Source organism: Neoarius graeffei, chromosome 10 (genome assembly GCF_027579695.1).
Source record: "Neoarius graeffei isolate fNeoGra1 chromosome 10, fNeoGra1.pri, whole genome shotgun sequence".
NCBI classification, from domain to species: domain Eukaryota; kingdom Metazoa; phylum Chordata; class Actinopteri; order Siluriformes; family Ariidae; genus Neoarius; species Neoarius graeffei.
The window spans coordinates 71,276,881-71,565,238 of NC_083578.1; the positions used below are offsets into that span (position 1 = coordinate 71,276,881).

The following is a 288,358-nucleotide window of genomic DNA, read 5'->3' on the forward strand; positions in this document are numbered from 1 at the left end:
TTCATACTCTCACTGCTCTCCTTACACGCTCTATACACTCCCTTCATACTCTCACTCCTCTCCTTACACGCTCTATACACTCCCTTCATACTCTCACTGCTCTCCTTACACGCTCTATACACTCCCTTCATACTCTCACTGCTCTCCTTACACGCTCTATACACTCCCTTCATACCCTCACTGCTCTCCTTACACGCTCTATACACTCCCTTCATACCCTCACTGCTCTCCTTACACGCTCTATACACTCCCTTCATACTCTCACTGCTCTCTTTACACGCTCTATACACTCCCTTCATACCCTCACTGCTCTCCTTACATGCTCTATACACTCCCTTCATACTCTCACTCCTCTCCTTACACGCTCTATACACTCCCTTCATACTCTCACTGCTCTCCTTACACGCTCTATACACTCCCTTCATACTCTCACTGCTCTCCTTACACGCTCTATACACTCCCTTCATACTCTCACTGCTCTCTTTACACGCTCTATACACTCCCTTCATACCCTCACTGCTCTCCTTACACGCTCTATACACTCCCTTCATACCCTCACTGCTCTCCTTACATGCTCTATACACTCCCTTCATACTCTCACTGCTCTCTTTACACGCTCTATACACTCCCTTCATACTCTCACTGCTCTCCTTACACGCTCTATACACTCCCTTCATACTCTCACTCCTCTCCTTACACGCTCTATACACTCCCTTCATACTCTCACTGCTCTCCTTACACGCTCTATACACTCCCTTCATACTCTCACTGCTCTCCTTACACGCTCTATACACTCCCTTCATACCCTCACTGCTCTCCTTACACGCTCTATACACTCCCTTCATACCCTCACTGCTCTCCTTACACGCTCTATACACTCCCTTCATACTCTCACTGCTCTCTTTACACGCTCTATACACTCCCTTCATACCCTCACTGCTCTCCTTACACGCTCTATACACTCCCTTCATACCCTCACTGCTCTCCTTACACGCTCTATACACTCCCTTCATACTCTCACTGCTCTCTTTACACGCTCTATACACTCCCTTCATACTCTCACTGTTCTCTTTACACGCTCTATACACTCCCTTCATACTCTCAGTATCCCTACACACTCTATACACTCCCTTCATACTCTCACTGCTAATCCTACACACTCTATACACTCCCTTCATACTCTCACTGCTCTCTTTACACGCTCTATACACTCCCTTCATACTCTCACTGCTCTCCTTACACGCTCTATACACTCCCTTCATACCCTCACTGCTCTCCTTACACGCTCTATACACTCCCTTCATACCCTCACTGCTCTCCTTACACGCTCTATACACTCCCTTCATACTCTCACTGCTCTCTTTACACGCTCTATACACTCCCTTCATACTCTCACTGTTCTCCTTACACGCTCTATACACTCCCTTCATACTCTCACTCCTCTCCTTACACGCTCTATACACTCCCTTCATACTCTCACTGCTCTCCTTACACGCTCTATACACTCCCTTCATACTCTCACTGCTCTCCTTACACACACTATACACTCCCTTCATACTCTTACTGCTCTCTTTACACGCTCTATACACTCCCTTCATACTCTCACTGCTCTCCTTACACGCTCTATACACTCCATTCATACTCTCACTGCTAATCCTACACACTCTATACACTCCCTTCATACTCTCACTGCTCTCTTTACATGCTCTATATACTCCCTTCATACTCTCACTGCTCTCTTTACACGCTCTATACACTCCCTTCATACTCTCACTGCTCTCCTTACACGCTCTATACACTCCCTTCATACTCTCACTGCTCTCCTTACACGCTCTATACACTCCCTTCATACCCTCACTGCTCTCCTTACACGCTCTATACACTCCCTTCATACTCTCACTTCTAATCCTACACACTCTATACACTCCCTTCATACTCTCACTGCTCTCCTTTCATGCTCTATACACTCCCTTCATACTCTCACTGCTCTCCTTTCATGCTCTATACACTCCCTTCATACTCTCACTGCTCTCCTTTCATGCTCTATACTCTCCCTTCATACTCTCACTGCTCTCCTTGCACGCTCTATACACTCCCTTCATACCCTCACTGCTCTCCTTGCACGCTCTATACACTCCCTTCATACCCTCACTGCTCTCCTTACACGCTCTATACACTCCCTTCATACTCTCACTGCTCTCCTTGCACGCTCTATACACTCCCTTCATACCCTCACTGCTCTCCTTGCACGCTCTATACACTCCCTTCATACCCTCACTGCTCTCCTTACACGCTCTATACACTCCCTTCATACTCTCACTGCTCTCCTTGCACGCTCTATACACTCCCTTCATACTCTCACTGCTCTCCTTACACGCTCTATACACTCCCTTCATACTCTCACTGCTCTCCTTACACGCTCTATACACTCCCTTCATACCCTCACTGCTCTCCTTACACGCTCTATACACTCCCTTCATACTCTCACTGCTAATCCTACACGCTGTATACACTCCCTTCATACTCTCACTGCTCTCTTTACACGCTCTATACACTCCCTTCATACTCTCACTGCTCTCCTTACACGCTCTATACACACCCTTCATACTCTCACTGCTCTCTTTACACGCTCTATACACTCCCTTAATACTCTCACTGTTCTCCTTACACGCTCTATACACTCCCTTCATACTCTCACTCCTCTCCTTACACCCTCTATACACTCCCTTCATACTCTCACTGCTCTCCTTACACGCTCTATACACTCCCTTCATACTCTCACTGCTCTCCTTACACACACTATACACTCCCTTCATACTCTCACTGCTCTCTTTACACGCTCTATACACTCCTTTCATACTCTCACTGCTCTCTTTACACGCTCTATACACTCCCTTCATACTCTCACTGCTCTCCTTACACGCTCTATACACTCCCTTCATACTCTCACTGCTAATCCTACACGCTCTATACACTCCCTTCATACTCTCACTGCTCTCCTTACATGCTCTATACACTCCCTTCATACTCTCACTGCTCTCCTTACACGCTCTATACACTCCCTTCATACTCTCACTGCTCTCCTTACACACTCTATACACTCCCTTCATACTCTCACTGCTAATCCTCCACACTCTATACACTCCCTTCATACTCTCACTGCTCTCTTTACACGCTCTATACACTCCCTTCATACTCTCACTGCTCTCTTTACACGCTCTATACACTCCCGTCATACTCCCACTGTTCTCCTTACACACACTATACACTCCCTTCATACTCTCACTGCTCTCTTTACACGCTCTATACACTCCCTTCATACTCTCACTGTTCTCCTTACACACACTATACACTCCCTTCATACTCTCACTGCTCTCTTTACACGCTCTATACACTCCCTTCATACTCTCACTGCTCTCCTTACACGCTCTATACACTCCCTTCATACTCTCACTGCTCTCCTTACACGCTCTATACACTCCCTTCATACCCTCACTGCTCTCTTTACACGCTCTATACACTCCCTTCATACTCTCACTGCTCTCCTTACACGCTCTATACACTCCCTTCATACTCTCACTGCTCTCCTTACACGCTCTATACACTCCCTTCATACTCTCACTGCTCTCCTTACACACTCTATACACTCCCTTCATACTCTCACTGCTCATCCTACACACTCTATACACTCCCTTCATACTCTCACTGCTCTCTTTACACGCTCTATACACTCCCGTCATACTCCCACTGTTCTCCTTACACACACTATACACTCCCTTCATACTCTCACTGCTCTCTTTACACGCTCTATACACTCCCTTCATACTCTCACTGTTCTCCTTACACGCTCTATACACTCCCTTCATACTCTCACTGCTCTCCTTACACGCTCTATACACTCCCTTCATACTCTCACTGTTCTCCTTACACACACTATACACTCCCTTCATACTCTCACTGCTCTCCTTACACGCTCTATACACTCCCTTCATACCCTCACTGCTCTCCTTACACTCTATACACTCCCTTCATACTCTCACTGCTCATCCTACACACTCTATACACTCCCTTCATACCCTTACTGCTCTCCTTACACGCTCTATACACTCCCTTCATACACTCACTGCTCTCCTTACACGCTCTATACACTCCCTTCATACACTCACTGCTCTCCTTACACGCTCTATACACTCCCTTCATACTCTCACTGCTCTCCTTACACGCTCTATACACTCCCTTCATACACTCACTGCTCTCCTTACACGCTCTATACACTCCCTTCATACTCTCACTGCTCATCCTACACACTCTATACATTCCCTTCATACTCTCACTGCTCTCCTTACACGCTCTATACACTCCCTTCATACTCTCACTGCTCTCCTTACACTCTATACACTCCCTTCATACTCTCACTGCTCTCCTTACACTCTATACACTCCCTTCATACTCTCACTGCTCTCCTTACACGCTCTATACACTCCCTTCATACTCTCACTGCTCTCCTTACACGCTCTATACACTCCCTTCATACTCTCACTGCTCTCCTTACACCCTCTATACACTCCCTTCATACTCTCACTGCTCTCCTTACACGCTCTATACACTCCCTTCATACTCTCAGTGCTTTCTCTACACACACACACACACACACACACACACAAATGATGCAATAATTATTGGCTTAGCTTCTTTCTGAACACAGAGGCCCATCTGCATACGTGCAGACAAGGATGATGTCATTCTGAACAAATCTGTTTCATCATGGCTACGATTCCAAATGGGGGAAATCAAAACCACGGACAAACTGTTACACACACTTAATACCTACACATATTGTACAGCGGTGCAGTTGCATGCATTGCCTTGGAACAGAGTGCACACACATGCGTGCGCGCACACACACACACACACATGCACTGCTTCTATAAAAAAAAAAGCTTGTATATTTTCCATGTTTTTGTGTGTTTGTGCTTCGTGCTGTTTGTGTTCTACAGATTAAAAATTTCTCTAATACTCTGTACAACCAAAACCACTGTTTAGCTGAGCACCACTAGTTGCCTGTTACCATAGAAACCCTTAAAGCTGCTCTCTGGTGTTTTCCATTGCACAGGAAATGGGGAGAAAGGAACTCCAAACTGTGAACTTACCCACAAAATATCATCAACAGCAAATGTTGTTAAAGGGGAACTGAAGGCAAATTTTTTATTATCAAAATTCTATTTATCTCATTTTATTAAATATAGGAACACATTTTTGATCGCTATTTTGTCACTGCTATAGCAAGTTATGAGTGTTTGAAATATGCTCTGTAATATATCAGTCAAAGCAATGGCTGTAAACGAGATTTGTTGAGACCTGTGCGAGACATCGTAGGACGGAAGTAAAACGTACAGCGGAAATCAAAGTGGCCAACATCTGCCAACGTTGTCAAAAGACGCGCGCGCCCTCCTTCGAATGCTGATGTAATCAAGCTGGAAGTTTTGTTTGTTTTGATAGCAATCAGGAAAGTTTAAAAAAAAAGTTGGCAGTAATTGCCATTTAAACTCGTTTTTGTGCAATATTTTGTTTGGAAAACAGTTTTCAAAATGGTGGCACCGACACCTGGCTGACACTTCTTCACGTTTCGAAGTCTTGCACAAGTCTCGTGAAGATCGTGCGGATAAGCGACGCCTGCCGTGGACCAAACGAACTGAATTCAACACGGCTAAAAAACGAATAGGCCGAGAAGTATAATATTTAATTGCAATTAGTTGCCAATACGAGTCACGATATAAGGTTACTAAAACCGAAAACGTAATTGAATAACATGTTAATTAAGAAATAAAGCAAGTTTAAAAATGACTTCAGTTCTCCTTTAAAGAGCTCCTTTGAGCAGTGTGGCCTGGCCTGGCTGCTCACTGGTGCCACCTGTTGTACAGAAACACTTTGAGCTGCTTTAATGGAGGTTTTCCACTTCCACTTTATCCAAAGCACATTTTGTGTGAGATCAAATGATAGTACAGAGGAGGGTCACTTGTGTGCACTATACCTGTATGGTGTGTGCTTGTTTGCTTTGCAATAACATTATCAGGCACGTCATCAAAGCAGGGGTGCATTATGAGAAAATCAGACGAGAGGAGGTGTGGGTAAAGAAAATAAGTTATGATGGAGAAGAAAAAGGATGTTTTGGTTTCGATCCCTCAACTAATTTGTTGAGTATTCACAAGAGAAGATGATTGTGTGTGTGTGTGTGTGTGTGTTTCATAACTCCTGCAGTCACAAAAACTTTGTATGCGCTCATATAGCATGCTATTTAAAGTAGTGTCCGTTCATTTTAAAGTAAAAACACTAAGCCGCTTATTATAATGACATGAGATTTACCCATCAGCCCTTTCTGCAGATGTAGGGCTGTTTTAGGTTAGATGATAAATGACAGATGATAATTCCTTCCTCCCCTAGACCTAATTCAGCCAATTACAGTTCCTGGCTGTGCTCCAATTCCCATACTCAAGCAGTATCACAGAAAGTGGACTTGTGGGGTTGAATACCCAGGGCCCTTAGATGGGGGAAACGATTTAGATTTTCATTAAAGAGATGTGAAGGATGCATTTTTCCTGGAACATCCCTGACTACCAAATTGTATATCAAACATATAAGGCATTTTAGTGAAGTATTTCCTCTTCAGCTACTTCTGAGGTTCCAAACATGTCATATTTTTCCACTATTATTGGTTCCCAGAGTGGTTTGTGGTGCTGGCTTGTGTGAGTGTGAATGAAAATAAGGAGGCTGAGCACTAGAAAGGTGAACTGGTAGTTCTGGATTTCACCACTAGATGGCAGATTGATGTCGTGAAAGAAACATGAAGCAATCATACTCGACTTCCATGTTGAGTTAACTATTACTATTCACAGCTACAAAGACAGAAAGAGATTTCATGAAATGTCCAGGTGCTAACATGTATGGCTACAATAAGGTGTTTTTTTGTCATATTCGTCCCTTTCCGAAAGCATCTGACGCACAATTTTCTGGTCAATGACACAGCGGCTTGGATGTGTTTTTTTAAATGCAGAATGATGAAATATTAATCAAGCATATTCATAGATTCTAGTTTTTTCTACAGTGTTGGGTTTTCGATGATAAAGTGCTAACACCCTGGTAATAATAATAATTGTAAATAAAAAGTAAACAGTGTCACCCAAATTTGAGAAATTTCACATCATTAGCAACATGAAAGGTCTCAGAAATAAAGGTACCAAGCTGTACTTTTTCTTGTCACTATGCTGTTCTGTCAATGATGGACATATTTTGTAAATTTCTGATGTACCTTTTCTTTAGGAAGGTGCACAAGTGGTGAATGATGTTCGTTAGCTTATACAGTAAAGCTTTAAAAGTAAAGATCCAATTATGTATGTAAAGGTACCACACCAGCAACAAGGACAAGTACAGTTTATTTCTAAGAGTCAGTTTCAGTTACTGGACCCCTTTTCCCCCTTTCCCTTTCTTGAAAATGCTAATTGTTAGGCCTGGCGTCAAAACCTATTTTCCCTTGGCAATCAGTTCCACTAGCTATTATCAGTTCCTTGAGATATAAGATAAGAGTGTATATGGTTGAATAGTTTTGTTCTATTTATAATGTTTCATGATGTAAATTACGGTTATGCCTGTTTCTATTCATTTGCATGACTTTAAAAAAAAAAAGATGTGTAGTTGAGTTTTTTGCCAATACAGTAGACAGGAAGCACAGTGGCACATCTAATGTTCTTATGACATATTTAAAACATAATAAGCTAATATGTAGTGGTGAATTGTGCTGAGACTGACATTTGTAATATATCCATTCTTATGAAAACTGGAGAGAAAAAAGTGTGTATATTTTGAGGTATATGTTCTTTTCCTTTGTAAACCATATTTAAGGACTCGATCTGAAACGCTCCCTGTGTGAAATGATATTTTTTTCTCTATTAACAATGTTTTTTTTCTAAAAAAACAAAAATTTAACCAAATGACCCAGACCAGCTCACTGATTTCCTTGCCTTGTGACTCTTCTCATATTCAGAGAGACAGAGTGACTGTGTGTGTGTGTGTGTGTGTGTGTGTGTGTACAGTATGTTTTCGTACATGCATGTATGTGACACATTAACATGTATGTGTGTGTTTTTTGTGTGTCTACTGTTCGATGTTATAACTGTAAACTATTGATTAAAAGTGGGACTTCATTTTCTAAAGGTTGAAGGCCAAAGTTGACGTGGAACACTGTAGCGACTATTCCTATTTCTATGTGGTTTGTTGCATCAGATTGTATTTGATTAACATAAAGAAATAAACAGTTACTTCAAAATACATTAACTATATGGATTCATTCAGAATCAATTCATCAGAACAGAACAAGAACTTTTATTCATCACATGTACACTTGTGAAATTCCTCTCTCCATTTAACCCATCTGAAGCAGTGAGCACACACATGCACAATGAGCACACACACATACCCAGAGCAGTTGGGGTTGGGTGCCTTGCTCAAAGGCACTTGAGCCCAAGGCCACCCCATGTTAACCTAACCATGCCTTTGGACTGTGGGGGAAACTGGAGCACCCAGAGGAAACCCACGCAGACACGGGGAGAACATGCAAACTCCACACAGAAAGGCCCCTGTTGGCTGCTGGGCTTGAACTCAGAACCTTCTTGCTGTGAGGCAACAGTGCTAACCACTACACCACCATGCTGTGGTGTACCGTACTCATAACCATATTTTGAGTACAACTGGAGCTGTATTGGTAGAAAATCAGAAAACCAGTGCTTACTGTTAGCAGCATACTCTATCAGGATGGAACGTAAAATTGTTTTTCTACATTAATTTCGACACTGTGACTGATCGTGTGGTCATTTTGTAAATTAATAAATTAGTAAGAAACAAGGAAATAGGTTCCATCTCCAAAATGTGTTTTCTGCTCTAAGATTCCACTCCCAACACGTCTTAAAGTGCTGATTCACAGAATGTCAATGAGTCGACTTGATCCTGAACGTCACAGAAGGAAACTCCAAGTGCTTCCTTTGTTATAATGGATTGTAGTTACCATTGTAGCTTTCTACCCAAATGTGTGTGTACTTCCTTCTATATTATGGGCATATTTCATAGACCGCTAAGGGGCTAAGATACTGTAGCATCTATTAGCCTCTGTAGTGTGTGGTAGCATTTCTTAACCTAAAGTCAGTATTCCCTTGTTAGTATTATTAGCTCACAGTGCGCTCATCACTCGCCATTTTCTTTTCATAGATATCCATCTATATGAGCTTTGCATGTGTTAAATAGTCTTCTACTCTCGGTGTAGCATTTTCTCCTTGGAATATTCCACAGTCACCATTAACTAGTTGATTAGCAGAGCTGGTGCTTTAGGATTATCTGACCTGGATACTGTAGATTTGTACTTATACAGTGGGGCAAAAAAGTATTTAGTCAGCCACCAATTGTGCAAGTTCTCCCACTTAAAAAGATGAGAGAGGCCTGTAATTTTCATCATAGGTACAGTTCAACTATGACAGACAGAATGGGGGGAAAGAATCCAGGAAATCACATTGTAGGATTTTTAATGAATTAATTGGTAAATTCTTCGGTAAAATAAGTATTTGGTCACCTACAAACAAGCAAGATTTCTGGCTCTCACAAACCTGTAACTTCTTCTTTAAGAGGCTCCTCTGTCCTCCACTCGTTACCTGTATTAATGGCACCTGTTTGAACTCGTTATCAGTATAAAAGACACCTGTCCACAACCTCAAACAGTCACACTCCAAACTCCACTATGGCCAAGACCAAAGAGCTGTCAAAGGACACCAGAAACAAAATTGTAGACCTGCACCAGGCTGGGAAGACTGAATCTGCAATAGGTAAGCAGCTTGGTGTGAAGAAATCAACTGTGGGAGCAATTATTAGAAAATGGAAGACATACAAGACCACTGATAATCTCCTTCGATCTGGGGCTCCATGCAAGATCTCACCCCGTGGGGTCAAAATGATCACAAGAACGGTGAGCAAAAATCCCAGAACCACACGAGGGGACCTAGTGAATGACCTGCAGAGAGCTGGGACCAAAGTAGCAAAGGCTACCATCAGTAACACACTACGCCGCCAGGGACTCAAATCCTGCAGTGCCAGACGTGTCCCCCTGCTTAAGCCAGTACATGTCCAGGCCCTTCTGAAGTTTGCTAGAGAGCATTTGGATGATCCAGAAGAGGATTGGGAGAATGTCATATGGTCAGATGAAACCAAAATATAACTTTTTGGTAAAAACTCAACTTGTCGTGTTTGGAGGAGAAAGAATGCTGAGTTGCATCCAAAGAACACCATACCTACTGTGAAGCATGGGGGTGGAAACATCATGTTTTGGGGCTGTTTTTTCTGCAAAGGGACCAGGACGACTGATCCGTGTAAAGGAAAGAATGAATGGGGCCATGTATCGTGAGATTTTGAGTGAAAACCTCCTTCCATCAGCAAGGGCATTGAAGATGAAACGTGGCTGGGTCTTTCAGCATGACAATGATCCCAAACACACCGCCCAGGCAATGAAGGAGTGGCTTCGTAAGAAGCATTTCAAGGTCCTGGAGTGGCCTAGCCAGTCTCCAGATCTCAACCCCATAGAAAATCTTTGGAGGGAGTTGAAAGTCCGTGTTGCCCAGCAACAGCCCCAAAACATCACTGCTCTAGAGGAGATCTGCATGGAGGAATGGGCCAAAATACCAGCAACAGTGTGTGAAGACCTTGTGAAGACTTACAGAAAACATTTGACCTCTGCCATTGCCAACAAAGGGTATATAACAAAGTATTGAGATGAACTTTTGTTATTGACCAAATACTTATTTTCCACCATAATTTACAAATAAATTCTTTAAAAATCAGACAATGTGATTTTCTGGATTTTTTTTTCTCATTTTGTCTCTTATAGTTGAGGTATACCTATGATGAAAATTACAGGCCTCTCTCATCTTTTTAAGTGGGAAAACTTGCACAATTGGTGACTGACTAAATACTTTTTTGCCCCACTGTATCTATTAAAAGCACCGTACATATATAATTGAATTGAATTGCTAAAGTGTTTGAATGGTTCTCCCTCAACATCTTGAAATAATTTAAAAGGCAATTTAGTACAAGTCGGCGGCACAGTGGTGTAGTGGTTAGCATTGTTACCTCCCAGCAAGAAGGTTCTGGGTTTGAGCCCAGTGGCCGATGGGGGCCTTTCTGTGTGGAATTTGCATGTTCTCCCCGTGTCTGTGTGGATTTCCTCCGGGTGCTCCGGTTTCCCCCACAGTCCAAAGACATGCAGGTTAGGTTAATTGGTGGCTCTAAATTGACCGTAGGTGTGAATGTGAGTGTGAATGGTTGTCTATGTGTCAGCCCTGTGATGATCTGGCGACTTGTCCAGGGTGTACCCCGCCTCTCACCCATAGTCAGCTGGGATAGGCTCCAGCTTGCCTGTGACCCTGTACAGGATAAGCAATTACAGATAATGAATGGATTTAGTGTAAGTGATTTTGTTAAACAGAAAAGAGATTTCATGAAACAATTTGAATCATAGTTAGGCAAAGAAGAACAATCTCAGGTTATAATATCTCAAATGAGTCCTTTGGGAGCCAAATGTTCTGAATCACTCAACAGAACCAGAATAACTGCAAATATGTTTGTACTTGAATTTGGCCTGCTTTTGTCAACTGTCACCATTATTTGTCATGTTGTTAGAAGTATAAACCCTATAAAGAATCTCAGAAGCAAAGTGACCATCAGTTGCTTCTTTCTGTTTTGGCTGTTAAGGGCTCTCAAATGTTGTTTTTAGCACTTCAGTTTGAAACAACCCTACAAATGGCTGGCATGAGTGTTCTCTCTTCAGTTCCCTGAATGGAACCAGAACACAGTCAACTGTACATACACAGTAAAAATCATAGTGTCAATTTTACTCTTTAAGAGTTGAATTTAACTCTCTGTCAGATAACATTTGGTCCCACTCAAAATCAGTGTAAAATTTACTCTATAGCCAGTGTAAGATTTTTGGAGTTAATTTTACTCTATTTTGTGTCAAAATTAACAATGATCATCACCCTGCAGAGTAGATTTTGTCGTTGTGTGCAAGTGGGAATTAACTCTCACTTTTGACACTACCATTTAGACGATTTTACTCTGCATAGTGTTATAACTACTCTATCCAGAGGAAAATAGGTTTACACTGCAATATTGACACTCCATTTTTTACTGTGTACTGCAACTTCTTATCGAATAGACTACTGTGATGGCGGCTCAAGGAAACCGCCGCCTAAGCAGCACATGCCACCTCATGCCACCACTCCTGTGGTGCTGAAAAGACAGTGACATTTCAGCACCACTGTCTTGGACAGCCAAAAGAAGCATGGCCACCGGGCGGGGCCCATTGACTGCACACAGCTTAAAGAGCACCTCAATCTAATCTCCTCGAGCAGCCAGGGAAGTATAAAGAGGCACCGCCACACACAGAGGTTAATCAGGTTTGTCTCGTGCATGTTGACTGATTCTCACCTCCTCTCTGTAGATAGGCCACTTCGCCAACGCCAAAGATTATGATGACGATGACTATGACAAAGATGACTATGAGAAGGAGGACAAGAAGGATGACCGAGATCACTGTGCTCTCACTGAGGATTGCCTTTGCTCCTGCTGCCAGTGGAGGACTGATTAAAAAAAAACCCAGACGCATCCGGCCCCTGCCTGTGACCCTGCATTAGGCCGGCTCTATCCCTCCGGCACCTGCACCAACTACACCATCCTCACTCCCTGTGCATCCCCTTCCCTTCTTTAATAATTAAATGTATTATCCTATTTTCTAGCCATACTTTAGAATATTTCAACTGTATAATTTCCATGTTGCTGCATGGTATTTCAGTGTTATTTATGTATATAGTGAAATGTAGCTGTTTGAACTACCTCTTCAAGATTCAAGATTTTTTTATTTGTCATATACACAATAACAGACACAGCGGTTTATTATTGGGTAATGAAATTCTTATTTTGCAACTGCCTGACCAAACTACACTTACCAATATAAAAAGCAATATATATATAAAATATCTCATCTCATCTCATTATCTCTAGCCGCTTTATCCTGTTCTACAGGGTCGCAGGCAAGCTGGAGCCTATCCCAGCTGACTACGGGCGAAAGGCGGGGTACACCCTGGACAAGTCGCCAGGTCATCACAGGGCTGACACATAGACACAGACAACCATTCACACTCACATTCACACCTACGGTCAATTTAGAGTCACCAGTTAACCTAACCTGCATGTCTTTGGACTGTGGGGGAAACCGGAGCACCCGGAGGAAACCCACGCGGACACGGGGAGAACATGCAAACTCCACACAGAAAGGCCCTCGCTGGCCACGAGGCTCGAACCCAGACCTTCTTGCTGTGAGGCGACAGCGCTAACCACTGCACCACCGTGCCACCCCTATATAAAATATGAAATATAAAATATAAAGTGCATATGGAATGCAAAATATAAAGGTAGAGTGAAAAATGAAGATAACATTTTTAAAAAAAGGGCAAACAAACAATGTGCAAACATAGAGGTAGATATACTGTGCAATGTCTTTTAAAAAAAAGAAGTTCTTCATACTTCTATTGGAGAAATGTATGTGTTAGTATCAGTATCAGTCACTCAGTGTTATTATTATGAAACTATTATCCTTCAGCCTTATTAAAACTATGGCCTAATGGTTACAGAGCAAAAGGTCATTGGTTTGATTCCCTGGACTAGCAGGGATGGCTGAAGTGCCCTTGAGCAAGGCACGTAACCCCCAACTGCTCCCTAGGCATATCTGGGGATGTTGTACATCACTCTGGATAACAGCGTCTGCTAAATGCCTGTAATGTAATTAAATAGGGACTCGTCTTAGGCATAAAACTATTCCCTGTACACACTCATTGAAAGATATATAGACAACATGATTAGTGAATGCTATTTTTTAAGTCAAATGTTTTTTTTTAATCACGTTTGTAATCATGCCACAAATAGCAGGCACAGTAAAAAAATATATATATAAAATATAAATGTAGCACTTTCTGTTAGCCAACTCTGTTATTCAAACCAAATAAAACATATTCTGTCATTTCTTCCTTCATGTAATTTGGACTTTGGACAACGCTTGCTTAGTTTATTGAGTTCAAACTTCTCCAAAGACATTTTGAAAAACCAGTGATGGAATAAGTCATCTAAATCATGCTTATTATACCAGCTGTTGTATTTCACTTGCGCCGCCTTCATCAAAGAAGATGATGTGTTATGGATATGTCAGTGAACTGAATTTAATTTTGGCCCTAATGGATGCTCTAAACCAAATGTGATCACTTTACAAAAATATCAGTGATAAACTGTGTGAATTTACAGAGAAATCAGTTCTGGCCTTTACTTCATAGCATTTGGCGTATTTTTTAACGTATTGGTGAACATTGGTGGTACTGTTGTTTTTGGTTCACCAAAGGTCACAAACAAGCCATTTTTAACAACAACAACGACCTTGACGTCATAAAAGGGTGCCTATATTTATGCATGTTTCCCTTTAAAGACACAGAGGGTTTAGCCCTGCTAGCCCATTTCTACCACCCGCCCCTGGTGTAATGATATTTCATCTCCCCTCATGTCTTACACAGGCCTCAGCAGAGACAGCGTGGATGATTAATGGCTCTAATTAGTTCTAATTACATCCTGTTCAGTACACACTCATTAACCCCTTTTTCCTCTTGTTAGATGTGTTGACAAAAAGGAGTCAAGGTTTCCATGTAAGCACACTTTCACTCATTCGGCGCTTTCAGTTTAGCACACACACGCACACACACATTCACTTAGTCTCACTGGACTGTCAGTCTTTCATTCTCCAGAACTGCATCCTGTTTTTTCACACCTTCTTCACTCTGTGCGCTTGATGTTTTCTCGGCACATCATGTCTTTGGGCTGTTTTTGAAAGGAGGTTGAGAAAACAAATGCACAGTGATGATGGAGGAGAGAAAAGAAAAATGCGAAGGACATAGGAGAGGAAAAGGAGTTGAGTTGACACAGTCAACAAAAAAGCACCCAAGATAAAAAGCCACACATGTGTAAAGTTCATTAGGCTTTAAATAATATTGTCTTTGATGACCAGCCGACCAAGAGTTTAAAAAAAAAAAGGTTTTAAAAATTCAGACTTAAACCTCCATAAATATGTTGTCCTGGAGGGTGTAATGGTTAGCATTGTCGCCTCACAGCGAGAAGGTTCTTGGTTCGAGCCCAGTGGCCGACGAGGGCCTTTCTGTATGGAGTTATAATGTACAGATGTTGTCCTGGAGTCATGTTTACTACTCACAAAATCTGCATATTGTGTCAGTGACAAAAGATGGTCCAATAACGTCACCCATTTGCTATTGGACCGTCTTTTGCCACCGACACAATATGCAGATACTGCAGTTTGCCTTTGCATGACAGTATAACATTTTAACACTAGGTACATATAACTACATGTGAGTGCAAATAAACAGGTAGTCTGGAAAGTCCTTCCTTTTTCTTGAAAGGAAAATTTATCCTAGCAAATGATCCTGCAGCATCCGAGTTTTTTTTTTAAAGACTTTTTACACATTTATATCCCAAAACAAGTATGAGTGCTTCAGCAGTGGCTCTGTGGTACCGTAGTTCTTAACATATACACACTGTAAAAAATAGAATTACGCTTTGTTCAAGTAATTCCATATTCACAATTGAATGGACAAGAAAATATGAATAATTATTAACGAACAGAAAAATCCACATCAAACTGATAGGGTGCACCTCAATGATGTGTAAATATACAATAGTGAATAATCTGAAGGGTGGCACGGTGGTGTAGTGGTTAGCGCTGTCGCCTCACAGCAAGAAGGTCCGGGTTCGAGCCCCGTGGCCGGCGAGGGCCTTTCTGTGCGGAGTTTGCATGTTCTCCCCGTGTCCGCGTGGGTTTCCTCCGGGTGCTCCGGTTTCCCCCACAGTCCAAAGACATGCAGGTTAGGTTAACTGGTGACTCTAAATTGACCGTAGGTGTGAATGTGAGTGTGAATGGTTGTCTGTGTCTATGTGTCAGCCCTGTGATGACCTGGCGACTTGTCCAGGGTGCACCCTGCCTTTCGCCCGTAGTCAGCTGGGATAGGCTCCAGCTTGCCTGCGACCCTGTAGAAGGATAAAGCGGCTAGAGATAATGAGATGGGGATGAGAATAATCTGAATTGAAAATACATAATTGCCACAGGTGTTTATTCAGCGCATGCACTTAATGACCAAGACACGGGGTTTCCTCTCCCAAATGCAAGGGCTGGGCAATGTGGTTCTCTCCCCAGTTGAAGTTCATGGCTCAGGTGGATAAGGTGCCATAACATAAATCCGGGGACCTGGGTTTGATTCCGGCCCGAGGTCACGTCGCGATCCCTCCCCGTCTCTCTCTCCTGCTCATTTCCTGTCTCTACACTATCCTATCCAATAAAGGTGAAAAAAGCCCCAAAAAAATCTAAAAAAAAAAAAATTGTGATAACCTCAGTTGCCTTTTTGTACTACTGTGAATGCCACTGTTCAGCAAAAAGAGAAATCTATGTTGGCAGAATGAGGAATTGAAAATTGCCTTAATTAAGAATTCTTAATAAAGATAACAGTGTTATCATAGTTTGGATTATCATGGGCACATCGTTGGCAAAACATAAAATTCTTAATGCAGACTGTTGCCTTGAAATTTCAAGTATTCTCAACTATTCTTTTTTTACAGTGCACTACCGTTCAAAAGTTTGGGGTCACCCAGACAATTTTGTGTTTTCCATGAAAAGTCACACTTTTATTTACCACCGTAAGTTGAAAAATAAACAGAAAATATAGTCAAGACATTTTTCTGGCCATTTCGAGCATTTAATCGACCCCGCAAATGTGATGCTCCAGAAACTCAATCTGCTCAAAGGAAGGTCAGTTTTATAGCTTCTCTAAAGAGCTCAACTGTTTTCAGCTGTGCTAACATGATTGTACAAGGGTTTTCTAATCATCCATTAGCCTTCTGAGGCAATGAGCAAACACATTGTACCATTAGAACACTGGAGTGAGAGTTGCTGGAAATGGGCCTCTATACACCTATGGAGATATTGCACCAAAAACCAGACATTTGCAGCTAGAATAGTCATTTAGCACATTAGCAATGTATAGAGTGGATTTCTGATTAGTTTAAAGTGATCTTCATTGAAAAGAACAGTGCTTTTCTTTCAAAAATAAGGACATTTCAAAGTGACCCCAAACTTTTGAACGGTAGTGTAACCTTCTGGTCACTAGCAAGGAACATTCACCACTGGTCTTCATCTGCCACATATTTTCCCCGATTCCTGGTTGGATGTTTACAAAATTTGTTTACAGCTGTAACTCAGGGTGAAATACTGTGTATATTGCTGTGTGTTTCTCTTACATATGAACAGCATTATGTTGGATATTGAAAATGTCCAGTATGCCAAAGACTATGTTACTGTTTATCATCACATAGTTCCTTTTCCACATACACCACATGGAAATCTCTTTAATAATATATGATTTTTGCCAGAAGATGGGAAAGAAATTACTTTAAATGGCTTAAATGTGTACAGTATGAGTCCTCAAGCTATGACCAAATATTTTTCTTTTTTTCATATTTGCATGATTAAAGCAAGAAACCTACAAGAGTTAACAAATCGGTAGCCCGAAGGCTCAGGACAAGCAGATTTCATGTCTAGGCCATTGTTTTTTTATTCATAGTTGCCTGGAAGATAACCATAAAAAGGAAAATATACTGAATTGTTTTTCATAACAAATGTTTTCTTTTGGTATGTAGCTTTGTTTATTTTTAATGAGCTGCACAGAGCTGCAACACACATTGATTCCACAACTATACCGCACGCTACACATTCTGATTTCCACTTCCTGCTGCATGAAACACAATGGCTGAGGCACTGACTAGTTGGTGGTAGAGCAGTTTTTACTGGGCAGATGTGGAATGTGCAGATACTGTATGTGGAAACACTAATAAAATGTCCATCCATCCATTATCGATAACCGCTTATCCTGTATAGGGTCGCGGGCAAGCTGGAGCCTATCCCAGCTGACTATGGGCGAGAGGCGGGGTACACCCTGGACAAGTTGCCAGGTTATTGCAGGGCTGACACAGAGACAAACAACCATTCACACTCACATTCACACCTACGGTCAATTTAGAGCCACCAATTAGCCTAACCTCCGGAAACTGGAGCACCCAGAGGAAACCCACACAGACATGGGGAGAACATGCAAACTCCACACAGAAAGGCCCTCACCAGCCACTTGGCTCAAACCCAGAACCTTCTTGCTGTGAGGCAACAGTGCTAACCACTACACCACCGTGACACCCCACTGATAAAACTAAGCAATGTAAATAAAGTGTAGCACAAAGTCAGTACAACCATCCAGTCACCTCATGGAGAGAAAATAAAGATACTAGCCAAACAGAAATAATACATTTTATGTGCAAAATTTCAAAGCAGAAACTTTGGCCGCCAACTTGCTCTTGGCCGCAAATGCAAACACGATGTGTTACTCATTTGTTTACCTTTGTATTAACACACTTAACTAGCTTGCCATACATTATTATATTTGTAACGACCCTACGTGTGGGTGGAGCACAGAGGACGGCAGGACAGAGATCAGGTTTTATCAACTGGCTTTATTGCCACACTTTTCAGTCTAGCAATACTTTTTACAGAGACACACACACACAACTGGCGTCTGGTTCAGGGTTGCGCCCCTCTGCTCTCGCTCTCCCTCCTGATATAGGGCGCAGTCACTGGGAAGACACACAAACAGGTTAATTGCTCTCAGGTGACGTGATTCTGCCACTTACCTTCCCTGACTCCGCCCTCCTGTCACAGACCGGCGCTTGACCACGCCCCCGCTGCCACATACCCCCACCGCCCGACTCAGGCCGGGCGGCCGTCCGGCCTGCAGCCGACTCCCCCCCCCCCCCTTGACGGGAGAGGAAGTCCGCCACGACCATCTGCGCCCCCGGCCTGTGGACCACCTTGAAATTAAAGGGTTGGAGCGCCAGATACCAACGGGTGATCCGCGCGTTGGCATCCTTCATGCGGTGGAGCCACTGGAGGGGCGCGTGGTCCGAACAGAGGGTGAAAGGGCGCCCCAGCAGGTAGTACCGGAGGGCGAGAACCGCCCACTTGATGGCCAGACACTCTTTCTCTATGGTGCTGTAGCGCCCCTCACGCACCGACAGCTTCCTGCTGATATACAGGACAGGGCGGTCCTCCCCCTCCACCTCCTGGGACAAAACCGCCCCCAGCCCTCCGTCCGACGCATCGGTCTGCAACATAAAAGGGAGAGAAAAGTCAGGGGAGTGTAGAAGTGGCCCCCCACACAGTGCAGCCTTTACCTCTGAGAAAGCCCGCTGGCACTGCTCCGTCCACTGGACCGGATCTGGTGCCCCCTTTTTAGTGAGATCAGTCAGCGGGCTGGTGACGTCCGAATAATTAGGTATAAACCTGCGATAATAGCCAGCCAGCCCCAGGAACTGTCTCACCCCCTTTTTGGTCTTGGGCCTCGGGCAGGCCGCAATTGCTGCCGTCTTATTAATTTGGGGACGCACCTGCCCGTTGCCCAAGTGGAAGCCCAGATACCGTACTTCCACCCGCCCAATCGCACACTTCTTTGGGTTGGCTGTGAGCCCCGCTCGCCTCAGTGACCTAAGGACAGCCCTCAGATGTTCGAGGTGCCGCTGCCAGTCATTACTATAGATGATTATGTCATCTAAATATGCTGCTGCATACGTGGCGTGAGGGCGGAGGACTCTGTCCATCAGCCGCTGAAACGTCGCGGGCGCCCCAAACAGCCCAAACGGAAGGGTGACGAATTGGTGTAAACCAAACGGTGTGGAAAAGGCCGTTTTTTCTCGGGATAGTGGAGTCAAGGGGATCTGCCAATATCCCTTCGTCAAATCCAGTGTCGAATAAAAGCGAGCAGTGCCGAGTCGATCGAGCAACTCATCAATACGAGGCATTGGGTACGCGTCGAATTTAGACACCGCGTTGACTTTCCTATAGTCCACACAGAACCGGACCGACCCGTCGGCCTTGGGTACCAAGACCACCGGGCTGCTCCAGTCACTGTAGGACTCCTCGACGATGCCCATTTCGAGCATGGTCTGAAGTTCTTCCCGAACCACCTTTTTTTTGTGTTCGGGTAGCCTGTAAGGGCGGCTACGCACTACCACCCCCGGGGGCGTCTCTATGTGGTGCTCTATGAGGTTAGTGCGACCGGGCAGGGGCGAGAACACATCCGAAAACTCGGTCTGCAACTGGGCGACCTCCGTGAGTTGGGTCGGGGAGAGGTGGTCTCCACAGGGGACCGGAGAGGTACGCGATGCCAATGTCCCTTTTTGAACCTCCGGCCCCAGCTCCGCCTTCTCTGGAACTACCGACACCAACGCCACGGGGACCTCCTCGTTCCAGAGTTTAAGCAGGTTGAGGTGGTAAATCTGTAGCGCCCCACCCCTGTCCGTTCGCCTCACCTCATAGTCGACGTCCCCGACTCGCCGTGTGACCTCAAAGGGTCCTTGCCACTTGGCGATCAATTTGGAGCTCGACGTGGGCAACAGTACGAGTACCTTATCTCCCGGAGTGAACTCTCTAAGGCGCGTACCCTTGTTGTACAGGCGGGCTTGCCGTTCCTGGGCCTGCCGCAAATTCTCCTGAGTTAGGTGCGTGAGTGTGTGGAGTTTTGCGCGCAGGTCCATAACGTACTGAATTTCGTTCTTACTTTGTGAAGGTCCCTCCTCCCAATTTTCCCGCAGCACGTCCAGGATGCCGCGCGGCTTACGCCCATATAATAATTCAAACGGGGAGAACCCCGTGGAGGCTTGGGGGACCTCTCGCACTGAGAACAGCAAGGGTTCGAGCCACTTATCCCAGTTACGTCCGTCCTCACTTACGAATTTTTTAATAATATTTTTGAGGGTGCGGTTGAATCGTTCCACTAAACCGTCCGTTTGTGGGTGATACACGCTGGTGCGGATCGGCTTAATCCCCAATAACCCATACAGTTCGCGCAGTGTTCGTGACATAAACGTAGTGCCTTGATCAGTCAGAATCTCTTTCGGGATTCCAACTCGGGAGATGACGCGGAAGAGTGCCTCTGCAATACTGCGTGCTGAGATATTGCGCAGAGGCACTGCTTCCGGGTATCGCGTTGCATAGTCCACCAGAACTAATATAAAGCGGTACCCTCGTGCTGACCGATCTAATGGCCCGACGAGATCCATCCCAATTCTCTCGAACGGGGTCTCGATTAACGGTAGAGGGCGCAAAGGCGCTTTTGGAATGGCCGCTGGGTTTACTAACTGGCATTCGCGGCATGCCGTACACCACCTACGGACATCGCCGCGAATCCCCGGCCAATAGAAACGGGCCATTATTCGGGCTAGTGTTTTATCCTGCCCCAAGTGTCCGGCCATGGGATTAAAGTGAGCCGCCTGGAATACCAATTCCCGGCGGCTCTTCGGAATTAAAAGCTGCGTGACTCGCTCTTTAGTTTGAGTGTCCTGCGTCACTCGGTATAATCTATCCTTCATAATCGCGAAGTAGGGGAAGGACGGGGTGGCGTTCGGCGGGAGCGTTTGACCATCGATTACTCTCACTTGGTCAAACGCATGCCGCAGAGTCTCGTCTCGCGACTGCTCTAATGGGAAATCCGCGAGGGATTCCCCAAGAGAGAGAGGAGGAGCCGGCGGCTCCTCACTCTGACGCGGAGATGACGTAGACGGCTCTGTGACAGCTGCTCCCGCCAAAGCGACACCGGGACCTCCCCCTGTCAAATGGCAGGACCCACTCTCGACTAGGCGTGTCATTAAACCCCGAAATCCCGGCCAATCAGTCCCCAAAATTAGAGAGTGGGTAAGGCGAGGATTAACCGCCGCCTTTACTATGAATTTTTCCCCTCTGAAAATAATGTGGACCGACACCAAAGGGTAGCTGTGAACATCCCCGTGCACACATAACACCTTCACCCCTTGTGCTCCCCCCAATGCCTCGTTTTGAACCAGGCTTTGGCGAATTGAGGTCTGATTACAACCAGAATCCACCAACGCCTGATATGTAGCCCCTTGGATACTCACCGGTATGCGATACGCTCCGGCCCGATCGAGGGCGGCCTCTGGCGCGTCGGGGATCCGAACCACCGCGCCCACTTCCGTTGCCGTGCACTGCTGTTGAAGGTGGCCCGGCTCCCCGCAGCGCCAGCAAACCGGCCCGGGCTTTCCCTCTGCACCGGTGATCTGGGGCTCACTCACCTGAGGTGGGGGAGAGACAGACACAGAAGGGAGAAACGGGAGGGCACCGCGGGTGCGGCGGGCCGGCTGGGGGGGTGCCGGCCCCCGCCTCCGCGGAGGGGGAATGGGGCGAGGACAGGACACAGGAGGAGGGGGAGAGAGAGAGAGAAGAGGAGAGAAGAGAAGATGCCATCTGCTGTCCTGCCGCCGGGACAGCCGCCAGATGATCCTCCGCCAGCTCGACTGCCTGATCCAGCGACGCCGGGCGGTGGCGCTGGACCCACTCCGCGGTTCCGGCTGGTAAGCGGGCGATGAACTGTTCCAGTACCACCTGGTCGACGATTCCCTCGGCGTCGCGATCGTTGGCCCTCAGCCACCGCCAGCAGGCGTCCCGGAGCTGCTGGCCGAACGCGAACGGCCGGCCGACTTCCTCCAGTCGCAGCGCGCGGAAGCGCTGGCGCTGTTGCTCCGGTGTGCGCCCCACGCGCTGGAGGACGGCCCGGCGAAGGTCCGCGTAGGCCAGCCGGCGGTCGGCGGGGAGCTGTAGCGCGGCCAGCTGTGCCTCTCCCGTGAGCAGGGGGAGGAGGCGCGCCGCGCGCTGCTCCATCGGCCACCCCGAGGCTTCGGCGACCTGTTCAAACAACGTGATGAAAGCCTCGGGGTCGTCCTGCGGGCCCATCTTGGTGACAATGAGGGGAGACGGGCCCGCGGCCGGAGCGCTGGTGGACCCCGCCGACGCGAGGAGATGCCGGAACGCCTCGCGATCTTCCTGCTGGGCCAGCACCAGGGCTTTGAAGCGCTGCTCCTGCTCCTTTCGGAGCGTGACGAGTGCCTGGTGCTGGCTTTGCTGAGCCGTGGCGAGGGCGTGGATCAGATCGGCGAACGGGGAGGATTCCATGGGGCTGCGGGTTTGGTGCTCCACTGTCCCGGGTTTCGGCACCACTGTAACGACCCTACGTGTGGGTGGAGCACAGAGGACGGCAGGACAGAGATCAGGTTTTATCAACTGGCTTTATTGCCACACTTTTCAGTCTAGCAATACTTTTTACAGAGACACACAACTGGCGTCTGGTTCAGGGTTGCGCCCCTCTGCTCTCCCTCCTGATATAGGGCGCAGTCACTGGGAAGACACACAAACAGGTTAATTGCTCTCAGGTGACGTGATTCTGCCACTTACCTTCCCTGACTCCGCCCTCCTGTCACAGACCGGCGCTTGACCACGCCCCCGCTGCCACAATATTATACTAGCTACCGTTCTTGAAAACCTATTTGATTTGGTTTTAACCAGAACGTAGAATAGGCAGCACACTGGAGGTTTTTATTTATTTTTTATTTTTTTAACCTATGCAGAAACATGAACAGTGAATAAACTGATAAACGGCATACTGACTGCATGCTAGATTGCTGGCTGATTATAAGGTCACACACTAACATTTCATTGGCCCACTCTTAGCTATGGTTACGGCACACATTCGCTGTGGCATTGTTTCAAAAACCTCATGCAATATCACAACATTTATTTCCTTCCAGATTTGTATGAATGCTTTGCCGAGATCTTGTACTGATGATGCGATGATGGGAATTGAACTACTCCATAAAGTCTTCTTCAGCACATCCCATAGAATTTCTGTAGGAGTTAAGGTCAGGATACTGTCATGGCAAATTCATGTGTGAAAATTATTCTTTTTGCTCCCACTCTTTCACAATCTGAGCCATAATTTTGTGCCATCAGGGAAGAAAAAAAATCAATTTATTGCATAACCTGGTCATTCAGGCAGCACGGTGGTGTAGTGGTTAGCACTGTTGCCTCACAGCAAAATGGTCCGGGTTCGAGCCCCGTGGCCAGCAAGGGCCTTTCTGTGCGGAGTTTGCGTGTTCTCCCCATGTCTGTGTGGGTTTCCTCCGGGTGCTCCGGTTTCCCCCACAGTCCAAAGACATGCAGGTTAGGTTAACTGGTGACTCTAAATTGACCATGAGTGTGAATGGTTGTCTATGGGTCAGCCCTGTGATGACCTGGCGACTTGTCCAGGGTGTACCCTGCCTTTCGCCCGTAGTCAGCTGGGATAGGCTCCAGCTTGCCTGCGACCCTGTAGAACAGGATAAAGCGGCTAGAGATGATGAGATGAGATGAACTAACCTGGTCATTCAGTACATTCAGGTAGTTGGGTGACCTTCCTTTTATTGCCCCATAACGTTGCTGAGCCTCGACCTGTCCAACTGAAGCGACCCGAGATCATAACACTGCCTCCAGACGCTTGTACAGTGGCCACTATGCATGATGGGTACATCACTTCATGAGCTTCCCTTCTTACCCTGACACACCCATCACTCAGGAACAGGATAAGTCAGGACTCATCAGACCACATGACCTTTTCCCATTGTTCCAGAGTCCAATCTTTATGCTCCCTAGCAAACTGAAGCCTTTTCTTCTGATTAGCCTCATGAACAAGTGATTTTTCTTTTGACCACACGGCTGTTTAGTCCCAATCCTGCGAGTTTCATCACATTGTGAATTTGGAAATGCTCTTAATTTCATTATTAAACATAGCTATGAGTTCTACTGTAAATTTTTTACAGTGTAACTTTACAAAGCATTTAAGTGATCTCTGAACATAGTCAGTCAAGGTTTGTTTGTTTTTTTGCGACCACATTTCTTCTGCGAAGTTGATGGTTCAGCACTATCCTTCCATGTTTTAATAATGCATTGGACAGTTCCATGGACCCAATTCCAGTCATTTCAGCAATCTCCTTAAATTATTTATTTTCTTTATGCAGGCCAATAATTTAACCCTTCTTAAACACGGTAACATCTTTTCTATGACCACAGGATACATCTTGTGTATGAAATGAGAAGCTACTCACTGCATCAGTTAGGGTTACTGTAAAAGAATTGTTGCCAGCTGAAACATATTAATCTCTGCAGTAAGAAGAGGGGCTATGGTTAATCAAAGTGCTTAAGGATTTGCTTATTTAAATCCAAATGACTGGGCAGTGTGTGTGTGTGTGTGTGTGTGTGTGTGTGTGTGTGTGTGTGTGTGTGTGTGCTGCTCCCCGGAAACTGTAGCAGGCACTGTAGCTGCCCACTGCTCTGGGTATGTGTACGTGCTCATTGCTCACGTGTGTGCATGTGTGTGTTCACTGCTTCAGATGGGTTAAATGCAGAGAGGAATTTCAGAAGTTTACGTGTGATGAATAAAGTAGTTCTTGTTCTTCTTCTTTCATCAGACAAAATGATGAAAACATACATTGTGCATAAATTGTATTATAACAAGACGTGTTCTTTCATTATCGAAAACTTTCACACTCAGCTGTATTTTTTTTTATCACAAAACATAGTCTAGTTATTTATTATAGTTCTATTTTAACAGTAGAAATTTTGAAATGCAGGGCATTAAAACAGAGTTTGATTCTAAGTTATAAGAGTTAGTTTTGGATGTGTATACAATTTATGTTTGTGGGTTTTTTTTGGGGGGGGGGGGTTCTCACATGCAAACATGTAAAATAACTTTGTTTTTTTCATTTCTTGGAATGAACATGATATGCAGGCAAACCTACAGCAGGTATTGACTTGTGTGTTTACTATGATCTTATAGAATTTCATGTCCTGATTCATTTTGATATACACAGACATGCAATGTTTGTTCTTTTGTACACAATGAACAGGATTCAGCAGTGTGTTTGTTTGTTTTCAGATATGGAACTCACGTCTGAGTTGGGTCAGGAAAACCAGTGTACACAGGCCTATGGTGAAAGCCTGCATGCTTATACTGGTACCTGTGTGTACTATGATGAAGCTGTATAACAGTATGATCATTTGCTTTCTTTGGTTGGTAACATCCATCCATCCATCCATCCATCCATCCATTATCTGTAGCCGCCTGTACAGGGTCACAGGCAAGCTGGAGCCTATCCCAGCTGACTATGGGCGAGAGTTGGGGTACACCCTGGACAAGTTGCCAGGTCATCGCAGGGCTGGTTGGTAACACTTTAGATCAATGAGTTACCTTAATAAATAATATTATTTATGACATTCATCATGAATAGCAAAGCACGAACTTTGGAGTTAAGTAAGAAATAAAAGCTTTGGAAATGTTGTTATACAAAAATAATCTGCAATGGGCTGGTTTGGTGTGGCCCAACATGAAGCAGAGGTACTGTTACCACCCCCAAGCACTGTTTTCCATTAAGATCACATCCTGAAGTGTTTTATTTTTCTTATACTACAGAAATTTGTCAACAATTATGCTTTTAAATGTATTAATTGATGTAATGTTTTTAAAAAAAAACAGTTTATTGTTACATCTCTGAGGCAAGTTCATCACTTACATTATAGCAGTTATAACCAGTTGTTTCCTCACTCCTCTTTTTTTCTCTGTCTTGAAATTACTAAGACAAAAAATAAAACTAATGAGAATCTCAAAAGCACACACTGTAAAAAAAAAAAAAAAGTTATGCCAACTTAAAAATTCAAGGCAACTTACTGCACAGGATTTTTGAGTTTATGTGACAACTAAGATTTTTAAGTTTTGAAGAAAGTTGTGCCAACTTATACTTTTGGTCTCAGATAACTTAGCCTTCATATTCACACAAACTTAATTTTTTCAGTTTTACATGATAAGAATTCAACTTTAAGGCCACTAAGCTTTCATCCAAGTAAAAACTTCAACATTTGAGTTCAATTTTCTTTTTATCCCACAATAAAACAAATAACAACCCAGTTCAAATAGAATGTTTATTTTAACATGATGGTAGCAAAACTGCTATAAAACTGTAGTAGCAGTGCTTTTTTTGTTAAATCACACATTCACTTATTTTAAGCCTGAAGCTAATTTGACAAACAAAATGTGCAAACAATTCAGTACCAGACAATTAAAATGCTACAAATGGCATACAATGGTGTACTTGGATGAAAGATTAGTGGCCTTAAATTTGAATTCTTATCATGTAAAACTGAAAAATTAAGTTTGTGTGAATATGAAGGCTAAGTTATCTGAGACCAAAAGTATAAGTTGGCACAACTTTCTTCAAAACTTAAAAATCTTAGTTGTCAAAATGTTAATTAACCCTCACTGTACAGAAAACCTCACCATATAAAAGAATGCATATCTTTAATCCGTTTATTATAAGCCTTAGATTATGGAATTATTATGATTATGTGTAATGTGTTCCTATAGAAACAATAACATATATGGATGAGAGCTGTGCTGGTAACATCTTCTGACCAATCAGAATTGAGACCAACAGTGCTCTATAATTAATGGTACAAACTAATTTTTGCATAAATATTGAATTTCGAATAAATCTCATCTCATTATCTCTAGCTGCTTTATCCTTCTACAGGGTCGCAGGCAAGCTGGAGCCTATCCCAGCTGACTACGGGCAAAAGGCAGGGTACACCCTGGACAAGTCGCCAGGTCATCACAGGGCTGACACATAGACAGACAACCATTCACACTCAATTTAGAGTCACCAGTTAACCTAACCTGCATGTCTTTGGACTGTGGGGGAAACCGGAGCACCCGGAGGAAACCCACGCGGACACGGGGAGAACATGCAAACTCCTCACAGAAAGGCCCTCACCGGCCACGGGGCTCGAACCCGGACCTTCTTGCTGTGAGGCGACAGCGCTAACCACTACACCACCGTGCCGCCCAATTTTGAATAAATAATGAAGAATATTGATTCCGGGCGGCACGGTGGTGTAGTGGTTAGCGCTGTTGCCTCACAGCAAGAAGGTCCGGGTTCGAGCCCTATGGCCGGCGAGGGCCTTTCTGTGCGGAGTTTGCATGTTCTCCCCGTGTCCGTGTGGGTTTCCTCCGGGTGCTCCGGTTTCCCCCACAGTCCAAAGACATGCAGGTTAGGTTAACTGGTGACTCTAAATTGACCGTAGGTGTGAATGTGAGTGTGAATGGTTGTCTGTGTCTATGTGTCAGCCCTGTGATGACTTGGCGACTTGTCCAGGGTGTACCCCGCCTTTCGCCCGTAGTCAGCTGGGATAGGCTCCAGCTTGCCTGCGACCCTGTAGAACAGGATAAAGCGGCTAGAGATGATGAGATGAGATGAGAATATTGATTCCTAAAATTAAGTCTGCTTAATCTTCATAAATTCAATTACAGCAGGTTATTATAAATGTTTTTAATCTGCTCAGTGAGAAACAGTCAGATATAATATTGTAAAACTAAGCAGTGGTTATAGTAAAGTTCATTTGAAACAACTTTAATGTGTAGATCTTGTTGAGATATAAATATAAATTTCTGTGATAGGTGGAGTGTCCAAACATCGCCTCATACATCAAAGGTATCATTGCTGAAAGAGAATGGTCTAATGTTAAGGTCACGAACTACTAAAATTCATGGATAATTGGTGGTAACTAATGTAGCTACAGTAATAATTAACAGTTATTCCACGAAATCGAGTTGTACATGAGCTGATAGCTGACGAGACACGTAGCACTGAGTTGCCTATAAGCCATGTACAACGTGCTTGAGTGGAATAACTGTTTTATTTTATCCACATTCACTGGATTTTAAGAAACAGAGCATTTTTATTTTTATTTTTTGCAAATTCGATAAATAAAAACTTTATACAAAACATCCAACAAAATAATTTCTGCTTAGAATGTAAACAAACTGGCGAAATGATAGTCGCGATTTGTGAAAAATGCTATAATAATAATAATTCTTGAAAAATTAAAAAAAAGTTCTTACCATCAACCATCATTAGTATTCGTATTTACGTATTCCATATTTTGCTGCTTTTTTTCTTTGTATTTTTTATGGTTTTGTTTTTGAATAGTTTTTTTTTCATCCTCGGTTGGTTCAACAACACGCGCCACCATTTTGTTTTTCTCTACTCATGGTATATGAGCTCATAGCCTAGTAGTAAAGTAGCCAGTCAGAACACACGATTGCTCATATATCATGAATGTGGATAGAATAATTAACAATTATTCACCAAAGGCAGGGTGAATATCGATGAATAATAACTGAGACAAAGTCGAGATTATTATTCACCGATATTCACTAAGCCTGAGGCGAATAATTGTTTTCGCAGAAATACACCAGTGATTATTTAAAAAAAATCACATTAAAAAAATAATTTATTTCAATCTTCAAAAGGAGCATGCAAATGTAATGCATGCAGACTCGTGTCACTTATCTACGCCGAGTCATATAAATTACATTGTTTTGAAATCTCATCTCATCTCATCTCATTATCTCTAGCCGCTTTATCCTTCTACAGGGTCGCAGGCAAGCTGGAGCCTATCCCAGCTGACTACGGGCGAAAGGCGGGGTACACCCTGGACAAGTCGCCAGGTCATCACAGGGCTGACACATAGACACAGGCAACCATTCACACTCACATTCACACCTACGGTCAATTTAGGCTACATCCACACGACAACGGCAACGAGATGTTATTTAAAAATATATCGCGTCCAAATGGGCAACGATCAGTAAAATATCAGGTCCATATGGCAACGCAACGCTTGCTGAAAACGATGCAATACACATGCCACACCTCTAGGGGCGCTGTAAGACGGTCATTTCGGAGACTACCAGAACAATAGAAGAAGTAACGACGCATGCGCATAAACTATTATGCGCAAGACTTCATATTAGCCACAAAGTCAGGAAAATCTGTTCGTAAAATTACATTATAATGACCAAATACAATGAAAAGTATTTTTCCAGTCTCACCTGTGAAAGGTAATCCCATGTGATCTCGTTTGGACAGAAAACCTGTTGGTACAGTTAAACGCAGCTAATCTTTATTCTACGCTTTGACCTTTCCAATATGGCGACGAGGATGACGTATGATTCTACGCGGAAGGCGGCGTCTTCAATGGTCCGGAATAAAGTGAATGATACACGTTGATGGATTAATTTGTTGTTTCTCACCTGTGAAAGGTAATCCCATATGATCTCGTTTGGACGGCAAACCTGTTGGTACAGTTAAACGCAGCTAATCTTTATTCTCCGCTTTGACCTTTCCAATATGGCGACGAGGATGACGTATGATTCTACGCGGAAGGCGGCGTCTTCAATGGTCCGGAATAAAGTGAATGATACACGTTGATGGATTAATTTGTTGTTTCTCACCTGTGAAAGGTAATCCCATGTGATCTCGTTTGGACGGTAAACCTGTTGGTACAGTTAAACGCAGCTAATCTTTATTCTCCGCTTTGACCTCTCCAATATGGTGGCGAGGATGACGTATGATTCTACGCGGAAGGCGGCGTCTTTAATGGTCCGGAATAAATTGGATTAATTTGCTCCTCTACGCCCTTTTTGAGGAATGTATTGTCGGACTTAAATCAACATCTGAAGAGGTGAGATCGCTCCTTTTTTCCCTATTTTTGCTGGCGGGATTGCACCATTACACAATAAATATTCACAGTGAAAATATTTTGTAAGCGCGTTTCATGAACCAAGTTATAGGATTTGTTGACAACTCGCATCGCATCGCAATGAGAAGATCATTGGCACTACTGGTGTTAAGAATCAGACCATTTCATAAATGAATATTTTGCTGTAGAGCTGCAGTGTTTGTACAATTGCATGTTTTTGCTTCACTATTACTGTCACTATTCTGCTTCTTGCATTACTACTGTGAACTAACACTGAACATAATAATAATAATAATAATATCCAAGCTCGTGTTTCACTCTCACTAGTGCTCTGTAAGGCTTTTTCCTGGTGATATTCGTTACACTTCTACCCGGCGTGAAGCACTCACAGTCATGTGGTTGTGACGTCATCGTAAACAAATCCGTTCTACTCATCCAGACGACTTCACAACGGCAACGTTGCCAGATCTTTCCACTCTGGAACCCGTTCTCAAAAAGATTGCGTTTTGGGCACCCAAAACGCCGGTGCCGTGTGGACGCCAGGCCTAAACGATAAGCAATTGTATCGGAGTCACCTGAATCCGTTGCCGTGTGGACAGGGCCGGCGGGGTACACCCTGGACAAGTCGCCAGGTCATCACAGGGCTGACACATAGACACAGACAACCATTCACACTCACATTCACACCTACGGTCAATTTAGAGTCACCAGTTAACCTAATCTGCATGTCTTTGGACTGTGGGGGAAACCGGAGCACCCGGAGGAAACCCACGCGGACACGGGGAGAACATGCAAACTCCACACAGAAAGGCCCTCGCCGGCCCCGGGGCTCGAACCCAGGACCTTCTTGCTGTGAGGCGACAGCGCTAACCACTACACCACCGTGCCGCCCTGTTTTGAAATCAATAAAATAAATCACAATTCCACCTTGCTTTTTAATAGTTTTAGACCAAACTTCATAGCACCTTTAGTGCTTTTACGAACAACATTTTCTTTCATAATTTCTAATTATTTCTCACTTACGATGATGAAGCGCTTGGCTGCCATTTTGCCGAGTCGCTGGAGGTGATTATCGAGAAATAATCTGAATCTCTTGACCAATCAGTGCCCATGATTTCCTATAATCACCTCTGTATTTATACTAATGGTGGTTAAAGAGACCTTCATGCAAAGTTTGTGTCTATATTTCCTACCAATTGAGTGCAACCCAAAAAAATCTGTGCTACTTTAATTATTGCTTTAATATATTTTCAATAAATGTTTTTACCCCATTATGCTCAGAGTCATGGTGGGTACAAAGCCTATGCGCTTGTGAAGCCGTGATGTAACGAATGTATTTCCGAGGCCAAGGCTTTTCTTCTCAGCATGCTGCAGTGCAGTGTCTCTTGTTGTTTGAATAGATTTGAGTCCAAAATCTATGCAATTCCAATGTAAGAAATGTTTACTTGCTTTTAGTACTTATAAAATGTAATATCTCCAAAAAGAAAGTTTGAATTGAAGAACAAGGAGGCGAGGGTGGGACAAACAGTGGTGATCAGTGATTGGTTAGTGGGGGGCTATGATATTCATTGATTGTTTGTGCACAAGAGCATGGTAATCAGTGATTGATCACAAGCGCAAGTCAGGTGAACCTGCTTTCTATAATCATAGAACAGTGAGCTGGAGAGCCATATCGAGTTCAAGACAGTCAGTAATGTGTGCTGAAAAAGTTGCTAGATTTGTTGCTAGGCTTTTTTAAATTTTATTTATTTATATTAAAGGGGTCTAAAAAAATCGCCAAATCAAGTCTCTATGTTGGGAACAATGAAAGGGCGTTTGGCCCTGGAAATGGCTATTGACATCAGACTTAACAAGCAGATCCGGCAAACACTGTGTGTGAGATGGAAATAAACCCCAGATGTGATGCAAGTCCACAGGGCACCATGTACACACACTTTCTCACACTTTTTCACACCTACAGGTAATTTACAATCACTAACTGGCATGTTTTTTGGGAGGTGGAAGGAAACCTACGTGGACAAAGCAGAACTTCTAATCAGTAACGTGAGCTCTGAATCAAACTGGGAACCCTGAAGCCTTGAGGCAACAATGTTACCCACTGCGCCACTGTGTCGCCATTTAATGAGATATAATTGAATCAAATTATGTTATATTATACCGACTTTTATCACAGGAAGCTGAGAACATTTATATACATTTCTGAAATGTAACCATGCTTTCAACTCAACATAATTTCAGAAAGCAGCATCAAAAAAACCCAAACAAACAGCATTTGGACTTGATTATCGGTGTGTATAAATCAGGATCACTTAGCATCAATTAGAGCTTTAAGTGTCGGGTTTATGTTCAGTCTGGTTGTTGTTTGGAATTTATATACAGTACTGTAAAAAAAAAAAGGCTTAGGCACCCTATTTTTTTCATACAAACTGTGACAGATTTCTATTTTATGACTTCTACATTATCGAGTCAGTACATAAACAGTTTAGAGACCAAACATTTGTTTCCAGCACAAAATTAAACATTACAGAAAAAAAAAAAGTTTGTATCTGAGCAGCATATTACATAAGAGACGGCTTTTCAGATTCTCATCTCATCTCATTATCTGTAGCCGCTTTATCCTGTTCTACAGGGTCGCAGGCAAGCTGGAGCCTATCCCAGCTGACTATGGGCGAAAGGCGGGGTACACCCTGGACAAGTCGCCAGGTCATCACAGGGCTGACACATAGACACAGACAACCATTCACACTCACATTCACACCTACGGTCAATTTAGAGTCACCAGTTAACCTAACCTGCATGTCTTTGGACTGTGGGGGAAACCGGAGCACCCGGAGGAAACCCACGCGGACACGGGGAGAACATGCAAACTCCACACAGAAAGGCCCTCGCCAGCCATGGGGCTCGAACCTGGACCTTCTTGCTGTGAGGCGACAGCACTAACCACTACACCACCATGCCACCGACTTTTCAGATTAAAAAAGAAAACATAATGAAGGCAACTGAGTCTCATCTCATCTCATTATCTCTAGCCGCTTTATCCTTCTACAAGGTCGCAGGCAAGCTGGAGCCTATCCCAGCTGACTATGGGCGAAAGGCGGGGTACACCCTGGACAAGTCACCAGGTCATCACAGGGCTGATACATAGACACAGACAACCATTCACACTCACATTCACACCTACGGTCAATTTAGAGTCACCAGTTAACCTAACCTGCATGCCTTTGGACTGTGGGGGAAACCGGAGCACCCGGAGGAAACCCACGCGGACACGGGGAGAACATGCAAACTCCACACAGAAAGGCCCTTGCCAGCCATGGGGCTCAAACCCGGACCTTCTTGCTGTGAGGCGACAGCGCTAACCACTACACCACCGTGCCGCCAGGCAACTGAGTTTTGGTGCAAAATGAAGAAGCGAGTGTGACAGTCAAAGTGTCCAGAAGAACTGTGGCTGGTTCTGTAAGATGCTCAGTAAAACCTACAGCTCATTTCCTTATAAAACTGCACTCATTGTACCTGAGACTACTATTTATTTAAAGCAAAGGGTCGCCTCACACCAAATATTGACTTTGCTTCATTTATTATGGCTTACTGCTGTTTATAGTATATATTTTTTAATGTTGAAACATTTCATTTCATTATTTTTAAGCCATTTTTGGTCTACACCATTTCTTTACATGCGCCAAAGACTTTTGGACACTACTGTATGTCTCTGATAGATTTTTGCCTCCTTTGCAGTCGAATGACAAAAAGCCCCTACACTCACTTGAGCTTGTATTCTGACTACAAGTGGTCTTCAAATCCAAATCATACACAAGCACAGAGAATGAAGGAGAAAAACAAACAATTCGCCAAGTAACTTGAACTGCTGAAGCCCATAATACCCCATATGATAGACATATGTACAACATGGAACATATTTATTCCATTTGATTTATTTATCTTTAAAAACAAAACCCACATCTGTCACTCCGTGTGCAAGGATCTGTTTTAAATAAGACACCGATACATGACACATATCAATACAAACTCTTCACACACATTTTTTATGTTATTTGCAGATAAGATGAAAGTACAGTGTTATGTCAATCTGTTAGTTAAAATCAGTCCATATGAGAACAAGCTTGGCTTAATCAGAGGTTTGGATCCAGTATTCAATCTCAGGAAGATCCACTGAGCTGCGATGGTTTAAATATTTGTGACTACAGCCTTGAAATTGGTTTTGAATCGTATTTTAATGAGTGATAGTATTTTAAAATGATTCGTGATTACAGATCATTATTTTATGGTTCAAGCATTTAGACTGTTCTGCTTAGTGCATCTGTGATGTGCAATCCAGTCAGAGTTGTGTATTTTTAAGTGCAGATCTGACAACCTTTACAACAATGAGCTATGACTCAAGAGCAATCTTTTTCTTCTGCACAAATATAAATCGCAGATGAGCAATTGCATACACTACCGTTCAAAAGTTTGGGGTCACCCAGACAATTTTGTGTTTTCCATGAAAAGTCACACTTTTATTTACCACCATAAGTTGTAAAATGAATAGAAAATATAGTCAAGACATTTTTCTGGCCATTTTGAGCATTTAATCGACCCCACAAATGTGATGCTCCAGAAACTCAATCTGCTCAAAGGAAGGTCAGTTTTATAGCTTCTCTAAAGAGCTCAACTGTTTTCAGCTGTGCTAACATGATTGTACAAGGGTTTTCTAATCATCCATTAGCCTTCTGAGGCAATGAGCAAACACATTGTACCATTAGAACACTGGAGTGAGAGTTGCTGGAAATGGGCCTCTATACACCTATGGAGATATTGCACCAAAAACCAGACATTTGCAGCTAGAATAGTCATTTACCACATTAGCAATGTATAGAGTGGATTTCTGATTAGTTTAAAGTGATCTTCATTGAAAAGAACAGTGCTTTTCTTTCAAAAATAAGGACATTTCAAAGTGACCCCAAACTTCTGAATAGTAGTCTAGGTGCGTAGTTATTTTGGACTCGCTGATATTAACAGACACCCTGGAAGCCCCACCCCTTCCCTTGTCTCTTACTCGTAATCTTGCAACTCGTCTTGAAGATGCAGCATTGCGTCCAAGGTCAATGGAGAATGTTTTGCGTTCATTAATGTGAAATAAGACCTATTACTCTACAGTACTGGTCAAAAGTTTGTACACTCCTACTTATTCATAGGTTTTTCTGTATTTTGACTATTTTCTGCATTGTAGAACAATACTGAAGAAATCAAAACTATGAAATAACATATGGAACATATATGGAATTATGTGGCAAATGAAAAAAAAATTGGTGTTTTTTTCTTTGTGTCTTGTCAAAAGTTACCGTAATTCATGCAATTTCTTGCCTTCTTTAATGCATTTGAGATCAAACAGTAAATAGTAAATAATAAAAATACAATAAATAGACCTATTCAACAACTGTAGTAATCCATATTACGTCAAGATCCGCTCAACTAAGTAAAGAGAAACGCCATCCATCATTACTTTAAGACATGAAGTGTCTTTTAATTCATAAAAATAAAGAAACACCATTGAATTAGAAGGGGTGTCCAAACTTTTGACTGGTACTGAATGTTTCACTTGGCTAACATTAAACTAGTGTATTGTTAAGATCAATTAATTATACTGAGGGGTGACACTGAAAAACGTGCATCTAAAAGTAGCACTTTTTCAGTCAAAAGAGGGGGAAAAACACTGAAAAAACCCAGACGGATCAAATCCATCCATCCATTATCTATAGAGGGTTCCCGCATGACGTCACCGCGCCGCGAGATTTCGGTAGTAGCCATATTGGAAGACCAAGTACACATCTATGCCAGTACATACATACATAAAACAAACTACACCTGAAATGTAGCCAGGGCCGGTTCTGCCCTAATCTGGACCCGGGTGCAACATCGCGCAACCCCCCCCCCCCCCCCCAAAAAAAAAAACACACCAGTCTAAATCAGGACAACCAGTGTTCGAACTACAGGGGTACTCGGGGGATCCGAGATCCCCTGAAACAGACATGAGATCCCTTGAAAACATGATTTGGGAAATGTTGGGGGGTCTCTAAAATATTGGCAAAATGATGTTTATTGACATAGCAATCGTGTGTAACGGGAAGCATTTGCATATCCGAAGTGTTGTGTTTACATCAAAGATAAAATAAACCGATATGACAACGACTGCTGATGCCAGGTTGGTTGTTGAGTAGCCTGACTGGTTTTTTTTGTTCTTGCGTGTGGTATCATTGTTGACACGAGGTTGTTTTTTTGAACATGCCAATGCGGACACGATTTCCCCTGATGAGTTATGACTTCAGACGCGATGCGTGTGTGGAGGTGTGGAGTCCGCGTGATATGTGCGTAAGATAGGCTTCTCGTGTTTGGAGATCCGCGCTCCAAGACAAGCGCAAGCACCCCCCCAGGGAAAAAAAGGGACCCCCTGAAAATATCGGCATAGTTCGAACACTGAGGACAACCATCACATAACTATAAACATTTTAGATCAACTATTTTAACTAAATGGGCTATAATAAATAAGCCTGCAGGCGGCCACGGCGGGCTGCCTCAGAAAAGTAACCATTCAATGACACAACTGAAAGCCTGCAGCCACGGCAGGCTGCCTCAGAAAAGTAACCATTTGTCCTACCTTAACTCGTTTTGCATTTTCTGCCTCCTTTTTTGTATTTTCGACCCTCCATTTATTTTCTTTCCTTTTCTGAAAACCCGATTTGTGTCCAGACATTTTGTTCTGCTACTAACGAACTAACTCATCAGGTCTCGTCTCTCGAGTCCGCGATGAAGGGCAACAATTGATACATTTTTACAAACAGCCAATAGGGAGGTTGCAATGTTCAGGCTCTCCTTTGCTCACAGACACTCAGTAATGCACTTATTCTCTGTCTCCTGGCAGAAAGCTCCTTGGTTTGCTCCCCTTGTGTCTCAATCACAGCTGGTATTCTGTAGAAAGACTTCTTTTCACCTTTCCCATCAGCTTTGTTGGAACACCCTAACACTGCACAAAAGTTTACCATTGTAGGTTTATGATGAATCAAGTGCCTTGTGGGTTTAAATTCTGCGCGCTGCCGTTATTTCCCCCGATCACGAGTTTGTTGGTCTTCCAATATGGTGCAGGGTCTGTTTACTTCCGGTTTCCGGTGACGTCAGTGGGAAGGGTCTATAGCCGCTTATCCTGTACAGGGTCGCGGGCAAGCTGGAGCCTATCCCAGCTGACTACAGGCGAAAGGCGGGGTACACCCTGGACAAGTCGCCAGATCATCGCAGGGCTGACACATAGACACAGACAACCATTCATACTCACATTCACACCTACGGTCAATTTAGTCTCACCAGTTAACCTAACCTGCATGTCTTTGGACTGTGGGGGAAACCGGAGCACCCGGAGGAAACCCACGCGAACACGGGGAGAACATGCAAACTCCACACAGAAAGGCCCCCATCAGCCACTGGGCTCGAACCCAGAACCTTCTTGCTGTGAGGCAACAGTGCTAACCACTACACGACCGTACCACCCAGGTCAAATCTATCACATTACAAATAACTTTAATGGTAATGATAAATCGCAATAGAAACTGGAAAATCCACCAGATGTTTGGGCCACTCATCTGTTTTCTCATCTCATCTCATTATCTCTAGCCGCTTTATCCTTCTACAGGGTCGCAGGCAAGCTGGAGCCTATCCCAGCTGACTATGGGCGAAAGGCGGGGTACACCCTGGACAAGTCGCCAGGTCATCACAGGGCTGACACATAGACACAGACAACCATTCACACTCACACCTACGGTCAATTTAGAGTCACCAGTTAACCTAACCTGCATGTCTTTGGACTGTGGGGGAAACCGGAGCACCCGGAGGAAACCCACGCGGACACGGGGAGAACATGCAAACTCCGCACAGAAAGGCCCTCGCCGGCCCCGGGGCTCGAACCCAGGACCTTCTTGCTGTGAGGCAACACTGCTAACCACTACACCACCATACCACCCAGGTCAAATCTATCACGTTACAAATAACTTTAATGGTAATGATAAATCGCAATAGAAACTGGAAAATCCACCAGATGTTTGGGCCGCTCATCTGTTTTACTTTAGATATAGGCACTAGAACAGTCTTTTGTGTATCTATATACCCTATATATAGTGATTTGTGAAAAGATTTGATCACAAATATACAGTTTGCACGAAGCTGAGCGCGATTAAATTTATAACCCAGTCATTTACTGAATGTCATTAACAGCTATAATGTTATTTCTTTTAATAACATTATATAAAGCTAGTAATGCAGAAAAGATTCAGAATAAGCTCCTATATTCTGAAGGTTCCTTTTTTCTGACACTGGTCTCTGAGTCAGTGTAGATTAGATCAGTCGCAATATTTTCAAAGAAAACAAGTTGTGTGTTTCCAGACTTCTGTTAGAATAAATTAATCACTGAAGGGTCTCAGCTTAATGGAAGAAAAAATAAGAAATGCAAACCAAACAACCATGCAGACTTGGCTCCTTCATCATTTATACAACTAAATAGAGATTTTAAAAGAAATCTTTCTTCTGTTTATAAAACTATCTGGATGTTTCAGCACATTGAAGTACATTGCATGACTCTGACATTACATTTGAAATTCAGTGTTTTTACAAAGGAAGTGTATTCCTGCTATGGCAGAAAAAGAAAAATGGATCAGTATCATATTATAACTTGGAAAGTTTTATTATAACAAGATTTTTTTTTTTATGTTTGGACAAGATATGTTTTACGTTATTCTGACATACAAACTTATCACGTTACAACAAGAAGCTTTTCTTGTTATAACAATATACTATACTGCAACCCCGTGATAGCAAACTCCTTGAGGGACGTCCAAATATTTCGTTATATGAAAAAGTTCATAATAGTGACATGGACCCGCTTGTCACACCAAACACTCAAAATTTTAGTCACATTCTCCTTGTCGCAAATTTCTCCTTCTGATTCACTATCGCAGTTCATTGACTAAGTTAAAGGATCACAAACGAAGATGATTTCTTCATCTGTTATGGAAATGATGGAGGTTACCGGTGTATCGTTGTCATTGTCCACACACTGACTCACTATGTTTTCTAAATCTTCACCATTCAATTCATTCATGTGTTGCAAATCACAGATGACGTCATTTATGTCATGCCTTGGGGCTGGGCGGAGGGTATAAAAACATTGCTGGTGCACTTTAACTAGGTGTTAAGTTTCAGCAGTCATTTTCTCCTTTTATTGATCCTTTGATCAGTGTTCTCGATAATTGTTAGTGATCAACACCTAAGAGAGGCTAGTTAAACCTTTGTTTTATGGCTTGAACACGTATTGTTAGCTTGACTGCGGACTTGATTACTTATTGTTTGTCTCTGGTGGCAGCAACAGTCATGGTCTAAAGGTTAAAGAAGCAGCCTTGAGCCCAAAGGGTTGCTGGTTCAATTCCCTGGAATGGCAGGAAAATCCATGGCTGAAGTGTCTTTGAGCAAGGCACCTAACCCCCAACTGCTTGCCAAGTCCTGGGTATGTGTGTGCTCGTTGTACATCACTCTGGATAAAAAAAAAAAAGCAAAGGGGAGTCCCATATACGATTCGTACATTGGGGGAGTGCCTGTTAGAGAGCGCACTTGTCCTGGGCCATCGGCATAGTGAGGTAGGGTGGCCAGTTCCTTTCCTCGCCGCCTTTAACTTCCCCAGTGTTTCCACCAGGTCCCCATTCACTGCTGGGTGGACAGGGAGCGAGCCCCAGATCCCCGTCGAGCCAAGGCTCGAACCAGGGACCGTTCGCTTAGCGGTCAAGCGCTCTAACAACTTGGCCACCTGCGCTCCTCACTCTGGATAAAAGTGTCTGCTAAATGCCTGTAATATAATGTAACGAAGTGTGTCATGTAAGCAGGCGAATGACAGATACGATTGCAGTGTTTATTTACAAACAGGCAGGCAAACAGTTCAAAAATGTAAGGCAGGGTCATGAAACGGACAGTGGGCACACAAGGCACAAACAGAATGGCAGAGGCAAAGAAGAAAGGCAGAGTCTAAATACACAAAACAAAGTCAAATACACAAAAGTCAGAAAGGCAACACACAGGTACAAGGCTTGGTAATATGAGACACTTGGTACAGCATGTATAAGTCTGTGTGTGTAGAGAGTGCTTATAAGCATGTGCTGTGATTGTGCTCTAATCCGGAACAGGTGCATAGAAATTAGTCCTAATGGTGCTGCATGCTCTGAGCACCAGCACACAAAGATGTGATACAGTGATTTTTTTTTTTTTTTTAAGATTCAAACTCATCATCATTAAAGGCAGGGGACACGAACTTAGTACATTGTATGTGAAAGTTCACAGTAAACGAGTTCGTTATAGCAAAGTTGAAGTGTATTGATATTTTTAGAATGTGACAAATTGTTATAAAGCATTTCACATTCTAATGTGATAACTTATCTCGTTATAATAGGAAATGTTTCATGTCATAACAAGATAAATAATATATTGTTAGGCTATAACATGAAACTCATTTGAATGAGGAAACAATGTGTAGAGATTAAGTTGTACTTCATGCTTGGATTGAAGCATAGCGAGATCCTGCTGATTCTGCATCAAACATTTTATGTCCTAACAAGATAAATAGTCTATTGTTATATCAAGAAAAGTTTCTTGTTATAACTTGATAAGTTTGTATGTTTGTACACTACCGTTCAAAAGTTTGGGGTCACTTTGAAATGTCCTTATTTTTGAAAGAAAAGCACTGTTCTTTTCAATGAAGATCACTTTAAACTAATCAGAAATCCACTCTATACATTGCTAATGTGGTAAATGACTATTCTAGCTGCAAATGTCTGGTTTTTGGTGCAATATCTCCATAGGTGTATAGAGGCCCATTTCCAGCAACTCTCACTCCAGTGTTCTAATGGTACAATGTGTTTGCTCATTGCCTCAGAAGGCTAATGGATGATTAGAAAACCCTTGTACAATCATGTTAGCACAGCTGAAAACAGTTGAGCTCTTTAGAGAAGCTATAAAACTGACCTTCCTTTGAGCAGATTGAGTTTCTGGAGCATCACATTTGTGGGGTCGATTAAATGCTCAAAATGGCCAGAAAAATGTCTTGACTATATTTTCTATTCATTTTACAACTTATGGTGGGAAATAAAAGTGTGACTTTTCATGGAAAACACAAAATTGTCTGGGTGACCCCAAACTTTTGAACGGTAGTGTATGTTATAATAGCATGAAATTATCTTGTTAAAACATGAAAAACATCTTGTTATCACAATAAACTTTTCATGTTATAATGTTATACCAATCTGACCCGTTTTTCTTTTTCTAGTGTGGCGGCGCGCTTCCGTAAATGCCTTTGAATACACATTCCAGAAAATGAAAAATGATCAGCTGAAATGCGATTGTGAAAATTGCCTAGTTTGTTATGCCATCAGAAAGAATAACATACAGGTAACATTTCCATCCATCACCTTCAAATCCACCTTCAAAACCTTCAAATTCCAATTAAATACCTTCCTACATCCTCTAGGACCTTTTCCAAAAGCTAGAAAAGTGGCCGCCTAATGATGTGTGTAACATTTATGTACAAAAAAAACCTCAGCTTCCTCTCAGAGTGTAGCTACAGTTATGAATAAATATGAAGATGCAGCTGATTTTTTTTTCTTTCATTTTTAGACCACAGCACAGTTGAATAGTTAAATTTCACATGATGTTGAGCAGTTTTCTATAACAGCATGGCTTGGACAGTAATTCTGGATGCTCGTTCAAATACATTATCATTTACAGCTAACACAGGGATGTGTATGGCAGACGTTCCATATAAACATATTAACAGTGTGTGTAATTGCTAATATAAGAAAACTTTCCCTAATGGTCATGTTTATTTAGCATTTTTGGAAAGAGTCTCCAGTGTTAGCACACAAAGAAAAATGGTAAAGGGCGATTACAAGCATAAGAATGCCCCGACAAGTATAAATCTGATGGTCAAAGTGCTTATGGTGAGGTGGAACTGGATTTGAGTTTCAAGATATCAAACGTTGGCGTGCGCAAGATAACTAAGACTCCACTGATAAAGCTATTTTGCTATGAACAACAGCTAAGATACTGTGGCAGCGGGGGCGTGGTCAAGCGCCGGTCTGTGACAGGAGGGTGGAGCCGGGGAAGGTGAGTGGCAGAATCGCGACACCTGAGGATAATTAACCTGTGTTTGTGTGTGTGTTTTCCCAGTAACCGCTCCCTATTTAAGGAGGCAGAGAGAGAGGAGAGGGAGCGCAACCCGGGACCAGACGAGTGTGTGTGTGAATAAACAAACGAATAACTAAGATTTTTAGACTGAAAAGTTGTAAGAATAAATCACCTTGTCTGCCTCCAAACGCTGTCCTGCCGTCCTCTGTGCTCCACCCACACTCAATACCCGCTACAGTGGTGCTGAAACCCGGGAACAGGTGGAGCACCAACACAGCAGCCCCATGGAATCCTCCCCGTTCACGGACTTGGTCCACGCCCTCGCCACGGCTCAGCAGAGCCAGCACCAGGCACTTGTCACGCTCCGAAAGGAGCAGGAGCGCCGCTTCGAAGCCCTGGTGCTGGCCCAGCAGGAAGATCGAGAGGCGTTCCGGCGTCTCCTCGCGTCGGCGGGGTCCACCAGCGCCCCGGCCGCGGGCCCGTCTCCCCTCACCGTGACCAAGATGGGCCCGCAGGACGACCCCGAGGCTTTTATCACATTGTTCGAACAGGTCGCCGAAGCCTCGGGGTGGCCGATGGAGCAGCGCGCGGCGCGCCTCCTTCCCCTCCTGACGGGAGAGGCGCAGCTGGCCGCGCTACAGCTCCCCGCCGATCGCAGGCTGGCCTACGCCGACCTTCGCCGGGCTGTCCTCCAGCGCGTGGGGCGCACGCCGGAGCAGCAGCGCCAGCGCTTCCGCGCGCTGCGGATGGAGGAAGTCGGCAGCCCGTTCGCGTTCGGCCAGCAGCTCCGGGACGCCTGCTGGCGGTGGCTGAGGGCCGAAGATCGCGACGCCGAGGGAATCATCGACCAGGTGGCGCTGGAGCAGTTCATCGCCCGCTTACCAGCTGGAACCGCGGAGTGGGTCCAGTGCCACCGCCCGGCGTCGCTGGATCAGGCCGTGGGACTGGCGGAGGATCATCTGGCGGCTGTTCCTGCAGCAGGACAGCGGACGACAGCATCTTCTTTCTCCTCTTCTCTCTCTCTTTCTCCCCCCCCCTCCTCCCGTGTCCCGTCCTTGCCCCATTCCCCCACCGCGGAGGCGGGGGCCGGCTCCACCCCAGCCGGCCCGCCGCCCCCGTGGTGCCCTCCCGTTTCTCCCTTCTGTGTCTGTCTCTCCCCCCCCTCAGGTGAGTGAGCCCCAGAACACAGCTGCAGAGGGAAGGCCCGGGCCGGTTTGCTGGCGCTGCGGGGATCCGGGCCACCTGCAGCAACAGTGTGCAGCGATGGAAGTGGGGGCGGTGGTGCGGATCCCCGACGCGCCAGAGGCTGCCCTCGATCGGGCCGGAGCGTATCGCATACCGGTAAGTGTACAAGGGGCTACATATCAGGCGTTGGTGGATTCAGGTTGCAATCAGACCTCAATCCGCCAAAGCCTGGTGCAAGGCGAGGCATTGGGGGGAGCACAAGGGGTGAAGGTGTTGTGTGTGCACGGGGATATTCACAGCTACCCGTTGGTGTCGGTCCACATACATTTCAGAGGGGAGAAATCGATAGTGAAGGCGGCGGTTAATCCTCGCCTTACCCACTCTTTGATCTTGGGGACTGATTGGCCGGGATTTCGGGGTTTAATGGCACGCCTAATAAAGAGTGGGTCCTGCCGGTTAACAGGGGAGGGTCCCGGTGTCGCTTTGGCTGGAGCTGCGGTCGCAGAGCCGTCTACGTCATCTCCGCGACAGAGTGAGGAGCCACCGGCCCCTCCTCTTTCTATTGGGGAATCCCTCGCGGATTTCCCACTGGAACAATCGCGAGACGAGACTCTGCGACACGCGTTTGACCAAGTGAGAGTAATCGATGGTCAGACGCTCCCGCCGGGCGCCACCCCGTCCTTCCCCTATTTTGCCATTTTGAAGGATAGGTTATACCGAGTGACGCAGGACACTCAGACGAAAGAGCGAGTCACCCAATTGCTAATTCCAAAGAGCCGCCGGGAATTGGTATTTCAGGCGGCTCACTTTAATCCCATGGCTGGACACCTCGGGCAGGATAAGACACTCGCCCGGATAATGGCCCGGTTCTATTGGCCGGGGATTCGCGGCGACGTCCGTAAGTGGTGTACGGCGTGCCGCGAATGCCAGTTAGTAAATCCAGCGGCCATTCCAAAAGCGCCCTTGCGCCCCCTACCATTAATCGAGACCCCATTCGAAAGGATTGGGATGGATCTCGTCGGGCCATTAGATCGGTCAACACGAGGGTACCGCTTTATATTGGTTCTGGTGGACTATGCAACGCGATACCCGGAAGCGGTGCCTCTTCGCAATATCTCAGCACGCAGTATTGCGGAGGCCCTCTTCCACGTCATCTCCCGGGTTGGAATCCCGAAAGAGATTCTGACTGACCAAGGCACCTCGTTTATGTCACGAACACTGAGCGAACTGTATGGGCTACTGGGTATTAAGCCGATCCGCACCAGCGTTTATCACCCACAGACGGACGGTTTAGTTGAACGGTTCAACCGCACCCTCAAGAATATTATCAAAAAATTCGTAAGTGAGGACGCACGTAACTGGGATAAGTGGCTCGAACCCTTGTTGTTTGCAGTGCGAGAGGTCCCCCAAGCCTCCACGGGGTTCTCCCCGTTTGAATTATTATATGGGCGTAAGCCGCGCGGCATCTTAGATGTACTGCGGGAAAATTGGGAGGAGGGACCTTCACCGAGCAAAAACGAAATTCAGTACGTTATGGATCTGCGTGCAAAACTCCACACGCTCACCCACCTAACTCAGGAGAATTTGCGGCAGGCCCAGGAACGGCAAACCCGCCTGTACAACAAGGGCACGCGCCTTAGAGAGTTCACTCCGGGAGATAAGGTACTCGTCCTGTTGCCCCCGTCGAGCTCCAAATTAATCGCCAAGTGGCAAGGACCCTTTGAGGTCACACGGCGAGTCGGGGACGTCGACTATGAGGTTAGACGAACGGACAGGGAGGGGGCGCTACAGATCTACCACCTCAATCTGCTGAAACTTTGGAACGAGGAGGTCCCCGTGGCGTTGGTGTCGGTAGTTCCGGAGAAGGCGGAGCTGGGGCCGGAGGTCCAAAAAGGGTCATTGGCATCGCGTACCTCTCCGGTCCCCTGTGGAGACCACCTCTCCCCGACCCAACTCACGGAGGTCGCCCAGTTGCAGGCCGAGTTTTCGGATGTGTTCTCGCCCCTGCCCGGTCGCACTAACCTCATAGAACACCACATAGAGACGCCCCCGGGGGTGGTAGTGCGGAGCCGTCCTTATAGATGACCCGAACACAAAAAAAAGGTGGTTCGGGAAGAACTTCAGGCCATGCTCGAAATGGGCATCGTCGAGGAGTCCCACAGTGACTGGAGCAGCCCGGTGGTCTTGGTTCCCAAGGCCGACGGCTCGGTCCGGTTCTGTGTGGACTATAGAAAAGTCAACGCGGTGTCTAAATTTGATGCGTACCCAATGCCTCGTATTGATGAGCTGCTCGATCGACTAGGCACGGCTCGCTTTTACTCGACACTGGATTTGACGAAGGGATATTGGCAGATCCCCTTGACTCCATTATCCCGGGAAAAAACGGCCTTTTCCACACCGTTCGGCTTACACCAGTTCGTCACACTTCCTTTTGGGCTGTTTGGGGCGCCCGCTACATTTCAGCGGCTGATGGACAGGGTCCTCCGGCCCCACGCCACCTATGCCGCCGCTTACCTAGATGATATCATCATTTATAGTAATGATTGGCAGCGGCACCTACAACACCTGAGGGCCGTCCTTAGGTCGCTGAGGCGGGCGGGACTCACTGCCAACCCGAAGAAGTGTGCGATTGGGCGGGTGGAAGTACGGTATCTGGGCTTCCACTTGGGCAACGGGCAGGTGCGTCCCCAAATTAATAAGATGGCAGCGATTGCGGCCTGCCCGAGGCCCAAGACCAAAAAGGGGGTGAGGCAGTTCCTGGGGCTGGCTGGCTACTATCGTAGGTTTATACCTAATTATTCGGACGTCACCAGCCCGCTGACTGACCTCACTAAAAAGGGGGCGCCAGATCCGGTCCAGTGGACGGAGCAGTGCCAGCGGGCTTTCTCTGAGGTAAAGGCTGCACTGTGTGGGGGGCCACTTTTACACTCCCCTGACTTCTCTCTCCCTTTTGTGTTGCAGACCGATGCGTCGGACAGAGGGCTGGGGGCCGTTTTGTCCCAGCAGGTGGAGGGGGAGGACCGCCCGGTCCTGTATATCAGCCGGAAGCTGTCGGTGCGTGAGGGGCGCTACAGCACCATTGAAAAAGAGTGCCTGGCGATTAAGTGGGCGGTCCTCGCCCTCCGTTACTACCTGCTGGGGCGCTCTTTCACTCTCTGTTCGGACCACGCGCCCCTCCAGTGGCTCCACCGCATGAAGGATGCCAACGCGCGGATCACCCGTTGGTATCTGGCACTCCAACCCTTCAACTTCAAGGTGGTCCACAGGCCGGGGGCGCAGATGGTCGTGGCGGACTTCCTCTCCCGTCGAGGGGGGGGGGGGAGTCGGCTGCCGGCCGGACGAGCGCCCGGCCTGAGTCGGGCGGTGGGGGTATGTGGCAGCGGGGGCGTGGTCAAGCGCCGGTCTGTGACAGGAGGGTGGAGCCGGGGAAGGTGAGTGGCAGAATCGCGACACCTGAGGATAATTAACCTGTGTTTGTGTGTGTGTTTTCCCAGTAACCGCTCCCTATTTAAGGAGGCAGAGAGAGAGGAGAGGGAGCGCAACCCGGGACCAGACGAGTGTGTGTGTGAATAAACAAACGAATAACTAAGATTTTTAGACTGAAAAGTTGTAAGAATAAATCACCTTGTCTGCCTCCAAACGCTGTCCTGCCGTCCTCTGTGCTCCACCCACACTCAATACCCGCTACAGATACATCGCACACATTTGTCATACAGATAATGGGGAACTGCAGAAACAACTCCTGTTTGACACAAGGTCATCAAAATGGACTAAGTTTGAGAATTTGCTGGGATTAAATGCCCAGCAGATACAGAATATAATGATGTCAAAATCAGACTATAAAGCTAGACGGCCTTTCGATTTCATAAAATTGGTGAAATTTAGTTCCTTCTGAAATTTGGTCATTGTGATATATGTTCATTTCTGTAATATCTCACTAAATATCAGCCCATTCTGTGGCTGGGAAGTTATTTAATTTGAGGGGATTCCCGAGCAAATAATGTGCATGAAATCGCTCGCTTCGTGCAGTCAAGCAGACAGAGGAAGTCCATGTGCGCATGTGTGCGCATGTGCAGGTTCACCTTCTTCTTCTTCTTTTGGGTTTTACGGCAGCTGGCATCCAGTGTTGCATTACTGCCATCTACAGGTTTAGCTTTGACCGTGCACTGACAGTTACATCATTCTGTCGCTAAACAAACAGCTGATCACACCGAGGTGCTCGCTAATCGCGGATATTTATTAGTTTGGTTCTGCGTTTCCTTTCCTTTGCAACATATCTTTTCTTCTCGCTTTCCATTACTGTAGTCAGTCTTTCACATTTCATTCGCACACTCATGTCCTCCATTTTTCTCTCCTGTTTCAAATTTGTATCCCACAATGCTTTGCGTGAACAGGAAACACCTACCACATGATGCATGACATAGTATGTTGAATTGGGTCATGGTGAAGCAGGAGAAAAATAGTGGAGAATTTAGGGCCACGTGGCCTTAAATTCATTAATTGTTCTCATCTCATCTCATTATCTGTAGCCGCTTTATCCTGTTCTACAGGGTCGCAGGCAAGCTGGAGCCTATCCCAGCTGACTACGGGCGAAAGGCGGGGTACACCCTGGACAAGTCGCCAGGTCATCACAGGGCTCATTAATTGTTCTATTTTTTAAAAATCTAATAAAATTGGAAGTCTGTGATTTGGATTCAGTAGCTTTCGGCTCACTAAACAAAAATAATTGGGTGTCAGGGAAAATTCTTTTTATGACCTACACTTGAAAAATCTGAAAGGCAGTCTACCTTTAAGCGACTGCTGGATAGATTCGTGACAGAAGCACCCTAAGGAGTGTAGAACTTCACAAGGGGAAAATGATGATGATGATGTTCACTTTGTACGTAAGAATCATTGTAAAGGTTTTCAGTCTTTAGGACAGTGGACTTCACACTTCACGGTTACTGACTGGCATGACAAGCTGCATTTTTTGTCTTATTAATTTCCAAACTGGAAAAAAACAGGGTTAATAACTTTAAGAAACAGCTGCTTATAGTTGCTATAACATCAGTAATAATGAGAACTAACCTGTTTTTCAGACAATCCACAACATTAAACGTTACGATAAACGGATATAATGCACGATGTGTCGTTCTTTAATAAATACAGCATTGTTAGTGTTGGCAAATTGCTCTGGTATATGTCAGATAAATTAAACACTTTGAGGTGACATAACTGGCTTCACACTATTCCACTATTAATCATTTTCCTCTAACTGCATGCCCCATCATGTTTTATTCCTTCCGTAATCCACTTACAACCAGTAGCCTGCAGTAAATTAGCCAAATAAATTAGCAAATTACACTTTCAAAAAATTTAGTTTAACAAGTTGCTCAGAAGAAAGAAAAAAAGAAATAAAGAAACAAAAAGAAAACCTGCAAGCACTTTTAAAATCTGGATGATCATAAAGGTCTTTGGCTTTACTCCAGCATTGTCAGAGCGATGTTATGAACACACCCAGATCTTCTCAGCACATACAGTTCTAAACTACAGTAAAAAAAAAATAGATGTAGAGCACGTGTGTGTGTGTGTGTGCCACATAGTGTCTGTTTCTTCTGTTGATACAGCAACTGTCGTCAAATTTCTACAAATCACATCATGATAACACGTTAATTAAGAAAACATAATATAAAATTTGCTCCATAATTATGAAGAGTTCTGAAGATGGTAAACACTGTCCACCTCTTTGTCTGTGTGAGCAGTGTGTATGTATGAATATCAACGTCTTTGAGCTTGAGAGGTTTTTTATAACATTATCATCACCCTTGTCTCTTTGTCCATGAGTTCATCGCTGTGTGTGTGTGTGTGTGTGTGTGTGTGTCACTCTACTGCATGTGTGTCTCGTGGCATACGATTCCGTTCCCCGACGTTCTTACTGCCTCTGGTTTTCCGTGCTGCGTCTTGCGCTTGTCTGTATTTATCCAACATGTTCTTGTGCTTCCGCCGCAGTTTTTCATTGCACCAGACGCGGTCACAGTATTGCTCTACTTGAGGAAGATTTGATGGCCCAATCAGCTGCAAGACATCCTTAAACCAACCCTTGGATGGCATTCGGTTACCTGAGCCCATGTGGGCAGGACATGGAGACCAAACCTTGTGTTTACTACCTTGTGATAGTAAGTCAGCAAGCGTGTCCCCTTGTAACACATCCAACCACACACGGGACAACGTCTGAGAAAATCCATGTTCCCGAGAGCGGCACACGTAGACACCTTCATCGTGTCGTAACACTTGCCTGAACAGCAAGCCTTCATCCGTTTTTACCACTCGCTCGTCCAGCTCCACCTGCGGGGAAGCACATCATGGGAAATAAAAACGGGAGACTGAGATATATATTTGTACACCCCTACTCATTCATAGTTTTTTCTGTATTTTGACTATTTTCTGCACTGTAGATCAATACTGAAGATATCAAAACTATGAAATAAAATATTGAACATATAAGGAATTATGTGGGAAACAAAAAAGTATTAAAAAAACAAAACAAAATATGTTTCATATTTTAGATACTTCAAAGTAGCCTGTGTTTCCCTTGATGATGCTTTACACACTATTGGCATTATCTTAACCAGCTTCATGAGGTGGTCGCCTGGAATGCTTATCAATTAACAGGTGCCTCGTCAAAAGTTAATTAGTGCAATTTCTTGCCTTACTAATGCGTTTGAGATCAAACAGTAAATAGTAAATAATAAAAATACAGTAAATAGTCCTATTCTACACCACAACTATATGAATCCATATTATGTCAAGAACTGCTCAACTAAGTAAAGAGAAACAATATCCATCATTACTTTAAGACATGAAGTGGCTTTTAATTAATAAAAACAAAGAAAAAACATTGTGTTAAAAGATGTGTCCAAACTAAACTTTTGCCTGGGATTTATATACAACCCCGATTCCAAAAAAGTTGGGACAAAGTACAAATTGTAAATAAAAACGGAATGCAATAATTTACAAATCTCAAAAACTGATATTGTATTCACAATAGAACATAGACAACATATCAAATGTCGAAAGTGAGACATTTTGAAATTTCATGCCAAATATTGGCTCATTTGAAATTTCATGACAGCAACACATCTCAAAAAAGTTGGGACAGGGGCAATAAGAGGCTGGAAAAGTTAAAGGTACAAAAAAGGAACAGCTGGAGGACCAAATTGCAACTCATTAGGTCAATTGGCAATATAATTTTATACTGGGTATATAAAGAGCATCTTGGAGTGGCAGCGGCTCTCAGAAGTAAAGATGGGAAGAGGATCACCAATCCCCCAATTCTGCGCAGACAAATAGTGGAGCAATATCAGAAAGGAGTTCGACAGTGTAAAATCGCAAAGAGTTTGAACAGATCATCATCTACAGTGCATAATATCATCAAAAGATTCAGAGAATCTGGAAGAATCTCTGTGCGTAAGGGTCAAGGCCAGAAAACCATACTGGGTGCCTTTGATCTTTGGGCCCTTAGACGGCACTGTGTTACATACAGGCATGCTTCTGTATTGGAAATCACAAAATGGGCTCAGGAATATTTCCAGAGAACATTATCTGTGAACACAATTCACCGTGCCATCCGCCGTTGCCAGCTAAAACTCTATAGTTCAAAGAAGAAGCCATATCTAAACATGATCCAGAAGCACAGACGTCTTCTCTGGGCCAAGCCTCATTTAAAATGGACTGTGGCAAAGTGGAAAACTGTTCTGTGGTCAGACGAATCAAAATTTGAAGTTCTTTATGGAAATCAGGGACGCCGTGTCATCCGGACTAAAGAGGAGAAGGACGACCCAAGTTGTTATCAGTGCTCAGTTCAGAAGCCTGCATCTCTGATGGTATGGGGTTGCATTAGTGTGTGTGGCATGGGCAGCTTACACATCTGGAAAGACACCATCAATGCTGAAAGGTATATCCAGGTTCTAGAGCAACATATGCTCCCATCCAGACGACGTCTCTTTCAGGGAAGACCTTTCATTTTCCAACATGACAATGCCAAACCACATACTGCATCAATTACAGCATCATGGGTGCGTAGAAGAAGGGTCCGGGTACTGAACTGGCCAGCCTGCAGTCCAGATCTTTCACCCATAGAAAACATTTGGCGCAACATAAAATGGAAGATACAACAAAAAAGACCTAAGACAGTTGAGCAACTAGAATCCTACATTAGACAAGAACGGGTTAACATTCCTATCCCTAAACTTGAGCAACTTGTCTCCTCAGTCCCCAGACGTTTACAGACTGTTGTAAAGAGAAAAGGGGATGTCCCACAGTGGTAAACATGGCCTTGTCCCAACTTTTTTGAGATGTGTTGTTGTCATGAAATTTAAAATCACCTAATTTTTCTCTTTAAATGATACATTTTCTCAGTTTAAACATTTGATATGTCATCTATGTTCTATTCTGAATAAAATATGGAATTTTGAAACTTCCACATCATTGCATTCCGTTTTTATTTACAATTTGTACTTTGTCCCAACTTTTTTGGAATCGGGGTTGTATATATATATATATATATATATATATATATATATATATACACACATATACACATATATATATATATATATATATATATATATATATATATATACATATATATATATATATATATATACACACACACATATATATATATATATATATATATATACACACACACATATATATATATATATATATATATATATATATATATATATATATCCATCTTCTACCGCTTATCCGGATCCAGGTCGCGGGGGTAGCAGCCTAAGCAGAACAGCCCAGACTTCCCTCTCCCCGGCCACCTCCACCAGCTCTTCCGGGAGAATACCAAGGTGTTCCCAGGCCAACCAAGAGATGTAATCTCTCCAGCGTGTCCTGGGTTTGCCCCGGGGTCTCTTCCCGATGGGGCATGCCCAGAAAACCTCCTTTGGGAGGCGTCCAGGGGACATCCTAACAAGGTGCCCAAACCACCTCAACTGACTCCTTTCGATGTGGAGGAGCAGCGGTTCTACTCCGAGTCTCTCCCAAATGACCAAGCTTCTCACTCTGTCTCTCAGGGAGAGCAAAGCCACCCTGCGGAGAAAACTCATTTCTACCGCTTGTATCCGTGATCTCATTCTTTCGGTCACTACCCATAGCTCATGACCATAGGTGAGAGTGGGAAAGTAGATGGACCAGTAAATTGAGAGCTTTGCCTTTAGGCTCAGCTCTCTCTTTACCACAACAGACCAGTTTAGCATCCACATCACTGCTGATGCTGCCCCGATCCTTCTGTCCAACTTCCACTCCCCCTTACTCTCACTCATGAATAAAACCCGAGATGTTTAAACTCCTCCACTTTAGGTTGCAACTCCCCCCTGACCTGGAGTAGGCACTCCACCTGTTTCCGGCTGAGCGCCATGGCCATGGACTTGGAGATGCTGATCCTCATCCCAGCCGCTTCGCACTCGGCTGCAAACCATCCCAGCGCATGCTGTAAGTCACAGATTGATGAAGCCAACAGGACCACATCATCCACAAAAAGCAGAGATGTGATCCTGATGCCACCAAACCAGACACCCTCTGCCCCTTGGCTGCACCTAGAAATTCTGTCCATAAAAGTTATGAACAGAACTGGTGACAAAGGACAGCCCTGGCGGAGTTCAACATGCACTGGGAATGAGTCCGACTTACTGCCGGCAATGCGAACCAAACTCCTGCTCCGGTCATACAGGGCCCGAATGGCCTGCAGTAGTGGGCCTTGAACCCCATACTCCTGAAGCACCCCCCATAGGGCACCATGAGGGACATGGTCATAAGCCTTCTCCAGGTCCATAAAACACATGTAGGCAAACTCCCATGTACCCTCCAGTACCCTTGCAAGGGTATAGAGCTGGTCCAGTGTTCCACGACCAGGACGAAAACTGCATTGTTCCTCCTGAATCTGAGGTTCGACTATCGACCAGACTTTTCTCTCCAGCACCCCAGCATAGGCTTTCCCAGGGAAGCTGAGAAGTGTGATCCCCCTATAGTTGGAACACACTCTCCAGTCCCCCTTTTTAAAAAGGGGGACCACCACCCCAGTCTGCCAATTCAGGGGCACTGTCCCCGACCTCCATGCAATGTTGAAGAGGCATGTCAGCCAAGACAGCCCAACAACATCCAGTGCCTTCAGGAACTCAAGACGAATCTCATCCACCCCCAGAGCCCAGCCACCGAGGAGCTTTTTAACCACCTCGGCAACCTCAGCACCTGTGATAGGCGAGTCCTCCCAAGCACCCTCAGACTCTGCATCCTCCTTGGACAATATGAAGGTGGGATTGAGGAGATCCTCAAAGTATTCCTTCCACTGTTGGATGATGTCCCCATTTGAGGTCAACAGCACTCCATCCTCGCTGTAAACAGTAGGGACAGAGCACTGTTTTCCTTTCCTGAGCCGCCGGATGGTTTGCCAGAATCTCTTCGAGGCCGACCGAAAGTCACTTTCCATGGCCCCTCCGAACTCCTCCCACACCCGAGTTTTTGCTTCAGTGACTACCAGAGCCGCATTCCGCTTGGCCCATCGGTATCTGTCAGCTGCCTCTGGAGACCCACAGGCTAACCAAGTCCGATAGGACTCCTTCTTCAGCTTGATGGCTCCCCTCACCACAGGTGTCCACCAGCATGTTCGGGGATTACTGCCATGACAGGTACCAATAACCTTGCAGCCACAGCTCTGCACGGCCGCCTCAGCAATGGAGGTGCGGAGCATGGTCCACTCGGACTCAATGTCCCCATTCTCCCCTGGTATGCAGTTGAAGCTGTGCCGGATGTGATAGTTGAAGATCCGACGGACGGGAGCCTCCGCCAGACGTTCCCAGCAGACCCTCACTACTCGCTTGGGCCTGCCCGGTCTGTCCAGCCTCCTCCCCCACCATCTGATCCAGCTCGCCACCAGGTAGTGATCAGTTGACAGCTCTGCTCCTCTCTTCACCTGAGTGTCCAAGACATATGGTCATAGATCAGATGAAACAATGACAAAGTCAATCATCGATCTGTGGCCTAGGGTGTCCTCATGCCATGTGCACTTATGGACACCCTTATGCTTGAACATGGTGTTCGTTATGACCAAACCGTGCATGGCACAAAAGTCCAACAACTGAACACCAATCAGGTTCAGATCAGGCAGGCCGTTCCTCCCAATCACACCCCTCCAGGTCTCACTGTCATTGCCCACATGAGCACTGAAGTCCCCCAGTAAAACAATGGAGTCCCCTTGTGGTGCACTGTCTAGCATCCCACTCAAGGACTCCAAGAAGGTCGGGTACTCTGAACTACCATTTGGTGCATAAGCGCAAATGATAGTCAGCGACCGTTCCCCGACCCGAAGGCGCAGGGAAATGACCCTCTAATTGAACTCCAATGTTAGAGCACCAAACTGGGGGGCTACCAATAGCCCCACCCCTGCCCGGCACCGCTCACCCCGGCAACTCCAGCATAAAAGAGAGTCCAATCCCTCTCCAGGAAATTGGTTCCAGAGCCCAAGCTATGCGTTGAGGTGAGCCCAACTATATCTAGTCGGTACCGCTCAACCTCACACACAAGCTCAGGCTCCTTTCCCACCAGAGAAGTGACATTCCATGTCCCAAAAGCCAGTTTTGTCAGCCGGGGATCAGTACGCCAGGGCCTCCGCCTTTGGCTGCCACCCAATCCACAGTGCACTGGACCCTTACGGCACCTCCTGTGGGTGGTGGGTCCACAGAAGAGTGGTTCCGTGTTGCTCATTCAGGCTGTATTCGGGAATATATATATATTTAAATAAAAATTAAAGTAAAAATAGATTAAGTTAGGTTCAGTATACACTGAACACAATTGGTTTTAAAATAAAATATAAAAAATAATTAATAAAATCAATAAATTAAAATTAAATATATTATAGCACTATTGTAAGCTACTAACCTGACAATTATTAGAGGATATTGAAATATTGAAAGCATTTATCTGATTTATTTTTTTTTCATGTAAGGTATTTTTTCTGTATATATAAAGTATATGTAATAAAAATTTTCAGGAGAACTCAAGAAACCAATTATTATTATTATTATTATTATTATTATTATTATTATAAAAATGTATGATTCTTATAAACTAATAAAGGCAATCTTTATTTCATAAAAATAATAAACTTCAAATAACTATAATATAACTGTACAAAATCATTTCTATAATTGTTCAAAGTTACACACAATTCGGTCTGATATCATAAAAAAAAACTGCAATAATATATAACAAGTATGAAAAATCTATATGTGATAAGAACTAAACTAAGGAATATTGATTAAAATGAATAAAAACTATATAATAGAAACTAAGCTAAAGAATATGGATTAAATTGATAAAAACTATATATAAATAAAAACTACAACTAAAAGAATATAAATTAAATTGAACACTTTAAAATGTTTTATATTATTATTATTATTTGAAACACTGCCAGATCTTTTACCAATAATTCACCCAAAGGAGCAGGCCAAAGGTCCCCCCCTTTCCGATATTCACACATATACACCTTCCTTAATATCCTGGCTGTGCCTAACAAAGTTGTCTTCTGTAAGAGAGCTACATCAATCTTCAATTCCAACTTATCCAGCCATTTTTCAAGGGCTTTCATTACTGAGTCTAAAGCCCCAGTCACTACTGGGACTACAACAACGTTCATTATTTCCCATAGTCAAGAGATTTCTTGGCACAGATCTTGATACCTTCCAAACTTTTCAAGTTCTTTTTCATGTATCCAGTGATCCCCAGGACAATGTAGCATTTATTTTCTAGTTTATTTACAAGCACTATGTCTGGTCGTCTAGCTTCTACCATGTTATCGCACTGGATATTCATTCATCCATCCATCCATCATCTGTAGCCGCTTATCCTGTCCTACAGGGTTGCAGGAGCCTATCCCAGCTGACTATGGGCAAGAGGCGGGGTACACCCTGGACAAGTCGCCAGGTCATCACAGGGCTGACACAGAGACACAGACAACCATTCACACTCACACGGTCAATTTAGAGTTACCAATTAGCCTAACCTGCATGTCTTTGGGGGAAACCGGAGCACCCGGAGGAAACCCACGCGGACACGGGGCTCGAACACACAGAAAGGCCCTTGTCAGCCGCTGGGCTCGAACCCAAGACCTTCTTGCTGTGAGGCGACAGTGCTAACCACTACACCATCGTGCCGCCCCTGGATATTCATATCCCACAGTATCTTTGTACATTGATTCTTCATACAACCTTTTGGCGCACGTTCATACCATACATGGGAACACTCAAGGATGTATTTATTATTTTTATTATTATTATTATGCTATTAGTTTTCCTTTTTTTGTGTTTATCTCGACACACAAGACCTTATTAACATCATTAAGGTACGGTAAAATTAATTTGTACTGCACACTGAATGAAAAAATTGCAAAGTAGAAATTTCATGAAATTATTTATCATTAACCATTAAATGAGCAAAATTCTATTTTTTACAAATTTATCATGAAATTATTAAATATTCAATAAACTGATATTGAATAACTATAATAAAACAGTAACCTTCCATCATCACCTTACAAAAGACAAAAATTTTTGCCCTGAAGCAAGCCCAAAAACTTCTGACAAATTTGCCCGAACCAAACAAACGTCTAAGAAAACAGAGCAGTGTTTTTAAAATGTGATGTACAGAGCGCTAGGTGAAGCAGACCATTCTACCTCTATCCATCTTGCAGTGACAGGATCGCTACTGTGATGAATGATATGGTCTGGGAGCATTGGAGAGTTTTCCCTTATGTCTGGGATCTTGAATGTAAACAATAAACGGAAAGAATGCATGTAAAAGGTTTATGTAAAATGTTCAGTCTCACCTCCTCCAGATGTTCATCCCGGTGGATGTGCCAGGTGACGGTGGCTTGTGGAGATCGAGGGACACACTCCAGAAAGGTGCTGTTGTTCTCTGTGCCATACACAACCCGCACTTCAACCGTGTCCACATCTTCCACTGGAGACAAAACACACTCGTGTGAGGACACACCCACACACAGATGCTTATCTGAACTGTTATAGTAAAGAGGACAATGTTTTGTTTTGCTTCAATGAGCATAATGAAGGCAGATGTCACCTAGTGATGTGTGTGTGTGTGTGTTTAGTGATGGACCTGTCAGTCTACTGAAAAGTTCAAATCGGTTAATTTAGCAGGTGAAGCTTAGGTTTCCAAGTGTGTGTGTGTGTCAGGTGTGCAAGCACCTTTTTTTCCCCTTCTTTTGTTACATTTTTTCCTCATTCTCTCTAAAGTGATGAGAGATGGTCTAAGAGTACTTCTGAGTTGAAAAGTTCATGAAGTTCACCAAAATTCAATGTTTTTCTCGAACTTCACCAATCTGTCAAGCTTCTGTCAACAATGCAACAATGCCATGTTGTTGATAGCATCGTGTGTGTGTAGTGTGTGAGCACTTGTTAAGACTGTTTTATACACTGTATAAGCACTGTTATCTAGTTAATATCGTGAAAATGCTTTATTTTGAAGCTATTTATATTATTGTCAAAAGGTCAAAGTCCCTCCTGTGCCAGGACGTGGTATTCCCAGGCAGTCCTAGTACTAACCAGGCCCTTGAGGTGCATTAGGTGGCACCGATCTCCGTTTCTGTAGCCCTTGACCTCTCGCCTATTACATAGCTAGGGTTATAGTGGGACGCTGGTCCTCTGGTAACCGCACGAGTTTGACTCCTTACTCACATCTGTATTGCAGCATACCGCACCAGATGGTCTTTGGTATGACCCAACTGCGAATAGAGCTCATGATGTGCTGGTCGAGAGGTGGACACGCTAACCAGTAGGCCAGCTTGCGGTGTTGTTATTGTAGTAAAGTATAATTCTTTCTTAATAAACCTCTGAGGTGGGTTTTCAGCTTTGGCACACTATCAATGTAGAACAAATCTGACAGCATATCTACAATAAAACAGCATCATATGAATACCCTTGATTGAAATAAGTACAAATAATAGCATCACATTCTTATTTATGGTGTTGAGCTCACTGTATTTTATGGGTCATATTTCCTCTGACTGTAAACATTCCCCAGCTCCCTGTTTTCTATGGTCTCTCAGACTGACATGTGGTGTAGCCAATCAGCAACAAGCACATGATGTTTACTCAGGATCTATCCTTTTACTTTGTGTTCGTGTTGTTATATTGCTTAAATTATGATGTTAAGTTATTGTTAAATTACTGTTGTTATTATTATTATTATGTTTACATTTTATGTTATCATTTTGGTTTGAGCCGAGTTTCTGAATTTGCTGTTTTGTTTTTGCGTTTTCTGATTTGCGGAGGTTTGTACTGGTTCAGACCCATGGATACAGTGTCTTGAAAAAGTATTCATTCCCCTTGGTGTTTGTCCTGTTTTGCAGAGGTGGATAAAGTACCCAACTTCATTACTTAAGTCAAAGTACAGACCCCACTGGTCAAATGTTACTCAGATACAAGTGAAAGTTGTCCAGTCAATTTTTTACTTAAGTTAAAGTACTGAAGTACTTGCTTTTAAAAATACTTAAGTATTAAAAGTAAAAGATCCCTGTTCTTGGCTGCAGGACTGGAACCCAATGTGTTCTTCTGCTGTTGCATGCTAAGATGCTTTTCTGCTCACCATGGTTATAAAGAGTGATTATATGAGTTACCAATCTTCGATTCTCCAGTTTCAGCTCAAGGTTCGACGTGTCCCTCAACAGCTCCCTTCCTGTTTAAAGGAACGGAAGGAAAAACAAGATGGCGCAGGTGAATGCGTCGCAGGCGGCAAAGACAGAAACTGGTAAGCGCGGTTTGTTGGGTTCCGCGCTGGAAGTTCTGTTTCTACTTGCCAATATTCTACATACCAACTTTCTACGTTTATGTAAGAAAAACAACTCGCCGCCTCGACCCAGAGTGAGTAGCTTTAAAAGGTATGGACTGATTTCTGGCAAACGCCGTCACTATCTGAAGCTATTAAGTAACATACCAATACTACTCACCTGTGCATACCTGACACTGGTGCCTCTATTTAAAAGACAATGTTTTCCTACTCATGATTCAAGTGCGGACTTACGGCTTCCAATAAACCCTAGCCTACAGTCGTTTGGTTTTGGTAGTCATGTCATCTTCACCTGCATATTTAAAAATGGCCAGACACGAACTTGCAAGCTAGGTCACAAGAATGCCAAATACGCTCGGAACAATAAACGTGCTTGGATAAAGACTGTTTTAACTCACGCTTTGCTGCTCTTGTTGGCAGGCGATATCCAACTGAATCCGGGACCCAGCGACGCCCTATAGATAGTTTTCACTGACGTCATGGCATTCCGGGGAACGCCCCCCAGCCGCCATCTTGGAGGGCAAACAAAACGGACCATCGCCACTACCTGCTACGTTATCTCGGACGAATTTATGAAGTTATATAGTCAGTTTTCTAAAATAAAGATCAATGTCGGCAAAATTAAGCAAACAGAAGTATATGGATACATTAGACGACATCTCACGACAACGGTATGCAGCCAAACTGGCCTTGATTGGGGGAATTGACCCTACGAAGTGGACAAAGATGCATTTTCAAGTGACTATGCAGGGCTGCCAAAGCCTGAAACTGCCAAAGCCTGCTCCAAAGCCTGAAACTGACTTCATCAAACTTTAAAGGCTGTCTGATATATGCAACTTTATATATTCACAGCGCGCCTTTTGGCAGATGCCGCCTGAATCGCGCAGATCCGTTTTTTTTTAGGGGGGGTGTTGGGAGTGTCTGATTGTAATTTCAAAGTAAATTCTGTATTAAAATTACTAAATAAGCAAATCCGTTACAGTCCATGAAACAGGAAGTATAAGGATGAGAAAAAAACAGTTTAAATCGGGAAGTTGCGCACATTTGCTCAGTCCTGCACACCGCTCAGGCTGCGCAAATGTGCGCAACTTCCCGATTTAAACTGTTTGTTTCTTATCCTTATACTTCCTGTTTCATGGACTGTAACGGATTTGCTTATTTAGTAATTTTAATACAGAATTTACTTTGAAATTATAATCAGACACTCCAACACCCCCCCCAAAAAAAAAACCCGGATCTGCGCGATTCAGGCGGCATCCGCCAAAAGGCGCGCTGTTTGCATCCCAAACGCAAATTAAATCATACAGAATAGACCTAAAATGTTTTTCAAAAATGACCCTTGCGTGAGTGAAGTGACAAGTTTCAAACAGAAACGTGACAAACGAGCGATATTAAGTGTACATTACAATGTAAACGTACACTCAGCGGTTCCAGTTAGGCATTCTCCAGAGATTGTTCACATGATGTTTTGGTTTCCAAAAACAAACTTAAACACAATTGATTGTTTATTTAAACAACTTACCACTTATAAAATGATCAGAGCAGACTTTGCTGTGTTTGGAAGGCTAATAATCCTTGCGGTTGATTCTCGCAAGCCATAGATTTCTCCTTTGTATGCTGAGTTTCTTTGTTTGCTCGCCTTCGTGCTCCCATACAGTGGGAATTCCATAAAAGCTCCGCTTGACTTCATCATCTGACCTATTACGACAGCCGTGAATACAACAGGTGTGCACCATTGCTAGCTTTAAATAGTAGTAATGTAACTATAAATGTAAATAATATATAAATGAATGTAACTCGCGCGCTACAATGTGTGCTCAGTGACCCGTACGGTAAGCTGGCCCTCCAAGATGGCCGCCACCAGGGAATCCCCGACTCTGTGACGTCATGTGAAAACTATCTATACTCGAGCCTCAGCTGCGGACCCACATCCCCCAAGCTGCATGCCGTGGGGGAGCACTCCATGAGCGAGAATTTGATCGCGGGCAGAGTTGCCGAATGTTCTATCGTGGTTCCCGACCTTGCGACGGGATCCTTGGGCCTCAAGGCAGACGCGAACTGTCTCGAACAGCAGGGTGTTGGGATGGTAGCCGGAGACGAATTGCGACCTGAGGACTCGGTCTGCTCGTTGCCAACAGAGACGTGTGGATGTAACCGCATGATCCATAAAGGCACTGGACCCAAATGGAAAATGCATAAAAACTGCATAAAGCATATACTTAATAAATTAATGATTAAACGAACAAATATCTTCCATACAGTAAATTATGCCAAAGTTATATGGGACCCTTCTGCCAAACCAAGGGGTATATTTGGGGGGCATCTCAACATTAGAAGCCTCCTCCCCAAATACGACGAAATTAAAACATTACTGTTGGATTCAAACTTGGACTTTTTATGTCTCACTGAAAGCTGGCTTCATAGCAAGATTTTAACTTCTATTATTGATGTGCCAGGATATAAATGTTTTAGAAAAGACAGGGAAGTTGGTAGAGGGGGTGGTGTGGTTGTTTATATTAGGGATTCCTTCAGATGTGCTGAAATTGAATTTGACCATGACGAGCTTGAATGCCTTGGATTAAATGTTTATCTATCCCCGGAGATGCATTTTCGCATCTTGGTTGTATATAACCCACCAATATATGATGGAACTTTTTATGAAAAATTAGAGAAAATACTTAAAGCCATTACTCATAAAACAGAGGTGATAATATTCGGGGATTTTAATATTAATTGGGCTGATAAGAAAGCCAGAGGTAAACTGAAAAGCACCATGTCTAAGCTCGACTTCAGTCAAGTAATTAAAGGGCCGACACGAATTACTAGATCGACTCAATCACAGATAGACTTAATATTTACAAATAGGACTGAGCGAATAATAAAAACTTTTAATCTTATAACGGGCTTGTCAGATCATAATATGATCTTGGCAGCTAGGAAGTTGACCAAAAAACGTTTTGCCAATTACAGTCTAAATATAGGATTACCAAACGCTGACAAACTTATAATATCCAAGCAAGATCTACCAATTTTGCAACGTCAATTAAGTGAAGCAACTTGGGACGATGTGATGCAGAACACAGACACGAACACATGTTGCAATGAATTTATGAATGACATCAATAAAATAATGTCTAAATTTCTCAAGCCGGCCAAAAAATCTAAAAGGAAAAATTCCCTTCCGTGGGTGGACTTATCAATTAGACAGCTCATGAAACAACGTGATCTTGCACTTAAAGTGTGTTTAAAGAGCCGGACAAACACTGCCCTCGCACAATATAAAGGACTCTGTAATAGAGTCACTAAAGAATTGTGCACAGCTAAAGCAACATATTATATCACACTTTTAATGGAGGCTAAGGGCAATAGTTCACTTATTTGGAAACAAATGAAAACCTTAATACAACCACAGAAAGCACAAAGTATCATACAGGAACTAAAAATAGGGAATGAAACTATAGCAGACAATGGAGAAATTGCGCAAGTACTAAACAACTATTTTGTTGGGTCAGTTGAGGATATAGCCAGAACTTTTGAGACAAGTGTCTGGTCTGGCCCAGCTATAGCTGCAAAGACAGGTCAACTGCTAGAACTCAAACAAATATCAAAAAGTCAAGTAGTAAAAATAATCACTAAGTTAAAAACTACCTATATCAAAGACCTTTTTAATTTAGATATAGTTTTAATAAAAACACACGTTAATGCACTAGCTGAGCCGCTAACCCATTTGGTAAACACCTCCATAACAAGTGGGATGTTTCCTGAAGCCTGGAAACAAGCAAAGGTTATTCCTATATTTAAATCTGGTGCGGCAGACCAAGTGACCAATTATCGGCCCATCAGCATCCTGCCTGCTCTATCTAAGATCCTGGAAAAGGCAGTTGCCATACAACTAATGGAACACCTAGAAGGCAATAAATATTTACATCCATTGCAATTTGGTTTTAGAGCAAAATTCTCCACAGAGAGTGCTAACTGCTTCCTCCTGGAGCAAATTAAATCATCTATAGATAAAGGTAACCTGGTGGGGGCTGTATTTTTAGATCTTAAAAAAGCATTTGACACGGTAAATCATAACATTTTAATATCTAAACTTGCTAATTATAATTTAACAGAAAAGACAGTGGCCTGGTTTAAATCATATCTCACAAACCGTGAACAATGTGTTGCTATCAGCAATGCAAAGTCTTCATTTCAAATAATCAAAACTGGCATTCCGCAGGGTTCGGTATTAGGACCGATACTTTTTAGTATGTTTATAAATGACCTCCCTGACTCCTGTCCAGAGGCAGGTTTTCAAATGTATGCAGATGATGCAGTTCTATATGTTCATGGGAAAACAGCTGCCACAGTATCTCATCTCATCTCATTATCTCTAGCCGCTTTATCCTTCTACAGGGTCGCAGGCAAGCTGGAGCCTATCCCAGCTGACTACGGGCAAAAGGCGGGGTACACCCTGGACAAGTCGCCAGGTCATCACAGGGCTGACACATAGACACAGACAACCATTCACACCTACGGTCAATTTAGAGTCACCAGTTAACCTAACCTGCATGTCTTTGGACTGTGGGGGAAACTGGAGCACCCGGAGGAAACCCACGCGGACAACATGCAAACTCCGCACAGAAAGGCCCTTGCCGGCCCCGGGGCTCGAACCCAGGACCTTCTTGCTGTGAGGTGACAGCGCTAACCACTACACCACCATGCCGCCCTGCTGCAGTATCACACAAATTAAATGAACAACTGGAGGCTGTAGCTCACTGGCTAAACAAGTCATGTCTAGCGCTAAATGTAAGTAAAACAGTGTCAATGTGCTTTTCCTCTGGAAGGCGCCCCACACCAACTACCTTAAATATCAATATCTATGACAAACCAATTAGTCAGGTTGCAGAGGTCAAATACTTAGGACTGATATTGGATGAACATCTCAAATTTGACAAACATATTAAGAAGATCAGTAAAACAGTTAGACTGAACTTATACACTTTTATACTAATTAGAGATTGTTTATCATTTGAAGCAGCCAACATATATTTTTATTCAATGATTCTCTCATACCTTGGCTATTGCATAACTGCATGGTCACAGGTAGGTCTTTCAGCAGTAAGACCTCTGGAGAGACTCTATAACTGCGCATTGAAAACCCTAGGTAAGAGGCCAATAAGAGCTCATCACTGTGATGTCCAGCGGGACCTGAAGATGCTAAGTTTTGATAATTATATTGCTTTGTCAAATATTAACTTGATCTATAAATGCCTGCATGGCCAAGCCCCTCAAGTGCTCTGTGACCTTATCCAACCAATGCAGGTTGTTGGGCGGTCCACCAGGGGTGCTGTAGCAGGGAACTGTAGGATACCCCACCGTAAAACATCCTTTGGTCAGTCTTCATTCCTAATTAAAGGACTACATTTATGGAATAGTTTGCCCCCTGAAATCAAGGCCATTCATTTGAACTACTTGGTTCAGGAGTCAGATGAAGGAGTTCCTAAAAAGTAACCAGGTATGTAGCCATGTGTGAATATGCATGTGTGTGTAGGTAGGTAATGTCTGACCATTTTTATTAATATTACTAATTCTATATTTAGTGGATGAATGGATATGTGGATGGACATTAACATATGGTTAGTTATGTATATGTATATTGGCTGTATTTTAGATTGAATGAATGGCCTGGATGAATGGATAGGCTGCTCTTTAAAATAAAAATAGTTTTTTATATATTATTTCAAAAGCCCTTCTAGGGATGGGCATTGGAAATTAGCCTATGGCTATAAATGCTATGATGCCTACTGTTAGGCTGTTGCACAGCCTGCATGATATGTATCTGTCCCTATCAAATAAACCATAGCTAACTAACTAACTAACTAACTAACTAACATTTCCTGTCAACGCATTGTTGTATTATTGCCACAACGCTTACAAAACCTAATGACGTTACCAAAGACAGAAATGTGAATTCACAAAATGAACGCATGCTGTGCCATCATGGTGGTTTAACCTTAAGCTAGCTAGTCAGTGAAGCTCCACCTGATGCTAGCTAACATTTTTCAAGCTCGAACATCATATTGGGTACCTAACGTTACTAGAAAAGAAAGATTTCTACATTCTGTTTATTTGGCAAGATTATGCTAAAACATATTTCTGAAAGGACTTCAGATAAGTTAACGTTATTCATGTTAGCGTAACTCCTTTTTTTACATGCTAACTTAGTGTTCAAGTTAACTAACTATGTGTTAACTTTAGCCGTGGACAAGATGATGACAATTTGGCGGGCAAATCCATAGAAAGTCATTTGACTAACCAGACTGCACAGCTATTGCAACATTACCACTAGCTCTAAAAGCACAGACAACTTCATTGCAAGCTTTCTCTTGGAATAAAATGTTTATATATCTCAATATGCTTCCGCAGGTTGAACAGCGAGTTTCTGTAGATTGTGATGTGGTTCATTTTTGGCAAACAAAGCAAACATTTAAAATGAAACAAATTTTTAATCCTTTCAGAAAACTGAAACATGGCTTCCAGGTAAAGCCATGAGTGTGTGCATTCCCCAGAAGAACCACCTCCTTCCATTCTGCCATCAACTGATTGTGTTAAATAATGCTATTGAGAAAAAAATAAACTTGATTTTATACAGTCTATGGATGTGACGTGACCCTAGCGATTACTGATAGGCTGTCAGTGTCACCTGCAAAAAAAACAATCACGTTTTAGAAAAGAAAAGAGAAAACATCCACTTTCAAAGCCACTTCATAGTAACAAGTAACGAGGACCTTGACAGAAATGTAGTGGAGTGAAAAGTACGATATTTGCCTTTCAAGTGTAGTGAAGTTAAAGTCATAAGTTTCCAAAAAAAATAATGCTCAAGTAAAGTACAGATACTCAAGAAGTGTACTTAAGTACAGTACTCAAGTAAATGTACTTCGTTACTCTTCACCCCTGCTGTTTTGTTGCTTTACAAGCTGGAATTAAAATGGATTTTTGGAGAGTTAGCACCATTTGCCTACCACTTTAAAGGTGAAAATTGTTGTTTTAGCGTTGCACAAACAATAATTAAGATGAAAAGACAGAAATCTGGAGTGTGCGTAGGTATTCACCCACCAAAGTCAATACTTTGTAGAGCCACCTTTTGCTGCAATTACAGCTGCAAGTCTCTTGGGGTTTGTCTCTATTAGCTTAGCACATCTAGCCACTGGGATTTTTTCCCATTCCTCAAGGCAAAACTGCTTCAATTCCTTCAAGTTAGATGGGTTGCGTTGGTCTACAGCAATCTTCAAGTAATGCCACAGATTCAGTTGGATTGAGGTCTGGGGATGAATACTTTAGCAAGACACCATAATTTAGCAGAGGCAATCCATGTACTGGCATGTTTTTGGACAGATGGAAGAAACTGAAAAACCCAGAGGAAACCTGTGTGAACACTGGGAGAAAATATAAGAAATCTGTCCAGAAAGTAAACCCAGCTCAGGAACCTTGGACCTCTGATGAGGCACCGCTACTCAGTGATCAATGCACCACCAAGCCACCTCTTTTTCAGTTTTGTTGCTTTGTTTTAAGTTACTGTTTTAGGTTTGTTAATCTGTTTTGCATTTACGGCCCACCATATCATATGGTCACAAATATCATGATTTTTTGATAGTGAAAATAATGAATCGCTAAGTGCTGGGACCCCAATAACATTTAGACGTGTCATAGACACAATTTTGTGACAATAATTGAGCACATACTGTATTCCTCTCTCTCTCTCTCTCTCTCTCTCTTACCGCTCTGGTTCTGGTCTCTGCATTGCAGTGCTAGGTTTGCATGTCTGATGTCTTGTCTGCGGTAGCGGCGTTTAGCACTGGGAACGTAGTGTGTGCAGGTGTGCCCATCCCAGGCGCAGTAGGGGTCTCGTGCCAGGCAGCACTCAGCACATGCTTTACCGTACAAGCTGCAGCGATGCAGAGAAACCTGTGCGACACCAGCACTTGAGCCCACAAACAGTGATTGCTAAAGGAGTTGGAGGGAAAAACAAAACAAAATTTAAGGCTCATATGCAGCATATACATAATTTTTATTTCTTTTTTTGTCTATCTGTCAACAGTGTCACATATTTTGAAGTGAAACAACTTGATAGCTGAGGTGATGAATGTGGGAATGAAACATTACCCTACATGCATGTGCATGGTGACAACATAAATATAAAAAAAAAAAAGATGTTTGGAGGTGACCAAATGGCATTGCTCAAGAGTTAATGGATGATTACGATGAATTGTGTGCAATATGATCAAGGACATGAACTTAAAAGCTCAATAAATGTTGCCAATAAATCATCAAATATTCATTCAAACGTGAAAATGTTGGCAACTATTGAGGCAGCACTCAAAGATAAAAATGAATGTTATTGATCTTCATCAGAGAAATTCACATTATAGTAGCTCCAAGTAGAAGAAAAGTAAGAGAGTGATAAATAAAAGTTAGCAACATGATATATACAGTGGTGCTTGAAAGTTTGTGAACCCTTTAGAATTTTCTATATTTCTGCATAAATATGATCTAAAACATCATCAGATTTTCACACAAGTCCTAAAAGTAGATAAAGAGAACCCAGTTAAACAAATGAGACAAAAATATTATACTTGGTCATTTATTTATTGAGGAAAATGATCCAATATTACATATCTGTGAGTGGCAAAAGTATGTGAACCTTTGCTTTCAGTATCTGGTGTGACCCCCTTGTGCAGCAATAACTGCAACTAAACGTTTCCAGTAACTGTTGATCAGTCCTGCACACCAGCTTGGAGGAATTTTAGCCCATTCCTCCGGACAGAACAGCTTCAACTCTGGGATGTTGGTGGGTTTCCTCACATGAACTGCTCGCTTCAGGTCCTTCCACAACATTTCGATTGAATTAAGGTCAGGACTTTGACTTGGCCATTCCAAAACATTAACTTTATTCTTCTTTAACCATTCTTTGGTAGAACGACTTGTGTGCTTAGGGTCATTGTCTTGCTGCATGACCCACCTTCTCTTGAGATTCAGTTCATGGACAGATGTCCTGACATTTTCCTTTAGAATTCACTGGTATAATTCAGAATTCATTGTTCCATCAATGATGGCAAGCCGTCCTGGCCCAGATGCAGCAAAACAGGCCCAAACCATGATACTACCACCACCATGTTTCACAGATGGGATAAGGTTCTTATGCTGGAATGCAGTGTTTTCCTTTCTCCAAACATAATGTTTCTCATTTAAACCAAAATGTTCTATTTTGGGGCGGCACGGTGGTGTAGTGGTTAGCGCTGTCGCCTCACAGCAAGAAGGTCCTGGGTTCGAGCCCCGGGGCCGGCGAGGGCCTTCCTGTGTGGAGTTTGCATGTTCTCCCCGTGTCCGTGTGGGTTTCCTCCGGGTGCTCCGGTTTCCCCCAAAGACATGCAGGTTAGGTTAACTGGTGACTCTAAATTGACCGTAGGTGTGAATGGTTGTCTATGTGTCAGCCCTGTGATGACCTGGCGACTTGTCCAGGGTGTACCCTGCCTTTCGCCCATAGTCAGCTGGGATAGGCTCCAGCTTGCCTGCGACCCTGTAGAAGGATAAAGCGGCTAGAGATAATGAGATGAGATGTTCTATTTTGGTCTCATCCATCCACAAAACATTTTTCCAATAGCCTTCTGGCTTGTCCACATGATCTTTAGCAAACTGCAGACGAGCAGCAATGTTCTTTTTGGAGAGCAGTGGCTTTCTCCTTGCAACCCTGCCATGCACACCATTGTTGTTCAGTGTTCTCCTGATGGTGGACTCATGAACATTAACCAATGTGAGAGAGGTCTTCAGTTGCTTAGAAGTTACCCTGGGGTCCTTTGTGACCTCGCTGAATATTACACGCCTTGCTCTTGGAGTGATCTTTGCTGGGCAACCACTCCTGGGGAGGGTAACAATGGTCCTGAATTTCCTCCATTTGGACACAATCTGTCTGACTGTGGATTGGTGGAGTCCAAACTCTTTAGAGATGGTTTTGTAACCTTTTCCACCCTGATGAGCATCAACAACACCTTTTTCTGAGATCCTCAGAAATCTCCTTTGTTCATGCCATGATACACTTCCACAAACATGTGTTGTGAAGATCAGACTTTGATAGATCCCTGTTCTTTAAATAAAACAGGGTGCCCACTCACACCTGATTGTCATCCCATTGATTGAAAACACCTGACTCTAATTTCACCTTCAAATTAACTGCTAATCCTAGAGGTTCACATACTTTTGCCACTCACAGATATGTAATATTGGATCATTTTCCTCAATAAATAAATGACCAAGTATAATATTTTTGTCTCATTTGTTTAACTGGGTTCTCTTTATCTACTTTTAGGACTTGTGTGAAAATCTGATTATGTTTTAGGTCATATTTATGCAGAAATATAGAAAATTCTAAAGAGTTCACAAACTTTCAAGCACCACTGTAAACTACTGTATATTTAAAATATATATACTAAAATATTGCACAGGAAAACTGAATGACTGGTAAATTGGGGGGAAGGCTATAATTATCGGAATGATAATCTCATCTTCTCTAGCTGCTTTATCCTGTTCTACAGGGTCGCAGGCAAGCTGGAGCCTATCCCAGCTGACTACGGGCAAAAGGCGGGGTACACCCTGGACAAGTCGCCAGGTCATCAAAGGGCTGACACATAGACACAGACAACCATTCACACTCACATTCACACCTACGGTCAATTTAGAGTTACCAGTTAACCTAACCTGCATGTCTTTGGACTGTGGGGGAAACCGGAGCACCCGGAGGAAACCCACGCGGACACGGGGAGAACATGCAAACTCCACACAGAAAGGCCCTCACCGGCCATGGGGCTCGAACCCAGACCTTCTTGTTGTGAGGCGACAGCGCTAACCACTACACCACCGTGCACAGAGTGTGTTGTGTGAGCTCTTGGGACCTAGTCATTATGATGCTGATTTAAGCGCAATCAACACACGCATATAAGGACTCTGTTTTCACAGAGGCTTTGCAAAGTATCATCATTATCACTGTCACGTTTGTTTCTAGCCATGTTTATGACTCTGGTTAAATACTCTGTTTTCTGTTTTGCTTTTGTGTGTGTGTTTTGTTATTCTGACCTTGCCTCATGTTTTGTTTTTGTAAATATCACACCTGCTAATAAACACTCTTCCTGCACTTAGATCCGTCTAGCGCAGACCTGGGCATTTTACGGCCCGCGGGCCACATCCGGCCCTTTGGTTCATTCTGACCGCCCCACGTAAGGTTAATTAGAAATTACAAAATAAACGTATTTTCTAATTTTACCTCATGCATGGACTGAATGTGCATTGCTTTTATTTTGAAGTTGTGTTCAACAAAAACGCAATGCGCGCGACATGAACATGACATGAAATCCCACGAAACCTAATCCCGTGATAACTACTTCCGTAATTTGTCCAGACCAACCACAAACTTGTACGTCATCCTTCAAACAGTCCAGCCAATCACATAGTGTGACGTCACCAGCAGGCGCCGGAGCCCGAGCCGATCTCCGGCGAAAAACACCAAATGAGGTGATTAGACTACAAATGTCTCATCTCATCTCATCATCTGTAGCCGCTTTATCCTGTTCTACAGGGTCGCAGGCAAGCTGGAGCCTATCCCAACTGACTACGGGCAAAAGGCGGGGTACACCCTGGACAAGTTGCCAGGTCATCACAGGGCTGACACATAGACACAGACAACCATTCACACTCACATTCACGGTCAATTTAGAGTCACCAGTTAACCTAACCTGCATGTCTTTGGACTGTGGGGGAAATCGGAGCACCCGGAGGAAACCCACGCGGACACGGGGAGAACATGCAAACTCTGCACAGAAAGGCCCTCGCTGGCCACGGGGCTCGAGCCCGGACCTTCTTGCTGTGAGGCGACAGCGCTAACCACTACACCACCGTGCCACCCGACTACAAATGTTGGCATCATTATTATAATATGATGTATTTTGCTTGATATTTGGAGTAGAAAGACAATATTGTGATGTCTTTATTGTGTTTTGGGGTGAATGTGACTGAAAAAAAAATGGTACAAACGTTCACATTTTGTTAACCATTGTTTTGGGAAATGTGATTGAATAAATGACATTTTTTGTAAGGCAACCTCGTTTTTTCCATACTCTTACCAGTCTTAGCAGCTTGTAAAAACAATGTTATTTACTGCTTTATATAAAGAAATACAATTAATATTATGCAGAATTTAGTTCAGCCTTTTGGTCTGGCCCTCCACAAAATTTTCTGTTTCTCACGTGGCCCCATGGAAAAATAATTGCCCACCCCTGGTCTAGCATCACATCCCTGACAGAATACTTAGCAAAATCTCTGTGAAAACAGCGTCCTTATATGCGCGTGCTGATTGCGTTCAAATCAGCATCAGGTGCTTCCCATAACGACTGGGTCCCAAATGTGTGCACAACGTGCTCTGAAGGATCCCTGAATGTAAATGCACTTTTTAAGTCTCGGGGAAGGTTAGGCTCTGCCGAGCCGCTGTGTTAATGAGGCTTCCATGAGCATCGAGGACATGGATTCGAGACAAACACATCTCAAGAGGCTTGGCGAAAGTTCCCTGAGCTTTGGGAAGTATTCCCAAACTCATCTGCGAGTATTCGCTGCTTAGTTTGCCGATGAAAACATCGCCACCAAATTTCAATGCATGCATTTAAATTTTTCATGACGTGTTTGGCCACTCACGAGGCGGAGACACGTTCACCGTGTATCACACGTTTGGTGGTGATGCTACCAATTTTTCATCGCCAAGTGTTCACACACCCATCACAAGCTGTAGTGTGATCAGGGCTTTTGTAATCAATGCTGAAAATGATTGTTCTTCAAAATTAATAGTACAGGCTCAGGGTGAGTATCTTTCATGTGTCCCTGATAAATATCAACACACACCCCTATAGCAGCTGCTCAACACATCTGACTTAACACATTTACTGTAAATTGGGGCAAAACAGAGCACAGCAGGTCATGTTGCTCAGTTTCCATTTGTTTTCCAAAAAATTTTATTCTTTTTTCAAAAATTAGCGACAGTCTGATTGAGGTTAGAAGAGACAAAATACAAAATCTCTTGCTTTCTGTGAGCATAATGACCTGAATCCACTTGAAAATCATTTTCTGAAAAAAATAAAATAAAATGTGCCTGCCAGTCCTTTCATTCGAATATCAGTAAAGTATCTGGAAGGACTGATGGAGTACAAAATGCTCACCCGCTTCACTGAAATCTCCATGGAGGTGATGGGAGTGGGCACCTGAAAAAGAGATATAACATAGAATGAGACAAGAAAAAAAAAATCTTGGATAAAAACAATGAATGTGACAGCACATAAACTCACCTTAAAGACCTGCAGCTCCTCCAGTGTGAGCTCCTCAGTGGTGATTGAGTTGCCATTACGCAGTGCAATGACCTTCAGGACAGTGCCAACATCTGCATGGGTCAAAGGTCAATAATAAGGATTTAATCATACCAACACTCACAGGAATAGCAAGTGAAAGTATATACTACATAACCAGACAATCATGAATCTCACCTGTGCCAATGAACATGACGTCATAAGGGTCGTCCTCGGCCTGGGTGCGGTCCACGGTTATGTGTGTGAGTCTGTATGGTGTGGAGGTGCGTAAGAGCAGAGGCTGGCGGTGAGTTGGGTACACAACACGCCACATGAGAGGATGAGAGCGAGTAAACTGCAGCACAGCGTCTGGGAACTCCAGAGTGCTGCCAAACTTACGGCCGGGCTGAGCAGTGATCTTACTCGGGCACTGAGAGAGAAAGAAAGAGAAATTTTGCAAAACACTTCAAGGAAGTGAATACTAATGATCAGAATAGCTAATTAAAATCCACTTCTTACACACTTTATTAGGTACACTTATAAGATGCAATACTGTGCCAGTGCTGTACATTAAACCATTCAGACACAGTTCAAGAGCTAATAATTCACTTAACGTTCACATCAAACTTTAGAATGGAGGGGGAAAAAACGGTGATCTCAGTGACTTCGACTGTGGCATAGATGTTGGGTTATGGTTAAGCTCATCTAATTGAGTTGAGTTTTTGGTTTGAGTACAACCCCGATTCCAAAAAAGTTGGGACAAAGAACAAATTGTAAATAAAAACGGAATGCAATAATTTACAAATCTCAAAAACTGATATTGTATTCACAATAGAACATAGACAACATAGACGGCCCTTAGACGGCACTGCAGCACATACAGGCATGCTTCTGTATTGGAAATCACAAAATGGGCTCAGGAATATTTCCAGAGAACATTATCTGTGAACACAATTCACCATGCCATCCGCCGTTGCCAGCTAAAACTCTATAGTTCAAAGAAGAAGCCGTATCTAAACATGATCCAGAAGCACAGACGTCTTCTCTGCGCCAAGGCTCATTTAAAATGGACTGTGGCAAAGTGGAAAACTGTTCTGTGGTCAGACGAATCAAAATTTGAAGTTCTTTATGGAAATCAGGGACGCCGTGCCATTCGGACTACGACCCAAGTTGTTATCAGCGCTCAGTTCAGAAGCCTGCATCTCTGATGGTATGGGGTTGCATTAGTGCGTGTGGCATGGGCAGCTTACACATCTGGAAAGACACCATCAATGCTGAAAGGTACCGGTATATCCAGGTTCTAGAGCAACATATGCTCCCATCCAGACGACGTCTCTTTCAGGGAAGACCTTCCATTTTCCAACATGACAAAGCCAAACCACATACTGCATCAATTACAGCATCATGGCTGCATAGAAGAAGGGTCCGGGTACTGAACTGGCCAGCCTGCAGTCCAGATCTTTCACCCATAGAAAACATTTGGCGCATCATAAAATGGAAGATACGACAAAAAAGACCTAAGACAGTTGAGCAACTAGAATCCTACATTAGACAAGAATGTGTTAACATTCCTATCCCTAAACTTGAGCAACTTGTCTCCTCAGTCCCCAGACGTTTACAGACTGTTGTAAAGAGAAAAGGGGATGTCTCACAGTGGTAAACATGGCCTTGTCCCAACTTTTTTTGAGATGTGTTGTTGTCATGAAATTTAAAATCACCTAATTTTTCTCTTTAAATGATACATTTTCTCAGTTTAAACATTTGATATGTCATCTATGTTCTATTCTGAATAAAATATGGAATTTTGAAACTTCCACATCATTGCATTCCGTTTTCATTTACAATTTGTACTTTGTCCCAACTTTTTTGAAATTGGGGTTGTATTTCAAAAGCTGCTGATCTCCTGGGATTTTCATGCACAACAGTCTCTAGAGTTTATATAGAGTGGTGCAAAAAAAAAAACATCTAGTGAGCAGCGCTTCAGAGAGGTCAGACGAGAATGATCAGACTGGATTGAACTCAACCACTTTTTTTCTAAATAAGATGAGCAGAAATGCACAACATGTCAGACCTTGAGGCAGATTGGCTACAAAGGCAAACGACCACATCAAATTTCACTTCTGTCAGCCAAGAACAGGAATCTGAGGCTACATCTGGCAGAGGTTCACCAAACGGGTGGGTTTCCCAAAAGCATTGTAGCACAAAGATCATCGTTAAATGGTAGAACGAGCATCACAATGAACACTCTCTCTCCTAGTTAAGATGCTCTTAGTGTTAAGAGGCTTTTGGGAAACCCACCCCAGGACAGTCAAGCATTGGAAAAATGTTGCCTGGTCTTTTTTTTTTTTCCAATCTTCAACTGCTTGCATCAGACAACAGATATTTCAGATATTTCGGTTCTCACCACTCCAGGTCTGGGATATGGGACGCGTCCTTCATAAGGTCCCCACTGATAATTCGGTCCCTCTTTATGAGCAAAGGGCCCATTGAACACCTCACGAATATCAGCCATGTTATACACACACACAGCATAGCCCTGGAACACGTTGCTGCAGGACAACACACACATAAAGGAACATGTCATAAGGTGCTGTGAAGGCAAGAAATGAACTCTAATATGTAACGATCATGAAAAAATTACAAATCAGTCAGTTGTAGTCTTGAAATGGTTAATTAAAAGGATAAAGCCTTTCCATGTTAAAGTAATTATCATTAGTTTCTACTAAACTTGTTTCTATCAAAAGAGAAACTGTAGTAATCATATCCTGGAGGTACCTGATGGTGCTGAAGATGGCGTAAACTTCTGGAATTTTTTCATCCTTAGTCCTCAGAAGAAACACATCCTCTGTTCACACACAAGTGACACAAACACACACACATAAATACTTTATATATTCATATCCAGTATATATGAAGATTGATGCATATTTCAGTGTGTGTGTGTGTGTGTGTGTGTATGTGTGTGTAGGTTGTTGTTTCTCACCCAGCTGGTCAAAGTGTGTGTCAATGCCGTGAGGCCCAGGAACAGAGCACACCAATCGCGCTTTAATAAACGTACTCCATTTATTCACCAGTACTCTCTTCCCTCCAATGTCATTCTGGAACACAGACATATTTATTATTTATTACCTTTGTGTACAGGAGGTGTTTATGTGAAATTAGGCAGGTCATCTTAAACAAGACAATCAGGATCTTTTAGAATATAATGCAAAATTAATCTTCAGAAATTAGTTGAACTTATAATCCGGTAGGTTGCAAACTTTGGCAAAAGATTCGGGTTGAAATCTGCAAACTTGTGAATACGTACTACAACAGAAATGGTAAAAAGTTATGCTTACAGGATCCTGAAGGGTCTATTACCTTCTGTATCATCAGTGCACATACACAATAAACACAGCTCATACACAGTTACAGTATATTATATATACAGCAACACAACTATGCAAAATGGAAGACTGTAAAAGACAAACTTTTAGATGAACAGAAATGTCTTTCTTTTAAATTCTGACGAAACAGAAATGCACGTGTTGGGTACTATTTCGAATTAAAAATAAACTTATTGATTTTGTTATATTGTTATACTGACAACTTTACTGTAAAAACTACAGGCAAAAGCTATATTTACAGATGTGGATGTAACCCTAAATTAAGTTTTATCATTTGATTACCATGTAATTAACATCTCTAGAACTGCTTATTATCATCTGAGAAACATGGCTAAAATTAGCAATTTGCTAGCTGGGAAACTAACACATACTTTCAGAACCTTTAGATCAGACAGTTGTAACCTGCCGTAAAGTGCATTTGGTTTACTTGTGATTTCAGTGTGGTATTTTTCCCCTTAATTCTGGCTGAGACCAATAATTATTAGATTATTGTCAGTCATATTATTTATAAATTGCTAAACATCAACCTAGATAAGATTATCAAATTCATTCACACTTTATCAGTACATTATCAGTCATATTATTAGTAGAGTATTATCAGACAGATTAATAGCACATTATTATTGGTCACATTATGTGCACATTATTATCGGTCAGATTATTAGTAGATTATTATTGGTCAGATTATTAGCAAATTATTGTCTCAGAATATTAGTACATTATTATCATTCAGATTACTAGTAGATTATTATCAGTCAGATTATTATTAGTCAAATTATTAGTAAATTGGTCAAATTATTTGTACATTATTATTGGTCAGATTATCAGTACATTATTATCGGTCAGATTATTAGTACATTATTGTCAGTCAGATTATTAGTACATTATTGTTAGTCATATTATTTGTACATTATTGTTGGTCAGATTATTAGTACATTATTGTCGGTCAGATCATTAGTACATTATTGTCGGTCAGATTATTAGTACATTATTGTTAGTCATATTATTTGTACATTATTGTTGGTCAGATTATTAGTACATTATTGTCGGTCAGATTATTAGTACATTATTGTCGGTCAGATTATTAGTACATTATTGTCGGTCAGATTATTAGTACATTATTATCGGTCAGATTATTTGTACATTATCGGTCAGATTATTAGTACATTATTGTCGGTCAGATTATTAGTACATTATTGTTAGTCATATTATTTGTACATTATTGTCGGTCAGATTATTAGTACATTATTGTCGGTCAGATTATTAGTACATTATTGTCGGTCAGATTATTAGTACATTATTGTTGGTCAGATTATTAGTACATTATTATTCGTCAGATTATTAGTACATTATTGTCAGTCAGATTATTAGTACATTATTATTGGTCAGATTATCAGTACATTATTATCGGTCAAATTATTTGTACATTATTATCGGTCAGATTATTAGTACATTATTGTTGGTCAGATTATTAGTACATTATTATTGGCCAGATTATCAGTACATTATTATCAGTCAGATTATCTGTACATTATTATCTGTCAGATTATTAATACATTATTATTGGTCAGATTATCAGTACATTATTGTTGGTCAGGTTATTAGTACATTATTATTGGTCAGATTATTAGTACATTATTGTTGGTCAGATTATTTGTACATTATTGTCGGTCAGATTATTTGTACATTATTATCGGTCAGATTATTAGTACATTATTGTCTGTCAGATTATTAGTACATTATTATTGGTCAGATTATCAGTACATTATTATCAGTGAGATTATTTGTACATTATTATCGGTCAGATTATTAGTACATTATTATTGGTCAGATTATTAGTAAATTATTGTTGGTCATATTATTTGTACACTATTGTCAGTCAGATTATTAATACATTATTATTCGTCAGATTATTAGTACATTATTGTCAGTCAGATTATTAGTACATTATTGTTGGTCAGATTATTAGTACATTATTGTCGGTCAGATTATTAGTACATTGTTGGTCAGATTATTTGTACATTATTGTCGGTCAGATTATTAGTACATTATCGTCGGTCAGATTATTAGTACATTATTGTCGGTCAGATTATTAGTACATTATTATCAGTCATATTATTTGTACATTATCGGTCAGATTATTAGTACATTATTGTCGGTCAGATTATTAGTACATTATTGTTAGTCATATTATTTGTACATTATTGTTGGTCAGATTATTAGTACATTATTGTCGGTCAGATTATTAGTACATTATTGTCGGTCAGATTATTAGTATATTATTGTTGGTCAGATTATTAGTACATTATTATTCGTCAGATTATTTGTACATTATTGTTGGTCAGATTATTAGTACATTATTATTGGTCAGATTATCAGTACATTATTATCGGTCAAATTATTTGTACATTATTATCGGTCAGATTATTAGTACATTATTGTCGGTCAGATTATTAGTACATTATTATTGGTCAGATTATCAGTACATTATTATCAGTCAGATTATTTGTACATTATTATCTGTCAGATTATTAATACATTATTATTGGTCAGATTATCAGTACATTATTATCAGTCAGATTATTTGTACATTATTATCTGTCAGATTATTAGTACATTATTGTTGGTCAGATTATTTGTACATTATTGTTGGTCAGATTATTAGTACATTATTATTGGTCAGATTATTAGTACATTATTGTTGGTCAGATTATTTGTACATTATTGTCGGTCAGATTATTAGTACATTATTGTTGGTCAGATTATTTGTACATTATTGTCGGTCAGATTATTAGTACATTATTATTGGTCAGATTATCAGTACATTATTATCAGTCAGATTATTTGTACATTATTATCTGTCAGATTATTAATACATTATTATTGGTCAGATTATCAGTACATTATTATCAGTCAGATTATTTGTACATTATTATCTGTCAGATTATTAGTACATTATTGTTGGTCAGATTATTTGTACATTATTGTCGGTCAGATTATTAGTACATTATTATTGGTCAGATTATTAGTACATTATTGTTGGTCAGATTATTTGTACATTATTGTCGGTCAGATTATTTGTACATTATTATCAGTCAGATTATTAATACATTATTGTCTGTCAGATTATTAGTACATTATTATTGGTCAGATTATCAGTACATTATTATCGGTGAGATTATTTGTACATTATTATCGGTCAGATTATTAGTACATTATTGTGGGTCAGATTATTAGTACATTATTATTGGTCAGATTATTAGTAAATTATTGTTGGTCATATTACTTGTACATTATTGTCAGTCAGATTATTAGTACATTATTATTCGTCAGATTATTTGTACATTATTATCAGTCAGATTATTAGTACATTATTGTCGGTCAGATTATTAGTACATTATTGTCGGTCAGATTATTAGTACATTGTTGGTCAGATTATTTGTACATTATTGTCAGTCAGATTATTAGTACATTGTTGGTCAGATTATTTGTACATTATTGTCGGTCAGATTATTAGTACATTATTGTTGGTCAGATTATTTGTACATTATTGTCGGTCAGATTATTAGTACATTATTGTTGGTCAGATTATTAGTACATTATTGTCGGTCATCTTATTTATACATTATTATCAGTCACATTATTAGTACAGTATTATCAGTCACAAATTTAGTAGATTACTTAATAACAATAACCTAGACAAGATGCTTAAAATAATTTAGACATTAACACATAGTTCTTAAAGTGCGGTTAGTGAAGGATATTGAGGGTGTCTGTGACTTTTTTAATCAGTTATAACAGTAAAAATCACAAACATTATCAAAGTTAGTGTATTTATTATTACGGTTTTATAGTTATTGGCCTTTTAGAGCACTTTGTTAGATCACTTAAATCAAATGGTGTTAATCCAAACCTCAGCAGCACAAAAACAAGTAGCAAGTAAATAATCTTAACCTTAATGTTTTATTTAATAATAATTTGAATCTAAATGTATTACGCAAGTGGAAAGTTCAGAAATCAACAAAAGTCTATGGCCAAAATATTATCGTACATATTTAAATAATCTGTACAATGTTTGAAAAGTTGGATTATGTTTATTAAATAAATGTGCAGTGAGAGATCTGAGATCGGAGGAATTTTGGCTGAAAAACGTTGGAGAACTCCTGCTTTAATGGAACTTTGCTATAATGCAGAAGGAACAATATATCAACACTGTGACTGACTGAAGCCAACTCTGTGTGTGTGTGTGTGTGTGTGTGTGTGTGTGTGTGTGTGTGTGTGTGTGTGTGTGTGTGTGTGTGTGTGTCCAAATGTCAGTTAAAGCTGTGTGTTTAGTTATAAATTACTTTCTAATTGCTCCTATGGGAACAAGCTCATTTTAATATCCCATAATAATTCAGACCGTACCACATAAGAATACTGCAAGACTGTAATGGATTGTCAACCGGGTGAGTATACTCACACACACTCACACAGACACTATGTGTTTTAAAACATTTGAGGAATGTTGAACAGTGTGTGTATAGAACATGTGCTGATAATCCGATGTCTGTCCAACACTTGCATGTGTCTGTAATTGATAATAACCATAACTGGGTTTAACTGGCCCTAAAGGAGGATGTTGGTGGGAGCATGTGTGCGTCTGTGTGTATTGGTGCACGTGTGTGTTTGAATCCTGGGGATAGTAAACTGGAGTCGAGCCTGAGGTTCGAGTGACCCTTAACTTTTTCAAGTTGACCTCTAGGTTATAGTCCTAGGAGAGAAAGTCACCTTCCTGCAGAAAATCCATGAGCATAGTTACTTTGTGTGTGTGTGTGTGTGTGTGTGTGTGTGTGTGTGTGTGTGTGTGTGTGTGTGTGTGTGTGTGTGTTAGATTTAGAGGTATGCCAAACATTCTGCAGCTGTGTGTACAGGGAAGGAAAAAACATGCCAATTGTTCTGGCATGTTTGTTTCTCTTTGAGTGTGTGTGTATGGAAAAGCCAGTCTCACCGCACACACTCGTCCAATGCGTGTGTGTATTGCTGCCTCTCCCTCTCTCTCCCTAGCCTCGCTGGCTCTTTCAGTGAAAAAGAAGTAAACTTTGTCATCATCTTTATCTGCGCTGTCTGGAATGAGGTGCGCAGCCACGAACCTGGGCTCTGATCACACACACACACAAAGAAAGCTCATAAAAAGAGGACAAAGACAGTCTGATAAATAGTCATACATAGCCAAGAAACCTTTCTTTCTAACTATGAATAAATCATTCCCTTATCTAGCCGTATCATCTGAACGCTCATAAGAAGATCAGAATTAAACCCAGGATGTGATGTCATGCAGCTGGGGTCTATGTGTATTACCATGTAATATCTTCTGGTCCGTTTCAGTCCTCATAGGAGATCGATGCCCCAAACTCCTCAAAATGACAGAGTCACGTCCCAAGAAATCAGCCGTCAGACCTGTGTACAGCTCCCCACCTGTGAATGGAATCAAAAGAAGTGAAGTCGAAGGATTTCATATCTGCTGCTGGAATCGAATCTAATCTGGTACATTTGGAGCTGCTTATTGAGCGCTCACTCACTGGGGACTGGCAATGATCAGGTACACTTTTGCAATCTGAGCCACAACACACACACACACACATTTGCTCATATGGCAAGCGATGACTCCTGTCTACAGCTCATCATTAACTAAACAACAACTGACAACCTCAGATATACACCCTTAACAGACTGAGCCAAAACACACACACACACACACACACACACACACACACACACACACACACACACACACGTATACATCCACATATATATACAGTGCATACGCTGTCGATTCCACTGTCTGGAAAATAAACAGCACAGTTATGCATGATATAAGTGATGACGTCCTTCTTGAGTGATTATTTGCATGCTTTCTTCACCTCATCGCATGTAAAACACAGTTCGACATCAAGGAATGTCCCAAGGAAACAACATACACAAATAGCTCTATGTTTTAACAGTGACCTCAGAATGTAAAATAAAACCACTGAAACTAAACTAACCTAAATTCAAATCTGACTCAATCCTTCCTCAGTTAGAAAATGATGTTATGTTTAATTGTCTTTTGCCACTTGCAGAGATCAAATGGGTTTCAAATGATGTTTGGAGGCTGTGGACTGGGAACCTTATATGTTGCTGTACTCAAAGTGAGTATGGGAACTCTCAGGGGTCCATAAGGCATAGCCAAGGGGTCTGCGATTTTTTAAAAATTCTCAGTGTTGGAACTCATAACCTGTCACTGTCAAATTTATATCTTCCCCCATTTTCTCCATAATTAATTGGTCTCAGACAATTCCCTCCCATCAGCCAGCTCTCCCCTGTCATATGACAGCTACCAACTGGGGAGAATGAAGGCGAACACATGCTTCCTACAAGACATGTAAAGCAAACCAACAGCATCTTTTCAAACTGCTACTTATGCTGCATCACAGGGTGGTGTAACACATTCGGAGAAATGAGCTAATAACCCTCTTCCATATTCTTGAACTTATAGATAGATGTCCACAGTTGGCTAGTGTCACTGTGATTGACAAACGAGAGAGAGAGAGAGAGAGAGAGAGAGAGAGAGAGAGTATAATATTCCTCCCACCCAAAGAGCATGGATCTCTTCTACTCCTGGCCACAGATGACTGTTGCATCATCAGGATTCAAACCTGCAAACTTTTCACATTTGTATTTATTATTCAGTTTTTACCATAATTAGCCTGTTTGACTGATCTCTTTAATTCAAGGTATTAAATCCAAAACTCAAAAACAAGCAGTACTATCAATAATGTCAACTCGGACCTAATATGTTCTTTTGGGGCAGCACGGTCGTGTAGTGGTTAGCACTGTCACCTCACAGCAAGAAGGTTCTGGGTTTGAGCCCAGTGGCCAACAGGGACCTTTCTGTGTGGAGTTTGCATGTTCTCCCCGTGTCTGCGTGGGTTTCCTCCGGGTGCTCCGGTTTCCTCCACAGTCCAAAGACATGCAGGTTAGGCTAACTGGTGGCTCTAAATTGACTGTAGGTGTGAATGTGAGTGTGAATTATTGTTTGTCTCTGTGTATCAGCCCTGTGATGATCTGGTGACTTGTCCAGGGTGTACCCCACCTCTCGCACAGCTGGGATGGGCTCCGGCTTGCCTGTGACCCTGCACAGGATAAACAGTTATGGATAATGGATGGATGGATGCTCTTTTGGGAAAAAGTTTACTCACTCACTCACAGGTGTATCAGACGATGCACGGCTTGACTGCAGCATCCTTCTCCAATACTTTCGATCTAGGGCATCCTCAGCAGTAAGATCCCATTCCCTTAAGTCCTGTGCGACTAGCTCTTTCCAGGTCTTCCAGGGCCTGCCCCTCTTTATCACACCTTCCACCTGGTGAGCCATGATTCTCGCAGTCATAGTGGAACTGTGCCGCACATGGCCTAACCACCACAAACCCCTATACTTGAGATCAGCATCCAGATCCAGGAGACCAAACCTCAGACAAAGACTGCTGGAGCTGACTCCATCCTTGGGCTTTACACAACACATCCACCACAGCATAGCTCTTTCTTTCCTCTCTAGATGCCTAACATCCTCTCTCTTCAGAGGCCAGCACTCACTTCAAAGGACAACAAAGGACTTCTCACGCAGGAACTGTAAATGCAACCTTGGGTACAATATGTCAAGCTCCTGCATGACAAGAGGGGTAGTAGCACTCTGAACTTCCCCCATGCTGTCCTTGTTCTTGTGATGGTAGCCAACTCACATCCTCCACCGGGGCATAAGGTATCACCACCGTAACAAAAGGACTCAACCACATCTAATACATGCTCTCCAACAAGCACCTAATCACACAGCCTGCCATCAATGGGGTGTGCTAAGCCAAGGCATCTGCTACATCTAAACGATGGGTCAGGGTAGAGCCTGCCATGGATGCTGGTACACTTCTTGTGCACCCAGTGTTGGCAGCCATTACAGAAGAAGGTATTGCATCCTACCCCTTTCCTGTAGGATGGGTATTCAAGAAAGAAAAGCAGCATGGTGGCATATTAGAAGCAGCATAGTGTCATATTAGCAATAGCATTGCTATGTCACAGCTACAGAGTTCCCAGTTTAATTCTGAGCTCAGGTTACTGTCTGTGTGGAGTCTTGTCTGTGTTGCTTTCACCCTAGGTTCTCCTGTTTGCTCCCATCTCCCAAAAACATACGAGCTACACTAAACTGCCCTGCATGCACATGGTGACCTGCAATTTAGAGTGAATTCCAACCTCACACCCAGTTTTATTGGGATTGGTCCCAGATCCAATGCAACCCAGATCAGGAAGAAACTCCATCCATCCATTATCTGTAGTCACTTATCTTGTTCTACAGGGTCGCAGGCAAGCTGGAGCCTATCCCAGCTGTCTATGGGCAAGAGGCAGGGTACACCCTGGACAAGTCGCCAGGTCATCACAGGGCTGACACATAGACACAAACAACCATTCACACCTACGGTCAATTTAGAGCCACCAGTTAGCTTAACCTGCATGTCTTTGGACTGTGGGGGAAACCGGAGCACCCGGAGGAAACCCACGCAGACACACGGTGAACATGCAAACACCACACAGAAAGGCCCTCGCCGGCCACTGGGCTCAAACCCAGGACCTTCTTGCTGTGAGGCGACAGTGCTAACCATGACACCACCGTGCCGCCCCCAGGAAAAAGCTGAATGAATGAATTTCATTCAAATTAATATTTCAATAGTTGGTCACAGGATGTTTCTCAATGTCAAAGAAGGATCCTTGACTAGCTCCATTTCAAGGATGCCACGTCATCCAGTCCTGCTGAGGGTCTAGGAATTTTCAAACTCTACCAAGGACCAAGTCTTTCATTCAGAGAATTTTCAAGGATGCCTGTGTGTAACATCGGTGTTCTTAAAGCATCCACAAATCTATGTGCATGTACAAGGTGGAACCTTGTCAATGGCACACACCTGCATGCCAAATTTGTTTTTGCATATTTATGAGGAAAGTGTAACCTGATTGGCGAGTGAATGTTTCACAGCACTGTTTTGATGCAAAACTCATTATAAATCATAGCGTTTATCAACCCTAACCCTAACTGTAGCCCTTACCTTATTGCCATATACTGTATGTGTTCTCTGAGATGGGGTTCCCAAGTCTGCACAATGCAGTGAAGCATTAGTCCATTCACCAGCCAATCACGTACCACTTTTCTCATCACCAGCCAATCAGGTAGTCCTTTCTACATGAATATTTATGAGTTTTCCCTGGCAACTCTGTAAAAAGAACATTTGCAGCCTGCACACTTGCTAAACTGTTCCATTCTGTTCTCCGAATGCAGCTGTGACATTCAGAAACCCCCATGTGAGTTGAGGGGTCAGTGGATTTTATTTTCAGTTAGAATGGTCCCTTTATTCAAAATGTTTGAGATCATCTACTGAAAACCAAATTCCAAACCAAATTTCAATGATATATAGTACTGTGCAAAAGTCTTAGCACCCTATTTTTTTATACAAACTTTGTTGACTTCTATATTATCGAGTCAGTACAAAAAAATTTTAAAGTCCTAACGTTCATTTTCCAGAACAAAATCAAATGTTACGTAAAAAAAAAAGTTAGTATCTGAGCAGCATGTTATATAAGAGACCACTTTTCAGATTAAAAAAGAAAACATAATGAGAGCTACTGGGTTTTGGTGCAAAATGAAGAAGCGAGTACCTGAGACTACTATTTTTTTTTAAAGCAAAGGATTGTCTCACACCAAATATCAACTTTGTTTATTTTATTATGGCTTACTGCTGTTTATAGTATTTTTTTATGTTGAAACATTTCATTTTTAAAGCCATTTTTGGTCTACAGTATTTCTTTACATGTGCCTAAGACTTTTGCACAGCGCTGTATATATTGAGAAATATAAATCCAAATATTCTGTTTAGGCGGCACGGTGGTGTAGTGGTTAGCACTGTCACCTCACAGCAAGAAGGTCCTGGGTTCGAGCCCCGGGGCCGGCAAGGGCCTTTCTGTGTGGAGTTTGCATGTTCTCCCCGTGTCCGCGTGGGTTTCCTCCGGGTGCTCCGGTTTCCCCCACAGTCCAAAGACATGCAGGTTAGGTTAACTGGTGACTCTAAATTGACCGTAGGTGTGAATGTGAGTGTGAATGGTTGTCTGTGTCTATGTGTCAGCCCTGTGATGACCTGGCGACTTGTCCAGGGTGTACCCCGCCTTTCGCCCGTAGTCAGCTGGGATAGGCTCCAGCTTGCCTGCGACCCTGTAGAAGGATAAAGCGGCTAGAGATAATGAGATGAGATGAGATATTCTGTTTAGTACTGTTTACTATTGATTAACTTTTTAAACTCCCAGGACTACATGACCACTACCATAACAAGGTGAATTTGCTTTGATTGTAACTTGTGTCCAAATCAATTTGCTGTGCGAATCAGGGACATCTTTGGAATTAAAATATCAGCAGTAAAGACACCATGAAACAAAAGCAGTTTTTTTTTTTGTCCTTGAGTTCAGGTACATATAAATATCCATGCACACACTTTCTGGACACTTCACTAACTTCTCACACACACACACACACACACACACACACACACACACACACACACACACCATCTCTAAGCGGAAGTTACCGTTGAAGGTGCTGGCGAACGGGAGTTTGGGGTCATGAGGGCATCGTCCTCTTCCATTTTCCACACTGGAAGGCTCCAGTGAAAATACATGCTGTCAGCCATAAAAATAAATAAATAAATAAATAAATAACATACACTTTAAAAAAATCAGAAACAAAAAATAAAACCTCAGATTCACAGTTCACAAACCTATCAGTATCATGTAAGATTACTGACATAAGATCCCTCAAGATTACTAAATGACTGACAGTGTATAAACAGTATACTGTATCTTGGTGGATAATAGAATCTTTTTGAGTCTGGAAAAATACTTGATTCTTAGATTCTTAGACTGTGATTGTATTTTAGAAATATTTGGCACTGATTTAAAAGTAATATTAGGAATTGTTCATAGGTTTATGCATTTTAATCAGTGAAAATGTCATATGTTTCATAAACAGGATTATAATAAAGAACATGAAAGCATTGAGCATAGTAGTTTTTCCATAATGAATGAAAAAATACATTGTTTCATAAGAAATCCGATTAGAATTAAAAAAGAAATTCTGAGATGTGTTAACATGCATGGAAAATTAAGACGCATTAAGAATTACTTTTCAAAATCAAATCATGATCTGCCTAGAGACATACGTGTTTAATAAATAGACACGTATGTCAACTAATTATTAATTATTATTTGACTGTGTTTCCGACGTGTGACATCATGTTGTCTTGACAACCATGCAATATTGTAAACCATATTCAACGCTCATTCTCCATTGGGTAGAGTGACGTAATACACGTAGGATAATCGATATGCTAATAATATTGCATGCTGTCAAACCAAATGAATGAAACCCACTAGAATGGAATAGAATACATGTTTTTATTCCATTGAAAAAGAGTCCTGTATGGATAATAATTTCCAATGTTTCACTCCAATGACGTCACTCCCAGTGTTTTCCCGCTGACTCGATGTGCGTTGTCAAAATGGCGAACCGGTTCAAAATTAATATTCTTTTGATTAACTTGCATATTGTTTTTTTCATGGACGTATCTCATCTCTCATCTCATCTCATTATCTCTAGCCGCTTTATCCTGTTCTACAGGGTCGCAGGCAAGCTGGAGCCTATCCCAGCTGACTACGGGCGAAAGGCAGGGTACACCCTGGACAAGTCGCCAGGTCATCACAGGGCTGACACATAGACACAGACAACCATTCACACTCACATTCACACCTACGGTCAATTTAGAGTCACCAGTTAACCTAACCTGCATGTCTTTGGACTGTGGGGGAAACCGGAGCACCCGGAGGAAACCCACGCGGACACGGGGAGAACATACAAACTCCGCACAGAAAGGCCCTCGCCGGCCACGGGGCTCGAACCCGGACCTTCTTGCTGTGAGGTGACAGCACTAACCACTACACCACCGTGCCACCTGGACGTATCTATATAATATAAAAAACATTACGCGGTGGCGCAAAGATATGAAGTTTATCTTCTTGTGTTGAAAAATATTTCACTCATTCGCTTCATTCACTCATGAATATGTTCAACACTCGAAGATAAACTTCATATCTTTTATATATATATACACACTAGTGCATCTCAAAAAATTAGAATACCATGAAAACTTCCTTTTTTTCATAATTTAATTCAAAAAGGTAAACTTTCATATATTCTATATTCATTACATGTAAAGTGAAATATTTAAAGCCTTTTTTGTTTTAATTTTGATGATTATGGCTTATAGCTCATGAAAATCAGAAATCCAGTATCTCAAATTATTAGAATATTCCCTAAGATCAATCAAAAAAAGGATTTACAATCCAGAAATGTCCAACTTCTGAAAAGTATATTCATTTATACACTCAATACTTGGTTGGGGCTCCTTTACCATGAATTACTGTATCAATGCGGTGTGGCATGGAGGTGATCAGTCTGTGGCACTGCTGAGGTGTTATTGAAGCCCAGGTTGCTTTGATAGTGGCCTTCAGCGTATCTGTATTTTTGGGTCGGGTGTTTCTCATCTTCCTCTTGACAATACCCCATAGATTCTCTATGGCATAGGTGGCCAACCCGCGGCTCGCGAGCCGCATGCGGCTCTTTGCCTGGTGTCATGCGGCTCTCACCTTCACGTCCAAGTTGGTGTTCGTTTGTGGTTTTATGTGCGTTTTCGCTTCACTGCAGTTAATTACGGTTATTTTATTAAAGGTGCTTCGCTTGGTTTCATTACGGTATTTTCACATCATGACAAATGCGCAGGTGCGTGAGATGATATGCTAAATTCCCCTACAAGTAGCACTTCTGCTGCTGTGTGTGTATGTGTGTGTACATTTGAGTATGTGAATGTGTGCTGATGTGAATTCAGATACACTACAGGCCAAAAGTTTGAACATACCTTCTCATTGAAGTAGCGGGTGACCGTTTGTGATGCTAACTGCGTGTGTGAGTATTGTACTATCCCTGCTGCTGAGGCTTGGGATACGCGCTGGGCGCGCAAGCCTGAGTAGTGGCTGAGTGCTCATTCAGTTTTGATGCCTTGAGTGAGAGTAGAGTATACTGTAAGTGTAAATAGTCATGAGAACACAGAACACATTGAATGAGAAGGTGTGTCCAAACTTTTGGCATGTAGTGTATATACATTATGTATTTGTTCATTTGTTTTCCAGTTATCAATTTGTGTGTGCGCGTGTTCTTCTTTCAAAAATTTGAGCATTGTATTATATTTTATCTATATTTGCACTTGCACTGATCACTGTTCCCAGTGCCTATGGAGCTTGTACTGTTTGAGGAAATTAAATTAGCCCTTTGTAATTTCCATTTTCCGACTGACTGTATTTATTTGAATACTTATTTATTTGAATGCAGGTCATGCAATTGAGAATTCAAGCTGAATCAAAATGGCTTTTGCATTTTCGATGTTAAACAGGTAACTCCAAAATGCACTAGAATACAGGAAATTGCATCTAAGAAATCCAAAATTTTTCGGGGGAGGCCCCCCGGAACCCCCCCAATGGGGGGAATCCCCACATGTAAACAATGTCTGCCTTTGTGCCCCACCTACAATTTTCTTCACCAGTCGCCACTGTTGAAAATGACTGGCCTGTGGTCTTGGTACTGCAGTAAATGTATCATTATCATGTTGGTGTGGGGCATTGGTTAAGTTGAAGTGTGACATCAATGTGTGTGTGTGTGTGTGTGTATGTGTGTCCGCGCGCGCAGAAGGAAGGGTAATATTTGTGTGCCCACGTTCATGTGCCGATGTGGCTCTTTGCCGTAACACAGTAAGAATTGTGGCTCTTGGGCTCCGACTGGTTGGCCACCCCTGCTCTATGGGGTTCAGGCCAGGCAAGTTGGCTGGCCAATCAAACACAGTAATATCATGGTCAGCAAACCATTTGGTAGTAGTTTTGGCACTGTGGGTAGGTGCTAAGTCCTTCTGGAAAAGGAAATCAGCATCTCCAAAAAGCTCATCAGCAGATGGAAGCATGAAGTGCTCTAAAATCTCCTGGTAGATGGCTGTGTTGACTTTGGGCTTGATAAAATACAGTGGACCAACACCAGCAGATGACATGGCACCCCAAGTAGCTTGATATTAGGAATGCGAAAGTTGTATCCCCTTTCTTGAAGATGTCTGTTCGTGATGGGTCTTGATACACTAACACCAGCCTCAGTCCACTCCTTGTGAAGCTCTCCCAAGTTCTTGAATCAACTTTTCTTGACAATCCTCTCAAGACTGCGGCCATCCTTGTTGCTTGTGCACCTTTTCCAGCCACCCTTTTCGGCAATGACCTTTTGTGGCTTACCCTCCTTGTGGAGGGCATCAGTGATCATCTTCTGGACAACAGTCAAGTCAGCAGTCTTCCCATGATTGTGGTTGTGTGTACTGAACTAGACCGAGAGATACACTGTGTTCATACTGTTTTACTCAAACTCGAAATGAAATATTCTAATATCTTGATATGTTATTTTTGTTTTTGTACTATATGCCATACTGATTAAAATTAAAATAGAAAAATGCTTGAAACATTTTAGTTTATGTGTAATGAGTCTATAATATATAACATTTTCACTTTCTTAAATAACTGATGGAAAATATTGATTTTTTTCACAATATTCTAATTTTTCGAGATGCACTAGTGTGTGTATATATATATATATATATATATATATATATATATATATATATATATATATACACACACATTAAGTGTGTGTGGATAGACCTGGTCTTTTATAACGTTTTGAAATAACCAGATGTTCCCCCCCACACACACACTATCCCCATACTAAGTCACCAGAGGAAATAGTAAAAGTGAACTCCCCTCTTTGCCTCTCAATAGAACTTTCAACATCTCTTTCTTTATCTCTCCTGCTTAAATCATTTCTCGCATCCCTCCTTTTCTCTCATCTTTCTCCATATGTTTGTGTCTCTGTTTCTTCCTGGCAGCTTGTCATATCTCCCCAATCCTTATCTCCCACCTTTTCTTCTCCTCTCCTTTTCTTTCAGTTGCTTCATGTTCTTTTGTTCATCTATTCTCACTTTGCTCAGAAATTTTACTGACATTTTCATTTGGCAGCGCATCCTGCTTTCCTCAGGACCTCATCCTCACCTCATTTCATCCTCCCTTTCACTATCATTCTGTCTGCCTCATTCTCCTGCCTGCTACATCTCTCACACACACACACACACACACTCACTCACACTCACTCATTAATCTCTCTCACGTACATATACACCGTCTGGACCGCTTATTTTTTCTATCTGATGCAGAGTGTTTTAAAGCTTTCTACCTCTCACTCTGCTGTTGATTATATCATCCAGCTGTTCCTCATGCAAAACATCTGCAGTTAAACCAATAAAAAAAAGCAATAAAGTGTGTGTAGATGTGGTGCGCAGGCATGATGTGTCAATAAATCTGTAATGGACTAGTTGGCAATCCTCCAAGTGTGTTAGTGTGTGTGTGCACGTGTTTATTAATTTGACATTCAGGACAGCAAGTTTGTATGATCAATCAGTGTGTTTGCTTTTCCATCTTCTCACAATCAGGTCATGACCTTGAGGGTCAGCGTGTGGGTGGGATGACCTTTGTCCCAAAACAGTTTCATCTTTGATCTGTTAAAGGAGCTTGGTCACTCAGGCAGTGTACTCGGACATCTCTTTTCGTCCTTTGCAATGGTACACTATATTCTATTTGTCCTGGTTTTTGGTTCTGCTTGTGCAACACGGTTCTTTTACAATGTAACATGAATGTAACCCAGATCTTGTGGTCTTCTAAATTTCTAACACACACATACACAGGCATCAATAGATAAGATTTCATGACAGGAGATGTGCATCTTAATGATATCTGTCTTTGCATACCTCTCCACGATATCCGACGTAAACGAGAGCACACACGGGTTTGAAAGCTCCAGTTCCACATGCCAGGAGATGAGTCCGGTTAAAAGGGTGTAGAAGACGCACGAAATTAGCACACTCCGTCTGTAGCAATACACACATACATGCGTACACACACTCGTTTATAAGTTTGACAAGCAACAAAATAGATGTATGCCTCATCTCTTTCTTAAAGCATACGCCTTAATGTCTTCCTTTGTCAGATTTTTATACAATAGAGCAGACCTACTGTATTCAGCATTTTTCCTCATGATCCCCATTTCGTTTTTTTTTTTTGAGAACTTGCACACCACCTCCCCTTAAAAAAACCTTGTCAAATCCTATTATCAAATGGAAAATAAAATATAACCACACTCTTATAAAACAGAAGAATAGGGGGAGGGTGGTACACACAGTGAACAGTAAAAAATAAATAAATAAATAAATAAATAAAACAGAACAGTACATTTTTGATATAATCTTTTTTTTTTCAAATGACTTGTTTAATTTCATCTGGGATTGGCTCAAGCTTACCCACGACCCTGACGGATAAGCAGTATAGATAATTGATGGATGGATTATTGATAATGTTCGATTTGACACTCCACTGTTCTCTTTTAAACTGTTTTGCAGTCAAAATCTCAGCCTTATATCCTGGATAGGTGCAATAATAATAATAATAATCTCATCTCATTATCTCTAGCCGCTTTATCCTTCTACAGGGTTGCAGGCAAGCTGGAGCCTATCCCAGCTGACTACGGGCGAAAGGCGGGGTACACCCTGGACAAGTCGCCAGGTCATCACAGGGCCGACACATAGACACAGACAACCATTCACACTCACATTCACACCTACGGTCAATTTAGAGCCACCAGTTAACCTAACCTGCATGTCTTTGGACTGTGGGGGAAACCGGAGCACCCGGAGGAAACCCACGCGGACACGGGGAGAACATGCAAACTCCACACAGAAAGGCCCTCGCCGGCCCCAGGGCTCGAACCCAGGACCTTCTTGCTGTGAGGCGACAGCGCTAACCACTACACCACCGCGCCGCATAATAATAATAATAATAATAATATCTTAGATATGTGCAATATTATCTCAATATGTGCAATATTTGCTCTGCTTTAATAACCCCTGTTTTATTTTTATATTTATTTATTGCTGTTGTATTTCTTATTTTTTATATGGTATGTAATGTGTTTACTTGTCTGTTTACTGTTCAGTAGATACCGGAGACACCTAATTTTCATTGTACATTGTGCAATGACAATTAGATTAGATTAGATTAGATTAGATTAGATTAGATTAGATTAGATTAGATTAGATAAAACTTTATTGATCCCTTTGGGAGGGTTCCTTCAGGGAAATTAAGATTCCAGAAGCATCATTACAGATAATCAGAGAAAAGAAATAGAGAAAACTTCTAGATAAATTAAAATAAATTAAGTATTTACATATACAAATATAAAAGAATAAGATATGGGGAAGAGAGGAAGGGGGGGGAAGAAAAAAAAGGGGGGGCGCAGCAGGAAAGATATAGCACTTTATATTGCACATTGTCCGGTATTGCTTATTGTTAGACTAGGCTACTGCTCCTTCCTGTCCTCTGTCCTCCTGTTACCCCTCTTCCCCCCCAGAGAGGAGTTGTACAGTCTGATGGCATGAGGGACAAAGGAGTTTTTGAGTCTGTTCGTCCTGCACTTGGGAAGGAGCATTCTGTCACTGAACAGGCTCCTCTGGTTGCTGATGACGGTGTGCAGAGGGTGACTGGCATCGTCCATGATGTTCAATAGTTTGTCCATAGTCCTCTTCTCTGCCACCGTCACCAGAGAGTCCAGCTTCATGCCGACCACAGAGCCGGCCCGCCTGATCAGTTTGTCCAGCCTGGATGCGTCCTTCTTGGATGTGCTGCCCCCCCCCCCCAGCATACCACAGTGTAAAACAGGACAATAAAGGCATTGAATTTAATTATTTTCTCTTTTGGATGAAAACAGAAAGTGGAGATTTTCAGCCAAAATATTTCAGTGGCATGGCTAATAAATAAACTCAAAACATTCCCTATTTATTTACAGCGAAAGAGAAAGAGAGGGCATTGCATCAGTGCGGCTTTCAAGTGGAGAGCTCAAAACACCTGCGTGACTGTCAATCTTTCTGGATTCAGCTGTCGTTTTTACTACCCTAAATCACAAAAAGTTGGGATGGTATGGAAAATGAAAAAAAAAGGGAAAAAAAGCAGTAATTTCTAAAAAAATCTTCAGATAGTTCATGTTTTATCTGGTCAACTTCATTTCATTTGTTAATATACATCCATTCCTGCACTTCAGGCCTGTAAGACATTCCAAAAAAAAGTTGGGACAGGGGCAGTTTAGGGCTAGTAATGAGGTAAAACAATTAAATAATGATGTGATGTCAACAGGTTATTGCAATCATGATTTGGTACAAAATCAGTATCCAGGAAAGGCCCAGTCTTTGAGGAGCAAAGATGGGCGGAGGATCTCCAGTTTGCATGAGAAAATTTTTGAAACGTTTAAAAACAATGTTCGTTAAAGAAAGATATGATGGGATTTGGATATTTCACCCTCTACAGTGCAAAATATCATTAAACAATTCAAAGAATCTGGAGGAATTTTGGTGCCTAAAAGGCAAGGGCGCAAGCCTAAGCTGAACACCTGTGATCTCTGATTCCTCAGACGGCACTGCATCAAGAACCGTAATTCATCTATAGCTGATATAACCACACGGGCTCAGGATTACTTTGGCAAACCTTTGCCAAGCACTACAATACAGAGTTACAAATCTACAAATGCCAGTTAAAACTTCACTGTGCAAAAAGGAAGCCTCAATATGGATTACTACAGTTGTGGAATAGGGCTATTTACTGTATTTTTATTATTTACTATTTACTGTTTGATCTCCAACACATTAATAAGGCAAGAAATTGCACTAATTAACTTTTGACGAGGCACCTGTTAACTGAAAACCATTCCAGGTGACTCCTTCATGAAGCTGGTTAAGATAACGCCAATAGTGTGTAAAGTGTCATCAGGGTAAACACAGGCTACTTTGAAGAATCTAAAATATGAAACATATTTTGTTTTTATTTCATAGTTTTGATGTCTCCAGTATTGTTCTACAATATAGAAAATGGTCAAAATACAGAAAAACCTATGAATGAGTCAGTGTGTAAAATCTTTTTTTTTTTCATTTTTAATGTGTAAAATAGTTATGTTCTTTGTTAAATTGTAATTTTAATTAACGTTTTGTTCATTATGTTTATTAGAGGTTCTTAATGGGTTTCTTAAATAACTGAAGTTTGGCATAAAGACAACACCTGAAGCTCCACCTTCCTACTTAACTTCATAGCGGAGGGAGTTCCTGCGCGGGCCAAAGGCCCACGTGAGCAGAGCCCCATAGGCATAGAGTGTGGATACATAAAGAAACCCAGCAAGTTCTTTTCTGATGGGTTTCGGTCCTGTGCGTGCCCGCCACCATACCAGTGTTATAGTAATTACCAGTCGTACACACCACTTAGTGGCCAGTGTTAGTAATTGCCAGTCATACACACCGCCTAGTGGCCAGTGTTATAGCCGGTAAAGAAATAAAACAAAAGAGGCTGGCTATGATATGAGAAAATTCTACAACCCCGCAACAGATGGGAGCTCCGCTTTTAGGCAGTGCCTAAATCTCATCTCATCTCATCTCATTATCTCTAGCCGCTTTATCCTGTTCTACAGGGTCGCAGGCAAGCTGGAGCCTATCCCAGCTGACTACGGGCGAAAGGTGGGGTACACCCTGGACAAGTCGCCAGGTCATCACAGGGATGACACATAGACACAGACAACCATTCACACTCACATTCACACCTACAGTCAATTTAGAGTCACCAGTTAACCTAACCTGCATGTCTTTGGACTGTGGGGGAAACCGGAGCACCCGGAGGAAACCCACGCGGACACGGGGAGAACATGCAAACTCCACACAGAAAGGCCCTCGCCGGCCCTGGGGCTCGAACCCAGGACCTTCTTGCTGTGAGGCGACAGCGCTAACCACTACACCACCGTGCCGCCGTGCCTAAATCTATATATTATAATTTTGCATCTCTCTCCTTCTCCATTGGTGACGATGTTTCCACACTTTCCACCTCCCAGTCTCCTCCCTACTGTTCAACAACTCCTACTCAAGAGTCTTTCGTGGAGGTCTTGGCTATCTAGCACAACTCAGAAGTGGTCCAAAAGTCCAGCCAAAGTTCTCAGATTTCTCTGCATGTTTTACAGTTAAACAATTACTCTTCTTGTCATTTATTTGAGGGGGTGGCCTGCAGCGCAAATGTTTATTTGGATTGTTTTTTGCCTGTCACAGCATGAGATCTCACTATTGTCACAGTGAGGTTATGAATGTAACAAAGCTATAACTGTTAGCCATTTTACAGTCAGAAATGGCGACAGAAGATGGATTTCTGATGAAATCCTGTGATTGGGCGTAAGCGGATCAGGCCACAGGGCACAGGCCATGCCTCAGTGTTACAGCAGGGTGTGTGTTCATAACACTGACTTTAGACATCCTTCATGTTTCATCATGAGGCCAAGGACAAGGATTTAAACAATGAAAGGTTATAAGATTAAGGAGAATAAAATTGAACGCTAATAACAAAAGGAGAGACAGCAATAAAGGGAACTGATTGAAAACTCTAAGGAAAATAAGGTGAGGTTTGTTCCTGTTCTTTACAGTGTGCACTGCCCTGCAGACGGTTCACAAGGCTCTTGCTAGCCAGTCAGAAACAAAGCTACGTTTCAGTTTAACAAAAGGCCAAGGTCAAAGTCATTAGATTACAGCATATTCCCTGAACTCTCCACCCAATTAGTTCAGGAAACTGTCACAATGCCCTTACATGCCCTACACACACACACACACACACACACACACACACACACACACACTCTCCTTTATATACAATGGGGTCCAAAGGTCTTTAAACAACCTTGAAATTCAGGGATTTTTTCTTTTCATTTCAAATTTAGAAAATGTCTAAATACAGAAAAGAAAATGTTCAGTATCTTAAATATTCAATATTGAAGATTCAGCAGTATCCCCAGGTCACTATTTAAGTGTAAGAAATGTTTTAATATTGACCATGTTAACTCCTTTGTACAAAAGGTCAGATTTTCCATGTGTTCATCCGACGCACGGATAGATCTGATCTAACATGGATCAACAGATTTTACACAAACATTTGGAGTCACTGCCAGCTCAAGTGCACACTGTCATTAACGTAAAAAGGGGGAAATACTAAATACAAAGAAATCCATGTAAATATTTCTCAGATTCACTCATGTTATTGCTGATAATAATATTTACAATGAAAATAAAAACGTATTAAATTAAGAAGAAGCATTTTCGCTAGTGGCCTCATACGGTACTTTGGGACTCAGCTGTATACACACACACACACACACAATAAGGAAAGAGAGGACACAGAAACTCATGTCCATTATAAACAGTCTGATAAATGGTCAAGAGACTTTTATTTTCTTTATAAATAAATCATTTCTTTATCTAGATATATCATCTGAAGGTTCATATCAAGATCAGAATGAAAATCATGATGTGATATTGTACTACTCTTGTGAGGACATTCCATTGATATCATGATTAATGTGACTAATTAATGCTATGCAAACCCTAACCTTAACCTCTGTATCCAAAAGGAAAGCTTTTGGATAAAGCACTTGTACTCATGGCACCCAGCCCAACAATATAAACGGTATTAAAGGGAAAACTCTGGAATTGTATAATTTGGGTCCAAATATTTACTTGGGACAAAAACGATCATAATCAGTCCAGTATTGCGTTATATTGAGTTTTATATATAACCAGCAACTGCAAAATGGCCACACAGTGTCATTCTCATGCAGCACCCCATTAAGTATCTGTAGTTGATTATCACATGGGGGCTGTTTTCTGTCTCAAATAAATAGGGACGGCAATCAAATTCAAATGCCTCATCCATATTGTTGTAATCAGCTAAATATCTGGGCATTACTTTGGAAATAGACTTCTTCATGAAGTTTGCATGACTTCTCCTTTAGTAAATATCGACTACATGCACTGAATGGGATGCTGCATCAAATACCAGAAGAAGAGAAAGGTAAAACAATGACTGAATAAACAGTTATTGAGGTAAGCAGACACAGGTGCATCTCTGTAGGGATCCTTTGCATGTTGTGAGACTCTGATAATAATATTACGAGCCTTTTAGTTGCGAAAACAAGCGGGTTACTTTGACGCCGATGGTTGTCCTATATGATTACATTGTATAGCTGTTTTGCGGTTGCCAGTTATAGTCAGTGCGTTTACATGCACATAGAGAGAATCGAATTTCTGCCGTTGCTCGACTGAAATCGAAGTTCAAAATGCCATGTATACACCTTAATTCGGCTGAAATTGAACCGAACTTGATTTCTCGGAATCGAGCTACACGACCTAGATTATGCGATTTCTGCCGAGCTACTTAGTGCATGTATACCCTATCGAGCTACGTATTCGAGCTACTTACTTCAGCACTGCCCCTTCCGGGAGTGACGAGTGACGAGACCACAAGTGGGAAACACAACAGCCTCGGTCGGCATGACAACGGCATGAATCTTTTCTTTTTGTGGCATTGTTTGCACTGTTAAAATTTAGCTCACTTACTGTATCACCAAATACATCTGTACAGCTGTTGCATAGCTGTGAATTGTGTACATAAACAAGTCATTGTATTTGTGTGTGTGTATATATATGTCCAACATCTGAAGAATGTCAATAAAAACAAAACAATTGAACTTTTTGTGTGTTTATTAAGACATAAGTTAAATTGTAAGCAAAAAAATAATAATTTTTTTGTAATCAAAAAATGGACTTTAGAAAAATATTATTGTGCAAAATAAGTTGTCTTACAAAACAGTGGTCTGCGCCGGACAGTTTGTAGCCATACAGTCTGTTAGAGCAAGCCTAACAGCTTGAACACGGAACTGCCAGTGTTGCCAGATTGGGGGTTTTAAGTGCATTTTAGCGGATTTGAACATGTTTTGGGCTGGAAAACGTCAGCAGTATCTGGCAACACTATAGCTCTTCTTCATGACGACAACCGGAAGTGTACCAACACGATGGGGCGTGTAGCGCCACGTGTGGCTCGGGTGCACAATAGCCCGATTTCACTTGTGCATGTAGGATTGGATTTCTCTGGCACCCCTGCTGGGACCCTTTGCTCGATTACCGACAGCAGCTCGATTTGGATGTGCATGTAAACGTACTGACTGTTCTGACTTGAAAATGGACTGATTTCAATAATTTTTGTCCGTATTAAAAATTTGGACCCAAAGTGATGAGAAAATAGGGCCCAGGTTAAACAATCCTGGAGTTTTCCTTTGAGGGTACATGAAATACTATAACCCTTCAGTGAGAAACCAGCCTTAAATAACAATCATTTAGAGTCCCATTAGGATCTGACAGCAGCCAGTTAATAAGTCATTAAATACGCAATGCAATGCTAAAACAATTTAGGTCAAGGAACACTTGGTTAATGTTTATGCTAATCAGACTGCAATTCTATAACTTTTTGTTTGTTTTCTGTCTCACTAATACTGATTTAATGGCAATTAAAGAATTAATTTCTAATGTTCAAAATCCACTGACTGGCAGGGTTTTAGAAAATTTCACCCTTGCAATCTAAAGGTCAAAAGATCGTGTCATACAGTTAGCAAGCCTCTGAACAGGAAACGTTAAATGCTAACAGACATAGTGTGTATGACATTGTCCTTAAGATAATGTGGCCATGGAACACTGTCAGCTAGATTGATGATTTTTATTTAAAGAAAGATATGGAGAAGCAGGATAAATAAGAGTAGAAGCTAAAGAGCCATGGTATCTTTGGGGCATATCGAAAGCCAGAGTAGCTCATTATACTTAATGAGGCTTGTGAGTTCCAATGAGTTCATGGAAATCTGAAAAAGTTAAGTCAGTATGTCATATAGTTTTGTGCACAGCTCCACTTCTCAGTGCTGTGAAAGCACATTTTACATATCTGCACGTACTCTCCATACTCTCCAAAGGTACGTAAGGTGCTCCCTACCCGAATAAATCAAAGAGGTTCAGGCACTGAAGGTAGGGTTAACATTTGTATTTTGCAAGTAGGAAACTTTTTTTTAAATGTTGTTGGTTGAGAATTACTCTTGACTTCAGTACTTTTTGGCCATGATCTAAGTAGTGATCTGTTTGGATCCATTTGGAGTATCCATTTGGGGCAGCATTCATCTGTGTCTGGATCAAACATACGCTAAAGGATAAAAGTTTATAGGCAATGGGCCAGGAAACTGGTCAAATCGGGAAATCAAATTAGGAAAACTAGACATAAACAACTTTTGCTCACCTCTGAGTCCTTTCCTTTCAAAATGCAGTCTTCTCTGTTCCCAGGCAATGACCAGTGGATCTGGAAAAAGAAAGAGATAGATGAGATTTATGGATGAATAAATGAGTGGATGGATAGATCTCATTTAGTAATCTTGTTACAAATCCCATAAACTTTATGCAGAATACAATATGTTTGCTGCACTGAAATAAAATCACATTAGGATTCTGGGTAAATGACTACACTATATAAGTGATAAAGGATGAATTGATTTAAATTAGGCTTTACTCATTAGATGGCTAAAAAAATTGAATGGTAAAAATGCTTTAGAAAGATTAATTAAAAAAAAAAGTTGTATGATGTTGTGACTGTGACACCATACACTACTGGAACAGGCTTTACTTTTTCAGATGTGTACTACAGTATATGGCCAGAAGTCTGTGGACCCCTGTCCATGATCCCCATATATGGGCCTTCCCCAACTTCCATCCATCCATAACTGCTTATCCTGTGCAGGGTTGCAGGCAAGCTGGAGCCTGTCCCAGCTGACTATGGGTGAGAGGCGGGGTACACCCTGGACAAATCACCAGATCATCACAGGGCTGACACATAGAGACAAACAACCATTCACACCCACATTCACACCTACGGTCAATTTAGAGCCACCAATTAGCCACCTAACCTGCATGTCTTTGGACTGTGGGGGAAACCGGAGCACCTGGAGGAAACCCATGCAGACATGGGGAGAACATGCAAACTCCACACAGAAAGGCCCCTGTTGGCCACTGGGCTCAAACCCAGAACCTTCTTGCTGTAAGGTGACAGTGCTAACCACTACATCACCATGCCACCCCCTTCCCCAACTTTATGCACCAAATTTGGAGGCACATAATTGTCTATAATATATTTGTAGGCTTTACAGTTTCCCTTCACTGGATCTAAAGGCCCGGTCCCACTGGCCGATGGACACAAAACGTATGCAAAGATACAGCGGACGAGCAAAATTTCGGGGGTGGCTCTATCCGTTTTCATCTGCTCCAGAAATGGACAAAATTTGCGAAAATTTGCGAAAACAGAATGGAAAAGAACGGACGTGGGTAGTATATAGCGGGGATGTTAAACGCATGTTCATAGGAAGCCTAGCGGATGAAAGTGGATGGAAGTGGATGGAAGTGGATGACAGCTCTGAAGGGGTTACCGGTGATAACTGAGAAGCGGACGCATAGCAGAAAGAGCGGATGCATAGCGAATGAAGGGGATGCATCACATACGCCTAACGGAAACAAAGGGGATGTTGCGCGGATGTATATCGGATGCAGACCGATTGTCCGCTAGGTGTCCTTCTACATACTCTAGACATACTCCAGACATCCTAAATATACGAGATACATCCCAGATATAAACGCTTTGTCCGTTTTGAATACTTTATATACGAGATGCATACGCTTACATCCTTTCTATTTCCGTGCTACTAACGATGAATAGACGTTTCATGTACCTTATCTTTCCTCCCTCTTTCCGTTTTCAGCTGCAGCGGATGTGAGTTGCGAGGATGCCCAGAGGATGCAGAGAGGATACAGCAGACGTTTAACGGATGATAACGGACATAGAACGTTTGTTGCTCGTATATGTCGCGGATTTACATCGTACACGGCGGAAAGTTCATCCGTTCTAAAAGTTTTGTGCAGCTCAAAACTTTTTGCGCGGATGAAATCACAGTGGACGGATGCTCGATGGATAGAGCGTATGAAGCACGTATGCAATGAGTACACAACGGATGCATAGCATTTTCCAACGGATGGCAAAGATTTTTTTACGTTTTACATCCTCTTTGCATCCGTAAGTGCAGTGGGACCGGGCCTTTAGGGGCTAAAATCTGTTCCAGCATGACAACTCCCCTGTGCACAAAAGCGAGCTCCATGAAAACATGGTTTGTTTGCCAACGTTGGCGTGGAAGAACTTGAGTGGCCTGCACAGAGCATTGACCTCAACCCCACTAAAACCTCTGGGATGAACTGGAATACTGACTGTACACCAGGCCTTCTCACCAGAAATCAGTGCCCAACATCAGTACAGCTTGTGACATGCTCCAAAATCTAGTAGAAAGCCTTCCCAGAAGAGTGGAGACTGTTATACTAGCAACGGTAGGTGAGGTCACACCATATTAATGCCATGCCATTGTTATGGATGTTCAACAAACACATACAGATAAAATGGTCGTGTTCACATACTTTTGGCCATATAGTGTATAATAAAAAGTCAAGACAGTATTTAATACTATCTATAGTTTACTTTTCAATGATGAGTACAATCCTAGTAATAATAATAAATCTTTTGATGGACCTTAAACCATTGTTAATGGAAGGCAGTAGAGGAAAGTAATGACCTACACATACTCTCATTACAGTATTTGACTACATGGTTCACTGTAACAGAAAATTTTGAGTGTAATTAAATCATAGTACTTTTACTTTTGCATTTTTTTCATCACCATTTTACTCACCATTTGCTAGCTGAGTGAACTAAACTAGCTAGCAAGATCTTGTGATGTTTTACAATACAAACGCTCAGCAAGATGCCACTTTGATATTCAGTAGCAAACGTCTGTTGCGGGGTTTTTTATGTACTGCTGTAGCTATTGTTCAAGATAATGTGCAAGGAGCATTTTTGCTACATACAGTAGTTGACTATGCAGCTAGAACCATGTCACTAGCTAGCTAATGAACCTCCAATAGCATAGCATTTGGGTTAGTTAGCTAAAATTGAAAAATTCAAAATTGCATTTCTCATACATACGGTAGAACATTGCTGGATTGTTAGTTGTGTCAATTATGTCAACATGTAAAAATGTAATTTTTTCTACTCGTTTTCCATCAGCTGACGTATTTATTCCTACTTGAGTAAATGTCTTGATCAGTACTTTTAATTTTTTTACTACAGTAGCAGTACTTTTAGTCTGGTCAAGTCTTTCCACCACTAAATAAACTGTGCATAAATGAATTGTAACTTATGTGTATGAATTTTTCTCATCTCATCTCATTATCTCTAGCCGCTTTATCCTTCTACAGGGTCGCAGGCAAGCTGGAGCCTATCCCAGTTGACTACGGGCGAAAGGCGGGGTACACCCTGGACAAGTCGCCAGGTCATCACAGGGCTGACACATAGACACAGACAACCATTCACACTCACATTCACACCTACGGTCAATTTAGAGTCACCAGTTAACCTAACCTGCATGTCTTTGGACTGTGGGGGAAACCGGAGCACCCGGAGGAAACCCACGCGGACAAGGGGAGAACATGCAAACTCCACACAGAAAGGCCCTCGCCGGCCCCGGGGCTCGAACCCGGACCTTCTTGCTGTGAGGCGACAGCGCTAACCACTACACCACTGTGCCGCCCGTATGAATTTTTCTGGAGGAAAATTATTATTCGGTTTATTGAGACAACAACAACAGAAATAATTAAAACTCATGGAGTAAATGGTTCTTCAGGGACGGATCGGCCCAAGAACCTGACAGATGCACATTTGCAGGAATGTGCATTTATTTTCACAAATTTTACTAGCTCACTATCGATTTTTACAGGGACATAGAGCACGCCAAGCCCTTTCTGAAGAGGGCAGCCACGGCCCACTACGACCGCAGCTCAGCCTGTTATTCGCCCCGTACAAGCGCGGTTCGCCGAAAACTTTAATATGAGCCCTGGCTCCAGCCATGCACGCATGCCGGGATTTAAAAATTCATAACTCAGCCACCAAAAGTCCTAGGCCCGCCAAACTCTACAGGCACCTCCCTGTCCCCGAGGCCTTTCGAAACAGCCAAGCACGGCCTACTACAACAACAGCTAGGCCCATTATTTGCAGGGAATTTCGACTTCTTTCTGGAGCATTTTATCGGTTTGACCTAGATTCTTTGTCTCAGGTCACGCTATATAAAGCATCGTGAAAATACAGATAATTAGGTCAGGTGAGCATCACCACTTACCACAGGTGGTCGGATCCTAAACCATTGATCTGTTGGTTGAGCATGGCTATAGCCTATGTAGCCAGCCAGCGGTAAAGTAAACAAACACCCCATGACTGATGCCAAGTGGTGCACATATATTTCTGACCGATGCACGTGTATCGGTTGCATCGGTCTGGATCCGTCCTTGTTCTTTAGGTAACCAAAAATGTTTCATCTATGGTATTGCTCGAAGAACCTCTTCTGGTGCATTTATGTCCAACAGAGTGCATCAACAAATCTTTTAGATCCGTATAAACTGCAAATATTAGACTGGTGGATTAAGTGGCTTTCATTTACATTTCCGAACACAGTCAGGTCAGTTCTGTAACATGTGGAACTGGAGCTCTGTTACTAGATCATCATGTAATTGGTCCAATGTTAATGTTTCCATGAGCCAGCTTGAGTTTTAGGCCAAGTTGTGCTCGTTCTGCAGCTGTGAGCATTAATACAGCCACAGCACAGACGGGACAGATCAGACTCTTTATATTTCAATTAAGCCATTGATATGTCTGGTTCTTTTACTGAATTTCATCACAATAAATCGAAAACTGATCACAAATCAGCAACTCATGTCTTGGGTAGGATTAGCAGAACAAGCTGTAACCTGAGCATGATTCCGTCATTTGCTGAAAATGTTGAACTATTTTAGCATGTGCTTAGCATTTGATACGAGATTCCTTTTCTTTTCTTTTATAAAGTGACACTAATGTGATTTAAAGAGCCTTTTGATAAGTTCATCTTACGTTTCCTGGAAATCATCTAATCAGTGTGTAATTTCCCTTTACATTTCTTTGCTAATATGAAACTTGATACACACCTAAGCTAAGCATATCAGAGTTTTTCACAGAGATGGTGAATATCTTTCTCAGTGATGTCCCACCATTCATGTGGTTTAGTCATCAGTGAGTCACTCCTGTTTATACCCTCTTTCATGCAGCTACATTGTCTGAGTCCGGATGCTGCAATCAACTACATTACCCAGCATCCTTCCTTGTCCTGGAGACATTTCCTGTCTTCTTGATAAGCTTTAAATGTGTATCTAGTCTAAATAAAGACCTGTGTACTGGGGTTAGTTTGACAGCATACTAGGCTGGCTGTAAGCTGATTTTGACTTTGTGTCCCTTGAGTAAAAAAAAAAAATAATAAAATAGCTACAAATATCTGAGGAAGTGACGCGGGATTTACACAAAAAAGCACCATGAGTCAGTGCTTTAGTTCCTATAAAGCTGGTCAGCTGTTATTTTACAAAGAATAGCATTTAGGGAATGATTCTCCAGTCTCATCCAGTTTGTCATTAACATGATAAGCTGCAGGGGTTTTTTTTTTCATTTTATCTTATAACTTTGAGAGAGATTATAGTAAAACAGAAGCTACTGAAGTATCGATCATCTATAGCTTTTACAGCACAAGTGATAACAGGAACGAACTTGTTTCACAGACGTCCCATAGCATCACACAGCAATGTGACTATAAGTGGTTAAAAAGTATGATATGTACAGTAGATCATTCATAAATTTAAAATGTTGTAATGATTAACAAATTGCTGTGGTATAGGAAGAGTAAAATGTGCGCTGTTAATGGAAAACGATCCATTTGAGGGTGATAAGAGCGTGTCAGGTTGCATCACACCACTCCATCACTGATTATTTTCCTATAACAGCCATATCTCATTATCTCATCTCATTATCTGTAGCCACTTTATCCTGTTCTACAGGGTCGCAGGCGAGCTGGAGCCTATCCCAGCTGACTACGGGCGAAAGGCGGGGTACACCCTGGACAAGTCGCCAGGTCATCACAGGGCTGACACATAGACACAGACAACCATTCACACTCACATTCACACCTACGGTCAATTTAGAGTCACCAGTTAGCATAACCTGCATGTCTTTGGACTGTGCCTTCTGTGTGGAGTTTGCATGTTCTCCCCATGCCCACGTGGGTTTCCTCCGGGTGCTCCGGTTTCCCCCACAGTCCAAAGACAGCCATATCTGTTGTGTTTTATTCCTTATGTACACAATGTCTTCTAGTTTACTGCTTTTTTGTTTACTAGCTATCAGACGTGCTAGTTTATTTACTACTACTAATAATAATAATAATAATAATTAGTTCAATTTAGTTGGCACGGTGGTGTAGTGGTTAGCGCTGTCGCCTCACAGCAAGAAGGTCCGGGTTCGAGCCCCGTGGCCGGCGAGGGCCTTTCTGTGCGGAGTTTGCATGTTCTCCCCGTGTCCGCGTGGGTTTCCTCCAGGTGCTCCGGTTTCCCCCACAGTCCAAAGACATGCAGGTTAGGTTAACTGGTGACTCTAAATTGACCGTAGGTGTGAATGTGAGTGTGAATGGTTGTCTGTGTCTATGTGTCAGCCCTGTGATGACCTGGTGACTTGTCCAGGGTGTACCCCACCTTTCACCTGTCGTCAGCTGGGATAGGCTCCAGCTTGCTTGCGACCCTGTAGAACAGGATAAAGCAGCTAGACATAATGAGATGAGATGAGATGAGATGAGATGAGATGAATTCGTTCAATTTATATAGTGCCTTTCTCACACCCAAGATCGCGTTACAATTAGTGGTGGAAAAAAAGTCCACCAAAAGAGGGTCAGGATGTAATTCCAATGGTGTAGCTACCACAGTCCCACCAAAAGGCGCACAAAGATAAATCCCACACCATCTGCACAACCACTGCGATGCCATCGGGCAACATCACTCGGAACACCATGCCATGGATCCACAAAGCAAGCACAGAATCACAGCTACACAGAGTGCTAGTATGTCCCAAACCACCTGTACAGCTACCGCAACGCCACCGAGCAACATCACTCGGAACGCCGCACCAAGCACAAAAGCACCGTCACACAGAGCGCCGCACAACCCTGATGCTAAAAGAGCAACGAGCTCACTGCAATCCCTAGCGAGGCGCACAGGCATCACCCATGGTGGACCAAGGCCTGAAGGGAACCGACGCCCAAAACTGGGTCCGGAGCTACGCCACAACTGGCGGATATTGAAAACATTCAAACAAAAAAGAAACATCAAACTACACAAACACAAAACAAAAAACAAAGGGAGAAAAAAAAGAAAAGTAAAAAGCTCTGGTAAGAAGCGGCAGCCAAAATGCGCACAGCGTACTCTCAGTCGACAGTTAGTTTGTTTATTAAAGGCAGGTATTAATAAAGCTTTCCTTTCAAGTTAAGATCTGAGCATTAAATTAACTTCAGTTCAATTCAAGTCCATTTTATTCACATAGCAGTTTTAACAACGGCACTTTTAACATAGACATTAAACTTAAATGTGTCACTAGATTTAACTTGATCTTAACTTCACTTTTCTTTTCCCTAGAGTGAGTAGTTAATAAGTTTCGAGTACCGCATGTAACTGTAATCTGTACCACACCTGTGAAACTTACAGCCCTTAAACATGAATTAAAAAAAAAAAAAATCAGATATTTAAAGCTACACACCAAATCAGTACACCAAATTAACACACCAAATCAGCTGATACACAAAACTGCTATAACGTCGAATGAACTATTATTGTGCGATTGTATAGCTTGGTTATTTTAAGTCAATGGAGATTAGAAGGTGAATTGGGGTGTTATGTGGTGAAAAGTGGCTGTGTCAAATGTCAAAGATCAAATGTCATGACCTAGGGAGTGGCAGTAGCTTTTGTGTGTCTCTCAGCACAGCGATATTCTTTGCTCTTCCTATTTGGATCGTCTGACCAGCCCACACACACCGGCTAGGATTTAGGAGACATGGTTGTAGCAAAAAACACACACACACACACACACACACACACACACCACAAGTGATAATGCAATCCCTGGAGCATAAATCCGTCTCTCTCTCTCTCTCTCTCTCTCTCTCTCACACACACACACACACACACACACACACACACATACCACAAGTGATAATGCAATCCCTGGAGCATAAATCCGTCTCTCTCTCTCTCTCTCTCTCACACACACACACACACACACACACACACACACACACACACACACACACACACACATACCACAAGTGATAATGCAATCCCTGGAGCATAAGTCTGTCTCACATCTCTCTCTCTCTCTCTCTCTCTCTCTCTCTCTCTCTCTCACACACACACACACACACACACACACACACACACACACACACACACACACATACCACAAGTGATAATGCAATCCCTGGAGCATAAGTCTGTCTCACATCTCTCTCTCTCTCTCTCTCTCTCTCTCTCTCTCTCTCTCTCTCACACACACACACACACACACCATTAACCATCGTGTTTGTTTTCTTGGCTACCATGTCAGCTTTCTCAGGAGGTTTAATTAAAAGACTGATGGGGCAAAAACACAACAAACTCATCTTACTCACACAAACTAACCTCACCCACGTGGATAACACTTAAAACACCCACACATCTGTGAAAACTCATTTCAAGCATGCAGAATGATAAACACTAACATTCCCACCACTAATTAATACATGTCAGGGTTTATATTATAGTGGAGTCATAATTTATGAGGTCTGATTATGAGAGGAGATTAACCGTGGTGTGTGTGATGTGCAAACTGCACGTAAAGGCTGTGTTATTGAGTCTATAGGAAGGTTTGTTTGTTTGTTTGTTTGTTTGTTTGTTTGTTTGTTTAATGACTGTGTAATTAGTCTGATGATCACTTCTTTATTAGACCTCCATTTCTGGGGAGCAGCTGCTCACTACCCTTCAGGTCATGTAATAGTTAATTTAGTGACAAAAATGAAATACAATTGTTCAAAAAGTGTGTGTGTTTGTTGTGTGGAGGGGTGTACTAACTCACACAAACTAACACAAGAGTGAGTGTGGAGAATAGAATAACGGAGCTTCTACGGTATATGCAGACAACCAAGCCATTTTTGCAGAGTCAATTGAGGAACTACAAACCATCCTCCAGGTTTATGATAACACGTATACTTGGTTCGGACTGAAAATGTCATACACCAAAACAGAAACAATGGCTTTTAATATAGATGAAGCCATCAAGAACCAAGAAAGCCTTGTCTATGTAAACGGCACTAAAATAAAGAACGTGAGAAGATTCCAATACCTAGGTTACACCATCACGAACTCCAGCGAGGACACGCAGACCCTTGGCTCAAGAATCGGATCCGCGTTTGAAAAATGGAATGAGCTTAAACATGTCCTTACGGATCAGCGTATACACCTGTCTACTAGACTAGAGTAAAGTTCCTCACTGCATGTGTGAGATCCCGACTCTTGTACAGTGCACAGACATGGCAACTGACTACGAAAGAAGTCGTGAAGATCGAGGTCGTATGGAATGGATTCCTGAGGAAGATGGTGAAGGGTGGATACAGAAGACAGAAGGATGATAGAACTGAAGAAAATGTGAATGATGATAAACAGGATTGGAGATTCAAACTCTCAAATGCAGACCTACACTGCATTACTGAGACAAAACCGATCAAGTCCTTCTGCTTATAACAGCAATTAAAATACCTGGCGCATGTCTGCAGGAGGGCGGCACGGTGGTGTAATGGTTAGTGCTGTCGCCTCACAGCAAGAAGGTCCAGGTTTGAGCCCCATGGCCAGCGAGGGCCTTTCTGTGTGGAGTTTGCATGGTGTCCACATGGGTTTCCTCCAGATGCTCCGGTTTCCCCCACAGTCCAAAGACATGCAGATTAGGTTAACTGGTGACTCTAAATTGACCATAGGTGTGAATGGTTGTCTGTGTCTATGTGTCAGCCCTGTGATGACCTGGTGACTTGTCCAGGGTGTACCCCGCCTTTCGCCCGTAGTCAGCTGGGATAGGCTCCAGCTTGCCCGCGACCCTGTAGAACAGGATAAAGCGGCTAGAGATAATGAGATGAGATGTCTGCAGGATTTATAACGAAGACATAAGGAAACAGATACTTTTTGATGAACGCTCCCCAAGTTGGATGAGGTTGGAGAGACTGTTGGGGGTAGCTGCCCCACAGATAAGGAGAATGATGATGGATAGGACAAAATTTCAGCGTCTATTGGATAGAATTGACGCACCCTAAGGAGTCAAAATCTCCAGAAAAGGGAACACGATGATGATGATGATGATGATGTATCTTTTTTTGGATAACACATAATTAAAAACAACTTTTCAGCATCTTTATCACACACTGAATCAGGAATATATCATTATTCAAATGAGAAAATCTCATTTATGCCCCAAACATGCTTGTTTCTTTACCCTGAAAGCTATGAGGTAAATGTAGCGGATGTCTGTTTCAGGATATCTCATGCTAAATCTTTTCCATAAGTACGCATGAGAGAGAGGGGAGACTTGGGACAAGTTTTCATCTTTTGTAGACTGTGTGAAATCGACAAAAGAAAGTATTTACTGTACCCTCTTAACATAGCATTAGTTTCTCAGCTTGTCACATATCCTGACCTTCAGGCTTCATTTTTTTTCTCTCATGATTTTTTGCTGGGAGACATGAGACATCGAGGGGAGACATGGGACATTATGCTGGGAGACTTGGGACATAGTGGGGAGACATGGAAAAAATTAAAAATCTGCCGAACAGAAAGATGACACCACCGTTAATCCGCTGATGGTATTGGTTCAATTTTTTTTTTACAGGTTGGCGCTTAACGGCTTTTGCACTTGAACTCTTCATTTCTAGATGTCAGAGATTATGTGTGTGCATGCAATACCTCTTTAGCATCAGTGTGTGTGCGGTCCAGTCGAAGAGAGTAGAGGACATCTTTCCCTCCCAGAAAGAGTCTGTCGTGATACTCGTCCAAAAACATGGCTGACAGTTGTAGGTCCCCATGCAGACCAGAGAAGATGGAGGTGCGATTAGTGGCCACCAGATCTGATCAAGAAAAGCAGAAAAACACATTTGAGAGAATCCATTCACAGCGAAACAAATTATTTGAAAACAAATACTTGTAGAAAATTATGCTTGGATGTTCTATGCATGGTTTCTCTGAGATATGCATCCTGAAGACTGGACTGAAAGTTCACTTCACTCCCTTTCTTTCAATGTCAAATTCATTTACACATTAAACCTGTGAACTGTGTAACATCCATCCATTATCCATAACCGCTTATCCTGTGCAGTGTCGCGAGCAAGCTGGAGCCTATCCCAGCTGACTATGGGTGAGAGGCGGGGTACACCCTGGACAAGTCGCCAGATCATTGCAGGGCTGACACATAGACACAGACAACCATTCACACTCACATTCACACCAACAGTCAATTTAAAGCCACCAATTAGCCTAACCTGCATGTCTTTGGACTGTGGGGGAAACCGGAGCACCCGGAGGAAACCCACACAGACACGGGGAGAACATATAAACTCCACACAGAAAGGCCCTCGACGGCCGCTGGGCTCAAAACCAGAGCCTTCTTGCTGTGAAGTGACACTGCTAACCACTACACCACCGTGCCACCTGAGCTGTGTAACTTTACAGGTAAAACTGATCTTACCTGTTATTTATGCTTATGTTACATCTTGCATTGATTACTGCAACTCCATCTTGTCCGGCATCCCAAATAAGCTACTCCACCAGCTACAATTAATCTAAAACTCTGCAGCCAGAATCATAACATGCTCAAAATCCACAAGCCATGTACTGTGACACCTTTGCTCTTGCAGCTTCATTGACTCCCGGTTGCATATTGAGTCCTGCTCCTAGCTTATAAGGCCCTACATAACCATACTCCCATCTATCTCAGTGACCTCCTTGAGAATTACACCCCTGCCTGTTCATTGCAATCCTCCTCAGCAGGTTTACTAAGAATACCAAGCATGAACCTCAGCACCGTGGGAGAAAGAGCATTCAGTCACATTGCCCTTAAGCTCGGGAATTCACTTCCCCTTTACATCAGACACTGTGAATCCATTACAGACTTTAAACGCCACCTAAATACTCATCTCTTTAAGCTGGTGTATTCACTGTAACTTGGTTTTACTAGTTTGTAAAACTGGGATTACTGTTTATTTAATACTTTATTTATTGCATTTGCATGTTTCTATTTGTGAAGTGACCTTGGGTGTCATGAAAGGTGCTTTTAAATAAAGTTTATTATTATTATTATTATTATTATCCATCCATTATCCGTAACTGCTTATCCTGTGCAGGGTCGCAGGCAAGCTGGAGCCTATCCCAGCTGACTATGGGCGAGAGGCGGGGTACACCCTGGACAAGCCACCAGATCATCACAGGGCTGACACATAGAGACAAACAACCATTCACATTCACACCTACGGTTGATTTAGAGCCACCAATTAGCCTAACCTGCATGTCTTTGGACTGTGGGGGAAACTGGAGCACCCGGAGGAAACCCATGCAGACACAGGGAGAACATGCAAACTCCACACATAAAGGTCCCCGTTGACCACTGGGCTCGAACCCAGAACCTTCTTGCTGTGAGGCAACAGCGCTAACCACTACACCACCGTGCCGCCCACGGGCGATTGCTCTAAGACAACGAGGGAGGCTCAGCCTCCTCTAAAAATGACGAACATCATGTAGGATGAATTGCGCTAGGCTTATGTTATAGCCAACCTTATAACATTGCTATTTCAGATCCAGAATCAGAATCATAGAAATATTTGTGCTCAACCCAACTACAGTGCGAAATCATTCCGTTATAACTTTCCCCAGTTCGCCTAATGTGTGCGTGAGTTTTTCCCCCTCGTGACAGCACGATGCAACCCAGCCTCAGTGGACTTCAATGGCATTTGGGAGCTATGCGCTTTTCAATATCAAAATGCAAGACGATTATTGGACAAATACTGCGAAAACGCCCGCCCACGGAGTCTCACGGACTCCCAGCCTCAGTGGACTTCAATGGCATTTGGGAGCTATGCGCTTTTCAATCTCAAAATGCAAGACGGTTATTGGACAAATACTGCGAAAATGCCCGCCCACGGACTCCGAGCCTCACAGTGGGAGGGACATGGCAGTTTCCGCGAGGAGACTGGTGATTGGTGAAAGCGGCCAGATATTTTCTTTGATTGACAGCTCGTTTCAAACAGACAGGCAGCGGTAAATTTCAGTTCAGTCCCATGCGGATTCGCAAGTGCTGTGGTGTATTGTAAGAGATCAGCTTACATTTCGATTTCATTCATTACATACGGTTTCTACCAGCTTTTTTAGTTTGTATATATTTTCATTGTAAATAAAGTGTAAATATAGTGTTGTCAAGTTTGCTATCTTAGTTCCAGAAATTTCGTTTATTTGAGTGACTGAGCTTGAACTTGAGGGGGCTAGTCAGCTAGCAAGAAAGCTGCGTACGGATGCCGAGCATTGCTGATTTAATTTTGGCGAAGCCATTTGCCAGTCTTCCTTTCGAGGAAAAAATTAAAATTAAAGAGCAGGGTAGACCAATGCCTCAAATTGACTTGGTGAAAAAGGTAGGGAATAATACTCGTTCCTTTCAGCTCTCCTGGTACGAGAAAGTGAATTGGCTAACAGCAAGTGACCCACATCAACAACAGTAAATAGGCTACTTTAGTAATATGTCATGGATGGACCAAAAATATAGAATCTATTTAAAATGTTTATGCTGAGTATATTACGGTATATTGGAATATATATTTTTCTGGATATGAATTAAACACAGCTACAATTTGGAAAACATTTTTAAACAAAAACACAGCCGAGAACATTTCACACTACAGACCTGGATTAAAAGTGAAGGGTTATCAAAATTGTCAATAAAACATTTCTCAGTCAAAATAAGTAAAATATAGGGAAAGTGTCATTGAATGAAATGTGTGGCACCCAGCTCTATGTTTGGCTCCCCAAGGTCAGTGCTTGTGCCTATTCCAGAACACTCTGCTGTTACTGCTGAGGTTCCTGACAAAGAGCTGCTTTCAATAATGATTAATTTTTAAACAACATGCAACAATTTTAAAATATAAAATGTTAAAATACACCCCCATCATGTATATTGGACAGTAGGCTAATGGGCCAAAAGAACCTGTTATTTCACAGTTTGTGACCCTGCCAACAATCAGCCGGATCAGAGGCAAGAGTATGGGCAAAATTGATGTGTTTTTTCTTTTTTCTTTTAAAATCTGGAAATATCGTAACCGACCAGCCTCCCCTGTTTGAAAGACTACCAGCCACCACTGGTGCCGCCCTATTATTATTATTTTTATTATTATTATTATTATTTAGTTCACACATTAGTTTGGACCTGATGACTTAGGTTTTCAGACAAACTTGTCTTGATTTTGATTAAGGAAGGGAGCAAAACCTACACTGGATCTTCATAACATATTCCTAAGCATTGCATGAATATTTTATTGACAGTTTATCTAAGGGTTCATTGTTACTTGCAAATGAGCGGCTTGTTTTTATATCATATGAAACACAAAGGCAACACATTCCTTGGACACGCAAATGAACATAATATTGGCCAAATATCAGGACAGAAAGAAATTTAAAAAAAATTCAAAACCATATGCAATAATTTAACAGCCTGGTATTTCAAACAAGAGAAATTAATGGCTCTTATTGGGACTGTTCTAATTTTCTGACCACATTCCACATGAGACCTTACCCCATGTTCTTCATCCTGTGCTAATTAACAAACCTTCTTATGCTGAAGTTTACCTTTACATTTATGGCAGACGCCTTTATCTCGAGCAACTTACATCTACCTCATTTATACAGCTGAGCAGTTGAGGGTTAAGGGTCTAATTTAACTTATTAGCTTTTGCTATAGTGAGATATACCATATGTACATAGATTATAGCTGGGAAACCACAACAGCTTGCGCCAATTACAGTGGCCCCCATTGTACCTAATCTGCATGTCTTTGAACTGTGGGTGAAACCAGAGCACCTGAAGGAAACCTACACGGACACAGGGAGAACATACAAACTGTATACAGAAAGGCCCCTGTTAGCCATGAGGTTCGAACTTAGAACCTTCTTGCTGTGAGGCAACGGCGTTAACCACAGCACCACCGTGCCACCCGAGCCCTTGCGCAAGGGCTCAAGTGGCCCAAGATCTGAACCACTGAGCTCCCGCTGCCCTGTGTAGTGGTTAAGAGCTGGGAAAATACTAAAATGTGAAGAATATAGGGTTCCAGAACCAGAAAATATATTGCTCTCTTCCTCACTTCACATTCTGTTTTTTATCCCACTTATCACTCAGTAACTCACATTCCTGCTTCTCTTTTCCGCTCTTTCATGTTCTCTCTTTGCATTTTTCCACACTGGTTCAGAATCCTAGGAGCCATAAGATACAATCACTAACCTTTTACGTCTACGAAGAACCATTCGGCGATGTTACCTCCTCTCTGTCTCTCTCAAAGAAAGAGAAGGACTTGGACTGGTCATCCATTATATACAGTCATTCCTTATTAAACTTTAATGAGCAAAACAAGGCAAAGATAAAGGAGGAACAAAAAAGAAGATCAAGAGGAGAAAAGAACAGCCCACAGATCAAAACCTGTGTTTAATTTTTGCTTTGAACGAAAGCAAGCCACATATCCTTGAGCGTTTAAAAAATATGAACGCAAAGACACATATATACATATACATATACGTACAAAGTGATTGATATACAGACATACACAAACGACCAGAAGACTTTGCTACAGCAGATTATAATACTGTCAGACAGAAAACCAAGGCAATAACTTTATACATAAATCACTCAACACAAACACACACACACACACACACACACACACACACACACACACACACACACACAAACGAACACATATAGCTTTCTGACAGAATTTGAACTTACTTTCAAACAACTACGAACAAAGGCCTGGCACAGCTGATCAGATCATGACCATAAATCGAAAATATTATGCAGTGCTCCGGTTGAGAATAAAAACTTACCACATCGGGGTGGCGCCATTATGTGTGTGTGTGTTTGTGTCTGAGGGTGTTTATATGAGACGTACAAAACCTTTGGGTGTCTGTGTGTCTATTTGAGAGTGACCTGCAGTGTGTGAACCCCAGCATAGTCCTGTTTTTTATTTTGACTCAAGTCATGTAAGCAGACATGTTAGGCTTGGCCATGTGTGTGTGTGTGTGTGTGTGTGTGTGTGTGTGTGTGTGTGTTGAAATCACACTCCATGGAAAATATTGACCCATAAGGACCAAAGCTGGCCTTGGTGGACTCGCACAGAGAGGGCACGATACGAACAAAATAATCATATTGTAATTATCTTGGCATGTGTTGCAATGATGTTGTGCCTTGCCAAAGGATATACGTGAGGTTGCCTGAGAAAACGCTTCACAGGATGAAACTTTCATATTTCATATTATATATTCTTTTGAAATGCATGTCTCTTTTGCATGAATCTTAACCAGACGTAAAATTCTGGTGTTTTCAAAGCTGATATTTTATTGCAAGCTGAATTTATCAGGATTTTGCGGCAGCATGTGGCAATCCAACAACGTGATCAAAGTGTGACATTCACTGTGTGAGGAAATCACACTTCACTAACAAGGTTTTAAACATCTTTATGCAGACTGACTACTTTTCCTTCTGCATTTGTTCAACTGGCTCTTTACCCAACATGATATTTGTATGAAGACAGCTAAAGTGAGGGTTATATGTCATTTTGGTGAAACATACAGTATTTATAGTTCAATAAAGTTGAAATGTCAAAGTAGTCAAAAGTTTGTGCAGACATGACTATCACACCCATATGTGGGCATTCTCAATGTGTTGCCACAAAGTTCGAAGCAGAAAATTGTCTTGAATGTCTTTGTATGCAGCCCTGCGATGACCTGGCGACTTGACCAGGGTGTGCCCCGCCTCTCGCCCATAGTCAGCTGGGATAGGCTCCAGCTTGCCTGCGGCCCTGGAGAACAGGATAAGCGGCTACAGATAATGGATGGATGGAGGGTCTTTGTATGCTGTAGCATTAAGATTTTCATTCACTGGAACTAAGGCCCTGTCCACACGGCAACGGATTCAGGTGACTCCGATACAATTGCTTATCGTTTAGGCCTGGCGTCCACACGGCACCGGCGTTTTGGGTGCCCAAAACGCAATCTTTTTGAGAACGGGTTCCAGAGTGGAAAGATCTGGCAACGTTGCCGTTGTGAAGTCATCTGGATGAGTAAAACGGATTTGTTTACGATGACGTCACAACCACATGACTGTGAGTGCTTCACGCCGGGTAGAAGTGTAACGAATATCACCAGGAAAAAGCCTTACAGAGCACTAGTGAGAGTGAAACACGAGCTTGGATATTATTATTATTATTATTATTATTATTATTATGTTCAGTGTTAGTTCACAGTAGTAATGCAAGAAGCAGAATAGTGACAGTAATAGTGAAGCAAAAACATGCAATTGTACAAACACTGCAGCTCTACAGCAAAATATTCATTTATGAAATGGTCTGATTCTTAACACCAGTAGTGCCAATGATCTCATTGCGATGCGAGTTGTCAACAAATCCTATAACTTGGTTCATGAAACGCGCTTACAAAATATTTTCACTGTGAATATTTATTGTGTAATGGTGCAAAGTGAGAGAGAGAGAGAGAATAGCCCTTAGGGCAGAGTCAATCCCACCAGCAAAACTAGGGGGAAAAAAGAGCGATCTCACCTCTTCAGATGATGGTTTAAGTCCTAGAATACATTCCTCAAAAAAGCAAATTAATCCATCAACGTGTATATCATTCAATTTATTCCGGACCATTAAAGACGCCGCCTTCCGCGTACGTCATCCTCGCCGCCATATTGGAAAGGTCAAAGTGGAGAATAAAGATTAGCTGCGTTTAACTATACCAACAGGTTTACCGTCCAAACGAGATCACATGGGATTACCTTTCACAGGTGAGAAACAACAAATTAATCCATCAACATGTAGTATTCAATTTATTCCGGACCATTAAAGACGCCGCCTTCCGCGTACGTCATCCTCGCCGCCATATTGGAAAGGTCAAAGCGGAGAATAAAGATTAGCTGCGTTTAACTGTACCAACAGGTTTACCGTCCAAACGAGATCACATGGGATTACCTTACAGGTGAGACTGGAAAAATACTTTTCATTGTATTTGGTCATTATAATGTCATTTTCCGAACAGATTTTCCTGACTTTGTGGCTAATATGAAGTCTCGCGCATAATAGTTTATGCGCATGCGTCCTTACTTCTTCTATTCCCATACGAAAAAGAACAGTAAAGAACTTATAAGAGTTTACCACTGTCTTAGTAGTAAATCCTTATAAATATAAGGATAAATCCTTATAAGGATTTATAAATAAATATATATGCCATGTATGATTTACTCCTGAAAGTGGCCCATTTTGCATTTTCCTCATACAAATTTTTTATGAAAATCTAGTATGTATGAAGTGAACATTGTGCATGGTTTTTACAGATAATGTGTATGATGAATTACACCGTCTTTGTATGCTTCACGTAATGTTTGTAGTTTTAAATTATATTTTACAGTTTAAAATGCATATGCCTTTTATATGTAAATCCACATATGTTTGTGTTGGATTTACATATAAAAGGCATATACATTTTAAACTGTAAAATATAATTTAAAACTACAAACATTACGTGAAGCATACAAAGACGGTGTAATTCATCATACACATTATCTGTAAAAACCATGCACAATGTTCACTTCATACATACTAGATTTTCATAAATTTGTATGAGGAAAATGCAAAATGGGCCACTTTCAGGAGTAAATCATACATGGCATATTTATTTATAAATCCTTATAAGGATTTACTACTAAGACAGTGGTAAACTCTTATAAGTTCTTTACAGTTCTTTTTCGTATGGGTTGTTCTGGTGTCTCCGAAGGGGCCGTCTTACAGCGCCCCTAGAGGTGTGGTATGTGTATTGCATCGTTTTCAGCAAGCGTTGCGTTGCCATATGGACCCGATATTTTACTGATTGTTGCCCATTTGGACGCAATATATTTTTAAATAACATCTCGTTGCCGTTGTTGTGTGGAAGAGACTCAAACCTGTTCCAGCATGACAATGCCCCTGTGCACAAAGCAAAGTCCATGGTTTGTCAAGGTTGTATTGGAGTAGAAGAACTTGAGTGGCCTGCACAGAGCTTTGATCTCACTGAACACCTTTGGGATGAATTGGAACACTGATGGCACCCCAGTCCCTGACCTCACTAATGCTTTTGTGGCTGAATGGGCAAATGCCTCCAGCCACTCTCCAAAATTTAGTGGAAAGCCTTCCCAGAAGAAATCTGGAATTTAAAAAAAAAAAAAAATCTGGAATGGGATGTTCAAAAAGCACATATGGATATGAATGGTTAGTTGTGCACAAACTTTTGACCCTATAGGTAGAAAAAAAATGTTTTTGGCTAAAACCAAAATAGGTTTTGACTTCAGCAACAGTGACATTTGACAGATTTTCCAAAACTAACACACAAATGAGTAAATCTTTGCTTCATGAGAAATGACATACTTAAATGTGTTATCATGAACAGAATTATTTTACACCTGCTGGATTACGTGAATGAAACAATTCAGACATGACTGAAATTTGACCCTCATCAGAAAAAAAAACGAGAGCGACAATGACAGCGTAGTTCACATCCAGAAGGAACGATCTAAAGTGGGCCACCTTGCGAAATAAATTTTGCAAGCTACAGTATATACACTAGGCGGCACAGTGGTGTAGTGGTTAGCGCTGTCGCCTCACAGCAAGAAGGTCCGGGTTCGAGCCCTGTGGCCGGCGAGGGTCTTTCTGTGTGGAGTTTGCATGTTCTCCCCGTGTCCGTGTGGGTTTGCTCCGGTTTCCCCCACAGTCCAAAGACATGCAGGTTAGGTTAACTGGTGACTCTAAATTGACCGTAGGTGTGAATGAGAGTGTGAATGGTTGTCTGTGTCTATGTGTCAGCCCTGTGATGACCTGGCGACTTGTCCAGGGTGTACCCCGCCTTTCGCCCGTAGTCAGCTGGGATAGGCTCCAGCTTGCCTGCGACCCTGTAGAACAGGATAAAGTGGCTAGAGATAATGAGATGAGATGAGTATATACACTATATACAAGCTATATATAGAAGCTATATACACCCTAGGAATACCAACCTATTTGCCAGAAAGAATCCAAAACAGCGAGGAATTGACCAAGAATCAGCTATTTTTGTTGAACTGCTCATTAAAGATTAATTAGTCTATAACTTCATTAATAATTATAATTAAGCAAATCTGGGTAGAAGTTATATGCACCCTAGGTACCCCTACCTTCATGCCAGAAAGAATCAAAATCAGTGAAGAATTGAGGGAGGAGAAGCGATTTGTGTGGAAACTGCTCATTAGGGCTTAATTATGCCATATCCTCATTATTAATTGCAATTATGCAAATTTGGGTAGAGGCTATATGCACCCCAGGCAGACCTACCTTCCTGCCAAAAAGAATAAAAATCAGTGAAGAATTAAAAGAGAAGAAGTGATTTTCATGAAATGTGGACGCCACCGGATGGACGATGGACAATGGATGGACAACACATGATGGCATAAGCTCATCGCCTGTTGGCCAGATAAGCTAATAATCAAGATGCTGAGAGCATGCATTAACCCACTTATGTCCCTTTTTTCATGGTTTTACCATAAATGCAAAAAAATTAAACAGAGACCTATAGTGATACAAATTGCATATTCTTGGATTTGTTGTGAATCTGGGTGCAGTTAGTAACGTGGTGATGAGTAGTGTTTAAAAAAGGACTGGGACTCGAGAGAAGTGTGTGACAGATTGAGCCAAGGCGTGCAGTGTAAGTGGTTTGTTCTGGTTAGAGATTTTCTCAAGCTGAAAGACAGACATGTGGACATCTGAAGACACTTAAACGCAACATTAGATTACAGCCTTCACCACTCTGTCTCTCATTGTCCTGTTTCAATTTACTGACATTCCCACACACACACAAGCACACACATACACTGGCGCTGGCTCTGGGCTCTCTCTCACTGCTGGATAAATAATCTGTTCTTTTAAAACAACACAGTCTTCCCTATAATCAGTAATTAACCTTATGTAAACCAGAGACTTCACTTCAACCAGATAGTCCTCAGGTGTTTGCATTGGCTCATATGCACACACACACACACACACACACACATATATATATATATATATATATATATATATATATATATATATATATATATATATATATATATATATATATATATATATAATGTGTGTGTGTGTGTGTGTGTGTGCGCGCGTGTGTAATCAACCTTACTGGTGGTAATCAGTGCCATGAGTGTCTCATCCTGCAAAATGATGCAAGATGAAAGTGTTTAAGAAAAAAAACTGAAAGAGAAACAGAGATCTGGGGTGCGGGTTAAGTCAAGAAAGATGTCGATGGGTGTGGGATGATTCTGGAAATAATGACTTAAGTCAAAATATGCTTGCATTCATTTTGTGTGTGTGTGTGTGTGTGTGTGTGTGTGTGTGTGTGTGTGTGTGTGTGTGTGTGTGTGTGTGTGTGTAAATGGAAAATATCACAACGCCAGACTTTAATGATCCACTACAGTCTCTAGAAACACAGACTCCAGTAATAGGAAAAGACAAAAAGAAAAAAGGCAGATCTTTTGGTCCGTCATTGAAACACTGCCCAATAAAATGGCAGACATTTTAATGGAAACAGCCAGGAAAGGATGGGGGAGTAATAGAGTTTACTGCATTCAGTGTAATTGTATAAGAATGACCAGTGAGTAAATAAAATGTGGGATTTCTGCGCAACGTGATTGTAAGTTAAACTGTAATCAGTAGAGCTGTGAGTGTACGCCTCGCTTCCTCTCAGTTCTTCCTCATCAAGTATAGTACTCACATCATGAGGGAATTACAGTAATTATAAGATGACGACTTGGAGCTGTGCATCTCCTCAGATTTGGAAAGGAAGCAAGTCATTTTTATGGACGCACACACACACACACACACACAAAATCTTGACACCTTTAACCACAACCTACCCATTGCTGAACTATATTCAGCAATACTAAATAACCTGAAAATCCTAGATAGACGGCTGCAATTTTCTATTCAAGTTTGCTACACACCACAAAAGTTGGTGCTTCAGAAACTTGTAATCATCATAAATTTGGCATGATTTGAATGCAGCAGCTGAAGTAGGACTTCAGTTTTTATGAGCAGTGCTCTGCTTACAAGCATCCAATAGTTATCCATTAGTAGTGTATAAATAAACAATACCGTCAATGATGACGTAGCTCACTCCGGCCCCAGAATGATCTAAAGCGGGCCAGCTTGCGCAATAAATGTTGCATGTTATATACACTATATACAAGCTTTAAATAGACACTATTTACACCCTAGGAATACCGACCTATTTACCAGAAAGAATCCAAAACGGCAAGGAATTGACCGAGAAGAAGTGATTTTTGTTGAACTGCTCATGCACCCTAGGTACCCTTACCTATCTTGTTTCAGTAGTTAGTCACTTTGGATTAAAGGATCTGTAAAAGTAATTACTTATAAATAAATGTAAACTCTGGTGCAAATGTCTGGGCCACCTGAAAGCTGTGGTCCGGGCTTCACTTCTATTAGATATTTAGTGTGCAGTCTGTACTGTGTGTGAAAATGATCCACTCCTGGGGCCAGGTTTTGAATAATGTGATTGGTTGAACTTGTCATGTTGCTTCCTGTTTCATAATGGCTTATCAATCTCAAACGAATGCTGTTCAGTTGCATCTAAAATGCTGCTGATATGTACATGCGCACATGCATAATATGTAACTTTCTTCTCTTTTCTCTCCGTTTAATTTACTTGCACAGTATATTTAACAGTTATTCCAATAAACCGAGTCGTACATGAGCCGATAGCCGACGGGGCGCATAGCACCGAGTTGGCTATAAGCCATGTACAACAAGATTGAGTGGAATACATTCACTCAATTTTGAGAAACAGAGCGTTTTTAGTTTTTGCAAATTCAATAAATAAAAACTTTATACAAAACGTTCGACAAAATAATTTCCGTTTAGAATGTAAACAAACCAGTGAAATTACTAGCAATATGTGAAAATGCAATAATAATTTTTGAAAAATAAAAAAGGTACAGTACATTCTTACAATTGAATAGTTTCATTCCATATTTTGCTGCTTTTTTTGTATTTTTTGGGGGTTTTGTTTTCGAGTAGAGTTTCTATTTCGTCCTCGGTTGGTTCAGCAACATGTTCCGCCATTTTGTTTTTCTCTACTCACTGTACAGTATATGAGCTGATAGCCTAGTAGTAGAGTAGCCAATCAGAGCACATGACTGCTCATATCCAGTGAATGTGGATAGAATAAATAAATATATATGTATATTATCTGTATACACATCTTTTTTTGTTGTTTTTTTTCTCCCCTTTTTTATGAGTGGTTAGTTAATAAACTGTAACTTTATTATATTGCTGTGAAATTTTTTATAGGTGAGTGGCTTTAACTGAAAAGGTTCACCTGTATCATTGACCATTCTTTAATTTATTCATTTTTAGTAAGCACGGTGGTCACAATGGATCCTGAGAACTTTGAGCATGACATGGGAATGCCAGTCCATTGCAAAGCACCATGTGTATACATATTCAAACCTAGGGGCAATTTAGCATCACTAACGCACATGTATTTGGGAGGTGAGATGAAACCAGAGAACCTGGATGAAACTGTGCAGAATTGCACACAGGCAATAACTGGAGCTCAGGATTAAACCAGAGACAGTGAGGTGGCAACACTACCCATTGCACAAACCGCATTAAACACTGAATTAGAACAGTGTATGGATTCGCCCTTTATCTCACATTTATGCAAAGCAGGAGTAACATATAAAATTGTGCAATCGATTCATAATTGAGAGAAACTTTTCTCAAACTTTGATGCTCCCAAAACAAAACAAGAATGGATCCTTGAGTATTTGGGCCGAGTGGGAAAGCACCCTAGACCACACTACTACACCCAGAGGTGGACAGTAACAAAGTACGTTTACTGTACTTAAGTACACTTTTTGAGTATCTGTACTTTACTTGAGTATTATTTTTTTTAAACTTATGACTTTAACTTCATACATTTGAAAGACAATTATCGTACTTTTTACTCCACTACATTTCTATCAAGGTCCTCATTATTTGTTACTATGAAGTGGCTTTGAAAGGGGATTTTTTTTTTTTCGCAGGTGACACTGAAACAGCCTATCGGTAATCACTAGGGTCACATCTCATCCATCGACTGTATAAAATCAAGTTCAATTTCTCATCAGCATTATTTGAACACGATCAGTTGATGGCAGAATGGAAGGAGGCGGTTCTTCTGGAGAATGTACACTACCATTCAAAAGTTTGGGGTCACTTTGAAATGTCCTTATTTCTGAAAGAAAAGCACTGTTCTTTTCAATGAAGATCACTTTAAACTAATCAGAAATCCACTCTATACATTGCTAATGTGGTAAATGACTATTCTAGCTGCAAATGTCTGGTTTTTGGTGCAATATCTCCATAGGTGTATAGAGGCCCATTTCCAGCAACTATCACTCGAGTGTTCTAATGGTACAATGTGTTTGCTCATTGCCTCAGAAGGCTAATGGATGATTAGAAAACCCTTGTACAATCATGTTAGCACAGCTGAAAACAGTTTAGCTCTTTAGAGAAGCTATAAAACTGACCTTCCTTTGAGCAGATTGAGTTTCTGGAGCATCACATTTGTGGGATCGATTAAATGCTCAAAATGGCCAGAAAAATGTCTTGACTATATTTTCTATTCATTTTACAACTTATGGTGGTAAATAAAAGTGTGACTTTTCATGGAAAACACAAAATTGTCTGGGTGACCCCAAACTTTTGAACAGTAGTGTATGCACCCATGGCTTTACCTAGAACCCATGTTTAAGTTTTCTGAAAAGATTAACGATTCATTACGTTTTAAATGTTTGCTGAAAACGAACCACATCACGGCCTACAAAAACTCGCCATCCAACCTGCGGGAGCATATTGAGGTATATAAACGTTTTATTCTGAGAGAAAGCTTGCAACGAAGTTGTCTGTGCTTTTAGAGCTAGCAATAACGTTGCAGTGGCGATGCAGTCTGGTTAGTCAAATGACTTTCTATGGATTTGCCTGTCAAGTTGCCATCGCCTTGTCCACGGCTAACGTTTACACATAGTTAGTTAACTTGGACACTGTTAGTTAGCATGTAAAAAGGGAGTTATGCTAACATGAATAGCATTAACTTCTCTGAAGTCCTTTCAGAAATATGTTTTAACATAATCTTGCCAAATAAACAATGTAGAAATCTTTCTTTTCTAGTAGCATTAGCTACCCAATATGATTTCGAGTTTGAAAAGAGTTTGTTACATACATGTCAACCTATATGGAATGTCCATATTTTATACAGATTTGATTCAATAAACGTAGTATACGGGCGTATAAATAAAGTTATACGGATTCTTTAAAAAAACTTCAATATTTATTTAGAGCTATAATCAATTCCCACGATGATAAACGTACTGTACACCACAGACAGCCAGTAAAGAGTCTTATGAAATCGTGCGTTATCTTGTGGTAGCGAGACTTCGTTCCACTTTTGATCATGCGCACACCGCATTGTGAGAATTCCGCCAACCGTGAAGTCATAGACATATAAACATAGACGCCGCCTTCTGCATAGAATCATACGTCATCCTCGCCGCCATATTGGATGGGGCAAAGTGGAGCTTCTTCAGCCATCTCTGGTATACAGTAGCCGAGAATAAAGATGCCTCATTCATGTGCTGCGTTTAACTGTACCAACAGGTTTACCGTCCGAACGAGATCACATGGGATTACCTTTCACAAGTGAGACTGGAAAAATACTTTGTATTCATTCTGAAGGTTTATTGTTATTAATATTGAATAAAAAGTAACTGGGATATATCATTGCTAATTATCATTCAAATTTTAGGTAAATTATTTTAATTTGCATCTTATACGGATTTTATAAGGGAAATACGGATTTTGGAGGTTGGTTATACAGGTTTGATTGACCAAAGGTTGACATGTATGTTGTTAGCATGTCAGGTGGAGCTTCACTGACTAGCTAGCTTAACGTTAAACCACCATGATGGCACAGCATGCGTTCATTTTGTGAATTCACATTTCTGTCTTTGGTAACAGCATTAGATTTTGTAAGCGTTGTGGCAATAATACAACAATGCGTTGATATAAAATGTACTTTTAATACTTAAGTATTTTTAAAAGCAAGTACTTCAGGACTTTAACTTAAGTAAAAATTTGACTGGAGAACTTTCACTTGTATCGGAGTAACATTTGACCAGTGGGATCTGTACTTTGACTTACGTAATGAAGCTGGGTACTTTGTCCACCTCTGACTACACCACACGACTTAACAGGAAGTAATATACGCTTGGTGAGAACCTGGTTTGATGCTCATGCAGTATCGCATTGTTTATATCTAAATCCAGAAGATCTGGCACACATTATACCTTCCCAGTGTGTGATCGCTATCGGGTTCTTGCTATGTTGTAGCTCTTGGCTATTTCTGTCAGCAGCTGGAGTGTGGAACTAATCGATGGCTGACTAGTGCAGTTAGCATCATGAGGGAATGATTACAGAGTTGCATGTCAGTTTAAGCATGATGAAGTGTCGTCCCCTTGGCACAGAGTGGGCTCTGCGTGCCCTGTGCTTCCCCCTACAACCTGCCTCTTTCTCTTCTTACATATTAACACAGAGTGGCACTCGCTGCATTCACAGTTAATTCACACTCAGTCAAGTCTCTGATTCACTCTGACATACAGTGTAATTCTCAATGAATTTTTACACCAGGCCATGAATCTCAAAATGGGGTCTGTGATGTATATCCAGAGGGGTCCTGACTGCATTTATATTTGTAATCATGTGGCTTTATTATTTAATTCAATGAATTAAAAAAAATGTTTTCAATTTTGTTGTGGATAAATGATAGTTCTAAGCCGAACTAGCTACAAAACTTGAACAGAAATGAGTTAACCTAAAACTCAACTAAAATGCAAGTATAAATAATGCTAACTTTCATCTAACTGCAGTTTTGAAATGAAAACCAGGAAGTGGCGTTAATGTGACGCACAATATTTCAAATCTACATGCGGAAAGTTCAGGAATGACTAAAAACCTTGAATGGCTTGAGAAAATGAAAAGACAATATTTTAATTAGTTGTTACCTTAACTAACTGTGTTGGAGGAAGTTATGTTTTTGCCGCCATTTGTTTGTTTGTTTGTTTGTTTGTTCGTTCCCAATGTAATTCAAAAAGTAGTGAATGGATTTTCATGAAATTATAAGGAAAAGTGGTCCATGGGCCAAGAAACAATTGATTAGATTTTGATACAAATCCAGTATGTGGATCCAGGATCTTTTTGCTTGTTCCCAATGTAACTCAAAAAGTAGTGAATGGATTTTGATGTAATTTGGTGTACAGCTTTAGTATTATCCTCAGTTCAAGTGATTTGATTTTGATGTTGATAATATGTGGCTTGATGGAGGTGCACTCATCCAAGTGCCCTTCTAGTTAGCTCATCCGGCTGATAGGCGATGAGCTTATGCCATCATGTGTTGTCCATCGTCCATCCGACGTCGTCCACATTTCGCAAAAATTGTTTCTTCTCTCTCAGTTCTTCACTGATTTTTATTCTTTTTGGCGGGAAGTTAGGTCTGCCTGGGGTGCATATAGCTTCTACCCAAATTTGCATAATTTCAATTAATAATGAAGATATGGAGTAATTAAATCCTAACAAGCAGTTTCCACACAAATCGCTTCTTGTCCCTTAATTCTTCACCAATTTTGATTCTTTCTGGCATGAAGGTAGGGGTACCTAAGGTGCATATAACTTCTACCCAGACTTGCTTAATTACAATTATTAATGAAGTTATGGACTAATTAAACCTTAATGAGCAGTTCAACAAAAATTGCTTCTTCTCTGTCAATTCCTCGCTGTTTTGGATTCTTTCTGGCAAATAGCTCAGTATTCCTAGGGTGTATATAGCTTCTATATATAGCTTGTATATAGTGTATATAACTTGCAACATTTATTGCGCAAGCTGGCCCACTTTAGATCGTTCCTTCTGGACTAGACGGGGCCAGAGTGAGCCACACCATCACTGATGGTCTCGTTTTAAAATGGAATTTGAGCTGTGAATAAAAAGGGGGTCCTTGGAAAGTCATTTACTCAGAAAGGGGTTCTTGAATGCAACATTTTTGAGAACCCCTGCTCTACAGAATCATGAACAGATAAACCGGTGCTTCCTCCACTTCTCTCACAGGCCCCATGTACACGTACAGGTATATGGCTATATATTTTGGGTCACTAAAACTGAAGGAGGTTTTGTGTGGATTGGAAAAACATGTCTTTTTGAAAATGTCGTAAACTCTGTGTATGCCTGTTGAGGCTTTGCATGTGTTATCAATGTGTTAGGACTCCATTTATCATGGCTGCTGTCCAGGCTGTTAGTTTGTGGACTGTAATTTCTTACTTGATAAAGATTTAGCCGTGAACTCAGATTTTGGATAAAATCTTAAGGGTGAACCTTAAGCAGTAGTTTGACCTCGTTGTCGATCCACACATTTGTGTGCTTGTCATTTTTTTGTTCAAACTTTTGGCCATGTTGGTGTTTTTCCTGATTTCTGTTCACCTCTCATGCTCATAGTTGGATTCCTGAAGCATTTGACACAACAGTTTATGAAATCCTATTAATGAGCGTGTTTATGTGAGTTTAAAAATGATTTTTGTTTGTACATTTTTCAAGAAGGCTTTTTTAAATGAAGTGGTAATAACTACTTTTTCCAGCAAATATCTGTATATTGTACATGTAGACAGGGCCTCTCTCTCTCTCTCTCTCTCTCTCTCTCTCTCTCCTTTCAGTACTTTCAGTAAAGCTTTCAACTCTATTTGAACATTATTTTTGAAAAATTCTGACACGGGCTGAATTTTTTGCTTGGTTGGTGATTCAGTGTTTTGTATAGATTAGATTAATTTCCCTGTAAATAAAAATACATTCCCATACAGCCATTTATGCCCAAATCCTGTACCAAACTGACCCAATGAAAATGCCAACCACAAAAACCGTTGGTCTACACATTCTAATCCTGTAGCTATACTTCATTTATGACTATAATCCTGGACCTTGTAAATAAATACAGGCAAAAAGAGTTTAATAACCTCTCAGTTCTTCACTTCTTTTTTTATCTTCTCTTCCACATTTTTAAAGATAGAAGGCAAGTGTGTTGTTATGGAGACACAGAGTCCTTATACATATAGAGACAGTCACAGCTGGTAATGTGACAGCTGGTAAATGAGTTTCTTAAGGCTCTGTGTCTCTTCACTTCTTCAGATTTCACTTTGAATTATACCATGACATCTTTACCTTCATTCACTCTTTCAACACTTTGCCACATCCTTTCTCTGACCAACAAAACCCTTTCCCCCCCATAAATTTTGTCGTGAAAAAGCTTTTACAGCAGGGGTTCTCAACCTTTTTTTTTTTTAATAGCCACTCCGCATGCTGCCAGTGCCTGGCTTTGGTATTGCCTCTGTGTTTGGTGCAAAATGGCTTAAGACCGGCACCAGGAATAAAGGCTAATGTAATTTTAATATCCTTAATTATTATTAAACATTCCTTAAATCAAGTTTATATGCTTTGAACAACATTATAAATAACGGTTAAGTAAAAATTTCCTGGAGAAGGTTGAGGACCAATGCTTTATGATGAGAACACTGTTGCTAAGCAACATAGCACCAACTTTTTAAAATACAATTTCCCCACACTTTCTTCAGTTCTAATCTTTTACCATTCTTACATCCATGTTTCTTGTGTATATGTTGAAGTGTATATGTGTCCATGGATTTCATTCCCATCTTGTTCCACAGCTGCTTTCAGCACAGAGGTTAAACAAATCACACTATAAATTTACTGGCCAGCTGTTGCTCTGGTCTTTTTCAGCATGTCTGAGTATACACCATTTTTATATGCCAGAATTGGATTTTAATTTTGCCGTGTCTCATTAGACAGGGCGAAACTAAACAGCAGTCAGGAGCTAAACTTGGGATACAGTTTGGGGTTCTGAAGTCGGTGTATTAGATCCTATTCAGATTGCATTAGTTTTAAATGAGGATGTGAGGAAATATAACTATTTTTGGTGTATCCCTGGGATTGTAATCCAATCTGAATCCATAATGTCAGTCAATTTTTTTATGGACTGTGTGTGCACACACCTGGAAAGATTACAGTGTATATATATATATATATATATATATATATATATATATATATATATATATATATATATATATACACACACACACACACACACATCTGTAAAATGACCAGTCGAAATAACCCCATGTAATGTATGTGTACTCTAATGTAATCCTGTCCGAATTGGCATGCTGGTAAAGATTCCGTTGTTTCCTGTGGGAAAAGAGATTTCATGCTATTTCTTCAGTATAAAGACACCCCAGGAATTGCTCTTTTCAATCATCTCCTACAGAAACCAAAACGAAAGAAAGTATTAGCTGAGCAGATGCATAACAAGGGTTTTAGATGATTTCCATTTCCAGAGGTTTTAATTAAAGAGAGACGACCTTTTGATTTCATAAAATCAGTGAAATTTAGTTCCCTCTGAAATTTGGTCATTGTGATATATGTTTATTTCTGTAATATCTCACAAAACATCAGGCCATTCTGTGGCTGGGAAGTTATTTAATTTGAGGGGATTCCTGAGCAAATAATGTGCATGAAATCACACTCTTCACGCAGTCAAGCAGACAGAGGGAGTCCGTGTGCGCATGCACAGGTTTACCTTGACCGTGCACTGACAGTTACATCATTTTGTCGATAAACAAACAGCTGATCACACCGAAGTGCTCACGGACTGACGATATTTATTAGTTTGGTCCTGCGTTTCCTTTCTTTCGCAACTTAACGTCTTTTCTTTTCGCTTTCCATTACTGTAGTCGGTCTTTCACATTTCATTCGCACACTCATGTCCTCCATTTTTCTCTCCTGTTTCAAATTTGTATCCCACAATGCCTTGTGCAAATGGGGAAAGCCCACCACGTGATGCATGACGTAGTATCTTGCATTGGGTCATGGTGAAGCAGGAAAAAATCTCATTATCTCATCTCATTATCTCTAGCCGCTTTATCCTGTTCTACAGGGTCGCAGGCAAGCTGGAGCCTATCCCAGCTGACTACGGGCGAAAGGTGGGGTACACCCTGGACAAGTCGCCAGGTCATCACAGGGCTGACACATAGACACAGACAACCATTCACACCTACGGTCAATTTAGAGTCACCAGTTAACCTAACCTGCATGTCTTTGGACTGTGGGGGAAACCGGAGCACCTGGAGGAAACCCACACGGACACGGGGAGAACATGGAAACTCTGCACAGAAAGGCCCTCATCAGCCACGGGGCTCGAACCCGGACCTTCTTGCTGTGAGGCGACAGCGCTAACCACTACACCACCGTGCCGCCCTGCAGGAAAAAATAGCGGGGAATTTAGGGCCATGTGGCTGTAAAATTAATTAATTGCTCTATTTAAAAAAAACTAAAAAAATCAGAAGTCTGTGATTTGGATTCAGTAGCTTTCGATCCACTAAACAAAAATAATTGGGTGTCAGGGAAAATTCTTTTTATGACCTACACTTGAAAAATCTGAAAGGCAGTCTACCTTTAAGTAACTGAGTTCCTAGCACAGATATAGTCTGCATATAAGCTATGATCATGTGATCTGCTAATGATCAAGCACAATATTCAGGTTGTATTAAAATGAGGAGTTTACAGTACAGGGCGGCACGGTGGTGTAGTGGTTAGCGCTGTCGCCTCACAGCAAGAAGGTCCGGGTTCGAGCCCCATGGCCGGCGAGGGCCTTTCTGTGCGGAGTTTGCATGTTCTCCCCGTGTCCGCGTGGGTTTCCTCCGGGTGCTCCGGTTTTCCCCACAGTCCAAAGACATGCAGGTTAGGTTAACTGGTGACTCTAAATTGACCATAAGTGTGAATGGTTGTCTGTGTCTATGTGTCAGCCCTGCGATGACCTGGCGACTTGTCCAGGGTGTACCCCGCCTTTTGCCCGTAGTCAGCTGGGATAGGCTCCAGCTTGCCTGCGACCCTGTAGAACAGGATAAAGCGGCTAGAGATAATGAGATGAAATGAGTTTGCAGTACACACATAACTTTTAGTGCATACATCCTGAAGAGTTCGCTTACTCAATGTGAATTGATCATAAGTCCTACAAGCATCCTTCAGCAACATTACTTAACACATATGCTGTATGTTCAGAAATCATATCCTGTATAAATAATGCTTTGGTGGAAGGAAGATCTGATGTTCACTGTGTGGCAGAACAAACAAAAATTTCTTTGGGTGGCATGGTGGTGTAGTAGTTTGCACTGTCACCTCACAGCAAGAAGGTTCTGGGTTTGAGCCCAGTGTCCGACGGGGGCCTTTCTGTGTGGAGTTTGCATGTTCTCCCCGTGTCTGTGTGGGTTTCCTCCAGGTGCTCCAGTTTCCCCCACAGTCCAAAGACATGTAATTAGGTTAACTGGCTACTCTAAATTGTCCATAGATGTGAATGGTTGTTTCCCAAGCCTGGAAATGGGAGGGTTGCGGCAGGAAGGACATCTGGCTTAAAACGATGCTCCAATTAATATGGGGGTCCATGTGCATGTCCAGTGTTGGACAAGGGAGAAGAAGATGATGATGAAAAAACAAGAAGCTCTTTCTGAATCATGACTGAGGCGAGAAGGGTATCTTGGTACTATTGCAAAATGGATGAACAAATACAGTGAAGATCTTTACTTCTTAGTGGAATCCCACATGATCTCACACTGAAAATCTGTAATAGTTCAGTTAAGGATAGGGTTATGGTGGGGTAGCATCGGTATTGTTTGCTTTTCAAATGAAATCCAACCACATCGGTCTCATTTGATCAAATCTGTACAAACTCAACATGAGATTGGATTCATGAAACCATGTGGGATATTTGACTGGGGGCAACATGACTGCATTCAACTCATCTTTGTTCCAGGTTTCTGAGTTGAATTTTCGAGGAGCAAGACCCTTCTCCTCTACTCTTTAACTTCTCCAAAACTATTTCTTTTCCATGTCAGCGAACAATCAGGAATACTCACAAGCTTACTGTTATGGTTTGAAGTACATCATAAGTAACTCCAATTGTCACAGTCTTTCCATCTTGGTTCCTGTGGTAACGGTGCCATTTTTTAAAATTTCTTTTGGTTCATTCTTGTTTTTGGTTTCTTCTCTAATCATTTTTATCCATACAGATATAGACAGTGGCATTGCAGATAACAGAAATGGACTTTTATGGGAGCTCATGAAATGGACTGTCACTCTTCAGAAAGGTGAAGGACAAAGAGTCCTGGCTTCAGGTATTATGGAAGTTGGTAGAGCCAGAGAATCAAATACGTTTGAGCCAAGAAATTAAATCAAATTTGGAACTTGGATGAGTTTTCCATTCATGATGTGGTCCCACCTTCAACCAGGTCACAGACAATCAGTGAGTAAATGAATTATTTGAGCTCACTGAGTTCATAACTGATCACTGAAATGAGGCTAGGAATGTGAAATTGTTTACATCCTGCCAATGGACAGCTGTTTGGCCAGTTGTCACCCTTTGGGAATGGTTTCCATGGGTGTTTGAGTGTGTGATCGAGTCCAGAACTGGAGTAGCAGTCAGCAAAAGCTCTGGAGGAACCGTACACAACATGCCATTGTTCCAGCCAGCATATGGATCAGAAACCCAGAAACCAGCCTTCATTGAGGTCTCAACCATCCGTAGCATGCTGCTGCTGCTGTGTGTGTGTGTGTGTGTGTGTGTGTGTGTGTGTGTGTGTGTGTGTGTGTGTGTGTGTTTGATTAGGTGTCATGGGGGACGTATAGTAAGTCTCCATTACATCCATTTTCTACAGTAAATTTATATCAGTTTTCAATATGTGTGCGTGCACAGGTGTGTGTGTGTGTGTGTGTGTGTGTGTGCCCTGCCAAACCATAGCCATGACGAATATGCAATGCATACAGCACAGGCATAACAGGAATTGAAGCCTTATGGACAGATCTTTCATTTCCTATCACATCTGTCAGAGTTGAAACTTACCCAGTAAGTATTTTAGAGTGAAATTCAATAATGCACATTTATACCACAGTGTTGTTGAATTCTCAGCTCTGATTGGTCAGAAGGTGTTGATTAATTTTCTATAATAGCAGCTCTGACAGTATTAACAGATAAAAGGCAACTCACAGGTTTATATGAACATGCTAGTTCTAATATGATATCATTTCTGTAGTAACAACTTAACAGGGATGTGTATGTTGGACACATCACACAAACGAAATTATGATATGGTAAAGTTTTCTGTTTGAGGTTTATTTAAGATCTCTGGAAGGATCCACCATTGTCAGTGCTTTGTAACTGTCACAGATTTCCAACATGGCAAAGTCTTCTAGATCAGGGACTCTCAACCTTTTCGACTTTAAGGTCCAGCTATTCATACTTGTAACGAGTTGGGGCCCATTAAAAAAGATTCCCAATTATTTTGGCTCATCAACCCCAATTCCAAAAAAGTTGGGACAAAGTACAAATTGGAAATAAAAACGGAATGCAATAATTTACAAATCTCAAAAACTGATATTGTATTCACAATAGAGCATAGACAACATATCAAATGTCGAAAGTGAGACGTTTTGAAATTTCATGCCAAATATTGGCTCATTTGAAATTTCATGACAGCAACACATCTCAAAAAAGTTGGGACAGGGGCAATAAGAGGCTGGAAAAGTTAAAGGTACAAAAAGGAACAACTGGAGGACCAAATTGCAACTCATTAGGTCAATTGGCAATAGGTCATTAACATGACTGGGTATAAAAAGAGCATCTTGGAGTGGCAGCAGCTCTCAGAAGTAAAGATGGGAAGAGGATCACCAATCCCCCTAATTCTGCGCCAACAAATAGTGGAGCAATATCAGAAAGGAGTTTGACAGTGTAAAATTGTAAAGAGTTTGAACATATCATCATCTACAGTGCATAATATCATCAAAAGATTCAGAGAATCTGGAAGAATCTCTGTGCGTAAGGGTCAAGGCCGGAAAACCATACTGGGTGCCCGTGGTCTTCGGGCCCTTAGACGGCACTGCATCACATACAGGCATGCTTCTGTATTGGAAATCACAAAATGGGCTCAGGAATATTTCCAGAGAACATTATCTGTGAACACAATTCACCGTGCCATCCGCCGTTGCCAGCTAAAACTCTATAGTTAAAAGAAGAAGCCGTATCTAAACATGATCCAGAAGTGCAGACGTCTTCTCTGGGCCAAGGCTCATTTAAAATGGACTGTGGCAAAGTGGAAAACTGTTCTGTGGTCAGACGAATCAAAATGTGAAGTTCTTTATGGAAATCAGGGACGCCGTGTCATTCGGACTAAAGAGGAGAAGGACGACCCAAGTTGTTATCAGTGCTCAGTTCAGAAGCCTGCATCTCTGATGGTATGGGGTTGCATTAGTGCGTGTGGCATGGGCAGCTTACACATCTGGAAAGACACCATCAATGCTGAAAGGTATATCCAGGTTCTAGAGCAACATATGCTCCCATCCAGACGACGTCTCTTTCAGGGAAGACCTTGCATTTTCCAACATGACAATGCCAAACCACATACTGCATCAATTACAGCATCATGGCTGCGTAGAAGAAGGGTCCGGGTACTGAACTGGCCAGCCTGCAGTCCAGATCTTTCACCCATAGAAAACATTTGGCGCATCATAAAATGGAAGATACGACAAAAAAGACCTAAGACAGTTGAGCAACTAGAATCCTATATTAGACAAGAATGGGTTAACATTCCTATCCCTAAACTTGAGCAACTTGTCTCCTCAGTCCCCAGACGTTTACAGACTGTTGTAAAGAGAAAAGGGGATGTCTCACAGTGGTAAACATGGCCTTGTCCCAACTTTTTTGAGATGTGTTGTTGTCATGAAATTTAAAATCACCTAATTTTTCTCTTTAAATGATACATTTTCTCAGTTTAAACCTTTGTTATGTCATCTATGTTCTATTCTGAATAAAATATGGAATTTTGAAACTTCCACATCATTGCATTCCATTTTTATTTACAATTTGCACTTTGTCCCAACTTTTTTGGAATCGGGGTTGTATTAGAATCTAATAATCTAGTGTAAAGTATATTAATGGAATGCAATATCACTCCCTGTTACAGGTGGGAGCCCAGGAATTAAATAAATGCAATAAAAACCAACTGTTTTCAATTGTAAGTATTGTATTTAAAACTGTATGGATGTGCCAGAAGCCAACATAAAACCACGCATGCAGGGCATTCTCAGTCAAAAGGGATTAATAATCCAAAAGTGGAGTCTGGTCAATTAACACAAGAACTTATTGCCATGTTTGTGTACAGCAAACAAGCAAGTTATTAAAACTAAGAAGAACACTCAAATAGAAACCACTCAGTGGGATAGATCCTTACACGCTAACAAAGAAAGATTTTTCCTATGAGTTGGAAAATTATCCATCTGTTGAGTTCCCCGACATCTAAAACTACCCGGTGCTGCAGACATCGTTCTACACGGACACACAGATAAAAACCTGGAAGAGCATGGAGGCATACAGCTTTTTATATGTAGCTGGGTAAAAGAGCTAGGGATCAGGACAGTACAAGATAGACAGCGGTAGACGGATCTAAATGCAGGAAGAGTGTTTAATAGCAGGCGTGATATTAACAAAAACAAAACAAACAAAAGCAAAGCAGAATCATAAAGCAGAGTATTTAAACAGCGTTATAAACATGGCTAGAGACAAATGTGACAGTGATAATACTTCGCAAAGCCTCTCTGAAAACAGCGTCCTTATATGCATGTGCTGATTGCGCTCAAATCAATATCAGGTGTTTCCTGTAACGACTGGGTCCCAAGAGCATGCACAACACGCTCCGTGAGCGAGCACAGCCACATGAGCTGCACCAGACTCAAGTGCACAAAGGTGTGACAGTCAAGTGTTCACCTGCTGTATGACCACAAGTTTTAGCTCACATGCATATCATCACCAAAATGCTTCATTTTCATTGATAACCCATCACAAAACATCACGAGCTGTAGTGTGACCGTAGCTTAATGAGGCGGATGTGACGTTGGATGCAACCCAGCAACTGTACTCTACTATGAGTAAAACTTAGCTTCAACTTGAAAAAAAAAATCGCAGCCCACTAGATGGCGCTTTGCAGCCCACTAATGGGCCATAGCCCAATGGTTGAGAAAGACTGTTCTAGATGGAGGGCTTTGTGCTTTTTCAGTAGCATGACAAACTGTGTTTTTGTTTGCTTGTTTGTTAATTTCATTAACTTCAAGAGAAACAAAAGAGAAGCTGGTAAGGGAATGACTGTTTATAGCTGCTGTAATGTAAGTAAGAGAGGAATTAAATTCCAAAGGCCAATGTTAGCCATTTGGTTGCGTCATCTTGGCCATTGGGATGTTTCTCAAATGTTCCACAATTTATGTAACTATAAATGGATAAACACATGATGTGTCATTTCGTAATCAATAAAAATATGTTTGTGTTGGCAAACTGCTGTTGTATAAGAAGAATTAAACACTTCATGACACCCAGTTTTTGGAAAATAATCAACTATGGATTAGTAATGGCCCTCTGTGTATGACACCACCCTATCACTGAAACTCAGATTACACAAGTTGATAAGAAATAAGTCTCTTCTTACTAATTTAGCAACATATTTGCGACTCATGTTTTTGTAATTATATTTCTGATAGTTTTATCTTGTTCCCATTGTCAAAGTGACTTTACCATGTTTGGCTACATTTCGTGACTGTCAAGGCTTTTGCACACAATTTGTTTTGTTGAATGGCAATATACTTTCCTCATTTAAAAAATGTGATAATTTAAATAGAAAATAATTGAAAACAGCAAGCAGTGAGGAAGCGAAATCACCATTATTGTACCCCGCTCTGACGAAGATAACAATAAATTTCCATATTTCTATGTCAGTATAGCACTGTACTGTACATTGCTCACACAAAATATAATAATAAATGATGCATGAACTAAATGATCTGAAAACTGTCAGAGTGCAAGCTGTTTTTAATTAGTCAGTCTGTTTCTAATGCAATACCAAAAAATGCAGAAATCAGCTAATGAAGAATGTTTATGATTAGTGTGATAGCCATCACCAACAAGAATATTACATATATGTTTACAACCCCCAATTCCAAAAAAGTTGGGACATTGTGTAAAACATAAATAAAAACAAAATGTGAATATTTATAAATCATGGAAACCCTATATTTCACTGAAAATAGTACAACGACAACATATCAAATGTTGAAACTGAGAAATTTTATTGTTTTTTGAAAAATATATGCTCATTTTGAATGTGATGTCAGCAACACATTTCAGAAAAATTGGGATGGAGCAACAAAATACTCAAAAAGTTGTGTAATGATGAAAAAAAAACCCTAATTTGGTTAATTGGCAATAGGCCAATAACATGACTGGGTATAAAAAGAGCATCCCAGTGAAGCGGAGTCTCTCAGAAGTAAAGATGGGGATGGGTTCACTGCTCTGTGAAAGACTGCATGGGCAAACAGTGCAACAATTTAAGAATAATGTTCCTCAAGGTAAAATTGCAAAGAATTTGAGGATCACATCATCTATGGTCCATAATATCATTAAAAGATTCAGAGAATCTGGAGAAATCTCTGTATGCAAGAGACAAGGCTGAAAACTGACATTGGATGCCTGTGATCTTCAGGCCCTCAGGCGACACTGCATTAAAAGCAGACACGTGTCTGTCGTGGAAATCACTGTATGGGCTCAGGAACACTTCAGAAAACCATTGTCTGTGAAAACAGTTCATTACTGCATCCACAAATGCAAGTTAAAACCAAATATAAACAATATCCAGAAACACCTCCACATTCTCTGGGCCTGAGCTCTTTTAGCATGGATTGAGGCGAAGTGGAAAATTGTCCCGAGGTCTGACGAATCAAAAGTAGAAATTCTTTTTGGAAATCATGGACACCACATCCTCCAAGCTAAAGAGGAGAGGGACTGTCCTGCTTGTTATCAGTGCACAGTTCAAAAGCCAGCATCTGTGATGGTATGAGGGAGCATTAGTGCACATGACATGGGTAGCTTGTACATCTGGGAAGGTATCATTAATGTTGAATGTTATATACACGTTTCAGAGCAATATGCTGCCATCCAGACAAAATCTTTTTCAGGGAAGGCCTTCCTTCTTTCAGCAAGCCAATGCCAAATTGCATTCTGCACATAAACTGCATGGCCCCTTAGTAAAAGAGTCAGGGTGTTAAACTGGCCTGCCTGCAATCCAAACCTGTCTCCTATTTAAAACATTTGCCGCATTATGAAGTGCAAAATATGACAAAGGAGACCCCGAACTGTTGAGCAACTGAAATTGTATATCAGGCAAGAATGGAACAACACTCCTATTTCAAAACTACAGCAATTGGTCTCCTCAGTTCCCAAACGTTTACAGAGTGTTGTCAAAAGTACAGGTGATACAACACAGTGGTAAACAGTCCCCTGTCCCAACTTTTTTGAAATAAAATTCAAAATGTGCATATATTTTTAAAAAAACAATAAAATTTCTGAGTTTCAACATTTGATAAGTTGTCAAGAATGACACGGCGTCCCTGATTTCCATAAAGAACTTCACATTTTGATTCGTCTGACCACAGAACAGTTTTCCACTTTGCCACAGTCCATTTTAAATGAGCCTTGGCACAGAGAAGACGTCTGCGCTTCTGGATCATGTTTAGATACGGCTTCTTCTTTGAACTATAGAGTTTTAGCTGGCAACGGCGGATGGCACGGTGAATTGTGTTCACAGATAATGTTCTCTGGAAATATTCCTGAGCCCATTTTGTGATTTCCAATACAGAAGCATGCCTGTATGTGATGCAGTGCCGTCTAAGGGCCCGAAGATCACGGGCACCCAGTATGGTTTTCCGGCCTTGACCCTTACGCACAGAGATTCTTCCAGATTCTCTGAATCTTTTGATGATATTATGCACTGTAGATGATGAGATGTTCAAACTCTTTGCAATTTTACACTGTCGAACTCCTTTCTGATATTGCTCCACTATTTGTCGGTGCAGAATTAGGGGGATTGGTGATCCTCTTCCCATCTTTACTTCTGAGAGCCGCTGTCACTCCAAGATGCTCTTTTTATACCCAGTCATGTTAATGACCTATTGCCAATTGACCTAATGAGTTGCAATTTGGTCCTCCAGCTGTTCCTTTTTTGTACCTTTAACTTTTCCAGCCTCTTATTGCCCCTGTCCCAACTTTTTTGAGATGTGCTGCTGTCATGAAATTTCAAATGAGCCAATATTTGGCATGAAATTTCAAAATGTCTCACTTTCGACATTTGATATGTTGTCTATGATCTATTGTGAATACAATATCAGTTTTTGAGATTTGTAAATTATTGCATTCCGTTTTTATTTACAATTTGTACTTTGTCCCAACTTTTTTGGAATCGGGGTTGTACAAAGATTAGAGAAGGCCGATGTTATCCACACTACAATCTCTCGAAAATTTCCCATGTCGAACTGTATATTTCCGCTTAACTGTGTAATTGACTCTTACCTCTACCAACTCTCTGTTTCTTCTGTTCTGCATTCTAAATTGTTCCAAAAAATCTGGAAGCATTTAAACATGATCAGAGAGAGAGAGAGAGAGAGAGAGAGAGATGGTGTGGTGGTGTGGACGGACACTTCTTCACCATCTGGGTGACTTCATTCCTTCTGGGAAAGTGTGTGTGTGTGTGTGTGTGTGTGTGTGTGTGTGTGTGTGTGTGTGTGTGTGTGTGTGTGTGGTGGGCAAGGCACCCTTCTCACAACACAGGAAAGCATGTAACTCATGCATGAAGTGTGTGCGTGTGCGCGCGCGCACACACGAGAGAGACAGACTGACTAAAAGAAATTTACGGATAGGTGTGTGCGTATTCAGGAACTTATCCAGATTAAAACTTATTTTAGGCTTCATTAGCAGAATTTATTACAAGCACTACAGGAGGATTAGCTTATCGCATAACGTGTTCATGCTCCTGCACTTTACTTGGCTTGAAGAAATCCTTTTTCTTTGTGAGTAAAAGAGTGGGAGAACATTTCTATTTCATATCAGTAAGCAGGCAAGTCAGGGTGTAGGTCAACACTTAGCTCAACACTTTCAGATATGATGCAGAAGAACTGACGTTTTAAGAAGCAAAATATTTCGCTGGAATAGAAGAAAATCTCAGGAGATTTTTATCAGATCCACTCACAGAGGAACGGCTGCTAATTCACATAATTTAGTTGAGGCACTGCACACACACACACACACACACACACACACACACACACACACACTGAATATGCCTAACACCTGATTATGAAACATCTTGTATTACTAAATATACACTGTATATTTATCTATTTTTTAGCACTGCTTAAAAGTTTAATGTCATCTAAGTCTACCTCTAAAAGTGCTGTGGCAAAAATGTTCACTGCGCATTCTTGTCCTTTTTAGGACAAATATCACTCCCTATATGAGGTTTCTTTATCCTAAGACTATCTCAGGAAGACTGGGCATGAGGTAGCTGGGACGGTAGCTGGATGGGACACCGGTCCATCACCGGGCACAAAACACACATACATTTTCACACACTTTCATACCTTGGGGCAACTTAGCATCACCAATCCACCTACTGGAATGTTTTTGGACAGTTGGAGGAAACCGGAGACCCTGGATGAAACCCACATGGACATGTTGAGGACATGGGGAAAACATGCCACACAGACAGTTAACAGGATCAAACTAGGAATCCTGGACCTGTGAGTTGGCAATGTGCCACAGTGCCACCCAGATCGCACCCAAATCCACACTGACACACAAAAATTTGACTTGAATTCATTAAAACATCTTTACCAAGGAAAAATTACTCAATTATCTCTCACCCACAGCTCCACCTACATGATTCCCACAGTTCATATACACAAGGCACACAAGTCCATGAACAATAACTGTGACATTCACACCCTTAACACTACAGCCCTTGTTTTCAATAAACCCTTTGTTAGAGTACCGAAACAAAGTTACTTCAGCTGTCTGGAACATCAGATCGTTGGCTACAGAAAACTCCTTTATATCACTGCAAATCCAATGTTACAATACGGAAGTGTGAAGGATTTTATTATCTGCCATTTTTCACTTTGACAAGGAAATTACCTCAAACGTCAGTGGCTTCATGGAAAATTCTGCCATTGAAATATGTTAACTCAATCCCTTTGTCATCCACAGACTCACACAGTGAACTGTATCTGAGCTGAAATAGCACTGATATGACTTGTGAGATGCAACTGAGAAAAAGTAGGTTAAATCCGCAAGGATGTGTTAACAGCCAAGTGTAATAATGAGGCACAGGGAATCTCATTGCACAACATAACACCACATTCACACTACAAGTACTCAATTCAGAGTTAATGCTCAAATTTGATTATTTTGTTTCAGTGATTAGTGTCAATCAGATCTCACTCCTGAAGTGACCAACACATGCAAAACAAAATTATGGTGGCTACTTCGGTGGAGAAAAATATATGAATGTCAGACCAGAGCCTGGATTGAGATGGATGTGAATGTAAATAGAAAATATAAGATTAAATGTACACTATAAAGGCAGCACGGTGATGTAGTGGTTAGCACTGTCGCCTCACAGCAAGAAGGTTCTGGGTTTGAGCCCAGTGGCCAACAGGGACCTTTCTGTGCGGAGTTTGCATGTTCTCCCTGTGTCTGTGTGGGTTTCCTCCGGGTGCTCCGGTTTCCCCCACAGTCCAAAGACATGCAGGTTAGGCTAATTGGTGGCTCTAAATTGACCGTAGGTGTGAATGTGAGTGTGAATGGTTGTTTGTCTGCATGTGTCAGCCCTGTGATGACCTGGCGACTTGTCCAGGGTGTACCCCGCCTCTCGCCCGTAGTCAGCTGGGATAGGCTCCAGCTTGCCCATGACCCTGCACAGGATAAGCGGGTACAGATAATGGATGGATGCACACTATTTAGTCAAAAGTTTGTGCTCACCTGCCCGTTATATAACTATTACCACAAAGTTGGAAGCACACAATTGCATAGGATGCCTTGGTGTGCTGTAGGCTACCAAGACCGATCTCGAGTACCACAACACTAGCTGTAGCATTACAATTTTCCTTCAGTGGAACTATGGGGACCAAACCTATTTCAGCATGACAGCACTGCTGTGCACAAAGCAAACACATTAAAGACATGATTTGCCAAGGCTGGAATGGAAAAGCTCAGGTGGCCTGCACAGAGCTATGACCTCAACCCTACTGAACACCTCTGGGATGAATTGGACTTCAATAATGCTCTTGTGGCTGAATGAGCACAAATCCCCACAGCCACACTCCAAAATCTATTGGAAAGTCTTCCCAGAAGAGTGGAGGTTATAATAACAGCAAATGGGGGACTAAATCTGGAATGTGATGTTCAAAAAGCACATGAGTGTGATGGTCAGGTGTCTAAAAACTTTTGGCCATATAGCACACATATTTTATCTGATTAGTCTGTCATGATAAAAGTCACTTCAAAAAAAAAAAAAAGAGTCATTTTCACCACCAGTGTAAATGCATCTCATGTGTTTATAATATTTTGCAAATCGGGGTTGGGTTTTCATGTAAAAGGCTGTTATATGCTGTTAGATATCATGTTTGATCTGTGGAAAGAAATATCCTCCTTAAAAACAAATTTCTGTCAGTCTGGCCTAAAGATACAGGAATGGATGACATTTGTAGAGCACACTGAGGAGGGTACAGGGTTAACAGTATGGCCAGGTTTGTGCTTTTCCCACATCTGTGTGATCGGCATGTAAAAAGAAGTTAGACCGTCCATATTTTTTTGGCTTTGAATGACTTCACGGTGAATTGAGTAAGTACTATAGTTCAGTTGGTGGTACGGTGGTGTAGTGGTTAGCACTACAACAAGAAGGTTCTAGGTTCGAGCCCAGTGTCTGAAGGGGACCTTTCTGTGTGGAGTTTCCATGTTCTCCCTGTGTCTGCATGGGTGCTCTGGTTTCCCCCACAGTCCAAAGACATGCAGTTAGGCTAACTGGCTACTTTTACACCCATGTGTGTGAATGGCTGAGAGAAGAAAACCTCTATAATAATCCAGTACACGGCAACGGGAAACCACTACTGTAATCCTTCCCTAGAAACTTTGACGGCAGAAGCCATCAGAGCGGAGCTGCCATCAGGCAGAACACTAAAGAAGTATAGTTAATTAATTTTAATTACAGTGCAATTTATGACCACAGATTTACATTAAAGTATAGCCACTGTGTTATTTCAATAACTAAATGGTTTTCCTGTGGGGCTGGGCAACCATTGAGCTGATGACACAGACAGACAGACAGACAGACAGACAGACAGACAGACAGACAGACAGAATCTGAAGGAGCCACAGTTAAATGTAAATTATCTGTGTAAACCTATTTAACGGCTATAAGAACACCGCCGTTGATTAATTCCCTGCTCTGTGATGCTTTTAGACCTGTGTTGATTTGTTTTATGACTGGGGCACCCACACCCACACTTGAATTGTACATGATGCGTAATTTACAAGGCACATGAGACCAGACCAGGGTCAGGACTGAATGAGAAAGTGTTTAGGGATTGTGGTTTGCACATGCGCAATGCCAAACCGCAAGCAAACAAACAAACAAACAAACAAACAAACAAATGTGCTTATAACATTTAGTGGAGCTATAATCTTGGAATATTTCCCATGCAGTTATGATGTGCGGTGCATTGAATGAAGTCAGAGTCTCGGAAGAGTGGATGAAAACAAACAAACAAACAAACAAACAAACAAACAAACAAACAATATATACCAAAGCAAACTGCAATATACAATACTGACTGAGATAGCCTATATCTCATAACTTAAGAATTGTCTCTAACGTTTGCCCTGGATATATTATAGAAATGGAGGTCTAGGTCTATGTCGGGCAGCTTTGAATAATAATAATAATAATAATAATAATAATAATAATAATAATAATAATAAATGCGCAATGAAATTACTTTGTTTTATAATAAAATGCAGTATATTCACTCCAGACAGGACCAGTATTTTGATGCTGAAGGATTTCTCTGCACCTCCAATAAATAAGAAAAAACTCATTCTAGACTAAGAAAGTTAATAACATTTATTTATTTTTATTTTTACCTTTGTATGAGAGGCGAAGACGTGGGACGTTTAGTTTGCTCGCTAAAGTCGTCGTAAGAGCGACAGCTGTTAAAAGGAAACACGGTGATAAAGCTGATAGTCCCATTATTCTGCGCTTAAAGGCGGCGGCGGCGGCTCCGGTACAGCGCGCGCGTCCAGGCGGCTCCTGTGAAAGCGCGAGACTTTCTTCCCCCGCGCGCGCTGCGCTGCGCTCTTTCCGACAGTCGGCGCGTTTGCGCACCCCGCCCTCACAGCGGCGCAGCTCCACAGCGGGGGAAACAACAGAACCACACCAGCGGGAAATACATAGCCAGTATGGCACAGGATTCCGACCGTATTAGACAGTCACAGAAGCACGCCACCTAGTGTACTACTTTCATAGACGATTGAGAACAGCAGTATGAGGTTTGGGACAGAGCTGGATCCGCGCGCTCTTTGCGCAACATGTGCGCAACCGCACTGGAGGTGTCCCGTGAGCCATCCATTATCTGTAGCCGCTTTATCCTGTTCTACAGGGTCGCAGGCAAGCTGGAGCCTATCCCAGCTGACTACGGGTGAAAGGCGGGGTACACCCTGGACAAGTCGCCAGGTCATCACAGGGCTGACACATAGACACAGACAACCATTCACACTCACATTCACACCTACGGTCAATTTAGAGTCACCAGTTAACCTAACCTGCATGTCTTTGGACTGTGGGGGAAACCGGAGCACCCGGAGGAAACCCACGCGGACATGGGGAGAACATGCAAACTGCGCACAGAAAGGCCCTCGCCGGCCACAGGGCTTGAACACAGGTGACAGCGCTAACCACTACACCACTGTGCCACCCATGATTTTATTTTTTAAATTAATTTTGGTATATTTTTATTAGTATTTGGTTTATATCTCTCTTTCATGTCACATCTTGTATTATGCGGACCACAATGGAAATAAGTTTTTAACTTGTTTGTGTTCGGCAATATACAACCCCGATTCCAAAAAAGTTGGGACAAAGTACAAATTGTAAATAAAAACGGAATGCAATGATGTGGAAGTTTCAAAATTCCATATTTTATTCAGAATAGATCACAGATGACATATCAAATGTTTAAACTGAGAAAATGTATCATTTAAAGAGAAAAATTAGGTGATTTTAAATTTCATGACAACAACACATCTCAAAAAAGTTGGGACAAGGCCATGTTTACCACTGTGAGACATCCCCTTTTCTCTTTACAACAGTCTGTAAACGTCTGGGGACTGAGGAGACAAGTTGCTCAAGTTTAGGGATAGGAATGTTAACCCATTCTTGTCTAATGTAGGATTCTAGTTGCTCAACTGTCTTAGGTCTTTTTTGTCGTATCTTCCATTTTATGATGCGCCAAATGTTTTCTATGGGTGAAAGATCTGGACTGCAGGCTGGCCAGTTCAGTACCCGGACCCTTCTTCTACGCAGCCATGATGCTGTAATTGATGCAGTATGTGGTTTGGCATTGTCATGTTGGAAAATGCAAGGTCTTCCCTGAAAGAGACGTCGTCTGGATGGGAACATATGTTGCTCTAGAACCTGGATATACCTTTCAGCATTGATGGTGTCTTTCCAGATGTGTAAGCTGCCCATGCCACACGCACTAATGCAACCCCATACCACCAGAGATGCAGGCTTCTGAACTGAGCGCTGATAACAACTTGGGTCGTCCTTCTCCTCTTTAGTCTGAATGACATGGCGTCCCTGATTTCCATAAAGAACTTCAAATTTTGATTCGTCTGACCACAGAAGAGTTTTCCACTTTGCCACAGTCCATTTTAAATGAGCCTTGGCCCAGAGAAGACGTCTGCGCTTCTGGATCATGTTTAGATATGGCTTCTTCTTTGAACTATAGAGTTTTAGCTGGCAACGGCGGATGGCACGGTGAATTGCGTTCACAGATAATGTTCTCTGGAAATATTCCTGAGCCCATTTTGTGATTTCCAATACAGAAGCATGCCTGTATGTGATGCAGTGCCGTCTAAGGGCCCGAAGATCACGAGCACCCAGTATGGTTTTCCGGCCTTGACCCTTACGCACAGAGATTCTTCCAGATTCTCTGAATCTTTTGATGATATTATGCACTGTAGATGATGATATGTTCAAACTGTTTGCAATTTTACACTGTCGAACTCCTTTCTGATATTGCTCCACTATTTGTCAGCACAGAATTAGGGGGATTGGTGATCCTCTTCCCATCTTTACTTCTGAGAGCCGCTGCCACTCCAAGATGCTCTTTTTATACCCAGTCATGTTAATGACCTATTGCCAATTGACCTAATGAGTTGCAGTTTGGTCCTCCAGCTGTTCCTTTTTTGTACCTTTAACTTTTCCAGCCTCTTATTGCCCCTGTCCCAACTTTTTTGAGATGTGTTGCTGTCATGAAATTTCAAATGAGCCAATATTTGGCATGAAATTTCAAAATGTCTCACTTTCGACATTTGATATGTTGTCTATGTTCTATTGTGAATACAATATCAGTTTTTGAGATTTGTAAATTATTGCATTCCGTTTTTATTTACAATTTGTACTTTGTCCCAACTTTTTTGGAATCGGGGTTGTATACAGTATTATGTATTTTATGTATTTTTTTATACTCGTTTATTTTGGATCATCATTTTGTATACGTTTGTTATTTTTATATACTGTATTATTGCCAGATAAATCAAGTCAAATCAAATCTGTACTTTACTTGAGTATTATTATTATTTTAAACATATGACTTTAACTTCAAGGGCGGCACGGTGGTGTAGTGGTTAGCGCTGTCGCCTCACAGCAAGAAGGTCCGGGTTCGAGCCCCGTGGCCGGCGAGGGCCTTTCTGTGTGGAGTTTGCATGTTCTCCCCGTGTCTGTGTGGGTTTCCTCCGGGTGCTCCGGTTTCCCCCACAGTCCAAAGACATGCAGGTTAGGCTAACTGGTGGCTCTAAATTGACCGTAGGTGTGAATGGTTGTCTGTGTCTATGTGTCAGCCCTGTGATGACCTGGCGACTTGTCCAGGGTGTACCCCGCCTCTTGCCCGTAGTCAGTTGGGATAGACTCCAGCTTGCCTGCGACCCTGCACAGGATAAGCGGCTACAGATGATGGATGGACTTTAACTTCACGACATTTGCAAGACAAATATCCTATTTTTCACTCCACTACATTTTTATCAAGGTCCCTGTTACTCGTTACTATAAAGCAGCTTTGAATGTGGATGTTTTTTTTCTTTACCTTTATAAAACGTGATTGTTTTTCCCCTGCAGGTGACACTGAGAGCCTATCAGTAATCACAGGGTCATGTCCCGTCCATAGACTGTCTAAAATCAAGTTCAGTGATTTCTCAGCAGTGTTATTTGAACACAGTCAGTTGATGGTATAATAGAAGGAGGCGGTTCTTCTGGAGAATGCTCTGGGGAAAGGATTAAAGATTCATTTTGTTTTAAATGTTTGCTTTGTATGCCGAAAACGAACCACATTACGGCCTATAAAAACTCACCGTCCAACCTGTGAGAGCATACTGAGGTCTGTAAACGTTTTATTCCAAAAGAAAACTTGCAATGAAGTTGTCTGTGCTTTTAGAGCTAGCGATAACATTGCAATAGCTGTGCAGTCTGGTTAGTCAATTAACTTTCTATGGATTTGCCCACCAAGTTGCCATAGCCTTGTCCGCGGCTAATGTTAGCACATAGCTAGTTAACTTGGACACTGTTAGTTAGCATGTAAAAACACAGTTATGCTAACATGAATCATGTTAACTTATCTGAAGTCCTTTCAGAAATATGTTTTAGCATAATCTTGCCAAATAAACAACGTAGAAATCTTTCTTTTCTAGTAATGTTAGTGACCCAATATGATTTGGAGTTTGAAAAATGTTTGCTAGCATCAGGTGGAGCTTCACTGACTAGCTAGCTTAATGTTAAACCACCATGATGACACAGCATGCGTTCATTTTGTGAATTCACATTTCTGTCTTTGGTAACGTTAACATTGCAGCTTTTGTGACCTTGAGTAATTCCTATAGCTACTACATATTTATTTATTTATTTATTTATTTATTACTTTTACAGCCAAAGGGAAAAACTAGCTAGCATCTTATTGATGATTCTGTTTGGTTGTAAATTAGCACTAACGTAATCAGACTGTTACCAGTACGGTTGCAGTGCTGTGATTTTATAATTTTGTCTTGCTTATAGCAGTGTTGCTGTTGGGCAGTTATTAAGCTCGAGGTGTGGACCTGGGTTTTAAGCAGGTTGGATTGTCATTTTTATTTTCTGAGCAAGCTGCATTTACAGCTATTCCACTGTCTTCCTGATTAACATACATACACATAATGTGTGTGCACACACTGCCAGAGCTGTCAGAACACTACCATGCTGCTTTGTGGGGGTGGGTAGGAGTGTTAAAATAAAAAAATGAAAATGACAATGGCTTTTCTTTTCTTTTTTTTGTCAGTTCAGTTGTGTTTCATTTTGTAACATTCTACTAGGCGTTTATTCTACAGGTTCTACAAGCTAGTCAGTAAATCCAGTAGGCCACTTCAGAGCAATGTGTTGACAGAAAATGTATTTTTAAAAGCAAGTACTCCAGTAAATCCAGCCACTTGGGGTGCATAAGCGTACTCTTGGTGCCGGTTGCAAGCCCAGATAAATTGGAGAGGGTTGCGTCAGGAAGGGCATCCAGCGTAAAACAGTGCCAAATCTAACATGCGGATTGAAAAGAGAAATACCATACCGGATCGGTCGGGGCCCGGGTTAACCACAGCCGCCTCCAGTACTGTTGGTCAACAGGGTGCCAGTGGAAAGTATGCTACTATTGCACCAAAACGGAGAAGGAGAAAGAGAGGGGGGAGACGTGTTAGGAGAGAGCGTGAAAGATGGAAGGGAAAGTGCTTAGAATTGAGGGTAGGAACACTGAATGTGGGAACATTGACTGGCAGAGCGAGAGAGTTAGCAAGTATGATGGAAAGAAGGAAGTTGGACATTTTGTGTGTGCAGGAGAGAGGTGGAAGGGAAGTAAGGCCAAGAACATTGGAGGTGGATGCAAGTTGTTTTATTATGGAGTCGATGGAAAGAGAAATGGTGTTGGTATTGTTTTGAGGGGAGAGTTGGTCAACAGTGTGATCGATGTGAAGAGAGTGTCAGATAGAGTGATAGGCATGAAGTTGGATTTTCAAGGAGTGGTAATCAATGTTGTGTGTGCCCCACAGGTTGGATGTGAGAATGAAGAGAAAGAGTTTTTCTGGGAAAAGATGGATGAAGTGGTAGAAAGTATACTGAGGGAGGAGCGCGTGCTGATAGGAGCACATTTCAACGGATATGTTGGCGAGGGAAACAGAGGAGATGAGAACGTGATGGGCAGATATGGAGGGAGAGAAATGTGGAAGGGCAAACTCCAGTACTTTAACTTGAGTAAAAATTTGACTGTATGACTTGTATCGGAGTAACATTTGACCAGCGGTATCTGTACTTTGACTTAAGTCATGAAGTTGGGTACTTTATCCACCTCTGTGTTCAATGAGTGTCTGTCCACACCCTCTCTCTCTCTCTGTGTCAGCTTTCCTGGCATAACTAGATGTACTTAAACATTGCCAAGGAATAGGAAATAAGTCCTGAGATCATACTTGAGCATATTCAGAAGTAATAAAAAACTTAAGAAATAAGTTGTGAGATCATAGTTGAATATATTTCGAAGTAATAACCAGAGTAGAGAAGAGGTGAAGCAACTGTGGATTAAAAGTAGTAACAATTAGTAAAAATTAATAAAATAAGTTGATCAACTTTTGGTTCAGAAGATGTTTTGGTAGTGCTTGGGGTTGGAGGAAAAGTACTTAAGGAAGAGGCACTCTTTTTAAGGCTCATCTCATCACATTTCATTATCTCTAGCCGCTTTATCCTGTTCTACAGGGTCGCAGGCAAGCTGGAGCCTATCCCAGCTGACTACGGGCGAAAGGCGGGGTACACCCTGGACAAGTCGCCAGGTCATCACAGGGCTGACACATAGACACAGACAACCATTCACACTCACATTCACACCTACGGTCAATTTAGAGCCACCAGTTAACCTAACCTGCATGTCTTTGGACTGTGGGGGAAACCGGAGCACCCGGAGGAAACCCACGCGGACACGGGGAGAACATGCAAACTCCACACAGAAAGGCCCTCGCCGGCCACGGGGCTTGAACCCGGACCTTCTTGCTGTGAGGCGACAGCGCTAACCACTACACCACCGTGCCACCCCGCGTTGAGTGGTATATCAGATATATTCCCTTCAGCTAGCATGATATTGAACGAGTCGAAGACAAGTAGCTGAATGGAATATATCTGATATTCCACCAAAAGCTATTATTATTATTATTATTATTATTATTATTATTATTATTATTATTATTACACCAGAGGAGAACTGTCAGGGCCTTCTAGGCCTTCAGAGAAGGCCCAAACATATCAGCATTTCAAATGTTCTCTTTCATTCTTTAATTTCTTTAATAATTTCATGATAATTATTCTCTTCTAATTTTAATTTGGCCTCATTTTCTATCAAATTTGCTTCAGAAACGAAAGGGTTACTGTTCTGAAAACATTAAAACAGAGTTCTCCAGTGAGATTTTTTTTGTTTGTTGTCTCTAGGCTGAGAAGAGTTTAGAGCCAGCTCACTCACTGGTTAGGACTTCATTGCCGGGACAGAAGGCCATGGCAGTGTATGGTTATGTAGGAAGTGACAGATGAATTAACCAATTAGATTTTGATTTATAGTGGGAGGGACCAAAATGTATCACCCTTGGCATTCTCGAAGGCCAACACAAGCTTAACCACGAGTCAGCGCCATCAGCACGGCAGTGGTGTCATCTTCCAGCCGGTATAGCGTTCATCAGTAGTGTTAACGAATGCTAATAAAATGGTCAAGCCAGTGCTATCTAGAGCATGTAGCACAGACTAACGACCGAGACACTAAGATTTCTGTCTCCAGACTCTTCGTCGAGGATGTGATTCTTCCGGATTTTTCCGGAATTCCGGATTTTCAGGCATAAAAATGCGACCCTCGTGAATCATGCAAATTTGTCGTTTTTTTTTTTGGGGGGGGGGGGGGGGGGGTAGGACCACATTACCACATTATCCATAGGCAACTCCAATGAGCCACGCGTGTGCATAATAACCTACCCTAGGTTAAGAGGTACCAATAATAATAATAAAAAAAAGCCCATTATGCATAACGCGAGAGTAACCTTTATGTGGCCCGAGTCTTGAAGACTTGAACAAAGTTAGCTAGCTAGCTGATGTCGTTAGTGTTACGGTTAGCTCGGCCAGGAAGCACCGGACAACAGGCTGGAGACGGAACGGGGTTCTTCTGAGTGTCGTTATCAACACCTACTATAGGAATGCTGCCCACCGGAGGCCACTCAAGTTTTGGATGAGGGTAGAGCCTGAGGGTTTGCTAAAGCAGTGTGAGGGAAGAGTGAAGGTGCGATGCTGGGGCAAAAGGAGGTGGCGCGGGGCGCTGAGGGTCGCTGGACGGAGTTCCGCGCTCAGCCGCTTCCAGCCCTCAGGACACTCGGGGGCTGCCTGCTGCTCCTGCTGCTCCAGGCGGCCCTGTGCCTCGCCAGACCCAGCGGGATAATCAGCACCAACAGCCATAACAACCACCCGAGTGTCAACGTTTACATGAGTGAAGATGAGGTGAAGAAACTTCTGGGTGAGTGTCTGAGTGTGTGTGTGTGTGTGGGGGGGTCCTCTCTCAGTCCATGTTGGCTGTGTGTGTGTGTGTGTGTGTGTGTGTGTGTGTGTGTGTGTGTGTGTGTGTGTGTGTGTGTGTGTGTGCTAAAGCAGCCTGGATGTAGAAACACATTACACTGTTAGCTTGCAAACTAATTTAATACTTTACATAAGTACACACGAGTGAAGTTAGGAATTAATCAGTTTGTTAATTCATCAACAGTTTTGTTTTCCAGGTAGTAGTTTTAAAGTGTGTCCCAGTTTGAATTCACTGGAAATTGTAGTTAGTTAGCTAGTTAGTTAGTAACACATCTATAAACGAGCGCTATTACGCATGCGTATGAACAGGCCGAATCCCAAACGGCTCCTGGTTGGAGATGGAGTGCACGATTGTAGAAGCTTTTTTATACTTTCTATAGGGCGGTTTTGGAGAGAGCTGGTAGGCATTTGGGATTCAGCCGCAGCTAGCTGCTCTTTTGTTGTTAATAATAATAATAATAATAATAATAATAATAATAATAATAATTAACTGAATCCCAAATGCCCCCCAGCTCTCTCCAAAACCGCCCTATAGAAAGTATAAAAAGGCTTCTACAGTAGTGCACTCCGTCTCCAACCAGGAGCCGTTTGGGATTTGGCCTGTTCATAATCATGATGATAATTATATGATATAATTATATAATAATAATAATAATTATTATTATTATTATTAGACTGCACGGTGGTGTAGTGGTTAGCACTGTCGCCTCACAGCAAGAAGGTCCTGGGTTCGAGCCGCGTGGCCGGCAAGGGCTTTTCTGTGTTAAGTTAAACTGCTCACCTTGAATTCCATTTGGCCATTAACGGGGTGCTGAGTCATTATAACATCTCATGGGTAAAGTTCTCTGAAACTGTCTGTTTATACCACACCACACTGCTGCCGTGTCGCATTATGGGTCTATATATTTTCCTGCTTTTTTGTCCTTGGCCAATCACATCCCTGCTTCTTCCACACACATTTGCTACAGTATTTTTCACTCATACTGTATTCAAGTATTCATTTCCCCCTGTAATTTACTTCATCCATCCATTCATTATCTGTAGCCACTTATCCTGTCCTACAGGGTCGCAGGCAAGCTGGAGCCTATCCCAGCTGACTATGGGTGAAAGGCGGGGTACACCCTGCACAAGTCGCCAGGTCATCACAGGGCTGACACATAGAGACAAACAACCATTCGCACTCACATTCACACCTACGGTCAATTTAGAGCCACCAATTAGCCTCACCTGCATGTCTTTGGACTGTAGGGAAAACTGCAGCACCCGGAGGAAACCCACACAGACACGAGGAGAGCATGCAAACCCTACACAGAAAGGCCACTCGCCAGCTGCTGGGCTTGAACCCAGAACCTTCTTGCTGTGAGGCGACCGTACTAACCACGACACCACCGTGCCACCCCTGTTAAATTTACTTAGTTACTTTTAAAATCAATATTGACAACTACACACAACAGAGCGACCTGGTAGCCTGCCGCTAATCCCTTACAAAATCCTTTGTCCTGTTGCTTTTTTGGTGTTTGGCTAAGTTTTTGCTGAACTGAAGTCCCAGCTCTAATAGTAACGGTTCACCACTGACATACACACACTCTCTTTTCCAGGTTTTCGATGTTCGTTGGTACGTTTTTCTCTTGTAAATATGTGTGAAGAATATCTAATGACGTTTTGGTGGGCTTTCATGTGTTCAACATGTCTTTCTCTTTCCCAGCAAACAAAGAAATGCTTTTGTGCATTCGCAGCATAAAAGTTTCTCATGGATTATTCCCATCAGCTCCGATGTGTGACGTCATGTTGTCTTGACAACCATGTAGTATCGTAAACCATATTCAACACTTATTCTCGATTGGGTAGAGTGACGAAATACATGTAGGATAAGCGATATGCTAACAATATTGCATGCTATCAAACCAAATGAATGAAATCTCCTAGAAGGGAATAGAATACATGTTTTTATTCAATGGAAAACTATGTACAATATTTGTATAATAAGGGATGTATAATAAACAATAAACAAACAGTAAATTGACTAAACAGTAAATTGACTCTCAGGCTGGCTTGTTCTCAGGCTGGCTGGTTCTCTCTGATCTTGGTCTTCTCCAACCCTCAAACATATTTCGAACTCGCAGGAAAGGGAAGAACTTCCTCCTCAGTTTTCTGCACGTGTCCCTCAGTGGCTTGCACTCTTCATCTGCTCGTGAAAAGATAAAAGAAAACATATTCAATAAACAACTCATTAGCCACATTTGAGAACAGCTTGTTTGCATGTTATGGCTAAATTAGCATCACTGTATGTGTCACCATACATATTTAAGCCTAATGCCATTTATCATTATTTTCTCCAGCAAAGCAATGTCTATGCTCTTGGCAGTGGATTATGTTGCTATTATTAATTTCTTCTCCACAGGAGGCTACTTGGGAACGGTTTGAATGGAACCAAAATGTACACAACTCTGTTCTTTAGGATTCTTTCAAGCGGAGAACTTCTAAATTCTGACTGGTTGCCGCCGAACCAGGTCATAGCTCATTACCATAAATTTGCCTGGACTTCAACTTTATTCCGATGCCCTCACCACCCAAGACATCTTGCCAACAATCTCGCCGCTGAGACACAGTGGCTCACGTAGACATAGAATGAATGTCGTCTGGTCATTTTCACGTTCTCATCATGTTTGGTGTGAACATCTGGCAAGTCTACAAATTGTGACCTACAGCTGGATACTTGGAAGCTTCATATAGTTATTGTATCTTTTAAAAATGATACTGTCCTATTTGTTTGTGTTGTTTACTTACTGTGTGTATTGCGGAATGCCACAAGGCTCAATTCAGAGCTATTTACTCAAGCAGTTAGCAATTTTGAACAGGCATTTATTGGAGTAACTCGTGGCTGGATCTCAAATGGTATTTTACTGGGCAACATCATTATGTTGTACCCTTTACAGAAAACCTATTTAGTGAATTGGTAGCTATTTGGTAATGATTAGGACCAACATTGTGTCAGAAGGACTTCCTGAGTTTGTGTGTGTATAGTACAGTGCGACTGTTAATGATTTTTGTCTGTGGCAGGAAAGGCTGGCACTTTGCGTCAGTAAATATGGCCAAGAGCTGTGTACTTTCACAGAAAAAAGGTCGTTTTACTGAAAAATTAGAAATAGCTAACCAACCACCGCTCCTGGAGCTCGTCCGCTTTTTACCTCCCTACTGCTTTCAAGTTGTTTCAAACAAAACTCTTTAATTTTAATTGATAGAATACAATAAGCTTTCTTTCAATCCAGTGATCACACACTAGCGGCAATATTACTATATTACTGGCGTGGGTGCTTCGTGGCTCACGCCACGATAGGTGATGTGTCCGGCCTCTTCCTGTCCCCTGAGCTTTTGGGCATTGTTAGAGGAACACGAGGTTAGCTAGACTGGCCCTACAAGCTGATGCAGATGTACATGTGACTGTATAGTGCATCAACATGGTGTGGTGGTCAAGCTGTCATGGGTTTAATATACAAACAGAGGCATACCTGCACTTCTGGGGGGTTCGTGTTGGACAGACAGTATCTGCAGGCTCAATTCATCGGGCTCCAGTGTGAGATGAGACAGGTAGGTTTTGACCTTGTGTTCCATCTGGGCATCCTTGTATACCTTGGCATTGCAGAAGGAATACCTCTTTCCATGCTTCTTATGCCCGTCCGTCTGTACAGCTGCATTGGCACTGCCCTGGCTCATTAACCTAAACACATACACAGGAGTGAGGATAACTGTGTTGGGGCATTTAGTCCACATTGCTATTGACACAGACATGCAGAAAGTCAAATTCCTTGCATCTTTAACATATAATTTTGCATCTCAGCCACTCGGGGGGGAAAAGGAAGAGAAGAGCAAAGGGTCCCCCCCCCCATTAGAGGAATCATTCTAAAGACCTGCCTTTTTCAAGCTAATTTTTGGAATTCAGTAACAACAAAATCAAGAAATCTCTTCTTGCTATTACTACTGCTTTAATATTTTGGACATTTATGAAATCAATTTGCTTTAACACTTGTATCTAAAACAGCACCCTCTTCACCACACCAACAGTGCACTATTGTGGACGTTTTGCATTTTTGCAGTGGTGAACAGGTGCTCATGCAATCCCACAATGCATTGCCTTTTGTAGCAAATAGGGAATAGGGCATCAATCCTGACATAGGGTCACTTTTTTTGCCCTCCATACACTTTCTTGTGTTTTCAGTCACCACCTTCAGAGGTGTGGCCTCTGACTATCAGACTAAGGTGAAAGAGGCGTGGCCCATGTTTATTGGACTCAGTGAAGGAGGTGTGGCTTCTGTCCATCAGACTTACTGAAGCAGGTGTAGCATCTGCACCTGTCTCAGTCAGTCACAGTGAATGAGGCGTGGCCTCTGTACTTGTCTTTCATGTAAAAGGAGGCGTCGCCATTTCGCTTGTCAGTCCCAATAAAATGGGCTTGTCCTCTTTGCCAGTCTTATTAAAGGAGGCACGGCCTGTCTGCTCATTAGTCCGACAGAAGGAGGCATGGCTTCTGGGCCATAGAAAGCTGTATGCGGCACCCATTCTATTCAAAGCACACAAGACCGACTAAAATTTAATTCCATAATAAACAAGACGGCTCCGAAACTTATCGTATTGAAACTCCTGATTTACTGTATCTGTTCATTGATCATGCATCCAAACCATGTCAGGAAGAGAGATGCACAGGACTGTATATTTCACTTCAAAATGGTCCTGCAACTTATACTATGATACACATTAAAACTTATAATCCATCGTACAGTTTTATAAATTACTGTGGGTTTCACCTTCAAGACACAGTTTGTCCAAGTCATGCAAAAATGGGAACTTAAAACAAACCGGCAAACTCGCACAGCACTGAAAATAAAACCTGGTAAAGCATGCGGCTCCGGTGAGTAGTGCAGCTGGAGGTTAAACGTGTTCTAACCTATCACTTTTGCTGAGATGAATCATGAACTCACTGGCAGACTATTATTCTGTAACAGATGGTTAAAAAATAATCTGATCTAATCATGCAGAATGATGTAGTCATGCTGGTGCAGAATTAATTCATGCTTAAGGAATGTGCGAGTTTGTATCAGTGACCCGAATTAGCAAAAGTGACTGCATCACACTCCAGGACGACCTCGTCAGAGCAGGAGACACAGTCAAATAGAGTCCCCCCCCCCCCCAAAAAAAAAGAAAAGAAATATTTATATAAGATATGAACAAGCAGAAACGGTGAGGAAGCAGCTGAAATTAAAGATGAGAAGGGAGGAGTGCATGTGAGTGCATGAAAGCGAGTAGGCATGGGGCTAAGGGTCACCAAGAGCTCACCAGATTTATCCCAAACTCCTCCACTTCTTCTTCCTGTAAGGGACAGCCGTGAATAGTGATATGGGAGACAGAGGAGAAGAGAGAAATGAATAGACCGGGGGGGGGAAGACAAAGAGAGGGTGATATGCTTAGATGACGAGAAAGAGTACCAAGGTGAGCAGCACCAGAGGCCCACAGAGACACAAGAACATTTATTCGGGCATGATACAACAAAACATCAGCAGCCAATCAGAAACCTTTAGTGTGTGACTGCATGACTCTCTGCAGCCGGCATACATACATACGAGTGTGCTCTAAAGGGCTCTGCATGCTCTTGCGACAAGGCTTTCGCAGATAGCTTTTCGCAGACAGTTGTAATTTATCGTTGAGCGGGGAGTAATAGGCGTGTGCGATGTTATTCACCGCCACAACGCAAGGGGGCGCGAAGTCGCGAAATCGCTAGGAGTAGTTGGTGGGTGTGGTTAGTGGAGTGTTTATCCTCTGGTTACTTATAATGACTAGAACTGGAGTCGTATAGATGTACGTACTTCCTCGATCAACCGCTCTTCGTGCTGCTCCATCTTCGCTCGTGTTTTTAAAAATGGCGGTCGTGAAAACAAACCAAACCGGAAAAGTAGGGAAGCGGAAGTGCGTGTACAGCGGATGTTGAGTGGACCAATCAGAGCCCTCTTGTCTGTGAGGCTTCTGCGGTGGTCACAATTTTTGGGAGGTGCGCGCAGAGCGTCTGCGAAGGGGGGGCTTCGCAGACGCTATCTGCGACGCCATCTGCGAGGACTGGGTTGTCAGCATAAATTGGCCTTAAGTGCACTAGAAACTCTCCATATGAGTAGCACGCTGTGTGAGCACAATCGCTATCAGGCGCATTAAAATGTAAATAACTTTTCTAGAATTTCACCAAAACTCATTGAATTTTCAGCATTGTAAGAGAACTCCCTAAAGTATTTATATCCTCGTAGCTTCAGTAGATCTAGAGATTTAGTCGATTTAGTAAATCCCAAACGCTGTGAAACACGCCAGCCATCTATGGCGAGAAGTGCTGCTGTAGTTAAGAAACTCTCATTTCTCCCGCTTCCAACTAACTCTGTGACCCATACCAAAATAACAATGTCATGCTCATCACTTAAGGATGATTTATGCCAAGTTTCACGGAAAAATACAGCAAAATAAACTTGCTAGAAGCATTTTTCAAAATCCCAAACATTATGAAACATTTCTTGTAGGGTTTCAGGTTACAAATTTCGAGAATAGAGAAATTGCGGCGAAAAAGTTTGCCACTAAACTCACGAAAATACTCCATCCTAGCGAGTTTCACAACCGAACTAGGCTACGTGACAGTCCGTGACCACCCAGGAATGTTCTAGAAGGTACGCTTCTAGGCACGTGCGATCGAGAAAGACACCACGTGAAGGTAGTAAAGGTAGTATTTCCACTGTCTTATGATGTTTTTGCTTGTTTTAGCGCGATAAACAATGCATTATGGGTAATCATTAAAATGCTGATTTCAAGGTTAAAATGAGTAAAAACAACTAATTTATATAGATATTGTAAAAACTGTGCCTAATAGGTATTTCAGGACATAAAATCAAAACCTGAATTTTTAATTTTTTTCCCTATGTTACACCATCGTGCATCTATAGCATGCTACTCATCCCAGTGAAGTGCAGCCTAAAGTGAGGACAGAACCAGACACTTTATCCTGACTCAGGTTTAAACAAACTCACTCACCTGGTGCGGAACATCAGCGCTGGGTCCGTGTTGACGGCGGCCATCTGACCCACGTGTCTGATCTCTTTAGCGATCATACGCAGCTTCTCAAAGTTCACCAGGCCGTCCACCTTTGAACTGTTACCTAAAGAGAGGTGAGAAGGTTTCAAGCTCAAGCGATACTCCTTACCATCAAGCAGTGTGAAACAGGAAGTTGTATTATGGCGCATTTTTACATAAATATTGGGATTGATATCAGTTTACTCTGAAGAAACTTAGAATTAGATCCCATCCTTTTCTGCATCTTGTACCTGGACTCCATCCTGATAATATTTTAAATGAATGAATTGAGAAAAATCTAAATTGCGGTTTTGGTTTTGCAGATCAGTGCATAATATTTCACAGCAGAAGAATATAGTAGAAGTACATCTGCTAATAAATCCATTCTGTCTTACCCTCATGGAGGAAAGTGAGGTCTTTTTTGATAACTGGGAAGAGCGGGATGATTGGCGGCTGCAGGTTCTGGCTGTTGAGAGCGTTTCTGTACTTGGCCATGTTTCTGGACGGGTCGAACAGATCCAGCAGGTCATTAAACAGCTTATCGTACTTGCGAGGAAGTACTGCCCAAGTTCCTCGCAGTCTAGACACGGGTGCCAGATTTAGACCACTGAAAAACACGAATGGATGGATGAAGCTGGTGTGTAAAGTCTACTGATGGGTCATCTCAGATCTCCAACCTGTACTAACATCTGTAAACATAGCCTTTACAACAATTGGTAATCTTTGGATCTTAAATGCTGGGGTATGTGGGAATTGAGCATAGCAAGCTTTCATCCTTCTTTCCTCACCTGATGATGGCAAACATGGAGTTGAAGTTCTTGCACTTGCGGCAGTGCAGAGCGATCTTAATGAAGTGTTTAATGATCTTCATGCGCGTCATCTGGTCGGGCTCCCTCAGCACCTCAGTGGCCACCCAGAAGGTCTCTCGGTTTATGGACTCTTCGAAGAGCTTGAGGCTGGAAGGTACGGGGAGGTGTGACCGCAACTTGAAGAGGTCATCGATGTACTCAGTGGGCTCGATGGCAGAGAATAACTCGAAGGCACGTATGGAGAGCTGTGTGGCCACTTCCACAGTGCTGAGTTGCAGCAAGCTGATCTGACTCACTCTCTCAAGCTCCTGGGTGTCCTCGTCTGAGCACAATGTCTCCGTCTCCATGTTGCTCTTCAGGTAGTACCTGCAAATTTGGAGGTAGATACAGCCGTAAGGTAGAGGTCTATGATTGCCAGGTCAGTATGTCACCTCATGTCATTATTTATAGTGCATTCTGCTTTGGGATGATCCGTTATAGGAAAATAATAAATAATAATAAATATATTCAATCTGTTGTCTGCTGTTAGAAAATTAATCGACATCTTCTGACAAATCAGTTGAGGATTCAACAGTGCAGCGGTATAAAATAGTTCAAAATTGGACATATTAGTTACACAGAGATTAAATGCATAACTGCTGACCATTTTGCATGCGAGTGTGTATAATCTGAGCTCATACCTGCCACTGAGCTGGAGTCTGTCTGCCGGTTTGGAGAGCTGTTCAGGAAGCTGCTGCTGCTGTTTGATTACACCCCCAGATGTGACAGACACCTCACATGGTGAATAAGCTTCAGGTGTGGCGGTCAGAGCAAACTCCTGGACGGCCTGAGTCACGACCTCCCCTCCCTGTTTCGACTGCGTCATTTCGACAATGCTGTTGTCCTGGGATTGACCTACACCATCATCACTGCAGAACACAGCACAGACCGTGGTTAGACATTTAGCTCGGTCATGGTGCATTATATTACGAATGCACTTTTATTTTATCCACATTCACTGGATATGAGCAATCGTGTGCTCTGATTGGCTACTCTACTACTAGGATATCAACTCATATACTGTGAGTAGAGAAAAACAAAATGGCGGTGCGTGTTGCTGAACCAACCGAGGACAAAATAAAAACTACTCAAAAACAAAACCCCCAAAACGCAAAAAAGCAAGAAAATATGGAATAAAAGTATTTCATGGTAAGAACAAATCTTTTTTTTTTTCAAGAATGATTATTATTAGCATTTTTCACAAATTGGAACTGTCATTTCGCCGGTATGTTTACATGCTAAGTGGAAATGATTTTGTCGGACGTTTTGGATAAAAGTTTTATTTATCGAATTCGCAAAAAATAAAAAGGCTCTCTTTCTCAAAATCCAGTGAATGTGGATCGAAGGAAACAGTTATTCCACTCAGTCTTGTACATAGCTTATAGTCAACTCGATTTCGTGGAATAACTGTTAATTACATCGTGAATATATATCCACACTGACTTGTACAGCTTGGGCGGTAGAATACTGGTCACCGTCTTGCCAAAGATCTTCTTGAGCTTGTTCCTCCCGCCCACTGTGTTGGCCATGGCTTTCTTGCTCACTTTGTCCAGATCCAGATCCATCACCTGCTCCACAGCTGGATCTGGGAAAGAGCAATGGCTTGCCTTCTTGAGAATGTGTGGAGCCCCATTCCTCCTGTCCAGCTCTTCCTCATGGTCAGATTGAGCCAGAAGCTCCTTAAACACTGAGAGAAAATTACATAATAATTATGTTTGCTCATACAAGATACGTTCATTATTACTCATACTTAGAGTGCTGATCTCGGAGCAGTTTTCGCCCGAATAATAACCTAATGAAGCATGAAAGTTTACTGATTATGGATTATTAATCTTGAATTTTGGCTTTAGTCAAGTTGAATCCCAGAAAAAGATGAAGCAGATTCCCATCAACACTGCTGAATGACTATAAAAGAATCCTGAATTAGAAGTCGCATATCTTGGACTAATTCTCAGGCTGAGATCCGTCAGCCATAAATCTGACTGTGTTTTAACCTTTGGGTTTTTTCCAATCTTCTAATTTCTTTATCAATAGATGCGCTTGCTTGATGTGTAACTTACCCAAGAGATTTGTTGTCGCAGTAATCGAGAGGTGCGTATTGTTGCGCAGGATCTCATTTGCTTTGGACAGCTGTACGTTCTTAAAGTTCTGCCCATTCACCTCCAGGATCTAAGAGGAACACAGAGAAAACGTACAGAGATATGGATCATCATGTTTTCCAAAGAGTCAACAGTCTTCACCACTAAGCCACCAATGCTGATTATTATTTTTTTTTACGGGGAGGAGATTATTTTGGCATATTTCTGAATAATAACTCATAACAGCATACTCCTATGCAAAATGCGTAAAGGTGATCAGATCCATGGACGTCTTGCCTTGAACCAGTTCCACCTTTATAGCTACACCTAACCATGCCAAAGCAAGATATCATCAGAAGTACCTGATCTCCACGTCTGAGGCCTGCTTCTGCAGCTTTGCTACCCGACTCCACATTCTCAATGAAGATGTGATAGCCTTTCTCTGAGCCACCGAGCAGACTGAAGGCCAGAGGAGTCTCGCGCGACGGCTTCGTCAGAGTCACCACGCGCAGCTTGGCTTTGGCAGCACAAGCTCTGTTTAACAGTGTTAAGTGGACAAGCATTTTCTGTTTCATCACACAAGAGCAAAAAGATTATAGTGGGTCAGGGACAGCATTGTTTAAAAAAAATCATTTGTACTGACAGGTACATTAAAAAAATTAATAAATAAACAGCACTCACCTCTCTCTCTAGATTTTTCTTAAACTCTGTGAGAAAGTGCATCATCTCGGGATCACCCTCAAAGTCACTGAAGTGTTTGTTGACCCACAGCAAGACTACCTGTGTAACCTGTGAACACGAGCATTTATCCCAAAGTTAGAATATATAGTGGAATTTAAAAGTCCACTATCCAGGGTTCCCACTGGTGCTCGTCACACTCGTCATTGATGAACATCCTCCATCCGTGATGAAGAGAAAATTACTAGCAGTCATCACAGTGACAAAGGTATTTATCATTATCATAAGTCATCTTCTCTAGAAAAGCCAGAGTATAAAAATGAGCATGTGCTTGTGACCAATAAAAATCAACTACACTTAATGGACATGAGCACCAAGCTTTGACCAATCGCAGTGCATCTTAGGCTACGTTCACACTGCAAGGCTTAATGCTCAATTCCGATTTTTTTGTGAAATCTGATTTTTTTGTGAGGTCGTTCACATTAACAAATATATGCGACTTGTATGTGATCCTCAGTATGAACGAAAAGCGACCTAAAAGTGTTCCGCATGCGCATTGCAGGATACGACGACGTCACACGCAGTGAGCATGGCCAGTGTTTACGGAAGTAAAACCGCCCGGTTGCGGTATGACCCATCCAATCTAGCTTGAATAGCTGCATCCCCCCAAATGGAAATCAGCTCCCTAACCTCTGCATCCTTCCATTGAGAAGATTCAGAACCTTCACAGCCCGAAGCGTCCCTCGCATTGATGTCATGCGCACGGGCGCAGATACGTTTTTTGAACTGGGAGGGACAAAAAACTGGGGGGGGGGGGGGACAAAGCTGCCAGCAAACCAACCCCAACCCCGATATGCCTGTCAAACTTGTTGTTAGTAACCATAGCAACCAAGCTCGAGCTCGCAACCTGTGCAGTCTGCGCAGCTCAACCAACCGAATATCAGTCTTTGTTTTGTTTTATGTGAGTTGTTGCAACTATGTATGTACTGCTGCGCACCTCAATAAACCGAATGGTAATTAGTCTTTTGATTTTTCCGTGAGGTTTGCCTTATGCAAAGAAAGACAGCATAGACGTTTTTTCCTCCCTATAAGTGGGGGGGACCAAACAAGGTGAATTTAAATCTGACTCGTCCCACCCTCTATCTGCGCCCGTGATTATGCGCCATGTTGTTGTAACTTTTTTGAGAGACCTGCCGCCTACTTCAGCGCAGAATAGTGACGTTTGTGGCTTGTTGATGACGTGTAAGTCGGATGAATGCGACCTGGCGGTTCAGACTGAAGTCACATATGAAAAGAGCGGATAGGAATCGGAATTAGGACCACATATCCAAACGGCCTGGGTCGGATTTGAAAAAATCGGATCTGTGTCGTTCATATTGTCAATAAAAGATCGGATACAGATCACATATGGGCGAAAAGATCGGATTTGAGTCACTTCAGCCTGCAGTGTGAACGTAGCCTTAATCGGCCTGGTGCGGTGGTGTAATTGTCTCTGCGTGAACCAAACGATGGCGCAGTCTAAGCTGATGAAGTTTTTCGGACGGTCTTATTCAAACAAGGAAGATGATTTAAGGGCTGAAACAGCCACAGGGAAGGCTCACTCAGAGCCCCGACCGTCCCCGAGCACATGGGACAGTGTTAGTAATACAGGAGATGGTTTAAAAAAAAAAAGTGAAGGTGCTGTCAGACAGCAAGCAACTAAAGGGAGCTATGTTTCAGGGCCATGGCATGTTGAGTCCCCATGGCAAACGTATGATGAAAAACGTGGTGTCATTCTGTGTTCAGTTTATAAATCAACAGGAAAATTGGATTCCTTCACTGTTGGTTGTTCCAAGATCCTTCTCGACTCTGTTCAACTGTAAATCAAGTTTTGTGTTGAAGTTAAAGGCTAAGGGGAGTCCTAATACCTCTTTTGAATAATTCCCTTTAAAATAATCTTCAATAAGCTGAATCTAAAGAGGTTTATTCGAGCTTGATGGTGCACAGCGTGCCCAAAATCAACTCTTTCTTATTAGAGGCTGGAGTGAAGCCCAGATTTGATATGTAATGGAGAGGCCGAGCTGTATCTGTACAAATATTTGAATTGTATCAGTTTGATTGGTATAAACCTGTATTAAGTCCACTTTGATAAGTCAGTAACTAAGAAAAATTACAGACTAAGCGAAGAAAAAAAATAAGAAAAAGTGAAGAATACTTCTTTGACTTGATTTTTCAATAAAAAAGTGGAGAATATTTTTCAGACCCCGGGGGAACGCTGACTATCGTTGTTATTATTCAAATGGAAACTGTTTTTGGAATAAAATTCAATCGGCTCGTCGCAGCTAGAGGTCACGTGCTTGAATACCACATCGCTACGCCATACTGCAGAGCAAGCTTTCAGGTAAACAAAACCCTTGACAAGGTCAAGTACAAACATTTCAGCAGTTTATAGCGCTTAATCTCTCTCCTCTTTGAGAAGAATTGTCAAAGTAGTTTCCCAAGTTAAATTTGGCCTCATTTTTACAGGAAAAAAATAATTTTATCACAAAGACATGGACTTTTAACGGATGGTGTTTGGATCTTAATGGCCGAACAACATGCTGACTTTGCAAGGTGTATGTGTTTATATATATATATATATATATATATATATATATATATATATATATATATAGGGCTCGAAATTCGCGGTGGTCCGGTCGCCCGAGGCGACTTAATTTTTCATTTGGCGGGTAGTTCCTGTCACTAGCCAGCCCGTCTGGCTAGCTGAAAATAAAAAATATATATGAAGCAAAGATTCAGACACACCGTCAACTAAAGCCGCCACATATTAAGTGTGTGCTGTGTCTGTGTTAATCAGTGTGTTTATCGGCAGGACGGAAACTACCGAAGAATTCTGAATCATATCGTGTACGAGTCAGGCTGTCGGTTTTTTCACTACTGCGCATGCATATAACGCATCTCGTTGAATATCACGGTAATCACATGTAGTATTGGACCAGGTGGGTGGAGCACAGAAGCACGGCGGGCCAGAACTGAGTTCTCAATGAACTATTTATTGCTAGCTTTTCAGCCTTTTATCACTTCCCAACCACGCGTGCGCGCGCACACACGTGTTCTGGTTGGGAAGAGAGAGCTCCCTTTCTCTGCTCTCCTCTCCTTTTAAAGGGCACAGTCACTGGGGAAGATACACAAACACAGGTTAATCCCCATCAGGTGCAATGATTCCACCACTTACCTTCCCTGACTCCGCCCTCCATTCACAGACCGACACTTGGCCACGCCCCCGCTGCCACATCACATTATCAAATTCAATAGATGTGGCCACATTATCGCCCATTTAAACACGTGTTTTTGTTGTTGTTTACATCTACATCTGCCAAAGCTACGTTGCGATGTGGAATTGTCTGAAAGGTGTACAGAAACCGCCAGAGACGGGGACAAAGCGACCTCGGTCTGAAGAGGAGAAACGACAAAGCAAACGTGGGAGCAGGGTAGGCCTTGGCTGCGATACGATTTTTATGGAATAATTAATTTTTTTCAAGTTGATTCCTAGTCAATATGAAGCGCCTAATGCTTTCTCTCTCATAAATGGTTAAATACAGAAAGCATGTTGGACATATTTTGGGTGCTATAGTCATGATAGTAAGCATATTTGCTTTCAATACTCATACACCAAGTTGCCAAGTTTTCTAATATATTATTATTTGTTGATATTATATAATGGTGCCCTGTGTTGTTCTCATTTATGTATTTAACAACAGTATCAAAATACTCGGGTCTTGAAATAAATGCACATTAGTCATGAACAATGGTAACTACTCTCTTTTGCGTTATTTTTGACAGAAGTAAAATTCATACATGAACAAATTTTGGCTAGTTGATTTTCTGTTTGGCGAGTTACTTTGGAAGGTAACTAGTCCGGCTGGCTGGTGAAAAACAAAATGAATTAAAATAAGTGCTTTTACAAGGATATATATATATATATATATATATATATATATATATATATATATATATATATATATATATATAAAACCTTGTAAAAGCACTTATTTTAATTCAAGCTGCTCAAAGCAGCTCCAATAATAAGTTTTCTAGGTATATAGTTGTTTTTGTAAGGTTTGGTGACATCTTGAAACCAACAATTTGGTGTGATGAAAACGCGTATTTATTACAGCGCATCAGTGGCTCAGTGTTCATTTTATGTGGCACGCTTTTGTTTTGTTTGTTTTTATTCACTGAGAAAAAGCGGTCTTTTTCAACAGCAGGAATCGCATTGCTATGGCAACGGGATTGTTTACTAGTATCCTCGTCTAGCTAGCCAAGTGAGATTTAAACTTCATAAAAGTGAAATCTGTTGATTGGGGGATTTTGTTGCCAGTAAAAATCACATGGTTACAGAAAATTTCTGATGAGATTTTTTTTTTCAAATTAGAAGCCTTTATCTGTCACACAGACACAAAAAGAGCTGAGAGGAGGAGGGAAGCCGAGCTTCGTGTTAGCATCGCTGGAAATTGTTCATTTATGTCTTCAGGATGTCGCCAAACCTCACACAAACAACTATATACCTAGAAAACTTTTATTATGGAGCAATTTGAGCTGTTAGAATTCAAAGAAGTGCTTTTACAAGGTGTTTTTTGGTGCATATATATAAAATATACCTTGCGAAGTGGCCATGTTGTTTAGCCACGAAGATCCAAACACCGTCCGTTGAAAGTCAATGCCTTCGTGATAAAAATACATTTTTCCTGTAAAAATGAGCCTAAATTAAACTTGGAAAATTATTTTGCCGATCCTTCAAGAAAGGGGAAGATATGAAGTGCTGTAAACTGCTGAAACTTTTGTTCCTGACCTTTTCGAGGGTTTTATTTACCAGAAAGAAAGCTTGCTCTCCAGTATGGCGTTGCTATGTGGTATCCAAGCACAAGACCTCTCGCTGCAAAGAGCCTACAAGACATCTTGATATTTACCTTGTCTCTGAGGCTGGGGTCATGAAACCACTTCAACAGTTTCCTGCCCACCACCATGGGGCTGGGCAGGAAGGTGCGGTAGGTGAGCAGGAAGTCCTCAATATAGGTGGGGTCCACCGCCGAGTGCTTTTCCACCAGGTACATGATGAGACCCTCGGTTGTGCCCTGTGGGATGGAACAACCATTAGATCTGGCTTTGTTACTGAGTCAAGATATTTTAAGTGGCTAGTTTCAGTGACCTTTCCTTGTTCCTGCAGTCAGCCAAGTGGCTTCACGCGTTTGGTTTGCAGACTGACTCGGACATCACTGTGCTCTGTTCAGCCGATTATTATTTTTTAAATTATTTTTAATGCTCTAGAATCAACTGCAGCATGTGCTCGATACACATCTATGGAATTCAGTCTAAACTGTCGATCGTATGATTCAGCACTGAATCCTTCAGCTTAACAAATCTGCCACGTGAAGACAAATAACACTCCCAGTATCATTTAAAGCAAAGTTTATAAAAAGTCAAAGGCTCTGTTCACACAGGGTTCAAACGGCTCCTGAGGAAATTCCATCTTATTTTTGGTTCACTTTGTTTCCTCTGAGGAAATTGGAGACCAAATTATATATATGTGTGTGGGGGGGATAATTTTAGTCGAATCTGGATTGACGTGTCTCAAATCACACACTTGTGTATTCTTCTAGATTGTTGAGTATTAACCTCTTAAGGTGACGATACACAGGGCAACTTTTTGGGAAATGTTGCTGGGCAATTGCGCTTCGACGCTTTCCTATTGAAGTAGGGCAACATAGAAATTATCTGAACGATTTTCATCACTTTAATCGACCCCACAAATGTGATGCTCCAGAAACTCAATCTGCTCAAAGGAAGGTCAGTTTTATAGCTTCTCTAAAGAGCTCAACTGTTTTCAGCTGTGCTAACATGATTGTACAAGGGTTTTCTAATCATCCATTAGCCTTCTGAGGCAATGAGCAAACACATTGTACCATTAGAACACTGGAGTGAGAGTTGCTGGAAATGGGCCTCTATACACCTATGGAGATATTGCACCAAAAACCAGACATTTGCAGCTAGAATAGTCATTTACCACATTAGCAATGTATAGAGTGGATTTCTGATTAGTTTAAAGTGATCTTCATTGAAAAGAACAGTGCTTTTCTTTCAAAAATAAGGACATTTCAAAGTGACCCCAAACTTTTGAACGGTAGTGTATTTGTGTCTTAAAGCCACTGTGCCTCAATATCAGGTCACTTTTCATCTTCTAGAAATGAACTAACTGCAACTGAATGTAAAACTTGGAAGCACATGACACAAAAACTCTGGTTTGTAAGAAAAGCTGCATTGTACACTGTAAAAAAAGAATAGTTGAGAATACTTGAAATTTCAAGGCAACCGTCTGCATTAAGAATTTTATGTTTTGCCAACGATGTGCCCATGATAATCCAAACTATGATAACACTGTTATCTTTTTTAAGAATTCTTAATTAAGTCAATTTTCAATTCCTCATTCTGCCAACATAGATTTCTCTTTTTGCTGAACAGTGGCATTCACAGTAGTACAAAAAGGCAATTGAGGTTATCACAATTTTTTTTTTTTTTAGATTTTTTTTGGGCTTTTTTCACCTTTATTGGATAGGACAGTGTAGAGACAGGAAATGAGCAGGAGAGAGAGACGGGGAGGGATCGGGACGTGACCTCAGGCCAGAATCGAACCCAGGTCCCCAGATTTATGGTATGGCACCTAATCTACCTGAGCCATGAACTTCAACTGGGGAGAGAACCACATTGCCCAGCCCTTGCATTTGGGAGAGGAAACCCCGTGTCTTGGTCATTAAGAGCATGCGCTGAATAAACACCTGTGGCAATTATGTATTTTCAATTCAGATTATTCTCATCCCCATCTCATTATCTCTAGCCACTTTATCCTTCTACAGGGTCACAGGCAAGCTGGAGCCTATCCCAGCTGACTACGGGCGAAAGGCGGGGTACACCCTGGACAAGTCGCCAGGTCATCACAGGGCTGACACATAGACACAGACAACCATTCACACTCACATTCACACCTACGGTCAATTTAGAGTCACCAGTTAACCTAACCTGCATGTCTTTGGACTGTGGGGGAAACCGGAGCACCCGGAGGAAACCCACGCGGACACGGGGAGAACATGCAAACTCCACACAGAAAGGCCCTCGCCGGCCACGGGGCTCGAACCCAGGACCTTCTTGCTGTGAGGCGACAGTGCTAACCACTACACCACCGTGCCGTCCTTCAGATTATTCACTATTGTATATTTACACATCATTGAGGTGCACCCTATCAGTTTGATGTGGATTTTTCTGTTCGTTAATAATTATTCATATTTTCTTGTCCATTCAATTGTGAATATGGAATTACTTGAACAAAGCGTAATTCTATTTTTTACAGTGTATAAACGATCTCATTCTGCCTTAATTTAATTAGTAAGGCTCCTGGAAAATGTCTCCCAATGTCCAGATGTCACCCAGTGACCGTAAATCCTGTCTGAATAAGGTGTAAGAACAACGGACATGTTGAACCATTAACAAGATTTTTTTTTGTTGCTGTTGTTGAGCTCACCCTGGTGACAATGTATCCTTTCCTGTTGTCGGTGTGATCGAGCTGGCGATATTCTTTAACCATGATGACTTTTCTTTCCTCCTTGTCCTTCTCCATGTTGTTCTCGACTTGGTTAAGGATGCAGCAGTAGGCCTGTTGCGCTATACACACAAACTGAGGAGAAAGGGAGAGAACACGGCAGTATTATTAATCAGTAGTCGTGTTTCCATTAAATTTGAAATTGCAAACTAAAAATACAAGTAACAGAAACATGAATTTTAAAAAAAACCTCAAGTTTTTACACTCAGTTGGTTTTTCAGACTATTTGATAGAGCACTAGTTCACAAAACTGAAAAAAAATTAAAAAAACATTTTTCACATGACATGAGCAATAGAGACACTACCTAGCTGAGAAAGAGTGTTCAGGAAGAGAGTTGTGGTGAAAGAAGAAGAAAACTGAGACTTATTCGAATAAAATCACTCCAAGGAACCGATAGACCACCTGCAGTTGCAGTGAAAATCCTACTAATGAGAGAGAATTAGATTTTTGTTCAAATATATACACCAATTAGTGTCTCCGTAGCGATCTCTATATACATACTACTAAAGGAACTGTATGGAATTTCCAACAAATTCAAATCAAAACACTTTATTTGTCCCCTAGGGACAATTTAAAACCTGTTCAACTCAACACAGCTGGATGCACATACTCCAGACTTTGCACATGGATTGGTGACACCCCAGAGGAGCCCAAGACAACATTTACAATTTTCCAAAACATGGGATTAGTGCTAATCCAACACACTATTCATTTCCCATAGGCTACATGCTCGTGCTAACACACTGCACTCAGGCTTGGTGAGGAATCCCAGGCAATAACTGTGTGTGTGTGTGTGTGTGTGTGTGTGTATGTGTATGTGTGTATGTGTTTGATCGGATATGATGGTTTAACACAAGCCAAATACACATGATTTGAGTGGTAAGATGGCAGCCAGATGGCTTCACTTGTCTCTACAGCAGGGACTGGGCTATGAGCTCTCCAGATTTTATATTGAGCTCAGTGCCTGTTCCCCACTGTAGAGACGAGTGAAGCCATCTGGCTGCCATCTTACCACACACATAGCATGTATGTGGCTTGTGTTAAACCATCATATCCACTCAAATTTGCCCCAAGAAAAGTATCTCCTGACTTTCTTTTCCTTTCATTATCTCCTTTTATTTTCTCAACTTTACCCATATTCCTTACATGTCTTCATAGCGCGCCCCTTCACTGTGATTTTTTCCCCTTCAGTTTCTGATCCGGGTGGCACGGTGGTGCAGTGGTTAGCGCTGTCGCCTCACAGCAAGAAGGTCCGGGTTCGAGCCCCGTGGCCGGCGAGGGCCTTTCTGTGCGGAGTTTGCATGTTCTCCCCGTGTCCGCGTGGGTTTCCTCCGGGTGCTCCGGTTTCCCCCACAGTCCAAAGACATGCAGGTTAGGTTAACTGGTGACTCTAAATTGACCGTAGGTGTGAATGTGAGTGTGAATGGTTGTCTGTGTCTATGTGTCAGCCCTGTGATGACCTGGCGACTTGTCCAGGGTGTACCCCGCCTTTCGCCCGTAGTCAGCTGGGATAGGCTCCAGCTTGCCTGCGACCCTGTAGAACAGGATAAGCGGCTACAGATGATGGATGGATGGACTTTAACTTCACGACATTTGCAAGACAAATATCCTACTTTTCACTGCACTACATTTTTATCAAGGTCCCTGTTACTCATTACTATAAAGCAGCTTTGAATGTGGATGTTTTTTTTTCTTTACCTTTATAAAACGTGATTGTTTTTCCCCCGCAGGTGACACTGAGAGCCTATCAGTAATCATAGGGTCATGTCCCATCCATATACTGTCTAAAATCAAGTTCAGTGATTTCTCAGCAGCGTTATTTGAACACAATCAGTTGATGGTATAATAGAAGGAGGTGGTTCTTCTGGAGAATGCTCTGGTGAAAGGATTAAAGATTCATTTTGTTTTAAATGTTTGCTTTGTCTGCCTAAAACGAACCACATTACGGCCTATAAAAACTCACCGTCCAACCTGTGAGAGCATACTGAGGCCTGTAAACGTTTTATTCCAAAAGAAAACTTGCAGTGACGTTGTCTGTGCTTTTAGAGCTAGCGATAACATTGCAATAGCTGTGCAGTCTGGTTAGTCAATTGACTTTCTATGGATTTGCCCACCAAGTTGCCATAGCCTTGTCCGCGGCTAATGTTAGCACATAGCTAGTTAACTTGGACACTGTTAGTTAGCATGTAAAAACACAGTTATGCTAACATGAATCACGTTAACTTATCTGAAGTCCTTTCAGAAATATGTTTTAGCATAATCTTGCCAAATAAACAATGTAGAAATCTTTCTTTTCTAGTAATGTTAGTGACCCAATATGATTTGGAGTTTGAAAAATGTTTGCTAGCATCAGGTGGAGCTTCACTGACTAGCTAGCTTAATGTTAAACCACCATGATGACACAGCATGCGTTCATTTTGTGAATTCACATTTCTGTTTTTGGTAACGTTAACATTGCAGCTTTTGTGACCTTGCATAATTCCTATAGCTACTACGTATTTTATTTATTTATTTATTTATTACTTTTACAGCCAAAAGGAAAAACTAGCTAGCATCTTACTGATGATTCTGTTTGGTTGTAAATTAGCACTAACGTAATCAGACTGTTACCAGTACGGTTGCAGTGCTGTGATTTTATAATTTTGTCTTGCTTATAGCAGTGTTGCTGTTGGGCAGTTATTAAGCTCGAGGTGTGGACCTGGGTTTTAAGCAGGTTGGATTGTCATTTTTATTTTCTGAGCAAGCTGCATTTACAGCTATTCCACTGTCTTCCTGATTAACATACATATATAGACCTCTTGCAGTCACGTGACCGAATCCCAGCTGGAATGTAGACAGCCGCCATCTTGTCAGTCAACAACACAGTTGAATACTGCTGCACTCGTATACAAAATGGACCAATTTCAACCAACGGACTACACGGCTCATTTTTCTAATGAACAGATAACTAGATGTATGTCTAAAATAAACGACCTACAGATTAGTGACCCTTATCGATTACCGGACGTAGTTTTCACGACCATGTCAGTGGATATTGAACTGCCAGAGGTGGAATACCCAGATGTGTATAATTACCTTTCCCTCGCTGTTCAGTGGTGAAGCACTACGTGCTTATAAATCTCTGGACAGTTATCTTTACAGAAATTCAGGATTTGTCAGCCCCCCTCAAATGTGGCATCTTGTAAACAAGAAAATAACAATCCTCATTGGACGGGTAAGTCATTTAAGTATTGAGTACTAGTACTGATACTAGCTATATCAGTAGTATCTAGTATAGCACTGACCAGCCGATTATGGTTGAATATTTTATATTATCAGTTAGATCAAGTATCAGTAGTCTATCACTATTACTGTATATATGGTATACCTGATAGCAGCAATCCATTTTGCACACCTGTCAGGGTCCCGTGGCAGCCTATGAAACTTTCTTCCCGATTTCTGACCTCTCCTGTTGTGGCATTTATATGCCATACAACTCTCCGGCATTGTGGCACGGTAATATTTGCAGATTTGGGCGAAAAGCAACGAAGAACAGAAGAACAATGAAGAACAGAACCCACAGCTGATCGCGACTCGGGAAAGAAGAAAAGAAACCCGCCGCTTTGGTGTTTGCCAGCTCGCGCGCGCTCTCTCTCTCTGTGAGGAAAGAGCCTCTCTCACTCTCTCATTCAAAGTCAGTGTCGGGAAATTGCGATGGCAGAAATATGGCGTTTGACCGACAAGATGGCGTCTGTTTACAATCCGGATCGTCTGCGACGTCACATGCAAGTGGTCTATACACATATGTGTGTGCACACACTGCCAGAGCTGTCAGAACACTACCATGCTGCTTTGTGGGGGTGGGTAGGAGTGTTAAAATAAAAAAAATGACAATGGCTTTTCTTTTCTTTTTTTGTCAGTTCAGTTGTGTTTCATTTTGTAACATTCTACTAGACGTTTATTCTACAGGTTCTACAAGCTAGTCAGTAAATCCAGTAGGCCACTTCAGAGCAATGTCTCATCTCATCTCATTATCTCTAGCCGCTTTATCCTTCTACAGGGTCGCAGGCAAGCTGGAGCCTATCCCAGCTGACTACAGGCGAAAGGCGGGGTACACCCTGGACAAGTCACCAGGTCATCACAGGGCCAACACATAGACAACCATTCACACTCCCATTCACACCTACGGTCAATTTAGAGTCACCGGTTAACCTAACCTGCATGTCTTTGGACTGTGGGGGAAACCGGAGCACCCGGAGGAAACCCACGCGGACACGGGGAGAACATGCAAACTCCACACAGAAAGGCCCTCGCCGGCCCCAGGGCTCGAACCCAGGACCTTCTTGCTGTGAGGCGACAGCGCTAACCACTACACCACCGTGCCGCCCTCAGAGCAATGTGTTGACAGAAAATGTATTTTTAAAAGCAAGTACTCCAGTAAATCCAGCCACTGGGGGTGCATAAGCGTACTCTTGGTGCCGGTCCCAAGCCCGGATAAATTGGAGAGGGTTGCGTCAGGAAGGGCATCCGGCGTAAAACAGTGCCAAATCTAACATGCAGATTGAAAAGAGAAATACCATACCGGATCGGTCGGGGCCCGGGTTAACCACAGCCGCCTCCAGTACTGTTGGTCAACAGGGTGCCAGTGGAAAGTATGCTACTATTGCACCAAAATGGAGAAGGAGAAAGAGAGGGGGAGACATGTTAGGAGAGAGCGTGAAAGATGGAAGGGAAAGTGCTTAGAATTGAGGGTAGGAACACTGAATGTGGGAACATTGACTGGCAGAGCGAGAGAGTTAGCAAGTATGATGGAAAGAAGGAAGTTGGACATTTTGTGTGTGCAGGAGAGAGGTGGAAGGGAAGTAAGGCCAAGAACATTGGAGGTGGATGCAAGTTGTTTTATTATGGAGTCGATGGAAAGAGAAATGGTGTTGGTATTGTTTTGAGGGGAGAGTTGGTCAACAGTGTGATCGATGTGAAGAGAGTGTCAGATAGAGTGATAGGCATGAAGTTGGATTTTCAAGGAGTGGTAATCAATGTTGTGTGTGCCCCACAGGTTGGATGTGAGAATGAAGAGAAAGAGTTTTTCTGGGAAAAGATGGATGAAGTGGTAGAAAGTATACCGAGGGAGGAGCGCGTGCTGATAGGAGCACATTTCAACGGACATGTTGGCGAGGGAAACAGAGGAGATGAGAACGTGATGGGCAGATATGGTGTAAGAGAGAGAAATGTGGAAGGGCAAACTCCAGTACTTTAACTTGAGTAAAAATTTGACTGTATGACTTGTATCGGAGTAACATTTGACCAGCGGTATCTGTACTTTGACTTAAGTCATGAAGTTGGGTACTTTATCCACCTCTGTGTTCAATGAGTGTCTGTCCACACCCTCTCTCTCTCTCTGTGTCAGCTTTCCTGGCATAACTAGATGTACTTAAACATTGCCAAGGAATAGGAAATAAGTCCTGAGATCATACTTGAGCATATTCAGAAGTAATAAAAAACTTAAGAAATAAGTTGTGAGATCATAGTTGAATATATTTCGAAGTAATAACCAGAGTAGAGAAGAGGTGAAGCAACTGTGGATTAAAAGTAGTAACAATTAGTAAAAATTAATAAAATAAGTTGATCAACTTTTGGTTCAGAAGATGTTTTGGTAGTGCTTGGGGTTGGAGGAAAAGTACTTAAGGAAGAGGCACTCTTTTTAAGACTCATCTCATCACATCTCATTATCTCTAGCCGCTTTATCCTTCTACAGGGTCGCAGGCAAGCTGGAGCCTATCCCAGCTGACTATGGGCGAAAGGCGGGGTACACCCTGGACAAGTCGCCAGGTCATCACAGGGCTGACACATAGAGACAAACAACCATTCGCACTCACATTCACACCTACGGTCAATTTAGAGTCACCAGTTAACCTAACCTGCATGTCTTTGGACTGTGGGGGAAACCGGAGCACCCGGAGGAAACCCACGCAGACACGGGGAGAGCATGCAAACCCTACACAGAAAGGCCACTCGCCAGCCGCTGGGCTTGAACCCAGAACCTTCTTGCTGTGAGGCGACCGTACTAACCACGACACCACCGTGCCACCCCTGTTAAATTTACTTAGTTACTTTTAAAATCAATATTGACAACTACACACAACAGAGCGACCTGGTAGCCTGCCGCTAATCCCTTACAAAATCTTTTGTCCTGTTGATTTTTTGGTGTTTGGCTAAGTTTTGGCTGAGCTGAAGTCCCAGCTCTAATAGTAACGGTTCACCACTGACATACACACACTCTCTTTTCCAGGTTTTCGATGTTCGTTGGTACGTTTTTCTCTTGTAAATATGTGTGAAGAATATCTAATGAAGTTTTGGTGGGCTTTCATGTGTTCAACGTGTCTTTCTGTTTCCCAGCAAACAAAGAAATGCTTTTGTGCATTCGCAGCATAAAAGTTTCTCATGGATTATTCCCATCAGCTCCGATGTGTGACGTCATGTTGTCTTGACAACCATGCAGTATCGTAAACCATATTCAACGCTTATTCTCGATTGGGTAGAGTGACGAAATACATGTAGGATAAGCGATATGCTAACAATATTGCATGCTATCAAACCAAATGAATGAAATCTGCTAGAAGGGAATAGAATACATGTTTTTATTCCATGGAAAACTATGCACAATGTTTGTATAATAAGGGATGTATAATAAACAATAAACAAACAGTAAATTGACTAAACAGTAAATTGACTCTCAGGCTGGCTTGTTCTCAGGCTGGCTGGTTCTCTCTGATCTTGGTCTTCTCCAACCCTCAAACATATTTCGAACTCGCAGGAAAGGGAAGAACTTCCTCCTCAGTTTTCTGCACGTGTCCCTCAGTGGCTTGCACTCTTCATCTGCTCGTGAAAAGATAAAAGAAAACATATTCAATAAACAACTCATTAGCCACATTTGAGAATAGCTTGTTTGCATGTTATGGCTAAATTAGCATCGCTGTATGTGTCACCATACATATTTAAGCCTAATGGCATTTATCATTATTTTCTCCAGCAAAGCAATGTCTATGCTCTTGACAGTGGATTATGTTGCTATTATTAATTTCTTCTCCACAGGAGGCTACTTGGGAACGGTTTGAATGGAACCAAAATGTACACAACTCTGTTCTTTAGGATTCTTTCAAGTGGAGAACTTCTAAATTCTGACTGGTTGCCGCCGAACCAGGTCATAGCTCATTACCATAAATTTGCCTGGACTTCAACTTTATTCCGATGCCCTCACCACCCAAGACATCTTGCCAACAATCTCGCCGCTGAGACACAGTGGCTCACGTAGACATAGAATGAATGTCGTCTGGTCATTTTCACGTTCTCATCATGTTTGGTGTGAACATCGGGCAAGTCTACAAATTGTGACCTACAGCTGGATACTTGGAAGCTTCATATAGTTATTGTATCTTTTAAAAATGATACTGTCCTATTTGTTTGTGTTGTTTACTTCCTGTGTGTATTGCGGAATGCCACAAGGCTCAATTCAGAGCTATTTACTCAAGCAGTTAGCAATTTTGAACAGGAATTTATTGGAGTAACTCATGGCTGGATCTCAAATGGTATTTTACTGGGCAACATCATTATGTTGTACCCTTTACAGAAAACCTATTTAGTGAATTGGTAGCTATTTGGTAATGATTAGGACCAACATTGTGTCAGAAGGACTTCCTGAGTTTGTGTGTGTATAGTACAGTGCGACTGTTAATGATTTTTGTCTGTGGCAGGAAAGGCTGGCACTTTGCGTCAGTAAATATGGCCAAGAGCTGTGTACTTTCACAGAAAAAAGGTCGTTTTACTGAAAAATTAGAAATAGCTAACCAACCACCGCTCCTGGAGCTCATCCGCTTTTTACCTCCCTACTGCTTTCAAGTTGTTTCAAACAAAACTCTTTAATTTTAATTGATAGAATACAATAAGCTTTCTTTCAATCCAGTGATCACACACTAGCGGCAATATTACTATATTACTGGCGTGGGTGCTTCGTGGCTCACGCCACGATAGGTGATGTGTCCGGCCTCTTCCTGTCCCCTGAGCTTTTGGGCATTGTTAGAGGAACACGAGGTTAGCTAGACTGGCCCTACAAGCTGATGCAGATGTACATGTGACTGTATAGTGCATCAACATGGTGTGGTGGTCAAGCTGTCATGGGTTTAATATACAAACAGAGGCATACCTGCACTTCTGGGGGGTTCGTGTTGGACAGACAGTATCTGCAGGCTCAATTCATCGGGCTCCAGTGTGAGATGAGACAGGTAGGTTTTGACCTTGTGTTCCATCTGGGCATCCTTGTATACCTTGGCATTGCAGAAGGAATACCTCTTTCCATGCTTCTTATGCCCGTCCGTCTGTACAGCTGCATTGGCACTGCCCTGGCTCATTAACCTAAACACATACACAGGAGTGAGGATAACTGTGTTGGGGCATTTAGTCCACATTGCTATTGACACAGACATGCAGAAAGTCAAATTCCTTGCATCTTTAACATATAATTTTGCATCTCAGCCACTCGGGGGGGAAAAGGAAGAGAAGAGCAAAGGGTCCCCCCCCCATTAGAGGAATCATTCTAAAGACCTGCCTTTTTCAAGCTAATTTTTGGAATTCAGTAACAACAAAATCAAGAAATCTCTTCTTGCTATTACTACTGCTTTAATATTTTGGACATTTATGAAATCAATTTGCTTTAACACTTGTATCTAAAACAGCACCCTCTTCACCACACCAACAGTGCACTATTGTGGACGTTTTGCATTTTTGCAGTGGTGAACAGGTGCTCATGCAATCCCACAATGCATTGCCTTTTGTAGCAAATAGGGAATAGGGCATCAATCCTGACATAGGGTCACTTTTTTTGCCCTCCATACACTTTCTTGTGTTTTCAGTCACCACCTTCAGAGGTGTGGCCTCTGACTATCAGACTAAGGTGAAAGAGGCGTGGCCCATGTTTATTGGACTCAGTGAAGGAGGTGTGGCTTCTGTCCATCAGACTTACTGAAGCAGGTGTAGCATCTGCACCTGTCTCAGTCAGTCACAGTGAATGAGGCGTGGCCTCTGTACTTGTCTTTCATGTAAAAGGAGGCGTCGCCATTTCGCTTGTCAGTCCCAATAAAATGGGCTTGTCCTCTTTGCCAGTCTTATTAAAGGAGGCACGGCCTGTGTGCTCATCAGTCCGACAGAAGGAGGCATGGCTTCTGGGCCATAGAAAGCTGTATGCGGCACCCATTCTATTCAAAGCACACAAGACCGACTAAAATTTAATTCCATAATAAACAAGACGGCTCCGAAACTTATCGTATTGAAACTCCTGATTTACTGTATCTGTTCATTGATCATGCATCCAAACCATGTCAGGAAGAGAGATGCACAGGACTGTATATTTCACTTCAAAATGGTCCTGCAACTTATACTATGATACACATTAAAACTTATAATCCATCGTACAGTTTTATAAATTACTGTGGGTTTCACCTTCAAGACACAGTTTGTCCAAGTCATGCAAAAATGGGAACTTAAAACAAACCGGCAAACTCGCACAGCACTGAAAATAAAACCTGGTAAAGCATGCGGCTCCGGTGAGTAGTGCAGCTGGAGGTTAAACGTGTTCTAACCTATCACTTTTGCTGAGATGAATCATGAACTCACTGGCAGACTATTATTCTGTAACAGATGGTTAAAAAATAATCTGATCTAATCATGCAGAATGATGTAGTCATGCTGGTGCAGAATTAATTCATGCTTAAGGAATGTGCGAGTTTGTATCAGTGACCCGAATTAGCAAAAGTGACTGCATCACACTCCAGGACGACCTCGTCAGAGCAGGAGACACAGTCAAATAGAGTCCCCCCCCCCCCCCCCCCCCCCAAAAAAAAAGAAAAGAAATATTTATATAAGATATGAACAAGCAGAAACGGTGAGGAAGCAGCTGAAATTAAAGATGAGAAGGGAGGAGTGCATGAAAGCGAGTAGGCATGGGGCTAAGGGTCACCAAGAGCTCACCAGATTTATCCCAAACTCCTCCACTTCTTCTTCCTGTAAGGGACAGCCGTGAATAGTGATATGGGAGACAGAGGAGAAGAGAGAAATGAATAGACCGGGGGGGGGAAGACAAAGAGAGGGTGATATGCTTAGATGACGAGAAAGAGTACCAAGGTGAGCAGCACCAGAGGCCCACAGAGACACAAGAACATTTATTCGGGCATGATACAACAAAACATCAGCAGCCAATCAGAAACCTTTAGTGTGTGACTGCATGACTCTCTGCAGCCGGCATACATACATACGAGTGTGCTCTAAAGGGCTCTGCATGCTCTTGCGACAAGGCTTTCGCAGATAGCTTTTCGCAGACAGTTGTAATTTATCGTTGAGCGGGGAGTAATAGGCGTGTGCGATGTTATTCACCGCCACAACGCAAGGGGGCGCGAAGTCGCGAAATCGCTAGGAGTAGTTGGTGGGTGTGGTTAGTGGAGTGTTTATCCTCTGGTTACTTATAATGACTAGAACTGGAGTCGTATAGATGTACGTACTTCCTCACTTCCTCGATCAACCGCTCTTCGTGCTGCTCCATCTTCGCTCGTGTTTTTAAAAATGGCGGTCGTGAAAACAAACCAAACCGGAAAAGTAGGGAAGCGGAAGTGCGTGTACAGCGGATGTTGAGTGGACCAATCAGAGCCCTCTTGTCTGTGAGGCTTCTGCGGTGGTCACAATTTTTGGGAGGTGCGCGCAGAGCGTCTGCGAAGGGGGGGGGCTTCGCAGACGCTATCTGCGACGCCATCTGCGAGGACTGGGTTGTCAGCATAAATTGGCCTTAAGTGCACTAGAAACTCTCCATATGAGTAGCACGCTGTGTGAGCACAATCGCTATCAGGCGCATTAAAATGTAAATAACTTTTCTAGAATTTCACCAAAACTCATTGAATTTTCAGCATTGTAAGAGAACTCCCTAAAGTATTTATATCCTCGTAGCTTCAGTAGATCTAGAGATTTAGTCGATTTAGTAAATCCCAAACGCTGTGAAACACGCCAGCCATCTATGGCGAGAAGTGCTGCTGTAGTTAAGAAACTCTCATTTCTCCCGCTTCCAACTAACTCTGTGACCCATACCAAAATAACAATGTCATGCTCATCACTTAAGGATGATTTATGCCAAGTTTCACGGAAAAATACAGCAAAATAAACTTGCTAGAAGCATTTTTCAAAATCCCAAACATTATGAAACATTTCTTGTAGGGTTTCAGGTTACAAATTTTGAGAATAGAGAAATTGCGGCGAAAAAGTTTGCCACTAAACTCACGAAAATACTCCATCCTAGCGAGTTTCACAACCGAACTAGGCTACGTGACAGTCCGTGACCACCCAGGAATGTTCTAGAAGGTACGCTTCTAGGCACGTGCGATCGAGAAAGACACCACGTGAAGGTAGTAAAGGTAGTATTTCCACTGTCTTATGATGTTTTTGCTTGTTTTAGCGCGATAAACAATGCATTATGGGTAATCATTAAAATGCTGATTTCAAGGTTAAAATGAGTAAAAACAACTAATTTATATAGATATTGTAAAAACTGTGCCTAATAGGTATTTCAGGACATAAAATCAAAACCTGAATTTTTAATTTTTTTCCCTATGTTACACCATCGTGCATCTATAGCATGCTACTCATCCCAGTGAAGTGCAGCCTAAAGTGAGGACAGAACCAGACACTTTATCCTGACTCAGGTTTAAACAAACTCACTCACCTGGTGCGGAACATCAGCGCTGGGTCCGTGTTGACGGCGGCCATCTGACCCACGTGTCTGATCTCTTTAGCGATCATACGCAGCTTCTCAAAGTTCACCAGGCCGTCCACCTTTGAACTGTTACCTAAAGAGAGGTGAGAAGGTTTCAAGCTCAAGCGATACTCCTTACCATCAAGCAGTGTGAAACAGGAAGTTGTATTATGGCGCATTTTTACATAAATATTGGGATTGATATCAGTTTACTCTGAAGAAACTTAGAATTAGATCCCATCCTTTTCTGCATCTTGTACCTGGACTCCATCCTGATAATATTTTAAATGAATGAATTGAGAAAAATCTAAATTGCGGTTTTGGTTTTGCAGATCAGTGCATAATATTTCACAGCAGAAGAATATAGTAGAAGTACATCTGCTAATAAATCCATTCTGTCTTACCCTCATGGAGGAAAGTGAGGTCTTTTTTGATAACTGGGAAGAGCGGGATGATTGGCGGCTGCAGGTTCTGGCTGTTGAGAGCGTTTCTGTACTTGGCCATGTTTCTGGACGGGTCGAACAGATCCAGCAGGTCATTAAACAGCTTATCGTACTTGCGAGGAAGTACTGCCCAAGTTCCTCGCAGTCTAGACACGGGTGCCAGATTTAGACCACTGAAAAACACGAATGGATGGATGAAGCTGGTGTGTAAAGTCTACTGATGGGTCATCTCAGATCTCCAACCTGTACTAACATCTGTAAACATAGCCTTTACAACAATTGGTAATCTTTGGATCTTAAATGCTGGGGTATGTGGGAATTGAGCATAGCAAGCTTTCATCCTTCTTTCCTCACCTGATGATGGCAAACATGGAGTTGAAGTTCTTGCACTTGCGGCAGTGCAGAGCGATCTTAATGAAGTGTTTAATGATCTTCATGCGCGTCATCTGGTCGGGCTCCCTCAGCACCTCAGTGGCCACCCAGAAGGTCTCTCGGTTTATGGACTCTTCGAAGAGCTTGAGGCTGGAAGGTACGGGGAGGTGTGACCGCAACTTGAAGAGGTCATCGATGTACTCAGTGGGCTCGATGGCAGAGAATAACTCGAAGGCGCGTATGGAGAGCTGTGTGGCCACTTCCACAGTGCTGAGTTGCAGCAAGCTGATCTGACTCACTCTCTCAAGCTCCTGGGTGTCCTCGTCTGAGCACAATGTCTCCGTCTCCATGTTGCTCTTCAGGTAGTACCTGCAAATTTGGAGGTAGATACAGCCGTAAGGTAGAGGTCTATGATTGCCAGGTCAGTATGTCACCTCATGTCATTATTTATAGTGCATTCTGCTTTGGGATGATCCGTTATAGGAAAATAATAAATAATAATAAATATATTCAATCTGTTGTCTGCTGTTAGAAAATTAATCGACATCTTCTGACAAATCAGTTGAGGATTCAACAGTGCAGCGGTATAAAATAGTTCAAAATTGGACATATTAGTTACACAGAGATTAAATGCATAACTGCTGACCATTTTGCATGCGAGTGTGTATAATCTGAGCTCATACCTGCCACTGAGCTGGAGTCTGTCTGCCGGTTTGGAGAGCTGTTCAGGAAGCTGCTGCTGCTGTTTGATTACACCCCCAGATGTGACAGACACCTCACATGGTGAATAAGCTTCAGGTGTGGCGGTCAGAGCAAACTCCTGGACGGCCTGAGTCACGACCTCCCCTCCCTGTTTCGACTGCGTCATTTCGACAATGCTGTTGTCCTGGGATTGACCTACACCATCATCACTGCAGAACACAGCACAGACCGTGGTTAGACATTTAGCTCGGTCATGGTGCATTATATTACGAATGCACTTTTATTTTATCCACATTCACTGGATATGAGCAATCGTGTGCTCTGATTGGCTACTCTACTACTAGGATATCAACTCATATACTGTGAGTAGAGAAAAACAAAACGGCGGTGCGTGTTGCTGAACCAACCGAGGACAAAATAAAAACTACTCAAAAACAAAACCCCCAAAACAGCAAGAAAATATGGAATAAAAGTATTTCATGGTAAGAACAAATCTTTTTTTTTTCAATAATGAATGATTATTATTAGCATTTTTCACAAATTGCTACTGTCATTTCGCCGGTATGTTTACATGCTAAGTCGAAATGATTTTGTCGGACGTTTTAGATAAAAGTTTTATTTATCGAATTCGCAAAAAATAAAAATGCTCTCTTTCTCAAAATCCAGTGAATGTGGATCGAAGAAAACAGTTATTCCACTCAGTCTTGTACATAGCTTATAGTCAACTCGATTTCGTGGAATAACTGTTAATTATATCGTGAATATATATCCACACTGACTTGTACAGCTTGGGCGGTAGAATACTGGTCACCGTCTTGCCAAAGATCTTCTTGAGCTTGTTCCTCCCACCCACTGTGTTGGCCATGGCTTTCTTGCTCGCTTTGTCCAGATCCAGATCCATCACCTGCTCCACAGCTGGATCTGGGAAAGAGCAATGGCTTGCCTTCTTGAGAATGTGTGGAGCCCCATTCCTCCTGTCCAGCTCTTCCTCATGGTCAGATTGAGCCAGAAGCTCCTTAAACACTGAGAGAAAATTACATAATAATTATGTTTGATCATACAAGATACGTTCATTATTACTCATACTTAGAGTGCTGATCTCGGAGCAGTTTTCGCCCGAATAATAACCTAATGAAGCATGAAAGTTTACTGATTATGGATTATTAATCTTGAATTTTGGCTTTAGTCAAGTTGAATCCCAGAAAAAGATGAAGCAGATTCCCATCAACACTGCTGAATGGCTATAAAAGAATCCTGAATTAGAAGTCGCATATCTTGGACTAATTCTCAGGCTGAGATCCGTCAGCCATAAATCTGACTGTGTTTTAACCTTTGGGTTTTTTCCAATCTTCTAATTTCTTTATCAATAGATGCGCTTGCTTGATGTGTAACTTACCCAAGAGATTTGTTGTCGCAGTAATTGAGAGGTGCGTATTGTTGTGCAGGATCTCATTTGCTTTGGACAGCTGTACGTTCTTAAAGTTCTGCCCATTCACCTCCAGGATCTAAGAGGAACACAGAGAAAACGTACAGAGATATGGATCATCATGTTTTCCAAAGAGTCAACAGTCTTCACCACTAAGCCACCAATGCTGATTATTATTTTTTTTTACGGGGAGGAGATTATTTTGGCATATTTCTGAATAATAACTCATAACAGCATACTCCTATGCAAAATGCGTAAAGGTGATCAGATCCATGGACGTCTTGCCTTGAACCAGTTCCACCTTTATAGCTACACCTAACCATGCCAAAGCAAGATATCATCAGAAGTACCTGATCTCCACGTCTGAGGCCTGCTTCTGCAGCTTTGCTACCCGACTCCACATTCTCAATGAAGATGCGATAGCCTTTCTCTGAGCCACCGAGCAGACTGAAGGCCAGAGGAGTCTCGCGTGACGGCTTCATCAGAGTCACCACGCGCAGCTTGGCTTTGGCAGCACAAGCTCTGTTTAACAGTGTTAAGTGGACAAGCATTTTCTGTTTCATCACACAAGAGCAAAGAGATTATAGTGGGTTAGGGACAGCATTGTTTTAAGAAAATCATTTGTACTGACAGGTACATTGAAATAAATAAATAAATAAATAAACAGCACTCACCTCTCTCTCTAGATTTTTCTTAAACTCTGTGAGAAAGTGCATCATCTCGGGATCACCCTCAAAGTCACTGAAGTGTTTGTTGACCCACAGCAAGACGACCTGTGTAACCTGTGAACACGAGCATTTATCCCAAAGTTAGAATATATAGTGGAATTTTAAAGTCCACTATCCAGGGTTCCCACTGGTGCTCGTCACACTCGTCATTGATGAACATCCTCCATCCGTGATGAAGAGAAAATTACTAGCAGTCATCACAGTGACAAAGGTATTTATCATTATCATAAGTCATCTTCTCTAGAAAAGCCAGAGTATAAAAATGAGCATGTGCTTGTGACCAATAAAAATCAACTACACTTAATGGAAATGAGCACCAAGCTTTGACCAATCGCAGTGCATCTTAATCGGCCTGGTGCGGTGGTGTAATTGTCTCTGTGTGAACCAAACAATGGCGCAGTCTAAGCTGATGAAGTTTTTCGGACGGTCTTATTCAAACAATGAAGATGATTTAAGGGCTGAAACAGCCACAGGGGAGGCTCACTCAGAGCCCCGACCGTCCCCGAGCACATGGGACAGTGTTAGTAATACAGGAGATGGTTACAAAAAAAAAGTGAAGGTGCTGTCAGACAGCAAGCGACTGAAGGGAGCTATGTTTCAGGGCCATGGCATGTTGAGTCCCCATGGCAAACGTATGATGAAAAACGTGGTGTCATTCTGTGTTCAGTTTATAAATCAACAGGAAAATGGGATTCCTTCACTGTTGGTTGTTCCAAGATCCTTCTCGACTCTGTTCAACTGTAAATCAAGTTTTGTGTTGAAGTTAAAGGCTAAGGGGAGTCCTAATACCTCTTTTGAATAATTCCCTTTAAAATAATCTTCAATAAGCTGAAACTAAAGAGGTTTATTCGAGCTTGATGGTGCACAGCGCGCCCAAAATCAACTCTTTCTTATTAGAGGCTGGAGTGAAGCCCAGATTTGATATGTAATGGAGAGGCCGAGCTGTATCTGTACAAATATTTGAATTGTGTCAGTTTGATTGGTATACACCTGTATTAAGTCCACTTTGATAAGTCAGTAACTAAGAAAAATTACAGACTAAGCGAAGAAAAAAAATAAGAAAAAGTGAAGAATACTTCTTTGATTTGATTTTTCAATAAAAAAGTGGAGAATATTTTTCAGAACCCGGGGGAACGCTGACTATCGTTGTTATTATTCAAATGGAAACTGTTTTTGGAATAAAATTCAATCGGCTCGTCGCAGCTAGAGGTCACGTGCTTGAATATCACATCGCTACGCCATACTGCAGAGCAAGCTTTCAGGTAAACAAAACCCTTGACAAGGTCAAGTACAAACATTTCAGCAGTTTATAGCGCTTAATCTCTCTCCTCTTTGAGAAGAATTGTCAAAGTAGTTTCCCAAGTTAAATTTGGCCTCATTTTTACAGGAAAAAAATAATTTTATCACAAAGACATGGACTTTTAACGGACGGCGTTTGGATCTTAATGGCCGAACAACATGCTGCCTTTGCAAGGTGTATGTGTTTATATATATATATATAGGGCTCGAAATTTGCGGTGGTCCGGTCGCCCGAGGCGACTTAATTTTTCATTTGGCGGGTAGTTCCTGTCACTAGCCAGCCCGGCTGGCTAGCTGAAAATAAAAAATATATATGAAGCAAAGATTCAGACACACCGTCAACTAAAGCCGCCAAATATTAAGTGTGTGCCGTGTCTGTGTTAATCAGTGTGTTTATCGGCAGGACGGAAACTACCGAAGAATCTCGAATCATATCGTGTACGAGTCAGGCTGTCGGTTTTCACTACTGCGCATGCATATAACGCATCTCGTTGAATATTGCGGTAATCACATGTAGTATTGGACCAGGTGGGTGGAGCACAGAAGCACGGCAGGCCAGAACTGAGTTCTCAATGAACTATTTATTGCTAGCTTTTCAGCCTTTTAACACTTCCCAACCACGCGTGCGCACACACACTTGTTCTGGTTGGGAAGAGAGAGCTCCCTTTCTCTGCTCTCCTCTCCTTTTAAAGGGCGCAGTCACTGGGGAAGATACACAAACACAGGTTAATCCCCATCAGGTGCAATGATTCCACCACTTACCTGACTCCGCCCTCCATTCACAGACCGACACTTGGCCACGCCCCCGCTGCCACATCACATTATCAAATTCAATAGATGTGGCCACATTATCGCCCATTTAAACACGTGTTTTTGTTGTTGTTTACATCTACATCTGCCAAAGCTACGTTGCGATGTGGAATTGTCTGAAAGGTGTACAGAAACCGCCAGAGACGGGGACAAAGCGACCTCGGTCTGAAGAGGAGAAACGACAAAGCAAACGTGGGAGCAGGGTAGGCCTTGGCTGCGATACGATTTTTATGGAATAATTAATTTTTTTCAAGTTGATTCCTAGTCAATATGAAGCGCCTAATGCTTTCTCTCTCATAAATGGTTAAATACAGAAAGCATGTTGGACATATTGTGGGTGCTATAGTCATGATAGTAAGCATATTTGCTTTCAATACTCATACACCAAGTTGCCAAGTTTTCCAATATATTATTATTTGTTGATATTATATAATGGTGCCCTGTGTTGTTCTCATTTATGTATTTAACAACAGTATCAAAATACTCGGGTCTTGAAATAAATGCACATTAGTCATGAACAATGGTAACTACTCTCTTTTGCGTTATTTTTGACAGAAGTAAAATTCATACATGAACAAATTTTGGCTAGTTGATTTTCTGTTTGGCGAGTTACTTTGGAAGGTAACTAGTCCGGCTGGCTGGTGAAAAGCCAAAAGAATTTCGAGCCCTGATATATATATATATATATATATATATATATATATATATATATATATATATAAAACCTTGTAAAAGCACTTATTTTAATTCAAGCTGCTCAAAGCAGCTCCAATAATAAGTTTTCTAGGTATATAGTTGTTTTTGTAAGGTTTGGTGACATCTTGAAACCAACAATTTGGTGTGATGAAAACGCGTATTTATTACAGCGCATCAGTGGCTCAGTGTTCATTTTATGTGGCACGCTTTTGTTTTGTTTGTTTTTATTCACTGAGAAAAAGCGGTGGGCGGCACGGTGGTGTAGTGGTTAGCGCTGTCGCCTCACAGCAAGAAGGTCCTGGGTTCGAGCCCTGGGGCCGGCGAGGGCCTTTCTGTGTGGAGTTTGCATGTTCTCCCCGTGTCCGCGTGGGTTTCCTCCGGGTGCTCCGGTTTCCCCCACAGTCCAAAGACATGCAGGTTAGGTTAACTGGTGACTCTAAATTGACCGTAGGTGTGAATGTGAGTGTGAATGGTTGTCTGTGTCTATGTGTCAGCCCTGTGATGACCTGGCGACTTGTCCAGGGTGTACCCCGCCTTTCGCCCGTAGTCAGCTGGGATGGGCTCCAGCTTGCCTGCGACCCTGTAGAAGGATAAAGCGGCTTGAGATAATGAGATGAGATGAGATGAGAAAAAGCGGTCTTTTTCAACGGCAGGAATCGCATTGCTATGGCAACGGGATTGTTTACTAGTATCCTCGTCTAGCTAGCCAAGTGAGATTTAAACACCATAAAAGTGAAGTCTGTTGATTGGGGGATTTTGTTGCCAGTAAAAATCACATGGTTACAGAAAATTTCTGATGAGATTTTTTTTTTCAAATTAGAAGCCTTTATCTGTCACACAGACACAAAAAGAGCTGAGAGGAGGAGGGAAGCCGAGCTTTGTGTTAGCATCGCTGGAAATTGTTCATTTATGTCTTCAGGATGTCGCCAAACCTCACACAAACAACTATATACCTAGAAAACTTTTATTATGGCGCAATTTGAGCTGTTAGAATTCAAAGAAGTGCTTTTACAAGGTGTTTTTTGGTGCATATATATAAAATATACCTTGCGAAGTGGCCATGTTGTTTAGCCACGAAGATCCAAACACCGTCCGTTGAAAGTCAATGCCTTCGTGATAAAAATACATTTTTCCTGTAAAAATGAGCCTAAATTAAACTTGGAAAATTATTTTGCCGATCCTTCAAGAAAGGGGAAGATATGAAGTGCTGTAAACTGCTGAAACTTTTGTTCCTGACCTTTTCGAGGGTTTTATTTACCAGAAAGAAAGCTTGCTCTCCAGTATGGCGTTGCTATGTGGTATTCAAGCACAAGACCTCTCGCTGCAAAGAGCCTACAAGACATCTTGATATTTACCTTGTCTCTGAGGCTGGGGTAATGAAACCACTTCAACAGTTTCCTGCCCACCACCATGGGGCTGGGCAGGAAGGTGCGGTAGGTGAGCAGGAAGTCCTCAATATAGGTGGGGTCCACCGCCGAGTGCTTTTCCACCAGGTACATGATGAGACCCTCGGTTGTGCCCTGTGGGATGGAACAACCATTAGATCTGGCTTTGTTACTGAGTCAAGATATTTTAAGTGGCTAGTTTCAGTGACCTTTCCTTGTTCCTGCAATCAGCCAAGTGGCTTCACGCGTTTGGTTTGCAGACTGACTCGGACATCACTGTGCTCTGTTCAGCCGATTATTATTTTTTTAATTATTATTTTTAATGCTCTAGAATCAACTGCAGCATGTGCTCGATACACATCTATGGAATTCAGTCTAAACTGTCGATCGTATGATTCAGCACTGAATCCTTCAGCTTAACAAATCTGCCACGTGAAGACAAATAACACTCCCAGTATCATTTAAAGCAAAGTTTATAAAAAGTCAAAGGCTCTGTTCACACAGGGTTCAAACGGCTCCTGAGGAAATTCCATCTTATTTTTGGTTCACTTTGTTTCCTCTGAGGAAATTGGAGACCAAATTATATATATGTGTGTGTGTGGGGGGGGGGGATAATTTTAGTTGAATCTGGATTGACGTGTCTCAAATCACACACTTGTGTATTCTTCTAGATTGTTGAGTATTAATCTCTTAAGGTGACGATACACAGGGCAACTTTTTGGGAAATGTTGCTGGGCAATTGCGCTTCGACGCTTTCCTATTGAAGTAGGGCAACATAGAAATTATCTGAACGATTTTCATCACTTTAATCGACCCCACAAATGTGATGCTCCAGAAACTCAATCCGCTCAAAGGAAGGTCAGTTTTATAGCTTCTCTAAAGAGCTCAACTGTTTTCAGCTGTGCTAACATGATTGTACAAGGGTTTTCTAATCATCCATTAGCCTTCTGAGGCAATGAGCAAACACATTGTACCATTAGAACACTGGAGTGAGAGTTGCTGGAAATGGGCCTCTATACACCTATGGAGATATTGCACCAAAAACCAGACATTTGCAGCTAGAATAGTCATTTACCACATTAGCAATGTATAGAGTGGATTTCTGATTAGTTTAAAGTGATCTTCATTGAAAAGAACAGTGCTTTTCTTTCAAAAATAAGGACATTTCAAAGTGACCCCAAACTTTTGAACGTTAGTGTATTTGTGTCTTAAAGCCACTGTGCCTCAATATCAGGTCACTTTTCATCTTCTAGAAATGAACTAACTGCAACTGAATGTAAAACTTGGAAGCACATGACACAAAAACTCTGGTTTGTAAGAAAAGCTGTATTGTATAAACGAGCTCATTCTGCCTTAATTTAATTAGTAAGGCTCCTGGAAAATGTCTCCCAATGTCCAGATGTCACCCAGTGACCGTAAATCCTGTCTGAATAAGGTGTAAGAACAACGGACATGTTGAACCATTAACAAGATTTTTTTTTGTTGCTGTTGTTGAGCTCACCCTGGTGACAATGTATCCTTTCCTGTTGTCGGTGTGATCGAGCTGGCGATATTCTTTAACCATGATGACTTTTCTTTCCTCCTTGTCCTTCTCCATGTTGTTCTCGACTTGGTTAAGGATGCAGCAGTAGGCCTGTTGCGCTATACACACAAACTGAGGAGAAAGGGAGAGAACACGGCAGTATTATTAATCAGTAGTCGTGTTTCCATTAAATTTGAAATTGCAAACTAAAAATACAAGTAACAGAAACGTGAATTTAAAAAAAACCTCAAGTTTTTACACTCAGTTGGTTTTTCAGACTATTTGATAGAGCACTAGTTCACAAAACTGAAAAAAAAATAAAAAAACATTTTTCACATGACATGAGCAAATAGAGACACTACCTAGCTGAGAACGAGTGTTCAGGAAGAGAGTTGTGGCGAAAGAAGAAGAAAACTGAGACTTATTCGAATAAAATCACTCCAAGGAACCGATAGACCACCTGCAGTTGCAGTGAAAATCCTACTAATGAGAGAGAATTAGATCTTTGTTCAAATATATACACCAATTAGTGTCTCCGTAGCGATCTCTATATACATACTACTAAAGGAACTGTATGGAATTTCCAACAAATTCAAATCAAAACACTTTATTTGTCCCCTAGGGACAATTTAAAACCTGTTCAACTCAACACAGCTGGATGCACATACTCCAGACTTTGCACATGGATTGGTGACACCCCAGAGGAGCCCAAGACAACATTTACAATTTTCCAAAACATGGGATTAGTGCTAATCCAACACACTATTCATTTCCCATAGGCTACATGCTCGTGCTAACACACTGCACTCAGGCTTGGTGGGGAATCCCAGGCAATAACTGTGTGTGTGTGTGTGTGTGTATATGTGTGTATGTGTTTGATCGGATACGATGGTTTAACACAAGCCAAATACACGCGATGTGAGTGGTAAGATGGCAGCCAGATGGCTTCACTTGTCTCTACAGCAGGGACTGGGCTATGAGCTCTCCAGATTTTATATTGAGCTCAGTGCCTGTTCCCCACTGTAGAGATGAGTAAAGCCATCTGGCTGCCATCTTACCACTCACATAGCATGTATTTGGCTCGTGTTAAACCATCATATCCACTCAAATTTGCCCCAAGAAAAGTATCTCCTGACTTTCTTTTCCTTTCATTACCTCCTTTTATTTTCTCAACTTTACCCATATTCCTTACATGTCTTCATAGCGCGCCCCTTCACTGTGATTTTTTCCCCTTCTGTTTCTGATCCGGGTGGCACGGTGGTGTAGTGGTTAGCGCTGTCGCCTCACAGCAAGAAGGTCTGGGCTCGAGCCCCGTGGCCAGCGAGGGCCTTTCTGTGCGGAGTTTGCATATTGTCCGCGTGGATTTCCTCCAGGTGCTCCGGTTTCCCCCACAGTCCAAAGACATGCAGGTTAGGTTAACTGGTGACTCTAAATTGAGTGTGAATGGTTGTCTGTGTCTATGTGTCAGCCCTGTGATGACCTGGCCACTTGTCCAGGGTGTACCCCGCCTTTTGCCCGTAGTCAGCTGGGATAGGCTCCAGCTTGCCTGCGACCCTGTAGAACAGGATAAAGCAGCTACAGATAATGAGATGAGTTTCTGATCCCTTTTTTCTGAATTGCTTTTTTACTACTATAATTATTTTTACAGAGAATATTTCAGTTTTTCTCTTATACAGTGTATCTTTCTCTTTTGTATAGTTCTTCTGGGCAGCATGCTGGTGTAGTGGTTAGCACTGTCACCTCACAGCAAGAAGGTTCTGGGTTTGAGCCCATTGGCTGATGAGGGCCTTTCTGTGTGGAGTTTGCATGTTCTCCCCGTGTCCGCGTGGGTTTCCTCCGGGTGCACCGGTTTCCCCCACAGTCCAAAGACATGCAGGTCAGGTGGCTAACTGATGGCTCTAAATTGACCGTAGGTGTGATTGTGAGTGTGAATGGTTGTGTGTCTATGTGTGTCAGCTCTGTGATGATCTGGCGACTTGTCCACGGTGTATCCCGCCTCTCGCCCATAGTCATCTGGGATAGGCTCCAGCTTTCCTGCGACCTTGCATAGGATAAGTGGTTATAGATAATGGATATTTCTTCCTTTATATTTATCATTATTAGTCGTATTATTATTATTATTATTATTATAATACCAGCACAAAGACTGTACAACACTTCCTTTCTATTTAGGACAGTTATTGAAAAAGGATTATTTTCTCATGTTGTTTGCCATTTTCACTTCATTCTCACGTCTTTTATTGGTCACATAATTCAGTCATTTTAGACACAAATGATTCAATTTGGGTGGCACGGTGGTGTAGTGGTTAGCGCTGTTGCCTCACAGCAAGAAGGTCCGGGTTCGAGCCCTGTGGCCGGCGAGGGCCTTTCTGTGCGGAGTTTGCATGTTCTCCCCGTGTCCGCGTGGGTTTCCTCCGGGTGCTCCGGTTTCCCCCACAGTCCAAAGACATGCAGGTTAGGTTAACTGGTGACTCTAAATTGACCGTAGGTGTGAATGTGAGTGTGAATGGTTGTCTGTGTCTATGTGTCAGCCCTGTGATGACCTGGCGACTTGTCCAGGGTGTACCCCGCCTTTCGCCCGTAGTCAGCTGGGATAGGCTCCAGCTTGCCTGCGACCCTGTAGAACAGGATAAAGTGGCTACAGATAATGAGATGAGACAATTCAATTTTTATGCTTTTTCGTTTAAGACCATGCAGTGTTTAGCAAATGGGGTAACCCAATACAGTCACAGTCTTCATCCCAGATATCAATGTCGGATTTTCAACAAAAACAGACAAGACGATGAGACACATTTTCTGCTTTTTTTTTTTGGTTGGTTGTTTTTTTCCCCATTCACTCTTGCAAACCATCATAAATGCCATCACAAATGGCACTGTGCACAAACATGTAAAAATGATCACACACTATCAATAATCACAGATGAAATGTCCATCCACAACCTTTACCAGTTCACTGCTGCACATTTAGGCATTTTTCTTGTAATTTTTCTCACCACCTACAAAAATAACTTCTCCAGTTTTGTGCAGCTTCCAGTAGCCTAAATGACCTTTCCACTCCACGATGCGCATTAACCTACTTAATGTGCAATTTGAAATTGCAAACTAGGGAAAAAAATGAGTAATAGATACATGTGATTATCGAAAAACCTCAAATATCACAACTGTGAGTTGGTCTAATGGTTAGTGTGTCCACCTCTGAACCAGGAGCTCATGAGTTCTACTCACAGCCAGGTCATACCAAAAACCATCATAAAAATGATACGTACTGCCATCTGGTGAAGTGTCACAATACAAATGTGTGTAAGGAGTTTAGTCCTCTGGGCTTGGCAGGTTTAGAATTAGGTTGTGTATTTAGATTAATATCCTTGTGAGTTCAACAAACATATTGACAGAAACTTTACACTTTCCTATGTGCCCACTGCCATATAATATGTTTTTTAAATTACCTAAATTAGATGAAACATAAAACTTGTCACCTTACTCCATCACACGAGAGTCGGAGCGCTGAGAGCCCACTTACACATTCATAAAAGACTATTCACATGGTAATGGCATGATAATCACTTTCACTCTTTCGGTTTTGATTGGTTTCTCTTTCACTGTGGGAATGCCCACTATAAACAGGATAAAATATCAGCCATAGTTTAGGCTATTTGTTTGGAGGTAAAACCTGTTGTGAGATGGCATGCGGATTTTATGCTAAGGAGGCGCTACGGTTCGATTGGCACCTACCCTCTTCAGCACATCCTTCTTGGACTGAAAAAGTAACAAATGAGGATGTGCTGAAGAGGATAGGTGCTAAGCGAATGCTTCTGAAAGTAATTAAAGAGAGAAAACTCAAGTACTTTGGTCATATAGTTAGACAGGACGGCCTCCATCGTACTCTACTGGAAGGCCAGATAAACAGCAGGTGAGGTCAAGGCCGGCCCAGAATATCATGGGTTACGAACATCAGGGAATGGACTGGCATGACTTACACAGAGGCAGTACGAAAAGCACAAAACTGGAAAGAATAGCGTTTCATCACATCCCACCCTCGACCAGAGTAAGGAACATGAAGAAGAAGAAGGTGCTTCAGATGATTCAGGACAGCGAATCAATTTCAGCAGCTCATCGGATCTTGAGGTCTGCGACACAGATGATGAGCAGTGTCATTTTGAACTTTAACTTAATCCAGCCGAAGATCAACTTGAGTAAGTGTAAATATTTCTTCTATTTCTCATGAGCATATTGGTCGACATGTGTGCACTGTAGTGCATAATCTTTGTGTGCTTCTTGAGTAAATAAAACGCGCGCCAGCACTTGCTTACTCTGTTTTCTTCATTGTCTTTTTGTGGCACTCTAATGATTTTGGTATGCTCTGATGATGTCAGTTTCAACAAATCTAAGCAGTATTTTCAGTCATATGACTTCTTTTTGTATTCAGCACAAGTTAAGCTACAATAATATCTATGTAGTATGTATGTCATGATTGTACTTCAAAAAAAACAGATAAACGAAGCTGTTGTAGCAAGCAGTGTTGAAATGTGTGAAAAAGCATTACGTTATCCATTATGTCGAACCATTTTGATCACTTGACCTGATGGGATTAAGAGATGGCAGTGGGAGGGGTTTTCACTCTTCTCATTGAATGGAAGGGAATTTTTTTTACTTTTCTCATTGAATACCCCTCCCATTGCCAACCTCATCTCATTATCTCTAGCCGCTTTATCCTTCTACAGGGTTGCAGGCAAGCTGGAGCCTATCCCAGCTGACTACGGGCGAAAGGCAGGGTACACCCTGGACAAGTCGCCAGGTCATCACAGGGCTGACACATAGACACAGACAACCATTCACACTCACGGTCAATTTAGAGTCACCAGTTAACCTAACCTGCATGTCTTTGGACTGTGGGGGAAACCGGAGCACCCGGAGGAAACCCACGCGGACAACATGCAAACTCCGCACAGAAAGGCCCTCGCCGGCCACGGGGCTCGAACCCGGACCTTCTTGCTGTGAGGCGACAGCGCTAACCACTACACCACCGTGCCGCCCCCCATTGCCAACCTTTTATCCCAAAATGATAGGACATAAATTTTTTGATGGCCAGTTAATTGTCCAAATCAGTGGTGCAGATTTAAGTTTTTGTGCTTGATACATTCCTCAGACTGAACAGAATCACATCAAGTGACCAAAACAGTTTGACACAATGGGTAAGGTCATGTTTTTTACACATTCCAACACTGTTGTAAAACTGCTTTTTACAATGTCTTCATTTATCTGTTTTTTAAAGTACAATCATGACATATATATACTACATAGATCTTATTGTAGCTGAACTTGTGCTGTAGACAAAAAAAACTTTGAAAATACTGCTTAGATTTGCTGAAATTGACAACGTCATCAGAGCATGCCAAAATCATTAGTGCCAGAAAATACTCTCAGACCCCAGAGGGTTAAGTGGTGGGATATTTTGTTGGTAGAGTTTAATATCTCAGACACTGAACTCTAGGATTAAATTTTGTGATTTAGGGGTTAAAGCGGGGCGGCACGGTGGTGTAGTGGTTAGCACTGTTGCCTCACAGCAAGAAGGTCCGCGTTCGAGCCACGTGGCCGGCAAGGGCCTTTCTGTGCGGAGTTTGCATGTTCTCCCCGTGTCCACGTGGGTTTCCTCCGGGTGCTCCGGTTTCCCCCACAGTCCAAAGACATGCAGGTTAGGTTAACTGGTGACTCTAAATTGACCGTAGGTGTGAATGTGAGTGTGAATGGTTGTCTGTGTCTATGTGTCAGCCCTGTGATGACCTGGCGACTTGTCCAGGGTGTACCCCGCCTTTCGCCCGTAGTCAGCTGGGATAGGCTCCAGCTTGCCTGCGACCCTGTAGAACAGGATAAAGCGGCTAGAGATAATGAGGGGTTCAAGCTTTTGTCTTTTTTGTGCCTGTGTGCATTTTGCACAGCAAAAGAAGAAGGTCCCCCACATCCCTCAGTTTAATTAAGTCAACAAGGAGTGAGCTGCTTCTCAGCAGGTCCATTCAGGGTCTCGGTCAAGCACTTGGCAGCACTGAGAGGGAACAAGAATCTTTTGAGGTCTCCATATTTGTCAGTGAGTTGGAGCGCGATGGGAGCCTCTTGAGCACAAAGGCCTGCCAAAGAGGAGCTGCTGTTCCTGCTGCATGACATCAGCATTCCTCTTCCTGTGCACCGCAGTCAGTAACGGCTAATTGGAAATGACCATGGACAGAGGAGAACACGGGAACTTTATTCTTTGTACTTATAAATAACCTTGAAATGTCTTGAAGTGAGCTGTTCAGGGCTTTAGGTCTGTGAGCAATTATGCAACTGTTAAACATTTAACAGACAAGATCCTTTAAGAGACACTGTTACAGTTATCAACTTTAATTATGCTGAAGTGAGGGGAGGGAGATAAAGAACCTTTGGGAAATTTTGGAGTAAGAAGCAGAAATGATTTCAGAGAGGGAGGAAGGGGCGAGGTGAGGGAATGTTGGCAGATTAGATTAAATGTTTCCAGCCCAATCGCAATGTAAAACCCATCCAATTTCCTAGAGATTAGTGCAATTTTCCCAAATGAATGGTGCTTAAACATTTTTAAAACCATAAAACTCAGGAATAATCAATCATTCAAATGATATGTATGAGACCAAAGTATTGTTTTCAGCCTACGGTGAGACTCCAACCGGGCTGGAAACCACCCATTATGGCAAAACTGCCTAAGGGATAAGACGTAATTAGGAATCAGGATGTGTGTGTCCAGACAAACCTGCTACCCACCTGCTGGCATGTGCATTGACAATGCAAACTCAATGTCCTGGAGCCCCTTTGGGGTTTGACTTCTGACCTCATAATAAAGGTGGGGTTTAGGCTGAGAGAGTTCTGGTTGCTCTTTGACCCCTGAAATGACCAGAGTGCACTGCGCGCACACATACACACACAAAAAAATGTATTAACACGGACAAAGCACCACACTTTCTTTTATTGTCTCCTTTTCTTCCTTGAGTTGCTTTGCACAGATTTGCAGCATGAAATTAAACTTATCTTCACTGAAAAGGTCATATAATATAGCCTAAGCTTTCATTTCATCTGAAGTCAGTTCCCGGTAGTTATTTGGTCTTTCATTCTTTAGCAGTTTTCCCCTCACCATTTACTAAAAAAAGTTCTGACCATTTGCAGCAGTGTGAGTGATCTACAAAAAAGTTGGTTTTTTACATGTCCACTGTGGTGATTCTGGTGGCTGAGCTGGTCCATGGTGACCTCCTAAACTGCATGAAATTACATAAGTGTGGTGATTATGTGAAGGATCACTTGGTATTATATTGCTGATATGCCAGATTAAAATAAATTGAGACTTTTTCATTTTAAAAAGCCTTGCTGAATTAGGATTAGCTTGAATAAAAATAAGCTAGGTACTCTCGAAACAAGGAGACATCACTGATTAGCTAAACAATACTGTATGTAGCGCACTAAACATTCCATAGCGTGCCATAACTGGGTAGTGTTACCATGAAAGGTTGTCATTGGATGAAATAAATAAGAATAACTATTTCATTATGTAGCTTGTTATTTGCATAATATTACTCTATAAAGGGCAGCATGGGGGCGGTAGTGTAGTGGTTAGCACTATTGCCTCACAGCAAGAAGGTCCTGGTTTCAAGCCCAGCAGCCAATGAGGGCCTTTCTGTGTGGAGTTTGCATGTTCTCCCTGTCAAGTGTATTTGTATAGCGCTTTTAACAATAAACATTGTCGCAAAGCAGCCTTACGGAATTTGAACAACTTAAGACATGAGTTAATTTTGTCCCTAATCTATCCCCAATGAGCAAGCCTGTGGCGATGGTGGCAAGGAAAAACTCCCTCAGACGACATGAGGAAGAAACCTCGAGAGGAACCAGACTCAAAAGGGAACCCATCCTCATTTGGGCAACAACAGACAGCATGACTATAACATTAACAGTTTTAACATGAAGACAGTTTCGTTGATGTTATACCTCTTCATTGATGGAAACTTGAGTGCAAAACTGTTCATGACAACTGCAGTCCTAAAGTTAGCAAGTCAACTGTAGTCCTCAGGGATAAAAGCATTACTGTAAGAGTCCAGAGCATCCTCCAGGTATAACCCTCAACTGTCCTCATGGGGCCGTCCTTCACAGGAGCAATGCGATAAAACTCCGACCAGACACAGGGCACCAGGATGGATCAAGCAGGTCCGAGGGGCAGAAGAGGCCAGCATCTCAATCCCAGGATCAACATGTAAGTCAGAGGGACAGATGGGGGGGGAAACACAGGTTGTTAGGTATGCCCTAAAAATGACACAAGTATTAAATCTGTGTGGTAGGCTTGCAGAGACGAGAGTCTTGACATCAGGCATAATACACAACAATGGCATGTTAATATGGTTAAAAAATATCATGACCTGCTCTGGCTGGATGCTTGATTGGGTGATGGGAGCACACTCCTCAGCAATGATGAGATGCAGATGGGACCCTTAGGGCTGGCCAAGACAATTCAGTTACATTTCACCGGGTCTAGGACATGCGACAGAATGTCTGACGGCTGATTCCCTGCAGGCTATGATAGCCAGTCAAGGTCTCCACCAAAAGATTTCCTGTTGACTCCATGTAACTCAGAGGGACAGATTTGGGTTGGGGGGGGGGAGAAAACACAGGTTGTTAGGTATGCCCAATGTCACCTGAATAAGTAGGAACAGTATACATATTGCACTGAGTACAAGCAGGGACTCCGGCAACTGTCTGTGTCTGTGTGGGTTTCCTCCGGGTGCTCCAGTTTCCCCCAAAGACATGCAGGTTAGGCTAATTGGTGGCTCTAAATTAACCATAGGTGTGGATGTGAGTGTGAATGGTTGTTTGTCTCTGTGTCAGCCCTGTGATGACCTGGCGACTTGTCCAGGGTGTACCCCGCCTTTCACCCGTAGTCAGCTGGGATAGGCTCCAGCTTGCCTGCAACCCTGTAGAACAGGATAAGCAGCTACAGATAATGGATGGATGGATGGAGGGGCAGCATGGTGGTGTAGTGCTTAGCACTGTTGCCTCACAGCAAGAAGGTTCTGGGTTCGAGCCCAGTGATGGGTGGGGGGCCTTTCTGTGTGGAGTTTGTATGTTTTCTCCCTGTGTCTGCCTGGGTTTCCTTCAGGTGCTCCGGTTTCCCCCACAGTCCAAAGACATGTGGTTAGGTTAACTGGCTCCTCTAAATTGCCCATAGGTGTGAATGTGAGTATGCGGAAAGGAACTGGCCACCCTACTGCTGCAATTCTGGCCAAGTCAACCAAACCTGGTTCGCCTCAAGCCCGGATCGGGATTTGGCACTGACAGCAACTCTATAAAAGTAAATATGAAATAAAATGAAGCATTTAATAAGCTGCCGTTACATCAAGAAGTAATCACAGCAGTAGCTAGACATTAATAGATACAGTAGCTTGATATCTTCACACTAACTTGGATAGGGTACTTAAGGGGCCTTTTGTAAGGATGACTTCAACATAGTGCTGGGATTCATTGAATATGAGTTGCGTTTGACTCTGTACATGTGGAAACAGCATTGTTGAAAAATTCACATTTCATTTGCTTGTACGTTTTTGGTTTCTTCAAATAAATTCAGAATAAATTGATTTGACAGGTAATATGTTGGAAAAAGTGTTTTGGGTTTTTTTAATAATGTGTTTTAAAGCTCCCATGCTTTTAATGTAGCCACTGATATTTTAGATATGGTTGAGCCAAAAATAACACCAGCTTTTTCCAGGCATCAGACAGCACGAGCCGTCTGAAAGTCAGTAAGTACGGTTAGCCTTGATGAATAGTAAAAAGAATTTGGCCACTTTTTTTTGTGGCATTGCAAAACATTAGTATATGTTTTGTCATTTTATCTCTTCCCCGCTGGCTTTCCTCTCTTTTTAAAAACCTTGCCATCAAGATTTTGTTGCTGAGCCTCAGGGGACATTGTGTCCTTTGAACACCACGTCTTCCCTCCTCAGGCTGAGGTAAAGAGAGAAGGCCATGCTGCTCTACTTTAATTTTGCTGTCCCAATAAACAAAAGCTACCATAAATCTTCAAACACACACACAGATGTTCAAACATTTTTAAACGCCCATGCGCTACAGTGTCCATAGCTTCCACAAACATCTGACAGAGCAGAAAATTTATATTAGTCACACTAAGCATGACAGATGAAAGGGACTGCTGTGTTGTGTGTGCTGGCTTTTTGCCTGTCTCTGTGTTTATAGTATTCACCAAAGTTGTCTTTATTTGTCTCTTTCTCACTTGCTTTACGAACCTTTCAGTACATCCTTCCATAATATGTTGTTGTTGTTCTTCTTCTTCAAATCAGTAACAGTGATTGAGGTTATAAGTCCACCAGCTGGTCTCGTATCCTTTTTTCCAGCACAGTGAAGGAAAAGTTTCACTGAGAGAATCATAATGCATGGCACGAAAATAAAAAGAACCACGGAGGACTTTATAAGTTTGTTTCTGGATTTGAGAACATAATTTATCAAGTCCTTCAAAATCTATACACAGTGAGATCATACACAAGGCAAGATGAGAGATGTTTTATTACTTTTAGAGACTACTAGTTCATTGTTACATTAAAGTGCATATCACGGGTAAATTCAGGAGGAAGATCAATGTAATTCTCCTATTTTATATTAAACTTTGGTCAAATATATGTAACATTCTGCATTCGCTGCAATGTTTTACCTTGCGCAATACCAGAAAAAAATTCAGTTGAAATCAAGCCATTTGAGGCGAATTGGTCCGCCTCTGAAAAAACTTGCCATTTGAATTTCCCGGCAAACATTGATTTTCATGACGTCGCGTGCGGGACACCTCCTTCTGAATCCTACGTCAGCGCTGGTTTGTTTATGAGAAAATGACCTGGTGGTTTTCTGCAAATTTCTTCAACATGATCACGTAATTATTAAAATGGTTAACAGATGTATCGTAGGAGGGTGTAGCAACACCAATCTTGATGGGATTAGTACTCATCGTTTCCCAAAAGACCGGACAATGAGAGAGAAATGGGAGCGCTTGGCCTACACAGGCTGTGCACTGAAACCGTGCAAGCTCGCGCAGCCTGCTCGTGCTTCCGCAAATAACGTCACGAATCTGGCTCCAGACTCCCTTGGAATTTTTCCAGACGCATTTTGTTATTTTATTTTTTTCTGCTGTAGACAGATGGCCTTGTGCAAAATTACCCTTCTGGATGAGTGTGTAAAGGGAAATACTCTCTCTCTCATTATCTCTAGCCGCTTTATCCTGTTCTACAGGGTCACAGGCAAGCTGGAGCCTATCCCAGCTGACTACGGGCGAAAGGTGGGGTACACCCTGGACAAGTCGCCAGGTCATCACAGGGCTGACACATAGACACAGACAACCATTCACAGTCACATTCACACCTACGGTCAATTTAGAGTAACCAGTTGAGACTCATTTATTGTTTATACTGCTTATTTCATGTTTACCTGCTATACCTCAAGTGCCCTTGACTGTTTATTTTATGTCCTTTCACTCCAATTTATGTGTGTGTGTGTGTGTGTGTGTATATATACACTACTGTTCAAAAGTTTGGGGTCACCCAGACAATGTTGTGTTTTCCATGAAAAATCACACTTTTATTTACCACCATAAGTTGTAAAATAAATAGAAAATATAGTCAAGACATTTTTCTGGCCATTTTGAGCATTTAATCGACCCCACAAATGTGATGCTCCAGAAACTCAATCTGCTCAAAGGAAGGTCAGTTTTATAGCTTCTCTAAAGAGCTCAACTGTTTTCAGCTGTGCTAACATGATTGTACAAGGGTTTTCTAATCATCCATTAGCCTTCTGAGGCAATGAGCAAACACATTGTACCATTAGAACACTGGAGTGATAGTTGCTGGAAATGGGCCTCTATACACCTATGGAGATATTGCACCAAAAACCAGACATTTGCAGCTAGAATAGTCATTTACCACATTAGCAATGTATAGAGTGGATTTCTGATTAGTTTAAAGTGATCTTCATTGAAAAGAACAGTGCTTTTCTTTCAAAAATAAGGACATTTCAAAGTGACCCCAAACTTTTGAACTGTAGTGTATATGCGTGTGTATATATGAGTGTTTAGTCTAAGTCTATTTCTTATCTAGGGTGTTTATACTGTTTCTCATCTCATCTCATCTCATTATCTGTAGCCGCTTTATCCTGTTCTACAGGGTCGCAGGCAAGCTGGAGCCTATCCCAGCTGACTACGGGCGAAAGGCGGGGTACACCCTGGACAAGTCGCCAGGTCATCACAGGGCTGACACATAGACACAGACAACCATTCACACTCACATTCACACCTACGGTCAATTTAGAGTCACCAGTTAACCTAACCTGCATGTCTTTGGACTGTGGGGGAAACCGGAGCACCCGGAGGAAACCCACGCGGACACGGGGAGAACATGCAAACTCCGCACAGAAAGGCTCAGAGGATAAATTTCACTGTGCTTGAGTGTGCATGCAACAAAGGCTTCTTCTTCTTCTTGTTTGCTGTTTGTGTGCACACCCATTGCACTCAGCAGCGCACGATGGCTGACAGTGAGGAAGAGCTGCTTTTGAAACTCATTTTGCACAGAAGGCAAAGCTGAAAGAAGAATCTGGTGCATGAAATCCTGCAGCACAGAGAGAAGCTGGGAGAATTTCACAGTCTAATTCGGGAATTGTCTTCCCATGAAGACGAGTTTTTCCAATACTTCCGTATGTCTGAGGTGCAGTTTATGCAGATTCTCCACTTGGTGGAAGGACATTTGACAAAACAAACCACCACATACAGAAGACCAATCAGTGCCAAGGAAGGATTAGCTTTATTGCTCAGGTAAGTATTTAATATTGTCATCAGACAAAAAAAACAATATAATTCCAAAGCACAAGTATACACTATACAGTATCAAAATAACAGGTGTGTGTAGTCATAATAATAATTTACTGGTAGCAATAAGAATCTGAATGATATGGTTTCAGTGGTAATGTTTAGTGGTAACGTTCACATCTCTCCGTTGTTGTCCTTTTTGGCTGTATCTTTGTACAGCTTGTGCTTTTTGTCATAAAGCTTGGGATTAATTCTGTTATCAGCTTCTCCTCCATTGATGCAACAAGGATGTACAAAGAAAGAAAGCACAACTTTATTCATCACACACTTGTGAAATTTCCTCTCTGCATTTAACTCATCTGAAGCAGTGAACACACACAAACATGAGCACACACACATACCCAGAGCAGTGGGCAGCCATGCTAACAGCTCCCGAGGAGCAGTTGGGAGTTAGGTACCTCGCTCAAGGGCACCTCAGCCCAAGGCCGTCCCATATTAACCTAACCTGCATGTCTTTGGATTGTGGGGGGAAACCAGAGCGCCCAGAGGAAACCCACACAGACACAGGGAGAACATGCAAACTCCACATAGAAAGGCCCCCACCAGCCGCTGGGTTCGACCCCAGAACCTTCTTGCTGTGAGGCGACCGTGCTAACCACTACACCACCGTGCCGCCCAGGAAGAATAGCACATGCTCAGACAACGTCACATGTAAACAATTACCTGATTGGTCAGATGTTTTATCGGATCGGGTCCAAGCCTGGAAAATTCACTCCAGACGCAATCTCACTGACATAGATAAACCTGGGCTATAGGTATCGTTATCGGTCTGGTATGACCACCAGCCACATAAACTGCAGGGGACCGATTTATCTATAGTTATAGTTATCGGTATTGTAGGAGCAGGCTTTAAGAAGATGCATCAAATGTGTGATGTATACAATTTTTTTTTCTTTTTTCATACGCCAGTGCTCAGTACTCCCAGCTCTGTCTGTCTGTGGTTTACGAGTGCCCCAAAGATCTAATCTCCAGTCAAGAAATCAGTAATCAAGACATACAAACAACATAAACTCTCACTCAAAACTGCATGCACACAAGAGAACGATATTGTGCGGTGATTGGTTAAGCATGCTGGAATTGCGACTCCGGTTCAATCATGGTGGCACCCCTATTGACCGTGACTCCTGACCTCTGACCCTTTGAACACAGAGTGCGTTTATTTATTTAGGCTCTTGACCCAAGACACATTAATCATCATTGTCATACCTGTGTGTGTTTATCCTGGTTTGTCTCTGTGTGTTTAGTGAGTGTTTGCAAAAATGAGTGTGTTTAAGCATCTGCAGGCGGAGTTCATGCATCTTGTTGACAGAATTGTGATGAGTGTATGCATTTCAGCTTCCGCATTTGAAGCAGAAGGTTCTTGGGTGGTCTTCTATCTGTGTGCGTGTGTGTTTGTGTGTAGAATTAAGTAGTGAAAGTATCTGTATGTGTATTTGTGAGCGATAATAAGTAGGACCTTCCAATTTTCTTGCGGCAGATGTACAGATCCATTCCAGCTGGACACACAGTTATAGTCATCTCAACACACACACACACACATTATTTTAACATGACCTCACATCACTGTCCTCTCAGTAATCCATCAGAGAACTACACCAGCTTGGTGACAGGGCTCCTTCCTAACCCTCTATTGGTTCTGAGGAAACCTACATAGTTTATCCCGACCTCAAATCAGCAGAATAAACAGAAATGTACACCCTAGTCAGAGGAATAAGGACTTCCCCTTAAACCACACACAGTGTCTACTGATCTGCATTCAGTCCTATAAGCACTCATAACTGCTCCAAGGGCCCCAGCTGAAGCTACCTGTCTCACTCCCAGCCTGTACATGACCAGGAAACAAACAGTGTTTCAGAATCAGAAAAAAGGAGCTTAATATCTGAAATTCATACATCCGTGTGTTCATTCCTCTTCAGTAACCACGTTATCCTTGTTAGGGTCTCAGTGGATCCTGGGAATGAGGCAGGAATGCATCCTCAATGGGACACCAGGCCCTCACAGCATAATTAATCCACCTGCCTGGATGTATTGTGAGGTGCAGTGGTGAACTGTTACTATTAGGGCTGGGACTTCAGCTCAGCCAAAACTAACCCAGACCAGAGCATTTTTTAACATAGTTACTGGGAGACCAAATGGCCTCCCAGTGGCCAGATTTGGTCTCCTAGTCAATGCCAAACCAGCTTCACTGGGAGACCAAATTTTAAACCAAGTTATGTCTTATCATTTGGTTCAATCAGTTGCAATTAATTAACCAAGTACCATGTAAGTATACATTTGACAAGGAAAACTTGGCACTGCATTAACTATGTTGATATTATGCTGGCTGAAACGAGGATTCGTAATGCAGCAATTTGCATCACAGAATATGCCGCAGCGGTGCAGCCGCATGGACTCTGGGGCCTGTGATTGTATTGCCCAGACCAGTTGGTCTCCTAGTGGAAAATCCTTAAAAAATGCTCTGACCCAGACACACTAAAAATGCAACAGGGCAAAGGATTTTGCAAGGGGTTAGCGACAGGTTGCCAGGTAGCTCCGTTGTGTGTAGTTGTCGATGTTAATTTTAAAAGTAACTTAGTAAATTACAGAGGGAAATTAATACTTCAGTCTGAGTGAAAAATACTATAGCGAGTATGTGTGTGGAAGAAGAGTCTGGAGACAGAAATCTTAGTTTCTCAGTCGTAAGTCTGTGTTCTCGATAGCACTGGCATAGCTGCCAACTACTACGAATAAATCATATTTATTACGATTTGTCGTTTTGATTATGAAAATACAAATTTACTACAATAAAATACGATTTTGCCAATTTTCATGGGTCATTTTCAAAGTCTATCACCGGGAGGATTCGTATTTGATAAAACACCGCTTCGTTCCAAGCGGCAGATACTACGCCAAATTTCATTGGCTATTGCTTGTTCTCTCAGCCAATCAATGATGCTATTAGATCATTCATGGCACGCTATTGTCTGGCCTTTGTTCACGAAGTTTCTGAACAAAGCATGGTGTTTCAAGCTTTTGTTATGAAGATGTAGCGTAGTACTAATCTCTAAAGAAAGCATGGTTTAGGGGAAGGGCCAGCGCTTCAAGGACTCATACCGAGAGGAGTTTCCCTTCATTTCTAAGTCAAGTAAGGGCGATCACTATGCGTTTTGTGCTCCATGTCGGCGAGACATTTCTATCAGTCATGGCGGGCGTTCTGATATCGTAACACATGTGAAAACCTCCCTTCACAAGGAAAGCATGGACAATATTTCAAAGACTGCAAAACTAACTAATTTTGTTTTAGTGTGATTTTTCAGGGTAGTTTTGCTAGAAAGCTTTGGCGGCGGGGGGCTTTCCCCCCCGACCCCCCACCAAGACTCAGTACCCAACCTTGTATTACTATTTACAATTTCGGAATGTTGGCAGCTATGCACTGGCTTGACCACTATATTAGCATTTGCTAACACTACTGATGAATGCTACACTGGCTGGAAGGTGACTTCACTGCTGCACTGACAGCGCCAACTCGTGGTTAAGCTCACGTTGGCCTTTGAGAAGGCTGAGGGTGATTAAATTTTTGGTCCCTCCCACTATAAATCAAAATCTGATTGGTTAATCCATCTGTCACTCCCTACATAAGCATACACTGCCATGGCCTTCTGTCCTGACAATGAAGTCCTAACCAATGAGTGAGCCGGCTCTAAACTCTTCTCAGCCTAGAGACAACAAACAAAAAAATCTCACTGGAGAACTCTGTTTGAATGTTTTCAGGACAGTAACCCTTTCATTTCTGAAGCAAATTTGATAGAAAATGAAGCCAAATTGGAATTAGAAGAAAATAATTACAATGGAATTATGAAAGAATGAAAGAAATTAAACATAATATTTGAAATGCTGATATGTTTGGGCCTTCTTTGACGGCCTAGAAGGCCCTGACGGTTCCCCTCTGGTGAGGTGGGAGGAAACTGGAGGATCCAGAGAAATCCTACAAGCATGAGGAGAACATGCAAAACTCCACAAGGACAGTAAACCCAGCTTGGAATCAGATATCTGAAATGATCGAAAAATAATCAAGTAATAGCGCTAGGCGCAGGCACTGTATATTGAATCTGAAAGAAGAATGATGATTTTCGACAGTTCTGTGGGGGCAAAATCAGACCTGTGATAGATACTCTGTGACCTATTTTTGGCCACAAGCTTCAAAATCCGGAAGGTTGAAATGTATTGGTTGGAATGTGATTGACTCTACACTCTACACTTGACCCACAGCAGGACACAATGAGTCACGATTTGTTTTTAAAGGTTAGTGATGAGTAAACATGGCTGTCATGTCATTAAACAGACCATTCCAGTAAAATTAAGTAATTCTTGGCTACATGTATTGATGAAACATACCAGACACTTGATTTGAACTTAACCATGAATCCAAATGAAGGCAACCATTTTCCTGGCAACTGCAACACAACATAACTGGAACTAGCTTGCTAATGCTAACAGATCCTTGAACTATATATTCAGGAAATAGCTTAAAGTTTTGCACTTCTTTCCCATAACATGTCTGATAAAGGTTTGTGATGTGTATGTAGGCATGGAGTGATTCGACTTTAGATCAGTGACTGAAAAAAAAAGGACATGGACAGCGTGGCTGCACGTTCTTCCGTTCTATAGAAATGAGGCCAAAATTCCTCCTCCATGTTGTCTAATTTGGAGCCAGAATTTGCACAGTGGAGACAAGAGTCCAACTCAGGTACACCTACTTTTTTGGCAGACCCACCCCCTTCTCCCAATACCAAGGTCCAGTGCATTGCCAAGGCTGTCAATCACTCCATTCCCAAGAGTATCCATGGCTTCTTATGATATTGTAGAATAATGTTTTTAAAAACTACTTTATGGGGAAAAATTAAAAAAAATGTGCAGATGTCAGCATAGGGAAAACTAACTGTTTGAATTGGGCACTGCAGATGGAAAGACAGTTTAGATGAAAAAAGTGACATGGAAAATAGGCTTTTTTGTCTTTGAAACACATGGGGATGGGCGGGGCTACACATTACACTGCAGCCAGCCAGTAGGGGCGCTAGATCTGTGGTTGCTTCATTTTCTAGAGATGTATGAACTAACAACTGGGCGGCACGGTGGTATAGTGGTTAGCACTGTCACCTTACAATAAGAAGGTTCTGGGTTTGAGCCCAGTGGCTGACAGGGGCCTTTCTTTGTGGAGTTTGCATGTTGTCTGTGTGGGTTTCCTCTACAGTCCAAAAGACATGCAGTTAGGTTAACTGGCTACTCTAATACCCTGTCCACACTAGGGATTTTGTACCGATACGAAACTACTTTCGTACCGCAACACCTGTCCACACTAGCAACTATACCGGTACTGTAGCGGTATAACTGTATCGGTACAAAACCCACAAATGTATGTGTTTCGTCCCGGTACAGTATCGATACTGTAGCGCTTCACTGTAGTGTGGACAGATGAAGCGGCTCTGTATCGATACAAATATAATGCGCAAGCGCAATGAACCATTCCTACATCTTCCGGGTTATTCATACAATACAATACGCCCGTGCTTTCCAGCTGTAAATAAAACGTCAAAATGGCTCAAAACGACCGTGGAGCTACATGGAGCAAAGAAAGGGGGGAGAGGGGGAGGGAGGGAGGGAGGGAGGGAGGGAGGGAGGGGTAAAGAGGGAGGAAGAAAGGAGGAAGAGGGGAAAAGGGAGAGAAAGGGAGGGGAAGAGAAGGGAAAAGGGAGAAAGTGAGGGGGGGAGAAAGGGAGGTTAATTTTCTTTGTTTCTTTCTCAACTGCCTCGCGCGTTTTATACGATTCGACTGAATAAATGACCACCAGAAATACAGACTGTACATTGACAACAAAAAGCGCACACACGTTGTTTCATCCGCCATATTCTCGGAAGGAAGTTACTCGGTAACCACGGAAACATTTCGCGCACGCACATTTCAACTACCGTGAAAGAAAACCGCAAACATTTCTCGCTAGTGTGGACAGATGCACTAAACTGTACCGGTATACTTTGTATCGATACAGTTATACCACTATCGTACCGGTATAAGTGTGAACACAGCATAAATTGTCCATTGATCAAGCTTGGAGAAGGATGGGCTTTGTCAAGTTCAAATGCCCTAGACACACCAATGATGGACTGTTAAAATGTCATTAGTGATAGACCTTGCTGGCTATTGGGGGGGAGAAGAAAAAAACAAATCTCTTCTTGGTTACTTTTTTTTTTAAATCCCCCACTGGCGGGTGGCACGGTGGTGTAGTGGTTAGCGCTGTCGCCTCACAGCAAGAAGGTCCGGGTTCGAGCCCTGTGGCCGCCGAGGGCCTTTCTGTGCAGAGTTTGCATGTTCTCCCCGTGTCCGCGTGGGTTTCCTCCGGGTGCTCCGGTTTCCCCCACAGTCCAAAGACATGCAGGTTAGGTTAACTGGTGACTCTAAATTGACCGTAGGTGTGAATGTGAGTGTGAATGGTTGTCTGTGTCTATGCATCAGCCCTGTGATGACCTGGCGACTTTGCTTGCGACCCTGTAGAACAGGATAAAGCGGCTAGAGATAATGAGATGAGATGAGATCCCCCACTGGCCAAAAGGCCCGAAGGGGGGTCATGTCGTGACGAAATCCGTCTGTCCATCCCGGAAAGGGTTCTCATCTTCTGAAATCAACTCCTCTCACAATTTTTGGAAGAATTTCACCAAACTTGGCAAAAGGCTTTGTTATAGGACAGTAATACATATATTGCAATATATTGTAGCAAGGGATATTGTGCTCTCAGAGCACTCTCTTGTTTAACAGTTTGAGTAAACATCCATATCTTATCATGTAACAGTTCTGCTTTCAAAGTGGTGGAAATACAGTTTATTTTTTAAAAACGTTTGCTGAGGAAAGTCCCGGAGTAAAAACTGACCTCTCGATGGAAGAGAATCTCAGGACTTCCACTATTCGTTCCTCCAATCCAGAGCCCTTACGCCATGCTAATGCTTGTTCCTTACACTAGTATCTACTGGGGGAACCTGAGATATTTTCCAGCTACAGGAAAGCTACAGATTACAAGGAATAAGCACTGTCAAGGGTGCTGTCACACCACATCCTGTTATGCAGCCCTGATATTGAACATTTGAACAGTGATCTCAAACATGATACATGATACAGATGTAGCTACGGTTTACGTAGAACATTGCAAAAATGTAATGTGTAAAACATACACACATTTATTTGCTCATAGCTGCTTGGTTGGGAAATACTTCAGCAGGAAAAAGCGGCTTGGCACTTTCCCCTCCACTCTTAAGTATTGTGCTTTTCAGTTTTTCCATCTGATTCTCTTCTCTGAGAGAAGTTATAAAGAAAGACTGAGGTTTTCTGCATATTGTAGGTTTTCCATCTTCATTATACTTGTGTATATGAATAATTGATAGGAAGGTTTCCTATGAGCCTATAATTACTTTTTTTTTTTTACATCAGTGCTTTCTTGTTCTATACTGCTAATAAATTGTGCTGTTTATCATTTTAGACATCAAGGATATCTCTTGCTCTTTGCTTGTTATTTTAATTTCATCAATCACTTCTTTACACAAAGCAGAAAATATTGTGTGATTTCTGACCTTGCCCATGTACCTTCTTGTTCACACATCACTGTGTGTGTGTGTCTGCTTAAGCTCAACACCACAAACTTTGAAGTTTCACTCCCCTTTCCATCATCCATAGTCAGTTTCCTCCTTCATCCTTGTCCTTTGCTCTGAGCATGCACCTAACAGAGACCAGAACCTCCTCCACATCTAGAACCCAAAATCAACAGACGAAAGGATTAAGACTTAATTTTTTTTACCTCCTACTCTTTCTTTCTCCCTTCTCTTTTCATCCGTATATCATTTCCACAGCTACTTCTTTCCCGTAATCTGCACTCCCTATCTCTCTGTCTCTCTCTCTCTCTCTCTCTCTCTCTTTCAATCACTGTCACATTCTACATAATATATTTCATAGGGGGGCGGCACGGTGGTGTAGTGGTTAGCGCTATCGCCTCACAGCAAGAAGGTCCGGGTTCGAGCCCCGTGGCCGGCGAGGGCCTTTCTGTGCGGAGTTTGCATGTTCTCCCCGTGTCCGTGTGGGTTTCCTCCGGGTGCTCTGGTTTCCCCCACAGTCCAAAGACATGCAGGTTAGGTTAACTGGTGACTAACGCTACGTTCACACTGCAAGGCTTAATGCCCAATTCCGATTTTTTTGTGAAATCCGATTTTTTTGTGAGGTCGTTCACATTAACAAATATATGCAACTTGTATGTGATCCTCAGTATGAACGAAAAGCGACCTAAAAGTGTTCCACATGCGCATTGCAGGATACGACGACGTCACACGCAGTGAGCATGGCCAGTGTTTACGGAAGTAAAACCGCCCGGTTGCGGTATGACCCATCCAATCTAGCTTGAATAGCTGTATCCCCCCAAATGGAAATCAGCTCCCTAACCTCTGCGTCCTTCCATTGAGAAGATTCAGAACCTTCACAGCCTGAAGCGTCCTCGCATTGATGTCATGCGCAGGGGCGCAGATACGTTTTTTGAACTGGAGGGGACAAAAAACTGGGGGGGAAAAGCTGCCAGCAAACCAACCCCAACCCCGATATGCCTGTCAAACTTGTTGTGGGTTACCATAGCAACCAAGCTTGAGCTCGCAACCTGTGCAGTCTGCGCAGCTCAACCAACCGAATATCAGTCTTTGTTTTGTTTTATGCGAATTGTTGCAACTATGTATGTACTGCCGTGCACCTCAATAAACTGAATGGTAATTAGTCTTTTGATTTTTCCGTGAGGTTTGCCTTATGCAAAGAAATACAGCATAGACGGTTTTTCCTCCCTATAAGTGGGGGGGGACCGAGCGAGGTGAATTTAAATCTGGGTGGGACGAGTCCCACCCTATATCTGCGCCCGTGATTATGCGCCATGTTGTTGTAACTTTTTTTGAGAGACCCGCCGCCTACTTCAGCGCAGAACAGTGACGTTTGTGGCTTGTTGATGACGTGTAAGTCGGATGAATGCGACCTGGCGGTTCAGACTGAAGTCGCATATGAAAAGAGCGGATAGGAATCGGAATTAGGACCACATATCCAAACGGCCTGGGTCGGATTTGAAAAAATCGGATCTGTGTCGTTCATATTGTCAATAAAAGATCAGATACAGGTCACATATGGGCGAAAAGATCGGATTTGAGTCACTTCAGCCTGCAGTGTGAACGTAGCCTAAATTGAGCGTAGGTGTGAATGTGAGTGTGAATGGTTGTCTGTGTCTATGTGTCAGCCCTGTGATGACCTGGCGACTTGTCCAGGGTGTACCCCGCCTCTCGCCCGTAGTCAGCTGGGATAGGCTCCAGCTTGCCTGCGACCCTGTAGAACAGGATAAAGCGGCTAGAGATAATGAGATGAGATGATATATTTCATAGGTGATATTCATTCTCATAATGTTACAAAGTGGGGAAAAATCATGGATGCCTCCATGTTTGTCTTTTGCTCGCAAAAAAAATTGACAAGCTAACTGCAATAAGTGATGTACTGCATATTTACTTCTTCAAAACAGTGAACAGTATAATAACTGTCAGCGTCAACGATTTAACAAATTAAAATGTCTCTGTGTTGACTGATTTAAAGCAAATACACTGCAACCCTGCTATAACAAACTAAGGCTACATCCACACGACAACGGCAACGAGATTTTTTTTTTTAAATATCGCGTCCACATGGGCAACGGATCAGTAAAATATCAGGTACATATGGCAACACAACGCTTGCTGAAAACGATGCAATACACATGCCACACCCAGCGCTCGAAACTAACGGTGTCCCGATGTCCCGGGGACCATAAAAAATGTCATCGGGACACAAAATTATCATATCTGGGACAATCCCGGGACAATGGAAAAAAATAGATCTAGAAAAAAGTTCTACATTAATATTATTTACAAAGCCGTAACACATACGTAGACATTCACCTAATTTGTCAATTTTAATTTTAAAACGTTAACAGCAAAAAATACATAGTAGCTACACTTTCGATGCACCTGCATCCGTAGGCTACAGAGCAGCGCATTCTGTTCTAGAATCTTCGGCCGGTGTCCGCATTATATGGACTTGGAATGGAATTGCTACCGCACACGCTGCGCCGACTCTTGCCAGAACAAAAATGCTGAAGTGGTTGAAGCGGCCCGACCGCGGGGAAGAAACTGAAAGCCCAGACATAACGTCTCCGGGACCTTCAGGATCCAAAGTGTCATCGCCTGGTCTGCAGGCAACGCTAGCAACTGAATGAACTTAATGAACACTGTTAGACACGTTATAAAATACAACAGGAATGATGTGGATGATACTGACGGAAGATACTGTTCAACAGAATAAGTGAGTTTTCTTGGTGTCTTTCTAGTTCAGAAAGTTTAGTCAGTCAGCAGCACAGCTAGGCTCGGACCTGGCACTATGCTGATGGTGCTAACATTTGCACCCGGCAGCGAAAGTTCATAAAATGGATAACGGAAAGTTCATAAAAATGGATAACGGTAATGGATAACGGAAAGTTCATAAAAATGGATAACGGAAAGTTCATAAAAATGGATAACGGTAATGGATAACGGTAATGGTGAAAATGATAAGTTGGCCTTATAAATGCCAACAGATATTCAAGGTATAAGTAGATGAAATGAACATAAAAGGGGTCTTATTTTCAACTAAAGTGTACTGCAGATGTAGGGAGTTGAAACATTTTCTGAATGAGCTAGTTGGCCCCTTTAAATAAACGGGTATCTATTCATACAGTGAGATCGCCAAAGTTTAATAAACTGAAAATGCAATAACTGTAATTTTGAAGTAGATGATGTATAGGACATGTGTCGCTTGTGTCTTGTGACTTATTGTAAAAATGATATGATATAAAGGGTTCAAAATCGCATAGTTACAAATATAATAGTAACTTCATATGATAATATTAACCACTGGTTATTTCAGAGAGGAAAAAAATGGGGACACTATTGCTTCCATTCGGGACAATGCAACACAGAATTCGGGACCACTGGGGGACACAAAGAAAAAAAGTTAATTTCGAGCCCTGGCCACACCTCTACGTGCGCTGTAAGACGGTCCCATCGGAGACACCAGAACAATAGAAGAAGTAGGACGCATGCGCATAAACCCCTTCTTCTGTAGCATCAGCCACATAAAGTTTTGATTATTAATCAGTAGCGTAAAATAGTATCTATTGTCTAAGACACTTATTTATATTTCATATTAAAACGTCTATGTAAATTAATACATAGAAAGCCTGGCCAGGCGCTGAACGTTCTTCTGCCTTCACTTTAAGAGAAATTCAGGGCGAGCATGAGCCTAGGTTCTTCCCTGTCACTCACCCTGTCACTGTCACACGCACACACCTTCTCACTCCCTATCCTATGGCTATAGTCCCTTTAAATCACATGCTCGTTTTTTGAATGGAGACGCGGAAAGAGGAATGAACGGGGGTAGATGGAAGCCGGTACACCAACATTCTGACATCCTCCAGAATTCTTTAATGGTCCGGAATAAATTGAATGCTACACATTGATGGATTACTTTGTTCTTCTACGCCCTTTTTGAGGAATGTATTGTCGGACTTAAACCAACATCTGAAGAGGTGAGATCGCTCCTTTTTTTTCCCTATTTTTGCTGGCGGGATTGTTTTTGTTTTTGGAAAGCACACGGATGGTGTGCGGTTTTGGTTATACTGCTTCCGCAGTGTTTGGACTAAAGACTCTGCCCTAAGGGCTATTCTCTCACTCTCTCTCTCTCACTTTGCACCATTACACAATAAATATTCACAGTGAAAATATTTTGTAAGCGCGTTTCATGAACCAAGTTATAGGATTTGTTGACAACTCGCATCGAGTTCGTTACACTTCTACTCGGCGTGAAGCACTGACAGTCATGTGGTTGTGACATCATTGTAAACAAATCCGTTCTACTCATCCAGACGACTTCGCAACGGCGTCGTTGCCAGATTTTTCCACTCTGGAACCCGTTCTCAAAAGATTTCGTTTTGGGGCACCCAAAACACCAGTGCCATGTGGACGCCAGGCCGAAACAATAAATAATTTTATCAGATTCACCTGAATCCGTTGCCGTGTGGACAGGGCCTAAGTTTGTGTCCCCCGCCTTTAATGGCAATGAGTCGGAGTCTTCAAAAAAACCCTCACTGGGCCATGTACTCCTCTTCACCCCAGAGACAAACAATAAGTAATCAAGTCCACAGTCAAATTAACAATACGTGTTAATGCCATAAAACAAAGGCTTAACAAGTTTCACTTAGGTGTTAATCACTAACAATTATCGAGAACACTGATCACTGACTTCAAAAACATCCTTTAAAAGGACTATTTTACAAGCTAAAAGCAGTTTTACTCAAGTCTTTAATCCATAAGCACTGTTGGCATGGCTACTCATAAATGCAAGATACTCTCCATCTGTTAGAAAATGCAGGCAATGGATGGATGTAATTGCTGGAAGAGTTTTATTTAAAAATACGCTGGCAAACAGATCCAAATCAGAGTCGAGAAACAGTCATTACATTACATTACAGGCATTTAGCAGCAGGGGCGTTAGAAGCATTTTAATGTGGGGGGGACACACTGGCGGGGGGTCTGGGGGTCATCTCATCTCATTATCTCTATGATGATGATGATCCACTGTATTCTGCAGCTTAGTATTGCTGTCGAAACAACTTCTGGCTGCAATCAGTCTTTCTTCCTTTCATTCCACTGTGTCTTCTTCCTTGCGAGCTGCCGTAGCTCTCTGAGTTTCTTTGCAGTTCTGAGATTTCCCATCCCTTTGTTTTTGAGGTCTGTCCTCAGGACACTTAGTAAGTTTGTACAGTGTCTTCCTCTTCTTGCCCTATACCTGCTGCATCCCACTATGGCAAAGTCCAGCGCTTTTTGTGCTGGAGTGTCTACCAGCATTCAGAGGATATGTCCAAACATGCATCACCTGAGTTGGGTTACTTTTGTTGACAGTGGGATAGTATTACACATCTTGTACAGTGCCTTGTTGGAGATCTTGTGCGGCCACTGATACCCTGTGATTTTGCGCAGATGTTTTCGGTGACAGGCATCAAGTTTGTCCATGGCTGTCTTTGGCACTGCCCAGCTGTTGCAGTTGTACAGCATTATCGAGACACAAGTTGCGTTATATATTTGCAACTTTTTTGTCAGAGGAATTTTCGATCCACGGATCCATAGCTTCCAAAAGGATTGAAAGGCGATGTTAGCCATGATGCAGCATGCTTCTATGTCTGAGGAGCTGCAGAATAGGGATCCAAGGATCTTACTTTTCCTCCAGCTCTCCACTCCTCGGAGGGGTTCGTTGTCCTCTCCTTTTTCCTTTTTATCCGCTAGGTAGATATGGGTGAATTCTGTCTTACCCTCGTTAACAAACAGGTTTGAATCTTTCAGATTCTTGACAACTATTGGAAGGAGTCTTTGCAGTGTGTCCTTTTCCTCATCAACAAAATCCACATCATCTGCATATTCCATTTCTAGTGGCATGCCTAGATCTGAAATTGGAGGGTTTGGTCTTGTAGAACTTCTCCGTATGGATGACAGTGCAGAGGCAAGGTAGCAGATGAACAGCACTGGGGACAGACTGTCTCCTTGTGGGGACCCAATAGTTGTTTCAAAATCTGCTGAGTAGGTGGTGTTGACTCTAACCTTCAGCTTGGTGCCTGCAAGTAGAAATCTTACCAGTCGGAGTTCGTCTTCGTTGCACCCTGCTTGGTCTAGCACTTCCAGGATTTTGGATCTTTTGATGGTTATTTCTATCCTGTTCTACAGGGTCACAGGCAAGCTGGAGCCTATCCCAGCTGACTACGGGCGAAAGGCAGGGTACACCCTGGACAAGTCGCCAGGTCATCACAGGGCTGACACATAGACACAGACAACCATTCACACTCACATTCACACCTACGGTCAATTTAGGGCCACCAGTTAACCTAACCTGCATGTCTTTGGACTGTGGGGGAAACCGGAGCACCCGGAGGAAACCCACGCGGACACGGGGAGAACATGCAAACTCTGCACAGAAAGGCCCTCACCGGCCACGGGGCTCGAACCCGGACCTTCTTGCTGTGAGGCGACAGCACTAACCACTACACCATCGTGCCGCCCGGTCTGGGGGTCCTCCCCCAGAAAATTTTTAATTAATTAGATGCCATTTCCTGCATTCTGGTATATTTTAACAGGTTGTTAAACACATCATTTTACCTACAAAAGTCACTTAATTCAATGACTGTTTTAGAGACTCAGCAATAAGTCCTCATTCAACTAGTCCATATATTCATCAGCCTTTTTTTAAACCCACTGCTCTGCCTAAGATAATGAGATGAATGTGACAGTTTATCACCAACAGTGATTTTATGGGTGCATTTTACTTTTTATTTTGTGTTTCCTTTTTTATTTAGTTTTAGATGTAACACAACATGCCACTGTCCCAAGCAATAGTGACACTCAACTGTATGTTTAAAAATAAGAATATTCATAATTTCACACAGTGAACAGGCATGACATGGCATCATGCAAACTTCATAACACAAAATCACACAACGGTGACACATAAAAAATAACTTCACACAATGAACAGGTGTAATTTTGTTAACCACCAACAGTGACTTTAGTGGGTGCATTTGACTTTTTTTCTGATTTAGTGATACTCATCACAAAAATGACATGGCATCATGCAGACAAAATTACACTGCCAAGCAATGACACATAAAAGAGAACTTCACACAATGAACAAGTGCAGTTTTGGCAACCTACATGCAATGGTGGTACTACAGTAACATTTACAGATTAGTATAACAAATAGATTTATAGATATAACTCCTTCTTACATTGGTGCCACCACAATTTCTACCACTTCATAACTTTTATCCCCCTTTCCTTCACAATCCACCTGGAATAACATCCATCTCTCTCCATTGCTTTCCTTTCTACTATTCCTTCCCCATACACTGATTTCCCATCTTACTTTCCAGAAAACTGGCAAAGACCAGACAAAACAAGTTCTTCAAATCGCAACAGGGAATCAATAAATATCATCAGAGCAGACTTGACCTCATTCTTGGCATTACAGTAAGGCAGGCCTACTGGGTTTGAATTAAATGATAGCTAACATTAAGCTAGCTGATACATCTCCTAACATTGACTAGCCAGCTAACTGCACTAACATTTCCATTGGGACAAAAAACCCTGTCCTGTGGGGAAATTTTGACTTACTTTCCGCTTCTTTGTAAAGAATTTCCTTATGTCCATTGTGTCTGGGGAGGGAGCAAATACTGCAAACAATTCATCCAAGATGAATTACCAAGAATGCCCCATTAGGCTAAGCTTATTTAATTGTTTAGTTGAACATTAATTTAACGTGGCCTAGGGTTAATTTTGAGGGCATATAACAAAAGAATAAGGTTTTAGCAAAAGCTAGACATTGTGAGGTGGCAATGGGGCTGACGTTACCTCCTCCACTTTCGAGCAGCTGCACCTTGCACCAAAATGTCTCTGCTTGCACTGAGATTCACTTCACTTGTGTGCAGCGAGTTGTTGTAGGTAACGCCCGAAAAACCTGGAGTGGATTTTCAGTGGTATGTGTATTCTCTTATCGATCAAGTGGAATGGATTCTTTCACGAAGCAATCGAAACGGCGCTGGGTGAACTAATATTTTATGTCAAATGTGTGTGTGTGTGTGTGTGTGTGGGGGGGGGGGGGGGGGGGGGGTTTCCAAAGAAAGAATTATGAAATGTGAAGGAGACACGTCCCTTTCACATTCAATGGTGGCGACGCCCATGTTTAGCAGACACTCTTATCCAGAGCAATGTACAACATACCCAGGAGCAGTTAGGGGTCAGGTGTCTTGCTCAAGAGCACTTCAGCCATTCCTGCTGGTCCAAGGAATCAAATCAGTGACCATTTGGACCATTTGGTCTAATGCTTCTCTAACCATTAGACCATGGCTTCTCGCAATGATCAAACAAGGCACAGAATGATCAAAGGCGGAGACAAAGGACAAAATACAAAACAGTCAGAAACCAGAATATCAACACAGTGCTACAAAAAGCTTGGTAATGTGAGACGCAAAGTACAGCATATATACTTCACAAAGTCTGTGTGTAGTGAGAGTCCTTATAAGCATGTGCTGTGATTGCACTCTAATCTGGAACAGGTGCATGGTAATTAGTTCTAATGGTGTTGCGCGTGTGCACATGAGTAGCAGTTCGAGGTGCATCACTGCTTGCTTGAATGTGACAACACTGAAGACAAACTTCATATCCTGGACCGTCTAAAGCATGGTGAGAAAACAGCGAATTTGTGTAAAGAATATGGTATCTTGAAACAAATCAATTTCAACTGTTAAAGAAAAAGAGCTCCAAGACTTCGTCCATGACTGCAGTCTACATGACGGGCTGAAAAGAAAGAAGATGCAGCACACAAACGATGGCAAGTGTGACTTATTTCCTTTATTTCGTAAATATGTAAGTGAATTAAGTGTAAATATAAATTAAACACAGTTGGTCTTGTTTTACATAAGAATGAGTGTTTGGTGTGACAAGTGAGTCCATATCAGTATTAAGAACTTTTCGGTATAATGAACTATTTGGACGTCCCCCACGGAGTTTATCGTAGGGTTGCCGTGTACTTGTACATACAGTATAACTCCTTAAGATAGGGGTTTCAAAAAAAAAAATTGCAGCCATGATAAAAACACCACTTTAGCTAAAAAAAAAAGACAAATCAAAAATGTACTTTAAATAAATTAGTTAATTTAAAATTTATTTTAATAATTATTTTTCATAAACTCTTTAAATCTTGGGCACATTATTTAACTATGTCAGTAATATTTTGTCTATTTATTGGAGTCTTGAACCTTTTTAAATAAAATTGTCAATTTTACATCAATTACTGATTATGCTTGTGTTGCATTATTCATGTTTGGATTAAAGCTATCCAATTCATACTCTGTGAATCTCAATTTCTGATGAGACACACAGATGGATGGTCAGAATTTGGCACCAGCAACATGAATCCATGGACCCAACCTGCTTGGGTCAACAGTCCAGGCTGGTGGAGGTGGTGTAATGGTGTGGAGAATGTTCTTGGCACACTTTGGGCCGGTTTATACCAATCAACTATTCACTGAATTCTACAGCCTGTTTGAGTATTGTTGCTGACCATGTGCATGCCTTCATGGCCACAATTTAACCATCTTCTATTGGTTTAATTTTGAATCTTGATTATAGATTACCATTGTTATATAATCACAATTAAATCAAGTGAATTTATTGTATCACTTTTTAATACATAAATGGAAAATCCCTTTTTAGTGTTCTACATTTAACCTTTTCTCGAAAAATGCTGATATAAGCTCATTTGAACAATTGGCACAATGTATGAGTACCTGAATGTCTAGACACCCACTAGGGCTGTCAGAATGAATTTGACTGTGAACACTTTATGAATTTTCATAATATTTATATATCCAAAAACCAGTACAGTGGTGTGGCATGTAGCGTAAGTGCATGACAGCTCCAGGGTCCATAGTTTGGGTCCCATTTACTGTCTCAGCAGATGTAAGTGTGTGTGTGAGAGAGAGAGATGCCCTGTGATGACCCGATTTCCTGTCTAATATACAGGGTGTTTCAAAAAATTTGACATCATTTCACAGTCTAATAACTTTGCCAATTCTTGTTCAAGTGACCTCAAATTTTAACAGCATGTGTGGAAACAGGTCAAAATTTTATCCTTCCATCCATCCATTATCTGTAGCCGCTTATCCTGTCCTACAGGGTCGCAGGCAAACTGGAGCCTATCCCAGCTGACTATGGGCAAGAGGCGGAGTACACCCTGGACAAGTTGCCAGGTCATTACAGGGCTAACACATAGACAACCATTCACGCTCACACCTACGGTCAATTTAGAGCCACCAATTAGCCTAACCTGCATGTCTTTGGACTGTGGGGGAAACCGGCGCACCCTGAGGAAACCCACAGAGACACGGGGAGAACATGCAAACTCCACACAGAAAGGCCCTCGCCAGCCGCTGGGCTCAAACCTAGGACCTTCTTGTTGTGAGGTGACAGTGCTAACCACTACACCATCGTGCTGCCGTCAGAATTTTATGTTTAATGTTTTTTGTTTTTATCTTTTTAGGTATAGAAATGCCATTCACTGGAAAAGAAAAGGCGTTTTGTGTGTTAGAGTACGCTCGAACACAGTCGAACAAGACTGCAGCGTGCATTTATGAAAGAATACTCTAAAAACGCACCAACTGCAATGCAGATTTGGACACAGCACAAAAAGTTCAAAGAGGAAGGCTGTCTGTGTGTCTGTCTCAGGCAGCGCGCATATTGAAAATTTCTGAAATCATTCATGGAATCCACATACCTTTTTTGAATTTCTCATTCAAATTTTGAGGAATATATCTTATATTTCTCAACATTAAGCCTGTTCAGTTTCATTTGCCTAGACTATGTGGTTTCTGGGATATTTACATCTTAAATAATATCAAATTTTTTTGAAACACCCTGTATTATATGGACACGAGTGTTTTACTGGGAAATACGCCACTCGTAGCTTTCACACAAGCTACATCCGGGACATCGAGAACAGCATCCGTGACATATATGTGAGGAAATTGATGAATTGTTTTGATAAATTTGGGTTACTTTTTGTTTGTGAATGTGTCTCTATAATAAAAAGAAAATCACACATTGGCTTGAAAACATGAAGTTTATCTTCTTGTGTTGAAAAACTCGCATTTTTCATAAAAATACATCACAGATCTGAGTGACATATTTAAATAATATTGGCTGGCTTTGAGTAGTATATCAGATATATTCCATTCAGCTAGCATGATACTGAACGAGTCAGAGATGAGTTAAATGTCATATTAGCTTCATGGAATATATCTGATACCATGAAAAAAGCTATTATTATTATTATTATACATACACACTTTCTTCATATCAGCATTCTCGAAGGCCAATGCAAGTTTACCCATGAGTTTGCGCTGTTAGCATGGCAGTGCAGTCACCTTCCAGCCGGTGTAGCTAGCGTTCAACAGTAGTGTTACTGAAGGCCAACGCTAGATTACCCACGAGTTAGTGCTGTCAGTGTGGTAGTGAAGTCACCTTGCAGCAGGTGTAGTGTTCATCAGTAGTGTTAGCGAATGCTAATAAAGCAGTGCTATCGAGAGCAAGTAGCACAGGCTAACAACCAAGAAACTAAGATTTCTGTCTCCAGAGTCTTCTTCCACATACTCGCCCCAGTATTTTTCACTCAGACTTAAGTATTCATTTCCCTGTGTATTTTATTTAGTTACTTTTAAAATCAACTTTGACAAGTACACACAACGGAGCGACCTGGCAGCCAAAATTCTCTCAAAATCTTCTGTATTTAACAAAGCAAACCTGGCGGCTATGTTTGTTTACAGATTGTCACAGTCACTCGCTAGCACAGAAGTTTTACATCTCTGACATGTCTCTTTTCCAGTTTTTCGATGTCCATTGGTATTTTTTTTTCTCTTGTAAATATGCGTGAAGGGGTGGCACGGTGGTGTAGTGGTTAGCGCTGTCGCCTCACAGCAAGAAGGTCTGGGTTCGAGCCCCGTGGCCGGCGAGGGCCTTTCTGTGCGGAGTTTGCATGTTCTCCCTTTGTCCGCGTGGGTTTCCTCCGGGTGCTCCGGTTTCCCCCACAGTCCAAAGACATGCAGGTTAGGTTAACTGGTGACTCTAAATTGACCGTAGGTGTGAATGTGGGTGTGAATTGTTGTCTGTGTCTATGTGTCAGCCCTGTGATGACCTGGCGACTTGTCCAGGGTGTACCCCGCCTTTCGCCCGTAGTCAGCTGGGATAGGCTCCTGCTTGCCTGCGACCCTGTAGAACAGGACAAAGCAGCTAGAGATAATGAGATGAGAATATGCGTGAAGGATACAGTATCTAATGAAGTTTTGGTAGCCTTTCGGGTGTTCAACGCGTCTTTCTCTTTCCTGGCGAACACAGAAATGGTTCTGCGCATGTGCAGCACAAAAGTTTCTCATTGGATATTCACACTCTGACATGTGACATTGTGTTGTCTTGACAATGTGCAATATGGTAACAATATTTCATGCTCATTCTTCATTGGGTAGAGTGACGTAATACACGTAGGATAAGCGATATGCTAACAATATTGCATGCTATCAAGCCAAATGAATGAAACTTGCTAGAAGGGAATAGAATACATGTTTTTATTCCATTGAAAAAGTGTCCCGTATAGATAATAATTCACTCCAATGATGTCACTCCCAGTGTTTTCCCACTGACTGGACACGCATTGTCAAACTGGCAAACCAGTTCAAGATTTAAATTCTTCTGATTAACTTGTGTATTTGTTTGTGGATGTGTCCATATAATGTAAAGAACATAACACAGTGGCTAAAGATACGAAGTTTATCTTCTCGTGTTGAAAAATATATCATTCCTTCATTTCACTCATTCATGATATATACATTCACCACTTGAAGATAAACTTCCTATCTTCACGTAACCGTGTAATATCTTCTATGTAGATCATCCTGGATTAGGCTCCAGATCCATTACAACCCTAACTCAGATGAAGTGGCTACTGAAGTGAAATGAATAAATGTACGATCTGTGTTTTTCCATCTCTCTGTCACTCCCTGAACACTTCCAACCATCTCACACATCTCACATCGCTGCTCCATTTCTCCCCCACACACACACTCTCTCAGACATGTCCACTTTCCCAAGCATAGCAGCATGTTTTCATATGAGTTTAATGGATCATAAACCCTTATTTACAGTTTACTCACATTATATAAACCCATTAAAACAGTAGAATATTTATGTTAACACACAGAGCAAATATAACCCTCAAGTGAGAAAAAGTGGTTTGGAAAGAAAGCACACCCAATTCCTCGATTTTATATATTTTGCCTACAAAAACAAATTCTCTCCCTGTCTCTCTCCATGTGTACTATATTAATTTTGTGTGAATGCTTTAGACGTGATAACAGCGGAGTGAGTTCTACCTCATTCACATGTGCATATACAACCCCGATTCCAAAAAAGTTGGGACAAAGTACAAATTGTAAATCAAAACGGAATGCAATGATGTGGAAGTTTCAAAATTCCATATTTTATTCAGAATACTGTAGAACATAGATGACATATCAAATGTTTAAACTGAGAAAATGTATCATTTAAAGAGAAAAATTAGGTGATTTTAAATTTCATGACAACAACACATCTCAAAAAAGTTGGGACAAGGCCATGTTTACCACTGTGAGACATCCCCTTTTCTCTTTACAACAGTCTGTAAACGTCTGGGGACTGAGGAGACAAGTTGCTCAAGTTTAGGGATAGGAATGTTAACCCATTCTTGTCTAATGTAGGATTCTAGTTGCTCAACTGTCTTAGGTCTTTTTTGTCGTATCTTCCGTTTTATGATGCGCCAAATGGTTTCTATGGGTGAAAGATCTGGACTGCAGGCTGGCCAGTTCAGTACCCGGACCCTTCTTCTACGCAGCCATGATGCTGTAATTGATGCAGTATGTGGTTTGGCATTGTCATGTTGGAAAATGCAAGGTCCTCCCTGAAAGAGACGTCGTCTGGATGGGAGCATATGTTGCTCTAGAACCTGGATATACCTTTCAGCACTGATGGTGTCTTTCCAGATGTGTAAGCTGCCCATGCCACACGCACTAATGCAACCCCGTACCATCAGAGATGCAGGCTTCTGAACTGAGCGCTGATAACAACTTGGGTCGTCCTTCTCCTCTTTAGTCCAAATGACACGGCGTCCCTGATTTCCATAAAGAACTTCAAATTTTGATTCGTCTGACCACAGAACAGTTTTCCACTTTGCCACAGTCCATTTTAAATGAGCCTTGGCCCAGAGAAGACATCTGCGCTTCTGGATCATGTTTAGATACGGCTTCTTCTTTGAACTATAGAGTTTTAGCTGGCAACGGCGGATGGCACGGTGAATTGTGTTCACAGATAATGTTCTCTGGAAATATTCCTGAGCCCATTTTGTGATTTCCAATACAGAAGCATGCCTGTATGTGATGCAGTGCCGTCTAAGGGCCCGAAGATCACGGGCACCCAGTATGGTTTTCCGGCCTTGACCCTTACGCACAGAGATTCTTCCAGATTCTCTGAATCTTTTGATGATATTATGCACTGTAGATGATGATGATATGTTCAAACTCTTTGCAATTTTAAACTGTCGAACTCCTTTCTGATATTGCACCACTATTTGTCGGCGCAGAATTAGGGGGATTGGTGATCCTCTTCCCATCTTTACTTCTGAGAGCCGCTGCCACTCCAAGATGCTCTTTTTATACCCAGTCATGTTAATGACCTATTGCCAATTGACCTAATGAGTTGCAATTTGGTCCTCCAGCTGTTCCTTTTTTGTACCTTTAACTTTTCCAGCCTCTTATTGCCCCTGTCCCAACTTTTTTGAGATGTGTTGCTGTCATGAAATTTCAAATGAGCCAATATTTGGCATGAAATTTCAAAATGTCTCACTTTCAACGTTTGATATGTTGTCTATGTTCTATTGTGAATACAATATCAGTTTTTGAGATTTGTAAATTATTGCATTCTGTTTTTATTTCCAATTTGTACTTTGTCCCAACTTTTTTGGAATCGGGGTTGTAGTTCATAGTAACAGCACATATACAAGTGCCAGACTGACGTTTACTGTGGTGCGAAAGGGCAGGGTATGGGATGAGTACGGTTTTATGTAACAAGCATGTTGTGTATCTGTGTGTGTGTGTGTGTGTGTGTGTGTCCAGTTTTTCTGAGAATGCTGCGTTTCAGTAGACGTACGGGATGTTAACAGTATAAGTTAGATGCATTGTGTGGGTGTGGAAATTCTGTATGGACTGAACAATATCCCACTGTAGGAATGTGTGATAATTCACAGATTTTAGACAGTTGTACGGTTAAAAGGGTCAGTTGTTAACATTAGACAGTAGCTCTTTGTTTTGCTGTACTCTCTCACTCATTGTATGTGTGTGTTGTTCTAATTCAAAGGATTTGACTCACCAAACCTTAACATGACATTAAAATAGTTTTAAAATATCATTCAAGACCTTTTCATCATAGGTTTCGTCTTGTGTGTGTGTTAGTAGGATTATACATCATCTGCACTCTGTGCTGATTCTGATGAAGACCAGATCTCACAATAATCCTTATTTTATTTTAGACAAATAATGTCTGCATGCTTTCATGCTTTTTTCTCACACCTCTCATACTCTCACACATCCCGTCTCACTCTTTACTTATGATTCGTTCCTAAAGTAAAGGACTGAATATTTGCCCCAAGATCCACCAATCCCCCAAGTCTTTACCCCCCGACCTCTCCAGATGTGACCATTTTCCTTCCTAATCAACCACTAAATCTCCCCGAAGCTCACTACGACCCCAAATCCCACATGGCAAGCCTCCAAACTATCCTAATAACCTCTACTGACTCCTCACTAACACCTACAGTCCACACTGCTGCCAGATGTGCACTCAGGTAAGTCACTCAATCCACTGCAGTGCATCACTCTATCTAGAAAAACGAAATGAATTTAAAAATATATATATATAAAATTTTAAATGTAAAAATACCGAATTAGCAACACAATAATGTATTAAATTGGAATGGATCTTATTTTGAAATGTAATATTTCAGAAATCCATTTTGTCCAAGAGACGTATAGGCCGTGTCACCACTCATCCAGTTGGTAAAAAACAAGCAAAAAAAGTTGTTTTATTGGATATTATAAATCTACAGTTAACTATCTTTTTACTAAGGAGTCATTTGTGAAATCTGTTGACACCATTCCAGAGTAATTGGTGAAAATGTTTAAAGGTTCTGACTGCAAAGTTGAATTCTGGGCAGAATGTTCTTTTTCTATTGCAGTTAGAGTTTCAAGATGTTTCGCTGCTTCACGTACTGTGTATGCTGTGTATAAATGTTTTGCCGAGATAAAAAGCGTCCCACGTTTTATGATTCTGGAGATTGCCGAAGTAGGTGAGCAACAACATCACATGACCACCATGGGGCGTTTGACCTACTTTTAACCAAAACAAGTCGACATGGGCAAACATGGCGGACTCGGCTCTCCCACCAGCTAAAAGCCAGCGGAAAAGAAAAGGAAAGCCTGCCTAGTGAGTGCAACTGCAAGATAGAGCAAGGTTAGATCTAAAGTCCTTCCCACATTGTATGGCACATTAGGTGGCGCTGATCTCCATTTCTGTAGCCCTCGGCCTCTCGCCTATTACATAGCTAGGGTTACAGTGGGGGGGCTGGTCCTCTGGTAACCACGAGAGTTTGACTCCCCGCTTGTATCTGTATCGCAGCATACCTTGCCAGATGGCATTACCGGTAAGTACCATTTTTATGATGGTCTTTGGTTTGACCCGACCGTGAGTAGAACTCGCGATCTCCCGATCGAGAGGCAGACACGCTAACCACTAGGCCAACTCACGGTAAGGTTAGATGGCATGTCATTTTTCTGCAGAGATAACTAAATCATTCTAGCTAGCGCTTAGCTATCTTAGCCTTAGAATACATGGGCTTGACTCTACGGTAGCGAGTATGGAGTTCTACACCTAATGTTTTGATCTTACAGAGAAAGAAACAATAACACAAAAGCAGTAACAGAGAAAATATGTACTCATCTTTGTTTCATGGATCTATGTGCAAATGTCAACCACAAATTACATCCCTGCAACTCAAAATTCTCCGAGGTCGATGCAGAGTCTCGATGTTTTCCGCGCGTCACCATCTTGGTGTGACACAGTTCCATAGTTATGCTGATTAGTTCAAGCTCTTCACGTTCAACGGTTTCCATAGGGACATACTGTTTACCTCAAGAGAGAGGATATTCGGTCCCAAAATGGAGAAAAGCGACCATCAGCATATCAAAATGATCACACGTCTCATCCACATGATATTGTTCTTGTGAGACAGAGGAAACTGCCATGCACAAAAAAAGACTTGGGACAAGAAGGTAATAAGTGTAATGTTAGCATTTTGGTTAAATGAGTGATGCTAAGCTCGGGATATCCTTCAGAAACTACACTGGTTGTCTACATTAAATCAGGGACCAGCCCTTACCCTCGGCAAACCCTAGCCCATCTTTTAACCTGGGCAAACTCTCAGTATAGTCCTGTCCTTAACCCAGGGAGAAAAAAAAACATACTTAATCCCTCACTCTAGCCCAACTATTTTCTAAAGGACTACAGAATCATGAATCATGGCTGGACCTGCCATAATAATTTTCTCCCTATGTCAAAACCTAGCATAGATACAAGAAAATAACACTTACACCTGCTAGCTAGACTCCATCTCACTAGCTAGGAAAAAAATGGATGAATAATAAAGGACATTACTAATAATTTGAACATTTTTACACACTTAGGAAATTTCCAGTAAGAACTTCCTTTTTTGTTTTCCATCCAGTTAGTCGACTCAGCTCCGTTTCCCCTCGGAGTCAGTCAGGTGTTTGGAAGCTGCTCTGTTGTTCATGTATTAAAAATACAGCACATCCATGATGTATAGACACAAGAAGCCTTAAAATACATGACAATCTATATAAATCCCTACTTCATATCCCCCGACACACACCTATACTCTCCAGCCTGCCATTAGCCTGCTTCCTGTCAGAAATCTGGGCTCACTGCCCCAACATCTCAATGCAAACACCAGCACACTTTAACAAAAGCCCCCCGGACATGCACACATACACATACGTACACACACTTTACAGCCCCAAGCTAATTCCTCATTTCCATGTGGCGCCTGGGCTTCATCCTGCAGTCCTGAATCCCTAAAACACACACACACACACACACAGACAGACAGTTAACCTATTGGCATGAACATTTATAGATTTGAACACAGAATTGCTCTTTGTGCTGCCAAACAATTTCCCACCTATTTACCACCAATTACTGAGTTACACCAGCCACTAAATTTTACATTTTATAGCACACACAAACACAAATACACACTGGGGCACACACAGGTGCATACACACTAAAATGCTGCATATACTTTATAGAGAAGCATACACACACGGGCACAGAGTCGAAAACTCCTTGATCCATTTCACTATTTTTCATGATTACAGCCAGTGAAACCTGGAAAAAATCGTATCCCTTTAAATTGGCCATAAAACATTAAGAGCGGTCGCTCCATATGCGCCTGGTATTTCCCAGCATTTCATACAGCCAATCATTTCACAGCTAACTAAGTGACCACTAACAAGGGTCACAGAGTCAAAGGTTAAACCCACATACCCACCTCTCAGGGTATTGCATTACACACAGAGAAGGAGACAGGGACATGGGGAGCTTGAACTGAAAGACACAGAGTGAAACAGCTTAAGAGATTTAGGTAATTCGGGCTGAAGAACAGAATCAAAATGAACCAACTCCCTTGGAAACCAAGGGCTTGCCCTCAACACGTTTCCGGACATTTTAAACGAATGAAATAAAAATATCCTGCACCAGGAACGTTTGCAGGTCTGAGGTTTTGTGTTTTATCCTGTTGAAATGCTTTTACAAACATAAAGACCGTTCTTTCTTACCCACAAACACTTCAAGGTTAACATGCAGTGCAAAGACCAACTATTTTTTTTTTCTGAAAAGGAAAAGATTTAAGTGGGCGGCACGGTGGTGTAGTGGTTCGCGCTGTTGCCTCACAGCAAGAAGGTCTGGGTTCGAGCCCTGTGGCCGGCGAGGGCCTTTCTGTGTGGAGTTTGCATGTTCTCCCCGTGTCCGCGTGGGTTTCCTCCGGGTGCTCCGGTTTCCCCCACAGTCTAAAGACATGCAGGTTAGGCGTAGGTGTGAATGTGAGTGTGAATGGTTGTCTGTGTCTATGTGTCAGCCCTGTGATGACCTGGCGACTTGTCCAGGGTGTACCCCGCCTTTCGCCCGTAGTCAGCTGGGATAGGCTCCAGCTTGCCTGCGACCCTGTAGAACAGGATAAAGCGGCTAGAGATAATGAGATGAGATGAGAAAAAGATTTAAGAATTCATGGAACAAAAAATGCTCAGGTTTAAAATTACGCAACTGTAAAATTACAATTCACTCATGTCAATGTTAAATGTTAAAAAAATAATGTATGTTTTTTTTTGTTTGTTTTTGTTATGTAGACCTATCCTCCTGGGAACCAAGAAAAAACTGTGTCTATCAATTTATCTTTTGTTGTGATTTCCTTACTAGGAATTTCCCAGCAACCTTCCTCGTCACATGATATATCATTTGAAAGCCCAGGATGTACTCTTTACAAGACACCAGGATTCAAGTGAATAGCTTGAAAGAGTAAGAGGGTGTGCACGTAAAACAAATGTCAGCTACAGAGGACACAAGTCTACGGGTTGGTTCTCAGGAGGATATGAGACAGCTGTCTTCATTATGAGACAACACCCAGTGATGAGTCATGATCAAGAAAATAGCAGATGAGGAGGAGGTAAAGGCACCACAACATGAAGTAAAGTTTGTACTGCTATCAGGATACATGGTCATGCATTGTCTGGGCATCTGTCTATGGCATTGACAAGGTGAATTAGCTTAGTTTGAACTGTTATTTATAGAGGAGAGCAGGGAGACTTGGGACAAGTTTTCAGCTTTTATAGATTGTGTGAAATTCTTTGCAAGTAGTGTCACATTCATATTGCATTAGAGAATATTTCTGTACCCTCTTACCACGTCAAGTTTATTTGTATAGCGCTTTTAACAACAGACATTGTCGCAAAACAGCTTTTACATAAAATTAAAGACTTTAAGCATGAGCTAACTTTATCCCTAATTTATCCCCAAAGAGCAAGCCTGTGGGGACAGTGGCAAGGAAAAACTGCCTCAGACGACACGAAGAAGCAACCTTGAGAGGAACCAGACTCAAAAGGGAACCTATCCTCATCTGGGTGATAACAGATAGCATAATTATAAATAACTTGCTTCTATAACAGTGTCCTATAGCATCACAAAGTATAACTGTGTAACCAGGAAATTCATTATAGTTTTAACATGAAGTCTGTTTTGTTGAAGTTATCAACTGTTCCTTGATGGAAGCTTGAGTGCAAAACTGTTCATGACAACTGCAGTCCTAAAGTTATCATGTCAACTGTAGTCCTCAGCCATAGATGCACTGCTGTAAGTGTCCAGAGCCGTCTTCCAAGTGTGACGTTCGACTGTCCATATGAGGCCGTCCTCCACAGGAGCAGTGTGATGAGACTCCAGCCAGAAGTAGGGCATCAGGATGGATCAGGCGGGTCCAAGGAGCAGAAGAGGTCAGCATCACTGGTGCCTCAGGATTGACATGAGGGAAGAGACCTGAGGGGGGATAAGAAAACACAGGTTGTTAGGTATGTCCAGTGTCACCTTGTCGCATATACTGGCCTTCAGGCTTCACTTTTTCGGTCATTATTTTTTTTGCAGGGAGACCATGAGACATTGAGAGGGGAGACATGGGGAATTATGTGGGGAGACATGGAACAAAAATAAAATACCTAGGCCTACATGTTTAATTTTTATTTATTATCAAAACTGGTAACATATGAACTGTATGAACACACAATCCTGGTACAGCAATAGAAAAATGTCAGTTCACCCAAAACCTGACTCGACAAAACGGTTCCATTCTCAAAAAGGAATGTAATAAGTGTACACTCTCACATTTTTAACAAAACATTTTTAAGCAATTTTATATTTGTAAACCACAAGAAAAAACCTGTAACATGATGAACTGTCCCAACTCTCCCCATCTGGCCATTTAGAATAAAATCCTTAAAGGAACAGTCCACCGTACTTCCATAATGAAATATGCTCTTATCTGAATTGAGACGAGCTGCTCCGTACCTCTCCGAGCTTTGCGCGACCTCCCAGTCAGTCAGACGCAGTCAGACGCGCTGTCACTCCTGTTAGCAATGTAGCTAGGCTCAGCATGGCCAATGGTATTTTTTGGGGCTGTAGTTAGATGCGACCAAACTCTTCCGCGTTTTTCCTGTTTACATAGGTTTATATGACCAGTGATATGAAACAAGTTCAGTTACACAAATTGAAACGTAGCGATTTTCTATGCTATGGAAAGTCCGCACTATAATGACAGGCATACTAACACCTTCTGCGCGCTTCGGCAGCGCATTGATACGGAGCTCAGATATCAATGCGCTGCCGAAGCGCGCAGAAGGTGTTAGTACGCCTGTCATTATAGTGCGGACTTTCCATAGCATAGAAAATCGCTACGTTTCAATTTGTGTAACTGAACTTGTTTCATATCACTGGTCATATAAACCTATGTAAACAGGAAAAACGCGGAAGAGTTTGGTCGCATCTAACTACAGCCCCAAAAAATACCATTGGCCATGCTGAGCCTAGCTACATTGCTAACAGGAGTGACAGCGCGTCTGACTGCGTCTGACTGACTGGGAGGTCGCGCAAAGCTCGGAGAGGTACGGAGCAGCTCGTCTCAATTCAGATAAGAGCATATTTCATTATGGAAGTACGGTGGACTGTTCCTTTAAGTGGGTCGGTCCCCCCCCAGAATTTAATTTTAATAAATAATACTATATATGGTAACTCTATGCTAAATACTTTAATTTCTAACAAATCCTGAATTCACCAGCGTACATTTCACCACAGAATGGAGGTGGAGACGAAATAGAAAATACAAGCTTTGGATGATAAAAATATTGAACTGCACAAACCTTACTGCAGTGTCCAGTTTCATGGCTCCAAAGGAAGTAGATTACTCTAAGGGACAACATTTAACTTCTGATGTAATCTAAAACCTGATTGGTTGAAATTTTTATGGGAATACAAACTGTCCCAAGTCTCCCCTGTTTCATGTCTCCCCACTCTCCCCTAGTCACTGTCATAATGTTCCAAGGTTTTTCAGTGTAGGCTAGCTGAAATAGTGAGTTGGTACTGCAGTTAATGAGTTATCTGTGTACTAAAGAGACAAATCTAATCATATCTAATAAATCTCACTCAATTAGCTGTTCTTATCTGGGCCAGTCCAGTACTTACTGTAATTTTGTTGCTTATGTAAATTTCACTTCCACATAGTATTTGCAATGAAAGCCAAAAATGTGTGCCTTTAGTCATGCTGTCTGCTATATAATACCCACCTCTTTCTGTAGAACCCCCACCACCATCACCATCATGTATTCTGTTAGCTTAATGAAGGTCAAAAGGAATGTTCACTAGCATACAAATTGACATTAACCCAGAGAATAACCTTCTCTCCTGTCGGCTGCTTTTCATTAAATGAAACCTAGTCATCAACATGTTGGCAAAGCACAGAACCAAGAAACTAAAATGCTTCAGATTGAGCAACAATCAAGTAACCATCTGGCAACCTACCAGCAAGCACCAGGATGCTAGACAAGTCCCTGGCTGTCTACTTGGAGAACAAACAAGCCCTGTTAGTGCAAACCATACAGAGTCCAAAGATACTAATAAGGGAAAAATGTGAGCATACCAGCGTTAAATGTCAGTCATTGTGCAACCTTCGTTCACCATTAATGACAAAACCAAAAAAGGGACAGGGGCTTGCGTAATACTGGCATAAAAGTCATTGAGAAATGAAACTCTTGAGAAATGAGATGTTACAAGAGCTACAGATGGTTCAAATTAAAGGAGAAAAAGGTAGGAACTAGTGAAAAATCTGTTACGCTGTGGGGGACAATTTGCTGCCATTTTATTTATTTAATTATTTTTGAACTTGCTTGTTCCTTTCTTTGGAGGGAATTATCACTACAAATCAATACAGTTCTTCCAAATGATCATGTTTATTTATTCTAAAATGAAACATTTCATGGTGGTGTAGTGGTTAGCACTGTCGCCTCACAGCAAGAAGGTCCTGGGTTCGAGCCCAGTGGCTGACGAGGGCCTTTCTGTGTGGAGTTTGCATGTTCTCCCCGTGCCTGCGTGGGTTTCCTCTGGGTGCTCCGGTTTCCCCCACAGTCCAAAGACATGCAGGTTAGGTTAACTGGTGGCTCTAAATTGACCGTAGGTGGGAATGTGAGTGTGAATGGTTGGTTGTCTCTATGTGTCAGTCCTGCAATTATCTGGCAACTTGTCCAAAGTGTACCCCACCTCTTGCCCATAGTTAGCTGGGATAAGCTCTAGCTTGCCCATGATCCTGCACGGGATAAGCGGTTATGGATAATGGATGGATGGATGGATGAATGAAACATATTTCTGTTCTGATGGGAATGGTGTCTTCCAGGATGATGTAGTCCATCCACAATACACAATGGCTCCCAATGGGGAAGCCATGGCCCAATGGTTAGAGAAGCAGCTTTGGGACCAAAAGGTTGCTGGTTTGATTCCCTGGACCAGCAGGAATGGCTGAAGTGCCCTTGAGCAAGGCACCTAACCCCCAACTGCTTCCCTGGGTGCATTGTATGCTGCTCTGGATAAGAGCATCTGCGAAATGCCATTCATGTAATGAATGTTTTGCTGAGTAAAGTGTGTGTGTATATACTGTATAAATCACCAGCTTTCAACCAAGTTGAAAAGAAACACTGAAGCACTCTGTCCCACCATCAAAAAACCAATCAAGGGAATGTTTTTTGGAAGAGTAATGTTCTTTCCAGGCAGCATGGTGGTGTAGTGGTTAGCACTGTCGCCTCACAGCAAGAAGGTCCGGGTTCGAGCCCCGTGGCCGGCGAGGGCCTTTCTGTGCTGAGTTTGCATGTTCTCCCCGTGTCCGTGTGGGTTTCTTCCGGGTGCTCCGGTTTCCCCCACAGTCCAAAGACATGCAGGTTAGGTTAACTGGTGACTCTAAATTGACCGTAGGTGTGAATGTGAGTGTGAATGGTTGTCTGTGTCTATGTGTCAGCCCTGTGATGACCTGGCGACTTGTCCAGGGTGTACCCCGCCTTTCGCCTGTAGTCAGCTGGGATAGGCTCCAGCTTGCCTGCGACCCTGTAGAACAGGATAAAGCAGGTAGAGATAATGAGATGAGATGAGATGAGATAATGTTCTTTCCCATACAGTCCCAATGACTTGTAGAATCTATGCCAAGGTGCATTGAAGCTGTTCTCATTACTTTTAGTTGCCCAGTACTTTACTAAGACATGTGATGTTGGTTTGTATTTTAATTCGGAAAAAAAAAACAAAATCATGCCATTGTTGCCATGATGTCTAGATGGCAGGATGACTCTCTGACAAACATGTCAACATAAAACAGGTAAAATGTTATATTTATGGTGCAATTCTTTAAGTGTTCTGTTAAACCCTTTACTTGAAACCCTTTATCTATTTCTCAAAGACACGATCACTGCTCTAGATTGTATGGTCATAACATAGCAGAAATTTTTGGAGAAATGACATCACGTTAAATGGATTCAGTTTTTTTAGTTTCACAATTTTTTTTTTTGGAAAGATCAACGTAGATTACGTGTGGGTGATTTATGTCGTGTTTGAGGTGGTCTCCAGTGTGTGACCTCATGAAGAAAGCACCAAAGTAAAGCCTGCCAGATTCCTTCAAATCCCCACGAGGACTCACAAATCTCCCTCTCTGGTGGCTTGCTATTGTAAATGTGTCTTCGCTAGAGAGCGATTTAGTCATAGATGTGTCTTCACTTGGCCGTTTAGACTAATCCTGCTCGGACTTACACGCACACACCTCCTGATTCCAAAGTACATGACCTTTGAACTTTGCACATCAAGCTCATTCCTCAAATGTGCAGCTAGTGGACAACTGGATAACTAAAACCGAATCTTCTCTTACACAAAGTGTTTGGGGTACAGAGATGGTATTCATTCCCCCATTCCCTTTTGCTTTCATCTTCTGTCTCTCTCTGTGAGGACAAATCCATTAGCTAACACAAGATGTTCCCAATATCAACACAAACACTGCCAAAACTTTTACACATCAATAAAAACATTAGCAAGTTCAAGAACGTTATTTGATCCATGCAATGGTTTAAGGAAGGAATAAAACATGATCTGGTGTGCTGTTATAAGAACGTAAGTAGTGTCATGGCATAACACTGAAGTTGCTTAATTTTCAATAACAGAATGTTCTGAAGAGTTTTGTTCAACTTATACCATAGCAACATGCTAATAATTAACTTTTATAACCATTTATAGCTGCATTTAATGTTGTGGAATGTCCAGTAGAAGAAGAAGAAGCCTTTATTTGTCACATGCACAGTGAAATTCCTCCTCAGCGTTTAACCCATCTGAAGCAGTGAACGCACACACATGCGTGTGCACACACACACACACAAGTGAGCAATGAGCACACACACATACCCAGAGCAGTGGGCACCTATGCTACAGTGCCCAAGGAGCAGTTGAGGGTTAGGTGCCTTGCTCAAGGGCACTTCAACCCAACCTCAGGCCATGGCTGCCCCATGTTAACCTAACTGGATGTCTTTGGACTGTGGGGGAAACCGGAGCACCCGAGGAAACCCACACAGACACTGGGAGAACATGCAAACTCCACACAGAAAGGCCCCCGTCGGTCACTGAGCTCGAACCCAGAACCTTCTTGCTGTGAGACGACAGTACTAACCACTACACCACAATTAATTCCTGTTATCTTTTATGTTATAGCAGTTATAAACACTGATTCTCTCATCAGCTTTTCTTTTTCCCTTTCTCTTGAAGGTGATAAGACAAGCTTAATAAGACTTGTCATGTTCCCAAGAAAATAAATAATGCTGCATTTTCTGTCTTCCCATATTGTAGTAGTAGTAGTAATAATAATAATAACCAGTTCAATTTATATAGCACCTTTCTCATACCCAAGGTCACTTTACAATTGAAGGGGGGTCAACCAAAAGAGGGTCAGGATGTAATTCCAATGGCATAGCTACCACAGTCCCACCAAAAGGTGCACAAAGATAAATCTCACACCACCTGCACAGCTGCCGCAATGCCACCGGGCAACATCGCTCAGAACACCGCACCAAGCACAGAAGCACCATCACACAGAGCGCTGGACAACCCTGATGTTAAAAGAACAACGAGCTCACTGCAGTCCATAGCAAGGAGCACAGGCATCACTCATGGTGAACCAAGGCCTGGAGGGAACCGGCGCCCAAAACTGGGTCCGGACCTATGCCACAACCGGCGGACAAAACACTCAAACACAAAAACAAACATCAAACTACAACCCCGATTCCAAAAAAGTTGGGACGGGGCAATAAGAGGCTGGAAAAGTTAAAGGTACAAAAAAGGAACAGCTGGAGGACCAAATTGCAACTCATTAGGTCAATTGGCAATAGGTCATTAACATGACTGGGTATAAAAAGAGCATCTTGGAGTGACAGCGGCTCTCAGAAGTAAAGATGGGAAGAGGGTCACCAATCCCCCTAATTCTGCGCCGACAAATAGTGGAGCAATATCAGAAAGGAGTTCGACAGTGTAAAATTGCAAAGAGTTTGAACATATCATCATCTACAGTGCATAATATCATCAAAAGATTCAGAGAATCTGGAAGAATCTCTGTGCGTAAGGGTCAAGGCCGGAAAACCATACTGGGTGCCCGTGATCTTCGGGCCCTTAGACGGCACTGCATCACATACGGGCATGCTTCTGTATTGGAAATCACAAAATGGGCTCAGGAATATTTCCAGAGAACATTATCTGTGAACACAATTCACCGTGCCATCCGCCGTTGCCAGCTAAAACTCTATAGTTCAAAGAAGAAGCCGTATCTAAACATGATCCAGAAGCGCAGACGTCTTCTCTGGGCCAAGGCTCATTTAAAATGGACTGTGGCAAAGTGGAAAACTGTTCTGTGGTCAGACGAATCAAAATTTGAAGTTCTTTATGGAAATCAGGGACGCCGTGTCATTTGGACTAAAGAGGAGAAGGACGACCCAAGTTGTTATCAGCGCTCAGTTCAGAAGCCTGCATCTCTGATGGTATGGGGTTGCATTAGTGCGTGTGGCATGGGCAGCTTACACATCTGGAAAGACACCATCAATGCTGAAAGGTATATCCAGGTTCTAGAGCAACATATGCTCCCATCCAGATGACGTCTCTTTCAAGGAAGACCTTGCATTTTCCAACATGACGATGCCAAACCACATACTGCATCAATTACAGCATCATGGCTGCGTAGAAGAAGGGTCCGGGTACTGAACTGGCCAGCCTGCAGTCCAGATCTTTCACCCATAGAAAACATTTGGCGCATCATAAAACGGAAGATACGACAAAAAAGACCTAAGACAGTTGAGCAACTAGAATCCTACATTAGACAAGAATGGGTTAACATTCCTATCCCTAAACTTGAGCAACTTGTCTCCTCAGTCCCCAGACGTTTACAGACTGTTGTAAAGAGAAAAGGGGATGTCTCACAGTGGTAAACATGGCCTTGTCCCAACTTTTTTGAGATGTGGTGTTGTCATGAAATTTAAAATCACCTAATTTTTCTCTTTAAATGATACATTTTCTCAGTTTAAACATTTGTTATGTCATCTATGTTCTATTCTGAATAAAATATGGAATTTTGAAACTTCTACATCATTGCATTCCGTTTTTATTTACAATTTGTACTTTGTCCCAACTTTTTTGGAATCGGGGTTGTACACAAACACAAAAAAGAAAAACAAAAGGAAAATAATATTGTAAAGCTTACTGACTACTATTACAGAGCACGACACTGGACACTCCTTCCATAAATATTAAATAAGTGTCTCCTTATAGAAACGTCACAATATCAGTGATGTGTTTTTGATGTTTTAAATAACGTTTTAATCCATGGACATAAATACAACTCCATATGAATAACAATAGCATATTAGAACAGGGCGGCATGGTGGTGTAGTGGTTAGCACAGTTGTCTCACAGCAAGAACATTCTGGGTTTGAGCCCAGTGGCCGATGGAGGCCTTTCTGTGTGGAGTTTGCATGTTCTCCCCGTGTCCGCGTGGGTTTCCTCCGGGTGCTCCGGTTTCCCCCACAGTCCAAAGACATGCAGGTTAGGTTAACTGGTGACTCTAAATTGACCGTAAGTGTGAATGTGAGTGTGAATGGTTGTTTGTCTCTGTGTGTCAGCCCTGCGATGATCTGGCGACTTGTCCCGCCTCTCACCCATAGTCAACTGGGATAGGCTCCAGCTTGCCTGCGACCCTGAACAGGATAAGCGGCTATGGATAACAGATGGATGGATATTAGCGCGAGTGCATTAATAGTAAATCTGTGATTTGGATCACAATCAGCACTACTGTCGGAGGTGCAGCTACTGAAAATGAATCAATACTAGTGAGATTTCAACCCCAAAATTACATCTGAACAAATAGGATCTCCTCTGTATAAGATCAGTGAGCTGTTTTCCATGTGGTGTGTTTGTGTGTGTTGCTTAAGTGGCTTTGCTCATTTTTCTTCACTGCTTTGATTTATTCTGTATTCATCAATCTTGTCCATGTAGAAGCAGAGAAGCGGGTGAGAGGTCAATGGATAAATGATTCTTTAACATGTGCCTGCACCCGATCCCCCCACACACACCACCACCACCGCCAGTTCCCTAATGAAAAATAGTGTGTGTGTGTATGTGCATACACACAGGCATATGTACTTACATCTTGTAATTTCTCAGACAAAAAACCACAAGTGAATTTATTCATCATTGCTATAGATATGCAAAGCGGCCAGTGGTTTAATTACTGATCATTATCCTTTCAGCACAGCATCAGGGTAGGCCTGTAAGGCTGAGAGAGAGAGAGAGAGAGAGAGAGAGAATGTATATTTAAGCTATATAGTGCCCACTTATAATGCTGACCAACCAAAGAAACTCAGATCCATTTACAAGCTGTACAACACATATACACATACAGGGACCCCCCAGGCTCACCCATATATTACATACACGTATATAAATAAACACAGTCTTTCTCCCTTTCTCAGACAGCAATGTATCTGATGGCTATTCTCTCTGCTAAACAGATTGTTTTAGTCTGGAAGTAATTTGCTGCTGCTGGAGGCACAAGGTGTGTCGACTGAGTAAGCAGGGCTTCAACATGCTTTGAGTAAGAATGTGAGAAAGACAGAAGAAAGACAGACAGAAGGAGAGAACAGATAGCATTCGATGACATTATCAGCATGTTCAGTTTAACGGTAATGCCTACCCATTTGATGCTCAGAATTGGATTTTCCCATTATATTTTATTTTAAAAACCTAATTTTGTCCCCCCCCCTCTTTTTTTTGAAAGATTTGACTTTATTCCCATATATTTTTAATTCTCATTTTTGTCCCCACCCCACTTTAGAAATATAGAATTTTGTGCTTTTCTCCTAATGTGTCTCAATTCGTATACTTCCATTTGCTATTTTGAATGCAGAAGTATGTTCACACTGACCAGTATGGCAACATACAGTGCACTATGAGTACCCAGATACTCATCCCATCATCTCTAGCCGCTTTATCCTTCTACAGGGTCGTAGGCAAGCTGGAGCCTATCCCAGCTGACTACGGGCGAAAGGCGGGGTACACCCTGGACAAGTTGCCAGGTCATCACAGGGCTGACACATAGACACAGACAACCATTCACACCTACGGTCAATTTAGAGTCACCAGTTAACCTAACCTGCATGTCTTTGGACTGTGGGGGAAACCGGAGCACCCGGAGGAAACCCACGCGGACACGGGGAGAACATGCAAACTCCACACAGAAAGGCCCTCGCCGGCCCCGGGGCTCGAACCCAGGACCTTCTTGCTGTGAGGCGACAGCGCTAACCACTACACCACCGTGCCGCCCAGTACCCAGACAGTGCACTCAAAAACAGTCAGAATGTTGAGTATATAACACTGCACGCTTCCCACCCTCGGTCACCATCCTGGCTATATAGCGGAACGGGATGGACCACCTACCTATTTTCAGCCAGTTGGACGAGCCATATCGTAGATGCTGATGGCAACATCATTTCCAAGTTGTATGAAATACCTATGTACACAAGCAAGGAAAATTAAAAATATGTTCATTTTTAAGAGTAAAGGAAAAAAATTAAAAACTGGCCAATATTTTTGGTAGGTTATGTGACAACTGCAGTCTAATGTTGCGATCGGCATTTCCGGTAAGTGCACAACTTGCTGTTGTCGATATCAGACAACACTACCTCATAGAAATTCCCACACTACGCAAGTAAGTACACAGTGTGCTACATGGAAGTGTACTAATGGAAGTACAGTGTTGCTTGAAAGTTTGTGAACCCTTTAGAATTTTCTATATTTCTGCATAAATATGACCTAAACATCATCAGATTTTCACACAAGTCCTAAAAGTAGATAAAGAGAACCCAGTTAAACAAACGAGACAAAAATATTATACTTGGTCATTTATTTATTGAGGAAAATGATCCAATATTACATATCTGTGAGTGGCAAAAGTATGTGAACCTCTAGGATTAGCAGTTAATTTGAAGGTGAAATTAGAATCAGGTGTTTTCAATCAATGGGATGACAATCAGGTGTGAGTGGGCACCCTGTTTTATTTAAAGAACAGGGATCTATCAAAGTCTGATCTTCACAACACATGTTTGTGGAAGTGTATCATGGCATGAACAAAGGAGATTTCTGAGGACCTCAGAAAAAGCGTTGTTGATACTCATCAGGCTGGAAAATGTTACAAAACCATCTCTAAAGTGTTTGGACTCCACCAATCCATAGTGAGACAGGTTGTGTACAAATGGAAGAAATTCAAGACCATTGTTACCCTCCCCAGGAGTGGTCGACCAACAAAGATCACTCCAAGAGCAAGGCGTGTAATAGTCGGCGAGGTCACAAAGGACCCCAGGGTAACTTCTAAGCAACTGAAGGCCTCTCTCATATTGGCTAATGTTAATGTTCATGAGTCCACCATCAGGAGAACACTGAACAACAATGGTATAATATCTTTTGTCTTATTTGTTTAGCTGTGTTCTCTTTATCTACTTTTAGGACTTGTGTGAAAATCTGATGATGTTTTAGGTCATATTTATGCAGAAATATAGAAAATTCGAAAGGGTTCACAAACTTTCAAGCACCACTGTATGTGAATCAAAACACAGCATTAGTCTTTTTAAAATGTTCAGTGTATTTTTTTGAATTTTTTTTCCTGCCACTTTTTTAAACACTCAATTTTATTATTATTATTATTATTATTATTATTATTATTATTACTCTGTCTTGTGATCACCAGTTTAAATCTGGGTAGCGTGTATATGAATTTCAGCCAAGGCCCTTGGCTCAGAAATTCATTGCCCTGCATATTATCCCTGCTGTTCCTAACAATGCCGTCATCTGGATACTTGCAATGATGTCACTGATTTCTCATGCTTCAGTTGACTGTCAGAGGTTCTTTGATACAGTTCCTAGTGCTCCCACTACAACAGGTATTACCTCTGTCTCAACATTGTGCATTCTCCTTATCTGAAGAGCCAGGTCTTGGTATCTTCCCACTTTCGTATTCTCTGTCGTCTTCACACTGGAGTCCTATAGAACAGCAATGTCAGTCAGAGTCCATCTCCTTTTCAACTTATCCACACGTATTAAATCCGGTCTGTTGTGGGCGACTGTCTCTGCAGTGGTGATGGTGTGATCCCAATAGTTCTACTTGTTCATTTTTGAGAACTGTTGTTGATAGATGTTTGTACCATTTTGTCAGCACGTTCTAGGCTATACTTCCTGCACAACTCCCAGTGAACTCTCTTCGCAACCTCATCATGCCTTTTCTTGTATTGTGTCTGGGCAAGTTTGGTGCAGCCGTTTGTGATGTGCATTATTGTCTCTGATGTTTAGAAACATACTGTAATCTGCACTTGGGTCATACAGCCTGCTTGTCAATCTTTGCTTATTTGTTTATTAAGAAATACCTACTTTTATCCCATTATTTAACTAGAAGGGCACTCGGTAGAGTGCATAACTCCACCAAGCCACATATTCAGATTTGCTTCAAAATCTAACCAATTGATCCTTGGCCCTTGGTCCACCATTCTTCAAAATTTCATCAAAATCTGTTCAATACTTTTTTAGTTACACTGGGAGCAGACAAAAAAAACCCTGGATCTACATATATATCTGGATCCTGATTCCATCTACATATGCAGATTTGCATCAAAAGCTACGTGATTGATTCTTTATCCCATGGCCCACCTTTCCTCAAAATTCCATCAAAATCCATTCACTACTTTTTAAGTTACAATGGGAACAGACAAACAACTGGAGGTTAAATATTAACCTCCTCCAACACAGTTGGTGGTAGTAAACATGCCCAGTTTTGCCCTACTACTTTCTGAGTGCCTCATTTTTGTCCTATTATTTAAAAATGCACCATTTTGTGCTGTTCCCTTAGAAATTCCCAAATATCTCATTCCTTTAGAAATGCCCGATTTTTGTCTTTTGACTACTTTTTTTGTTCTGTTGTTCTACTGATATTTTTGAAATGCCTAATTTTGTCCTCACAATTCTCTGAAATACTTTTTAAAAGCCCATTTTGTCCATTGTCCCCAATTTTGTCCCCACCAGTTTCTAAATACCCCAGTACTCTTTCTTAAATGTCCAAGTTCCTTCCATATGTTGAAAATTCAGTTTTGTCCCCACCACTCTTTATGCCGTTTTCATTTCAGAGCCCATGAGCTATGATATAACACCACCTGAAAACCGAAAAATCTGAACATTGTTGGGTTTTGCAAGGTGATCAGTGTCTATAATAAAATACCAGTGTGTCTCTTCTATGATAAACCTCTCACAACCTCTTACTTTATAGTGTTGTGAACTTATTTAGCAATAGTCTATGATCATGATGTTACAGAAATATTATGTACATACTGTATAACCTAAGGCTGTCATAACAGACAGTTTAAGCAGCATGCAGAGTCACACTTTTTGATTTTCCTTTTTTCCTCTAATGGAAAACGAATGAAAAGTGCAGACAAGGTAATACAAGCCAAAGCAAGTATATATATTTCCAAACTGTCCATCACTGTGGAGTCAGAATGGTTTAAAAATGAGCTATATGTGCATGCTATGATAATAAAGTATGGGACATACGTAGCAGCAAATTATTTTCCAACATAGGAAGCCACATCTGCTTCTATAATCATACAGATACCTGTGTGAACTGGATTAAAATGATCAGACTCTTGAGATTGTTGAACAGAAGGCTAGGTAGTTTTGGAATGTTGATTCAAGCGCAGAGAGAAAGTGTGTATTAGACCAGATATGCCGTTATAAATAATTAATTGTATAAGTGTCAAATTACATTTGGCCCTGGTCTCATCCTTGAGTGTAGTAAATTTCAAAACAATGACCTGCAACTTGCCAGATTCATGATGTGATATAAAATAAACATACAGTGGAATAACATTACAGGTATTTAGCAGACGCTCTTATCCAGAGCCACGTATAACATACCCAGAGCAGCCTGGGGAGCAGGTGCTTTGCTTAAGGACACTTCAGCCATGCCTGCTAGTCCAGGGAATCAAACTAGCAACCTTTTGATACCAAAGCTGCTTCTCTAACCATTAGGCCATGGCTTCCCATAATAAAGGCAATGTATCTTGGGAAATTAGGCCAGCATGGATAATAGAATGGTTACATACTGTAAACTTGGAGAGCACACACACACAAAACCAGAAGCTGTCCATAGAATATAAATGTTTCAGAGGCTGAGACATCCAGACATATTTCTGTTCATTTTTGACACTGCAGTCTTTATGCCCTAATGTAAAGACGCTCAGCGAGAGTAATGTTCCTCAGTGTGAGAAGATGCATCTAATTGTGTGATTTATACAACAGTTTCTCATAAAAATGAAACATTCTGTTCACCTCACATACATCATATTTGAATAACTCATAACTCAAATACAGTGAAAATAAAGTATCTTAACAGGATTCCTGAAGGTATAACTCAGAACAGAAGACTGATTTACTTCTCTACACGTAGGCGCATAATGTATGTTACTGTTGTACTGCCAAGATTGCGATTTGTCAAGTGAGAAGAAAATGACTTATAGTTTTCCCACAACTTACCCTTTTTTTACCTGCTATACCTTACTTACTTACTGATTTTAATACTTATTGTCCTTGTTTATTTTACTTACACTGATTACTTTGCTCTCAGAAAATAAAGTGCATTATTATACCTTAAGGCAAGGCAGCTTTATTTGTAAATCACATTTCATGTACTAAGGCAACTCAAAGTGCTTTACAGAGCAATAAAACAGAGAACATGATAAAGGATACAGATTTACAATAAAAGAGTAAAAAGTAAAAATATAAAAGGTAAAATTGATTTCCAAAATGATTTACATTTTAAAATACAATTTAAATTTAAAATTCATTAAAAATAGCAAGGTACAAGAATAAAATATTTCAAATGATTTAAATTTGAGTTAAAAAAAAGAATAGAGATAAAATGGTAGTCATTACAGGGTGGAATAGGCAGTGTAAAAAAGAAAGGTTTTTAGTTTTAGAGGTACTTTAGGGGTTCAATGACATGTCACTGGGGCAGTACCATGTAAGATGCTTATTTGAACCCTTTATATACTGATTAGGGTGGCGGCACGGTGGTGTAGTGGTTAGCGCTGTCGCCTCACAGCAAGAAGGTCCTGGGTTCGAGCCCCGTGGCCGGCGAGGGCCTTTCTGTGTGGAGTTTGCATGTTCTCCCCGTGTCCGTGTGGGTTTCCTCCGGGTGCTCCGGTTTCCCCCACAGTCCAAAGACATGCAGGTTAGGTTAACTGGTGACTCTAAATTGAGCGTAGGTGTGAATGTGAGTGTGAATGGTTGTCTGTGTCTATGTGTCAGCCCTGTGATGACCTGGCGACTTGTCCAGGGTGTACCCCGCCTTTCGCCCATAGTCAGCTGGGATAGGCTCCAGCTTGCCTGCGACCCTGTAGAAGGATAAAGCGGCTAGAGATAATGAGATGAGATGAGATATACTGATTGGGTACATATATGTACCTTTTTGGCCCTACAAAGGTACACCATAGTTACATTCAGGTCCAATAATGAGCCCTAGGTGGGTACATTAGTGTAGATTGTACCTTGGGGGACAGAAATGGACTCCTACTCTACCCCTATTTCTGACAGTATACTTTACATAAATGTCCTCCTTTACCTTGATTATGCTATTTACTTAGTTACCTGGTGTGGTGTAGTGGTTAGCACTGTTGCCTCACAGCAAGAAGGTTCTGGGTTCGAGCCCAGCGGCTGACGAGGGCCTTTCTGTGTGGAGTTTGCATGTTCTCCCCGTGTCTATGTGGGTTTCCTCTGGGTGCTCTGGTTTCCCTCACAAGTTCAGAGACATGCAGGTTAGGCTAACTGGTGGCTCTAAATTGACCGTGAGTGTGAATGGTTGTTTGTCTCTGTGTGTCGGCCCTGCAATGATCTGGCGACTTGTCCAGGGTGTACCCCGCCTTTCACCCGTAGTCAGCTGGGATAGGCTCCATTGCCCATGACCCTGCACACGATAAGCAGCTACAGATGATGAATGGACTTAATTAGCTAGATTACTTAAGTTTCTTTGTTTGTTACCTACATACTCATTTATTTACTTGTCTCCACCAGGGTCTTTCGTTCTTTCTCACACAGAAACATGTCATCATTTTTCTGTTCATTTTTCAGACTGCTGTCCTAATGCCCTAGTACAGGGGTGTCAAACCTGATCCATAAAGGGCCTTGTGGCTGCAGGTTTTCATTCCAGCCATGCAGCAGCACACCTGACTTGGCTCATTCAATCAACTGAACTGTCTTCACACAGTCAAATACTTGCAGCCACACCCACCCTTGATTAAAGGGTGGGTGTGTCAGTTGATTGAATAAGCCAAATCAGGGTGCTGCTGGATGGCTGGAATGAAAACCTGCAGCCACACGGCCCTTTATGGATCAGGTTTGACACCCCTGCCCTAGTATGAGGGCATTCAGAGCAAATAATACTTTTAGTATAAGAAGATGCATCAAATGTGTGCTGTATACAGCATTTTTTTTTCATAAAAATGAAATGTTCATGGGCAGCCTGGTGGTGTAGTGGTTAGCGCTGTCGCCTCACAGCAAGAAGGTCCGGGTTTGAGCCCCGTGGCCGGCGAGGGCCTTTCTGTGTGGAGTTTGCATGTTCTCCCCGTGTCCGTGTGGGTTTCCTCCGGGTGCTCCGGTTTCCCCCACAGTCCAAAGACATGCAGGTTAGGTTAACTGGTGACTCTAAATTGACCGTAGGTGTGAATGTGAGTGTGAATGGTTGTCTGTGTCTATGTGTCAGCCCTGTGATGACCTGGCGACTTGTCCAGGGTGTACCCCGCCTTTCGCCCGTAGTCAGCTGGGATAGGCTCCAGCTTGCCTGCGACCCTGTAGAACAGGATAAAGCGGCTACAGATAATGAGATGAGATGAGATTATTTTTTGTATAAATATCTACATACAGTTACAGTACATACAGTATATTCTGTGGCTGTTTTACTGCCAAGATTGCAATTTGTCAAGTGAAGACAAAATGCTTTCGTGTTTTTTCATTACTTACTTATTTCACGTGCTTACTTTCTTTGCCTACCTTACTAATTAATTTACTTTGTCTTTGTTATCTACAGATGTTACCTGTTTACTTCCTTTGTTTACTTTGTTTACTTTTTTTTTACTTTGGCTACTTTACATGCTTGCTGAATTACTTAACTTGCTTCCTTACTTATTTTGTTTACTTGCTTACTTTACTTACTTATTCATCTACGTCCTTGTCTATATTACATAACTTTCTTTCTTTCTTTCTTTCTCTCTTTCTTTCAAGTTTCACAGAGTTTAAATAAGTTTCACAAAGAAACATGCAGACTTTTTTTTTTCATTTTGACACTTTTTATTCCCTAATGTAAAAATAATCCCAAAAAACTAATACTAAATACACAAATGCTAAAACTAAATGGTGTGTGAAGGTGTGATTAATGTTTTAGACACAGCAACCAGTTTCTCATAAACATGAAAAACTATATTTTGTTCACATCGTATACATTTTAAGAACTCATAACTCCAACAGAGAAAATAGTGTCCTTGTGACATTCCTCAGCTATATCATTCAGAGTAGAGTCCAAAACACATATGTATAGAAATATTTAAAATCTGTCTCTGTGTACAGGTACATATATCATTTTGGTGTTGGACTGCCAAGACTTTAATTTGTCAAGCGTAGAGAAAGCGCTTTATTGTTTTTCCACTGCTTTGGCTGACTCTATAGCTTCAAAAGGCGGCATGGTGGTGTAGTGGTTAGCATTGTTGCCTCACAGCAAAAAGGTTCTGGGTTCGAGCCCTGGGGCCCTTTCTGTTTGGAGTTTGCATGTTCTCCCCGTATGTGTGGGTTTCCTCCAGGTGCTCCGGTTTCCCCCACAGTCCAAAGACATGTGGTTAGGTTAACTGGCTCCTCTAAATTGCCCATAGGTGTGAATGTGAGTGTGCAGAAAGGAGCTGGCCACCCTATTGCTGCAATTCTGGCCAAGTCAACCAAACCTGGGTCGCCTCAAGCCCAGATCAGGGTTTGTCACTGACGACTCTATAAAAGTAAATATGAAATAAAATGAAGTATTTAAAAAGCTGCCATTACATCAAGAAGTAATCACAGCAGTAGCTAGACATTAATAGATACAGTAGCTTGATATCTTCACACTAACTTTGATAGTACTGAAGGGGCCTTTTGTAAGGATGACTTCAACATAGTGGTGGGATTCATTGAATATGAGTTGCGTTTAAACTCTGTTTAGACTCTAAATTGACCATAGGTGTGAGTGTGAATGGTTGAGAGAAGAAAACCTATATAATAATCCAGTAGAAGGCAATGGGAAACCACTACTGTAATGTTCCCTAGAGACTTTGATGGCTGAAGCTGTCAGAGTGACCACGTCACATAGTGATATGCCAAAATTGATAGATAGCTTCAAAAACTTTAGAAGGCTCAAATACCTTGTTCTTTAACACGCCTTAATCCAACATATTTTCTTATTTTCATACCTTAATTCCAAACGTGCACTGCAAAAATTATCTTAGCAAGTGAAGATATAGGAATAAAGGAAAATCTAATGCTCTAATATTTATCATAATGAGATTTTTTTAGCACGAATATAAGAACATTAAACCTATTTCTAGACAGATTTACTATTTCAGATTATAGATTTCAAGCTTATAATTGTCTTTTAAAAATATTCTATTGGCAAATAAATTTGCTTCTTCTTAGAAATTTTATATATATATATATATATATATATATATATATATATATATATATATATATATATATACAGTACTGTACAAAAGTTTTAGGCACATGTAAAGAAATGCTGTAGACCAAAAATGGCTTAAAATAATGAAATGAAATGTTTCAACATTAAAAAATACTATAAACAGCAGTAAGCCATAATAAATGAAATAAGTCAATATTTTGTATGAGACGACCCTTTGCTTTAAAAAAAAAATAGCAGTCTCGGGTACAAAGAGTGCAGTTTTCTAAGCAAATGAGCTGTAGGTTTTACTGAGCATCTTACAGAACCAGCCACAGTTCTTCTGGACACTTTGACTGTCATACTCGCTTCTTCATTTTGCACCAAAACCCAGCAGCCTTCATTATGTTTTCTTTTTTAATCTGAAAAGTGCTCTCTTATGTAATATGCTGCACAGTTACAAATATTATTTTTCTGTAACATTCTTTATGCTTGAAAATGAACGTTTGGACTCTAAAATGTTTTTGTACTGACTCGATCGTGTAGAAGTCATCAAATAGAAATCTATAACAGTTTGTATGGAAAAAAGGGTGCCTAAGACTTTTGCACAGTACTGTATGTCTGCCAATAGAATAAGACAGTTTCAAGCTTGAAATTAGTAAAAAAAAAAAACCCTCTGAAAATAGGCTTAATTGTCTCGTGATGGAAGTTCATGATATCTCCAATGATAGAAATATTATTCAATTTGGCCATGTTCAGTATATTTTTATTTGCCAATATAATGGTTGCAGTATTTTATTAATATTTTTATCAATGTACCATATACTTGTTTTACCTATTTGCTTAATGACAGATTTTACTTACTTTCCTGCTTTACTTATTTTGCGACCATAATTACTTACTTACCTTCTTACTTTAATTTACTTTAATTATTTAACTTGCTTGCTTACTTACTTATTGCTTACTTTGGTTACATTACATTACTTGCTTTGAATACCTGATTATTTACTATTTAATTTGATTTAGTTTACTTTAGTTATGGCACCGGGGTGGCACAGTGGTGTAGTGGTTAGTACTGTCGCCTCACAGCAAGAAGGTTCTGGGTTTGAGCCCAGTGGCTGACGGAGGCCTTTGTGTGGAGTTTGCATGTTCTCCCCGTGTCCGCGTGGGTTTCCTCCGGGTGCTCTGGTTTCCCCCACAGTCCAAAGACATGCATGTTAGGTTAACTGGTGACTCTAAATTGACCGTAGGTGTGAATGGTTGTTTGTCTCTGTGTCAGCCCTGCAACGATCTGGCGACTTGTTCAGGGTGTACCCTGCCTCTCACCCATAGGATGGCTGGATGGATAGTTATGGCACCCCTTTTTGAAGGATGTAAATGATGCCATTATGACTCAGTGCATGGAAATTTAGAAAGCAATGCTTTGCAATGCTTTATAAAAGGCTTATATCAAACATGTAAGATTGTATTGGAAGTTTTATGCAATTTTGTCTTTACATGGAAGAGCAAGTTGCAAGTTGTCATCCTGTTTTTTCTTCACAGAATATTCATGACACTTTAAGAAAGTTGTAGAAGATACAGTGTTTCCTGAGAGTGTTATGAATGTAAGTTTGGTTAATGCTTTAGTTTGAGTGCATGAATGGGGTTCATTCATTGGAATTGACTGAGCACTGAATTCCTTGATCCTATAAGGAGTAAATAGAGTATGTACACCTTATGAAAGATAAAAAGACAGGTGGACTCATTTTTGCCAGTATGTCATTATGATATTTACTTCTTCAGCCACCGTAAATGTAATGGAAGCTCAGCATCTAAGTACACTGCAACTATTTTTAAACTGTTCCTATGTGTTTATTTCCTATTTATGAATCCTGATGACAACTACTTCACCTCGTGCATTCTTGAGCAGCCAATAGTGTCCTCTCATAATGTATGAATATACGAGGTTCAAAGTTCAAACTTGTATTGTCTCGGATTTTCTTCCTGCGAGGGCGGGGAAGCTTCCTGTACATGTCCGCTTACATTGTTGAAGTGGAGTTGTGGGATACGCCTTAAAGTTACAACATATACAAGTACAAAGTAAAGAATTATATGAATCACACAATTCATGGGGTCAAAACAAAACAAATAAAAAGAGGCTGATAAAAAGAGAGAATTTTCATAAAACTTTCATGATTTCAACAATGAAAGGGAAAGGAAAGGAGGGGAAACTGCTTTCCATGGTGTGTATCATGAATGTAGATAAAGGATCCTTTTGTGTGTGCTGTGGACCTCAATGTGTATAATTTAAAATCAAATGGGGTATATGGCACATCAAAAACCAGCACTGTAGTTGAGTCACTAAACCTTGAGTCCAAGTCCAGTCTCAAGTCCCCAGCGTTCAAGTCCAAGTCATCCATCCATCCATTATCTGTAACTGCTTATCCTGTTCTACAGGGTCACAGGCAAGCTGGAGCCTATCCCAGCTGACTATGGGCAAGAGGCAGGGTACACCCTAGACAAGTCACCAGGTCATCGTAGGGATGACACATTGACAAACAACCATTCACACCTACAGTTAATTTAGAGCCACCAATTAACCTAACCTGCATGTCTTTGGACTGTGGGGGAAACCGGAGCACCAGGAGGAAACCCACGCAGACACAGAGAGAACATGCAAACTCCATACAGAAAGGTCCTTGCTGGCCACTGGGCTCAAACCTAGGACTTTCTTGCTGTGAGGTGACAGTCCTAACCACTACACCACCATGCCGCCCAAGCCCAAGTCATTAAAAAAATTTCGAGTCAAGTCCGAGTCGAGTCCACTATTGATCCGAGTCAAGTCCAAGACTCCAACCGCACCATTTGACGGTTGCTGTTTTAGCCCCATTAACGTTAGTTTGTTCCTGAACATGACGTATGAACAAGTGAATGTGCATTCTCTTTGTCAGGCAGTGTGAATTATTCTGTCAGAGATGGTTGGGAGATGGATGTAAGTGCAGAAGGTGTGTTTATTAATACAAGTGAAGACAGATAAACAATCCAGAACAGCAGGCAAAATCATAAAACAGTGAAACAGGCAATAGGTCGAGTGAGGCACAAACAGGCTATCGTAGACTCGGCAGAATCAAAGATGAGAAACAGGAAATCAGGGATCAGGAAACCAAACAAGGAAATAAGGCTTGGTAATGTATCAGCAACGCAACTCAATACTTCGCAAAGTAAGTGTGTTTTCACAATTGTTATATCGGCGTGCTGTTTGCACCTTAATCCTGTGCAGGTGCGCGTCATTTACGGTGCGCGTGCTGTCCAGAGCACCCCCGAGAGTCTATCTGATGCACGCACCAAGGCGTGCAGGTGTGACACTCTTGCACAAAATTAATGTAGATATAAATATCTTATGCCAAATTATTATGGCATGTTACAAAAAAATAAAGAAAAAAATCCGAATCCTCATCTCCATTTTCTGAGTCCGAATGCAGTTAATGTCTGAGTCCGAGTCCGAGTCATCAGCGCTCAAGTCTAAGTCGAGTCACGAGTCCTTCAAATTAGGGCACGAGTCAGAGTCCAGGACTCAAGTAATACATTCTCAAGTATATACAAATACTCAAGTCCATTACAAATATTTTTTGCATAATTGTGATTATGCAGACAATTATGCAAAAAAAAAGGATGCATGTATAAAGACTGAATGATTTTTCCCCCAGAATGACTCAGAATTGCATCTTAGCTAAAGATGGTTAATGTTTAAAACAGATGTTGTCATATTAAGAGTGGGAGGACGCAACTTTTACTGTTACTGCAATGTTACTGTTTCGAGATAGCAGATGAGAATTATAGAGGCAAACGAACAAACAGCAAGTCAGCTCTCATGCCCTCTGGATAAAGTGTACAGTGTGTTGCAAGGTCATTTGTTTTGATGAATGTGGATTTTGATCCTACCCCAGAGTGATACACCAAGAAAAAACATGTAATAAAGCAAACACACACATGCACACGCACTGCGAAACACAAACACAGATGGGAAGAGACTGACGTCAAGTAAAAGTAAAGCATATTAAAAACAGCTTACTCTGATCAGCTCAGAAAAAAAATTGAGTTCTTTCATGTTTCAGATTCCATCATAAAGCCTGTTTGAAGTGTCCCTTTAATAACTAGGTCTTATGTGAACTATATAAAGTCTGCATGCTCTTCTGGGGAAAGAACGGGTGTATTTTGTCCTTTAAAACCTACGAGATAAGCATCCAGTGCATTGTAATCTCTCTCAGATCTTACTCTAATTGCATGACTTAAATTTTTACCTGTTTTTTTATATTCCCCAACAGACTGTTTAAAGGCAAGCCATTATACTTCATTATTAATTATATTACATTCCTACTGGGCAGAAAGCCGACTGGCTATTTACACAGTGATCTTGGTAGCAAATATAGTTTATATTAAAATCTGATAAATTATGAGTATTGACATATTTTTAAAGGAAAAAAATCACCTTTTTTTAAGCACTAGTGCATTTGTGTGCTGTGGTGCGTATAACTGATCTCTGAGATGGGGTTGCTTGGTAAATACTTAAACTGCTGAAAGAAGGTTAGACCACTAATTATAAGAATTCATTCATTCATAAGAGAATAAAATAATGCATTTCTAAAATGTTTGACAAAGACCAGACAAAGCTGATAAGTGCACTTCCGTGGCCAAATTCATTACTGAAGTTTTGTTGCAGTTTTCACTCTGGCAAAATTCGAAGATAATTGGGCTTACTTTGAATTTGCTCCTCCTAATATTCACAAAACATTAGACCTGTCCAAGGTGTACCCTGCCTTTTGCCCAATGTCAGCTAGGATTAGCTGCAGGTCACCTGGACCCAGAATAGATAAATATCATAGGAAATGAATGAATATTTAACAGTTATTCCATGAAATCGAGTCGTATATGAGCTGATAGCCAACGAGGCCCGTAGCACCGAGTTGGCTATAAGCCATGTATGATGAGATTGAGTGAAATAACTGTTTTATTCTATCCACATTCACTGGATTTTGAGAAACAGAGCATTCTTATTTTTATTTTTTGCAAATTCGATAAATAATAACTTTATACAAAACGTCCGACAAAATAAATTCCGCTTAGAAAGCAAAAAAATCAGTGAAATGACAGTAGTAATTTGTGAAAAATGCTAAAATAAAAATTCTTGAAAAATTAAAAAAGATAAATTCTTACCATCAAATACTTTTTATTCCATATTTTGTTGCCTTTTTTGTATTTTTTTGAGGGTTTTGTTTTCAAGAAGTTTTTATTTCATCCTCGGTTGGTTCAGCAACACACTCCGCCATTTTGTTTTTCTCTACTCACAGTATATGAGCTGATAGCCTAGTAGTAAAGTACCCAATCAGAGCGCGTAATTGCTTATATCCAGTGAATGTAGATAGAATAATATCCCAATATTAGCACATGAAAGACCAATAATTATTGATGGCTGAGACTTCCGGGTTTTTTCGATATGGAGTAGACATGCGTTAGGGGAGCTCCACCTCGACTTCACCATCTGCCTCGCACATAAGACATTTAATCATCATTTCATGTGCCTGAAGTGAACTACAGCATCTTAGTTGAGATGAAGAAAGCTGGTAAAGGAAACATGTCTGTGAAGATTCTCAGTCATCCAGGTCATAGTAACTGTGGGAGGTAAAAGAGAGCAACTGGACTTGCTTGAAAATTCTTGAAGACGTTTCACCTCTCATCTGAAAGGCTTCTTCGGTTCTGTCTGACTAATAGGGAGTATCAGGTATTTATCCTCTCATGGATGAAAAGCTCATCTAAGGTGTCGTTGAGTCATCCTGTTGGTGTGGGTCACTGGGGGCTGGATGTGAACGGTCACGAGAGTCGTTAGGGTGATCAGTGGATTGCCCGTTAAGGTGATCAATGGAATGCTGATTCTCTCTGTCCTCCTGTGAGACACTGAAAACAGCTGGGTTTTGGTGTGCATTCAGTTGTCTGGGAAGTGTGCCAAGGACTGCATTGTAGATGGCTGATAAATGATGTCTTAGACCCCCACCTCTGTTCAGTGATGGCCGTTCCAGGTTGACAAAAATGGCTTCTTTAACTCCTCGCTCATACCAACAATCCTCTCTGGCTAAAATGTGTACGTTGCTATCCTGAAATGAGTGTCCTTTGTTGTTAAGATGAAGGTAGACAGCAGAGTCCTGGCCTGAGGAACTGGCTCTCCTGTGTTGAGCCATGCGCCTGTGAAGCGGTTGTTTTGTTTCCCCAATATACGAATCCGTGCATTCCTCACTGCACTGAATTGCATACACTACGTTGTCCTGTTTGTGTCTGGCTATTCTGTCCTTAGGGTGGACCAGTTTCTGCTTCAGGGTGTTACTGGGTCTGAAATGTACCGGAATGTTGTGTTTGTAGAAGATCCTCCTGAGTTTCTCAGATAGACCAGAAATGTAGGGAATGACAATGTTCTTGCGTTTGTTCTTGTTATCTTCCTTGTCCATTATGTTCCTTTTTCTGCTCTTGAAGAAAGACCAGTTGGGATACCTGCAGTTCTGAAGTGCTTTCTTGATGTGATTCTGCTCCTTCTCTTTTCCCTCTACTATTATAGGGATGTTCTGAGCCCTGTGTTGCAAGGTCCTAATGACCCCCAATTTGTGTTCCAGTGGGTGGTGAGAGTCGAAGAGTAGGTACTGGTCTGTGTGTGGGTTTCTGGTAGACCTCGATGCTAAGGCTTCTGTCTTGTCTAATGTGTACATCACAATCCAAGGCTAGATTATTCCCACTGACGTCCTCCTGAGTGAAATTGATGTTGATATCCACTGCATTGATGTGCTTAGAGAAGGCTTCCACTTCATGGGTTTTGATTTTAACCCAGGTGTCATCCACATATCTGAACCAGTGGCTGGGAGCAACTCCTGAAAAAGTGGTCAAAGCTTTGTGTTCCACTTCCTCCATGTAAAGATTGGCCACAATAGGGGACACCGGTGAGCCCATGGAGCATCCATGCTTCTGTCTGTAGAAACTTTCATTAAACTGGAAATAAGTGGTAGTCAGGCAGAGGTCAAGCAGGGTGCAAATCTGGTCCGTGGTGAGGTTCGTTATATCCAGTAAGGTGCTGTCTTGAAGGAGTAATTTTCTAACAGATTCGACTGCTTCTGTGGTGGGAATGCAGGTGAAAAGAGAAGTGACATCGTAGGAAACCATGGTTTCATCTAAGTCTAGTTTGAGGTCTGCAACTTTAGTCGCAAAATCTTGGGAGTTTTTGATATGATGTGGCGTATTCCCAACAAGAGGAGCCAGGATGGTGGCTAGGTGTCTGGCAATGTTATAGGTGACAGAGTTTATACTGCTGATGATGGGTCTGAGTGGAGCTCCTTCCTTGTAAATCTTGGGGAGTCCGTATATGAGAGGAACGGCTTCCCCAGGGTACAATCTGTAGTACAGAGATCGGTTGATGGCTTCGTCCTTTTCTATTTGTTGCAGGCAGCTAACAACTTTCTTTTTGTAACAACTGGTGGGGTCCCGCCTGAAGGTTTCATAGGTGGTTGTGTCGCTGAGGAGACTGGTCATCTTTGAGTGGTAGTCAGCTGTGTTTAGCACCACTGTGCATCTCCCTTTGTCAACAGGAAGGATGGTGATGTTCCGGTCTCTTTGAAGCAATGTAAGAGCCCTCCTTTCTTGGCTGGTGAGGTTGGAGGGGGGTGCTTTTGCACAAACAGGACAACGTAGTGTATGCAATTCAGTGCAGTGAGGAATGCATGGACTCGTATATTGGGAAAACAAAACAACTGCTTCACAGGCGCATGGCTCAACACAGGAGAGCCAGTTCCTCAGGCCAGGACTCTGCTGTCTACCTTCATCTTAACAACAAAGAACACTCATTTCAGGATTGCAACGTACACATTTTAGCCAGAGAGGATCGTTGGTATGAGCGAGGAGTTAAAGAAGCCATTTTTGTCAACCAGAAAAGGCAATCACTGAACAGAGGTGGGGGTCTAAGACATCATTTATCAGCCATCTACAATGCAGTCCTTGGCACACTTCCCAGACAACTGAATGCACACCAAAACCCAGCTGTTTTCAGTGTCTCACAGGAGGACAGAGAGAATCAGCATTCGATTGATCACCTTAACGGGCAATCCATTAATCACCCTAACAACTCTTGAGACCGTTCACATCCAGCCCCCAGTGACCCACACCAACAGGATGACTCAACGACACCTTAGATGAGCTTTTCATCCATGAGAGGATAAATACCTGATACTCCCTATTAGTCAGACAGAACTGAAGAAGCCTTTCGGATGAGAGGTGAAACGTCTTCAAGAATTTTCAAGCAAGTCCAGTTGCTCTCTGTGGCAGCGGGGGCGTGGTCAAGCGCCAGTCTGTGACACGAGGGCGGAGTCAGGGAAGGTAAGTGGCAGAATCACTACACCTGATGTCAATTAACCTGTGTTTGTGTGTGTCTTCCCAGTGACCGCGCCCTATATAAGGAGGGAGAGCAGAGGAGCTCTTCCCCGAACCAGATGCTGGTTGTGTGTGTGTCTGTCTTAAGTCACTAATGTTTCACTGAAAAGTGTGGCAATAAAAGCCGTATTTTGCAAACCTGATCTCTGTCCTGACGTCCTCTGTGCTCCACCCTTCGTTAGAACTGTAACAGTGGTGCTGAAACCCGGGACTGGAGCACAGCAGCCTAACAGCCCCATGGAGTCCTCCCCATTCGCCGAACTGGTCCACACGCTCGCCACGGCCCAGCAAAGCCAGCACCAGGCGCTACTCACCCTCCGAAAGGAGCAAGAACAGCGGTTTGAGGCCCTGGTGTTGGCCCAACAAGATGATCGACAGGCGTTCCGGCACCTCCTTGCATTGGCGGGGTCCACCAACGCTCCAACCACGGGCCCGTCCCCCCTCACCCTAACAAAGATGGGCCCGCAGGACGACCCCGAGGCATTCATCACGCTCTTCGAGCAAGTCGCGGAGACCTCGGGGTGGCCGATGGAGCAGCGCGCGGTGTGCCTCTTCCCCCTGCTAACGGGAGAGGCACAGCTGGCCGCGCTACAGCTCCCCGCCGACCGCCGGCTGGCCTACGCAGACCTTCGCCGGGCTATCCTCCAGCGTGTGGGGCGCACCCCTGAACAGCAGCATCAGCGCTTCCGCGCTTTGCGCTTGGAGGAAGTCGGCTGGCCGTTCGCGTTTGGCCAGCAACTCCGGGATGCCTGCTGGCAATGGTTGAGGGCCGACAACCGCGACGCCGAGGGGATCATCGACCAGGTGGTGCTGGAGCAATTCATCGCACGCTTGCCAGCAGGAACCGTGGAGTAGGTCCAGTGCCACCGCCCGGCGTCGCTGGATCAGGCAGTGGAGCTAGCGAAGGACCATATGGCAGCTGTCCCGGTGGTAGGACAGCAGACAGCCTCTTCTCTCCTCTCCTCTTCTCTCTCTCTCTCTCTCCCTTTCCTCCTGTGTCTCGTCTTCGCCCCATTCCCCCACCGCAGAGGCGGGGGCCGGTGCCACCGGTGCCAGCCTGCCGCACCCGCGGTGCCCTCCCATTTCTCCCTTCTGTGTCTGTCTCTCCCCCGCCTCAGGTGAGTGAGCCCCAGAACACCGGTGTGGAGAAGAAGCCCGGGCCGGTTTGCTGGCGCTGCGGGGAGCCGGGCCACCTCCAACAACAGTGCACGGTCATGGAGGTGGGCGCGGTGGTTCGGATCCCCGACGCGCCAGGAGCCGCCCTCTATTGGGCCAGAGCGTATCGCATACCGGTGAGTATTCAAGGGGATACATATCAGGCGTTGGTGGATTCTGGTTGTAATCAGACCTCAATTCACCAAAGCCTGGTGCAAAACGAGGCATTGGGGGGAGCACAGGGGGTGAAGGTGTTGTGTGTGCAAGGGGACGTTCACAGCTACCCTTTCGTGTTGGTCCACATTTTTTTCCGAGGGGAAAAATTTATAGTGAAGGCAGCGGTTAATCCTCGCCTTACCCACTCTTTAATTTTGGGGACGGATTGGCCAGGATTTTGGGATTTAATGACACACTTAGTGAAGAGTGGGTCCTGCCATTTAACAGGGGGAGGTCCCGGTGTCGCTTTGGCGGGAGCAGCTGTCACAGAGCCGTCTACGTCATCTCTGCGTCAGAGTGAGGAGCCGCCGGCCCCTCCTCTCTCTGTTGGGGAATCCCTCGCGGATTTCCCATTAGAACAGTCGCGAGACGAGACTCTGCGGCATGCGTTTGACCAAGTGAGAGTAATCGATGGTCAAACGCTCCAGCCGAACGCCACCCCGTCCTTCCCCTACTTCGCGATTATGAAGGATAGGTTATACCGAGTGACGCAGGACACTCAAACTAAAGAGCGAGTTACGCAGCTCTTAATTCCGAAGAGCTACCGGGAATTGATATTCCAGGCGGCTCACTTTAATCCTATGGCTGGACACCTAGGGCAGGATAAGACACTAGCCCGAATAATGGCCCGATTCTATTGGCCAGGGATTCGCGGCGATGTCCGTAGGTGGTGTATGGCGTGCCGCGAATGCCAGTTAGTAAATCTAGCGGCCATTCCAAAAGCGCCTTTGCGCCCTCTACCATTAATGGAGACCCTGTTCGAAAGAATTGGGATGGATCTCGTCGGGCCATTAGATCGGTCAACACGAGGGTACCGCTTTATATTAGTTCTGGTGGACTACGCAACGCGATACCCGGAAGCCGTGCCTCTGCGCAATATCTCAGCACGCAGTATTGCGGAGGCACTCTTCCGCGTCATCTCCCGCGTTGGAATCCCGAAAGAGATTCTGACTGATCAAGGCACCTCATTTATGTCACGAACACTGAACGAACTGTATGGGTTATTGGGTATTAAGCCAATCTGCACCAGCGTGTATCACCCACAAACGGACGGTTTAGTTGAATGGTTCAACCGCACCCTCAAGAATATAATTAAAAATTTCGTAAGTGAGGGCGCACATAATTGGGATAAGTGGCTTGAGCCCTTGCTGTTTCAGTGCGAGAGGTCCCCCAAGCCTCCACGGGGTTCTCCCCGTTCGAATTATTATACGGGCGTAAGCCGCACGGCATTCTAGATGTGCTGCTGGAAAATTGGGAGGAGGGACCTTCACAAAGCAAAAACGAAATTCAATACATTATGGACCTGCACGCAAAACTCCACACCCTCACCCACCTAACCCAGGAGAATTTGCGGCAGGCCCAAGAACGGCAAACCCGCCTGTACAACAAGGGAACACGCCTTAGAGAGTTCGCACCGGAGATAAAGTACTCGTACTGTTGCCCACATCGAGCTCCAAATTGGTCGCCAAGTGGCAAAGACCCTTTGAGGTCACACGGTGAGTCGGGGACGTCGACTACGAGGTGAGGCGAACGGACAGGGGTGGGGCGCTACAGATTTACCACCTCAACCTGCTTAAACTCTGGAATGAGGAGGTCCCCGTGGCATTGGTGTCAGTGGTTCCGGAGAAGGTGGAGCTGGGGCCGGAGGTTCAAAAGGGGCATTAGCATCACGTACCCCTCCGGTCCCCTGTGGAGACCACCTCTCCCCGACCCAACTCGCGGAGGTCGCCCAGTTGCAGACCGAGTTTTCGGATGTGTTTTTGCCCCTGCCCGATCGTACTGACCTCATAAAGCACCACATAGAGACGCCCCCGGGGGTGGTAGTGCGTAGCCGCCCTTACAGGCTACCTGAACACAAGAAAAAAGTGGCTCGGGAAGAACTTGAGGCCATGCTCGAAATGGGCATCATCGAGGAGTCCCACAGTGACTGGAGCAGCCCGGTGGTCTTGGTACCCAAGGCCGACTGGTTGGTCCGGTTCTGTGTGGACTATAGAAAAGTCAACGCGGTGTCTAAATTAGACGCGTACCCAATGCCTCGTATTGATGAGTTGCTCGATCAACTAGGCACTGCTCGCTTTTATTCGACACTGGATTTAACGAAGGGATACTGGCAGATCCCCTTGACTCCACTATCCTGAGAAAAAACGGCCTTTTCCACACCGTTTGGTTTACACCAATTCGTCACACTTTCGTTCGGGCTGTTTGGGGCGCCCGCTACGTTTCAGCGGCTGATGGACAGGGTCCTCCGCCCCCACACCACTTATGCAGCCGCCTACCTCGATGACATTATCATCTATAGTAATGACTGGCCGAGGCATCTCGAACATCTGAGGGCCGTCCTTAGGTCGCTGAGGCGAGCGGGTCTCACAGCCAACCCGAAGAAGTTTGCGATTGGGCGGGTGGAAGTATGGTATCTGGGCTTCCACTTGGGCAACGGGCAGGTGCGTCCCCAAATTAACAAGACCGCAGCAATTGCGGCCTGCCCGAGGCCCAAGACCAAAAAGGGGGTGAGACAGTTCCTGGGACTGGCTGGCTATTATCGGAGGTTTATACCTAATTATTCGGATGTCACCAGCCCACTGACTGATCTCACTAAAAAGGGGGCGCCAGATCTGGTCCAGTGGACGGAGCAATGCCAGCGGGCTTTTTCTGAGGTAAAGGCTGTACTGTGTGGGGGGCCACTTTTACACTCCCCTGACTTTTCTCTCCCCTTTATATTACAGACCGATGCGTCGGACAGAGGGCTGGGGGCGGTTTTGTCCCAGGAGGGGGAGGACCGCCCAGTCCTATACATCAGTAGGAAGCTGTCGGTGCGTGAGGGGCGCTACAGCACCATAGAAAAAGAATGTCTAGCAATCAAGTGGGTGGTCCTCGCCCTCTGTTACTACCTGCTAGGGTGCCCTTTCACCCTCTGTTCGGACCACGCGCCCCTCCAGTGGCTCCACCGCATGAAGGATGCCAACGCGCGGATCACCCGTTGGTATCTGGCACTCCAACCCTTTAATTTCAAGGTGGTCCACAGGCCGGGGGCGCAGATTGTCGTGGCGGACTTCCTCTCCCGTCAAGGGGGGGGGAGTCAGCTGCAAGCCGGACGGCTGCCCGGCCTGAGTCGGGTGGTGGGGGTATGTGGCAGCGGGGGCGTGGTCAAGCGCCGGTCTGTGACAGGAGGGTGGAGTCAGGGAAGGTAAGTGGCAGAATCACTACACCTGATGTCAATTAACCTGTGTTTGTGTGTGTCTTCCCAGTGACTGCGCCCTATATAAGGAGGGAGAGCAGAGAGCAGAGGAGCTCTTCCCCGAACCAGATGCCGGTTGTGTGTGTTTCTGTTAAGTCACTAATGTTTCACTGAAAAGTGTGGCAATAAAAGCCGTATTTTGCAAACCTGATCTCTGTCCTGCCGTCCTCTGTGCTCCACCCTTCGTTAGAACTGTTACACTCTCTTTTACCACCCACTGGTAAAGGAAAGAAGCAAGACAAATGTCCCGGGGAGGATGATTTTGGCGACCACTGTGCCATGCTAACAGACACGTGTGAAGCTAACACTAACGTAGCTAGCTCTCCAGCTAGCACTACCATTGAAGACATCCTGACAGCCATAAAAACGCTGGGCAGCAGGGTCGACATGAGGTTCACTGAGCTCAATGGAGTTATCTCAGACTTTGAAGTTGCCCTAACCGAAGTCAGCGAGTGGGTGTCATCTACTCCGCCACCGAGTTGCACAAGAGGCAACTCAAGGGGCTGGAGAAGCGATACGACGCATTAGCTTCTCAATACAAGCAGCAACAAGCTAAGCTAGATGACCTTGAGGCCCGCTCCCATAGGCAGAATATTCGTATTGTCGGAATTAAGGAGAAGACAGAAAATGGCCGACCTACAGAGTTTGTATCTAAGCTGCTTCCTAAACTGCTCGGAGAGGAACATTTCAACCTCCCAATAGAAGTGGACTGGGCCCACCATAACTTGGCTCTGGCTACTGACGGCAAAGCGAGAGCCATCATCGATAGGATACACTACTATCAGATGAAAGAGCTTGTGCTACTGCTCACAAGAGAGAAAGCTCCTCTACAACATGATGGGCGCCCAGTGTACATTTTTCCGGATCTCACCTCGGCCACAATGAAGAAACGTCAGGCTTTTCAAACCATCAGGGAGAAGTGCAGGGCTAAGTTGATCCGGTGTGGATTCTGACACCCAGCACGATTTGTGGTCACGGTCAATAACAACACCGGCACGTTTACCGCCCCAGCCGATGCCAAAGAGTTCCTAAGCCGTAAGGCTGAGGGATGGGATGCAGCCGCCGGTGCTACTGTAAGCCGGGAAACGGACTAATATCCTGGACATGTTATGTGATAAATGCTGCCACACTAAAGGATGGTGTAAGTTAACATTGTTTAACAAAGACTGCCAGTTCATAGGATATGCCCATGTTTAGTTTGCATGAGGACTAATAAGTTTTATTTTCTTCTTAATGCTTATTTGTGAAGCGGGGTATCTTGTCTCCCCTGTTTGGAGAGAGATGGATAGTTATACCACTAGTTTGGGCCACCAGCTGGTCCCCAAGTCTAGTTTTAACTTAAAGGTAGGGGTATGGATTCACTGCTCCTGTGTTTATAGGGAGGGGTTTTGTGTTTGTTATGGGGTGGTTTTTCAGCACATCTGTCAGTTTAAATTTATTGAATATGCCTTGCCACAATTATGGAAAATGTTTTCATTTTTATATATACAGTAGATATTTTCTATGTTGGCTGATTTGCATGGACACAGCAATGGTAAAGTTAAAAAAAATAACTAGCTGGAATGTAAGAGGGATGAATAGCCCACTGAAAAGAGGGAAGGTGTATGCACATTTAAGGGCACTTAATTCTGACATATATTTTCTCCAGGAGACACACATTAAGAAAACAGCAGCAAAAATACTTTGCCCCTCGTGGGCTTCTCAGGTCTATCAGTTGAATTTCAGTACAAAATCTAGAGTTGTTGCAATTATGATAAGAAAAAATATACCATGTATCCACTCTCAAATGATTTCAGACCAGAGGGGCAGGTATGTGATAGTTAGTGGGACTCTGAACTCCACACCGTTAATATTAGTAAATGTATGCGGGCCCAATTTTGACAACCCTCTTTTTTTTTCAGAACCTTTACAATGCCTTGCCAAATTTGTCGGATTCAAATGTAATTATGGGCAGCGATTTTAACTACATTTTAGATCCCATTCTCGATTGACAGCACTCCCAAACCAGTGTATTTAGAAACAGTGGCACACTCAATAATTATTGATGGCCAAGCTGAAATGTTGTCCATCTGCAAGATCCAAGGTTCCGAGAGTCGTGATCATTGGTCACAATCATGACTGAAGTAAACTCTGTAAAAAATAAAAATAAAAAAAGTAATTATTGCTCTGGACTCACACATTTTTACCTTTGGTTGGGATTTGTATATTTGTAACCCTTTAGTGTGGCCCATGCATTGGTCACACAATTCAAGGACTTACTTCGTAGTTCAGCCCCAAAACTGATATCATCTACGAAAGTCACTGGACACAGTGACTGGATACAGTTATAACTGAGACAAAGCAAAGACAGAGGATGAACAGAGAAGGAAATTTAAGTCTTAATTCCTTAATTCCCTTAGACACTCTGTAAAAGGTAATCTGCCTTCAGAGTTGTTTACCTCTGAGTATACTGTACAGTTTCTTTCTCTCTCTCTCTCTCTCTCTCTCTCTCTCTCTCTCATCTTTTCAGCTGTCCAGCAAATTGCTTGGATAGGGCTAAGTCAGAGGAAATAAAGAAAGGAATTCCTTTGCTTGTACAAGCTTGTCCTTGTATGGAGAAATAATCACAATGTGGCGAAATACCATTGGTGTAGATACTACTCACAGACCTTAGAAAATAAAAGATAGAATTCACCTTTTAGCAGTTTGCACAAAAATATTTTAGTTTTCAAATGCAAGGAATTTAATGATGGCATACACTACCGTTCAAAAGTTTGGGGTCACCCAGACAATTTTGTGTTTTCCATGAAAAGTCACACTTTTATTTACCACCATAAGTTGTAAAATGAATAGAAAATATAGTCAAGACATTTTTCTGGCCATTTTGAGCATTTAATCGACCCCACAAATGTGATGCTCCAGAAACTCAATCTGCTCAAAGGAAGGTCAGTTTTATAGCTTCTCTAAAGAGCTCAACTGTTTTCAGCTGTGCTAACATGATTGTACAAGGGGTTTCTAATCATCCATTAGCCTTCTGAGGCAATGAGCAAACACATTGTACCATTAGAACACTGGAGTGATAGTTGCTGGAAATGGGCCTCTATACACCTATGTAGATATTGCACCAAAAACCAAACATTTGCAGCTAGAATAGTCATTTACCACATTAGCAATGTATAGAGTGGATTTCTGATTAGTTTAAAGTGCTCTTCATTGAAAAGAACAGTGCTTTTCTTTCAAAAATAAGGAAATTTCAAAGTGACCCCAAACTTTTGAATGGTAGTGTACATAGAAGTAGAATTACATGCATTATACTCATTAGTAAAATCTCTGAGGGATATTTATATCTTGCAAGCAATGTCTTTGTGCCAGTGTAAGATGATAAGAAAAAAAAGCTCTCTCCTGTCACAGCAGGAATAGAATGAAACTCAAGGCTGGGCATCAGTGTGTTTCATTCTCTAACCTGCTGCTCTTAGTCACACCAAAAAAGATGGATCTATGGATTTATGTAGGTCCCCCCCAAATTCTTACCCTGGCACCAAAAAATTGAGGTTTCTAAAACAAGTGTGCATCTTCAGTTTTCAAATTTTAACCAACAAAAGTGAAACCTGGTGTGGTTTGCTGCTGCTGCTGCGACACATAACACAAGATTTGAGATTATTTGGCCATAGCACTGTTGCAACAGTTATTTGTGAACACCTTGCACCAGTTTGATACTTCCCCTCTGATTTCCGAAATAAAACATTTTCACCCACTGTGATGACCTGGTGACTTGTCTAGGGTGTACCCTGCCTTTCGCCTGTAGTCAGCTGGGATAGGCTCCAGCTCGCCTGTGACCCTGTAGAACAGGATAAAGTGGCTACAGATAATGAGATGAGATGAGATGAGATGAGATGATCTGCCACATACTGAATGTTTTGCAAGTTCTACACATCTGTGTAGAGTTCCTCCAGGTTCTCCAGTTCCCTCCCACATCCCAAAAACATGGCAGTAAGAGAAATCAAAGTCCCTTCTGTACCAAGATCTGGTCTTCCCAGGGAGTCTCCTGTCCCAGTACTAACTAGATCTTGAGGTACACGGGTGCAGTGCCAATCTCTGTTTCAGTAGCCCTCGGCCTCTCGCCTATTATACAGCTAGGGTTACAGTGGGGGGCTAGTCCTCTGGTGTAACCACGAGAGTTTGATTCCCCACTCACATATGTATTGCAGCATGCCTTGCCAGATGGCAGTAGGTACCATTTTTATGATGGTCTTTGATATGACTCGACCGCAAGTAGAACTCGCAATCTCCCAGTCAAGAGGTGGACACGCTAACCACTAGACCATCTCAGTGTCCATAAGAAAAATGATTCAAGATTCAAGATTTTTTTATTTGTCATATACACAATAACAGACACAGCGGTTTATTATTGAGTAATGAAATTCTTATTTTGCAACTGCCCGACCAAACTACGCTTACCAAAATAAAAAAAAAAAAAAATATATATATATATATATATATATATATATATATATATATATATATATATATATATATATGAAATATAAAATATAAAGTGCATATGGAATGCAAAATATAAAGGTAGAGTGAAAAATGAAGATAACATTAAAAAAAGGAGAGGCAAACAACAATGTGCAAACATAGAGGTAGATATACTGTGCAATGTCTTTTAAAAAAATGCCCTAGGTTTAAATGAGTGTGTGAATGTCAGTGTTTGTGATGCCCTAAGATGGACTGACATTCCATCAAGGGTGTATTCCCAGTGTATGCCCAATGTCCCCATGATAGATACCAGCTCCACTGTATTATTGACCAGGATGAACTGGTTACTGGAAATCTGAAGCTAGATACAGCTGTATGTGATAATTCAAGTAGGTTAGGTGTTTCTGAAATATACAAACCATGCTGCTCAATACCAACAATTATTCCGCTGTCAGAGTTAAACATTTTCCCCATTCTGATACTTGGGCTGAACAACAGCAATACCTAATTTGGGGTGGCATGGTGGTGTAGTGGTTAGCACTGTCACCTCACAGCAAGAAGTTTCTGGGTTCAAACCCAGTGGCCCACGGGGGCCTTTCTGTGTGGAGCTTGCATGTTCTCCCTGTCTCTGTGTGGGTTTCCCACACAGTTCAGACATGCGGTTAGGTTAACATGGGGTGGCCTTGGGTTGAAGTGCCCTTGAGCAAGGCACCTAACCCCCAACTGCTCCTTGGGTGAGTAGCATAGCTGCCCACTGCTCTGGATATGTGTTTGTGCTCATTGCTCACTTATGTGTGTTCACTGCTTCAGATGGGTTAAATGCAGAGGAGGAATTTTACTGTGTGCTTAAGTCTGTGCTTGAGTGTACATGTGACAAAGGCTTCTTCTTCATAAACATTATTTGAGCCTCTAGCATGAACTATTATGAGTCAGTGCTTTAAACTGAGGGCATGTACATGCATATCTCATGGATTATTTTGGAATCTATGTTTTCAGTTTTATAGTGTGCCATTGTAAATGACTAATCAGGCAACAGTTTGCTCGGGTTTTTTTTTTTTTTTGGCCAGCTGTGATGCATCAACGATTCCCACACTAATTTGTATTGGATATGGCTTTTGGATAAGGATGCTTTTGATGTTTTCTCTCAGCATAAGGACCAAATAAGTGCCAATACCAGTAAAGCAGACCACCATGGAACTCAAAATTGAAAGATAGTATGCTTATTGTTTGCTGTATTGTTAAGAACTGTGATGTTCATAGTGAGTTTAGCGAGTGGAAATGATCTGGTCTACCAAGTAAGGTATTAGGCAGAGACCCGTCCACCCGTAAATTTGACGGGCAATTGCCGATTTCAACGGGCAAGTATACACACAGACGGATACTGAAACGGACGATAATGCCGAAAATTTTCGCACATGAATACTCCCACATGTCATCCGATAAATCCAGTTATGTTCCGCCCACACACGGACTGGCCATCGGGAGTAGCGGGAGTTTTCCCGGTGGGCTGGTGGTTCAGCGTGGGCCGGCGGAGAAAAAAAAAAAAAAAACAGTTGCGCGCTGGCCTTTAATATGATAAGCAATGTTAACAGTTTCTTTAACAAACTGTTAACATTGCTTATTACAGTTGCGCACTGGCCTTTAATATGATAAGCAATGTTAACAGTTTGTTAAAGAAACTGTTAACATTGCTTATCATATTAAAGGCCAGCGCGCAACTGTTTTTTTTTTTTTTCTCCGCTGGCCCACACTGAACCACCAGCCCACCGGGAAAACTCCCGCTACTCCCGATGGCCAGTCCGTGTGTGGTTCCGCCATCATTTACAAATCGTAAGAAACACAGTTTAATACGAAAAATACTGAAAACTTGAAATGAAAAATCAGAATATTTCATCGTTTCCGCCATTTTGGCCCGCACTGAATCTTGTAACATGCGGACTGAATAAATCGCGAATTCTGATTGGTCGAAAATTGCCAAACACCCTGCGTTGTAGTTTCCTCTTTCTTGGCGGGAGAACCGCATTTTTTTTTGCTGACTCACTCTTCTGGATCAAGATGAATCCCAACAAACGCCCCAAATTGAATGTGACAAAAACTGATTCGTTTTTCCACAAAAAGACAGAAAAGGTATGTGTGATACATTGATTAACAAGGGGGTTTCATTGGGGTATGGTAAAATAGAATACTGTTGGGTTTTTTTTTTTATTAAATACTGTAACTAGATCAAAAGATTATATACAATTCATTGTTGTTTATTTTCTTTTCACTTTTGTTACCAAATCAAACACCATACATACATCTGATACATTCAGGAGTGAAACTGAAAAAAATACAAAGTAAAAATATGCAATATTTCTGATCAAAAATTACACGCCATTTCACCCTGAAAATGTCCTAGAATGCAGGAAATGAAGTCTAAATTTCAAAAATTTTCTGGGGGGGCATGCCCCCAGACCCCCCTAGAGGGACTTCGCGCCTGCGGCGCTCGTCTTCGCACCTGCGGCGCTTATCAGGATTATATAAAATATTATTTTTGACTGGTAAATTTCTTTTTCTGCCTAATACCCTACTACCAAGGATGAATGTAATCATGAATCATTGAAGAAGACTGAAACAAAGGTTCCAGTATATTTGCTAGTGCATCTCAAAAAAATTTGAATATTGTGAAAGTTGTTTTTTTAATCATAATTTAATTCAAAAAGGTAAACTTTCATATATTCTACAACCCCGATTCCAAAAAAGTTGGGACAAAGTACAAATTGTAAATAAAAACGGAATGCAATAATTTACAAATCTCAAAAACTGATATTGTATTCATAATAGAACATAGACAACATATCAAATGTCGAAAGTGAGACATTTTGAAATGTCATGCCAAATATTGGCTCATTTGAAATTTCATGACAGCAATCCCTCCCCGTCTCTCTCTCCCACTCATTTCCTGTCTCTACACTGTCCTATCCAATAATAAAGGTGAAAAAAGCCCCAAAAAAATCTTAAAAAAAAAAAAGTTAAAGGGGCAATAAGAGGCTGGAAAAGTTAAAGGTACAAAAAAGGAACAGCTGGAGGACCAAATTGCAACTCATTAGGTCAACTGGCAATAGGTCATTAACATGACTGGGTATAAAAAGAGCATCTTGGAGTGGCAGCGGCTCTCAGAAGTAAAGATGGGAAGAGGATCACCAATCCCCCTAATTCTGTGCCTACAAATAGTGGAGCAATATCAGAAAGGAGTTCAACAGTGTAAAATTGCAAAGAGTTTGAACATATCATCATCTACAGTGCATAATATCATCAAAAGATTCAGAGAATCTGGAAGAATCTCTGTGCGTAAGGGTCAAGGCCGGAAAACCATACTGGGTGCCTTTGATCTTCGGGCCCTTAGATGGCACTGCATCACATACGGGCATGCTTCTGTATTGGAAATCACAAAATGGGCTCAGGAATATTTCCAGAGAACATTATCTGTGAACACAATTCACCATGCCATCCGCCGTTGCCAGCTAAAACTCTATAGTTCAAAGAAGAAGCCGTATTTAAACATGATCCAGAAGCGTAGACGTCTTCTCTGGGCCAAGGCTCATTTAAAATGGACTGTGGCAAAGTGGAAAACTGTTCTGTGGTCAGACGAATCAAAATTTGAAGTTCTTTATGGAAATCAGGGACGCCGTGTCATTCGGACTAAAGAGGAGAAGGACGACCCAAGTTGTTATCAGCGCTCAGTTCAGAAGCCTACATCTCTGATAGTATGGGGTTGCATTAGTGCATGTGGCATGGGCAGCTTACACATCTGGAAAGACACCATCAATGCTGAAAGGTATATCCAGATTCTAGAGCAACATATGCTCCCATCCAGACGACGTCTCTTTCAGGGAAGACCTTGCATTTTCCAACATGATAATGCCAAACCACATACTGCATCAATTACAGCATCATGGTTGCGTAGAAGAAGGGTCCGGGTACTGAACTGGCCAGCCTGCAGTCCAGATCTTTCACCCATAGAAAACATTTGGCACATCATAAAACGGAAGATACGACAAAAAAGACCTAAGGCAGTTGAGCAACTAGAATCCTACATTAGACAAGAATGGGTTAACATTCCTATCCCTAAACTTGAGCAACTTGTCTCCTCAGTCCCCAGACGTTTACAGACTGTTGTAAAGAGAAAAGGGGATGTCTCACAGTGATAAACATGGCCTTGTCCCAACTTTTTGGAGATGTGTTGTTGTCATGAAATTTAAAATCACCTAATTTTTCTCTTTAAATGATACATTTTCTCAGTTTAAACATTTGATATGTCATCTATGTTCTATTCTGAATAAAATATGGAATTTTGAAACTTCCACATCATTGCATTCCATTTTGATTTACAATTTGTACTTTGTCCCAACTTTTTTGGAATCGGGGTTGTATATTCATTATATGTAAAATGAAATATTTCAAGACTTTTTGTTTTAATTTTGATAATTATGGCTTATAGCTGATGAAAATCAGAAATCCAGTATCTCAAATTATTAGAATACTTCCAAAGATCAATCAAAAAAGGATTTACAATACAGAAATGTCCAGTGTCTGAAAATAATGTTCATTTATACACTCAGTACTTGGTTGGGGCTCATTTACCATGAATTACTGCATCAGTGCGGCGTGGAATGGAGACGATCAGCCTGTGGCACTGCTGAGGTATTACTGAAGCCCAGGTTGCTTTGATAGCAGCCTCCAGCTCGTCTGTATTTTTGGGTCGGGTGTTTCTCATCTTCCTCTTGACAATACCCCATAGATTCTCTATAGGGTTCATGTCAGGCAAGTTGGCTGGCCAATCAAGCACAGTAATATCATGGTCAGCAAACCATTTAGTAGTAGTTTTGGCACTGTGGGCAGATGCTAAGTCCTGCTGGAAAAGGAAATTGGCATCTCCATAAAGCTTGTCAGCAGATAGAAGTATGAAGTGCTCTAAAATCTCCTGTAGACGGCTACATTGAATTTGGACTTGATAAAACACAGTGGACCAATGCCAGTGGATGACATGGCACCCCAAATCATCACAGACTGCGGAAACTTCACACTGGACTTCAAACACTTTGGATTCTGTGCCTCTCCACTCTTCCTCCAGACTCTAGGACCTTGATTTCCAAAGGAAATGCAAAATTTACTTCCATCTGAAAAGAGGACTTTGGACCACTGAGCAACAGTCCAGTTCTTTCTCTCCTTAGCACAGGTAAGACACTTCTGATGTTGTCTCTGGTTCAGGAGTGGCTTGATTATTAGGAATGTGATAGTCCCTTTCCTGAAGACGTCTGTGTGTGGTGGCTCTTGATGTGCTGAAACCAGCCTCAGTCCACTCCTTGTGAAGCTCTCCCAAGTTCTTGAATTGATTTTTCTTGACAGTCCTCTCAAGTCTGCGGTCATCCCTGTTGCTTGCGCACCTTTACCAGCCAGCCTTTTCAGTAATGACCTTCTGTGGCTTATCCTCCTTGTGGAGGGAGTCGATGATTGTCTTCTGGACAACTGTCAAGTCTTCCCCATGATTGTGGTTGCATATACTGAACTAGACCAAAAGGCACACAGTATTTATATTGTTTTACTCAAAATTAAATATTCTACTATTTTGCGGCCTGTTATTTGTTTGTTTGTTTGTTTGTTTTTTTGCGCTGTAGGCCATAATTATCAAAATTAAAATAGAAAAATGCTTGAAACATTTTAGTTTATGTGTAATGACTCTAGAATATATTAAATTTTCACTATCTTAAATAACTGTTGGAAAATATTGAACTTTTTCACGATATTCTAATTTTTTGAGCTGCACTAATATATATGCACTTTATGGCCAAAAGTTTGTGGACACCTGACCATCACACCCATACGGTATGTGCTTTTTGAACATCCCAATCCAGATTTGGTCCCCCCCCCTCCCTTTTGTCATTATCATAACCTCCTCTCTTTTGGAAAGGCTTTTCACTAGAGTTTGGAGTGTGTCTGTGGGGATTTGTGCTCATTCAGCCACAAAATCATTCGTGACATCAGGCACTGATGTTAGGTGGGAAGGTCTGGGGTGTAGTCAGTTTTCCAATACATCCCAGGAGGTGTTCAGTTCAGCTGAGGTCAGGGCTCTGTGCAGGACACTTCAGTTCTTCCACACCAACATCAGCAAACCATGTCTTCATGGAGCTCGCTTTGTGCACAGGGTCATTGTCATGCTGGAACAGGTTTGGGTCTTTTAGTTCCAGTGAATGGAAATTGTAATGCTACAGCATACAAAGACATCTTGTGTAATTGTGCGCGTCCAACTTTGTGGCAACAGTTTGGGGGAAGAACCACATATGGGCATGATGGTCAGGGGTCCACAAAATTTTGGCCATATCATGTAACTGTGGAGGTGGCACGGTGGTGTAGTGGTTAGCGCTGTCGCCTCACAGCAAGAAGGTCTGGGTTCAAGCCCCGTGGCTGGCGAGGGCCTTTCTGTGCGGAGTTTGCATGTTCTCCCTGTGTCTGCGTGGGTTTCCTCCGGGTGCTCCGGTTTCCCCCACAGTCCAAAGACATGCAGGTTAGGTTAACTGGTGACTCTAAATTGACCGTAAGTGTGAATGTGAGTGTGAATGGTTGTCTGTGTCTGTGTGTCAGCCCTGTGATGACCTGGCGACTTGTCCAGGGTGTACCCCACCTTTCGCCCATAGTCAGCTGGGATAGGCTCCAGCTTGCCTGCGACCCTGTAGAAGGATAAAGCGGCTAGAGATAATGAGATGAGAATGAGATGAGATGTAACTGTGGAAGACAAGTATAACAAGACGAACTGTGAGCTGCTGCTCACTTACGTATCCCCCTGCTCTTGCTTATATCAGAATGCAAGCAATCGAAGGAATAGGACACTTATTATGAATGTTGACTTCAACAAATAATGAACCCTGAAACAAGTAAGTAAAGAACAGTGTCTCTCCCCAAGTATTTAAAATAGCATCGTGGTAAACTGTCATTTGGAAATAGCATTTTGCTTCTTGAAATAGCATCAAAATCCATCCTGTATGTTTTGTAAATGCATTAAGTCGATAAACAGGAAGTCGATGTGCAACAGACCTGAAAATGGTATAAACGGTATAGAACCCCAAGATGAAGCTCAATACCAAAATATCGAGCAGTTGTGATTTGTAGTTGCTGAGAAAAGTATTGCAAAAATTGCGTACATCCACCCTATATGTTTTTTAAATACATTCAGTCGGTAAACAGGAAGTCGATGTGGGACAGACCTGAAAACGGTATACACAGCATAGAACCCCAAGCTGAAGTTTGGTACCAGGTACCAAGTGGCTGTGATTTGTGGTTGCTGAGAAAAAGGGTGTTTCGGACAGACGGAGATACGGATGGACAGCAGTAAACCAGTATACCCCGCCTCCTTTGGAGCGGGGGTATAAAGAGAAAAATACAGGTCTTCAGGGGGTTCATTACAAGATGAACTTCAAGGAAAAAGGCCATGTTGCAGTTTCTTATAAATCACAAGTGGAAAGAAACAAAGGACCTTAATTTATGAGACCTGATGGAAGTTATATTGGTTTCAGCATGTGTGGCTTCTAGTGAAACTGATCATTTGTCTTTATTGACAACGTGACTACTGATGGCAGTAGGATGATGAATTGTGATGTGAACAGTGGCAAATTGCACAAATGTACAGACCAAGCTAAATTGAATTGTTCCCAACTGTCTAAATAAATCGAAGCACTAGGCACGCATTTCACAATCGGAAGACAGAAGCCTTCAAAACACACAGGACCTAAAATGGCTGAATTACAGCCCTGGCAGGGAAGTATTAGGAAAAAGAAAGAAAGAGTATTTGCTAAAGGCTACAGATTGCACACACTAACCATCAATTACAACAGATTTGCAATGAGCTATTAATCTTGGTCTGTTTGTAGTGTTGGTGAGATGTATACTTACTTATGTCATCTTTAAATTATTTTTGGGAAAAAAAATCTTTGTGTTGTAATTCAAATATATATATATAGAGAGAGAGAGAGAGATATCGATGTCACTTCACATTAAAGCTGACATTCTGCACTGTCCAACATTTAGCATGTGTATTATGTACACAACAGGCCTTTGCACAAGAATTTATTTGCAGCCTACTCATGGATAATCAACAAACATGCAACAACACACACACACACACACACACACACACATACTCACACTCCTCCTCATTCCAGATATCTCCCTGGAAAAAGGCGGGTGTGTCCATAGACCAGGAGGATGTCTGGAGGAGGAGAAAGGGATTAGAAAAAGACAGAAAAACAGTGAAGGAGAGACGATAAGCAAGGAAAGGATGATAGATGAAGAAAGGAACAGTGCCTATAATTAAACTATTTACAATGATAAATGAGATCTGTCAGTCATTCAGCACTCCCTACATCCCACAATCACTAAGACACACAGGTAGTGCCATCACACTTCATTGCTCCACATACACTCACAAAGAACATCATTTATTAAAGTAATCACATGTACTCACGTTCCTGAATTAATTTTGCAGTGAAAATCCTCTAAACGTGTGCAGAAGAATGGATCCCATGCCTACCAACATGCACATGAAAGCACACATACTCCTCTCTTATGCATACACATCTCACAAAAGCAAATCCAGCAGCCCATGAGACATAAAACATTTCAGTATCAACATAAAGTTCACAGGCTGAAGTTATCTTCTCCCCACTCACTTATTCCTCTTATCATCTGGATGCTTACAATATAAGCTCGGGTGCTAAGCTTCTGAAAATATCCAGTATGATTTAGAAATTGATTTATGCCATGGTCGTGTTTTCTTTCTCTCTCCCTTGGTCCTGAAGAAGACTTTTCTCTCTTATCAAAGACATGCAATTTTTCCGCAAATCAAGATGAAGTTGATTCTGACGGCAGTCCATTTGTCAGTACTAAAGCTAAACCTCAGCTAGGTTCTTTCTCTAGAAAACCATATACTTCGTAAAATAGTGACCTGACGTGAGCAGAAAGTGTTAGGAGCTGCCTTTTAGACAAAAAAAAAATCTAGACATAACACATTAAATTGGTGGCATGGTGCCACAGCAGTGTGTAGAATTGCCTCCTCAGAGCTTCAGTGTCCCTGGTTCTAGCACAGGTTACTCTGAATTTCTCTAGATCTTCTCCCTGTGGGTTGCCTTGAGCTTTCCCCAGTTCTTCCACCTCTCAAAATAAGCCAATATTGCCGCTTTTCCACTACAAATGCGGCTGAGTTGGGCTGAGCCGTGCCGTGCTGAGTTGGGCTGAGTCGAGCTGAGTGGGGCTGTTGGAGTTGCATTTCGACTACAACCGCGCTGAACCGTGCTGGCTGGAAGTGGGTGGATACATTGGGTGGAGTTAGCGAAAGTGGGTGGACGTCACGTGATGTCGTTAGGCGGCGCAAACAGTGACATCAGTGAGCTTTTAAGCGGTAGTCTCACGACCCGGATAGTAAACAATAAACATGGAGGACATGGAGTCGTTAGTGTTGCTGGTCTTGGTGCTGTGGCTTGTTGTCACCGACAACGCCAACAGATACTGGCAAGAGCGTATAGATGAGGCGAGGCGCATAAGGCTTCAGAAATTCTCATAATTCGTAATTCTTCTTCTTCCGGGTTTACAGTGTTTACAGATCCCAGCGTGCTTGCGGGGCGTGTGTGGGCATGTGAGGACACTCCTCCTCACCAATCAGTGCACAGGGGAGTGTCTCCTCATGCCCCCAGCCCCACTCGGCTCGGTTTGGCTCGCTTCAGCCCTACTCCAAAACAGTGCGAGTTTTGGGTGCTAAGCAGGGCTGAAGCAAGCTGAGTCGTGCTGCTCTGAGATAGTCGAAACGCGAGCCATGTCGGGCTGAAGTGAGCTGAAGCGAGCTGAAGTGAGCTGAAAAAGGGTAGTGGAAAAGGGCCATAAATGTCCTCATGTGGGCTAAGCAAGCATTCCCCACACGTTTACACCACCGTCATCACCACCAGGAACCTGCATTGTTGATGCAAGGAACAATGGGTCCAATTTTTCACGTGTCAGGAATTGGTAGAGGAGGCGGATACAAATGCAGGTAATTTATTGGAGATCAAACCAAAAAAATGGTGAAAACAAGAACCATTAACAAGAACTATGGATATAAGGCAAGAAGCATACAGACTATAAGTGATAATGTGGCACACGTGACAAAAAACAACTACAACAAAACCTTGACAATGAGACAGTCAATATGTTTACATGCACACTAATATTCCACTATTATTGTGAACAGGTCAATATTTAGAATTTGATTCAGGTCATGTAAACAGCATATTCTTGACTTGCAAGTGACGTCAAAGCAAAATAGAAACCTGGATGTCGACCATGTTGGTGGGTATACAAATGTGGGGTCAAGCGACATGCCACACAAAACATAGTCATGTGAGCACAACTCTCTTTGTATTTCCACTGCTTTAAGCGTTCTTTTAGTTATGCCATATCTTTGTGCTGTATATGGTTGTGGTCACAACAGTACTCGTGACCGTGGCACGTTCCAATTTTTTAGGATTCCGTCCGTGATTCGGAAAGAGGGCAAGGAAACTCTGAGGCTTAGTATGGAGAGGAGATGAGCAGGGCTGATCTAACAGAGGCTAAAACCAAAACAGCTCGTGTTTGCAGTAATCGTTTTATCTCACGTGAGATTCAAAAGCTTTTGTGTTGCTAGAATTTTGCTATAAAATGAGTGTTCACTTGTCATGATTCACTCGGTCGTTGTTATGATTCACTTGGTTGTTGTTATAATTTTAACACGTGAATTACCATTTCGCTTCTAGGAGCGCCAGCAAAATTATACGATAGAAACAATCCAGACTGGGCACCCACTGAGAAAATGGGCTATGTTTTGGCCAAGGTCAGACCTGATTCTTCAGCAGCCAAACCAGATAGAACGTGATATCTGGGTACTTGCTGGTCAGTAGAAGCATCTTATCTTCAGAAAAGTCTCATTCGTCTCATTATCTCTAGACACTTTATCCTGTTCTACAGGGTCGCAGGCAAGCTGGAGCCTATCCCAGCTGACTACGGGCGAAAGGCGGGGTGGACAAGTCGCCAGGTCATCACAGGGCTGACACATAGGCAACCATTCACACTCACTTTAGAGTCACCAGTTAACCTAAATGTCTTTGAACTGTGGGGGAAACCGGAGCACCCAGAGGAAACCCATGCGGACAACATGCAAACTCCGCCCAGAAAGGCCCTCACTGGCCACAGGGCTCGAACCTGGACCTTCTTGCTGTGAGGCGACAGTGCTAACCACTACACCACTGTGCCGCCCCTCAGAAAAGTCTGATTTTTTTAAATAATATGGGTCAAAACCACACATATCTATCTTCTCTTTGTATCGAATCTTCACTCAACTTCAAATCGTGGTAATACTGAGAAAATTCAGCATTGTTTATAGACATGCTTTTAGTGGCTGCCATCTTAGATGCTTTGTATATCCATCATCATGGCGGACGCTCATGACGTAGCACATTTTGATCATATGGTTGCAAGTCATCTGTTCTGTTTGGATATTCCAACTTTGGTCTTATGCCAAATTTAGCATTTTCAGATTAACACATGGGATATGCTGATATTATTCAGGTTTTAGGAGCATACTTTAGACATGTACAGGTATACAGCGCATTCACAATATGCACCTCAACTGGGGGCTTTATGGCAGATTGCAACTCACAGCCTCCTGCCTGTCTACAGTCAGCCCTGTGTGTTGTACACAAATCAGTTAGACAGCGTATGCGTGGCTGCTTGTAAACAGAATATTATTGGAATATTAATTTTCATTAGCGATGTAAACAGCTTCATAGGAATATTATCTTTTTTGGAATGAGGCCAAAAACCGGAATATTTCTGTGTGTAAATGTAATAACTGAAAAATTACAACTTAAATAGTGGTGCTAACAAAAGACAGGTGAGAGTGATTAATGAGGCATGTGGCATGATGGGGCTGATGGGTAGTGTAGTTTTGTGCCCTTTGGTGTTATCATGTACAACCCCAATTCCAAAAAAGTTGGGATGCTCACACACACATCATGGAAACTCTGTATTTTGTTGAAAATGGTTCAAAGACAACATAACAAATGTTGAAACTGAAATTTTATTGTTTCTTGAAAAATATATGCTTATTTTGAACTTGCTGCCAGTAACACATTTCAAAAAAGTTTGGACAGGGGCATGTTTACCACCGTGTTGCATGACTTCTACTTTTAACAACACTTTGTAAATGTTTGGGAACTGAGGAAACTAACTGCTGTACTTTTGAAAGCGAAATGTTGTCCCATTCTTTCCTGATATACTGTATAATTTCAGTTGCTGAACAGTTCAGGTTCTCCTTTGTCATATTTTGTGCTTCATAATCACCATATGTTTTCAATAGTTGACAGGTCTGAACTGCAGGCAGGCCAGTTTAGCACCTAGACTCTTTTACTATGGAGCCATGCAGTTGTAATACGTGCAGAATACAGTTTACCATTGTCTTCCTGAAATAAGCAAGGCCTTCCCTGAAAAAGGCATTGTCTGGATGGCAGCATGCTGCTCCAAAGCCTGTATATATCATTCCCATGCTATATGCACTAATACACCCCATACCGTCACAGATGCTGGCTTTTGAACTGTGCACTAATAACAAGTCAGATGGTCCCTCTCCGCTTTAGCCCAGAGGGTGTGGTGTCCATGATTTCCAAAAAAAATTTCAAATTTCAATTTGTCAGACCACTGGACAATTTTCCACTTCGCCTCAGTGCATCGTAAATGAGCTCAGGCCTAAAGAAGGTGGCAGTGTTTCTGGATATTGTTTTATATATGGTTTTAAATTGCATTTGTGGATGCAGTAATGAACTGTTTTCACAGACGATGGTTTTCTGAAGTGTTCCTGAGCCCATACAGTGATTTCCACTACAGAATCTTGTCTGTTTTTAATGCAGTGTCGCCCAAGGGCCTGAAGATCACCAGCATCCAGTATTGGTTTTCAGCCTTGTCTCTTGCTTTCAGAGTTTTTGTCTGGATTCTCTCAACCTTTTAATGATATTATGTACTATAGATGATGTGATCCCTAAATTCTTTGCAATTTTATATTGAGGAATGTTATTGTTATTCTTCTTCTTCTTGTTCAATATTATTGTTATTGCCCACGCGGTTTTTCACAAAGCTGTGAACCCCTTCCCATCTTTCCTTCTGAAAGACTCAGCCTCTCTGGGATGCTGTTTTATACCCAATCGTGCTACTGACCTGTCGCCAATTAACCAATTTTTTTTTTAATATTAACTTTTCCAGTCTTTTGTTGCCCCTGTCCTAACTTCTTTGAAACATATTGATAGCATTAATTCAAAATGAGCATTTTTTTTCTTTCAAAAAACAATAGAATTTCTCAGTGTCAACATTTGATAAGTTGCTTTTGTACTATTTTCAATGAAATATAAAGTTTCCATGATTCTGAAAATCATAGAATTCTCTTTTTATTAACCTTATTCCACAATATCCCACCTTTTTTTTTTGGAAACAGGGTTGTAGTTTATGCATACAGTACAACCCTAGCACCAGATATTAAGATTTGTCATACTACCAAGCGATTTTCAAATATCCATATAGGTAAAACCAGTATGCAGTTAGGAATCATAACCTTGACCAGGATAGTTGTTACTGAAGATGAATAAGTGCGAAGAAAAAAGTGATTGTTGGCTGGTTTTTAACTGCCTTTCATGGCAAAATATTGTGTTGTAGGGTTATATCTTTAAAGGGTCCCCCAGAGCGACACCTTAGGGGTCCTAGATTTAATTTTTGTTTTTTTATTTATGAATGCTCTGGTTGTCCTCTCTGCAAGGGGAAACCCTCTGATGTGTGGTTCTGTAGACATCCTTTAGGAGTTCAACCAGAGGACAAATAAAAGAACTTTAGACTGCACCCAGTCACCAATAACTGTAAGAGAGACTACACTAGAAACAATGCTCCATCTTCACACACACACCCAGCTCAGTGCTGTGACCTTGATAACACTGACGGTAAAGGAATTACCCTGTTTGCATTGATGATCAGAATACTGAGGAAATGATCCTGACAAACACACATAATACCAATTATTTATAGTTCTATTGTCCTGTGCTTCCCTCCCCACTATCAACGTAAGTACAGTTGGAATAAGGGAGCGGAGATTTGTGTTCAAATGAAACACGGAATAACGTAATGAATATTTATAGTTGCACTGTAATTTTGTATCAAGTTTGTGTTTCTAGAAAGTGAAAGAAGGGGAGAGAGAGAGAGAGAGAGAGAGAGAGACATGGGTCATTTGGGCCTTCTCATTGGGTGTGTCAGTGTTTTCTGGCTAGTTCCTGTGTGTGTGTGTGTGTGTGTGTGTGTGTGTGTGTGTGTGTGTGTGTGTGTGTGCTACATATTGAGGACCAGAAAACATTTTTCTTGTTTGTTTGTTTGTTTTGTTTTTTTAAACCAACGGAGTTAGGAGATTTTTGGAAAGTGAGGACATTTTGGCTGGTCCTCGCTTCCTCAAATGGCTCTTTGAGGATTAAGACTTAGTTTTCAGGTTAGAATGAGGTTTCGGTTAGGATTAGGGTAAGGGTTGGGGTTAGGCATTTAGTTGTGATGATTAAGGTAAGGGTAAGGGGCTCGGGAATACATTATGTCAATGAGTGTCCCCACAAAGATAGAAGTTCAAGAGAGTGTGTGTGTGTGTGTGTGTGTGTGTGTGTGTGTGTGTGTGTGTGTGTCCTGGTTCTGCTCCAGCTCCATCCACTGTTCATTGTTCACTTGTGGATCTGTTTGTAATCAAGACTCTTGGCCTTACTATTTACCACAAACCACACACACACACACACACACACACAGCTTTACTACACGAAAGATGAATCCCCACAAATGACAAAACCAACAAAAACTCTATGCACCTATACCTCAACATACACCTTTTAAAATTGCCCCTGTATGACCTGATGGAACCTTTCATTATTAGCTTTTAAAAAAAAAAAAGATCATTAAGCCATGTATTCAATATAGTAATTTGAGGTCTATGTCATTTTCAATTTCCTCTCAGGCGATATTAAATCTAGGTTATTATATGAAACAGACTGAAATTCATCTGAGTCTAATCCATGTCTCCTGCTCCCATTTATGTGGATGAGCTGTAACAGAATGTGGTGGAGCCATGGGGACCGGTCCGACCATGTTGGGGGGGGGTGATGGAGCTGGTGTTTCAATATATTTGCCTTGGCTGTTTTACTGCACTTACACTGATTTTCCTAAAGAGGAGAAAGAGTTCTTTCAAATGCAATGTTATTATTTCCTGAATACTGTACTATTTCAGACCAAAGTCAGAGGGTATATTTCCAAGAAAAGATTTTTGTCAGTATGAACATTGTACATTTCCATTGCAGAGTCTCAGTTAACTGCTTGCATTTACTCTGAACCTGGTCTTTTGCTGAAAATCTCAGTTTAATGAAATTGAGGCATATACCAGGTGTGGGATTCACTGTCCATGTTATCATAGCAGCTAAAAGTTTTTGGGTCCTATCCGACTGTTCAAAGGCTTTGTAACTTACATACTATACAGTCAGAGACAGGGGTGTACATGGGCTACTGAGGAACAGCGGTGAGTATATATGTATTTAAAAAAATAAATAAATAACATTTAAATGAGGAACAAAAAGGGAGCACCTGGATGGCTTTAACTCATGCTTTTCTCTTATAGAGGCACCCTAGAGGGCACATTTTCCCACATATAGGAGCACCTAGAGGGCACTTCATCTCATTTTCTTGCATCTTGGGCACTGTAGGGCCTATGGGGCACTATAGGAAAACTGCATTGTGTATTTTCGCATTAGGGCACTTCATCATGTTTCTTTAGACGTAGAGGAACCCTATAGGGCACTGCATCCCCAGAGGGCACTTGATCATTCTTTCTCACATGTATGAGCACTTTAGCAGGCACTTAATCACATTTTCTCACACATAGCAGCATTCTTAAAGGGCATTTCATCATGTTATTTTTTCCATTTGAACAGTAGCCCTGAGGGCACTTCATCATGTTTTCTCCAATATAAGGGCACCCTGAAGGGCACTTTGCCATGTTTTATTTACCTCAGGGGAACTGTACAAGGCACTTTAATTCTGTTTTCTCACTGTAGGTTAGGACGTACTGGCCAACTACTGGTGCACAGTCCACTAAGAGAAAGGTAATATTCAAGTGTAGAGTTCATTTCAGGATAAATGTAGGACACAACCATGGTCATAAAAGCAGGCAAGGGGTCAGAACCAAAGAGAGAAACAAATGCCAATCAAAGGGTGCTGAGTGGAAAACAATCCAGAAACGTCAGAAATGAGCAAATAATGACGATCAGGTGACAGTTTAGAGGACCCAGAAGTGAACTAGTATTCTGGTAATAAGGATAGATGACAACAAAATAAAATGACATTAAAAACCTACTTGACTTGACTAGACTCTGGTGGTTTTGGGTGTAATTGTCAGTTGAGACTATTCCTGTGTCCGAAATCACTCCCTAATCACTATATAGGGCACTATATAATGGGGACGCCATTTTGTAGTGCTGTCCGAAACCTTAGTGAGGATTATTTACACCCTATATAGTGCACTCAAAGTATCCCACAATGCAGCACGAAAAGTAGTATGGACCCTTTTCACGTGACGTCACGACAAACGCGGCCGCCATTTTGGACATGTACTACCAGTAGTTTACCACAGCCAGCATTGAGGAACGGCAGCAAAGAAAGTGTTTATTTTCAGCAAGACTTCCATCATGCCACTATATTGTTGTGCACCTGGATGTAGTAACCATCAACAAACAAGGCAAGGGTTATCATTTTATCGGATCCCGGTAGATGGATAGCGGCCATAAACAGGAAAGATTGGCAGCCCTCGGCATACCAGCGCTTGTGCAGTGACCACTTTGTTGGAGGTAAGACGAATAAAATTAGCCAGAAAAGGCATTACATTGCTGTTAACATTCTGTGGCGGTGAGTGTGTAACCAAATAGGCTAAAATAACCCATTGTAACCTCTTTGTTCTTCTGTAGTAGCTATTAGCTAACGACATTAGCTGGCGTTGTGTTCCTTTGCTGTTGGTAGACTGTAGGACAGATCAGAGGCAGTGTCCTACAAACAGCGCTTAATTTGAGGGGGAGCAAGCCGGAGCGCGCTCCGGAACCTCGGGCGTTGGCTCTGACAGCTATTTACACTGGATCCGGTGATCCGACACCTCTTTTGACTATGTAACAAAAAAAAAACAACAAATAATTAAATAAAAAAATGCAAGTTTATTTAGTGTTAATGTCTGATTTTGATATGTCTTGTTGGTGATTTCTCTCATGAAACGACATCCACAAAATATCTGCAGATGAACTTAATTTGCAGTGTTATTACAAAACATGCCCAGAAGCGCAGCGCCGCGCCCCCCTCTCCCCCCTCTTTTTTTCCGCACCGGAGCCGCTCATCCTCTGCGCTCCGGGACCTCCCACTTTACAAATTAAGCACTGCCTACAAATAAGTGTTCAAACAAGAGTTTTCAGATCAATACCTGTGTATGGCGATGGGTTTTTAACGACATAGGTATAAAGATCATGTGGGCCGAAGTCAGGTAAAGACGAGGGCTTCGTGTACTTCCGTACGTCAGTGAACAATCCAGGTGGAAGCAGATAAACGTCGCTCTCTAAGCCTGCTAACCTCAATTTTTGCAAATACCTCTCCCTCTGCTCGCCCTGTAAATGCCCTATGTTGCTGGATAGCGAAGGTGTTTTCTGCATCTCGCTCCTTTTTCTTGTATGTTCTCCGTTTGTCGCCTTCCTCGTATTCAAACCAATTCGAGCTGAAGTCCGCTACATGTCCAGAATGGTGGTCGCATTTACGAAGGTCACGTGACTGAAAAGGGTCTATACAACCGATGGTCACTAACCAAAGCAATATATCCCATCATGCATTGTGGACGTGCTGAAAGAAATCAAATTAAAAGTCTCAAATTTGATTTAATAAAATGCAGGGACAAAGAAGAAAGTATTCAGCCTTGATTTAAAAAAAAATTGAAAGATGCAGGTACTTTGTATTGATTAATGTGGGAAATACGCTCAGTATAACATGGATTTATCACAAAAATACATGTATGTATTTATTATTTTGAAAACCCGCCAGCCGAGTGATCTGGCACGTTTTAGTTGTGCGACAGTAAATACCAGCGTGACGGACTTGTGACCAAAAGCGTTTTTTTTTTTTTTCATTTTATCAGTGAGCTCACTATATAGTTCTCTTTATAGTAA

At 42.1% G+C, this 288,358-nt stretch overlaps 3 protein-coding genes across 3 annotated transcripts; all 3 read right to left on the minus strand.

The window, feature by feature from the left end:
• Positions 1-49,149: 49,149 nt before the first annotated feature.
• sema3bl (sema domain, immunoglobulin domain (Ig), short basic domain, secreted, (semaphorin) 3bl) lies at positions 49,150-146,535 on the minus strand. Its single transcript, XM_060932192.1, has 16 exons — positions 146,279-146,535; positions 111,710-111,870; positions 101,049-101,108; positions 92,624-92,743; positions 87,275-87,365; positions 81,981-82,097; positions 81,631-81,779; positions 76,238-76,352; positions 76,030-76,099; positions 75,659-75,803; positions 73,453-73,684; positions 73,258-73,349; positions 73,132-73,173; positions 67,657-67,882; positions 57,915-58,048; positions 49,150-50,359 (listed from the first exon to the last, which is right to left on the minus strand). The coding sequence occupies exons 1-16, from the start codon at positions 146,382-146,384 to the stop codon at positions 49,895-49,897; spliced, it is 2,325 nt and encodes a 774-aa protein (XP_060788175.1). The 5' UTR covers positions 146,385-146,535; the 3' UTR covers positions 49,150-49,894.
• A 10,804-nt stretch (positions 146,536-157,339) lies between these two features.
• Positions 157,340-179,598, minus strand: LOC132893550 (rap guanine nucleotide exchange factor 2-like). The gene is made up of 13 exons (XM_060932741.1): positions 179,587-179,598; positions 172,271-172,423; positions 169,668-169,832; positions 164,719-164,826; positions 164,400-164,603; positions 164,020-164,128; positions 163,403-163,646; positions 162,601-162,828; positions 161,900-162,286; positions 161,507-161,718; positions 161,073-161,196; positions 157,535-157,734; positions 157,340-157,404 (listed from the first exon to the last, which is right to left on the minus strand). Exons 1-13 carry the CDS (start codon positions 179,596-179,598, stop codon positions 157,340-157,342), a joined length of 2,211 nt encoding a protein of 736 aa, XP_060788724.1.
• A 744-nt stretch (positions 179,599-180,342) lies between these two features.
• LOC132893551 (rap guanine nucleotide exchange factor 2-like) lies at positions 180,343-200,738 on the minus strand. Its single transcript, XM_060932742.1, has 14 exons — positions 200,700-200,738; positions 200,332-200,403; positions 193,476-193,628; positions 191,945-192,109; positions 187,731-187,838; positions 187,407-187,610; positions 187,027-187,135; positions 186,410-186,653; positions 185,612-185,839; positions 184,911-185,297; positions 184,518-184,729; positions 184,084-184,207; positions 180,538-180,737; positions 180,343-180,407 (listed from the first exon to the last, which is right to left on the minus strand). The coding sequence occupies exons 1-14, from the start codon at positions 200,736-200,738 to the stop codon at positions 180,343-180,345; spliced, it is 2,310 nt and encodes a 769-aa protein (XP_060788725.1).
• Between the last annotated feature and the right edge of the window lie 87,620 nt (positions 200,739-288,358).

Excerpts from the sequence above, each read along its gene's own strand:
- sema3bl (XM_060932192.1), bottom strand. The coding sequence starts at position 146,384 with ATGGGACTATCAGCTTTATCACCGTGTTTCCTTTTAACAGCTGTCGCT. Across the intron at positions 87,366-92,623 it reads ACGTCGGATATCGTGGAGAG|CATGTATTTTCACTGGAGCC; the intron begins GTATGCAAAGAC and ends TATGGCTGACAG. Across the intron at positions 76,353-81,630 it reads GCATTGGACGAGTGTGTGCG|AATGACATTGGAGGGAAGAG; the intron begins GTGAGACTGGCT and ends TCTGTGTTCCAG.
- LOC132893551 (XM_060932742.1), bottom strand. The coding sequence starts at position 200,738 with ATGGACCAGCTCAGCCACCAGAATCACCACAGTGGACAT. Across the intron at positions 193,629-200,331 it reads AACCCCACCTTTATTATGAG|TTTGTGTGTATAGCGCAACA; the intron begins GTCAGAAGTCAA and ends CTTTCTCCTCAG. Across the intron at positions 187,611-187,730 it reads AGAAAAATCTAGAGAGAGAG|AAAATGCTTGTCCACTTAAC; the intron begins GTGAGTGCTGTT and ends GTGATGAAACAG.
- LOC132893550 (XM_060932741.1), bottom strand. Across the intron at positions 164,604-164,718 it reads AGAAAAATCTAGAGAGAGAG|AAAATGCTTGTCCACTTAAC; the intron begins GTGAGTGCTGTT and ends GTGATGAAACAG. Across the intron at positions 161,719-161,899 it reads TCCATGTTTGCCATCATCAG|TGGTCTAAATCTGGCACCCG; the intron begins GTGAGGAAAGAA and ends CGTGTTTTTCAG.